The sequence below is a fragment of the Hemicordylus capensis genome, chromosome 9 (assembly GCF_027244095.1).
Source record: "Hemicordylus capensis ecotype Gifberg chromosome 9, rHemCap1.1.pri, whole genome shotgun sequence".
NCBI classification, from domain to species: domain Eukaryota; kingdom Metazoa; phylum Chordata; class Lepidosauria; order Squamata; family Cordylidae; genus Hemicordylus; species Hemicordylus capensis.
Window position 1 is genome coordinate 30,175,418 of NC_069665.1, and position 238,770 is coordinate 30,414,187.

The following is a 238,770-nucleotide window of genomic DNA, read 5'->3' on the forward strand; positions in this document are numbered from 1 at the left end:
GGAATGTGGAAGGTGTACAAAGTAGGGTGTGCTTTTTTAAAACAGTTGCTTTTGGGAAAAAATCTTGAATTCCAGCTGTAGTTTGCAGAGACAGCTCTGGAAAGGTTGCTTCTCAAAGTGAGAATCCAGAAATGGCACCCGTAAAACCCAGCCTGAGGGGGACACAGAAAAATGGTAATGCAGCTATGGATTTCTGCACACTTTGGCCGCTCTCAGTCATTCTAGTGAGGCTTCTGAAAGGGCAGCTTTCCACAGACAGAAGGCTTTACTGCAGGTTTTCTGTGTGGCTTTACTGCGAGTTTGAAGTTGCCCAAAAAAGCAGACACAAAAAGTGGATTTTTAAATCCTGGATATAAATCAGGCTACAATCTAAAGCGCCGATGAAAACCCCAAATTGAGTGTGAAGTGCTCCCTGATAGCTCTCAGGGACTTTGGGGTAAATTTGCCTGATATGTGAACTAAAAGGTGGGTGTGAAAAACTTCCCAGAGCCTGAGGGTTGGACTTGTCGATCTCCCACTCTGCTGAAATGGCACTTGGAATCTGCAGGCCTCCTGCTGTCTTAAGGCTACCTCTGATAGGAAGCCTTGTGTGGAGCTTGGAATAATTAATTTCTAGAACTCACCAGATGTGCTGATGGCCACTATCTAAGATGCCTTTAAACGGCATCAGATTGCTGGAGGGGTGGACGGATCTCTCCGTGGCTCCTAGTCCTGAAGACCAGGTGGAACTTCCATCTTCAGAGGCAGTATACCACCAAGTACCACCTGCTGGGATCCAACAGCAGGGGAGGCGTTGGCCTCTGTGGGAACCAGGAGATCAGATTAGATAGTCCCACTTTGGTATGATCCAGCAGGGCAGCCCTTTCTTGTGCTCACATAAGTGCTTTTTTTTAAAGAAGTCTTCCTTGAAGAAAAGTCCTTTCCTTACACCCATCTCTGCCCATTATAGCCTTTCTCTGTCCCATCTTTCCATCTAGTACTCTTATTCCAAATCTCAGCACAAGGCCTAATACTTCAAGCAGGGCTGCTTCTTAACCTGCCCTCCACCTGTATTGTCCCCTGACTCTCCCTTCCCATGATGATGATGATGATGATGATGATATTTATACACAGTCTACCAGATGTTATTGACTGGATTCGGTACTTTAATTATCGGGCCCTTTCTAAGGATAACTAAAGAAGAATTAAAGATATCGTCGTAGTATTTGTGCTGTCCCGAGTAGTGTGGCCTTCTGTCATTGATGTGTTGTAATTTCATCTATGCCCAAGATGTCGAGATGGTGTTCAAGTTCTTTTGGTTCTGCATCAAGGGCCCTCACAACTATGGGCACCACTATTGGTTTCTTTTCCCAGAGCGGCTCAGTTTCAATCTGAAGGTCCTTGTATTTAGTTACTTTCTCCAGTTATTTTTCGTCGACTCGTCTATCCCCTGGGATTACAATATCAATGATCAGAACCCGATTCTTCTCGATGACTGTCAGATCAGGCGTATTGTGTGCTAAATGCCTATCAGCTTGTATTCAAAAATCCCAAAGGGTTTTTGCCTCTTCGTTTTCTGTGACCTTTTCAATTGGATGATTCCACCAGTTCTTGCTTGCTGGCCATTTGTTGTTGTTGTTAATATTATTAATATTTTCCCCAGCAAAAAAAAAGTTCGCAATGTGAATTACATAGGAAAAGGCGTGAGATAAGGGTTCGCTGTCCCAAAAGGTCTCACAGACTCACAAGAAACACAAGGGTAACCCCAGCAATAGCCACTGAGGGGGATGCTGAGCTGGGGTTAAGAGGGACCGTTGTTCTCCCCCTGCTAAATATAAGAGCCCCCCACCCCAATTTAAAAACTGCCTCCTTGCCCAGTCAGGATAGGCCCATCTCTCTTCTTTGCGCTGTCCATTATTTAGGCTACATCCACATCGTCACAAGCATCCTGGTTAAAAAGTTAATCGAGATTAGTGAGCCCCGCACGCTCCTGCAGAGCTGGTTGTGAGAACCCAGACAATCCTGGTTAAACAGCTCTGGGTAACCAGCAATTAACCAAGACAGAGCGCCAGGATTCGGCCTCCTGGGCTGGCCGGGGGCTGTGCATGCCGTTGTGTCATCGGATGTCTCCGCTTCAGATGAAAAAGAAAGCAAAGCGGGTGATTCTTCCCAGCATGAAAGCAGATGGGAACTTGCTGTCAGGCCCTGCTGTGAAGGATGGAGCCCATAACTGCAAGCAGAACCTGCATGTGGCAGGGTGAGCTCGAGCGGGGAGTAATTACATCAGACATGTTGCTGGAAGAGGTTCTGAGCTCCGACAGAGATGAAGCAAAGGCAGTTTTGGGGCACGTTAAGCTTGCAAGCCAGACAGAATGCAGGCTCCATTCCCTGTGTGGGCCCAAGGCAGCTGCAGGAGGCGAGGGTCTCCTCCACTTCTGATCCCGTCCCTCGCTGGGAGTCACTCTGGGTGGGTGAAGGGATGGTACCTCCTGCTTCTGTTCGAAAGCTGAAGTCAGAAAGCTTGCAGAGTCTCTTCCCGGATCCAAGAAAACTCTCCACTGCGCAGAGGAGATTCCTACCAAATGGCCCCTGAGCCCTGCATGACGCTGAATATACTAACTTAGCTCGGCCCCAGGAACGATTTCTACTGCTGCAGCTCAGCTCTGGAATTGGGAATGCATGAAATGCAAAATAGCAATGAAAATAGAGAGTGCCAAGAGAGTGCGTCTGTGCATGTTTTCAGAGTGCCCTCGTCGTGGAATAACCTCTGCCAGCCTTCACATATCTGGGACGAAGCATAAGAGCTCAGGCGGGCTTGATGCCCAGCTCCTCTTGCTTTATAGAAGAAACATGCCACAGATTCCTTGGAAAACAAGCTCTCAGCCTCCTGAAAATACCTTCTGAGAACTTCAGCCAAGACTGACTTGATATGCCCAAATCATCGAGATAGAGAAAGCAAAAGGAAATTGGTTCTGCCTGGGCTTCGGTTTCGGGCTTTCCCTCTTTCCTTCAAAACTCTCTGTTTAATTTTAGAAAATGAAGGAAAACCCTGCACAGCTTCCGTGGAATAACAGTCCACACGAAGATAATTGCTACGTGTCATTTTGGACATTAGCAGAACAACACAGACGAGAACGTTGCAGCTACTACTGTTTCAAGAGGGTTCCCCCCGCTAAACTCCAGCAGTATCCTAGACATTGTACAGACCACATAACTGATGCCATCACTGCTTTGCACTTGCAGTAGACAGACAGCCGGGATGCTGGTGTGATGGATGTGTCGGCCTTGATGTGGAATATTCATGCCAAAATCCCAGCAACTGACGGCTTCATTCTGGTCAGGCCAAAATTCAGCCCAGTTTAAAACCAAAACCAAAACCATACATGCATGCATACAAGATCACTTCCAAAATTTACCTGTTTGCTCGGGTATGGCGAACACCACCTCTCTGGAAGCCTTCCCCGTGCAGAACCGACTTGGTAGAATGGCATCCCGGACAGGCTTACCACATTCAAACACCCTGGGTGAATCCAGCCTTTGTCTCAGGTCTTGGGCCTGCTACGCTGACAGCAGGGTGCTGTTCACATTTCCGATGGCTTGTCTGGGGTTTAATCGCTGCAATTTATTGCTATAATGTGTGTCCGGCATAACAAGGTTGCTGGATTTTCTGGTGGTTAGTTTTCGCGAGACTGCTCCCCCTGCTGGGCACTTTGCTGTTTTGTGTTTTGAATGTGATTTGCCGGAACTAGAGCATTTTGCCGCTGTTGAGCAGGTAAGCTGGAAAGTGCCCAAGTAGGCCTGGGAAAGACTTCTGGCAAGCTGCTGCCAGTCTAGTACTGACCTAGATGCAAGGTGCTCTCTCTCACAGCCCAGAGCAGCTAAGACACACTAAAGTGAGCCATTAACAATAATTTCACGAATTGATAATTGATTCATTATTCGTAATTATTCATAGGTTTCATAATTTGTAAACTTGCATAATTGCATTTTTGTGGTAAGAGAGCGGTCAAATGTGGGGTAGTCCTCAAACGTTACTTCCCAAAGCATCTTTGCTGCACAGGCAATAGACAGATCACATCACTGAAAGTGTCATTTTCACAGGCATGACCCATGGTATTGTGGGAGCCACCTTCAAATATTGCACGGCCCCTTGGCCAACCTTGACTTCAGAAAGACCTGGGACAAATACAAGCCCTTTCCCCAGACTGGTTCTGCTCATGTCGATATCTCAGCAGCTGGTGGGGGAAAGCCCTGCGTTCGGGAACAGGTCAAGGAGCAGGAAATGGATTGCATGCGTGCATTGCTCGGGCTGGGCCGCTGGGCCCGATGTAGGTTGTGCATTTGAACTGCCTGTTGAAGCTGCCTGTTGTAGCCCGTGTAGGTTTTGCATCTGATTCACAGCCATCTAGCCCAATCTTGTTTCCTGGCAGCCCCTCTCCTGGGTCTCCGGCAGAGGGCGTTTCCCCCATCTCCTGCTACCTGATCCTTTTTGAACTGGAGATTCCAGGGAGTGAAACTGAGATTTTCCGCATTTAGCGCAGGTGTTCAGCCACGGAGCTACGACTTCTCCAAATGATTGCTTTTGTTTGCTGTGGGTCTGGTCTCCTATAAGCAAAGCAACAACAGTCCGTTTTTCTGACTGCGGCTTTCTGCTCATGCAACAGCCGCTGTATTTCTGGAAAGTTTCTTCTCTAAATCTCCCCCCAGCCCACATGCCTATAGCTGAAGCCCTACTAAGGAATGGGCTTCTTTGAATCAGCAAGAAAAGGAAGGCAAATAGGTTAAAATGACAAAGGAAATAAAGAATCGCCCCCCAAACATTCTTTGGGTTTATTTTCAAAAAAGGTTTGGTGGAGAGTGATAGCACAGCTCCCGGAGGTAGGCAGCTGACCAGAGCCGGGTTTCCTTCACTCAGGCGATCAGCAGCTGCAGAGAGAGCAATACTGCCACCTGTTAGGCAGAGAGGAATGAACAGCTCCAGGCATTCAGTGCTCACTCAGAGAGGCAAGCCGGCTTTCGGGACGCAGGCCCTTGGCAACGCTGATGCCATGCGAGAACCAGCCTCATCCACTGGATGAGGAGATGGACCCCATCCCTGAGGACTTTGGGAGTTCAGGTGCCACCACTCTCTCGGATTCCTCGTGTGGCCCTCGCAAAATCTCCCTCAGTCCTCCTTTGCAAAATGCAAACTATTTCTGTCAATGACGTGGTTTATTAGCACTTTATCAGTGATAAGCAGTTCATTTAGAACTTGCTGAGATCCCTGGGGAGAGAACCTTCAAGGGCTTGGAGGATATTAGCAGAGGTCTCTTCTTGCTGAAGGCTTTGGCTCCTTCCCTCTCTAGCTGCTGCAGAAGCATTCCTGCAAAAGACAGGTGTGAAGAGATTGAGGGAGAAAAGCTCAGACGGCCGGCTTCTGGTTCCTCTTGAGTTGATGGGGTTTGGGGGAGTTTGAAGGAGAGTCGTGTTTATGGGGTCAGCTGCTCCCTTCTTTCCCCCCAACCCCAGTGGTGCATTTAAGGAACCACTCTGTGCCAGGCTTGAAAAAATATTTTTTATAGGTCTGTCACCGGTTTCAGAGATGAGGTTTTGGAGATTTGCTGCCCGTCAGAGCAGACAGCACTGGCATAGGGGGATGAAGGGTCTGGCTCAGTCCAAAGCAACTTCATAGGTTTAGATATGTTCACAGGGGAGATGACACCGAAAGAGGAGGGAAACTGAGGCATCGATGAAAGTGTGGAGCATGTGTGAGAATTTCTCTTACATTTAGGCTTAATTAGAGTAAGGGTATCACAGCTCTGTCTTTCCCCCTCCTGGGCATTTTCCAGATGAGACCCTGCAACGGGCTCACGTCGCATCTCAGAAGTGTGCTTCCACACTTCCTGTGTTGTGACACCGCAGTCCCAACGTGGACAGCAGGGTGCTGTTCAGATTTCCAATGCCTTGTTTCAAATTTAATCACTGTGATACAGAGCTAGGACGTCATATATCCAGCATAAAAAAAGTTGCTGTTTTTCCAGGTTGCTAGTTTCCACGAGACTGCTCCCCCTGCTGTTTATGTTTCAAATGCAACTTGCCTGAACGGAGGCATTTTGCTGCTGTTGAGCAGCTAGTCTGGAAAGCACCCTGTATAGCTCTTGTGTGCCGGGAAGGTAAAAAGGGCCCCGCCTCTGCCAGATCACTTGCTTTAACAGCAAACAATTTTGGCAAAGTTGACAAATATGTGTGAAAGAAAGGAGGAAATGGAATATTTTTTTCTTTAAGGACTGAAAACCTTTTACTGATTTTTCTAATGACAATCAGTTGTGCTCTAAATGCCAAATATTGGAGAGGGCTTTTCACAAACCTGGACAAAATTTTGATCCAAAAAACAAAATCAAACAAAACCTTTGGTACCTCTGCCTTAAGGGACAACAAGGGTTTCCAGTGCAGGATTGTGGCAATGCAAAAATCCACTGGGCGACAAAATGGTACCCCAGGTGAGGAGCATATTTGGCACCCCACGTGAGCCCTATTTACACATTATGTTCAGCACTTGTACAATGAGTGTACAGTGTGCACATCTGTACACAGATATAGTGACTCACACGTTATGTTGAACAAAGGCACAGCAATCCATGTCCTCTCTGAACCATGCATTTGAGGAGCCTGTAGAGTGAACACAAGTACAGTCATTCATGCAAACAAATGTACAAGTGCACAGACATCTGTACACTCAACGTAATGTCTGAATAGGGTTTTGTTCAACATTTGCATTCCTTAATTTTTAAAAATGCATTTGTTGCCCCTTTCACAATCTTGATCCATGGCCCTGAATGCATGGGTTATCTCTGTTGTATAAGGTGAGAAATTTGCATGCCCGGTCCTGTAAAGCTGTGTCGACTCCTGTCATAGGTATAAGCAAATTTGGTCTCCTCTCCTCTTACGGAACAGGGGTAGGCAACCTTGGCGCTCCAGGACGTTTTTCTCACAGGGGAGCCTGGGGTGATGGGAGCAGTGTCCCCTCTAACAGGGATTCCCAAATGTTGTTGACTACAGCTCCCACAATCCCCAAGCAAAAGCCATTGCAGCTGGGGATTCTGGGAGTTGTAGTTCAACAACAGCTGGAGAGCCAAGGTTGACCGCCTCTGTTATAAAAGCATTTTAATTTTAAGGCGTCAATGAAAAAGCCCAGCTTCTTAGGTAGCTGCCTGGGTCTCATAGATTCACCCACGGATGCTCTCTCGCACATGATGCGTGCCATGTGCCTGTTTCGAACTGGAGCTCCTGTGACCTGGTGTATTTATAATCTGCTCGGGGGTGTTTTTTTTATATACACTTGTGCATTGGGCCCAAAGCTGCAATTTTTGGAGCTGCAAAAAGATTACAGGCTTCTGCTTTGTTTGCTAGTTTGCTTTCAGAGGGCTGGAACTTCAAAGCAAACTCTCATTTAACTCTTGGGTTCTAAGGAACCTTGTGATTATGGAGCATGCAGTCGGGGTCACGGTTGACCTTGGGTCATGGTTTTTGGGCAGGGGGTGCTGTTGCTGAGGCTCCCTCCAGTCAAGACATAGGAAACGCATTTTTTTGGCCTGACTTTCAGTTCCTCTTGCTATTCTAGGCTTGGGGTCTCTCCGCCTTGTCCCCGCGCCCAGCTCTGCCTCTGAACTCCAAAAGTAGGCTTCGTAGATCCTCTCATAAGAAATAATTTGGGCAAGACATTTCACATGTTCTTCAAGTGCTCCTCAAATCAGCCCTGTAGGGCTGGCCGGCTGATGTGACCCAGGCCCAGGTTTCTTGAAAGGCTGCCAGTTCCTAAATGAGCCTGCCCAACCACTGAGATCTTCTTCGGAGGCCCTTCTCAAAGTGCCCCCAAATTCTGAGCTGTGCTGGGTCACGGCACCAAGTGGGGGCCTTGTCTTTGGGATTCCCTGCCACTGCAAATGTGTCAGGCACCCTCCTAAATGCATACAGGCGACAGGTAAAGGCACTTTGGTTCTGTCCTACTTCTAAGTTTTTCTAATGTCACTGCTGATCGAGTCTGTTTTAGGGACTTGACTGCTGAATCTACTTGAGTTTTGCATGTGTAACTTTAAGATATTGTTTAGGAACATAGGAAGCTGCCATATCCTGAGTCAGACCATTGGTCTATCCTGCTCAGTATTGTCTTCACAGACTGGCAGCGGCTTCTCCAGGGTTGCAGGCAGGAGTCTTTCTCAGCCCTCTCTTGGAGATGCTGCCAGGTTGGGAACTTGGGACCTTCTGCTCTTCCCAGAGTGGCTCCATCCCCTGAGGGGAAGATCTTGCAGTGCTCACACATCCAGTCTCTCATTCATATGTGACCAGGGCAGGCCCTGCTTAGCTAAGGGGACAAGCCATGCTTGCTCCCACAAGACCAGCTCTCCTCTCCTGGTTGTTTTAAAATACTGTTGGCTGTCTTGAGAGTTTCACTGAGTTACATGATAAACATCCTGAAATCAGTCAGTCAGTCAGTCAATCAATCAATCAGGCTGTGTTCTCACAGCCACAAGCATCCTTAGCCCAATTCAGACATCTTGCTATACGAGTATAGAGATATCTGTTCCCCCATACACCTGTTTGTGTGAATGACCATACCTGTGATCATTTTAAAAGTGAACCTGGATCCAGGCCCCTCAAATGCATGCTACATACGTACGGACAGGAAGGGTCCTCCTGCACACATGCTGTACTTTAGCATAAGATGTGAATGGCTGCACCTGTGTGCACTGCAAACTTGTTGTACATGTGTTGGAGATCCCGTGTGAATGGGCCTCTGGTTAAAAGGTGAATCGGGATCTGGGAGCCCTGGGTCCATGCTGCACTGAGCCTTGGGCCTTGGCATTCAGAGTGTGTCCTCCGCTGCCCCGGAGTGCTCACGGTTCCTCCGGCATCCTTTGGGATCCTGGCCTTTTGATCAGCTGCTGCCACCTTTCGCTTTGGCTCCCTTTGGCCGGCCGGCCGGAGAGGCTGCCTGTTCTAGAGCTCGGCATTCTTTCCACTCTGGCAGCTTCCCAGGCTTCTGGGCTTTCCCAGATTCCTTCGGCTCTCTTAACTGACTATTACGCAACGGTGAGTCCTCTGCAGTAGCCGGTGCTGCGCTGTAAATGTCACTTCCACGCTTCAAAACTCCCACCTTGCTTCCAGCTCCAGAGATCCTTTGACATGATGGATTTTGGTCTGCTCCCTTCAGTTACTGGAAGCTGGGAGAAGTTAATTCAGTCCTCTCTTCTTCTTTTTTGCAGACCAGATCCTGGTGATTAGAGCTCAGGGGAGGCTCCAGCAGCCGAGGGAGCGAAAGCTGGGAGGGAGGTGCTGCCAGGCATGGTTCCCTCTCCCCCACATGGCAACAGCCACAACAAACCTGAGGCCAGGCAGTAAACTGAGGCTGAGTGAAGTAAGTGTGTGTGTGTGTGTGTGTGTGTGTGTGTGTGTGTGTGTGTGAGTCAAAATGCCATTGGGGCTCAGTTGACAGTGGGGGTGGGGTGGGGGGGTAGAAAGGGGGCCCAGATGTGCTGCAGAGGCAGGAAGTTGGAAACAGGAGTGACTTCAAAGGCCTTCTGGGGTTTTTGCCATACAAGGAAACACAGCGCAGGAATGGGTAGTGCTAACGTGCTAACTTGGCAAAGAGGCACCTTTTAACGTGGTGATTCTCTTTATTGAGCAGGGGGAGAGTAACTGGCCCTCTCCACCCCCAGCACAGCATCCCTGCAGTGGCTGTTGCTGGTGTCTATCTTGTGTTTCTTTTTAGACTGTGAGCTCTTTGGGGACAGGGAGCCATCTTATTTGTTTATTATTTCTCTGTGTAAACCATCCCTTCCATTTTTGGAAGGGCAGTATAGAAATCGAATGAATGAATGAATGAATGAATGAATGAATAATATTTTTGTGTGGGGAGCCAGAAGGGCCTGGCAATGGAAGACCCAGAGAAGCAGCTGCTATTTCAGGGAGTGTCTTTTGCCATTTCCACCTGGCAAGGTGACTCTGCCCCTCCAGAGACCTGGCCGGCTTGTGCACATGATGATAATCAGGGTAGGACAAGTGTCCTGGCCTCGTTCGGGATCTGTGTGCACGAGTCGAGAGCTGCATAGGACGGCGCCATCCAACTCAGCTGCTCTCTCCCAGACGATATCCCTTCCTCCAGCTGTTTCCCTCACACAGGATCACAAAACAGGGCCCGCCTAATTGTGATGATGGTGAACAAGACTATTGTGTGTTTTCACCCAGTGAACCACCTTTCCCCATCCGCCACCTCCTCCATCCCTCAGCTCTCCTGCTCTTCTTGCCACTGACTTCTTATACTGAATCCAGGCTGGCATCCCCCATCACCAAGAAGACAAGCTAACCCTACAACCCCCTTCCCCAATCTGCTTCACCTCCCCTCCCCCAGCTTTCAGTTGTATGTGCTAATGCAGGGCTTGTCAAAGGTGGGCCCCCAGATCGGTCAACCGCTCTGCTCAAGTGCCATTGAACCACCAAGACGGGAGCCCTGGAATGGGGCGCCCCTTGCCAGATCCAACGTGAATGCTTGATTGTCTTGGGTGTTATCGACTCAAAGGTAGCTCTTTGCTGATTCACTGGGGGAGGCTTCGATGGGCAGCCCTGATGTGCAACCCGAGACCCGCGGCGAACGCTGCTATCAGTCCTTCGTGCCTCCCTTCAGCCACATGTGCGGCGGAGCAAAGATGCTCGGGAGCCTTCTCCGGTTGCAGCGGACAAAATATTGGCAAGGAGTGGGATGGAGGATGCAACATTCCTGGCATAGCTGTGGGCAGTAAACATGCTGTTGTGTGTATACCAGCCCTCTGTCGGCAGCAGGTCACTCTGACTGTTATGTCATCCGTGAGATTTTGCTGCTAGAAATTCGCTTTTGGGAAAGGAGGAGAGCTGGTCTTGTGGCCCCGAGCAGGAATTGTCCGCTTTGCTAAGCAGGGCCTGCCCTGGTTTGCATTTGAATGGGTGACGACATGTGTGAGCATTCCCCTGAGGGGAGGGGGCTGCTCTGGGAAGAGCACCTGGCTGTTCAGGTACCCTCTCCAGACAGGGCTGGGAGAGACTGTAGCTCTGAAAGAGCATCTGCGTTGCATGCAGAAGGTCCCAGGTGCCCTCCCTGGCAGCATCTCCAGGTAGGGCAAGATTTTTTTTATAGGACAAGATTTTTTTTATTGAACCAACAAACTACCAAAGCATACAGTACGTTACCAAAGCACAGTTATATACAAAGTGGTTGTTTGTACATCATATATCTACAAAGATTTACACACAAGGATTTGGTAACCCATAGGGGTTATAAAGTATATGCAGGCAGTACTGTGATTTGGGGGGGGGGGTTGGGAGAGACCCCCCTGCCTGTAACCTTGGAGCACCGCTGCCCGTCAGTGCAGACAATACTGAGCTAGAGGGACCAAGGGTTGGACTCAGTATAAGGCAGCTTCCTGTGTTCCTATGAAGAGTCGATAAAGGGCTGGTAGTCACGATGGATGCAGCTACCTCCAGGTTCAGTATGCCTCTGAGTCTTGGTTGCTGGAAAGCAGTGGGCAGAGCAGAGAAGGCTGTCTTTCGACATGTTCTGGGTGGCCACTGCAGGGAGCAGGATGCTAGACCACTTATTTTGATCAAGCAGAGCTTTCCTGGCATCCTTTCCTCAACCAAAGGGCCTTTTCAGCTCATCAGGACTTGATGGAGGATCTGTAGAACTCAAGGGCTGAGCTCACCCAGGAGTCCCCTTTTTCCCAGCCCAGGACAAATGCAGGGATGCTTGCAGAATCGAGCAGGGTGCAGAGCCAGGCCTGCACTGCTGCCTGCCTCTCTGGAGCTGCGCCGTTCCCAGGGTCAAAAAACTCGAGGGAAAAGCACCCCACGTGGATTGAGAGAGGATGTTATGTTTCTCCTTCTCTCCTAACTCTAGAACTGTGGGTCACCTAGTGAAATTGGTTGGCAATAGATTCTGAACAGACAGAAGGAAGGAGTTTATGCAGTGCATACATGACTGATGGGACTCATTGCCACAAGTTGTGGCGGTGGCCACTCGCTTCGATGTCCAAAGAGGGAGATTAGCCAGATTCATGGGCGGTGGGGAATGGGGCGGTCCATCAGTGGTTATTAGCCATTCCTGACTGTTTGGCCTGGCCTTCCAGGGTTTTTAATTTATTGTGAATTGTTTTTTAACTGCTGTAAGTGTTCGGCCTGGTTCTTCAGGGTTTTTAACTATTTAAATGTTTTAACTGTTAATTAGTTTTGTGCTTTTTTTTTTTTACAGTTTTGCTTTTAATTGTTAATTGATTTTAATTGTTTTTACTTTGATGTAAACCACCCTGAGCCATTTTTGGAAGGGCAGTATATAAATCGAATAAATGAATGAATGAATGACTGGATAATACATTCTGGCTGAACGGAACTTCCATCTTCAGAGGCAGTCTATCTCTGAGTGCCAATTGCAGGGAACAGCTGTTCCTTTCAGGCACCAGTTTGGAGCTTCCCTGAGCCATCTGGCTGGCCACTGTGGGATGATGGACTCTGTGAACCTTTCGTCTGGTTCACTGCGGCTCTTTTGATATAAGGTTTGGGCAACAGATGCACTGGAGCAGTACTGTGTAATCTTTTTGGCCATGGCTTGTGGTGGGTTTGCCCAAAACAGTGGCCTCTTCGGCTCAGGCCACGAAGTTGAAAGGCCCTCTGGGAGTCCCAGTGGTCAAGAACGATATCGAGGCAGCCAGACTAAACAAAAGTCAATTAGACAGAGAAATCAGCCCCGGATGACTAAGGAGATCCTGGAATTGGGCCTTAAGTGAATCACTTGGTGCTTCTTTTGATCGTCTTCGGCTGCAGGGCCGTTGCCTCGGGAGACTTGGAGGCAGCTCTGCGTGCTGCACATTCCATCCCCGCTCGGCACCCAGGCCCTTCGCTGGCACGAGCTGGATGAGCACTGAGACGTGAGTGTAGATCCTCCTCCAGATGCAAACGGTCATCTCTGCACTGGGTTGTGGTGGCTGGGAAAATAGGAAGCTGCCTACCGACTGAGTCAGTCCTTTGGTCCAGCGATCTCAGTGTTGGCTGTGCTGACTGGCAGCAGCTGGCGTCTGTTCCAGACTCTGCTATCTGGGAACCTTTTAGAGATGGAATGGGGATTTTCTGTGTGCAAAGTATGTGCACTCTGTCATCGTACTGTGAACTCTCCTCAATAGTATCTGAAGCTGTTGCCATATTGACCCAAATAGAAGGCGGCTCTGAATGTAAGACAATGCCTTATAAGATAGTAAGGTGTAAGACAGAATGTACAGCGATGCCTTATAAGATAATACAGGTTATGTCTGTATTTAATAGAAGTCTATTACAGTTATATTCAATATAGGTTATACCTAATGGCGAAGTGGGGAAATGACTTTGAATAGCAAGCCAGAGGTTGCTGGTTCAAATCCCTGCTGGTATGTTTCCCAGACTATGGGAAACACCTCTATCGGGCAGCAGCGATAGAGGAAGATGCTGAAAGGCATCACTTCATACTGCGCAGGAGGAGGCAATGGTAAACCCCTCCTGTATTCTACCAAAAGAAAACCACAGGGCTCTGTGGGCACCAGGAGTTGAAATTGACTTGATGGCACACTTTACCTTTATTCCTGTATTTACCCAAACGAAAAAGGACTCTGAATTCAAGATGACACTCCTATATTTAAAAGGATAGAATTGCGGGGTGGGGGGAGACTTGTCTTGGATTCAGGTAAATACGGTATCCTGAGCGAGGCCATTGGTCCATTCCATCCAATATCGCCTACACAGACCGGCGGCATCTCTCTGGGGTCGCAGACAGAGAGAAGCCTTTCCCAGCCTTGGCACCGGCAGCCCTCGAAGATGCCAAGGGTTGAAACCTTCACTTCTACGTGCAAAGCATTTGCTGTTCCACTGAGCCGCCGCAGCTCCCTGTGAATCAGCCTGGGGTGAGCACCTACGCCTGTTTGTCTCTGGCAGCCGACTCTCTTGTGTGCAGGAAGATTTTCTGTTCCATTTCTTCAGCCTGGCACTTTCCTGTTTGTTCAGAAGCGGGCAGGCTTCCTCCTCTCCGTCGAAATGCGGCGTATTCCTCTCCTCCGTTGGGCCAACTGGGTAGGAACGTGGAGCATTGCCGCCTCGGGTGCATTTGGCCACGAAGCTTGCCTGAAGACGCCCCCCCCGCCCGCCCGCCCGCCCCAGCTTTCTTCCTTGGAAGTGCCAGAAGTGCTGCCCGTCTCTGAAGGGATGCGCCACATTGGGAAGAGAAAGCGGGCATTGTTCCGTCCCGAAGGCCCGTCAGCGTCACTGCCCCTGGATGCTGGAGCTCCTTCAGTCATGCATGTTTGCCTATGTTAAAAATATTTAGTCCAGTGCTAAAAAAAATATTTTGCTCCCGTTTCAGGGGCCAGCTCCACATAATGCCAGCTATGTGTCTGCCTGAGCTGGAAAGGCGGCAGGACAGAGCAGCCCTATCGCCAGCCAGCAAGATCCGCGGGAGGGTGGACACCGCTGGGTCTTTAACTCCTGAGTGTGGACGGAGCATATTTCCCAGCAGGGGTTACAACAGACCTGCTCCAAGAGGCTGAGAGAAGGACCTCTTCCCCGCCCCCGTCTTATTTAAACATGCCACAAAGCCCTTGTCCTCTGAGAAACAGAGGCACGCTTCTGGAGAGGTCAGAGAGCGCGCCGGGTTTCTGCCCTCTCGACCCCCAACCACTCATCTGGGTGTTAAGTGGGCGCTCCGGGCAAAGCGCTGAGTGACAGCCGAGATTGCAGCCCCCCTGCCCTGACCTGCCTCTCCTGCCACAGCCGTTCAGTCATGACTTCTCACCGTCCATGCCACCGTTTCGCTTCTGCCTCCCTGCTTTAAACAGCCCCTCTGTGGACAGTGAGATTCTGGGCAGGGGTGTGTGTCGCCCACAGTCTGAATCGGGGCTGTGCGGTGCAAATTAGGAAGACGGTGGGATGCAAGGGGCCTTTTCCTTGCAGCATTAGGAAGGAAGCTGCGATTCTGCACCAATGCAGTGAGACCCCCAAGGTGTTGCTCCCGTGGGGTGACTTGGAGACCGTGCAGCTGCGCCATCCCATGCCATTGTAGGAGGGGAGTGGAAGAGACCAGAGAGAGGCAGGGTGCCTCTGAATCCCAGCTGCAGGGGAGCAAGAGCAGGAGAGAGGGCATGCCTTCATCTCCTGCCTGTGTGGACGTCCCAGAGGCATCTGGTGGGCCACTGTGGGAAACAAGAGGCGGGGCTAGAGAGGCCTTCTTGGGCCTAATCCAGCAGGGCTGTTCTGACAAATCTTTCCCAGCCTCTCCTGGAGATGCTGCCAGAGTTTGAACCCAGGACCTTCGGCATGCAAAGCAGATGCTCTTCCACTGAGCAATGGCCCCATCACCCCTGTGTGGCGGCCAAAAATGTTAGGATCCCGTGGACTCAAAAATGTGGGTGTCAGCTTGGAACAGGACACTATCTTGAGCTGCAGCCATGACTGCTACTAAAGTAAAGTTGTAACGTTGTGCCGTCGATTCAGTGTCGGCTCCTGGTGCCCACAGAGCCCCGTGGTTTTCTTTGGTAGAATACAGGAGGGGTTGACCATTGCCTCCTCCTGCGCAATATGAGATGACGCCTTTCAGCCTCTTCCTATATCGCTGCTGCCCGATATAAGTGTTTCCCATGGTCTGGGAAACATACCAGCAGGGATTCAAACTGGCAACCTCTTACTCCCTAGGCAAGTTACTTCCCCGCTGCACCATTAGAATGCTACTACTGCATAATGCTAATCTAAGGATGCTTCCCAAATGCTTATTTATGTAACACTATCCATGTGCATGGCACTTTACAAAGTACAGGTCTCTGCCCTGAGGGGCTTGCAATCTATAAATCACAGGAAGGGAAGGCATAGGGAATTAGGCAAAAAAAAAAAAGCATTCATTTTGGTTGGGCAGGCTTACGCCGAAAGCTTCACAGAAAAGGTGGGTTTTGAGAAGAGTTCTGAAGGAAGGCAGGTAGCATCACAGAGACAAAACTGTGTTGTGGTTCCAGGCAAAAGGGGCAGCAAGGATGGTGGGGGGAGTACAGTCATGGGAAGGCGCATCGGAACATAGGAAGCTGCCATATACTGAGTCAGGCCACTGGTCTATCTAGCTCAGTACTGTCTTCACAGACTGGCAGCGGCTTCTCCAAGGAACATAGGAAGCTGCCATATACGGAGTCAGGCCACTGGTCTATCTAGCTCAGTATTGTCTTCACAGACTGGCAGCGGCTTCTCCGAGGTTGCAGGCAGGGTAGGAATGTATCAGGGTAGAAGAATAAAGAGATAAGGGGAGGCAAAGCCAATGAAGGGTTTGTAGATAAGGACCAAAGGTTTGTGCAGGATGAGCAGTGGGCAGGAAGCAGTGTGCGGCTGAGGGCATTGAGTAGTTTCTCTTGCATGCTGGTGGTGACAAGGATGGTGACAGAAGCAGGGGTGGAATTTGCTGCTGCGAGATGTGGAGATGGCCAGTAGCTCTGGTGACTTGAGAAAGGGACAAGACAGAGGTGAAGGGGACAGCCAGTGGCTCTTAATCATGATGATGAAGTGGAACCTCCAGGTTCAGATGCAGTCTACCACTTAATGCCAATTGCAGGAGACCAACGGTGGGAAGAGGGCTGCTTCCTTCAGGCCCTGCTGGTGAGCTTCCCAGAGGCATAGAAACATGGGAAGCTGCCTTATACTGAGTCAGACCACTGGTCCATCTAGCTCAGTCTTGTCTACACTGACTGGCAGCAGCTCTCCAAGGCTGCAGGCAGGAGTCTTTCCCAACTCTACCTGGAGATGCTGCCAGAGATGGAACCTAGGATCTTCTGCATGCAAAGCAGATGCTCTAGGCCCCCCTTCCCTAAGGGGAATATCTTATAGCAGAGAGCACTAATGAAACCTGTTCTGATCCAAAAGAGCTCTCCTTACAGTTCGGTATTTATTTGTGTGTGTGTGTGTGTGTGTGTGTGTGTGTGTGAGAGAGAGAGAGAGAGAGAGAGAGAGAGAGAGAGAGAGAGAGAGAGAGACGGCTGAAGGGATCTTTATTCTGTGCCACACACTCCCTTTTCTACAAACATTTTGAAAGCAACTGTAAAAAACCTATCCGGCACACTGTAGCTATTCATGCCTCATCTGGGGGTTGAAGTGTGTGTGAAGTATATATAGAAAGAAAAAGTGAAGGGGAAAATAACTCGGTGTGTGTGTGTGTGTGTGTGTGTCCTTTATATTCTAGACAAGCATATGCAGACATGCATGGCTAAGAGAATGACCTGTTCCCAATAGGAGTGTGGGGTATAATGAGTCAGTTGTTTTAGCGGGTTGCCTTCTGCAATCTCTGCACAGGAAGCATCAAGGAGCCCATTGAGAAGTGAGGCTGCTTGCTAAACAGGTCATTAAATAAACTGCACAGGACCAGCCGAAAAGTAACTGTTAGTTATCCCTTGGAGACAGAATTATAGGGGGAAGGAAGGCCGCGTTTTGTTTTTTCCCTCGTCTAGGAAGTGCAAGCTTTTCCTCTTCGTCAGATACAGAAGCGTTTCCACACACTGTACCTACTTGCCCTGCGGAAAAATTGCGGTGAGGGTTAATCTGGCCCAGCCTGTCCGCACTGACTGGCAGCAGTTTGCCAGACTCTCCAGCAAAGCCCCTGATGCTCTTGCCCAGAGATGCTGGGGACGGGACCTTTGGCCTTCTCTGTGCAAAGCTGGTGTTCTTCCACTGATGTTGCCTTGTACCGAGAGCGAGACCACTGGCCCATTTAGTTGGCCCTTTCGATATATACGGAGGCATGAATAACTCTGATGGGCCACCAAGATTTCAGGCTCCAACCTTCCCATTCCTTGCTGCTGCCCTTTCAGCGAGAAGTGCTTCGGGGACTAAACCGGTGGCCATCGCCCTGCAAAGCAAATGCTGTACATGTAAGAGTTATGCATGGTCTGAAGAGAGTGGACAGGGCTCTTCTTGCTCTCTCGCAACTCTAGAACCAGGGGTCATCCCGCGAAACTGATGGCTGGGAAATTCAGGATCAACGAAAGGAAGTACTTTTCCCCATCGCGCCACATAATTGAACTGTAGGATTCTTTGGCACCGGATGTGGTGATGGCCACAAGCCTTAGCACTTGGACAAACTCATGAAGGGCAGGTCCATCAATGGCCACTAGTCTGAGGACTAGAGGCCTCTTCCAGCCTTGGAGGCAGGATGCCTCTCAAGACCACTTGCAGGGCAGCCACAGCAGGAGAGGGGGCAGGCCCTCCCCACTTGCCTGTGGGCTTCCCTGAGGCATCTGGTGGGCCGCTATGGGGAAGAGGATGTGAGACTAGATGGGCCTCCTTGGGCCTGATCCAGCAGGGCCGTTCTTATGTTCTTAAGAGTTGTCCTTGTCTATGGAGTACAGTCTCCATGAATTTGAGTGACCCTGGGACCTTCTGCATGCAAAGCAGATGCACTTCCACTGAGCTAAGCCCCGACCCCTCCCTTTTCTCAAGGATATGACTGATATCCCTCCCTCCTTCGAGGACCTCTGCACATCAGATATGGGCTCCCTCTTTTTCTCTTCACAGCACCCCTGTGGGGTAGGGTTAGAATGAGAAACCGTGGCCGGCCCAGGGTCAGCTAGTTAGTTCCATGGCTGGGGGGGGGGGGGGGGTTCGGACCGGACTCTGCCCAACCCTAGTCTGATGCAACACACTCCCATCACCTTCCTCTTCCTTGCTCTTTATATTTAAGGCTTCTCATTCCCTTGTCAGTGGCAGAGGCAGGCACTCCTTGCAGCTCTTTTCCCCGGGATCCTGTGAAATATCTGGAAACTGCACATCCCTCCTGATCTTCTCCCGGGGTGCAACACGACCCTCTCCCCCTCAGATTGGCCTTCTGGAATCCTCTCCGAGGCTTTCAGCCCACTCCTTTCCAGCTTGCCAGCAGCCTCGCCAGTTTGCCCGGAGAGATCTGTGCTGGGCTCTTGCATCTCCTGGGACGCTGGTCCCCTATCCTCCTGGCCCCGAGGCGCGTGGCCCAGCCCCTCCGACACCAGCCACGGCCTGGTCGGGATGCACAGGAGTCTTTGAATTCCACAGGTCTGTGTGCCACCGGCTCGCGCTGGACCACAGTGAAAGGTTCCATTCATGCCGGCAGCCCGGCCTTCTTGGATTACCACACCCCAGGCCTCTGCTCCTGAGCCTCGCTCTGTTTTCCTTTCATTAACAGGATTCCCAGATTGAATGTCTAGGAGAAGCTGGAAAGAGATGCTTCCCCTCCACAAGCTCAAGGACTTCCAGGAAGCTCCGGCTCTTCCCAGCGTCTGGCTGCTTCTTATCAGGCTGCGGAGAGCTGGGCCGTTTTGAAAAGGCTCATCCGGATTTTTGTGTCCATTTTGAGCAAAGATGGATTGGAAATGGAATGTCTTTTTTTTTTTTGGAACAGCTGTTGCATGCCCTGAAAGAGACAGACAGGCAAGGTCTTGTATAATCCCGGGACTTGCATGCTCTCCTGGCCAATAATATGATACTGCCCCACTTAGGTTAGAAGCGTATGGAGACAGGACACTGCCGCCCAAGTCAGACCCTTGGTCCATCTAGCCCAGTCCTGTCTGCTCTGGCTGGCAGCAGCCCTCTCTTGTTTCCCAGTCTCAGTCCCGCTGCTCAAGTTCCTTTTTAAGTGAAGATGCTGTGGATTGAACCTGGGACCTGCTGCATGCGAATCATGAGCTTTACTGCTTTATTTATTTATATACCACCCTTTGTCCGAAGGCCCCAGGGATAACTAAGTATATCTCCTAGTTAGTATCCCTGAGATATGCTCAGGGAGCTGCTCTTGCAGTAGTGAGCATGAATGGCTCCCATTGCTAAGCAGGGTCCACCTTGATTTGAATTTGAATGGGAGACTACCTGTGAGCACTGTAAGATTTCCCCTTAGGGGACGAGGGCCATAGCTCTGTGGAAGAGCATCTACAGGACTGCATGCACGTAGGGATAGTAAAGACTCCTGCCTGTAATCTTGGAGAGATGCTGCCAGTCAGGGTAGACAATACTGAGCAAGATGGACCAAGGTTCTGACTCGGTAAACGACAGCTTCCTATGTTCCTCACCTATAATAAACTGAGAGCATTGGTTAGTTACCTTTGACCAGCTCCAATATTGGCTAGGAGGAAATAACCTCAGGGGATCGATTGCGAGGAAGTAAGCCACAAATCTCTCAAAGAACAGGAGGGGTCGGAATCTTGTTTCCAGAACGTATCGCTTTAAATGGCATGGGAGGGTGAGGGCTTGTCTGATTGAATGCCCTTACATACAAAACCATTCCCTGGACATACAAAGTGCCCATGTCAGGGGAAACGTGAGGAGAGCTGGTCTTGAGGTAGCAAGCATGGGTTGCACCCTTTGCTAAGCAGAGTCTGCCCTGGTTTGCATTTGAATGGGAGACTACATGTGTGAGCACTTTAAGATATTCCCCTCAGGGGATGGGCCGCTCTGGGGAGAGCATCTGAGGTTCCAAGCTCCCTCCCTGGCAGCATCTCCAAGAGAGAGCTGAGAGAGAGATTCCTGCCTCCAACCTTGGAGAAGCTGCTGCCAGTCTGTGACGACAATACTGAGCTAGAGGGACCAGTGGTCTGACTCAGCATATGGCAGCAACCTATGTTCCTCTCCAAGGGCCCCAGCTTAGGTTTTCTATGTGCAGGGACCTTTCCTGAACCTTTCCTGGTTCAGCCCAGCAGCAGATCCCCCCTCTTCTGCTGCCCTTTGGGCAAATGAGGCCCGAGAAAGAGGAGAGCAGCAGCAGAGCTAGCTCGCAGGCAGGCAGCAGGGCTGGGATGTGGTCGAGTGATGAGAGCCCCGTCCGTCCTTGCAAAAGACCTTTTTGCAATTTAGCACAATGCGGCCAAGCCTCCGTTGAACGTTGAGAGATGACGCCACGGCTCAGAAATGCTTGGTTGCTTCTGAGGCTTGCAGAACGAGAGGTTAAATGTGTGCTATTAGAAACCACACGCGTTTTTATTACAAACAAAGCAAGAAGTCATTCTAGACCCGATATTACACGCTGCAGAGACCAGGCCCTCCTCGCCGAAGCAGCGCAGAGCGGTTATCTCTGGAAATAAACATGCCGGGTAGGGCAGCGTCTTCCCCTGCTAGGAGCTCCTTGGCCAGGATTTTGATCCTGTCTAAGACTTTTATTGAAATTCCACTGGATTGTCAAGATTAGATGGCAAATAACTGTCTACATTTATGGAGCTGCATAAATAACCCGCATTTGCAAAGGAATTTGGTCACATCCTATGGAGGGCTGGGTCGTCCCATATGGGGGTTTCCGATGTCCTTCATCTCTCCCTCTGCCAGGAAAAGGGGCATCCTCTATTCCTCTCTGTCCCTTTCGGAATGGAAAACCAAAAGTCAGCGACTCTTTTAGCCAGATTCTTGCCAGGAGCCCAGTGATAGTTTTTCTCCTCTCTTTTGGTATAAATTGAGAGAGCGCTTTGATTCGTCAGCTGCTAGAGATGAAGTTTGCCTAGAAATCTCATCTTTTGACCTGAAAACCCTGCCTCCTAATCCTGGATGTCTTCGGTTACTCATCAGTGAGAGGAAATGCACTCTGTACATGGCCAGAGGCACTTTTCTTTATTCCTACATTTTGCGTTCTAGGGCGCTATCCTGGATTCAAATAGGTTCTGGAACTGAGTTCCCCTGAATTGAGCAGTGCTCAAGTGCATAGGGCTGTGAACCCAATGCAGATCTTCCATGCTGGGAACATGACCTTGCCTCATAAGAGATGGCATTGGATCATTTTCAGTGATGTTTAACTCAGTGATCTGAAAATGTGGAAAACCTTCCTACCTCAGAGATCCTTCATCAGGCACTGGTGTTCACTGTGCAAATAACATGAGATTTGGCTGTGTTCTTACTGAGGACTAGCTGCTTGGACATTCCGATCGAATAGCAAGCTTTTGTTTTGCAAAATGGATTGAAAGCTGTGACACAAAAACTAGTGTGGAACTGATTTACATCGGTAGCACAGACTAGTAATTTTGGTACACACCTGGAATAGATGCACACATTTATGCTGTGTTACCAATACCTGGTCTTAATCAAGAATAATCAGGAGGGGAGAGACCTCTGTCATCTTGACACAGTATGTAATCAATTCTCTGGACGCCTTTCTCCGACCAGGAGTTTGGACACGTTGCCAACGCAGGGAGAATAGGTCTGGGGGAGGATGGGATTTTAAAACACAGCCTCTTCTTCTTATCTGATTAGTTATAGCTGCAGAGTTTTTAATTAAGGCCATGGCTGAGTTTTGATAAGAAGAGAAGGCTTGGTTTTGTTTTTAAGTGGATTGGCATCTTGTACTTGTCTGTCTCCCGTAAAAGTTACAGAGCTTGTTTGCAAGGCTAATATCCAGGACCATGAGATTTCCCCTGACAGAGTTTCCCCTAATATCCTTCCCCAGATGTCTGCAGCCTGCTTTGCTTGCTGGAGGTCCCAGCCTAGGACTGCCAGGTAGGGCTGGGAGAGACTCCTGCCTGCAACCTTAAAGACCTGCTGCCAGTCAGAGTAGGCAGTATTGAGCTAGAGGGACCAAGGGTCTGACTCTGCATAAGGCAGCTTTCCTGTGTTCCTAAGGTTAAGGTTGGAGATGGTGTGGATACGAATAGCAGGCAACCAGAGGCCAGGGATGAGAATTACTTGGGAGAAGTTAATGTCTTCTAAAAGAGACTTTGTGGATGTGGCTGTAGCTCACGGGTTGTGCAGGTGTGTTCTGAATGCGGCTGGTCCCTGTTTGAGTCATTGCCCAGATCATGTAGCAGGTGACAGCAAAGGCCTCACTCTAAGGCTTGGGAGAGCTTCTGCCCATCGGGTTAGGCCTCTTGAGTGGTCCCCAACCAGGGTTCCTCCAGATGTGGCTGGCTGAACTACAACTCCCATCACACCCAGCTACAATTTATTGTGGCTGGGGATGCTGGGAGTTGGAGTTGGGCAACATCTGGCGGAACCCTGATTGGGGACCACCACAGGCTTAGGCAATGCTGGGCCAGCCAGCGGGAGGCTCACGGTTTGACTCAAGAGGCACCTTCTTGTGCTGGCAGATGTGCGCCTACAACTGGAATCCAAGTGGGGCCGCAGCTCAGTGGAAGCGCATCTGTTTCGCTTGCAGATAGGCCCCGGGTTCAAGCCCTGGCAGCATCTCCAGGTAGGCCTGGGAAAGACCCCTGCCTGAATCCTCGAAGAGCTGCTGCCAGTCAGTGTGCAGACCATACTGAGCTAGATGGAGCAAGGCAGCTTCCTGCATTCCCTTTTAGGGGATGGGGCCTTAGCTCAGCGGAAGAAGAGCATCTGCTTTGCACGCAGGAAGTCCCCCAGGTCCAGCCTCGGGCAGGGAAGCTGGGAAAGAAGACCCACCAGGAGAGCCGCTGCCAGTCAGTGCCGGCCAGGGCACGCGAAGCTGGCTGGAGCAAGGCTCTGGCTCAGTGGGAGGCAGCTGCCGACAGAGCCCCCGCCGGGTGCCCGAGCGGAGCCGGAGCCTCCCCGCCATCACCCTGGCGAGCGAGGCGGCCCACCTCTCTGCGCGCCCCGCTCTGCCGCCTCCTCGCTCGGGCTGGCGGCGGCTCCTACTGGCTGGTGCCGCGGGGAGGGAGGGGGCGTGCGCTGCTGCTGCCGCCGCCGCCGCCGCCGCCTGGCGAGGAGGTTGCTGCTGCTGCTGCTGCTGCTCCGCGCCTGTGGGCAGGCAGGCACGAGCAGAGCGCTCCTCTCCCTCCGCAGAGCGCCCAGCCTTCGCTGCTGCTGCTGCTGCGCCCCCGCCGCCGCCCGCCTCCCCGAGAGGAGCAGCGGCTCCGCCCGCCAGCCGCCACTCCGGCCCGAGGTAAGCCGCCGGCTGCTCTTTGTCTCGGGGGTGCCGGGACGCTCGGGCGCAAATTGCGGGGCGCAGCCCGCCCTGCTGCTGCTGCTGCTGCTGCTGCTGGCCTGGGGCGCTCCAGAGGACGACTCGGGGCCGGCGGGATTCCCCTCCTCTTGATTGGCCTCGCTTGTCGGTCTGTGGTTGCATTCTGCTGGCTGGAAGTGGCGTTGCTGCCGGCAGCGATTCGTCGGTCCCTGGGCAGGGAGAGCGCCCTTCGGAGCGAGCGAGGGGTCCCTCGCCCGGGCCGGGACACTCGGCGGCCGGCCTGGCAGACGCGCGCCGAGAGGGGCCGTGCCGCACAGTGGGGCTGCCTCCCCGCTGGCCCCGGCAGGCTTCCCGGCCGCTCTCGGTGTCGTCCCGGCGCTGGGCAGGGAGAGGAACCTTCCGCCCTTTCTCGGCAGCCTCCGCTCTCCGTCCTCGCAGGAGCGGCCGGCTGTTGCCAAGGCAGTCTGGCTGGGGCTGTCAAGTCCGTCGGGAAGATGCAGGAGGAGGAAGCGGGCAGCTGGGGCGGGGGGGGGGGTTCTTCTTAGGCAAAGTGCCCCCCTTGCCCTCCCCTCCCCTCCCGGGCGAGGTCTCTGGGAGGGAAGGAGTTAACCCCCCCCCCGCAGCCTCCTCGATTCATCTGTAAAAAATAAAAAGTGAAGATAGATCTGCTCATCTGCTGAGCAGAGTCGCGGTCTTTGATCTGAGATGGACCTCCTCTCCCCCCCCCCACCCGTGTCTCTCTCTGTCTTTAACCCTTCTCCTCTTGCCTTCTGTGGGCAGGACATGTAGGCTTTGCCACGGAGAGATGTCGGGAAGCCGGGTCACCAGCACTGTTTAAATTCTTAGCACTGGAATGTATAGTAGGGAGCGTTAGCTGCTGGGGGTGGGGTGTAGCTTTTAACTGGTGTTGCCTAAGAAAAGCCCTGCTGGGATCAGGCCCAAGGAAGCCCATCAAGTCCAGCATCCTGTTTCACACAGTGGCCCACCACTGCGTTAAGGCTCGTGAGGAACCAAGCCCAGAATATATTTTGCAGTGCAGAAGAAGAGCATGCCATAGAGCGTGCACAGAGTGCCTTTCTTCTTAGATCCAAGCCCTCACTGTACATGGGATGCATGAGCAAGCATGTCAGTGGCAGGTCAAGCTCAAGTCCCAGCAGCACCTGTGCTTTTTAGAAAGGGGCCATGACGCAGATTCTCTGCTTGGCATACAAACCTCTGCTTGGTTCAGTCCCTGGCCACATCTCCCGTAGCAGGTTTTCCCTGCAGGTTTTCTGCCAGGCTTTATTGCGAGTTCAAAGCTGCCCCCCAAAACCCATGCAAGAAGTTGATTTTTTAAAAAAACCCGAATTGTGTGTGAAGTGCTCCCTGATCGCTTGCAGGGACTTGGGGGTAGATTTGGCCGATATGTGAACGCGCCCCCTCCATTCCGGAGGAGATGCGAACTAAAAGCCAGGTATGAAAAACTCCCAGGCAGAGTTGGGAAAGTGCCTGAAACCTTGGAGAGTTGCTGCCAGTCAGTGTAGATACTACTGCTGATCTAGAGAGGCGAGCCAACCAATGGTCTGTGATAAAGCAGCAGCTTCCTAGATCCCTGTGTACACACTGGAACAAAGGCATGAGCATTCGCAAGATCCCATTTTAAAAATGCCCAGGTTAATCCCAGCAGCGCCCCACTCCCTGCCCCACACCCCACCCTACCCCGCTGCAGTTCAGCCAGCCCTAGACTCCAGTGCAAACCGCAGCCATCCAGGGAAACGACTCTTTGACTCGCAGATTCAGGGCAATTAAACTGTGGCAAATGTGAGGATGGCTTCCCAGGCTTTCGTAAGCAATTGGTCTCTCCCAAACCTTTTCAAGCTGTGTTTTGCATTCTGGGTGAACTAATGAGTTGCAGTGCAGCCCTTAACGCAAGACAGAACTTTTGCAGCACAGTTCAGTTTACTTTGGGAAGAGTAGAGCAACCCGGCCTCCATTCCCTCCTGTAAGGAGGGGAACCATACCTCAGGGGCAGAAGATGACATGTTTTGCATGCAGAGGTTCATCTCCAGGTAGGGCTGGGAGAGCTGCTGCCAGCCAGTGTACACAGTGCTTAGTTAGATGGAGCAATTGTCTGACTCCGCAGTAGGCAGCTTCAGGCTTGCACATGCATCTTCATCACTCATACGTGTGTTTGTGTGAATGACTCTACCTGTCTTCATTTTAAAGGTGAACCTGGAAACAGGCCCTTTAAATGCCGGGTACAGATAGGAAGTGTCCTTCTGTACCTGCGTTCAGCATAACATGGGAATGACTGTACCTGTGCACATAATACACTCGCCGTACAAGTGTTCAGCATAACATGTGAATGGGCCTACTGGCTTAGTTTAAACCCTCCCTACTCAACGCTGTGAGGGCCTATGGGCTGGAAAGTGTCCTCCCGGATAGGATACTGGGCACATCTGTCCTGCTAACCCCTGCTAACTGAGCAAAGAGGGACTTTATTAATGTGGTGATTCTCTTTATTTAGCAGCAGGAGAGCAACTGGCCCTCTCCATCCCCAGCACAGCATCCCTCCAGTGGCTGCTGCAGGTGTCTATATCATGTTTCTTGTAGATTGTGAGCCCTTTGGGGCCAGGGAGCCATTGTATGTATGTATGTATGTATGGAAACCGCTTTGGAAACTTTTGTTGAAAAGCGGTATATGGATGTTTGTTGCTGCTGTTGTCCTGCTTTCAGAGAAAGACCCCCTTCCTCCAAATGCATGCATGACAGCCCACCTGCACTCTCCATAAGCACCACCTTTGTCTGTGAGGATCCCTGGGCCAAGGAGATCAGAAAAGACTACCCTGGTATTGCACTGCCTCTGATGTGTGAGCCTGTTCCCCTTTTGCTCATGCCGCTGCACAGTCTGGCATTGCACACGCTTCCTCCTCCTCCCTGACTACCAGCGAAATTGGCTCTGCCGCTTTAAGGCGGGAGTCCCTTTAAGTGACTTTCCATTTGTTGCTTGTGGAGAGCAGAGCATTTGGATTCCCCAGCTTTCTTTTGAATCATGAGCAACTGTGCAAGTGGTGTGTGTTTTTTAATTCTGGCAATGCCTTGCCCAACTCCTGTGCGTCCTAGTGGGAATCCTCACTGCTTCCTCCCCCCCCGCCCCCACGCTTCTGGGTTCAGCCGATGGGGGGGGTGAGGGAGGCGTTTGGGGGACAGAAGGCGTGGCGGATCTTGTAGGCCTTTCTGTAGGTCTGTCAACAGGTGAATGCTGTGATCCCGAGGATCCCGAGGTTTCCTTTACTCACCAGTCAAGTGACAGTCAGTTGTGTCTTAAACGTCTCAATAAACGGAGATTAAATATATCATTAAACAGGTGGGAGGAGGAAAAGCGGAGAAGGGGCAAGAAGCGGAGGGCTGCTTCCGTTCTGGGTGTTTAGAGAAATATCCCAGCCTGGGTTTTCTTCCTCTAAGCACTGCTGAATCTAGATTTTTGACGTTCTGTTTTGCTCTTTCCCCCCTTTGATGTTTTATTTCTCTGTCAGGCACTCATTGGCATTCAGTGTGCATGTTAGTGGGGTTAGACAAGTTCATGGAGAAGAAGTCTACTCACGGCTTAGTCTTGATGGAGATATGCTACCTACAGAGGCAGGGAGGAGAGCTGGTCTGGTGGTAGCAAGCATGACTTGTGCCCTTTGCTAAGCAAGGTCTGCCCTGGTTTGCCTTTGAATGGGAGACTACATGTGAGCACTGTAAGGTAGTTCCCTTGGGGGATGGAGCTGCTTTGGGAAGAGCATCTGAATGCAGAAGGTCCCAAGTTCCCTCCCTGGCAGCATCTCCAAGAGAGGACTGAGAGAGACCTTGTGGAAGCCACTGCCAGTCTGGGTAGACAATACTGAGCTAGATGGACCAAGGGTCTGACTCGGTAGAAGGCAGCTTCCTCTGTTCCTCCGTTCCAGGATGCCTCTGCTGGGAAGCAGTAGAGGAAGAGGGCGGTCTGCCCACGTGCCCCATTTCTGGGCTCTCCGGAGGTATCTGACGGGCTCCTTTGGGAAGCAGGATGCTGACCTGGATGGACTCTTCTTTGGCTCTTCTGTGTCAGACCAGAAGGGGGAAGAAGACCCAGGTGCAAATCCCTGCTGAGCCACAAAGACGTTTACCAACTGGCCTTTAGCCAGCCACCCTCTCTCAGCCTGACTTGCCCCCACAGGGCTGCTGAAAGGGGAGGGGGCAGTTTTCCCTGGGCTGTTGAGAGGAAAGGCAGGAGAAATGTGCCAAGGTTGGCCAGGCTTTCTCTCCCAACACCCCCTCCTCCCCCTGCAGCCAGAAGCAGCCACAAGAGTCTGCTGCTCACGCTCTCCTTGGCTCTTCCCCTTGCCGTCTTAATAGAAGGGACGGCCTTGTGGCTCCTTCCTTCCTGCCTTCCTTTTTTAAAAGAGAGAGAGGTGCGCTTTGACCCCCCTGGGGTGTCAGGTGTGTGTGTTCCATCCTGTGGTGTTGGGTTTCATGGCGGCTGCTGCACGGACCCAGGTTTCTGCGCTCCTCAAAAGAGAAAAGTTCCCACCAGCTCGAAAGTGTCATAAATTATTCGAGCGTCAACCAAAATTAATTTTTATTTTATTTTCGTCATGTCTGCAGTGGAAACTGAGCGGGCAGCAGCCCGCAAGGGCCGCTCCACCAGTCAGGGGGACGGCTTCTGTTTCCTCAATTAACTCGGATTTGCTTTTCTCCCCCTGACAAACGGAAGGCAATGTGTGTGTTGCAGCCTCTGGATTTGTGAAACTTTCTCCAAGTGCCAGCTCAGCTTAGGTGGGGGGATTGCTGAGCCTTAGTTGAAGAAATCCGAGTCTGTTGCTTTCTGCTTAACTCTTTAGAGGCCCGGCTGTTTCCAGGGCCGGCTTAGAGCGCCACGTTTTGAAAGGGGCTTCGGTGGAGTAGAATTTGGCAGAGGTTGTTGCTTGGGACCGCCTGCTCTGAGGAGGACCGGGTTTGTGAATGCTTCCCCACATTAAGAACAACAGCCTTGGCAGAAGAAAACTAAACACACATCAAAGAGCTGGACTAGGATATCTCTCTGTTGGGCTGGATTGCTCCCTGCAGGAAGGTTGCCTTTTTTAAAGGTGTGGGAGTGTGCCAAAAATGGCGCCCCCCTCTGACAGCCTGAAGTGGTACAATCCAGTCTGCCATTGAATTGCAGGGGTGTGTGTGTGTGTGTGTAGACGGTGTTGTTGGACATCATGCCCAACCATAATGGCCAATAGTCAGGGATGATGGACACTGTAGTGCAGGCCTGCTCAACTTTGACCCCCAGCTGTTTTTGGACTACATCTCCCATAATCCCCAGCCACAGTGGCCAAAAGCCATAGATTATGGGAGTTGTAGGCCAACGTCTGTAGGAGGGCCAAAGATGAGAAGCCCTGGTGTAGACTCGGCCTTAGTTAGGAACAGAGGAGAACTGGCCTGGTGGTAGCAAGCATGACTTGTCCCTTTAGCTAAGCAGGGTCTATTCTGGTTCCATATGAATGGGAGACTAGAAGTGTGAGCACTGGAAGAGATTCCCCGTAGGGGATGGAGCCGCTCTGGGAAGAGCAGAAGGTTCCCAGTTCCCTCCCTGGCAGCATCTCCAAGAGAGGGCTAAGAGAGACTCCTGCCTGCAATCTTGGAGGAGCCGCTGCCAGTCTGTGTGGACAATACTGAGCTAGATAGACCAGTGGTCTGACTCAGTATATGGCAGCTTCCTATGTTCCTAATCTAATTAGGCATTCCCCAACAGTCCAGATCATGGTCTAAGGGCACACAGTACAGCCACCTTGCTGAAGCTAAGCAGGTCTTGGTGTGGTCAGCACCTGGATGGGAGACTCATGTGTGTTGCCTTTGGGGATGGGGCCGTAGTTCAGTGGCAGAGCATCTGCCTTTTGCAGGAGAAGGTCCCCACTTCAGTCCCTGGCAGCATCTTCAGGTAGGGCTGGGAAAGATTCCTGCCTGAAACCTTGGAGAGCTGCTGCTAGTCTGGGTAGAGAGTACTGAGCTAGGTGGACCGAGGGTCTGTGTTCCTAGTCCGCTAGGCTGACCCCATGGACCTGATCATGTAGACTCTGTACTGTAATGAAGGTCAGGGAATGGCCCCTGGGATGCACTGGTTCCTTCCAAAGGGCCCTAGGCATGCATGGCCATTGGCCATTCGGAAATCCAGTACGTTCCATGGCCATTTGGAAGGAACCAGTGCATTTCAGTGGGCGTTCCCTCTCCTTCATTTTGGGATGTCTGGAGACTAGTCCACCATAAGGCCTGCATGCAGAAGGTCCCAGGTTCAGTCCCTGGCAGCATCTCCAGGTAGGGCTGGGAGAGACTCCTGCCTGGAACCTTGGGGAGCCGCTGCCAGTCAGTGTAGACAATCCTGAGCTTGGTGGACCAAGGATCTGGCTCGGTAGAAGACATCTTCTTGTGCTCCTATGTAAAGGAAAGGGGGGAAAGGGTGTGGTGAGTTTCCAGGGAAATGCGTTTCCAGAAAATGGAGGCATTTGGAACTTAAACTAAATGCATCTTCTAAGTGAAGCCATGAATACACCTTGTCATGCCATATTGGCTGCCATGGTGAATAGGAGATCTGACATCTTTCTTTGCATCTGCTCTCTGATTTTAACTGATTTTGCAGCTCACCTCTTGCAAAGCTTGTCTTGCTTAACTTTATTCATTTGTAGAGAGAGAAACGTACTCTGGTTGGATCCATCATTGTATCTGGCACAAACTGTCTCCTTTTGTGCTTATTCAAATTTGGGTCAGGAGAGGATTGCCCACTCTGAAGTTAATCCTGTAGATTCACGATTCTCTCTCTCTCTCTCTCTCTCTCTCTCTCTCTCTCTCTCTCACACACACACACACACACACACACACACACACACACACACACACACACACACACAGAATTTCCCCCAATATCAAGCTATTCAAATATCCAAGGTTTCTTTCAAGAGTCACCTGGAGAGGGAATCCAATTCCTGGAGACTCCAGACTCTGAAGGCCTGTCAGCCTCAGGTCAGGAGGTCCATCTGTTCCTGATGAATATTCCTCCATGCCAGGCTTGTAGGATTATTTCTGGCTGCGGAGGTATTGCTGCTCGTATTCTTAAGCATGATGAAATATTTGCCTTGCAGTGCGGTCAGCTAAGGTATGCTGACATTTCTCATGCACTTCCAAAGTGAGCTGATCAAATGTCTCTGGCATAGCAGGACTAGTTTTTAAGGGGGAGGGGCGGCGGGTCTGTGTGCCAAGTTAGAAATAAGGTCCCCTCCCCAAGTGAGTGGCGAATTGGGGGGTGGGCCTGGAGCTCTTCCCCTGAATCTGGCCCGTTCATTCCTTCTGTGCCTCTTTCCCAAAACTCTGGATATGGCAGCTCCTGAAAAATCCATAGCCATTCGTGATCCTTACCCCACCAGCCCAAATAGTGAACCTGAAACCCACCAACTGAAGGGTGTGCACAGGTTTTTTGAAGTGAGAGTGTTTTGCTTAATACCTGCCGGAAGGCAAAAAACAAGGGATGTGATTGATCAGACATGGGGACCAGAGAGCTGGGACTCTTCCTGGTAAATAGGCACATCTGGAACAGATGGATTGGGCAACCTCCATCCACCCAGGCCTACTTCACCTGCTGGTTCATGGGTGCGAAACATCTGTCTGCGTCCTACCCTAGTTCAGGAGCTGCGGGCACTCCTGATATTTGACCCCCTGTGTGTGTAAAACAAGGTCGGAAGTGGGGGTCTTGATGGTGTGCTAAGCCCCAGCTGGGTAGGAGAAACACGCCCTATCCGGATTCCCTCCCCAGCTTCAGAACGAGCTAGGAGGGAAATCTCTCCTCTTCAGCTGGGGCTGAGCACACCACCAAGTTCTTCGCCTCCTTCCTCCTCCTCCTCCTCCTCCTTCTTATTATTATCTTGTTTACACAGTCAGACAGGTGTTATTGACTGGTTTGTTTTATCCAGACATCAAGTCCTTCCCAAGGACCTGGGATGCCAGAATTTTATTGTCAATTGTTATAGATATTGTTGCAGAATATAGGCTGTTCCCAGTAAAGCTGCTTTTTGTAACTGGCTGATGGTGATTTCCATGACCCCTATGGTGTTGAGGTGCTCCTCAAGGTCTTTTGGAACTGCACCCAGGGCGTCAATCACCACTGGGATGATTTGGGTCTTTTTTCTGCCACAGCCTTTCAATTTCAATTTGTAGATCTTTGTATTTTGTGATTTTTTCCATTTCTTTTTCTTCTGTTCTGCTATCCCCTGGTATTGCTATGTTGATTATTTTGACTTGTTTTTCTTTCTTCTCGACTACAGTTATATCTGGTGTATTGTGTGGCAGATGTTTGTCTGTTTGTAGTCGGAAGTCCCATAATATTTTTACATCTTCATTTATTATTATTATTTCTTGTTTACACAGTCAGACAGGTGTTATTGACTGGTTTGTTTTATCCAGACATCGAGTCTTCTTCTTCTTCTTCTTCTTCTTCTTCTTCTTCTTCTTCTTCTTATTATTATTATTATTACTATTATTATTATTACATTTATATCCCGCTCTTCCTCCAAGGAGCCCATAGCGGTGTACTGCATACTTGAGTTTCTCTTTCACAACAACCCTGTGAAGTAGGTTAGGCTGAGAGAGAATTGACTGGCCCAGAGTCACCCAGCTAGTTTCGTGGCTGAATGGGGATTTGAAACCTTGTGCTACCCTCACACATGATCACAAGTTGGGAGGCCGTTTCACACATGATGTTCAACACTCGTACAATGAGTGTACAGTGTACACAGGGTCAGATCGGTACAGTCATTCACATGCTATGCCAAATGCAGGTACACTACCTATCTGTACTGTGCATTTGAAGGGCCTGCATCCAGGTTAACTTTTGAAATATACACTGGCACAGTCATTCACATAAACACGTGTATATGAGTGCACAGACATCTCTACACTTGTACAGCAACATGTCTGAATTGGGCTAGGAGTGGGCTGGTCACAGCTCCCGAATTACGGTAGGAGTCGTCATTTACCCTAGTAATCATACGGTAGGAGGCGTCATTTACCCTACTGTCGTTGATGCCCTTTAATCTGGGCCAGCGCCATTGTAAGCACCAAGGAAGGGCCATCCTCTGCCTGCCCTCCCTTCTGTAGAATTTCCGCAGGAGAGCTCTGGATGCAGTTCGTCTTTCCCGATGCCAAGTTGTATGAATGGAAAGGGGAAGTGGGGAGAGTGGGAGGAGCATTCCTCCTTGTGTATTCTCCGCTCTCAAACAAGACCAAGGAGGCTCCCAATAAACGCCTGCAGACTGCTGGGAACAGGCCCACGGGGACCCCGGAAGTGTTTGTGAGGCGTGGGGCTTGAGGCGGCCAGGATGTGATGAATGTGGCCTCCTTTTCAGGCGTGGTTTCCCCCCATCTGCTTATTTAATGCACAGAGATGTGAGAGTTGACTTGCATCAGATAGTTCGTCGCTGGGTCATCCCCCCCCGCCCCCCGCTCCACTGTTAACGTGACTGTTTCGTTCCTCCAGTGGAACAAACTGACCACATATCCTGGCCCTTTTCTTATGGGGTGGCCGGGGAATACCTGTTGAACCGTCCACAGCATCAGGATGTGTGTGGGTGTTTGCCATGAAAGGACTCAACGTCACTTCTTGACAGAAAACAGAGACCTGCTTGTGCGAAGCCAGCCTCATATCTGAATTACACCTGTGTAAGCATTTTGAAAAAGCTTGTAGAGAAGTGGCCAGGGGTCCTCAAGTACGTGGAAGCTGTGTTGATGGCTACTGGTTTGGTCTTGATGGCTAAGTGGAACCTCCATGCCCAGAGGACCTCTGAATCCCAGTTATAATGGCATTCTGGGAGCTGGTCTTGGTTAGCAAGCATGCATGGTCCTCTTTGCTAAGCAGGGTCCACCTTGGTTTGCATTTGGATGGAAGGCCACCTGTGAGTGCTGTAAGATATTCCCCTTAAGTGATGGGGCCGTAGATCAGTGGAACAGTATCTGCATACTTGACATGCGAAAGGTCCCGTCTTCCCTCCCTGGCAGCATCTCCAGGTAGGGCTGGGAGAGACTCCTACCTGCAACCTTGGAGAAGCCGCTGCCAGTCTGTGTAGACAATCCTGAGCTGGACGGACCAATGGTGTGACTCAGTAGAAGGCAGCTTCCTAAGCTCCAGTTGTTGGGGAGCAGCAGCTGTGGAGCTAGCCTTTGTGGGAACCTACATCTGGTCTTCACAGTTTTTGGAGGCATCTGGTTGTCCACTGTGGCCCACATACTAAAGCTGTTGGACTTCTGACCTGGCCCAGCAGACCTCTGCTGTTCTAATGAGCCCCAGTTGCATCAGGCAGAGAGATGGGCGAGCTCAGCTTCCCTTGGCCCATACTGGATGCAGAACTGTATTTGTGTGTTTGAGCACAGATGACCCTTCCAACTCCGTTCCCCGCCGTATCCCATTGTTGCATTTTAATGGGCCTGCGAAGGACGCCCGGTGTGGAGGCTGTGGGGTCCCTTGGCCATAGGAATGACCCCGCAGAGGCTTGAGTGGGAATCTTGCCTCTGGTTACTTGAGTGCTGTGAACAGTCCATTCTCTCCCTCCTCTTGTGCAGAGCTGCAGATCACCCTGGTTGGAGGCTGTTGATGAGTCACGTTGCAGTGTTGGGCTTGGCTTGGTTCATGGCATTCCCTGGAGTTTCTCGCCCACCTCCCTTAATAGTGATTTCCTGGGAAATCTGATATGGGTTTTGTATCTTCGTTATCGTGAACAAAACAAAGGAAGTCTCTTGTGTGCTGTGAAAAACTGCAAAAGAACCCTTCTTCCTCCAGCTTCCTCTTGGACTGCAGGACTGGTGTGCATGAATGTCTAGAATTTATCCTTCTCTCCCACATCGCTTGGGCACTGCAGCACTGGAAGACTCAGGGGGAACGTTTTGGAAGACTTCCTCCGTAGAACTCTACATGTTGAATGAAGGCAGTATTTCCGGCTAGCCTCTTTGCCATACACCAGGTCAGACATCTAGCACAGGGCTGTCTACTCTGACAGGCAGCAGCTCTGCAGAATCTTCTCATTACCTGCTACCTGGAGATGCGGCCAGGAATCGAACCCGGGGCCTTTTCCATCCAAAGCCTGTACTCTGCTACTCAGCTATTGGCCTGTCCCCACATATGAGGCTGCCAGCTTGGGTCTAATTATCGGCCCACCTTGCACAGTGCTTCCCACTCTGACTGGTGGCAGCTCTTCGAGACCTCAAGCAGAAAAGGGTCTTTTCCTAACCCAGCCTCCCAACCCAAAAGAAAACCGAGAGCAGAGGGGAGAGGCTGCTTCCCTCAATGGCGCGAGTGGAGTTCGAAGTGGCTTCGCTCAACGTTTACCCTGAAACCAAGTGCAAATAACTCCCACGGACTGAACCTGGGGACCTTGTTTGAAACAAAAAAAACAAAAGCTGGGGGGTCTTCTTTTCTTTTTAAAAACGTTTTAAAATTGTTTTTGATTTTATTTTGTATCCCCCCCCCCGCCACTTTGTGTTGTGATTTCATGTGTTATGTGTTTTTGCTTGATGTTTTAATGTTACGTTGTAAACTGCCCAGAGAACAATTTGTTATGGGGCGGCTAACAAAGTTGCTGCTGTTGTTGTTGTTCCTCTGCCACTGAGCTGTGGGCCCCATTCATTCCCCATGGCTGAGAGCCCCTTTGAGCATTTCCCTGCAGCGGCTGTCTGGGAAAGTCAGGCGCGTGGCTTCTGCTCCCTTGTGACGAGTGTCCTATCCTCACCCCCAGCCCGTGTCAATTAGGCCCTTAATGGCCAACCTGTCACAGGGCGGGCAGCTTTCAAAGTGTGCTGCTTGGGTGACATGCCGCGCATTGGTGCGGGGCTCTCGCTCGAGCCTTGAGGAGGAAATTCCTCCGGAGACCACGGAATGCCCGGGTCCCAAGTGGCTCGGATCACCTTCACGGCAGCCAAAGGGAGCCAACTGTCTGTTAACGCAGAAGGAGCAAGCCCAGATCTGCCCATTTCCATTCAGCCCTCGCCTGCTTGGCCCGGGACCAACATGTCACTCATACTTGTGCTTCAGAAATCTTCAGAATGCGCCTTTTTAGCAGCAATTTAGCCTTGAACAGTGTACTTCAGAGTTGGGATCTCGGAGAGGATTGCACTTGCATACCTTAAAAAAAAAAAAAGCTCCTGGGCATGGCCAAGCACTAAATGAATTGCAAAGGGTGGATTGGGGGGGGCGGGGGGGCGAGCCCTTTCACGGGGTGTTTGAATGGAGCTCTTCTGGGGCTGGGCTGTGGCAGTGCTCGCCTCGGCATCCAGGGGGTTGTTTTTCCTGCCGCCGCCGCCTCCTCCCCCCCCCCCACATTTAAAGAGAATTCTTTAAACTGATTCACTTCATGGTCCACTTACCATAGAACAATACGGTTTTTACAGATGTAGTGTCATCTGTGGTGCTTTGCAGAGTAGAAGAGTCTCTGCCCCAAGGGAGTTGCAGTCTGTAATGCAACACAGAGATACCAGAGGAAGAGGAGGGAAATGGAACATAGGAAGCTGCCGTATACTGAGTCAGACCATTGGTCCATCCAGCTCAGTATTGTCTTCACAGACTGGCAGCAGCTTCTCCAAGGCTGCAGGCAGGAGTCTCTCTCAGCCTTAACTTGGAGATGCTGCCAGGGAGGGAACTTGGGACCTTCTGATGCTCTTCTCAGAGCAGTGGCTTCATCTCTTAATGGGAATATTTTCCAGTGCTCACACTTCTAGTCTCCCATTCATATGCAACCAGGGTGGACCCTTCTTAGCTAAGGGGACAAGTCATGCTTGCTACCACAAGCCCAGCTCTCCTCTCTAAGGAGCGGAGAAACCAGGGTAAAGAGGGGATCATATGTAGTTATTTGAGTGGTTCTATGTACTTAAGCCTATTTAGACAATAATAGGGTAGAAGTTCCCCAGCCTTGGTTCCCCAGCAGTGTTCTCTGTAGCAGGGAGACCCAGATGTTGTTGACTACAACTCCCATCATCCCTAGCTGCAGTGGCCTTTGGCCATTGCAGCTGGGGCTCATGGGGGTTGTTGTCAACTGCACCTGGGAACCCCTGTCACAAGGAGCACCGAGCCCCAGATATTCTTGGACTCTAACTGCAGTGGAAATGTATGTCCAAGCAAGCGAGTGCATGTGGGTCGATGAACTTCCCCATTGATGACTGTGCACACCTAGCGCCTGAGCCTCCATGCACCATCCCTCCCATCTCACCCCCGGCCTTCCTCCGTTCGAATCAAGGATATCCTCCTTGCAAGGAGGGGAAAGAGAGACGAAGTCCAGGCCTTTCCCTCAGAGCTAGTGGCCCTCGACCCCTTTGCAGGAGCCTGACGCACACAGCCCCTTGTGTGCAGGAATCGGGCCCCTCGCCGTGAAGTGGATCGGGCCCTTGCCAGCAGCTTGCTTTTGCCTGCCTGTGGATCTCTCCCTGGCCATTGGGAAAGCGCTTTGAGGCACACCACTCAAGGAAGGAGCCTCGGCCCTCCTGATCATGCCCAGGGCGGGGCAGGCTACCAACAGAAGCGACGGCTTCTGGCTCTGAACGAAGGGGCCCTCCAAACCGAGGCTGGCAAATTGCTATCTGCCGTAGATGGAACTTGGCTCCCGGGGAGAGAGAGAGGCTGCATTTAAGGCTGGGAACAGCTCCCCTTCCACGCCGGCTGCTTTTCTTGGAAGGCTACGCTGTACTTATATAGGCTAGTATGTTGAATAGTAATTAGAATCCCATCCTGGCTTCTCAGCGTCGAGCAGGTTTTCCATCCTAGATGTTGACAAGCTGGGTCGGGTGGCTGGTGGCCGCCTGGTTCCCTGCAGCTGTGATTCCCAGATGTTGTTGACTACAACTCCCATCATCCCCAGCCAAAGGCTGTTGCCGCTGGGGATGGATGTGGGAACCCCTGTTAGAGGGAACACGGCTGGTGACCCCCCTCTTTAGGGCCCGGAAACAAAACCAGCAGCCGACCGAGTGTCCTGAGTGCCACGGGTGGTCCTTAAGGGCTGGTTTTCTCGGGGGTGTCCATTGCAGGGTGAGTGGACCCCCCTGGCATCAGAGCTCAGCAGGAGCCAACTCTAGGCTGTCAGGTTCTGTGACCTGGGGAAGCCAGCCTTGGGTCCAGGGTGGGGAGAGACCCTGGGGTGTCCTCAAGTGCCAGGGAAGGCCCAAGTTCCGGAGCAGGCAAAGAGATAACAGAAGGGTCCGAGGCCGGCCTGCCGTGGGTTTCAGTCAGAGGGTCAAGATCAGAGGCAGCAGTGCAGGATTTGAGGGGCAGGAGGAGGTCAGATTCCGGCGAGGGTCATTATTAAGGGCAGCAGTCAGGAGCTTAGGCAACTCTTTCTCTCTAGAGGCCCCTGCCTTCTGTTACACATGGCTAAAGACTCAGCTCCACCTCCTGCATGATGCATGAATAGGAACACAGGACGCTGCCCCGTACCGAGTCAGACCCTTGGTCCGTCTAGCTCAGTATTGCCTACACCGGGGCTGCTCAACTTCGGCCATCCTGCAGATGTTGGCCTACAGCTCCCATAATCCCTGGTTATTGGCCACTGTGGCTGGGGATTATGGGAGATGTAGTCCAAAAGCAACTTGGGGGAGGGCAAGTTTGCACAGGCCTGGTCTACACTGACTGGCAGCAGCTCCTCCAAGGTTTCAGGAGGGGTTTTTCCCAGCCCTACCTGGAAATGCTGCCCGGGTGTCAAACCTGAGACCCTCTGCATGCAGAGCAGATGCTCCTCCATTAAGCAGTGGTCTGCTGAAGTTCACTCCGTGCATGTTCAGAACCTGTGGTTGGCGGCAGCTGAAAGGGAACTCCGGCTCACACTGGCGAAAGAGGCCGCTGCCCACGAGTTCTGCGGGTCATTTTGCAGGGAGGGGGTGCTGAGGGCCAGTCGGGTGGAGATCCTCGTGCCCTCCAGGATGCAGAAATGCTCCTCTTGGAAAGGGACAGCCTCCCATCCCACCCACTGTGTGTGGGGACGCCGCCTCGGTCTCTGTCTGTCACCACGGAGCACTTTCTCTACTCCTTTTGCAAGGTCCCCTCTGCGAGCCCAGAGTCTACGGCAGTCTGCCCAGACGGAATGGATTAGACATCTGTTCTGCGGCAGCCTCTGATTAAGACAATGTGTGGATGGGGGCTGCTGGGTGGGAAGGCGGGGGCCTGAGGAGCCAAAGCGTGGGGCAAGCCCAGTGTGGGAGGCGGGCGGGGACCGGGCTTGCTGCCACTTGCAAGGCAAAATGCTGGGAGTGATGGGAGTTGTAGTCTGGCGGCCGCTGGGAACGCCGCCCTAGACCAACAAGCCAGCTGGTTTTTCTGGTCACAGGAAGACAGGAACCTAGGAAGCTGCTTTATACTGAGACTGAGTCAGACCCTTGGTCCATCTAGCTCAGTATTGTCCACACTGACTGGCAGCAGCTTCTCTACTGGAGATGCCAGGGAGGGAACTTGGGGCCTTCTGCATGCAAGCTAGGCATGTGCACAAACCTCAGTCCGAACTGCCGTCCGAGCACTTTTTGGAAACTGGGAGACCAAGAACTTTATGAAAACACCATGCCGACCACGTAAATGGCACCTGCGCATGTGCACGGACACCATGTTTGTGTGCTGGCGCAGAATGGGGGTTATGGGGATGCCTGAGCAGGAAGCTAGTAAGAAGCTGCTCTCCTTTTTCTTAAAGTCCCCATTCCCCCAAAGTTCTCAAACTGCAGTTCATGCACATCCCTAATTCACGCAAGCAGGTGCTCTTCCCAGAGCGGCTCCATCCCCTGAGGGGAATCTCTTTCAGGGCTCACGCATCAAGTCTCCCATTCAAATGCAACCAGGGCAGACCGTGCTTAGCAAAGGGGACAATTTTTATTATTATTTTATTTTATTTTGCATGCTTGCTACCACAAGACCAGCTCTCCTCCCTCTCAGACATGTAATGGCTCAGATTTACAACCCCTGCTGGTCGAGGCATTTGGTATTTTCAACACCCGCACTGCACAATTTATTTCGGTGTCTGCAAGGAGTTGGTTAGATGCTCATCCAATGCACCAGCCACTTGCCACCCATTCCGTTGGTGGTCAGGTCTGGCATTACTAAAGGGAGGCAAAGAAAGTTCAGGGAGGGAAGGGCATGGAGCTGGCTAGCTACTTTTCTGTGCTACTAGGTGAAGAGTCTTGTGTGACTCAGAAATGTGCATAATCCAAAGGCAGGAACTGGAATAAGAGATATCAGCGTGTCCATTTTTAATTTCTTACTTTGAAGAAGTAGTAGAGCAGAGGTCCCCAACCTATGTTCCTCCAGATGTTGCTGAACTACAACTCCCGTCATGCCCAGCCACAGTTTATTGTGGCTGGGGATGATGGGAGTTGTAGTTCAGCAACATCTGAAGTTGGGGACCTCTGCAGTAGAGCAACCAAAGGCTCTGTGAAGCCACTATCTGAAGTGGCTCCTTTCATAGGCCTGATATGTAGCTGCATTGCAAACCTTCTGGATGAAGACTTCGGTGTAACCCTAAACCTTGCATATACTGTACTAAGGGATCCAATAGAAGTTATTACCTTAACTAATTTTCTTTCTCTGACTCCTGGAGGGGAAGCACAGCCACTGTTCCCTGCTTGTGTAGTTCATGCGTGCCGCTTGGCGGGTGCTGTTGATATGCAACCAGGCTTGTGTTGGGCTGAAGAGGAGGATTTGCTTGTTTGTTTGAGGGATTTGCAAAGGGTTAGCACAGCAATCTCTGGATCCGAGGGAGACAATCTGAGATGGTTTGCTTTGAGTTCTGGGCTCTGATGGTTTCTGTCAGCCGAGAAGCAGAGTATTAAAAGGAGCCATAAGTCACAGTCTGACAGCAAGTTCTTAATATATCCTCTCTCTTTCCTGTCTGTCTAATAATGCATATTTCCATCAGACGTTTCGCCAGAGCTCACATGGTCTACCTTGATTTGGTCATTTCCTTGCCTTGACCTTCTTCCCATGTGAGGCTTTAAGAAGACCAAACCCGTTAAAGCTGTCAGGCGGAGGGAGTCAGTTAAAACGTCCTCCTCCTGCTTTCATGGAATCGCTTTTATGTTGCAAGCAAGGTCCCTACAGAGCTATAATAACCCGGTTCTCAGGACTGAGCTTCTCTCCAGCCCCGGAACGGCTGCAATTCACTTGTCCTGCCAAAATGGCTTGGAGGGGAAATGTGGAAAGACCAGGGCGTCTCTTGCTTGCCCACTGAGGCAAAAAGCGACAGCAAACTGGAGCACCACCATCCTGACCACTTCTTGGTTTCGTTTCTATCCCACTTGCCCTGCCAGGAGCCAAGTCAGAATTTGAATCCAGGTCTCACTCGTCCAAATCCAACACTAGTCGTCAGCTAGTGGATTGAGACCCCCGAGTAAGTTGAGTCCTGCTCTAAGGTCACCCCTAGCTTAGGGGTAGGGATGTGCACAAACCTGTTCAGCGTTCTATTCCTAGAAGAGCCAAACAGGTTCGGAACCCCCCTGGTTGTTTTTGGTTGCCCTCTTCTGCAGTTCTATGATGTCCTCCTTAAGATATGGTGACCAGAACTGTACGCGGTGCTCCAAGTGTGGCTGCACCATAGATTAGTATAAGGGCAAGATCATGATATTAGCAGTTTTATTTCCGACCCCCTTCCTAAGACTCCATCTTCCGCAGCCGGCTTTTCCCACCTCCAGCGCCTGGCACTTTTAACGGCCTGCTTTGTGCAGTCCATTGACTTCCGGGTCCCCAAGGAGCAACATGGGAAAGTCCTGTATAAAAACCAGTGTGTGATTTCAATGCTAGATGCTCAGTTTAGAGGACGCTTCTCCCCTTCAGCTTCGTGCAACTCCTATTTATTTTTCTGATTGATTAGCAATTTGCCATTGCCGCTGAGCATTAGCATTTGCTTTCTCACCAGCGTTTCCTCCGCAAGCTGACAGTTCCTTAGAGCGGTTTGGCCTGCCCGATCCCCTGGCTGGTTCGCTGTCTGGGAGAGAGAGGAGGGAACAGAATCTGCTCTTATCTGGGAGGCGGAAGGGCCTGCCCCCAAACCTTTCAGGGGATCACAGTCGGATGCATGCATGCATGTGTTTAAAAGCAGCCTGTGATCACTTTAAACAAGCCAGAATGAAGGGCTCCCTAGGTAACCACTCTGTATGCAGTTATCATTTCTATAATGCGAATGGAAAACATTAATTATGGGCGAGTGTCTGATTATTGGCGGTCCTCACAGCTCCTGTCATGGCTGTTCTTTTGCCGGGATATACAGAAGGCTCGTTCAGTTTTCTAGCCACGTCCCTGGGGTGATCTCAACAGTAGCCCCTGTTGAAGGAGTCCATGCCTTCCCTCCAGTGCCCCGACTTACACCGGTTGCCCCCTCCGCGCCCCGTTGTCAGCTTTGATTTCTTACAGGACACCGGGCATCTGTTTTTCATATGAGGTATTTAATACTGAGATGCTGTCTGGTCTACCTATTCTGCGGCATGGATAACATACCTCCAAGAGACACAGGAGTCCGTGGAAGGAGATGAGCTCAGTGTGGGGTGGAGAGAGAGAGAGAGAGAGGACAGTGAGCTCAGCCATGGAGGCATCTCAAGAAAAGGAACCGGATTTGAACAGGGAGGCAGGCAGAGAGGCCTGCTTTCAAGGTGCAATTCACCTGGGCGCTTTCCAGATGGCACATGATCATCACAGTGTCGCAAGGGGCCCCTGAAGTGTGCTTCCGTACTGCCTGTGTTTTAACATTGCAGCCCCTGCGTTGTAAGGAAGGTGCCGTTCATATTTCCGACACCCTCATTCAGATTTTATTGCTGCATTGCAGCCCTATAACGTTGCATCTGCGTTGCAAAAAAATAGCTGTATTTGCCCATTGTAGGAGGCTTGCCCCCTTACAACGGATCTCTAATGCGGTTTAAATTCGGCACCACAGAACATTGCAGTTTACACACCGCCTTTTGCGGTGTAAGGCTTGCAATCCGGAAAGCGTCCCGAGCTTCATATATGTGCAAAATTAGTTGCAAGACAGGTAAAGACAAGCTTATTTGGCAGGTACCAGAGGCAGGACCTTTTTAGTGGTGGCATCGCATAGAAACACAGGAAGCTGTCTTATGTTGAGTCTGACCATCCGTCTATTTAGTCCAGTATTTGTCTACACTGACTGGCAGCAGCTCTCTGAGGTTTCAGGAAGGCGTCTTTCCTAGCCCTGCTGGGAACTGCCAGGGACTGAAGGTTCCAGGCAGGGATCTCTCCCATCCCTACCTGAAGATGCTGCCAGGGATTGAACCTGGGCCCTTCTGCACCTTTTGAATTGTCCAGCACTGACCGCGATGCTTCCCCATTGCTGTCTCAACTGGCTGGGTCTATGTGAACTGTGTAACTGGAGAGAATAAGTAGCAGTCTTAACCCAGCCAAAAAGTGGGTTCCTGGCCCAAGTCCTCCTGGAAGGAAGAAGCATTGCTGTTTCTTCTTCTTGGCCCTTTAATTAGTATCCAGCCTGCAAACTTGCCCCCTTGCAGGGTACTGGATGAGTCATCCTGGCTGGGTCTGTGGAGCAAACCTCCAATTTGTCGTTCATTATTGAAGGTCAGATTCCTCCACCCCTGAGCTGAGGTCCTCTCCAGTGATAGGGGAGTTTTCCTGGAGGTGATTTGCAGTTGGGAGTAGGCTTCCCTTGTGTGTGCAGCACTTATTTCTTCAGATCTTTTCCAAGTAGGACAGAAAGCCTCAGCAATATGCTTCTCCAGTCTGATCTCTCGCAGCAAAACTTTGGGCTGAGGGCCAACTTACATGGAGAAGTTGGTGGAGGTACATCAAACCACCACCACCCTTCCTACAGTGAACCAGCGTGGGCCAAAAGCTAATTTGAGAGAGGTGGGGTGTTCAGCAAGATCTGTTGAGGTTTCTGTTCTCCCCGCCGACCCCTGCCACTTTTCACCTGTCTGGGTGGTGTCTAATCTTGCTTTCTGAATTACGGAGATTGTTTTCATCCTGTATGGGCTGATTTATGGCCTTGCCTAGTAAGCTCCCATGGTGGTTTTAATTCAGAGGTGCACAACTCCAACACCTCCTGACTTGGTGTGTAGGGACTGAGGTCAGTGGGGAAATGCTTGACTAACAAGCAGAAGGTTGTCAGGTCGAATCCCCGCTGGTCCTAGATCGGGCAGCAGCAATATAGGAAGGTGCTGAAAGGCATCTTCATACTGCGCGTGGGAGACAGCAATAGTCAAGCCCTCCTGCATTCTACCAAAGAAAAATACAGGGCTCTGTGGTTGCCTGGAGTTGACACCAACTCGACGGCACACTTTACCTTTACTGCACTAAAAATAACTAAGACTATGAATGAAAGCCATTATTTGCTACTTGTGGATCTCCCCCTCCCTCACAATTTTAACCAAGCAGGGTGACCAGAAAATAGGCTCTGTCCCCACTCATTCCGTGGGGCACCTGGAGTGCATGCCAGCCCCAAACAAATGTCAGGCCCGCTCTCCTCCCTAAATCGCTTTCAGGCTGCTATCCCTGACATGAGAACAGCCCTGCTGGATCAGGCCCAAGGAGGCCCATCCAGTCCAGCATCCTCTTTCACACAGTGGCCCACCAGATGCCGCTGGAAGCCACAGGCAGGAGTTGAAAGGGGCATGCCCTCTCTCCTGCTGTGACTCCCCTGCATCTGGCACTGAGAGGCATCTTGTCTCTGAGGCTGGAGGTGGCCCACAGCCACCAGACTAGTTGCCATTGATAGACCTGTCCTCCATGACCTTGTCTAAGCTCCTTTTAAAAGCATCCAAGCTGGTGGCCATCACCACATCCCATGGCAAGGAATTCCATAGATTAATTCTGTGCTAGGTGAAAAAGGACTTCCTTTTGTTGGTCCTAAATTTCCTAGCCTTCCGTTTCATGGGGTGACCCCTGGTTCTAGTGTTGGGAGAGAGGGGGAAGAGTTTCTCTCTGTCCACGCTCTGCACTCCATGCATAGTTTTATACACCTCTGTCAGGTCTCCCCTTAGTCACCTCTTTTCCAAACTAAAGGGCCCCAGATGCTGTAGCCCTGCTGCTTACTCGGGAGTAGGCCTCACTGGGCACACCGTGGGCCATATTTCCAAGTAAGCATACAGGGAATGGTGCTGTGAGGCCGTTTCTAGGGAGGATGCCTGCCGCCCCCCTCGGAGAAGAGAGGACTGACCAGAAGAGTGGTCCTTGGCCTCTCTGGATGGTGCTCTGCCTCTGCCTGCCTGACGCTGCTATTCCAGCCCACCCCAACCACTGGAGGAGCAACAGGAACAACAGGAATCCACTTTTTCACAGCTACCACACATTGAGTCGACACTTTTGATGAGCTTTCCACCACGACCCCAAGAGATCCCTCTCCTGGTCAGTCACCGACAGCTCAGATCCCATCAGCATATACTTGAAGTTGGGGTTTTTCGTCCCAATGTGCATCACCTTACACTTGCTAACATTGAACCGCATTTGCCACTTTGTCGCCCACTCCCCCAGTCTGGAGAGATCCTTTTGGAGCTGCTCACAATCCGTTTGAGATTTCACTACCCGGAAGAGTTTGGTATCATCTGCAAATTGGGCCACCTCGCTGCTTACCCCTGCTTCTCGATCATTTATGAATAAATTAAAAAGCACCGGCCCCAGTAGAGATCCCTGGGGGACCCCACCCCCATCTAGTTTACGATGTTCTTTTAGGCCACTGGGAAGCTTGAAAGGAAGCAACTTTTATTTCTGTCCTTTCCTGTATCAGGGCCCTGGGAAAGCCGCCTTTGATTCTCCCTCCTGATGTTATCGGGTCGGAAGCTGCGGCCCTTTGAAGTGCTTCTATTTCAGGGATTCTCCTGATGTTTGAACTGCCAGGGACCTGGCTGCATACTTCCCCTCTGCTCCAGGTTTCGTTGGGGAGGACCCAGATTCGGAGCAGCTCCGAGAGAGGGCCTGGAAGGAGTTGGCCCCTGGTCTTGGGGATGTTGCTGCTCATCTCTTCCATATGGCACCTGGAAGAGCATTACTGGCTCATACCACAGTTGCCTGCTTCCCTGACAGCAAGAAGGCCTTGCTTTCCCAGGCTGCTGTGGGGTTTCTGCGAGGCTTTACCGCCAGTTCAAAGTTGCCCCCCAAACCCAATGCAAAGAAACTGGATTTTTTTTTTTACCCTGGATATAAATCGGGCTACACTCTAATACGCAATGAAAAACCTGAATCGTGGAGAAGAGCTGGTCTGGTGGTTGCAAGCCTGACATCCCCCTTGCTAAGCAGGGTCTGCCCTGGTTGCATATGAATGGGAGACTAGAAGTGAGAACACGGTGAGATATTCCCCATAGAGGGATGGAGCCGCTCTGGGAAGAGCAGAAGGTTCCAAGTTCCCTCCCTGGCAGCATCTCCAATATCGGGCTGAGAGGGATTCCTGCCTGCAACCTTGGAGAAGCTGCTGCCAGTCTGTGAAGACCATACTGAGCTAGGTAAACCAATGGTCTGACTCAGTATGTGGCAGCTTCCTAGGTTCCTATGTGTGAAGTGCTCCCCGAGAGTTCGCAGGGACTTTGGGGTAAACTTGGCCAATATGTGAACACACACCCCTCCATTCGGAGGGAGATGTGAACTAAAGGCTGGGTGTGAAAAACTTCAGGGGCAGCACAACTCAGGTGGTGGTGTCCTTTACAGACAGAGCGTGCCTTGCCTTCATCAGGCCTCTCCCCTTAGCTGGTGCCCAGATAGGAACATAGGAAACTGCCACATACTGAGTCAGACCCTTGGTCCACCTAGCTCAGTATGGTCTTCACAGACTGGCAGCAGCTTCTCCAAGGTTGCAGGCAGGAATCTCTCTCTGCCCTATCTTGGAGATGCTGCCAGGGAGGGAGCTTGGAACCTTCTTTCTGCTCTTCCCAGAGCGGCTCCATCCCCTGAGGGGAGTCTCTCCCAGTGCTCACACTTCTGGTCTCCCATTCAAATGCAACCAGGGCAGACCCTGCTTAGCTAAGGGGACAAGTCATGCTGGCTACCACAAGACCAGCTCTCCTCAAACTACAACTCCTGTTACCCCTGCCACACTGGCCTTTGCCCAGCATGGCTAAGGATGATGGGAGTTGTAGTCCAACAACATCTGGGGACCAAAGGTTGGGAATCCCTACTCTGAGAAGCAGGACCCCTTGGCTCCTATAGGCTGGTGGCTGTGCAAATGGGGCCTTCGCTTCTGCCAGCATCCCCGGCTTTCCATTGAGTTCTAAGTGGAAGCAAATGGTTTAAAAGGAAATTAAATTTACAGCTCTATTTTTTTATATCAAACATGCATTTTATTGCTTTGCTTGTGCCATTCCATTCAGGCAGGGAGATAAAGGAATGTTCTGCATTTGGTCTTCATCTAGCAAACTGGAGGCAAACTTTTTTTTAAACGAAGAAATACCCCTCTGGCTGCCCCCGCATCACACAGCAACGGAGGCATTGCCACGAAGTCTGATTCTGGGGGAGAAGGCAGGGCAGCACCCCACTGACAAAGGCAGAGGGCTCACACCTAGTAGCCTCAGGGAACCTTTTCTGCATTGGCATCTCTGCCCATGGACCCTGGGGGTTGCTGAGGATTCTGGGAAGCGCGCTCGGGTGTACAGTCAGTCCATGCAGAGCATGGCAGACGTCCTGTTGGGCCTGAATGGTGAAGGAAAAGTTGTGCCATCGAGTCAGTGTCGACTCCTGGCGCCCACAGAGCCCTGCGGTTGTCTTGGGTAGAATACAGGAGAGGTTGACCATTGCCTCTTCCCACGCCATATGAGATGATGCCTTTCAGCATCTCCCTATATCGCTGCTGCCCGATGTAGGGGTTTTCCATAGACTGGGGAACATACCAGCAGGGATTTGAACCGGCAACCTCTGGCTTGCTAGTCAAGTCATTTCTCCGTTGCGCCATTAGGTGGCTTGCCTGACTGGTGCTCTGTGCACTCTGTGCAAACTAAGTGTGCCCCCAAACCTTACCCAATGTTCCCCTGAGGCCTGCCCGGGGAGTGGAAGGGGGGCCATGGGAATGACCACCACAAACACATTGTGCCCATTTAGAAGGGTCTTCACCGGCTGCCAAGCTGTTTCTGGGCTCAGTGCCCGGCAGTGGTCTTGACCTTAAAGCCATCCCCAGCCTGGGCCCCTGCCTCCATGTTCAGGAGCAGTCTGCCTCTCGAGGGAGGGTACTGGCGGCCAAGGACAGGGGAGGGCTGTTCACGCCCTGTTTGTGAGTTTGTAATTGGCCTCTGTGGGAAACAGGAGGCTGGAGCAGATGGGACCCATTTTGGTCTGCCCAGCCAGCCTCTGTGGCTCTGGAGGAGAGCTGGTGTTGTGGTAGCAAGCATGGATTATCCTCTTTGCTAAGCAGGGTCCACCCTGGTTTGTGTTTGAGACTGCAAGATACAGGAGATGGGGCCGCTCTGGGAAGAGCACCTGCTTTCATGCAGAAGGTTCCAGGTTCCCTCCCTGGCAGCATCTCCAAGAGAGGGCTGAGAGAGGTTCCTGCCTGCAACCTGGGAGAAGCCGCTGCCAGTCTGGGTAGACAATACTGAGCTAGAGGGACCAAGGGTCTGACTCAGTATACGGCAGCTTCCTAGAGCCTCATTGCGGCCTTGAGCAGGAGCGGCCTGTGAGAAGCCTGTTTAAATCGCATCCACCCCTCTCCACACACACACACACACACACACACACACACACACACAGGACTGTCCTCAGTTGCACCGATCCCAGTGGGAACTCCAAGACGTCCTGTGCGCTTTGATGCTGGGAGAGAGAGAGTTCTTTCGGGGCAGCCTACGGCAGAGCGAGAGACCAGCCGGCCCTGCAGTGGAGCAGCTGAGCCCATCCGAGCACAATCGCCCTCCGCTCTGGACGGAGGACGGGCTCCTCTTCCTCCTCTCAGCTGTGTCAATAGACCCGGAGGAAACAAAGTCCTCTGTCTTATGTTGTTTGGATGGCGGGCGGGGCTGCTGGGACCCTCCCTGGCCAGGCGCGCCACGCACTGGCCTTGGCTGGGACATCTGCGTCCTTTCGCCATGGGAGCCGGGCTGCTGGAGAGCCTCCCTGGAAGCCCCACAGATGGTTCCCATCTTGGCTGCAAAGAGAGGCTGTGGGACATCAAAAGAAGTGCCCGGCTCCAAAACGAGGGCACTCCCTCCCTCCCTCCCCGCCACTTTCAAGCAAACTGCAGGTTGCCGTCCGGTGGGAAGGAGAAGAAGTGGGCCGGGCAAGCTGTCTTGCGTTTGGGCAGCTGCAAAGGCGCCCCTTGCGGCACACACAGGGCGCCCCATGCCCTCCGCATGGGCCGTGGCCTTGGCTCTCTGGCCCCACAGGACTCCGGACAAAGGCCCTCGTAGCCCAGCGCGTTTGCCGTACGGTTGCAAGTTTGTCTCTGCGGGTTTCCGGGTTGCAGCCCTCTGGACCTGGGCTCTTGCATGTGTGCATTGCAGACACACCGGGACAAATTGCATGCAGATGTAAGGAGGCTTCTTCCTGTCCTTCCTCCCTCCCTCCCTCCATTTATTTCATGTTTGCATTTATCCCCCACTCTTCCTCCAAGGAGCCCAGCGTGGGGAACAAGGTTCTGCTTATCCTCACAACAACCCTATGAGGTAGCCTAGGCTGAGAGAGAAGTGACTGGCCCAGAGTCACCCAGTGAGTTGCACGGCTGTGCAGGGGGCAACCAGGGACAGGCCAGCCTCCCCACTTGCTGCGGTGCCAACGCATGCACACACATACCCCTCACACCCTCAATATTCACCTCGCCCAGCTGGGACCCCTCTCCTTCCAGTGGCCTCTCCTCCTTCCAGCAGGAGCGTGTGGCAGCCTCCTTCCATCGGCTCCTCCCTCGGGAGCGTGGGCGGCACGCCCTCCTCCCACCGGGCTGATGGAAGGAGGACACTTGGGCAGCTCCGGGATGCAGAGTCCCTCGGCGCCTTGGAGCCCGCCTGCCCTCTCCGAGCTCTGCCCCTCAGGCCGGCCCAGGATGGAACTTGCAGGAGCCTTCCACGGGCTTGTTTGCTGGGCACCGGCTTGGCAAACGTTCAGGCACCCGGCCCAAACCATTTTAGTTGCCTGCGCTGTGACTGGGCCTTTCCCTTTTCATGCGGAGGCTGCTAGGGATTGCAAGCTTTAGCAGACTTCTTTTGTTCATGTCGGTGTGGGTTTTTGTTGGTGCCGCTGTTGTTTGTTTTTTAAGGTTTGGGGTGGGTTTTTTAAAATGTGCATTATGGCGTTTTGACGCTGTGTTGTTGTCCTTGTCACCTGGGAGCCACCTGGGGAGTCTTGGCCAACTGCAAGGCGAGGTATAATTTTGTTTTAAAATAAACTCAAAACAATTCAGGAAGCTGGTCTGGCAAAGTGTCACTTGCAGCCGTCTCTGTGACTTGGCTACCTTGTGCAGCAGACCATGAGACTGAGCAGGGAGGGGATCAAAGCTCAGGCTTCAGAGCTGATGGTTTGGAGTCTTCCTCTCTCTCGTCACCTTGCCGTTGGTGTGCACACCTTAGCCCAGGTGTGTGAACGGATTCCCAGCTCTCCAGATCAAGGGCAAAGATTTGGGCTTGAAACATTTGGACCAGGTGCCTCAGGGGAGGAGGGCTGGTCTTGTGATAGCAAGCATGAATTGCCCCCTTTGCTAAGCAGGGTCCACCCTGGTTTGCATTGGAAAGGGAGACTACATGTGAGCTCTGCAAGATATTCCCCTGAAGGGATGGGGCTGTAGCTCAGCGGAAGAGCATCTGCATGCTTGGATGCAGAAGGTTCCAAGTTCCCTCCCTGGCAGCATCTCCAGATAGGTCTCAGAGCGACTCCTGCCTGTAACCTTGAAGAAGCCGCTGCCAGTCTGGGTAGACAATACTAAGCCAGATGGACCAAGGGTCTGCCTCAGTATATGCAGCTTCTTATGAGCTTCACACAGGTTGTTCAGAACCTGAACACACATTCACAAGACCAGGGAAAACATGCATATCTGACTTGCATGAGAAAAGCTGTTTCAGAGTGAAAAGGAGACCTCAAAGAATGGCCATGCCAAGGCACGGTGTACTCTTTGGAATCTCTCTTGTGCGAATGTTAGGATGTCTCTGGTGACCACCCGACTTTTGCACCGAGCTGTAGTCCTCTAGTCAGCTGGCCGGCCAGCCAGTGGTGGAGTTCTACCGTCCCACTGCAATTACAAGTCCTCTTCCCAAAACAGTCAGCTACACCATGTACTTCCTCTGTTTTCTAAGTTTGGGGGCTGTAATTGCTGCAACAGCAGATTTGGAGCACATCTGCTGGGCTCCACGGTGGCTTTCCAGGGATCTTGCGCTTGGCTCTCCGAATCTCACACTGAACTTTGGCACTCAACAAGAGAGAGGGAGACGGGGGCGAGAGGAAGAGAAGTCCCAGAACGGGGCGGTGTGTGTGTGTGTGTTGCCGTTTCCTCTAGCTAACTCTCCTTCTGTGCATCTGCTTTGGACTGCCCATCTGTGGACACCTATACTGGGCTGGCATTTGAATAAAGACGTCATCGCTGACTCATCATCTGAGTATGAGTCGATGCCTTGGCCACGCCAGCTGTTGGCTTTGCGTAGGAGTCTACTTTTCTTGCTTTTAGATGCTACCTGTGTATGACATGGTCTAAGCCACCTTGTGGAAGCTACGCAGGTCTTGCTGTGCTCAGTGTCTGGATGGGAGACCCATGTATGCTACTTTTGGATGGGGTGTGTGTGTGTGTGCAGAGGTGCACCTAGGTAATTTTGGAGCCTGGAGACCTAAAGGCCTTTGGAGGCCCCCCACGGCAAGTTCAGCATCGTTTTTTAACACGTAGGTTCTTGAGGGCACAAACAGCACCTCCCAGGACAGACTAAAGAGGATTTGGGGGGCCCCAGGGATGTGGAGGCCCCAGACTTCAAAGTCCAGGGGTCAGAGCACCTCGGGGGGGGGTGTGGAGTCTGTAACGCAGTGGTAGAGCATCTACTTGGCATGAGGAAGTTCCCAGTCCAGACCCTGGCAGCTTCTCCAAGGTAGGGCTGGGAGAGACTCCTGCCCAAAATCTTGGAGAAGCTGCTGCCAGTCCGTGCAGACGATAATACTGATGGACCAGGGCTCCGACTTGGTAGAAGTCGGCTTCCTACGTTCCTATCGTCTTAGAAAAGGTCCTCCCACCTACATGTAAGCCGAAGGGGGAGGCCTCTGCTAAGATGGTGCTTCCAGCCTGTAGTTCTTCTCATTCTTACGTTGAAAGCCGTACTGCATTCAAAGAGTGGCTCGAGAATTAATGAGGTCACCATTTTAGATTAAAGTGTGTTTGTTTTTTAATTCAGTTAATCTCAGTAATTGTTTGATCAGATGTCCCTGCCTTCGGGTTTTGCGTGGACGGACAATCCTGCCACACCCTTCATTCACTCCCCCTAGGAGCCCCCCCCCAGGTGTGCTCTGCCCCCGGGGATCTCTGACCCTTCATTCCTGACGTGTGAGCAGTTCCGTTGGCTGCCAATGCACCAAGGAGCAACCTTCCAGCTCTCCTTCAGCCGAATGAGCTGGCTGCTTGGGCAGCTGGTTGCAAATGCCATTCATATTGCTCGGGGAAACCTCAGCGGAGGTGACATGGTCAGGAGGCCACATTCAGAACTGGGAAGGACGGAGTCTGGTGTTACAGCTGTGTGCCTTTCCGGGCAGAGTGGGCAGGCAGCGCTGAGCATTTGCAGAAGTCTTGAGGGTCGCCGGGATGAGAGAGCAGCGTAATTAATTTGTGCACAGAGACAACTTTTGCCCAAAGTAGAAAGAGGGTCTTCATCACTGTCTGACTGCATGGAAGAAATGTTGGCTTTTGGGGAAAGCCTGCTTCTGTCAAATGCTTCTGCTTTGGGTGCTCTTTATCATTCTCAATTTAGCATCGTGCGGAGAGGAAGATTAGAGGGTTGACAAGATGTCAGGGTTGGAGCAGGAGGCCGGGCAGCAGGAGCTCCTCCATGGGCTCTCTCCTCCTTGCTCCTGCAGCTGCTGTGCACAGAAACTTCCCTCCCGCCGGACGCATTCATCTCTTGGGAGCAAAAAAGCGTAATTGAATAACCGAGGCATGTGCTTGGCTTGTGGCTCCAGCAGCCGTGCGTCCTTGTTTGCTTGTTACCATAGAGTTGTGGGTGGAGAGCTGGTCTTGTGGGAGCATGCATGAACTGTCCCCTTTGCTAAGCAGGGTCCACCCTGGTTTTCATTTGAATGGGAGACTACATGTGAGCACTGCAAGATATTCCCCTTAGGGGGTAGGGCCATAGCTAAGGGAGAGCACCTGCCTGCTTGTGTTCAGAAGGTTCCCAGTTCCCTCCGTGGCAGCTTCTCCAAGACAGGGCTGAGAGAGACCCCTGCCTGCAACCTTGGAGAAGCTGCTGCCAGTCTGGGTAGACAATGCTGAGCTCAATGGACCAAGAGTCTGACTCAGTAGAAAGCAGCTTCCAATGGACTTCCTTCCAAATGGCCATGGGATGTATTGAATTTCCAAATAGCCAATAGCCATTTGGAAATTCCATACATTCCTATGGCCCTTTGAAAAGAACCAGAACTTTTCAGTGGGGACTCCCTGTCATTAATTATGCAGGGAACCCCATTCTCCACGGGGGTTCCGTTCTTGATAATGGAGCATTAAGTGAATGGGAAGTGGGGTTAGGCTCCCGGAGGCTGCAAAACACAAAACAAAAAGGCAAAAAAGAGCGGAAATAATGGTAATAAAATGCCCTGTCATGCTTTGCGGGTCTGCAGCGTGGACATGAGCCGAAGGAGAACCTTGATGTGGCCACTGGGACAGTGAGACCTAACTAAGCCTGCACTTCTTTACAAAGGAGTAAGCTCCATGGAGCATAATGGGGCTTACCTCTTAAGTAACCATGCACAAGATGCTGGTCTTGTGGTAGCAAGCATGACTTGTCTCCTTAGCTAAGCAGGGTCCACCCTGGTTGCATAGGAATGGGAGACTAGAAGTGTGAGCACTGCAAGATATTCCCCTTAAGGGATGGAGCCGCTCTAGGAAGAGCAGAAGGTTCCAGGTTCCCTCTCTGGCATCTTCAAGACAGGGCTGAGAGAGATTCCTGCCTGCAACCTTGGAGAAGCCGCTGCCAGTCTGTGAAGACAATACTGAGCCAGAGAGACCAATAGTCTGACTCAGTATATGGCAGCTTCCTATGATCCAGGATCAAGCCGTAGATCTCAGGCAAGTCGCATTCGAAACGTAAACAGCAGGGGGAGCAGTCTCGTGGAAACCAACAACGCGGAAAAACAGCAGTTTTTTTTACGCTGGGTATATGACCTCATAGCGCTAAATCGCAGCGATTAAATTCAAAACATGGCATTGGAAATCTGAACGGCACCCTGCTCTCCGTGTAGGGACTGCGGTGTCATGATGCAGGAAGTGTGGAAGCAGATTTCCAAGATACGGCAAGACCCCGTTGCAGGGTCTGATCTGGAAAGCGCCCAGCAGAGAATTCAGAATCAGCCCAAAGGGGAGCCAAGTGTTGGCTGAAATGTTGGCACTGTGGAATAGCTTGCAGAAAAGCAGTACCAGCCACTCATAGTCGGGTGGGGCTCTGCTCTGGTAGGGAGAGCCACAGCCATGGAGACAACAGCCATGGAGCCAGTGTGGTTAGAGTGTTGGACGAGGACCAGGGAGACCTGAGTTCAAATCCCCATTCGCCATGAAAGTCACTGGGTGACTCTGGGCCAGCCACTTCTCTCTCAGCCTAGACTACCTCACAAGGTTGTTGTGAGAAGAAAACATGACCATTTACACTGCTCTGTGCTCCTTGGAGGAAGGGTAGGATATAAATGTATGTATAAAGAAACAAATAAAATAGCAACATAGTCCTTTATAATATCAGGGGTAACCAACCTGGGTTCCCCAGATGTTGGACTACAACTCCCATCACCCCCACCACAATAACCAAAGGATGATGGGAGTTGTAGTCCAGGAACATCTGGGGACCCAAGGTCGAAAACCCCTGCTTTACATCAAACTAGGCCTGTTTTAATAAGTTGAGGGTGAAGAACTTAATAAGGCCGCTGCTGCATGAAATCAAAGGTCCATCTAGTCCAGCATCCCACCACCAGACGCTTCCAGGAAACCCACAAGCAAATCACGAGGAGAATTGCCCTCTCTTGCTGTGACTCCACTGCAACTGGTATTCAATGGTATACTGCCTCTGAACTTGGAGGCTCCATTTTGGCATTATGGCTAATAACCCCGGATAGACAGTGGTGGTTCTAATTCTGCTGCCATTAACTAATGCTTTGTGCTCAAAGGGAGGCCGAATCCCCCATTCTTCCCCCAGATGTACCTTTCTGGAAACCAGGAATGCTCCCACTGTGACCCAGGTCACAACCTCATCATCAGTGGTCCCCACACGGCACCTTGCAAATCTGCCCTTTATTATCTCACGTCCGGCTCAGCGGGCTGGAACAGAGAGTCGCTGTTGTTCCGAAAATACTTCTCCAGCTCGCATGGTGGCAGCCAGAGGGAAGTGTTTGCACAGTCGCTCTTCTCCAGCCCTCCGAAATATCCCATTTTCATTTTTCAGCAGATGGAAGAAAAACACGCAGGGCTGCAAGGGCGGGGACTTGATTCAGCGGGGAGAGAGCCCCCACCCAGCCCAACACAGGCTTGGCTTGTCTGGCCGATGAATATCGGGTTTATTCCGCCGCTCGCTCTTGCGGACGGAGCCTGTTTTCAAAAACTCCAGGCATGTCCAGCATTTCCCTTCCTCGGGACCTTTGGTTCAGGCCAGTCTGTGGCGTGCCATTGTTGGGAGATAGTGATGTTATGAAAGGCTGGGTCTGTGCTGCTGTGCCCGGGCCTGGAGCTCGCCGCCTGGCCAGTTTACGGCATGTGTGCGGGTGTGTTTACTCGCGGCGAGAAGTGTTTTCCTAGACAGAGCTACGATTCACACTTTCGTTCATTGATGGACAGCGGCGGCGGCGGCGGCCTGGACGAAGAGCTCCTTGCCCCAAAACGGGGGCGGGCGGGGGGGGGAGGAAAGGCGACCTAATTGCTGTCACATGTTCTGTTTGAGAAATCATCTGTGTGCCTCTGTTTGAGTCTTGACGATTGGCTGACAGACCTTTGCGCCATGTGCTCGTTTCCTTCTTTGGATGCAAGGCAAAGGAGGGTCTCAGGCGGACCCTTTCTGCAGGCTGCACCATCAAGGGCTATGCTGAGGTGGATTTGCCTGCGTAGGTCACCAGCAGCATGGCCTGCAAGGAGAAGACGGGGGGCTGGGGGGGGGTGAGGACGTGACTTGGCTGCCCCAGCTTCCCAGAAGCCCCAACACAAAAGTAGGTTGCTAACCAGCTGAGCCGAGGTCCTGGCCTGTGTTATCCCGAGGAGCCCGCATGGCCCTGGGCACCTTCCTCTCCTCTGCAAACTGGCTTTGACTCGTCTCTCTGTGCCGGGCTTTGTGCAGACAGCTCTGCTCTCCGGTCCTGGGCCTCGTTATGACCTCCAGCTTGGACCTGCCTTTCTCCGCTGGCCGGGGTCCTGCCAAGGCTCTGGGCTGGGTCCCCCCGATGAGCCCACCCACACCCCAGGCTCACTGGCGCCACCCTTGCCGTGCAGCGGGCAGCCCCCTTCACCACCCTGGCAGCATCACTGGCACTTGGCAAGCGGCGGCTCTTTCCGGGGTGCCCTGCAGACTAGGACTCGGGGAATGTGCAGAGTCCGAGTGCAAAGCGGAGGGAGGCGGTGGCAGGAGGTGCTTGCTTTGGCTGCCGAGCGGAACTTCCAGCCACGTTCGGCAGGGCTGGCCGCGGGAGCGGGCTCGTAGGGACCGGGGCGTTCACGGGACGGAGCTGGCAGGCCGCCTCTGCTCGGGGCTGGGCGGGAGATATTGCCCAGCTGAAGGGCCGTGCGACAGCAACTCTTGGCAGGGAGGAAGAGAATGGAATCTCGAGCCTGCCTTCTTCCCCTGCCAGGTGATCCACTGGAGCTCTGCTTATGTCGTTACAATCATTCCTCAGGGTGGAGGGGAACTCTCTCCTTTATAATGGGCAAATATTGGGCATGAATGCTTAGAGGTCATGGTGTGGATCAGGGGGGTCTCTCTAACCACACACTGAAGTGTAATTTCTGGGGGCTAAAAGCCTTGATCTGCCTCGCCATGAGGTTAATTTACTGAGACTTTAGTCCAGGGATTCTCAACCTTGCATCCCTAGATGTTGTCAGACTACAACTCCCATCATCCCCAGCCACAGTGGCTGAAGGCCATCGGGGCAGTGGCAGAACATCGGGAGAACAATGACCGAAGGCTGCTGTGGCAAGGGATGATAGGAGTTGTAGTCCTTCAAGGTTGGGAATCCCGGCTTTCGTAGGTTAAATAATGAAAGCAAATTTTAATCCTTGGAACCGAGAGTCCTGGTGTGATGCAGTAGCAGGAAACGAAGGGGAAATGTTAAATGTGGACCTTTCCTTCTAATAAAGGGTGGTTGCCTTTATTAATTCAAGTGGTCGCACTCATCCTCCAGTTTCTCAAAAAGGTTCCCATATTGAGGTTTTGGTAATGTGCACATTTATTTCACTTGAGCGGATTAATTAATCAGTTATTTTTTCCCCCTTGCATGTGTGGTTAATTTTAAAAATAGCTTTTCATATAATCTAAACAAAACCAGTCACGGACTTTCTCTCTCACACAGTAAAGCTGAACAGGAACAGGAGACGGACAGGAGAAGGCTGATGCTTCTTCTGCCAAGTCTGGATACATACGCCCCAGTCTTGAGGAAACCCATTTGCTTGTTGGTTTCATTCTGTTTCGTGAAAATACTTCTCTTGAACTTTTCTTTAATTTAACAAAGAAGTCCAAAGATTAAAAAACATCAAATAAAAACTTTACTGAAAAGGAACAAAATCTATGCAGTCAAAACTGTCAAATCACTGGGCCATCACCTAATATCCACATCAACTACCTAATTGCAGAATTAGGTAGTAAGAACATAGTAACGCAGTAAGAATTTTACTGAAGTAAGAACACAGGAAGCTGCTTCCTACTGAGTCCAGCCCTTCATCCCTCTTGCTCAGTAATGTCTACACTGACTGGCAGTGGCTCTCCAGGGTTTCAGGCGGGCGTCTCTCCCAGCCCTACCTGGTGAGGCTCCCAGGGATGGAACCTCGGACCTTCTGCAGGCAAAGCAGAGGTCCTACTCTTGAACTTAAAGGGATAGAAAGGTTAACATGGCCACACCATCTTTCCATTTTTCAAAAAGGTTCCTCTCTTGAGGCTTTGGCACTGTTTGTTTCAGTTGAGCTGATGGGTCAGTCAAGAGGCCAGTTAAACATTCTGCTGTCAGTGGACAGCTCCAGGGAGGTGTGAGAACTCACCCACCTCCTCTGCCTGGATTCCTTCCTCTTTTACCAGAACTCTGGACCGCAGGAAATTCAATTTGGACAGCTTTGGCTCCATCTTCAGGACTCTTGCATGAACTGCTACCCGCCTGCCCCCTGCACATTTCGTGAAAAGAACTGAAAAGGGTTCAGTGGTGGAATGAGAGAAGCCGGGCAGAGGGTGGCTGAGGTGGAAACGAAGAATTAGCCACACATATGCTGTGCGTTCTGCCCAGCTGCTATCCTGCTTAATAAGCAAAGGCTTAACAAAAAGGGAATCAACTTTTCTTTTGTAGACCAAACTGTAATCGTTTTTAATTGAAAACTTAAAAAAAATTAAAAAAAAGCAGCTGATAATGTTCTGAACTAAATTTCTGGGACAGAATAATTAATGGGCTAATGAAGCCACAACAGAAAAGCTAATTAATCTTGCTTTTTAGGAGCACGTGATCCAAGAAAAGAGCTAACTTTAAGCAATGGCTAATAACTGGAGGAGCATCGGCAGCTTAGGAAGACCCCCTCCCCAAACGCGCTGAAAATTCTCTTCCTGAGAAGTTTGGTCTCTTACTATTGGAGAGTTGGGTTTGGATGTGGGAAGCTGCAGCTCAGATTTGAACGCGGCCATGCAGCTGGAGGTGGCATGGATAGCCACTCTTTGCTTGCCATAGGAAGCTGCCATATTGTCAGTCTGCCTGTGGTCTGTCTGTCCTCCTCCCCTGCATCTCTCTCTCTCTCTCTCCGTCCTTCCTCGCATCTCTTTCTCTCACTGTATGTCTGTTTTCCTTCCTTCCTTGCATCTTCCCTCCGTTCCTTCCTACCTTAACTATCCATCTAGATAGCCTTTGTTTTCCTCCATCTACAGAAATCCTAGTGATTTTATCATATCAGTGTACATAGTGCTTTACAGAGGAGCATAAGCTCAAAAGACAGACCCTAGCTTAAGGACTATTTCATGTACATCAACCCTGGGAGGTAGGTCAGAGTGAGAAAGATGGAGACTTGCTGAAGGGCTCCTAATGAGTTGGTTGGCTGAGTGAGGACTTGAACCCAAGTCTCATTGGTCCAAGGAGAGGGGCAGATCCTGGGCTGATCCCCAGTAGGATGCTGCATCCCCTTTTCCTGGAGACCCTCAGCTTGTTTGCCATCCTTTAACTCCACCTGCAGGCTTTCGCAGCCCCCACCGTTCCTGCTTTTTCCTCTGTTTATCTCCGCTAAATGATCTCAAATATGTGGCATGATAAAGACAAACGCTCATTCAATTTAGCTCACCCTAATGCCAGATTCTACTTTTACCGAAGTAATTAAGATTAATGCAGCTGATAATTTAGGAAGCATTCTTAAATGTACCATTTCTGGCAGCATCTAAGATATACTTTTACCTTAGAAGATTTATCAGAGTACTTAGGTAACAGATAATTATTTAGCAAATGGCAGCATTTAGAAGCAAAGTGAGAGATAAATATTTCTTAAATAAATGTCAAAATAACTCACTCTTTATTACAGTTCCTCAAAGGATCCGCTGGCAGTTCCTACACCTCTCGGCCGGTTTTGCACAATCTCAAACCCTTTGGCAGATGGACGGTGTCTTTATTTCCATGTAATTGTTTGCACACCGCTCTTGAAGGGGGCTTCTTCACAATACATTTAGAACAGGCTCCAAGCTGAGAGCCCTGGAAAGCGAAGCTTGTGGCTGAAATCCTTTAATAATGGTCCAGAGACAAACACATGGATCCAGGGTTCGAAGCACGCTCAGCGCCCAAGATGCACGCTCCTGAAGAGCAGGGCATGGCATTTCTCAGGGATGGCTGGTCAGGATAACCCTCAGACCCTTCTGCAATGAGGCCATCAGAACAGATCAGTTTTCAGCTTGCAACACCGCTGTCTTTTCCCTTGCTCCCCCACTGGGAAACCGCGGGGAAGCCGATTAGAGCCCCCAATTTATTTCTTGGGAAAGCAGCCTGGTTGGGATTGGAGCTGTAATGGGGTGTGTGTGTGTGTGTGTGTGTGTGTGTGTGTGTGTGTGTGTGTGTGTGTGTGTGTATAGCTCCCCCCACCATGTCATGGCCCCATTCCTAATACCCCCCCCCCAAGCTTCTATTAGCTATAGACCTATGGGACCTTCTGCAGGCAACACAGATGCTCTACCACTGAGTTGATGCCCCAGTCCACTCAGGGAGGGGCAAACTGGGCAATTCACATGGGGCAGTGGTTTGGCACTACCCGCCTCCCCCCACCCACCACAGCCCAAATCCAGTTGCTCCCTCCCCCACCCATGGACTGCTTTCCCAAGATCAAGACAGCTTATGTTGTTGGACTGGAAGCGTCTCAGGCGAGGCTTCGCTCCATCATGCCACAAGGGCCTCGTCAAGCACGTTTTTGTCCCAGCCACCCACCTTAGGGAAGGAGAGTCCAGGGTTGCTTCAGCAAGTCGGATGAAGCATGCCTTGCAGGCTTTGCTTTCCCCAAATCTCCTGGGAGAAGAAAACAAAACCTAATCAGTTCCATTGCCATTCTCTAGGGTGAACTTGGGTGAATGCTTAAGTTCTGTTTGAACGTATTTCCCCCCCTTTATTATACTACCCCTGCTGTTTCTGGATACTTTCCTATTGATTCAAATGCACGTGGCTGGCAAAATATGCCATTAATATATGATTTTCATGCAGCTGTGCAAGATGTGAATAATCGCTTTCATGTGTAATTTTCTTTGTGTTTATAACAATAACAACAACAGAAGTAAAAAGAACACAGCGGTCTTTTTCGGTTCTAAGCTGGAGCGGAGAAAGTGACCCCGGTTCGCCTCCAAGCGCTTTGAAGAGGTTTTGAAGTCAAAGTGTCCTTAAGATGTCCCCCAAGGACAATCCTTTTCGGTACAACACAGAATTAATGTGTGGGCCTCACTGACACAGGATTTGGTGAGGCCCACAGACTTGTGTCCTATTCACATGTTAGGTTCAACACTCGTACGAGTGTCCAGCATTAGCGGTTCATCCACAATCTCTGGAGGCCCCCAAATCCTCTAGTCTGTCCTGGGTGGTGTGGTCCCCACCACATGCTTGATTTTTCAGGGTGGGGTAGAGGGGCTCCAAAGGCCTTGAGGTCCAGGCTCCAAAATTACCGAGGTGCACCTCTGGCCGAGGGGATGGGCACCAAAGGAGGCAGCATCCTGAGCTCTCTCTCAAGTTGCTCCTCTATCTCCTGCCCCGCCCGAGAGCAGCACTGCCTGCAGGCTGGCTGTTCATCCGGTAGAGCTGTGCAGTTCATAGATGCCAACGAGGGGATTTCAACAGGTTCGCCTTGTCTTCCCGCTGCGTGACAAGCTGCACCTGTTGAAATCCCTTCTTCGGTGTATCTCCTAAAGGTACAGGGAACCTTTCTGGTTTCCATATGGTAACCCTAGCTATTAGCCATTACAGCGATGTGGAACCTCCGCGTTCAGAGGCAGTCTACCTCTGAATGCTGTTTCCTGTGGAGCAGCAGGGTGAGGGGCGGTTGCCTTCCTGCCCTGCTGGTTGGGCTCCCCCAAGGCATCTGACTGGCCAGTGTGGGGAGCATCAGGATGGCAAACCAGAGGGACCTTGAGTCTGACCCAGCAGGGCTCTTAGGTTCCCAGAAATGACACCCTCACCTCGTGGGCTTCAGAAGGGAGCAGCCACCAGGGCAGCAGGAGGCCGGCATCTCCGCGCTGCCGCGTGCAACGCACCCTCGAGGGAGCCAGCTTGGCTGGGTGCACATCCGTCTCCCGTTCCCCGCGTGGCCCACAGCGCAGCCGAGGGAGAAGGCGCTTTTCGCGTCCAGCCCTGGCCCGGGCGCTTGAATGAGTTTGTGATCTATGGGCAGCCGCAGCGGCCAAGCCAAGCGGAGATTCCTGAGATATCTTTCACTTGCCTTGCAGCCAAGAAATCCGCATTTCACGGGAAATTAAGCCAAGACCCAGCAGTCGCTGAGCGGCCGACCCGTTTTCCAAGGCATGGCCGCTTGGCAAGGAGGGGGTGGTGGGTGATGGGGCTGGGCTCTTCAGCGCCCAGGGACTGCTGCTTGGGACCCCTCCGTGGGCTGGGGCAATGCCTCTCTGCCCCACAGCCTGGACTTACCGGGGCCCAGCGCCCAAGGAGACCCCCACCACAGCCCTGGCCTCTCCCTTTGACCTCTGCTCACACCCAAAGTCTTCCCAAGAAACCTCCGTGGCTTGAGAGAAGAGCAAGAGGATCTCTCAACAGTCCGGGCTTTGAGAACAAGCCAGATCACAAGAGGAAGTGATTTTTCACAACCTTGGCCAAAGCTTTGGCTTGGGAGGCTTCTGTGGAACCTGCCTGCATATAATTTAAATCTCCACGAGGCAGTCAAACGGTCTTCTGTATATTCACAGCACACCCAATATAAGGGTTTGCTTCATCATTCCCTGCCACCCCTTTTTCTCAGGGAAGTGGCTGGAAATTAATACATTGGGGAGGACGACACGGAGGAGGGCAGCCCCACTGAGAGGCGGCTTCTGTTTCGGTCGCTGCGGGTGGGGGGGGGCTGCTTCTTTCTGCTCCGGAGAGGCAAGGAGGGCGAGGCACCCACCAAGACGGCATTCGTCTCGCCCCACCATGAACAGCTCCGGGCACAGAAATCGAGGGATTCCAGTCTCATGGGTCATTTCTAATTTAGAGGATGTGTCGCCTTCAGCATGCTTTGTCCAAATACGCCCAAGACGTGAGATCCCGCAGGGAGAGTAGCTGTGTTGCTTGCATCAAAGGACCCCCAAGAGTCCGGTCGGTAAAAGGTTCCCGACCTTGGGGTCCCCAGATGTTGCTGGACTACAACCCCCATTATCCCCAGCCACATGGGGTGGATGGACCCGTGGTCTGACTCGGTATATGGCAGCTTCCTATGTTCCTATGGTCCCTGTAAAAAAAAAAAAAGATGCTTTCCCTCATGGTTCTGTCCCAACAGGGGTCTTTTTGCACCCCCCCCCCGGCTTCTATTTATTTTAAAATCTCAGTGATGATTTGTTTTCACTCCTTGCACTAATACAACACTCAGCAGCCATGCAAATGTGGCAGGTTTCTTGGATGCCCAAAAGAAGCGTTTACCCCACCACCACCACCACATCCCCCCACCCCACCTGAAACCCTTCCCAAATGCCTCCGCTATGTGGCTGAATAGTGAGCCCAACGGTAGTAACGTGTCCTGGCCTTGCCTGTCTTATCTTGGCACGGGGCCCTTGCAGAGTCAAACAGCAGTAAACAAGTTCTCCCATTGTGGCTCCGATCAGCATAAGTGGCGCATTGTTGCAAAAGCGGACCGCATGTGTAACGAAAGGGCTGCGTGTTAACTTTGGCTGGCTGGCTGGCAGGGAGGGAGGGAGGGAGGGAGGGGATGTGATAGGGGGACCCCCTCCTCTCCCTCCACCCGTCGGGAATTGATTTCGCGTAGCCAAGTGTGAAACCACTGAGGAATCCGAGGCTGTCGAGCCAGCCTTGAGCAGGTCCCGCTGATAACGTGGCAGATCAAAGGCCCAGTGGTCAGTGGCCTCAGCCAACCTTCCTGCAGCAGTTTGGCCCTACACCGGGAGTACGACCAGCTGGACGCAGCACCAAAGGGCATCTCAGCCCTTGACTTCAAAAGGAAGGCCAGAGCAAACTTCAGCTCCCCCGAGAAGACATCCCACTGCTTTTTGCCACCGATCTTTCCAAGAAGCAGGCTTTAATACCCTCCTTCTCTTTGGTTGGAGGAGGGGAGCTGGTCTTCTGGTTGCAAGCGAGAATGGTCTCCTTGGCTAAGCAGGGTCCACCTTGGTTTGCTCTTGGATGGGTGACTACATGTGAGCGCCGTTAGGTAGGGAGTCGTTGCTCAGTGGCAGAGCATCTGCTTGCATGCAGAAGGTCCCGGGTTCAATCCCTGGCAGCATCACCAGTTGAGACTGGGAAAGACTCGTGCCTGAAATGCTGGAGAGCTGCTGCCAGTCAGTGTAGACTCGCAGGGATTCTCAATGTTGGGTCCCCAGATGTCATTGGACTTCAACTCCCATAATCCCCAGGCCCAGTGGCCTTTGGCTAAAGATTATGGGAGTTGAAGTCCTATAACATCTGGGGACCCAACGTTGAGAATTCCTGGTGTGGACAATACTAAGCTAGATGGGGTCGCTTCCTATGTTCCTCTGAGGAATTGGCACCCAGGTTTCCCATCTCAGCCAGTGGTAGGGACACATATCGCAGTAAATCCCCAATGTGTGGGGGGTAGCAAGACTTTAGAGAGCTCTGAATGTAGGTGGCAAGTTTCCTATAAATTCCATCATCACATTGTGGTAGTTCATGAGTCCGGTTTGGCATTCTGAGCGTTTCTCTATTTTTTATGCTCAGTTACTAGTCCCTAAGGCTGTGAAGGCACATGAGACAGAACGTGGGCGATGCAAGGTGAAATCTCAGACCACTGGGGACAAGTCTCAATCGATTCTCCCCTTTGTCAACTAGAAATCTTATGCAGTCTCCCCCGGCTTCTGAGATTTCACTAAGTGTGGCTCAGAGGCGCCCTTACCCCTGGATTTCCGGGTGGAAGTCCAGGGCCTACAACCCCCCTGTCCCCCCCCTCCTCTTTAGTCTGTCCTGGGTGGTGTGGTCGCCGGACCGCACCACCAGCCTGCACTGTGCTGCGTGGCCGGGTGTGACTGTGACCTGCGCTGGGCGTCCGAGCGTGTCCTCTCTGCTTTAGAGACAGAAGGGGGAGTGAGGAAAGAAATACGTGGGATGGGGACATGTTAAGTTGCCTGCCGAAATGTTTCTGCTCATGCAGATTTGCATAAGTAGACCTGCTTTGTAGTCTTACATGCTTGTGAGTTGCTGTTGGTTCCTTCAAGGACCCACATGTTAAAAATACTGCCTGTGTAGGGGGATGGTGTTGCCTAACTTTCATCATGTCTCGGGGAGTGGGCCTCCAAAGGCCTTTAGGTCCAGGCTCCAAAATTATCTAGGTGCAACCTCTGTGCTCACAAGGTTTAGAAGCTACACACACACACACACACACACACACACACACACACTTTCAAAAACGAGAGCCAAGATGCCCAGGAAGTTGCACCCAACAAGAAAGCCTCCAGGCTTTCTGTACTTGCCCAGGATCACGGATTCCAAAGGAGCCTGCAGATACCCAGAGCAGACCATCAGGGGCAAGGCAGACGACCTGCTGCAGCAAGGCTCTCTTTTGTAGCACTTCTGGGCTTCAGGAATAAGTCCCAGACTCTCGTGGGGTGGTTAAAATGGAAAAAAACGGTGCAGGAGCCTCAAGCAAAAGAGAATGACACTGATGTCAAAAAGTGAGTGTCTTGTGGACAGTGTAGCACTGGAGAGAGACGCCCTCTTCTGGCTGCACAATGGAAATGCACCTGTTCATGTCATACAGACATATGGAGCTGCCTTCGGCTGAGTCAGGCGCAGAGCTTTTAGCCCAGGTCTGTCTGCTCTGACTGGCAGCAGCTCTCTAAAGTACCTGGCATCATCTGCTGCCTGAGATCCTTTTAATGGGAGGTGCAGCCAGGGTCTGGACCTGGGGACTCCTGCATGCAAGAAGTGTGAATGTGGAGTAGACTGCCGAGTCTCATAAATCTAGCATGTGGATAAAGCCTGTGCCTCCCGCAAGTGCATCTGCCCCTCCAGTGCTCCCCCAGCATCTGTTTTCCTGGTGCCTCTCCTGCCCCCAGCCGGAGTGCCCCTCGCCCTCTTAGGAGCAGAGGGAAGCTGACTGGTCCCGTGCCAGACCCTTGGTGTGCCTAGCTCAGTCCTGTCTCCTCTGACGGGCAGCAGGCTTCCCCGGGGGTCTCTCCCAGCCCTGCCTGGGACTGAACCTGGGACCTTCTGCATGCAAATCCGGGGCTCTCCCATATGAATTGCCCTGCTGGATCAGGCCCAACTAGCCCAGCCTTCTGTTCCCCACAGTGGCCCACCAGGTGCCTCTGGGGAGTCCACAGGCAAGAGGGGAGGCATGCCCTCTCTCCTGAGGTTGCTCCCCTGCAGCTGAGATCCAGAGGCATCATCCCCCTGAGCCCATCTCCTCAAATCTTGAATACACAGAAAGACAGGAAGCTGCCTTATACAATCAATCAATCAATCAATCAATCAATCAATCAATCAATCAGTCTTTATTACAGTCATAGAGCAGCATAAGGCCCTTGGTCTCTCTCGCTCAGTATTGTCTACACTGACTGGCAGCAGCTCTCCAAGGTTTCAGGCAGGAGTCTCCCCCAGCCCTCCCTGGAGATGCTGCCAGGGATCGAACCCGGGACCAGCAGCAAGCACGTCCCAGAGTGGACTAGTGTCAGGACATCCTAAAACGAATGACAGGGAGTGCCCACTGGAGTGCACAGGTTCCTTCCGAACGGCCATGGGGATGCATGGAATTTCCGAATGGCCATTGGGAGCGAACCTGTGCTTTCCAGGGGGCGTTCCCCGTCATTCGTTGTAGTACGTTCCTTAGAGTCTGTGTGACCAGCCTGGTGGACTTGGAACATAGGAAGCTGCCTTCTGCTGAGTCAGACCTTTAGTCCACCTTGTGCAGCCTTGTCTACACAGACTGGCAGCAGCTCTCTGAGGATCCAGGCTGGAGCCTCTCCCAGCCCTACCTGGAGACGGGGACTTCCTGCATGCAAGCATGCCTATGCTCGGCTGCCCCTGCTCTCCGGCCCCATCCTTGCCCAAGCCACTGGCTTTCCTGAGGGCTGGTGATTCCACCAGCAGGGTCTTCATCTTGCCAATGGCCTCGTGCGCCATTTGCAGGCATCTCTGGGCCAGGACTGACCTCGGACATCCCTCTCCTGTCACAGCGCCACCCTCGAATGGTGCAAACCCTCATCCGCCGGTGATCAAGGCCGGGAAACGTCCAGAGCCGCCGAAACGCCGCTCAGCCCCTAAGAGAGGTCCGAGGCGGGGTGGGGGGTGAGAGGGAGTCCTCCCTCGGGTGCTGGGTTTAAGGAATCAAAGCAGCAAGGTGGCGCTTTTGGCTGACGATAAGCCAGGGGTGGAGCTCTGCTGTCAACGTGTGCCGCTCAGAGAAATCTCTTTTTAAGGCGAGAAAAAAGCCTCCCTCAGCAGGTCCCAGGGAGAGGTAAATTGCTTATAATCACCTTTGAAGTGCTGGAGGGATTGGCGGCTGGGGGCGAGAGGGCAGTTTCTGCACAGCTGGAGGTGTCTGTCAGGAGTGGAGGCCTGCAAATCGCTTGGGCTTCTCAAGCACGCTTCTCTTCCCAGAAGCTCGTGTCGCTTCTGTTTTCTCGGTGGGGGGCGGACTAGACTCCCCTGCCACATCTGACTGGGAGCTGATCAGGAAAATTCTCAAGGGCGAGAACCTCGGAAGCGGCTTTTATACCCTTGGTCCATCTAGCTGAGTAATGTCTTCACAGACGGGCAGTGGCTTCTCCAGGGTTGCAGGCAGGGATCTCGCTCAGCCCGATCTTGGAGATGCTGCCAACAAGGAAGGAACTTGGCGCCTAGATGCTCTTCCCAGAGCGGGTCCATCCCCTGAGGGGAATCTCTTCCAGTGCTCACACATCAAGTCTCCCATTCATATGCAATTAGGACGGGCCCTGCTTAGCTAAGGGGACCAGTCGCGCTTGCTATCCCAAGACCAGCTCTCTGCCACAAGATGTGGTGGCAGCTAACAGCCTGGATGGCTTTAAGAGTGGCTTAGACAAATTCAAGGAGGACAGGTCTATCCATGGCCACTAGTCTGGTGGCTAAAGGCCGCCTCCAGCCTCAGAGGAAAGATGCCTCTCAATACCAGTTGCGGGGGAACAACAGCAGGAGAGAGGGCATGCCCCTTTCAACTCCTGCCTGTGGGGTCCCCAGAGGCATCTGGTGGGCCACTGTGGGAAACAGGATGCTGGACTAGTTGGGCCTTGGGGCTTGATCCCACAGGGCTCTTCTTATGGTCTTATGTCTGTTCTTTTGAACTCGCTGCATGCAAGCCTGCAGATGCTCTTCCCAGAGCGGCTCCATCTCCTAAGGGGAATATCTTCCAGTGCTCACATGCAGTCTCCCATTCAAATGCAAACCGAGACAGATCCTGCTTAGCAAAGGGGGCAATTCATGCTTGCTGCCACAAGACCAGCTCTCCTCCCCAATCCCCGCCCCCCCACTCTCCAGATCTATAGGGCAACAGGAACTGATGTCTGGGAGTAATTCTCCCGTCCCCTACTCACCACTGCCATTGTCTTGATGCCAGCCAAATGATATATGTGTCTGTTTCTATTCATTTTATTTATCTGCACATTCATTTAGTTGTTTGTTTAAAGGCAAATATGCCACCCTTCTTTTGCAAAACAAAAGAACTCCCAGGGTGGCTTTCAGCAGTAATAAAAAGAATGTTAAAAACTAGGAACAAATACAATTAAAAAACCAGTCACCTGCTGGCCTGACATAGCCCATTTTCAGGCAGTGGAAGTGAGAAGCAGAAATGCGTGGAAAGGTGGGCGGAACTCACTGCTCCAGTAGCGCTTTTCTCAGTGAACACCAACTTTTTCGCCTGAAATTTCGAGGGGTTTCAGATCCCCCCAAAATCTATGGAATCTGGATCCCTGGAATTCCTAGAACCATGCTACGGAGTGATGGAGAGTCTTTCTGATAGGGGATTCTGGGAATGGCAACGCCTAGCTGACTCTGGAGGTGGCCACGTTTTTTACCCAGAAGCCCCTGGGTAAAAAACATGGCAGCCTCCAGAGGCAACACTAAATCACCATGTGGCCTTGTTCTTTGAGATTGCAGGGGGGGAGTATGGGCATCCATAGGGAACACTGCTGAAGGCTATAGTGAGTTCTGACCACCACCACCACAAGATTCACCGCCTCACCACTGGTAATTCGATATTGTCCATAAATTACAGTCAGTGTCGCAATGTTTGTGGGTTGTGAGACCGCTGGCCCACCGAGCTAGACCTCGCACCTTCCACAACTCACGGCAGTCTGTCTCTCTTCTAGGGCTCATGTGGAACCGTGAGATGACTCCTCCCCGCTCTTCACCCACCATCAGTCCTGCCCAGTAGCCGGGATGGAACTGGGAGCTGTCCGAGAGGTGGAGCTGCCTCGTCGCTGCTGGAGACCATGGGACGATGCGCCCGAAGGAGACCTCCTGTGTTGAGGGAAGCGGCCCCCTGGTCGGCCCGTCCCTTGGCAGCATGATGGGAGAAACGCAGCATGTTTTTGCCACCACCGACACTGAGTCCGGCACCCAAGACAAAGACCTCCGCTTTGAGCAGTTCGGCAAGAAGGACGTGAGTGAGTTTGACGGTGGGGTCCTGGATGTCCCGGAGCCACGTCCGCACAACGGGACGGAGAACGGGTCCGGCTTCGTCAGCGTCAAGGACAAGGAGCCTCACAGCCAAAGGGAAGCTGTGATCCGGCCACAGCAAGCGGGCAAAATCGACTTCAAGTCCCTCCACAACCGATCCAAGTTCCCCAGCGACAACCCTTGGGGGGCCGTCAAAGGAAGCCCCCAGTCTCCCACTGGAAAGAGCCGGGCGAGGGAGAAGAACAGGCGGTCGGGGAAAGGCGAGCGGGGTCACCAGCAACTCTACCGACTGACCATCAGCAATGCCAGGCCCAACCCCACCATCGGCATCGCTTACCCCCAGCAGAAGGTCACCCCGCCCAAGAAGGTCGACGTTGGCCGAGGGCCCGTCTCGGGGAGCTACAGGTTCCACGTTCCCAGCATCCCCGAGAGAGAGGTGGAACTCCAGCAGGAGGACCTGGGCTATGCCCGCTGCTTCCCGGAGACCAGCTCAAGCCATATCTCCAGCAACTATACCTCACCGGCAGCAACTGCCTGTCCGAACCACGGCGGGAAGCTCCCTGCTCCAGCGGCCGTCCCGCTGGAAAACCCTGGCGCCAACGGGCAGTTGCATTATTTGGAGTTCCAGGGGAATGGGAATAGCTCGTGGCCTCCGCCAGACAAAAGCCTCCCAGGTGCTAATCATGGACTCTCTGCCTCGAAGCCTCCTCCCTTCCCCGAGAGCAGCCAGGCAAGCGCCCACTGTCTGGGTCCTCTCTCGTTTCAGTACCCCTGCCCAGCCTTGCACGGCTCGGCTCCCGACCCTTTCCAGGGTGACGGGAGCGCTCAAGACTACGTAGATGTCCCGTTGGCTGCGGGGCAAGCTTCTCATGGTGCTTTCAACTTCCACTCTTCCTCCAGGGACTGGAAAGAAGAAGCCCTGGGCAACAGGTCCTACGACAACCTGGCGCCGGAGGGCAGGAGCTACGGGCTGCCCCCTCCGTTCCTCCCGGCGCAGGCTCAGGGCCACTTGCCTTGCTACAAGGGAAGGGACGGACATCCCACTGATCACAACCATGGTGCTATCTCCCCTTCTGGTGCTATAGACCCGACTCCAAGCACTTTCCAAGAAAACCAAGCCCTTTTCCCCCACAGTTTACATGTCTCTAGTCTGCCAAAGCCTGCCGGTAAGAGGCAGCCCTCCTCCAAAGACAAGGCCGCTAGTCCACGGATACTGGATCCAGGCAGCTCTCTGAGGAGGAACATGCCGCCGATCTCTCTACCGCCGCCAGTGCACTTTCAGAACCAGGCGTACCGGGATGCCCCAGGGAGCGGGGCCAGCCCCAGCGCCGAGCCTTTCGAGAAGAGCCTCCCCCCCACGGGCATTCAGGCCCACCCCCGGCTCCTGCAGCCCTGGGAGGGAGGGAAGAAGCCTTACGCCCCCCTGGAGCCCAGCGCCGCCCCCTTTCCCATCCCGGTGGGGAACCAGCTCTCGTTTGGGGGCCATCTGGGGCCAGAGCAGAGGCAGCAGCTCAAGAAGACCTGGCAGCACCTCCACCTCACCTCTGCGATGCCCGGCCAGAACCGGATTGAGCTCTCGAGGAAGCTGGCCAGCCAGAAGCTCCCTTTCCCCCTGGGCGCGCTGGAGTGGGACGGAAGCAGCAAGGCGCCCAAGAGCGGTGCCGGCTACCCCAGCAAAGTGCTGCTGAGCGGAGGAGGCGCCGTCATGCAGAGGCACGATCCGGCCCCGCAGAGCTCGGCCGACACTTTCTGCTTTGAAGGCGTGAAGGACGCCGAGGCTCCTTCCGGGTGCGGGGCCAGAAGCAAGGCCCTCTTCTTCAGCGTCAGCCCAGCCCTCCCGCTGGGGTCCTCCTCTCGGCTCCCTCCCAACCCGGCCTTGGCGTTGCCGCCCTCCACCTTGGCCCCGTCCCCCAGCGACTCCCCCCTCCCGTCGCCAGCCCCCAACCCCGCCGGCGGCAGCACCTGCTCCTCCCTCTCTCCCATGTCCAGCAGCCCCACCAGCCATGGCTTGGAGGACCCGCTGACCCCATCGCCCCTCTTCCACCCTCCGTGCTGCTCCAAGGAGGGCGGTCGGCCCTTCCACACTCCGGAGCTGCTGAGCTCCGTCCACTACCAGGCAGCCGACCCGGCCAAGGCCTTCCACCTCTCCCCAGAGGCCCCCAAAGAGGAGCTCCTCTACAAGGGCGTGGCCGAGAGCCACTTCCACAAGCTAAGCATGGACCTCCCCAAGGGGTGCCCGGAGGGCTTTGAGGCCGAGCCGCCTCCTCCGCCTTATTCTTCCCATCACCTGCTCGCCAGCTCGCTCAGCAGCGCCAGCCTCGACCAGCTGGATGTCTTCCTGACCTGCAAGCAATGTGACCAGAACTTCAGCAACCTCTCCTCGTTCCTTGAGCACCGCCAGTTCTGCAGTTCTCACGCAGCTCTCCTGGGGCAAAGCAAAGACGCTTCCCGGGGAACAGAGTTCCGGAAGCAGCAGCAGCAGCAGCAGCAGCAGCAGCAGCATCACCCGCCTCCCGATTCCAACAAGCACACACCAGCTGCCCTGGGATTGCTGCAGCCGCCAGATCCTCATTTGCAGCTGCTTCCTTTGAACAAGACGGTTGACTTCCTGGCTTCCGATGGAGAGGGCAAAGGAGACGCCAAGGAAGACCCTCTCCGAGTGAGCCAGCTCAGCAGCCTGGCCTCCAACCCTTTGCCACTTAGCGCGTCTGACCTGGAGATCGATGACGCCAAGCTAGACAGTCTGATCACGGAAGCTCTGAATGGGCTGGGGTACCAGTCGGATAACCCCGAGATCGACAGCAGCTTCATCGACGTCTTTGCTGATGAAGAGTTGTCCTCGGTGAAGGTCCCCAATGGTGGGGTGCCTTGCAAGGCAAAAGAGAACGTGGGTTCAGGGAAGAAAACGAAGCACGCGGGGGCAGAAGAGACGGTGAGAAGTGGAAGCTGCTGTGAGGATCGTCCCAGCGCAGAGGTGGCAAAAAGCAGGACACCAGGGAAACCACCGGGGCACAGAGAGAGGGGGGCAAGTTGGTTTCTGGACCCGGGAGATGACAGGCTTGGAAAAGAGAGCAGCTCAGAGATGGCTCGAAACAAGGTCGTGGGCCCAGCAACCTGTGACGAGGCGCCCAAGCACAACAGTGTCCCACTGAAGGTAGAGCAGAAGAGCTGCAGGGGTTCCTTTCCTCCCGCGAAACAGGCGGCCAAAGCTACGGCAGATACGAAGCAGTCCGCGCGTGTGAACTGCGCTTCTCCTCCCCCTGCAGGGAGCAGACTCAGGCCAGCTCATGCCCCTGCTGCAGCCGGAGACACCCAGCTCTCTGCGAAAGATGCCAAGAAGCGGACGCTGTGGAGCGGCACTTGGAGCAAGGAGCTCATCCACAAGATCGTCCAGCAGAAGAACCAGCTCCACAAGCTGCACGGCAAGAGCAACAAGGTGGTGCCGCTCGCCTTGCTTGCCGACCGGCTGCTTCCCGAGACGAAGGACGATCGGTTCGGCGAGTACGAATACATCTCTGAATCGGACGACGAAAGGGTGGCGCGGGCCAAGCGGCACTGCAGGAGGAAGCTCGGCTCGAGGAGGTTCGGCGGGCGGCTGAGAAGCAGCTTGAGCAGGAGGCGGCCAGGAAGAGGGGGCAGGGAGAAGGAGAAGGAGCCGGACTGGAGGTGCAGCCAGCGGAGAGAGAGGGGGGAGCCCCCGAGGGCCCCGTGCAAGGAGCCGGGGAGGAAAGACGACGGTGTGGCCAGAGTGCGGAGGAGGAGCAGCAGGTCTTCCACCAGCAGCTGCCAAAGCACCAGCTTGTCCAGCGAGACCAGCAGTAGCCCCCAAAGTACAGAGAGGGCCGATTCGGACACCGAGAAGGAAAGCGGGAGGAGGAGGAGGAGGAGGAGGAGGAAGTTCCTAGCCGGTCCGAAGAATCCGAGGGAACCCTTGAACATGCCTGAGAAAGGAGTTATAGGAAGAAGCCATCAAATGGCCTCCGGCTTGTCCAGGGAGCCAGCTAGCGCCCAGTCTGCCAAGATTCTGTCCGTGGGTCTCAAAGCTTCTCAGAGGGGCAGCCCAAATGTCTCCCCCCTCGATTACACGAAGGAGGAGGAAGGGGTGCTACAGACCCACCGGAGGCTGCGTCACAGCAAAGTGGCCCTGGGCAAGAGCCCTGCCGTCTTCCTGGGCGCTGACGATTCGGAACGAGGCAAGGAGCGGCCCATCCATGCCAGCAGCAAGCCAGAGGTCACCGCCCAAGAGCTTGAGCTGTGTGCCTTGGGTTTGAATCCACGCTGGCGCCAGCTCACTGCCTACAACGGGGAGAGCTTGAAATGCCATGCAGACGAACTCCTTGGCCCTTTCCCCGTGAGTAACCTCAGCATCCCCAGCCATGAGAACTCCAGCTCTGAAAAAGCATACCCCGAGGGCCTGAAGGAGCAGAAGGAGTGTGCCCCTCCAGTCGGCTGTTTTCATGACAATCCTGTTGGCTTGCCGATTGCTGAGAAAAGACCCCATGCTCTCGTCCACACCACTGACACGTTTTATGACTGCAAAGAATTATCCGGGAGCTACGAGTCGCCACCAGGCCTCTTCTCGGGGCCTCCAGCCACTGAACCGCCCCACTGTGACAATGTGTACTTGTGCCACGGGGACCCCGACGTCGGCTCGTTCAGAGAGAAGCACCCCGAGACCTCACCCTACGAAGCCAATCCCGAACAAAGCAAGGTCACGTCGCCTCTTAGTTTTGATTCGTCCTCCGTATTCGGGGAGCTCCCAGTCGCTGAGTTTGATGCTTCCTTGTATGACACTGTGACGTCCAGCAAAGAGAGTTACATCCCCTATGCATGCGCTGGGCATCCGCTGGGCAAAATGATCCCTTTTGAGCAGCATTATCCTCCCTTCCTGCAGGAAAAGGACTGGATGCTGATGGAGGAAGTATCGCCGGTTTTGCCCGATGACGTGGCCCCGTTTCATAGCCTCTCGGCTGAAAAGCCATTAGCCAAGAGGTTTCCTGGTGAGATCAACCCTCTGCCTTTGCCTCTGCCCGAAAGGGTGGCTGATTACACCGTGCCTTTCATGAACGGCATATCAGACGATGAACTGGAGATCAAAAGGCTCGTCACAGAACTGGAGAGTCAGTTGCAGACAAGCAAACTTAATATGGAGGCATCGGATGAACACCGAACCCCGAAACACCACTCCAGTGCAGAGAGGAAAGAAGCGTCTGGCCAGTTTTCACCCTTAACTCTGGACCAAGAGAGCAACGGGAAAGGCTTGTTCCTCATGGAGCGGGAGTTTGAAAATGCAGACTTCCTTTCCGCAAAGGCCTGCATCTGTGAGAACGCTGAGAATGAGAAAACGCTACTTCCAGCCTTAGATGGGAGTCCCGGGGAGGCTTGGCCCTCTCCAGTGCCTTTCGGCCCATTGCACTCCTCCATGCTCACACCGTCTGCTGCAGACCTGATTCTGGCAGGTCCTTACAGCTCTAAAGAGGCCCACGACAAACTTCGCGAAGATCTGAAGGATGTGGTCATCTCTGGGGAAGACAGCCTCCAAGAGATCAGGGAAGCGCCCGAGAGAATAGTGCCAGATTCTTGTCTTTCTGATGTGTCTGACAACATAGAGGTTCCAAGCTACAGAGATCACTTGATAAGGAGCCCCGATCCATTGGCAGCTGAGCTCAACATCCATGGCGCATTGCCCCCCAGAGCGGATGCTTTCCCAGAACTGCAGCAAGAGGCAAAAACCTTTGACGGCACCGCAGAGTTGGAACCATACAGCCACCTGGTTCCGTGTCTGAAACCGGAATTTGGGCTACAAAGTGTGGGAGCACAGCAGTCGGGAGGCAGTTTAGGTTCCAGCACCCAAAACATCCGGGACCCAGAAGAGAGGCCCTTCCACAAGGCCAGCTCGCCTGAAACGTTAGAAAATATGACGCCCTTCCAAATGGAAGAAGATGGACCTGCACTTACAGAAAAGGCTGAGAAAACGGAAGGTGCACAGACTTCCCCCAAGGAGATGGATGAAGCTGTGGAGTATGCAGCAGCTCCCCAGGAGAAGGCAGCGAACCCGCTCCAGCAGCTGCAGCTGTTCGTGGCCAGGACAGTCCGGAATAACGAGGAGGACTTGCTGATGCCCTGCTTCCCAGGTCTGCATTCTGCCCCCCGCCTGCCCACAGATGCCCATGTTCAGCCCGGACAAGAAGAGCCGGCTACAGAGAGTCTGCAGAATGGAGATGTGGCCAATAGCCCCATGTTGGTGGAGAGGAGGGGATCCATGGGAGAAGAATCGGAGAGCATAGCTAAGGCCTCTGAGCCTGCCACGATGTTTTTGGAGCCAGAGAAACAGGCAGAGCATCTGGCTGGAAAGGTCTCCCTCACTAGGGACCCTTTGGTGCTTCAGGGCCCTGAACTGCATCATAAAGTTACAGAACAGCCACCCTTAAAGGACGGCTGTTCAGGAGCGAGAGATATTAATCTGTGTGCAGATGGTATTTCCCTGGAGCACGGTAACCTCTCAGCACTCAGCAACTCAATGGTAACCTCACTGCTAAGGGAGGAGGGAGCTCGAGGCGGCCAGGCTGCAAGAGAGGTGGAGGGAGAGCCGAAGGAAGCAACCTTGGCATTTAGGAACGGCAGGAAATCCCCGCTAAGCCCCAGCTCATTGGAGGAGGAAATGTCAAGCCATATTTTGCCAGCGATGCTGGGAATCCACGGCGCGGACAGCGCTTCTTGGGGCGAGGATGGAGGATTGTGTGTTGCCAGCAGCCGCCAGATGGTCGGGCACGGGGGTCAGGTCAGACAGCCCCAGGGTCACCTGTCTCTGGCCCCCACCAGCCTTCCTGAGAATCAACCTCAGGATGATTATCTCCTGCCTCCAACAGGCTTCTGTTCAGCAACCCGTGCAGATTTGGCTCGAGACCGTGGCTTGGAAAAGCAAGCAAGTCACCAAGGAGACGCTTCCCAGGACTGCTTCGCTCTGGAAGCCAACGCTGCTGATCGGGAACGCGTGCTGGAGATGGGCGTCAGAAACAGGGCACACTCGGACCATGGAGCCCCACAGACTGAAGAGGCTCCTTGTCTGGCTGCCGCAGAGGGCCAGCCCGTTCCGGCCCGTGTGCACAGGTGCTCCTCTGAGGCTGAGAAAATGCCTGCCGTGAGTCCCATGCAGAGCCCTTCAGAGTCCAAGGAGTGGGAAGAACCGCTCACGTCCACTCCTGCCCTGCCGCACTGCAGGCCCGTATCTCCTCCCCTGCCTTCAGATGTGATTGGAAGTGTGCAGCAGCATTTTGCAGGAGATGTAGCCAGTGACTTGGCCAAACCTCAGAAGGACGTTCCTGTGCAATCTTCCTCTTCTCTGTGCTCTGCTGACCCAACAGTCGCTCTTGAGAAAGAGGAAGGACCCTTAAAATTGCAAACCAACAACTGCCACTCCACTGGCATGTTACCTTCAAAGAAGAAAGCTCTTTCTGGAGGGCTGCCTAGAAGTCTGGGTCACGAAGACAGCAATACGCGCTCTGTGAAGGCTGCAGTCTCCAATTCCCAACCAGCCTCTCGACAAGACACATTGCTTGACCTTGCACCATCTGGGACAGATTCCTCTTCACTTACAGATGCGATTGCTGATCAACATGTGGAGTTAGCATCCAAGCCCCCGGCAGGGAAGGAGGCTGGAAGCTGCTCCCAGAAAGAGAGTGACGACCAAATGCAGCCAGAGATTATGGCAAAAGAGATGCCAACTGCCAGCCTCACAGAAACAGCAGATACTGGTGGGGATTATGTTGGCATGGGGCAGTTTCTCGAGGCCGCAGAGACTGGGCCCAACTGCCCTCCTGAAGGGAGTGATAATAATGTGGTAGAGAATCATGAGCAGAATGAGGATGTTGTAAGATCTTTTAGCTGCAGGGGGCAAGGAGAGAACAAAGGCAGGGATCGAAGAGAGGATTCCAAATCTGGGCTACTGCGAAAGAAGAAGGGAACGCTGTTGCAGGTCACCTGTGATATTTGCTCAGTTTCTTTTAGATCCCAAACAGGGCTGATGAGACACAAAGGTGTGAAGCATCAGAAGAAGGACAGCCCTATCCTTTTGGACTTGGATTTTCCTCCATTAGGAAAAGCACTCAAGGCCAACAAGCAAGTCGCTAGAAAAAACAGGAAGGTGTTCATCAAAGAGAGAGAGTGCCGCTCCCAGGCTTCAAAAACAGCTGTGAGCCAGCCCTTCCCCAAACCCCACAAAAGCCAAAGGAAAGAGTCCAGCACAGAGATCCAAGAAGTCATTAGTAGGGTGCTCAGTGACCTCAGCAGGGTTCCCTTTGACATAACAGGGACGCTTCAGAGCACAGAGAGTCTAAGCGACAAAACCAAAGCAAAGTCCAAGAGCTCACAGGCAGTGACGTTGGTTGAGTCGAGAGCCAGGTATAGGAAAGAGCTGGCCATTGCTGGGAAAGATGGTGAGGCCAGCACTGTGGAGTCGGGCAGTTTTGCCAAGAAGAAGGTGAAGGGGAAAGTGAGGAGAGGGAAAGCCAAAGTGGTGCCCAAGCTAAACAAGACCCCCAGGTCTTCTCGTCTGGAGAATAAGAGCCCTGAGATTTGCTCCCAAGAGATTCCCAGCTCCGCCAACCTCATTCCGAGCACAGTCTCGAAAGAACGGAAACAGAGCCCTACCTCTGTGGAAAAGCAAGCAGATGTGCAGCCACCTTCACGGCCTCCCCCTCTGGCAGCGAAGGAACTAGAAGAAAGAGCTGGAGGAACATCTCCGGCTCAAGGGACAGCTGGAGAAGAGCCTCTTCAAGATGTAGGGCGTCACGGAGAGCTGATGGGAAAGCCTGGGCCAGAAGAAGAAACACTGCACACAAAGACTGTGAAAGAAGTTGAGGCAGGGCTGAGCATCACTGGGGAAGAAGCGTGTGGTGGCCTAAGCGAGAAGGAATCTGAGTCGCAAGAGAGTCCTTGGCAAGAGGCGAATTGTGGAAATCCAGACAGCCCATTTATCTGTACACCAAGCTCCAAGAGACTGCAGCCGCCCTGTGATGCTGTGGCTGACCTAAAGCATCTCCCAGAAGCCCCGTCTGGAAAAGCACCCGATGAGTCCCCTTGTCCTGATTCCAAGCCCTGGGAGACGGACGGGTTTCAGCCAAGGAATGGTCCTTGCAGTGGCAGTGTAGACTTGCAGAGTTTGTTTGATGACGACTCCACATTTTCACAACTTTTCCCCAGGAACAACCAGTTTGCCCGGAGGAAGTGCACACGGGTGTACGGGAAGCGGACCAAGAAACCGAAGCCAGTCACAGAGGTGAACGCCAGGCCAGAAGGCGCCACGGATCCCTTTACAGTCCGGATGGCTTCGGACCTCGGGGAAACCAGCTCTTTCTGCGTCACCCGGGAGGACCCCTGTGAGTACGAGACCATCTCCATTGACGATGCTTTGATGCTCAACATGTGTCACGGCAACAAAGCGTCAGGGAGCCACGCCAATCCCAGCCCTGCTCACCACATGCCTCTCCTGCCAGATGCTAGAGAAACGGAAGATGGTGTGGAGTCCAAAAGGAGCAATGCCTTCCAATTCCTGGGCCCCAAAGGCCAAAGAGAGGCCCTTCCACCCCTGAGCAACTGGGGGAGCCTTGAGAAAGCAGAAAATGCCCCGACTGATGGGACGCTGCTCAGCCTCTCTGTGGAACTTCTGAATGGACAGTCGGCAATGGAGGCCAGCCCAGAGCCTCCTGACCTGCAGGAAGAAGCCTACGGCCCCCGAACGGATGACCACCCAGCCTCGCCCACATTCCAGACCATTGACATGGAGATGCTGAACACCAAGCTTGAGATGCAGGACACACACTTCTACAGCGTTGGGGGAGAGCATCTCAGCTGCGCCGACGAGTGTGCCTTCGGGTTCAAGCCTCTGTCGGCCTCACAGAGCAGAACTGGCAGAACTAAGGGAGAGGAAGGCAGGCAGGGGAAGCCGCGTGGAGACTTGACCCTCAAGGCGAAAGACAAGCAGTACAAGTGCAAAGTGTGCTTCCAGTGGTTCCTTACTCTCGGGGAACTCGACTTCCACAAGCTGACCCACAACCCTTCCCCTCCGCCGACATGTTACATGTGTGTCCAGAGGAAGTTCAGCTCCCGGGAACAGTTGAGGGACCATTTGAAGGAGAAGCACGCCAGGAACAAAGCCGGGCTCTGGGCCTGCGGCATGTGCCTGAAGGAGATCTCGGACGTCTGGATGTACAACGAGCACCTGAGGGAACACGCCACTCAGTTTGCCCGGAAGGGCCAGGCTCAGAAATCCGTCTTGGGGCTGCCCGGTTGCTTCGGCGAAGAGGACGCGGCCGTCACGCATTTCCTGAACTCCATCATGTGCCGGAAGCCCAGCAAGGCCTCCAAGCCCTCGGAAGCCGCCAGCAAAGTGCCGGCATGCAAGGAGAGCAAAAGCCCCAAGGAGCCCGCCGGACAAGAAGCAAAGCCCGGCAAGGAGCCCTCGGAAAGCCCCGCCAGAAGCCAGCCGCCAGCCTCCTCCCCCAAGCCTGCCCCTAAGGTTGAAGGCCCTCAGAAGCTGGTCCCCATGCACCCCGAATGCAAAGACCCCTCGCGGGACTGCCACCACTGCGGGAAGCAGTTCCCCAAGCCCTTCAAGCTCCAGCGCCACCTGGTGGTGCACAGCCTGCAGAAGATCTACCTGTGCCACAAGTGCCCGCTCTTCTACCAGGAGACCAAAGAGCTCCGGAGCCACATCAGCCAGGAGCACGGGGCGGAGGAGGAGGCGGACGTCAAGCACACCACCCTCTACGCCTGTGAGCTCTGCGCGGACGTCATGCACGTCATCAAGAAGTCCTTCATCTGCAGCACCTGCAACTACACCTTTTCCAAAAAGGAGCAGTACGACCGGCACATGGAGAAGCACCTGGTGGGCAGCAGCAGGACCTTCCGCTTCCGCGGAGTGATGCGGCCGGGCGTGCTCGCCAAGGAGGGAGACGGGAAGGTCCAGGGGGAGCTGCACCCAAGGGACGGCGTGCCCGCAGCCAAAAAGAAGAAGGTTGCCCACCACAACAACGTCCTTGCCCAGGACTCACCCATGCCCCTGGGTTGTAGCCCTGCCCCACAACTCGGGGGTGAGGCTCTGCTGCCTCCAAGCCAGCCTCTGCCCGCAATGTCTCCATCCCAAGATGCCGTGAAAGCAGAAGACCTGGTGGGAGAGATCTCCAGCCTCTGGGCCGAAATGGAGAAATCTCCATTTGACTATTTGCCACCGCCATCTCCTCAGGCACCAGAGCCCAGGCATGATGCAGCTTCACTCCCCCTGGGGCAACTGACGAAAGGAGATCCCCTTGATAAGATCCCGCCTCCTTTCCTAGGCTGTCCTGATGCAATTAGCATCGATCTCGCTGGCTTAGCACATGAACAACCTGCAGTGCCAAAACTGTCCCCACCGCCTCTCTCTGGAAAGCACAAGCAAGCAGAGGTTCCCAAAAGCATTGCCTTTAGCAGCAGAGCCGAACACGCTACGGGGGCGTGGGACAGTCCACGGCTGCAAGAAGATGCTGCAAGCAAGATGCCGGAGCTTTCTGCCACAAATGTGGAGGCCGCAGAGTGCAAAGGGCCGCCTAAGACACGGGGGAGGAGCAGTCCTGATCGGAGTGATACAGCTCCTCGGGAAAGTGCCACCCGGCCAAATGTAGCTGAAGATGCCTTCCACACATTGCCTCTCAAGGACAAGGCAGCGTCACCTGCCCTCCACCCGTCGGCCAAAGAGGTCCCTTCAAGGAGGCTCACCAGTGGTCCAGCCCACTCCGAGAGTGTCCATTGCTCCCTAGGCAATACAGAGGAAGTTCAGAAGCCACCATCCCTAAAAGACAAGGCCCTTCTGGAGAAAGGGGCTTCTGCCAAAGACAACTGTACTAATGTTGGCATCAAAGAGACAGGAAGCAACCCGCTCAAACCAGCAAGCGGCCATCTTCGAAGTGAGACGGTCGGCACTCCGCCGAAACACAGCCCCTCTGACCTGAGCAAATGCCAAGACAGACCCGTTGCTAATGGGCTGCCCAAACTTCACCCCAAGAGGCGGAAAGAGCACAAGTCCTCCCACAAAGGAAGCTCGGCCTCCCGCGAGAACATCGAGGGGGATGGAGGCAAGAAGAAGAAGGTCCGAATGCCAGATGCCATCAGGAGCGAGGGGGCTGGCAGGTTCAGAAGGGCCGAGTGGTCAAATGGTGAGGCCTTCGCTCTCTTCCCCCGGAGGAGGGACACCCAGTGCAACAAACTGGCCCCCAAGCCCAAGGTGGCCACAACTGGTGGCCAACTTAAGAAGATGGTCCTCGACCAGTGCTTTCAGAAGAAGGTGGAGATCCGCCACCCTAACGGAGACTTGAAACGCAAGAAGGACATTTTGGGGAGTAAGACATTGCACCCCCTCTTTGCCAAAGACCCCCCCACCTCCCTGCCTGTGCCCAGCTCTTTAAACAGGCACAGAACTGTCCAAGGTGCTAAGCTGCCCGACTCTCACAATTACAGGACGGCTGAATCGCAGAACAATCTCCTAAGCCAACTGTTTGGGCAGAAATTAACTAGCTTTAAAATTCCTTTAAGAAGAGATACTTCTGAGTAATTTATGAAAGTGACTTATGGTGATCCTTCGCTGCTTTCATGGGGTTTGCAAGGGAAAGAAAAAAAAATTATCAAAGCTTTAAATTCGTTTGTGTAGCGTGATTTCTCTGTCTAGCTTAAATGAACTTGCACTGCAGCCTGTGAAATAGTTTTGCTTTGTGTCTTAGTAATCTACTTTAATTCACCTGATTTATCATGCAAATGCCGGAACTTTGATGTTGCTGATGATTTTCATGAACTAAAACTGTAATCGCTTTGGGCAGAGCGAGGCGTCAAGAGGAAATGCTTTATTGGAGAAGAGCTGAGGTTATAAGGATACTTGCAAATCCCAGCCCCTTTTGAGACTCTGTCTCTGTTATCTTTGTACAAAGTACTTGAAGAGATGAACTTCATTCCAGAGACGTCTTATTCATAAGGTGCAGTACACTGTAGAAAGCAAATTTCCCCCCTCTCTCTCCTGAAGATTTTGCACAAATAATCCCGAGTGATTTCATTTAATTGGGAGCCAGCCTAAGACATGATACAATATTATTATTGTTTTTTTTTAAAAAAAATAAAATAAATTAAATTAAGAATGAAGCGGGCCACGGTTTGACGGACGGCCATTTGCTTCTAAGAATGTGGGATTCCGCATGAACTGGTACAATGGCCACGTGCAAAGTTGTAAGTTGCTGCCTTTTAGACCACTGTAGACATGCTGAAAGAGGTTGGCTTTTGCATGGTGGTGGTGGGGGAGAGAAATGTCTGTGCCCACTCCAACCTAGCTAAACTGCACCTTGAAGTTTTGTGACATAGTTTCTTTTTTTTTAATTATTATTTTAATTATTAATGGTTCCCCCCACCCCCACCCCAGTAAGAAAACTGTGCCAACTTCCAGCCATCACTACCAACACCTCCCTCCCCTTCGTGCAGTACTGTCCTAATGACCAGGAAGGGATCATTTCTAAACTTTTACTGTATTGAGGTAGTTGTTGCTAGACTTGACATGACCTTCACACTATGCAGTTAACTGGTGCTATTCTTATTTTTGTAATGTGAATACAGACAGGAAAACAAACACACACACACACACACACACAAAAACAGAGGGGAAGGAGAAAACCTGTTAAAGGTTTTCTGAGTTGCCTGAATAAACCTGTAACACAGAGAGCGCAGGGTGGTGTTATCCCGAATATTCTCCTGCGAAAGGGGCACTCCACGATGTATTTGGCAAAGGTTACATCTTGAGGCTTGAATCTCAGGTGCAAAAGGGAACTCGGAGGACGAGCAGCTGGTATTAGGGACCTCCAAGGCCGAGGAGGATTGTGAGCGATGCACTGAAGGGGTTGGGGAAGCTTTCAGAGTACATGGTATGTGTCTTGCGACTATGTTTGTGTTGTCTAAGATTTTTTTTTTAAGGAATTAAATGGCTTTATCCTGTTAATATGTACCTTTTACAATTCAAAATAGTAGGTTAATTATACATTGGGTACAATGTGTTATGTTAAAAGTTTTTATTTTGATATTTGTCAGAGCGCAGAGAGAAAAGTGCAAAAAAATATGCCTTTTTGCTTTTTTAAAATAATGTTGTCAGGGTGCCGTTTGAGCACTTCTTTAATATTGTTGAATAAAGTATGAGACGAACATCTGTGGAGGTACTGTAAAACGGGGCCTGGATTTATCCTCTCAAATATAGTCCAATATTTTCACAGAAGCTTGCCGGTCTGTGTGGCATTTTTCGAACACTATGCTTTTATTGTTTTTTGGTTCTGTGGGGTGTGGTGAGAGGGTCTACTGGGATATACTGGGCTGGCCATAAGGTGGGAACAGTCTAGCTAAGGGCACATCAAAGTGATGTTCTCCTTTAGATGAAGGCCAGCTTACTCTGGAACTCATTGCCACTGGATGTTGCAATGCCTTTGCCAAGGAATACAAAGGCACTGTACTCCTTGAATATATGTGGCATGTCAGTGGCTTATTCACCCAAGTAGCCAAAAATCCATCTTCCATTCTTAGAGACAATGGTGGATTGTTGTGCCACTAACTGGCAACTCAGAGCCCCTTGGAGGAAAGACAGGGGATGCATATAACCAGTCGAGCGTCTACTTGCCCTGCTCTGTTCTCTCCTGTGCTTGGCCCACAGTGATCTGATTGGTTGGACTCATGATATAATCTTTCGTTGCTGGCCTCCCTGATTGGCATTGCTTTGGTCCCTGCTTCATTTCACTGTCCCGGCACCTTTCTTCCTCTCCCCATGGTTTTGTACCCATGGCACTAAAAAGGGGGGCCCCAGTCCTGTTTAACAGGATCCCAGATCCAGCACCAGCAAAAGAGGGGAAGCTGCAGGTGCCTTCTTGGCTCTTATTCGTCCCACTTTGGCTCGCCTTGGGAAGAGACAAGCTGCAGATTCTGCTTCCCTCGGGGACTGTCCACTCCTCTGTAGGGAGAGGATTGGAAAGCCACCGGTTTGGTGAAACGTTACAAATGCGAATCTAACTAAATCTGTGCCACGGGAGGCTTCATTGCCTCACGAGCCGCTATCTTTTCCGCTGATGGGCCGCAAGAAAATACCACCAATTCTTCATGCGGCTTATCATGCTTACAGATAGGAGCATTCTGCTGCATTTCAAAATTCAGAAGGTTAAAAAGAAAAGAAAAAGGCAGGGTGTGATTTATACCAGCACTTGGTCCCATGATAGAGGGGACCTCTCCCCGGACAATTCCGGTCAGTCTCCCTTTGTCCTCAGGATGACCTCTGCGTGAGCCTCCCTGAGATCCAGAAGCACGGAGGCCGCTAGGAAGCAACGGGTATATTATATTCTTTAATTACTGTTGCAATCATAACATTTAAACGCTGTCAACGAGAGATAGCTCATAACCGCAGGCTAGAATCCTGCCACTTGGGGCTTGTAACTAAAACTGCAGGATTAATTTGATTAATTGATAGAATTATTTTCCAAACCCCTCTTTTGTTTACGGCAGCTTAAAATGCTCACCGCCCGCACCCTCCCGGAGTGTTGCAAAGCAGAGATAAAGCTGGCTGAAAATAATTAGTATGGCTTAATTTAGGGGGGAAATAACCTCAAAAAGAATTTTGTGAGGAAATTTACAATGGCACATATTTTTTGCAAACGGGTTTTGGCAGAAAATATGAGGGCACTCGAAATGGGACGCCGATGCCCCGTCTCTGATATATTTCGCTGCAGATGCAAATGCACCAGAGAGAAGAATATTTAATACCTGTTCGCTCCGGATTTCGCCCTCCCTCTGGATTAATAGCATTAAGTTTTTTCAACACAACTGTGTGGCCAGCAACAGGCTCCTGTGCACATCCTCAAGTGGGCTTTGAAGATGTAGCTTCAAGGTGGCCAGTGATGGGATTTTCCTGGCCCCACCTGGAGATGTGGGGGGGGCAGAACTGGCACCATCTGCATGCACAGCATGTGCATGACCACTGAGCTACAGCTCTCGACACAGCAGGGTGTGGGTTGGACTACAACTTCCATCACCCCAAGCCACAACTGGGGGTGATGGGAGTTGTAGTCCAACCACATCTGAGGACCTGAGTTTGAGAACCTCTGGATTAGAGTGTTGGACTTTGATTGAGGAGATCAGAGCAAATCCCTGCTCAGACCTGAGGTCTGCCAGGTGATCTTGGGCCGCCCTTCCTTTTGCTCAGCCTGTCCTACATTACAGGGTTGTTGTGAGGGAAAAGTATTCAGTGGCAGCTCAGATCTCAGATCCAGGGATCCACGGGCTTAGCTCACTAGCCCGCCATTCTTTGTGGTTGCCACCAGTCCCCCCCCCCTTCCTTCAGATCCTTTTCTGGCACACAGAAGTGGGTCTTCTGTCATTTGCACTGGGAGGTGGAGATAGGAGGGGACAGGGGGAGCCCCTCTCTCTCCGACTGCTCAGAAAGGATTCCTGCTGTCTCTTAGCTTCTCAAAGATGGCAGTGGGGAGAGGCTGGGTGTCCGGCTTGCTAGAGGCTGGGGGCACATGCTACTGGTGAACTGGCCAATTTGTTTTTAAAATAAGCTCACTTCGGCAGCACATCTACTAAAATTGGAACGATACAGAGAAGATTAGCATGGCTCCTGTGCAAGGATGACATGCAGATTCGTGAAGCCTTCTATATTTTTTGTCTGTCTTGTGTTTCTTTTTAGACTGTGAGCCCTTGGGGGGTGGGGAGGGCTTTCTCCAATGGAAAGAGTTGATGGTCTAGAACAGGGCTGCTCCACTTTGGCCCTTCTGCCGATGTTGGCCTTCAACTCTCATCATCCCTGTCTATTGGCCACTGTGGCTGGGGATTATGGGAGTTGTAGTCCAAAAACAACTGGGGGGGTGAAGTTGAGCAGGCCTGGCACTCTAGCTTGATGTAATCTACACTGGCAGTGTCTCTCCCAGGTTTCAGGCAGGGATCTCTCCCAACTCTTCTGGGAGATGCTGCCAGGGATCGAACCTGGGACCTTCTGCATGCAAAGCAGATGCTCTACCATTGAGCTACGGCCCCAATTTCTAAAGAGTATACCTTACAGCAGACTGCACTCTCATGTAATTACTACTACTACTACTACTTATTTACTCATCCAAATGCAAACCCAGGTGAGTCCTGCTTAGCAAAGAGGACAATTCATGCTTGCTGCTGCAAGGTCAACTGAATCCAGCTGGGCACTCAGTTGATGGGAGGAATGGTGCAGCCCAAGAGGGCTGGTTAGCATGCCATGTGGACTCAGCACGTATCCTAGAACAGATCTCAGACACTTCTGCAACATTGAGGGGTTCCTCAGCAGGCAATTTGATTTCGTAGACAGTTTAAAAGCACAACGGCTGTCCTTTGGCCTGCCTACCCCTTTTCCATTTGGGAAGTCCAGCAATCACAAAAAGCTCAGAAAATCTGCAGGGAAGTTTCCGTCCCTTTCCAACCTGGCTGCTAATATAGTCTTTGGCTCCACTGACACGGCTTTGGTGCAGCAGACAAGAGGGTCTTTCCAGCCCGGGAGCATCTCAGCTCCCCTATATTCTCTCCATGTCATTTTCCCCTCCCCTGTAGATGTTGATGAGCCACGTCTCCCGCAGCTCAGCACGCCTGGCAGAAATCTGTTGGTGCATAATAAGGAGATTTGCAGGACTTCTGAAAGAGCAGGTGATCTGCCCAGATCAGAGCTCTCGCTTGGGGGAAATGGAAAGAAGAAAGAAAAACCCCTGTCCATCAGTCAGACTCAGCTCCCTAAAGCCCTCGAGTTTGCTGAGCCCTGCTTTATCGCTGAGCGTTTGGGACACGTTTGACACTTGGAAGATTGCAGGATGCTGCTGCTGCCGCCGCCGCCATAATTCCAGCACAGAAGGCAGAGCAGAAGGGTGTTGAGCAGCTGCCGGTTCAGTTGAGCTACACTGTGGGTGTGCATTGGCCAGAGAGAAAGAGAAAGAGCCAGTGTGAGCACTGGATACTGCTTTCTACTGAGCCACTCCCTTGAGTTCAGTCTTGTCTACACTAACTGGCAGAAGCTCTCCCAGGTTTCTTCCGGAGGAGGGCCTTGCTTTCCCTGTCCTACCCAGAGAAGCAGGGAGATGGAACCTGGGATTTTCTACATGCAAGGAAAGTAGGTGCTCCTCCACTGAATTAGGCCACTGAGCTAAGGGGACTCTCTTACAGCAGACAGCACTTGCGTGTTGTCACCCATCCAAGTGCAGACCCAGTTGGGCCCTGCTTAGCCAAAGGGCCAGTTCTTGCTGGCTACCGCAAGACCAGCTCTCCTCTCCAGCCTGTGCAGCTTGCAAACGCAAAGCCCTTGCAGGGGAGCAACACATTTGCCCAAGCACTTCATTCATCTGGATGTTTCATTGTAAACCGCCCAGAGACACAAGTTTTGGGCAGTATATAAATGTGCTAAATGAACGAATGAATGAAAGAATGAAAATAAAATAAAATGTCAATAACAACAACTATCATACTTTGGACACAGGATGCGAAGAAGACCCAGCTCCCTTGAGAAGTCCATAATGCTGGGGAAAGTTGAAGGAAAGAGAAGAAGAGGACGACCAGCAGCAAGGTGGATGGACTCGATTACGACAGCAATGAATGCACCACTGAGCGACCTTCAAGGCCAAGTTGAAGACAGATCATCCTGGAGAGAATATCTCAACGTGGTTGTTAAGAGTCGACACCAACTCGATAGCACTTCAATAATAATAATAATAATAATAATAATAAGAAGAAGAAGAAGAAGAAGAAGAAGAAGAAGAAACTGAGGGTTTAATACTGGCTGCACAAGAACAGGCACTAAGAACAAATGCAATAAGAGCAAAAGTAGAAAAATCAACAACAAACAGCAAGTGCTGCCTTTGTAAAGAAGCAGATGAAACAGTGGACCACCTAATCAGCTGTTGTAAAAAGATCACACAGACTGACTACAAACAAAGGCATGACAAGGTAGCAGGGATGATACACTGGAACATCTGCAAAAAACACAAGCTACCTGTAGCCAAAAATTGGTGGGACCATACAATTGAAAATGTTGTAGAAAATGAAGATGCAAAAATATTATGGGACTTCCGACTACAAACAGACAAACATCTGCCACACAGTACAGCAGATATAACTGTAGTCAAGAAGAAAGAAAAACAAGTTAAAATAATCGACATAGCAATACCAGGGGATAGCAGAACAGAAGAAAAAGAAATAGAAAAAATCACCAAATACAAAGATCTACAAATTGAAATTGAAAGGCTGTGGCAGAAAAAGACCCAAATAATCCCAGTGGTAATTGGTGTCCTAGGTGCAGTTCCAAAAGACCTTGAAGAGCACCTCAACACCATAGGGGCCACCGAAATCACCATCAGCCAATTACAAAAAGCAACTTTACTGGGAACAGCCTATAAATGTAAGTCCTATATTCTGAGACGATATCTATAACAACAGCAACAACATTGACCATAAAATTCAGCCATCCCAGGTCCTTGGGAAGGACTCAATGTCTGGATAAAACAAACCAGTCAATAACACCTGTCTGACTGTGTAAATAAATAATAATAAATAATAAAAATACCACTTTTCAACAAAACTGTTTCCAAGGCAGCTTATGGAGGGAAAGGGCTAAGAGAGGGTTCAGTTCTCCGTAAAGTTGTGCCATTGAGTCGGCGTCGACTCCTGGCGCCCACAGAGCCCTGTGATTGTCTTGGGTAGAACACAGGAGGGGCTGACCATGGCCATCTCCTCCCGCGCAGTCTGAGATGATGCCTTTCAGCACCTTCCTGTATCACTGCTACCCGATACAGCTGTTTCCCATAGTCTAGGAAACAGATCGGTGGGGACTCGAACCAGCAACCTCTTGCTCCCTAGGCAAGTTACTTCCCCGTTGCGTCATTAGGTTCTCTATACTCAACTGTAATTAAGCCTAAGCTTGTGTAAGTGAAACCAACGCCGACCCCTCCTGCCTTTCTCCTGCCTCCTCTGTGGTCTCCCCTGTGTTGACTTTTAAACTGTCAGCTGCTTAGGGCAGGGACCTGTCCCTTGTGCTTTCCCAAGGGTCCTGCACATTGATATATAAAGTGCTACATAAAGAAGAAGAGCAGCCATCGTCGTCCTAATCACTGCCACGCACTGGCTTGGGATCACAGTCTCCAAACGCCTCCCTTCCTCGGATCCTATTCCTAGGCTGGGGAGGTGGCCTTGGGAGTGCTGGGGAGGGGGTCGATTGCCTATTCCCAGGCTCCCTGTTCCTCCACCAGCCATCAGGGAGAGGGCTCACTGGGTGACTCTAGGTCCAAACCACTCCCATCTCTCCAGCCCTCCTCATCCCTGGCCACCCAAGCCTTCAATGAAGCCCTGCAATCCGGGCAATCCCAGCCACCCTCTCCTGACTCTGCGCTCTCCAGTCTAGCTGCCTGCATCCTCCCGCCTTCAGCTCTTGCCTGTCTTGTCAGCTGTTGAGCCCCTGCCTTCTCCTCTCGGCCACCAGGAGGCAACCTGCTGGGCCATGCTGCTGGCCCAACTCTGGGTTCCTGAGTGTCCGGGCTCTCCCTGGCAAACGGGGAAAGTCCCAGCCGGCTTTGCCTGTACCCAGGGGCTGGATTGCCTCCGCCTTCTTGCCCCCTGCCCTGGGTGAGTACTTGGCCAGCAGGAACGCTGGACACAATAACAGCCATCACCACTATTTTGGTATTCAAAGACCTTTTTGATATTCAAAGAAGTCTCAAGTGACTTCCTAACTGCTTTCCTACATTAAACTTTTTTACAAAACAGCAACAACAAATATTTATATACCGCTTTTCAACGACAGTTTCCAAAGCGGTTTACACAGAGAAATAATAAATATTATTTATTTGTCCCCTGTCCCCAAAGGGCTCACAATCTAAAAAGAAACATAAGCTACTCACCAGCAACAGTCACTAGAAGTTACTGTTGAAAAACTGGAATAACACACGTTGGAGTGATTTTCTGGCCATCAGGCAAAAGGCTCTTCCACGGCTCCCAGTTTAGTGAGAAGTACCCAGAACACAACACAACCTTGCTATCTTCCTGTTATTGTTATCAACATATTCACATACTGCTTTTCAACAACAACAACAAAGTTCTCAAAGCTGTTTATATAGCAAAAGATAGGATACAAGAGTTCCTTGTCGTGAAGGGCTCACTATTTAAGTACACATGTCATGCACTCACACACATGTGCGTGCACACAAACACACACACACAGGACAGAGACCCCCCGGGGGGGTGACTCTATAGAGGTATTATCAGCCCCTGATAAATCTAAGAGAGTCATCACCTCAGAAAGGTTCCTCTTTGCCCAGTAAGCAAGGGATAGATGTCTATATGGTCGATGCATTGGTAGCCCAAGTCAATCTTATGGTGGCCGTTACTACCAAAGATGTCTGGCCAAACTCTTCTGCCGCTGGGCATTCCAAATCTGCACTGGGCCATTTCCCTCGTCTTCGCCTTCCTCTTCTCCTTAGGGGGAACATAAATTCCTCTGCTCAACGGTTCCGCCTCCCTGCACCCGGGCATCCCACACACTTTCTCTCCGCGTCGCTCCTAATATCACCCCTGATTAATTGGCACTAATACAAATGTACACAGCTCCATAAAAAGATGTCACTCAGCACACAATGGGAGTTGCGTCTGCTTGCCCATTATCTTCACACTGCAGGCATGTCATTCAGTCCACGGGAAAACATTCCTATTTATTCTGGGGCGTTATGACAATCTCTCTGCAAACACAACTCAAGCAGGGACACACGCTTACACACACACACACACACACACACACGACGGAGCGAAACACCATCGTCACTTAAAAGCGCCATGAGGAGGAGGCGGGAGGGAGCCTTTAGCCACACCGGAGAGTGGCAGGATCATGGCCCGTCCTGTGATTCAAAGGAAAATTGGATGGAACCAACTAGCCTCTGTTGATCAAGTAGGCCCAAGAGGCATCTAGGCGGCTTCCCAAGGCAGGACTTCCAAGGGCCATTGCTGTGGCAATTGCGGGAAGGGAGCCTTCTCCATTAGCAGAGGCTGCAGGATTAGGCCAAGATGGTGCCTTTCCCCAACAGTGGGGGATGACTGCAAGGGGGGCGGGGGCGGGTGCTCCCCCCCCCCAAATATTTCCCAATCCACCACCCACTAGCCTGGAACTTCACAGCAGACAATACAATCACAGGGCATTGTGGGCCTATCGCTTGAATGAATCATTGTGAAAGGCCTCCGCTCTTGCAAGACGCCTCAGTCTCTCAGTCCTCTACCCCGGAACAAGCAGCAGGAGCCGGTGCAGCAGGTCGGCAGGAGAGCCTGGTCCGTGCAAGGCTTGCAAGAAGCAACAGGAGGGAAGAGGCGGCGGTGGGCAGCAGCCTTCCCTCCTCGCTGCTCCCCAAGCCCTTTCCAAACTTCCAAGGGTTGGTTCTGAAAAGGGGCTCCCCCCCCCGCTCCCCGCTTTGGACCAGCCCTGCCCTCCCCTGCGCCCTGTGTTTGCAGAAGGCGCACACTGATGCATCTCCAGACTCCCCTAGGTAGCCCAAGCAGGTCTGAGAGAAGCCTGAAGTCCGCCCAGCCCAGCCCTGCAATTGCTGGCCTGCTCACCAGCAGGCAGAGAAGCGACTACAGGGGAGACCGCGAACGCCTCCCTGCCTCTGCCGTCCTCCCATGAAGTGGCTAACAAAGAGGAGAGTGGCCTGAAGCGTCCTTCCCGGAGGACACGCTGCAGCTGGACTCCTCAGTCTTCCCAGTGCAGCCGGCCTATGAGACTCCTCAGGGGCAAGGGGCCCGGCTCCGTTTGCCCGCATCCCAGCCACCCCTCGGCGGCTCATTTATCAAGGAAGGCTTCAGCCTAAGCAAACATGGAAGGTGTTCAGTAAATAAGGCACTGCTCATCTGCATTTTTTAAAAATGATAAAATGATGGAAATTTATATGCAAATGGGCCATCGCCCCTGGGGTTGTGGCAGGACGCCAAGACAGCCTGCCTCTCCCCACCCCCCCCGCCTCCTGTCATTCAAGATCGGAAGTCTTCTCCGCAGTGGGAAGATGCCAGCCTCTTCCAAGAAAGCGGAGGGGGGGCAGGAGGGGGCTGCATCTCCCGCCGCCCTGAGAAACCGCCATTAGCTCCCGTAACTCTGAGGAAGGGGGCAAGGTTCTCAAAGGTCCACAGGGGAGGAGCGCTGGTCCCGTGGGAGCGAGCATGAATTGCCCCCTTTCCTAAGCAGGGTCTGCCTTGGTTTGCATTTGGAGGGGAGACTGCACGTGTGAGCACTGTCTGCTGTAAGATATTCCACCTAGGGGATGGGGCCATAGCTCTGCGGTAGAGCACTGGCAGGCTTGCATGCAGAAGGCGCCACATTCATTCCCTGGCAGCATCTCTGCAGGTCGAGCTGGGAGAGATGGCTGCCTGCAGACTGGGAGAGCAGCTGCCAGTCAGTGTAGAGACAGTGCTGAGTTAGGTGGACCAAGAGGCTGGCTCAGTATTCAGGCAGCTTCCTATGGGGCATTTGCCACGGAGCCAGACAAGGGGGGGCACCGTGTCCCAGAAGGAGACCTCTCTCCTCCCCCTGCCTGTACTCCTCCTCTCTTTGAAACTTTCCCCCGATTCCTAACTTAATTCATCTCACCACCCTCCCTGCTTCACTTGACCTCTTTACTGGAGTCATGTGGTGCTAAAAGCTCATTTATTCCCTCATTGAAACAAGAAGTTAATTAAAAAACCTTTTATATGTATTTTTTTTTTAAACCAAGCAAGTTTTGATGAGTTGTCAGCATTCTTGTCTTGCCCGGCTAGATATAGCACGAAATAGAGTGGATTCACGGAGGAGCCGAGGAGACCTTTGCTTTGCCAGGCAAGCAGTTTGGGCTGTGGATGCGATGTGGACCTCCCTGGCCTCTTGGCCCGTTTGCAGGAGATGTGCAGGCATCACAGTGCCCAGCCTGGAGTGGGGCAATCATCCCACCCCTTCCTCTAGCACCTAGAGCAGGGCTGCTCCACTTTGGCCTTCCTGCAGATGCTGGTCTACAACTCCCATCATCCCTGACTATTGGCCGCTGGGGCTGGGGACGATGGGAGTTGTCGTCCAAAAACAGCTGGGGGCCCCCAAGTCGAGGAGGCCTGATCTAGAGTCACCAGCCCTCCAGGTGAGCTTTTAACAGCTTGACTTGGTGGAAAAGGTTGGAGAAATATTTGGTGGGGCAGGGAGCAGGGGTGGGTGGGTGGGGGGAGGTCTCCAGGAATTGTTTCAGTTAGAGCTGGCAACTCAACCAGCCAGAAGTTGAGCTCTGTCTTTTCAGCAGTGATGTGAGAGGTTTTGTCTGGCTCCTTTGGAGATTTGGGCAAGCAGAAGAAGCCCCTACCCAAAGCACAAGGCAGGCTGAGTCTGTTTTCTAGGCAGAACCTCTCCCGTGCCCCTTGCTTGGACGACTGTTATTATAAGGCAGTTTCCTCTGTTGTTGCCAAACCATCTAGCTCACGATCGATCGTCTTCACTGACTGGCAGCGGCTTCTTGACGGTTTCAGGCAGGTGTCTCTCCCAGCCCTGCCTGGCGAGGGATTGAACTAGGGAGCTTCTACAAGCAAGTCACTGAGCTATGACCCCCATGCCCTAAGGGGAATATCTTGCTGAGCTCACACTTGTAGTCAGCCATCCAAATGCAAACCAGGGTAGACCAGGGTAGAAATATAATATAATATAATATAATATAATATAATATAATATAATATAATATAATATAATATAATATAATATAATATACTGCCATTCATCCCCAAAGGGTTTCAAGGGGCAAATATTAGTACTAAAAACAATTAAACAGCCCCCATGGAGCCAAAAACATTCATGAAATTGGCAAAAAAAATTGGCAGCAACAATGGAGCATAACCCATTAGTTGAAAGCATGTTCAAGCCAATGCATTTGAGCCTGCCTGTGGAGTGCCCAAAGGGAAGGAGCCATTGAGCAACCCACAGATGGGCTTTTCACAGCTCTAGGGCAGCAACCAAGAAGGCCCTGCTTCCTCTGCCAGCCAAGCTGGCTTCGATGACCATCTGGGATTTGGCAATGTCCAGACCTTGCTGCCCACAGGCCCACTCCTCCACTTGTGGAAATGGCCGAGTAATGGTAGTCTAGCCAGCATGAGAACCAGATGACAGTCTGCTGCAGAATTAAGAGGTTTTGAATGATGAGACAGGAGGAGATTGATGGAAGAGGCGTAGGGGTGAGAGGGCTGCCTACCACAAAAGAACGAGCGACATGCAGAGTAGGACAGAGAGGACCAGAGTAAGGTCTCCGGTCTTTTAATCTCCCCCTAAGAGCAAGGCCAACCCCAGGGTTAAGCCCCAGTCATTGGAAACCCCTTGCTGGCTATACAGAACATCCAACAGGCCTTGGCTGGTAACTTCCAGGGTTCCCTAGAAGGATGAAGAAGCCAGTCTATTGTCTTAGTGAGCCGGGCCCCATTGCTGCTTCCAACAGGATGCCAGCTGGCTTCATTCGCATGCCAGTTACCCAGAATTCTCTCCAATCCGATTCACAGCTGTGATTTCGGAGCGGTCTTGGCTTTAGAATGCGAGAAACAAGCTGTTTTCCTGGCTCTGCCTGGGATGATCCTTCTGTTGCGTTATCAGCGCCCGTTCCTCGCATGTTCCGTGTGGCAACAGACGGCTGGAGAAGTATAACATAGTCTTCTATACAGACACCGGCCCACCCACTCCCGCCCCCATCACCACCATCAAGTGGACTTGTTCAGGGTTTTGAGCTGGTCGGGAGGAGAGACGGGCTGGCCCCTCCAGGGTTAATTTTAAGTCTGACTTGCGACAGTCAGGCTCATTTGCTAAAAGTAGGATTAGCTGCAAAGGTTTGAAAACGTTGACTTTCCACCAGTGTGTTTTAATTGCAGGGTACACATGCCAGGTGGCTTGGGGAAGTGTGTTAAATGAAGCTACAGTTAATTACATTGAATGGATTCCTCCTCAGCCTGCAATACTCAGTTTCGCTGGGTTGCTAGGCGAATGCTTTTTCAGTGGATTAACATTGTGGGTACACAGTGCCCTGTGGTAACTTTTTGAATATAAAGCGGGTGTGTGTGTGTGTGCTGGACACACATCAATCTCCTGAAATGTGGCTACCTAGCATCAGCATTTACACTCAGCTTTGGTGCCTAGGGAGGGAGACACAATGAGAGGATTAAGAACTGGGGTCATAGTAACATAGGAAGCTGCCATATACTGAGTCAGACCATTGGTTTTTCTAGCTCAGTATTGTCTTCACAGACTGGCAGTGGCTTCTCCAAGTTTGCAGGCAGGAATCTCTCTCCGCCCTATCTTGGAGATACTGCCAGGGAGGGAACCCGGAACCTAGATGCTCTTCCCAGAGCGGCTCCATCTCCTGAGGGGAATATCTGACAGTGCTTCTAGTCTCCCATTCAAATGCAACCAGGGCAGGTCCTGCTTAGCTAAGGGAACAAGTCATGCTTGCTACCACAAGACCAGCTCTTCTTGTTTTCCATGGCCACATCACAACGTAATGCAATGCAATCGGAACATTAAAGGTAGGGCTGTGGGCCGTCAAAGACTTCTTCGTGGACTTAATCAATCAATTGCGTCTGACTAAAGCCATGGCTTTGGATAAAATATTGCATCCATCTCTTATATGGATTTCGCACCCTGCTCTTTAAGATTTTCTGCACAATTGATGTCCGTTAAAAACACAAGAATGATCATAGCAGTACAAGATGTTAAAAATTAACAGAACCAAACTCATTCTTAGCAGAAGAACAGCATGAAAACTCAGGGTCTGGCAAATCTAATCTCTACTTGGTTTTAGACTATCTATCTATCTATCTATCTATCTATAAGAGCCATTCCCTCCTGCATGAGGCGAAAGGGGGAAATATTTATTCTAAAATGGCACCTGCTGCAATATTTTATTTTATTTATTTATTTGATTCATATACTGCCTGACTCCAAGGACTCTAGGTGGTTCACAAAAACAAAGGCAAACAGGACAAGCTATTAAAACAGGAATTTAACAAATTAACACATCCAAAAATTACCAAAAAAAATACAAACAATAAAAAATTTAAAACATTGAGAAATTACTAAAAGCCTGACTAAAAAAATGTGTCTTAAGGTCTCTTTTGAAGGCTGGCAAAGATCTTAAACCACGCTATAGGGAGCACATTCCACAGCCTCAGAGCAACTACAGAGAAGGCCAGCTCCTGAGTCATCACCAGCAGACGAGCCAGAGGTGTATGGAGACGGATCTCTCTCAATGATCTTAATGTGCGGTGGGGATCATGCAGAATATGTGTTAGCATTACCTTTCATCACCTGAAGGGGGAACACCTCTTTTACAATGGCCCCTGCTGTGTGAAGAAGTATTCCCTTCTGCCCCTTTTGTGTGAAGCTGAAGGAGGGAATGATCTTTGCCTCTTCTAAAATGATACCTGCTGCAAGGTGTGTTGGCATTATGATGCATCACCAGACAGCAGTCACACTGCCTTAGAAGAGTCTTCTTTCCAGTGTGACAAAGGGGAATGCTTCTTCTAAAATGGCACTTGACATCCACAGTTTTTCAAAGCAATTTCCTTAATTTTTTAAACTTTAAACAATTAATAGAGATGTGCATGAAACCATTCTTTTCATTTGTTTAGAATTCAAATTGAGTTCTGGAAATTCTTTTTGAATTTGAATCAAATTAGAATCTGATCTGAAAATCTGATTTGAATTCAAATGAATTTGGCCCTGTTTTGGCTCCTTTTTAAACCAATCAGGGGGCCTGAATGATTTTTTAAAGGTGCCAAATGGCTCTCGAATCAAATTTGAATTAAATTTTGAAAATTCAATTTGATTTTGAATTGAATTGCCCTTTTAAGGGGTGATTCAAATTTGAATCCCTTGAATCACCCAGATTCAAGTTGAATCAATTCAAATTCAAATTGATTTGCAGATCCCTAATAATTAACATCCTTTTTAAAATGGTTGCCTAATTGAGTATGCTTTTTAATCAACCCAAATATTTTAATCAACCCTAATCTAACTAATTAACTGCTTAAAGGCTATAGTCCTCATTAAGAACCTGGAAAGAATGTAAGGCATCCTTGATTATCTTACCTCATCCTCTTTTGCTTCATCTCCAAAGGGAATTATTTCAGCAGTTCCCAAAGAAGAGGCTTTGGCTCTGTGGCTGTTGTTGTAAAGAATCCTGCTTTCTTGTGCGGGTAAATCTGAGTGTTTCATTTCAATCCAAACACTAAAGCAGCTGAAAGGAGGAAGTAAAAACAAAACTGATGCCCTTTGCAAGGCAGGAGCAGATGGAGCAGTCAGTGCTGGCACGTGTCCCCACAGCCAGGAGGTTTTCAGGAAGTCACCGGCTTCCAAAATAAAACCTCTCTCTCTCGGAGGACTGAAAAGGGCCATCCCAATTTCTGGAGGTTTTAAGGGCAATGATCTGGTCATCATAACAAGCCCTGTTCCACCAAGGCCACAGAACTCTGCTAGACACCTTTGCCCCTCAGATGCTTTTGTAAGCATGCATCTGTTAGTTAGCTAGTTAGTTAGTTAGTACCCGTTAATATACAGATTCAAAATCCTTAGAATCTGAAGAGAGAGCCTCCTAGTCCTCCTGGTCATGAGGAGAGGAACTGCAACATGTGCAGGCAATTCTGCTGCAGCCGAAGCCATGCCAGGAAGCTCCAGAGGGCAGGGACTCGGGGAAGCAGAACCCGGGTGCTCAGGATGGGATTATGGGAGGGTGCCGTCATGGGATGGACGGATGGTGACACAACACCCAGTGATGTCTCATCAGGCTGCAAAATAGTCTCTCTCAGGCTTACCCAGAGACGCCGGGGATTGAACCTGGGGCCTGTTGCATGCGATGGTCCCATTCCAAAACCTAAGGAACGCCCTTATATTGAGTCAGACCACTGGTCCATCTAGCTCAGAACAGTCGTCCCTTGCCAACTGCAAGGGTTCCATTCCGGGAAAACCTCACAGTTGCCGAATTCGTGGATGGCAAGCCATTGAAATCAATGGCAACCAGAGGGTTAGGGGATTGGCAGTCGAGAAAGGATCGGGAAATACAGCTGGAAATAGGGAAAAATCCCTCCAAATCACCACGAGTCAGTAAGAGGAGTGAAGGGGAACCATGAAAATAACCCCCCAATCACTCCCAATGCCCTGAAAATGACCCCCGAGCCCCCAAAATTGCACAAGATACCCCCAAATTGCCCCCAAACCTCCCAAGCCGCGGATACTCGGGTCGCGGTTGGTGAGACCTGCCACCATTTCCCAGTCACAGATACATAAAACTGTGATTGGGAAACCCACGGTTAGAGAGGGATGGCTGTATTGTCAGCACTGGCTGGCACTTGCACTGGCTCTCCAACGTGGTAGGCAGGAGTCTCTCCCGCCCCCACCTAGAGATGCTACCAGGGATCAAACCTGGGACCTCCTGCATGCAAAGCAGATGCACTGCCACACTGAGCTATGACCCCATGCCCAAAGTTGGGCCACCCCATAGGAACATAGGAAGCTGCCTCATACCGAGTCAGACCCTTGGTCCATCTAGTTCACTCAATAATAATATTGTCTACCCAGACTGGCAGCAGCTTCTCCAAGGTTGCAGGCAGGAGTCTGTCTCAGCCCTGTCTTGGAGATGCTGCCAGGGAGGGAACCTGGAACCTGGAACCCAGAGCAGCCCCTTCCCTTGAGGGGAATATCTTACAATACTCAGACATGTCTCCCAATCAAATGCAACCAGAGCAGACTCTGCTTAGCAAAGGTGACAATTCATGCTTGCTACCAGAAGACCAATGTCACCTAAGTGGCGCAGCAGGGAAATGCTTGACTAACAAGAAAAAGGTTGCTGGTTTGAATTCCTGCTGGTACAATATCGGGCTGCAGCGATATAGGAAGATGCTGAAAGGCATTATCCCATACTGCGTGGGAGGAGGCAATGGCAAACCTCTCCTGTATTCTACCAAACAACACCACAGGGCTCTGTGGGTGTCAGGAGTCAGAACCTACTTGATGGCACACTTTACCTTTACCAGAAGACCAGCTCTTCTTATCCCACTTAGATAAATTCATTAAAGTCACTTTTAGTTTATTAGTCAGGCACCCCTGATTAATTGGGCAGGTGTGTGCACATGTGTGTGATATATACAAGTGGTTATAAAAGCTACAAGAGGCAGGCCCAGCTTAAGAGGCATTCCCTGCTTCTCTCACATGCTGGCAACATTGGAATGCCTCTCCTATTAGCAAGATGCCCTCTCTACACTATAAGCATGCAATGTCTAAAAGCAATAAACACAAGCTGCTTTTTGTATTCGTTTCAGAACTGTTCTTTCATGCATATTTATTTTGTTTTCTTTGCAAAAAAAAAGTTTCTTATTCCATTTATCAACAATAACCCAGAGTGGCAAACAAGCACCAAAACCATGTCAAATAATAAATTTCCAAACACTTGATCAGCGAAAACTGCTTGGAACAATAGGTTTCAGTCCAGGCCTAAAAAACAGGTCCGTGGCATTATCGGGTGGCCTGTATAACTCGAGGCATTGACGGGTGTGCAGAGCTTTTATACAACGGGGCATTCGCACCGAAAACGCGGGTAGTTGGTCATTTTGGTTTTTTTTAATTTTCCTGTTTTCTTTAAAATAATTGTTGTCTTTCGTTCAAGTTAAGTTTGAGTTGGGGACCGCTCCGGTGTATATGCGGTCTTTGAAGCTGATCTCCCCGCCCTGGCTAAACACGGCCGCCAGGAATGAAGAGGGGAACTGATCTTTCAAAAAGCCCCCGCGTAAAACTTCCGAATTGAAAGGGTTACTTACTGGCTTGTGCGGCGAGGGCTCTGCTCCGCCCCGCGAGCCTCCAAGCCCCGCCCACGACTCCGTTCTCTCCCTCTCTCGATTGTACCCACCTTATCCGGTGGGCGTGGCCAGCGCCTCAGCGGCCGGGCGCCGCTCGGCCGGAGGCCACGCCCTTTTGGAACGTTCCGCGGTTTTGATACATTTCAGGTTCCATTGAGGGGGGGAAAAAAAGCAGCCGCCGTTGAAGAAGCAGCAGCCGGAGGAGAAACTGGACGTGCGGGGGGTGGATTCGACAACAAAGCCGGGCAGCAGTAGAAGAAGAAGAGCGGGGAGGAGGAACAGCCGCAGCGGGAGGGAGAGGCGGAGGCGCGGGCGCGCTGGCTGGAGCCCGAGCCGGGCAGGGACGGAGGCGCTGGGCGAGCAGCCCTCCTCCTGGCCAGCCCCGGGAGCGCCGGGCGGGCATGAGAGCCGCGTGCCAGCCGCCCCCCGCCCACCTGCCTCCGCAGCCGCCGGGAGACGAAGCAGCCGCCGCCGCCGCCACCGCCGCCGCCGCCCCGCGATGTCTAGGAGGAAGCAGAGCAACCCGCGGCAGATCAAACGTGAGCGCCGGCCCCAAACTTTGCCCCGCGGCTGCCCCCCCTCGCGGACCCCCTCCCCCCCCACCTGCCCCGCACCTCTGGGTCCTGCCCCTCCCCACACCAGTCGAGGCTCCCCTTTCCCGGGGAGGGGTCGGGATACACGCACTAGCTCGCGCGCACACACAGAGCAAGCCCCGGTCTTTGCCTCTGGCGCTCCCCCCCCCCGCATAGGAAGAGTGACCCCCCCCGTCTCTCCCTCCCCCCCTCCCTGGCCTCCCCCGGCCTCAGAATGCACCCAAAGTTCGTGGCTCCGGCTCCTCAGGCGCCCAGAGTCGGCGGCTTCAGATCGGGGTCCCCTCTCGCTCCCTCCCCGGCAGATCTCCCACCATCTGGAATGCCGGACTCCCCCCTCCCCCCCTTCGGCTTCGACGTGCCGCGGCGGGACAGCGGTGGTCCGGCAGGGCAAGCCAGTGGGACCCCCTCCCTCCCCCCCCGCCCTCTGTGCTATGGGGCGGCTGAGGGGGGAGGGGGCTCCGGCGGCCCCGTCCCTTTGAACCCGGAGCCGGCGGCCCGCCCGGCGCCTGGTCCCCATCGCTCGCCCGCGTCCCTTCCTTTCCCGACGGCTCGGGGCGGGTTCCCTGCCTCCTCTCCAATCCCGCCAGGATCGTGTCCGCGTCAAGGTGTGTGTGTGTGTGTTGGGGGGGACCTTTCCAGTTGCACGGAGGGGGGCCCCGCCCCGTCCTGCTCCAACCTGGTCCTTGTGGGAAGCGAACTGGAGCGGCGCGGGGGGGGGCACGGCTGGGCTTGGGTCTGACAGCTGACCTGGGATGGACGGGGGGGGTGTCTTGTGGCTCCCCCCGCCCTAGTTGTACGGTGACCGATCTTGCAAGACCCCCCTCCCCTGCGCTAGAAGCGGCCACCCGCGGTTGCAAAAGTTTTTCCTGGTTTCCTTTCCTTTTTTTTCTTTTTTAAATGATTATTATTTTTCTCCTTTTGGGGGGTGGGGTGGGGTGGGAGGCGGCGCCCTTTGCCCCCAGCTCGCGCTCCCCCCCTCCCTCCGCCCCCTCCTTCCCCGGCGAGATCGCCGGGCCGATAGAGCCTCCCCGCGATGAGAGGCCCGATAAAGCGCTCTAAAATATTCCTTTCTGCAAGTCCCGTCCTGATAAGATCGCCCTGTCGGGACGAGCCGAAATTGCGATCTTATCTGGGCTTTGACTCACTCCCTTCTCTTGCATTCATCTGGAGGGACTTGTGGTGGGGGTGGAGGAGGGAGATGGCTTGTGCGAGGAGATCTTTGACAGGGAGGAGGGGGGGGAGATCCCTAGACCCGAGGCAGGGTTTCCTGCTGGGGATCTCGGAAACCCTGCCTCTGAGCATCTGCAGAGTGTGTTCCTGTGCGTCCCATTGTGCAATCTGGTCGCTGCTGATTAGTGTGTCGGTCCCAGAGGAGAAGCAATGCCCCGGAAGTAAGAGAGGGGACTGGCTGATGGACTTGGGCAACTTTGGTGCAAGGCTCTCTGGGCAGGGGAGTACACACTGAGGCCATCCAAACATGGTGCATCGAAAACAACTGGTCCATTCCATTGGGGGAAACTGTGTCCACACAGCAAATTATAATTTGCTGGCAGACTGGATTCTTTTTTCTTTTTTTTTTGGCAGACAGGCAGTCTTTTGGGTTTCACAGCACTCTTTGTCAGCAGGAGGGAAAGGGGGCTTTGCAGATATAGAGGGAGCGCTTTCATACTTGCATTCGTAGTAATACGTTGGAATCTGGCTTTCCATGTATGCGGCTTTACTATGCAATACTGCACAGTATTGGTCTTTGATTACTGACCATTGGCGGGTGTGTGTGTGTGTCCAGGAACATGGAACTAGCTGTCGAACGCGGAGCCTCTGATTCAGTGGTGGGGTCCCAATAATTGCATTGCTAGAAACAACCAGAAGTGCAGCCTTTGAAGGTGCATCGGAGTGTAGAGCACTCCCGGTTCGGAAGCCCAGGGGTTCTTAATTGCAGCACTACTACCCAAAGGATGACACCCGCTGCTGCCAATGGGTTATTTTGGCTTTGACAGATGAAGGGTTCTGTGAGGCCTGGAAGCTGGCAAACTCCTAAATTGGATTGGTCAAGGATATATTTATTACCTGCTTTGTAAAATCTCAGTAACCATCCCTCTTTCTAAGTTTAGGGGAGATAGCTTTCAAGTAAACTTGCTCTCCTTCTTAAAAATAAGCGGTGGGAAGTGTGCGTGTCTGTCAGGGCACATCCTCCTCTTCTGCTAGGCTGTAGTTTGTGGGGTCTTCCTCCTCTTTTGCCTGCAACATTTGTCTCCCCTGTTTTCGTGGCTCTGCTTTCTCCTTGCTTGCATTTCACCCGGTCATCTTGCCCTTCCTGACTCTTCCGCCACACGTATTTATAACCCAAATAAGATTTGGGAAGCCTTGATAAAAATCTCCTGATGCAGCAAGATGGAACCTTGTCCCTGAATCCACTCTCTCCCTCTTCCCTGCCTCTCCGTTTGGCCGATAATGGCTCCCCCAGAGCAAAAAAATCTTCTAGGGGATCGCCACTTCATCAAGCAGAGAGATTCGGATTGCAACATACATGGGCAAATATGAAAGTGATTATTGTTGCAGAGTGTGAGTGTGTGTGTGTGTGTGTGGTGGCAGGCAGAAGAGAACCATGGGGGATTTTATATCAAAACTGGAACTTTTCCACTGGCAGGTTTGTCTGCTTCTTGCCTTCCTTCCCTTCCTTCCTGAACAGATCTCAGCAATTGATAAGGCGGAGAGAGATGTGTGGATAGTGAGGCCAGCCCCCATGTGATAATATTGCTTTATCTTTCCTTGGAAATAATTGCTATACGAAGCTGCATCTACCTGTTTGCCTGCCTGAGGTGATTTATTCAGCTGATAAGACCAAGGCAAACTTTAAAAAAAAATTGGATGAAAGTTTTATTTTGTTCTTTTTCCAAAGAGCCACTTGTGTTTCCTTTAACTGTCTTCCATGTCCAACTTTCCTCAAATTGCTTATCCATTTGAAATGGACTGCTGTCCTGGGTGGGGTGGGGTTTTTGTGCTCTCAGGTTTTGATGTAATGTGGAACTCCCTGCCTCATGAAGTTCATCTTATCCCCTCCTTGATAGCCTTCTGCCACCATTTTTGTCTAGAGAAATGTTTGGCCTACTTGTCTGCCTCATTGTTTTGCCGTCTCTGCTGTGTCCAGTTTCTTTTGCTTTGTTACAATTCTAAATTATTTATTCGATTGATGTATAGTTTGGGGGTATGGGTTTATTGATTTATGGTTTTGGGGTATGGGTTTACTTTGAAGTCTTGCAGGCTGCTGTGAGCATGTTTGTAATGGAAGGGTAGTGTATACATCCAAGAAAGAAAGATAAATAGACTTGCCCAATATTCTAGTTGCATCCATTTTTTTAATGTAAGCATAAGAGAACCTTGCAATAACTAACAACTTCTTTATTCTGCTTGACCCAAAGTTAACTGACTTTCACCCACAGGAGGAAAACCTATATGCATTTTAATCTGAGTCCTGGTTTATCAGAACTGAGCCCCAGATTGTCTTCTAGATCCAGGATTAACCCCTGCTAACAAAGCAAAGAGACACCTTTAAAAGTGGTGATTCTCTTATATTTAGCAGGGGGAGAGCAACTGGCCCTCTCCAGCCCCAGCACAACATCCCTCCAGTGGCTGATGCTGGTGTCTACCTTATGTTTCTTTTTAGATGGTTTGCCCTTTGGGGGCAGGGGCCCAGCTTAATTATGTATTCTTTCTTTTTCTATGTAAACCTCTTTGAGAACTTTGGTTGAAGAAGGGTATATAAATATTTTTCTTCTTCGTCGTATCCACCGTGGCACAGGTGAAGCAGTAACCATGAGTGACTTTAAGCATATACAAAGTACCCATCCTGAGCGGTATCTAGAACTCGAAGTAAGAACTCCCACGTGAGAGGAAATGGAGTTTAGGAAGGGTTGACTCCTGGGGAACCTCTTTGAAAAGAACTGGCAGGTGCTGCTGCCGGATCTCGTGACCATGCTGTGTATTCTGCTGCCTTGTGGGGTCCTCCTGATTCCCCTCGGCTGAACCTGTGAACTCCTTCCTGTGTGCACAGCAGGCTGAAGTTCACTCGATGGCCACAGACCTGGTCACGTTTGCGCAAGGCAGGTTCTGCAGAGCTGCAAGCCTGCTGCTGGAAATGCTTTGGCTTGAATGACCTCCTGGGTTGTCTGGAGTCTGGTCTTACCCCTTCAGAGAAGGGGATGCCTCTCGTTCATATATGTGTGTGGGGTGGTGTTGGGACAAAATGCAGTTCAGGCTTTGCCTCCAAAAAGGCCAAAGGGTTGTGCATGGTCTTCCCGCCACGGTGTGGGAAGTGGGCACTTTGAGTTTTCAGGCTGGAGGTGCTATGCATCACGGGAATCCTGCATCCTCCGTCTTTCATGAGATGCGGTTTGTTTGGGTGGTGCTTTTTCTGTTTCTGCTTCGCCTCCCTCCCTCCCTTTCAACTTTCCACCCTGTTTTGTCTTGCAGGAGTTGTTAGGTCTCTGTGAGCTGCTGTTGTGCATTTATTTCCAGCTCCTTCCTTGTCACCCCTGTGCGGCATTCTCTGCTTAATAAAGAGCCAAAGGTGATCCGAAGATGGATTGGGATGTTTGCAGGGATGGGCAGCTCTGTGAATACATTAGCTGGCGCGCACTTGAAAGTTGCTGGCTCCCGGCTCCTTCCCCTTCTGCTTTCTGCCGAGATGTGAAGGAATGATACCGCGGGGGAAAGTTGATCTGGGGCCAGATCGAGATGGCCAAAACTGATGAAGGGTTGAGATGGAAAGATCTAGGGAGCTCTTCCCCTCTGGGTGTGTGTGTGTGTGTGTTTGTGTGTCAGCATGGAAAGAGCAGTCCGAAAATACAGAAGGCAGAGCAATAACATGGGTTTAAAAAATAATAATCTTTTTTTTTTTTTTTGGCCGTCTCTGGAGGGGGACAGAAAGTATGCAGGAGTCAGGATCTTTGCAACTAGACGCCAGATCTGTTATGACAAAGTAGATGTCAGATCAATGCTGTCCTCCCCTTTCCTCCACCCCAACATTCATATCTGCTTATGCTAGTTTGCTTCATTGCTTCTTGGCTGTATTCTCCACCCCCCTCACCCCCCCTCCCATGCTTGATGTGCAGATAAACTGAGAGAAGAAAAAGATCTCTGAAGGGGGAAGTATCTGATCAGCAGCAACAGATAAGATGCAGATCAAGAGCTGGACTATATTTAACCAGCCAGTTGTATGGTTTTTTAAAAAATGACATGGTTAGGCCTTGGATGTGCCGCCATTTTCCTTTTTTTTAGAAGGAGTCATGCCATCAATATTGTTCACTCTGGTTGGCCTAATACCATATACGGTGAGTCGTGTGGCTCCACACTGGAGAGCCAGTGAGGGGTGCAGAGCTGAGCAGGGCTTGCCTTCGTCTGTGTTGGGATGGGTGGCTACCAGTGAATGCTGTCTGCTGCATGATCTTCCCCTCCGAGGATGGGCACCGTAGCTCAGTGGTGGAGCATCTGCTTTGCATGCAGAAGGTCCCCCGTTAAATCCCTGGCAGTGTCTCCAGGTAGGGCTGGGAAACACTCCGGCCTGAAACCTCAGAGAGCTGCTGCCAGTCAGTGTAGGCAATACTGAGCGAGAGGGACCCGTGGAGTGACTCTGTGTAAGACAGCTTCCTAGGTACAGGGTCCTTCTCAGCTGCACAGGCTGAGATGCTTCACCTGAAGATGCTGAAACCAACCTGGAAAGCAATGCAAGAATTCTACTTTTGGCCCAGCCTGTTGGGTAGCAGAGAACGGACATCTCTTCCCCAAGCAACACAGCAATTAGCAACCGTAGTTGTTAATGAGGTGGATCAGGGGTCCCCCAGATGTTGTTGGGTTACAACTGCAACCTCTACAGACATTTATATACCGCTTTCCAACAAACATTCTCTAAGCGGTTTGCATAGAAAATGGAATATTTATTTATTTGTTGTTCAATGTATATACCGCCTTTCATTAAAATAATTTCAAAGCGCTTTACAATATAATTAAAGCAATGCATAATTAAGATACAAAGGTGCAGATGATCTCAAAAATTAAAATACATAATGCAAAAGGACAGATAATATAAATATAAAAATCTCTATATAAAAATTTAATAACCCATATAATAATAATAATAATAATAATAATACATAACACAAAGCAGCAGCAGTAAAACAACAGTACTCTCATTCAAAAGCCTGGGTGAAGAGCCACGTCTTTACTTGCCCCCTAAAAACTGTCAAGGAGCCTGGAGAGCCCTCCAAAGCCTGGGGGCAATGACTGAGAAGGCCCTGTCTGAGCCTTTCTTACTGCCGGCATGATCCCCTGTCCCCAAAGGGCTCAACAATCTCTAAAAAGAAACATAAGGTAGACCTCAGCAACAGCCACTGGAGGGGTGCTGTGCTGGGGATGGACAGGGCCAGTTGCTCTCCCCCTGCTCAATCAAGAGAATTGTCACTTTAAAAGGTGCCTCTTGGAACGGTGGCAGTTGTAGTCGAACCACATCTGGGGGCCCGAGGTTGAGGACCCCTGCCATAGGGAATAGCAGTTGTCTTACAGCACCTTCTTCTAGATCTTCCCCATGTGGTAGGTGGGTTTATTTACCTTAATAACGAAGCTTGCTTGGCGTTTTCCAACGTATCCCCCAAACGGGCCAGATTCCTGTTTGAAAATGCTGTCTCTTTGGATTAGTTCAAACCCTCCAGGCTAGTTTTCTTTTCCTGCCCAAGACCATGTGGCAGGAAAGACCAGGGCTGTGGAGAGAGGTCAGTACCAGGGCAGCTGAAATCTGTAGGGCAGGGAGATGACCCTGCACCTTCTCGGCACACGTGGTCTCAGCCGTCCCGGTTCCTGGCCAGGAAGGAAGCTCAGGGGATGGCCCGGCTCCTGGGAGGCTGAAGGAGTCTCACCTACTGACCTGGCTGCACCAGCTTCTGCGGCTTGTTCTGGGGTAGAGGACTGAGGCATCTTTAAACAACGGAGGCCTGTTACAATAATTTTACAATAATTTTTACAATAATTAATTCACAGTCAAATTAAAAAGCGTGGGTGAAAAAACGAGTCTTTAAAGACTTTTAAAAAGTTGTCAGAGATGGGGAAGCTCTTATATCGTCAAGGAGCGCGTTGGGACAGCAATGGAGAAGGGCCATCCCTTCGTAGCCACCAGACGAACCAGTAGCAGCTGCTGGTGATTCAGATTACCTCAAGGATTCAATTCCCTAGATTACCTCAATGGGTGGTGGGGCTCATGGCGAAGAAGGTATTCTCTTAAATATCCAGGGCCGATGCCGAAGGGCTTTATAGTTTATAACCAGCACCTTGGATTTTGCCCAGACACGTATTGTATTTGTAGCCAGTGAAGTTCTTTTAGTATTGGCGTAATATGGACTCTCCGAGATGACCCAGAGACCAACCTGGCTGCCGCATTCTGGACCAACCACAGTTTCCAGACTACATACAAAGGCAGCCCCACATAGAGCGCATTGCAGTAGTCAAGTCTGGAGGTTACCAGCAGATGTACCACTGTTCTGAGGTTGTTTTTCTCAGTAAACTGACGCAGCTGGCTTATCGGCCGCAGCTGGTAGAAGGCACTTCTGGCCACTGCCTCAACATTAATAGTGACCAAAATGGACTTCAGTAATTTTTCTGAATGGATTTTCACTAGCCAAGATGAACAGTGGTCAGATGGGCTTGTGGCAGGATGCATTGTACAGAGCTCTTTTGTCTTTGTCTTGGACGCGAGCAAAGAAATTCACCTAAACATGAGAAAGGGCTGGACACCTCCTGATTAGTGGTGTCCAAGTTGGAGTTCCGCTTGGACGTTTGACCCATCCAAAACGCTTTGCCTGACTGACCAGTGAAGAAATGTCAATTAACAGTCTAGTATTTTAAAAACATTAGCTTTATTTAAAACAACCAAAAGACACTTTAATCATCAACCTGTCTGCCACATATGCTAATTACAAAAGCCAATTAGTTGACTGCTATTGAGAAACAATGGAATTTACTTCTTCAAGAATTGTAATGATTTATTAAAACTTTTGACAGAATTAGGTAGTAATATGATTGCGAACTATTCAGTTCTTTCCTTCTGGCTTTTATCCAGGGCCTGTCTATAGTTGAAGTAAAGATAAAGTGTGCTGTTGAGTTGGTGTCGACTCCTGGCAACCACAAAGCCCTGTGGTTGTTTTTGGTAGAATACAGGAGGGGTTGGCCATTGCCATATCCTGCGCAGTGTGAGATGATGCCTTTCAGCATCTTCCTATATCGCTGCTGCCTGATAGAGGTGTTCCCCATAGTCTGAGTAACATACCAGCGGGGATTCGAACTGGCAACCTCTGGCTTGCTAGTCAGGTCATTTCCCCGCTGCGGCATTAGGTGACTCTCTGCCTATAGTTACAACATTTAAAAAAAAATGAAATTAAAGCAGGAATAAAGCAAAGTAACAGCAGCTATTAAAAAAACAAGAGCCCATTTTTAAAGGCAGTTGTGCTTTCCCGCCACCAGCAAGCCAGATCTTCAAGAATCATCAGCCACATGGCTGGAATATTTGACAGTGTCTGACCATTCAGACCATTCAGCTGACCAGTATACCAGCCCTAGTAGAAATGGATCTGAGCAAACTTTAGTGGCTCTGCTCAGGCTGGAGATGTATCCATCGCAGGGGTTCTTTCTCCTTAAATTGTCGAGTTCTACGGAACCGGGAGATGTTTGTGAATCCCTGGTCCAGATAAGAGGCCGACTCTGGTGCTAGGCAAAGTGAATTGAGCAAACTTTTGAAAATGTGGAGGAAGTTGGAGGCAGGCAGAGGTGGAGGAGGCTGGTCTGGGTACGGGTGACTTGCTCACCCCTTGTCGCTCTCCAAGCAAGTAACCAGGCTGTTGGGCAGGATGCACCTCAAGTGCAAGGCAGCCCTTTGCCAGCCAGTCCTCTGACACACACCGCTCTCTTGCTGTCCCTTCTTCTTCTTCAGCGTGCAGGCATGGCTGGTAATTGCTTGTGCTATTAGGAGCTTTCAAAGGCCGATCCGGAGTGCGGTGTCTCTCGCTTTCATTCCTCTTCCTTTCTGGCTGGAACTTAGATGCTACGTTGAGTTAAGGCTTTAAAAGCTTGATTGTAACTGGGAGCTGATGGTGACTTTGATAAGGGGAGCAGAACATCCAGTGATGCAGCCGCTCGGTGGTTTTAATTTTTGAAAAACCCCTCTGTGTTCTCTTGGGCTTTTGCCCTGACAATTTGAGATATTATTATAACACCTACCCCCCCCCCCGCGTTCTCTTTTTGAAAGGTTGCTGGAAGTCAATCAGATAATTGCAACCTTTAAATATTAAGGTTACTTATGCCCTCACTTACTCTCCCCCCCCCACACACACATTGTAGGGTTTTTTAACACAGCAACATCAGGATACATCTGTGTGTGTGTGTGTGTGTGTGTGTGTGTGTGTGTGTGTGTGTGTGTGTGTGTCCCCTGCCCCTCCTCCTCCTGTGTTTCTTTTGTTCTGCTGTTTGATAGATGTGGACAGCTGATAATAATAAAAAAAAAGGTAGGGAACTGATCTCCAGCCAAGATAGTTGGGTACATTTATTAACTTCAAACGTGGGAGTGTGGGCACACACAGAAAATGATCAAACCTTTTGGCAGCTCTGTGTGTGTGTGTGTGTGTGTTGCTGCATGCAGCTACAGTCCTGGCTTTTTAGATGGGGGAGAGCTGATAAAATGCAGGCAGATTGATTGAGTTGCAGATTGCATGGTGGCGTGTGCACATGTGCGCGTGCGCATGTGTGCATTAATGTGTGTCGACTTAATAAAAAAAATAAACCTCTCATAAGAGCACGAAGCAGAAATTCTTACTGAAGTTTGTAGGAGCCTTCTCTCCCCCCCCCTTTCCGTTTTGCTTTCTGCTGAAGCCGATCTGAGCTGCTGATAAGCAGAGGACTCGATCTCTCCTCTGATAAAGATTGCCAAGTAAGATAAAGAGCTCCCTTATCTTTGGCAAACAGACGGCAGCAGGATTCGCCTACCACAATAACAGACCCTGGAAAGGGGAGGCAGGAGGGCTCCAACGATTTGTTCCATTGCAAATGTGATTAATGCAGGCATTTTAATTATCTGATTGAGATGGAGGAAGAAATGGGCCCTTCCCCATCCCCCCTGCTGTTTTTTTTATAAAAGAAGTATATATATTTAACTTGATTTCTCTTCTGGGTCTGTTTATCAGCCCCAGATGTTTCTTGGTTCAAAGTAAGCTCTTAGATGCCTATCTGCCGTTCTGCTAAGTGTGGCAAATATGTCTTTTAATGAACGCAAAAGGCAAATTTGAAATGTGGTCTGGGTATTCCCTGAACTGCAGTTCAGCGGTGTCAGTTAGCTAGCATGGTTAGAGGCCGGTCATCAGGGTCCGACCCCTGTTGCATTGGTTCAGGCTAGCCGCCATGACAGGCTGGATTTGATTTTTGCATAACCTCCGACACACCTTTTGACATTTTGACACGAGGGTAAAAGGCAACCAGCAAAGGAAAGCTTGAGGAAACTCGGAAAGATCTGGAGAAGAAACACATTCCAAAATGTGGTTGGAGAGCCTTTATTGAGGAGGCTGCGAGATCCTGACCAGGCAGAGTTCCTTCAGGTCCGCAGGCCTTCTGGCCCCAGGAACTTTTGTTCTCACCAAGGGAGGAATGTGTCAGAGTATCATGGAGCCAGGAGAGGCCGTTGCTCTGCTCTGCTTGTTTCACCTTAAGAGATGAAAGTATGGTGCCAGTGTGGTGTAGTGCTTCGAGTGTTGGACTAGGACCACGGAGACCTGAGTTCAAATCCCACCCCCCACTCAGCCATGAAACTCATTGGGTTACTTTGGGCCAGTCGCTTCCCTCTCAGCCTAAGCTGCCGCACAGGGAGAGTGGTCACTATGTAGCTCTGGGCTCTTTGGAGGAAGAGCAAGATTTAAATGTTAAAATAACAAAATAAAATAAAGAAGCATTCCCCCTTCTCCTCCTCCTTTCTCACAAGAGAGAATGCCTCTTCTGGGATAGTGTTTTGCAGTAGTACTATTATGTTATGCTGCGGGAGGAGCTTTATTTTCAGAAGTGGCTTTTCTGAAGGGGACAAAACGAGGTGGGGTGTCTCTCCATCCGACCCCCACATTTCAGTCCACATGAGATGATTTCTCCAGAATCACCTAGATTTCTGCTTATTATAAGGAGCCATTAAAATATTAACATCAAGAAAAGGCTTGGTTGGTTTCTTGCAGTTTAAGATTTGAGTTTAAGATTGCACACATCCCAAAAAAGGTCTTTTATGTTTTGCTATGCATCTTCTTCTCCCCAGTGCCCCCTTACCCCGGATCCTTTGTTTTGCATAGAATGAACGTTTGTCATTTGCTGTGCAAACTGTTGTTTTATATACCACTCCTCAACAAAAAAGTTTTCAGAACCATTTACAAAACAGAAGAAATAAGAAAACGGTCCCCTTACGGTCTGGAAAGAAACACAAGGGAGACCCCACTTTCCAAGGTGCTTCTTTGCCCTTTTACGAATTGAGTGCTGATGGAGGGAAAGTAATACCCATATTTACCCAAAATGAAGGCAACCCTGAATTTAAGATGCCCCCTTTAAAAAACAGAGATAAAATACCGGTTATGCCTGTATTTACCCAAAACGAACAGCACTCTGAATTTAAGATGAACGCCCCCCGCCAAAAAACACCCCACCTTCTAACATCAAATAACTTGGGGGAGGAGGTGGAAACCTAGACTTGGATTCAGGTAAATACAGTGGAGATGAACCAGCACTCTTGTGGTAGAAAGCACTGCTTTGTGGTAGACATGTGGCTTTTGGATTCTGTACTGATTTTACTCCCCAGGTTCAAACGCTTTGTTTGACATGATTTTTGAAGAAGAAGAAGAGTGCAGAATTTGTGCTGTGTCCTATAGATTGTGCTGGGCTGATAGGGATGATGGTAGGCTTGCTCGTGATACAGCACGTATGATCATACGAAGTTGCCTTAGATCCCGCCCCAGGATTGCCTGCTCTGGCGTGCAGTGGCTTTCCAAGGTCTTGGGCAGAGATCTCTCTGCCCCCCTGAGATCCTTTAATTGGACTGAAACAGGGATCTGCGTGCAAAGCGTATGCTCTGTTGGCGAGCTACATTGAACAGGCTGTGGGTGCTCCTGATGAACAAGTGAAGCTGCCTTTTGTACAGAGTCAAGCATTTGGTGCATCTAGCCCAGTAGTGTCCGCTCTGACTGGCAGCAACTCTCTGTGGTCCCAGATGTGGGTCTTTCCTGTCACTGGATACCTGCTTCTTGAAATACCTGCTTCATGAAAATGCAGGGCATTGAATCCTCCTTTGGCGGAAAAAGCACAGGCTCCACCACTGAGCGGTGACTCCTCCCTAAGCTCAGCCCCCCCCCCGCCCGCCCGCTGCATCTCCAGGTAAGATGGGGAGAGACTCCTGCCCGGAACTTTGGAGAGCCGCTGCCAGTCAGTGTGGACCGTGCTGAACTAGGTGGACCAAGGCTGTGACTCTGCGGGAGGCAGCTTCCTATGCTCGCATGATTTTTGCATTTCTTAGTTTAATAGGTTGCTATCCCACCTTTCTGCAAATGTGGCACAAGGTGGCTTTGTGGGTTAGATGTCAAAAAAAGAAAAAGAAAAAGAGGGGTGGAAGGGAAATGATACTTGCAGTGGTCAGTGAACATTCAAAAGTGTATAGCTCTACCCAGGTGAGTCTTTGCTTGTGGTTGGAGTGTAATTTCTAAAAGAAAAGGAATTAAAAGATGAAGGGACCCCGGACGGCTGGCTCCATAACTCCAGAAGTGTGCTTACTCGGGGCAGGGCGGATGGGGGATGCATGCACTCTGCACATGCTCAGGGACACCCTTCTTTAATATAGCTACACATGCCATTCTGTTGAGTTCTGCTACTCAAAACCCAGCACATGTTCTGTGGTTCCACTTAAGTCTTGCTGGTAGTTCCAACGACCAACTCTGCTGCAATGCTTTTGCCTGTGACTTCTCCTGGAAACGGTTTTGGCTCCTTAGTCATGAACATGCCTCTACTTAATACAGTAGCTGGAGAGAATGTAAGCAATTTCTTCTCTTGGTGGCTGCAGTAGCTTGTCTGACTTCTATTTTTAGCCCTCCCAAGCTTTAAATCCCCTCGCTCCTCCTTGCTGCTTGTGGGCAGTTCAAGGTTTTTTTAAAAATTTGTATGTTCCTTAACCAGCCTTGCCTGGAACCCATTAGGTACTTTGCTGAGTTTGCCTTCAACCTTTATTTAGTTTTTCAAATAAGTCCATGCAAGTTACTAGTCCTCAAAAATACCTGCTTGCGTGGGCGTGTGTGCGTGCTCATGCACACGTACACGCAGAAGAACAGCCCTGCTGGATCAGGCCCAAGGCCCATCTGTTCCAGCATCCTGTTTCCCACAGTGGCCCACCAGATGCCTCTGGGGAGCCCACAGGTAGGAGGTATGTGCATGCCTTCTCTCCTGCTCTTGCTCCCCTGCAACGGGTACAGAGAGGCATCGTGCCTCTGAGGCTGGAGGTGGCCCACAGCCACCAGACTAGTAGCCATTGATAAACCTGTCCATCATGAACTTGTCTAAGCCCCTTTTAAAGCCATCCAAGCTGGTGGCCATCACCACATCCCGTGGCAGAGAATTCCATAGATTAATGATGTGCTGTGTGGAAAAAGCACTTCCTCTTGTCGGTCCTAAATTTCCGAGCCTTCAGTTTCATGGGGTGACCCCTGATTCTAGGGGTCACGCACTCTCTTTCTCTCAGTTTCATGGGAACATAAGAAGCTGCCTTATACTGAGTCACGATTGGTCTGTCTAGCTTAGCACTCCCTGCTCGGACCGGCAGCTTGGCTCTCCCAGGTTTCAGGCAGGATTCTCCCGTGACCCTCCCTGGAGATGCTGCCAGGAACCGAACCTGGGACCTTCTGCATGCAAAGCCGATGTTCTGCCACTGAGCCGAAGCCCCTTGGTTGCCTTTAGCCAGTTCTTATTGCCCCACAGGCTACTAGGCAAGTAATCACTTGGTAGCCACGATGCTTGCTAGCCACGATAAATCACTTTATCCACGATGCTGTACTACTGGTGGCCAGGTTGAAAAGGGGGAAACGGATGTGGCTTTCTCAGCTGCTTCCGTTTTGGTGCGTGGTTATGGCTGAAGTGCGGATTAAATCCATGTTACTGATAGTTTGCAAATAAATATTTCATCAACGGCTGCCTGAGCACCTGCAGGGCCCGTGCCACAGCAAGATGGCTGCTAGTCTGTGCGCCCGTGCTCTGCTCCCGGCCGACTTCTGTGTGCAGATCCTTCGTTGATGAGAGTCCCAGGCTAGAATGGAGTGTGGGGATTTGTGGGCACAGTCTGTTCCTTCAGAAAGCCTGGTGATGCTCGGCTGGTAGCAGAACCTGTTCTGTGGAATGCCAGACACATGCCTGCATGCATCGTTTTGGCATATCAGGAGCACTGCCGGGATTATTATTATTATTATTATTATTATTATTATTATTATTATTATTATTATTACATTTTATATTCCGCTCTTCCTCCAAGGAGCCCAGAGCAGTGGACTGCATACTTGGGCTTCTCCTCACAACAACCCTGTGAAGTCGGCTAGGCTGAGAGAGAAGGGACTGGCCCAGAGTCACCCAGCAAGTATCATGGCTGAATGGGGATTTGAACTTGGGTCTCCCTGGTCCTAGTCCAGCACTCTAACCACTACACCACGCTGGCTGGTCCTTCACTTGACTTCAGGAGTGCTGAGAGGCAGATCTTGCAAGGGCTGATGGATTGGGGGAGAGAGATACTGGCGGAAACTTTCATTCTTAATTTATATGATTTTTTTTTTTAAAGAAAAATTTAAAGAGCGTCTTTAAAATTAAAGATGGCCATATCCTCAGTGGCTTGAGATCCTAGCAGAAGTGGGTTTCTTTTGACACCCTTTGTTGTTGACTTCTCTCCCGCACCCCCACCACTGCCCGATTATTTCTCCCTCCTCTTCTGCAAAGACAAATTGTAGGTGCCCAAAGCTCTGTGATCGGAGGGGCAGTTTGCCAAAAGCTGGAGGGCAGGAGTAACATGATGTCTAAACGTGTGTGTGCTCGTTTGTGTGCGCACACAGAGCATTCCTCTCCCCTAAACCCAGAGACGCTAGCTTCTTGTGAGTCATGGCTCAAGCAGAATAAATGTGTGCAAATTACACAGGTCATACAGCTGATCTTTTACTGATTGGCCCCTAATAAATCACTCACATTTGATTTATTAGGCACAGTGTTCCAGTGTTGGAAGAGCATCTGCTTTGGGTCCTGGATTTAGTTCCATGAAAATCCCACATCCTGCCCACTGGGAAATCCTCCTCCGATGGTTCTCCCTCTCTCCTTCCCTCCTCCTCTAGCCTGAAATTTCATTTTTTGCCAACACACTTTCACCCTGCCACCATAAGGGCAAGTGACTTGCTTTTAATACAGAAGCTGAGATGGGACTAGGATATCAGCTCTGCACCAGTATTCCCTCTAATAGGCAGATGTTGTTGACTACAACTCCCATAATCCCCAAGCAAAAGCCACTGCAGCTGGGGGTTCTGGGAATACTGCCCTGCACCCAGTGCTGACTTCTGTGCTTGCTGCAGGCCATGATCCAAAATCCAGTTGCCCCAGTTAATCAGAGTGCTTGCTTACATCACTTGGTGAGAAATCTCCTCTCCCTCCCCTTCTCTGAGTGGCCACCTAGGGAGTTTAAAAAAAACACCAAAACATCCTCCAGGCCATGTTGCAAGCAGTCCAGGCAAGATGCACGACTTGGGAAAGCGTTCCGAAGGAGAAGATCTGGTTGTTCAGATCTGGTTGTTCGGAGATGGCAATTTGATGGTTATCTGGGCTTTTCTGGAGGGGAAGTTTAGGGTGTTAAAAGCTTGATCCTCCCAGTTCTCTGGTGATAAAGAGGGCAATTCTTCATATACAGGTGGGTCTCCTGGGTGCCTGGTGAAAGCCCATCAGCTTATCTGGAAACTGAGCTGTGCTGCATTGGTGAAATAACCCTAAGAACTGCATGAGCCGCTTTTGGTGTGAACTCCTGTAGTGAATGTTTGCTCTTTGCAGCTTTCCTCCCTCCAAACTTGCTCATGGACTTCAAATTGGTTGGAACTCTTTGGCTTTGGAAATGGTTCTTTTGAACAATCGGTTTCCTTTTTCAGAGTATCAGCAAATTCAGGCGGAATCTACCAGGAGCTTAATCTCCAGAAGTTTCCAGTGAATCATGCTCAGAAACTGTTTGCAGTACAAGCTTGAAATCTGGCTGACGTGCCTCGTGACCTGTCCTTTGCAATCCAGAGCCAGGACTGCAGACTCTGTATGTGGCCACTGTGAGACTGGGCTGGAATACAGTTCCAGAAACAAGGTTCACGGGTGTCAAAGCAGACAGCTTGAGCCTCCTCATCAGATTCAGGAGAGAGAACTGGTCAAGAAATTTGCATTGCAGATTATCCTGCTGATTTTGTAATGGGAATTGAGCCCGCTCTGATCCACGCTCTGATCCACGGGAGTTAATTTTAGGATGACAGATGCTTGCAAAATACATGTTTGTTTGAGATCACATTCACACAGTGCTTTGCAAAGTTCAAGTTGGAGCCAAATTTCCCTGCATCTCAGATGGCTGCAGGGCCTTCGCACTAGTTTCTGAACTCTGATTGCTCAGGCCTGAAACGGTTCAAATAATGCTGTTTATCGGTGCAGGTGCTAAGCGACATCTTAGCAGCATCTGATCATTCCACCTATATGTGTGTGCGATTTCTGACATTAATTCCTTATAATCTGAAGTCCTGTCTTCAAGGATAATGTTAACTTTTTCCTTCCTGGGAGGCCCTCCAAAAATAAAAAAAGAAGATGGAGTCAATAGTGGGGAGGGAGGGAAATCTCAGTACTGGAATTGAGTGGGGGTGGGTGGGTTTGCTCTACTCTTTTGGAGAACGTTGGGTGCAGTGTTCTCTCCACCCCACCACCCCATCTGTGTGCAGAATGAGTTTTCTTCTGGGCAGCAGTATAAAGGCAGTGTGTGCGCACATGCATTCAGAATGTGGCCTTCCAGAACCTGAGCGGGATCTACAATTAACTGAGCGGACATCAAAAAATGCTTGAGTGTGTGCACACACGCACGCCTTAGAGGGTACACTGGTTGGGTGAGGCTAAAATATGAGTGTTGGATGGGGAGAGAGGGAGAGAAACTGGGGTGGGGGGGGGGAGAAGCTTGAATCCTTGCTTTCAAAACTGGAATGACAAAAGTCCCTGTTTCAAAATGAGTAAAGCAGAGGTTTTCCCCCACCCCACCTCCAAGTGCTTTTTGGATAAGAGGATGCAAGGCTTTGAATTACACAAAGCTCTTCGAACAAAAATGTATATAAGGGAAATAAGTGTGCCCTTAATTGAATGGGCAGCTTGCATTATTCTGATTTGTCGTGTTTGTGTGTGTGTGAATTTGTTTAATGGATTTTTGTCCATTTGTGTATTTGCTGCTGAGCTGATGGGGCTTGTGCTTTTGTTAAAATCCTGCCCTCTGAAAACGCAAACGAAGCTTCAAAACACATGTTTGGCTGTTAAACCAATAAACAGAGGATATGAAGCATTTTCTCCAGCAGATCCCTTCTAAAACAAGAAGTGAGCAGGCTCAAGTCTCTTTGTATCTGATACTCCCAGAGACCCTTTGCTTATTACGGCTGGGGATGATGGGAGTTGTAGTCCAGCCACACCTGGGGGTCCAAGCTTGAAAATGGTTGGTCTAGCCTCCCATTTCTCACTCAGATTGCTTATCTGTGTATGCTGGGCTGAGGACTGCTTTTGTCTTCTGAGGACTGATTTTGAGCATCTCCCTTGATTCCGGCCTTTCCATCTTGCACACTGTTTTCAAGCAGGGGCTTCTTCCTCTGAGTTGCTCCAGCTGAAGAAGTCTCTTCATTGTTCTGTAGCAATATACTCTTTTATTGTTGTTGTTTGCTTTTCTCTTTTTGGAAAGGGTGAAACAGTGACAGGAATGTCACTGTTGACCTTGGGCTGGGATAGGGTTAAGAAATGAGTGCCTCTGAGTCATTTTAGATAAGGGCCTTTCCCTGTCTTCTTTCCCCTCCAAAATATCTGTTATCTCTCTGCTTCTCACATCAACATGCTTTGGTGACATCTCTCATTTGCCAGCAGAGAAAGGAAATGCTTTTTCTCTAATTCGTTAATCTCCTGTTTTTTTACAATCTCTGAATATGCCCTCCATATCTCCTATTATGCACGCTAATGCATTTCCCCACCTTAATCTGAAAATTAGGCCTGATTCACACATGCGTGGGCACACTCGGGTTTGCAGGGTCTCTGTGTGTTTCTAGTCACGAATACCAATATTTATATAATTCAAATACTCAACAAAAGTTTCCAAAGTGGTTTATACAGGTAAATAAATAAAGATGGCTCCCTGTCCCCAAAGGGCTCACAATCTTTAAAGAAACAGAAGATAACCAGCAATAGCCACTGGAGGGATGCTGTGCTGGGGGTGGAGAGGGCCGGTTGCTCCCCCCACCTGCTAAATAAACAGAATCACCATTTTAAAAAGGTGCCTCTTTGCCCAGTTAGCAGGGGCAAAGTTCTTGTTATCTCCAAAGTCCCCCAACTGGAGTCAAGTGCAAAATAAGTGACTGGGGTGGGCGGTGGGCAGAATTGTTTGCCTCCTGCCTCCTGTGACCCATACCCTGAGATGTCCTGAATGTGCAAGCACAAATCTGTATCTCTGTTACTGTAGATCAGGGATTTGAACACGCAGCTGGCCTGCAGAGGAATATGGAGGATGAGAGGGAAGCAGTTGACACAAGGGCAGAGAGTTTGGGCTTTCTGACTGGCAGTTTTATTTGGCATTGTTGTGCCAATCTATGTCAGATCACCCAGAGGATCTGCCTTCTGGCTTCTGTCTGCCCTGATGTACACCCCTTGACTGTTCTACGTATCTTTCCTGGCAATGGCATGCATGATTGAGAAGCCCTGTGTGGGAGGTGGGAGGCGAGGCAGCTGGCATTTGTCTGTCTAGGAGGCACCTGGAATGTCTGCAGCCTTGAACCGTCAGAGAAACGCAAAGTGCCAGCTAAGCAAAGGAGTCTGTATTGGATGGCAGCAGTGCTGCATGGTGGCCCAGTCATATGGTGCAGTCCTCATTTGGTTTTGCAGTCATGAACAAATGAGCATGCATGCAAGGATGTGGCTCACCTGTGCAAAAGTAGGCGTGAGGTGGGTGTTGGTTGAATGCACTGTACCACTTCAAAGGGGAGATCCAGCTCCCGCACATAAAAAGCTCCCCGCAAAGGGAGAAAGAGTGCAGAAACCGGGGAGAAATTCTGTGCCAGCTCATCCCTTTGCTAACTGTTCTGGTTGTCGGTCTGTGTTATGGTCTTGGCCTCCGAAAAGTGGTGTGGCCCCAATCCTGTAGTCTGAAGTGAAGACTACAACCTCCTCATTCTGAACCATTTGCAGACTAGGCCTAAAGTACAACGTATTGCAGTTAAAAAAAAAATTATTGGGGTTAGCGTTAAATAACTAAAGAGACATTAACTCTTTTTTAAAAAAAAAATTAGAGATTATCTGTGCCAGAAAAAGGCTGCCAACACTTTGACCCCTCTTTTTAGGAGTTAAATATTTCAAACTGCTGTGCCTCAGCCATTGTTCAGCAGATCTGCACCATATTTGGAGGGGTTGAGTCTCCTGTTCCCTAGCTGATATGTGCAAGATTTCAGAGGGGTGGAGTGGATACTTCTGTTCTTGTAAGTAATGTACTGTTCAGGGCTTATGATGGCGAAATGTTGACGCAACTCCTCTTCTTTATTCTGGCACTACCGCCAGGATACTGTAGGAGCCAGCCCTGTACAGAACCCAGAGCATCTTTCCCTTTGTAGGTGTTGGTGTCTGGAAACCCGAAACAAGAGTCTTAATGGCTAGCTGATTTCTCATGGCCTAGGCCTTTGGGACAAGTGCACATTCTGCCTGTACGGCCAGTGTGCTATGGCTCTTCCTCCAACATTGCCTGGCAAAGCATGAGTTTATTTTGTTAAGTTAACATGGAGAGGAGTTTTCTTCAAATTATCTTCATGGTCTAAGGTAGGCCTGCTCAACTTAGCCCCCCCCCCAGGTTCTTTGGACTACAGCTCCCATAATCCCCAGACACGGTGGCCAACAGCTAAGGATTATGGGAATTGTAAGCCAGACATCTTCAAGAGAGCTGAAGGTGAGCATTCCTAAGGGCAGGTGATGCAGCCACCTTGTTGAAGCAGGACTTGGTGTGGTCAGTGCCTGGATCATGGGAGAGCTATGCATGCTCCCTTTTGGGGATGGGTGGCAGAGCTCAGTGGTAGAATATCTGCTTTGCGTGCAGAAGGTCCCAGCTTCACCTCCGGGCAGCATCTCCAGGTAGGGCTGGGAGAGACCCCTGCCTGTAACCTTGGGAGAGCCGCTGCCAGTCAGTGCTGACAATCCTGAGCGAGATGGACCAACGATCTGACTCTATATGAGGCAGCTTCCTGTGTTCCTATTTTCTTCTGCTCCTCCCCACCCCAAATTGTTGGAGACGTTGATGTGTTCCGGCTCTCTCCAAGGTGCCAACCGGAAAGCTGGGAAACTGATCCCAGGGGGTGTGTGTGTGTGTATAGTTAAATCGGCATCAATATTCCTGACAGTCTTTGCAAGGAACAAGGTAAACAAGTTTCTTACCACTGATATGGCCACAAACGTGCCGCGTGTACCTCTAATATTAGCTTTCCTGGTGCTTGCTAACTGCATCCATTGATTGACATAAAGTTGTTTGCATCTCCTTTTCCCCGCACGGCTCATTATGGGCAAAACGGTGCTCTGACGCTGGCGGGGACCACTTGTTTCCCAGCTCTCATGTGCTCAGGTTGAGCAGAATCCAAGATGGCGGCTTCAAACTGCACCTTGGCTGGCATTTGGCAGCCCTGGAGGAGAATGGCCAGCCAGCACCTGCTTTGAGGGCACCCTCCGCAAAGTGATGGGCCCAAAGGTTTGTGGGCGGGGTCCCTAGTGCTAGTGGATTTTGCCAGTAGTTTGCTTCCCATTAGAGCTGGGCGACACAGTCAGGCGTGCTGGAAGGGATGTGCGTGTACTAAAGGGGCTGTCTTCGTACACACAGTGCAACCCTGAGCCATTTTGGAAGGGCGGTATATACATCTAATAAATAAATAATAAACAAACAAACCTTGGAGAAGCCGCTGCCAGTCTGTGAAGACAATACTGAGCTAGATAGACCGATGGTCTGACTCAGTATATGGCAGCTTCCTATCTTCCTATGTATTATGCTGAGCTCCGCTGGCCATCAACTCAATTTGAGACCTGGGACCTTCTGCATGCAAAGCAGGTGCTCTTCCACTGAGCTACAGCATCATTCCCTAAGAAGAATATGGGAAGCTGCCTTATGCTGAGTCAGATCATTAGTCCAGCTAGCTCAGTGTTGTCTACACTGACTGGCAGCAGCTCTCCAAGGTTTCAGGCAGGAGTCCTTCCCTGCCCTCCCTGGAGATGCTGCCAGTGGCCGGACTGAGGACCTTCTGCATGCCAAGCAGATATTCTTCCACAAACACCCCAGCTGATCTCACTCACACACCCACTCCTGGTTCCCCCCCCCCAAGCTTTCTTTCTCCCTGTAGCCAAATGCAGAATGCGAATATGATGGAAATTTAGATGCCGCTTGTCAACAAAAGTTTCCAAAGTGGCTTACATAGATATACATAAATAATAAAAATGGCTCCCTGTCCCCAAAGGGCTCACAATCTAAAAAAGAAATACAAGATAGACACCAGCAACAGGCCCTGGAGGGATGCTGTGCTGGGGACGGATAGGGCCAGTTGCTCTCCCCCTGCTAAATAAAGAGAATCGCCACTTTTAAAAGGTGCCTCTTTGATCACTTAGCAGGGAAAGGCAGAGGGTGGCGGGGTGTGTGTGTGTGTGTAGCTGGAGATCTCCCTTCTGCCCAACCCTGAGGCAGAGGAATCCAGTTGAGGTTGACTTGGAGCAGAATGATCTTAGTTGTAGCTGCCTGCTTCCCCGCTGAGTGGGGCTTGTCGGATCCCCTGGCTTTGAACGCGCAAAGCCGAACTCTTGCCCTGCTAGGCTTTCTGTCTCGATGGGTAAATGTCCACATACCGTGTTGTGGCACTCTGCGGCTCAGAATGGCCTGCTTGCCGTTTGCCTCCGTTTTTAAGACTGCTCGGCGTGTTTTAAAAGCGGTTGAAGTTACTGCTCTTGTGCAGTCCCTGGAAGGTGCCGCCGGTTGAGAGGCAACTCAGGGAGGAAGCAGGGTGCCCGGTGCTGTGCAAAGCATTGAGTCGCTGTGGGGCTGCCTCTGAGGGCTGCAAGGTTGGGTCGGCAGGGAGGTGGAAGAGGAGGCAGAGGACAGTCCATGGCGAGAATGGGTGAAAGGAAGGGTGGGGAGGAGCGGAGGAGCAGGATGCATCTGGCCAGGGAGTGTTTTACATGAACGGAGAAGGAGTTTCCTGACCGTTTGACAGTGGAACTGCCTGCCTCATGGTGGTGGTGGTAAGCTCTCCTTTACTAACAGAAGCTACCTCTCAGGGACCCTCCAGCAGATTCCTGCACTGTGCAGAAGGCTTTACTAGAAGAGCTCCGAGGTTCATCCCAGCTCTACGGTTCTCTGAGAAGGCTGGTAGTGGGCTTCCCAGAAGCATTAGCTGGCCACTGTGGGAAGCAGGATGCCGGGCAATATGGGTTTTGGCCCGAGTGGCTCTTAGGTTTCTAAATTGCATGTTGGTTAGAGGTGTTTGCTGACCAGAACCTCCATGTTCAGTGGAAGTCTACCTCTGAACACCGGTTCAATTGCACCGTGAGCCATAGCAGGAGAGAGCTGTCCCCTTCAGACCCAACTTGGGGACTTCCAGGTTGGCTAGATTTTTTTAGCTGTTGTGGGACAGGGAAGCATCTTCTGTTCCCTCTTGCGATGTACAATGCTTTTTGTTGACAAGTGGTGTAGAAATGTTTTCAGTACAACGGCTACAGATTATTGGAAACAGGGCTGTGTCCGAGCAGGCTTCTTCTGAACAAACCTGCCGAGCCTCGTGTGCCTTGTCACTGCTAACAGTGCCATTGTGACTGGGGGTGATGGGAGTTGTAGTCCCACGTCGGAGGACCCAAGCTTGAGGACCCTTGATGCTAAAGCATTCTAAACAGCATTGGGGACCTTGGAAGGTGCCTTATACCGAGGCAGACCTTTGGTCCATCTAGTTTAGGGTTGTGCACAGCAGCTCTTCGGGTTTTGAGAGTGGAGTGGAGCCCAAACTGGTCCAACCAGGGAGCAAAGTTGGGGCCTTCTGCAAAGGGAAATGGGAGAAAGAGAACCAGCCGCTCTCTGTGCCTAGCATCCCCCCCCCCATCTCCTTGTGGGTCTGGATTGATTCATCTGGCATTTCTTCTTGTGCCCCCACCCTCCTCCTCCTCCTCCTCCTCCTTTTATTTATTTTTTTAAAAAATGTGGAGTTCAGTCGCTCGCTCACTCCTCCGTCTCCCGGCTGAGGCCTCTCATGCAGGTTTCAGCGGATATGATAATACGGAAAGTTGAACTGGCCCCATTACCGCGCCACTGATGGTTGAATTGATAAGGGCTTGATAATGGTGGAGATAGCCGGTGCTCAGTAGCCAATGGGGCAGCCTCTCCTCCCATTAACATTCCCCACCATGGACCGGCTCGGAGCTGCCTATCTCCTCTCCATTTCCACTCCTCCACTAGATAAGAATGGAAATACTGACTTCATAGCTCACTGATTAAAGTGTCTGGATTTCTTGATAATACACAGATAAATTATGTTTTTCAAAAAGAAGGTAGGGACGGGAGTGTGAGGGCAGAGGAGGGGGGAAGGAAAAGGAGAAGGGGGGGAGAAAGAGCCTTGAGTCCATTTTTTCCCCTTCCAATCTCTTCTGCTCTGCTCCACGATTCCGCTGCAGAAAGGCTTAGCTCTTCTGGACTTCAAAGCACGTCATGATGTCGCCAGACAATTAACAGATTTGCATGGGGCAGGTTGATTCCAGCGCTGCCACCGGAGTGGTGGTGGTGCTGCTGCTGCTGCAGAGAGGAGACAATGTCAAGTTGTCTTCTTGGGTGGATACAGGCTATAGTGTGGTGTTGGGGATCGAGCAAGCGTAAGATGCCAGGTTTTTGGGTGTGCGTTTTGGATGGGAGAGTAGGGAGGAGGAGGTGGTTCGGGAATCGTGGCCAAGAAGGCTTTAGCTCCTGGGGTGCTCAGTGAGAGTGTTTACTCCAGGGCTCGGCAAATCCCAGGCGCCAGGGAGCCGTGGTGCCTAAAAATTTAACTGTGCCACCTGGACTAGTCAGAGGCAGAGTTATTAAATAAAATCTTTGTGTGTCCCGAGCAGGCCTGCTTCTGATCTAAGTATGTTACTTGTAAAGGGGATACACGGAAGCCCATTTACCTCTCCCCCAGTGACCATCACGAAGTCCGGAAGTTTTGTCACATGGCCATCATCTGGGTTCTAAATTTTGGGACAGGCTCCTAGATCCAAAGAAAATCCATCAAGGCCTGGTTGGCTGATTCTCTCTCTCTCTCTCTCTCTGGAGCGGGGAGGGTTACGTTCAAATAACTTTCCTGGCCTGGGGCAGAGGAAGCAATTAAAACCTAACACATTAAGCAAAGAGAATAACTTGCTTTGCATTGGTGCCCACCTCACTGGAGCACCCATAGCATCTTCCTTTGTCAGAAAGGATGTGGGGAAATATAGTGGCTGAGAGACTGGCTAATGAATTGTGAGGTCCCCAGCTAGGATTTCGCCCGTGCCATGAACTCATGGGGCCAGGAGGAGGAGGATCCTTATTGGGCCAGAGCAAACGAACATCTAATCCAGCATTTCCCACCCACCAGATATCTCTGGGAAGCCTGCAGCCAGAAGATGCAGGCAGGCCTTCTCATCAGCCATTGACCCCCCTATAACATCTTGCCTCTGAGGCTGGAGGTGGCCCATAGCCATCAGGGCTAGTAGTCATTGACAGAACGGTCCTCCATGAATTTGTCTAAAGCCATCCAAACTGGTGGCCATCACCACATCCTGCGGCAGAGAATTCCAGAGATTAATGATGCATTGTGTGGAAAAGTACTTCCTTTCATTGATTCTAAGTTTACTGGCAATCAGGAAAGCCATCCAGGCTAGTGGCCATCGCTACATCGTGTGGCAGAGAATTCATAATACAGGTGGCCCTCCTTATCCACGGTTCCAGCAACCGTGTGCGTGTCTGCGGTGAGGAGCTAGACACCAGGTTTCCATGTCCGTGGGTGCAAAAACAGGCTATTCTTGCCTGTTCATGGTTTCAGGGCCACTGGAAATGACGTAAAGTCATTTCTCGTGTCATTTCCGGTCTGGATTTTTTTCTTTTTTCTTTTTTTTTTGGTGGCTAGAATTGGGGGTTGGGGGTGCATTGCTGGAGAGCAAGATAGAATACTTTATTTCTCTTATCCCCCTACCCTTGTAGCTTGTGTGTGTGCATGTAGGTACCTAACCCCTAGATTTCCATAGGTTTCATTATTTGTAGTTTCCGTATCCATGCCTATAGGCGAGAACAGGATCCCCGTGAGTAACAAGGGCCATCTATATTGACTTTCCTTAGAGTGCTGTTGTGAGAATGGCAATGTGAATTCAAGGCAGCTTACATGGAATTCACAGGTGGCCTCACATCCAGGTATTGGCCAGACCTGTACCTGCTTAGCTTCAGGAAGGTGGCTGCACAACTCCCACCATCCCCATCCACAGTGTCCAAAGCCAGGGATGATGGGCATTGTAGGCCAATGTCTGCAGGGAGGCGGAAGGTGGTCAGTCGTGCCTTAGACCATACCTTGGGACCATAATGGATGGCAGGTGTTTGGAACTCTTGGAGTGGAGCCTAGTCAGGGGTGCTTGGGGTGGCCAGCTCTTCAGGACAATGGAGCATCGTACATCTGTGGGCAGGCCTTCAGTAAGAGATGCTATGATTGTTCGCTGCTTCTACATTATTTATATCTAAAAGGCCTAGCTTTGACTAGGCTCTGTCAGGAGCCTAGTCCCTGCTAACTTTTAAAAGTGGTGATTCTCTTCATTTAGCGGGGGAGAGCAACTGGCCCTATCCATCCCCAGCACAGCATCCCTCTAGTGGCTGTTGCTGGTGTCTGTCTTGTGTTCCTTTTTTAGATGCTGAGCCCTTTGGGGACAGAGTAGCCATTTTCTCTCTCTCTCTCTCTCTTTCTTTCTTTCTTTCTTTCTATGTAAACCGCTTTGGGAATTTTTGTGGGAAAGCAGTATATAAATATTCGTAAGGAAACAAGATGGAAGGCCATCTTGTAAGTCCAGTAATACGCCAGACATGGATAGGGCTTCCTGCCATGTGTTGATATCTTTTTAAACACATTTTTTTCAAGCTACCTTGAGTTCCGTAGGGTAGAAAGCAGGTCTTTTATTTTTTTAAAAAAAACACTTTAACCTCCCATAATATGTGGAGCACTCTTTCATGGAGGGTTGTAACGCTCCCCTAAACCCAGGCACCCTTAGTCCCCATACCCTACTCTAACCAATCCCAAAATAACCCTATATACTTTCCATTCACCACTGCCTCAGTTTCCCCCTATTTCCTGTGTGGGTCTCCTCTATATTGCATCTATGAGCTCCTCGGGGCAGAGACTGTTCCTCTTATACTCTTGTTAGGCACCATGTTCAATATGCTAACTAGAACTATTAATAACTAATAACGAGATATAATAACTAGAACTATTACTTGCTTAGAAGAGAGGTCCCCAACTTTGGATCTCCGCCATAGTGGCCAAAGGCCGTGGTTGATGAGACTTGTAGCAGCTGGCAAAATCTCCGGTTGGCTACCTTCTGCCCGATAATGTGTAGTCCAAGGTGTGGTAAGGAGTGGGGTACCTATTTTCTCCCCTTTTAAGTGCATTGTTTATCTAGCTGGAATTTGATTGCCAGTCTAATTATGTTTTTGTGGAACGGTCTTTTGAGCAAACAAGAACATTTTAGGAGAAAGAGAACCATTTGCCCTTCTTATACTCTCATGGTTGTGATCCTGTGAACAAAAGGATGGCCAAAAGGACAGGGCAGTTCGTTCTTGTCAACTTCCTCTGTTGAGAAGCACAGCTTATACATATTCTTCATAAGCGTTCTTTGTGGATATTTCTGCATTTCCAGGGGAAATGAGCATTTAAAAATGGGTAGTCTCCTAAATGCATAAATAAGCAATTTTAGGATAGGTGGTGTGTGTGTGTTTGCTTTTCGTTTTTGTTTTTGCCTGAAAAATAAACTTTGGTTCCTGAATGTTCTAGGTTTCCTGACCTTTTTGAAGGTATCTCTTGAAAATCTCAATCCCCCCCCCCCGCCCGAACCCACCCTACATTTTCTAACTAAAGACCAAGCAGTCTAAAGTTCATTTTCGATGTATTGCCCCATTCCAGTAGGGCTGTTCTCCTCTCTTTATTATTTTTTTTAAAGGAACTGCGATAAAAAGCAGAGATAAGTCCAGGGCTGTTTGGTGTAGGAGTTGATATCTGCGTTATCTATCTCCCTTTTTCACTCTCTGAGCAGCTCTGTTGTTTTTTACCCTTATCTCTCTCCACCAAAATGCCAAGAACAGAAAACACACAAACCCCACTGCCTTGATAATTCATGGAACTGGTGATAAAATGTTACCATTAAATTAAAATTGCAAGTTATTTTTTCTTTCTTTTTGCAAATGAAGTCAAAACACAACCCCGGGGAACAAATGAACGAACACACACACACACACACACACACACACACACACACACACACACACACGCCTTCATCCTTTTGTTGGGTAACAAGATCTGGAGTGAGAAGAGGGGTTCTCAAGTGAGAGGGGTTCTTTCTTCCATTCTAGCCCCACCCAGGAAAAATAGCAAGGAATGATTATTTTGAGCAAACGAATAAGTGCCTAAAGAAATTCATAAGGGATTTTCTTCTGTGCGAGGCATGCAGAATGGAACTTGAAAAGGGGATCGTAGAGAGTGTTTTTCTCTCAGAGCTTATTGAAGCTCCTGTTTTATGTGGTGTTTTTCTGAAGAGGGGTGTGTGGTCTTTGGGGGGAAACATGCCCCTTTCTCCAGCTGTGCATTCAGGGGATGCAACATACAGAAACATGGGACATGCAGCAGGAAACGTCCCTGGCGTGTGTCTGTAGTGCAAATATAGTATCCTGTTTGCTGATTTCCAGGAATTTTGGAAAGCAAAAACGTTTTTCCCCTTCCTCCAATGGAAGAAGGCTGTAATGCACACAAAGAGTGTTCCCATACGTTTTGGTGGAAGGGCTGCCTCTGTTGAGCTGAACGAGGCAGCTGTGCAGGGAAGAGCTAGGCTGGCGTGCAAACAGAGGGGGTTACTGTAAGCTTAACTGGCTCAAGAGGCACATGGTACCTGCCATTTTGGCTTTTGTCTTCTGGGGCAGATGCCAGAGCTATGGATGGCTTTCGGCTGGTGTCTGTGTGCTGCTAAAAACGGTAAGGTACAATTTCCTGAAATTTTGGAAGCTGAAACACAAGTGGGGTGGGGGTTTCTTTCCAGAAATTGCACACGTCTCTAGCCCGATTCAGACATTTGCTGTACAAGTGTACAGATGTCTGTACACTCGTACATGTATTGGTGTGAATGACACTCTGTTCATTTTAACAGTAAACCCTTCAAATGCATGGTACAGGCAGGAAGCATGCTTCTGTACCTGGGTTCAACATAACATGCGAATGACTATGTACACCATGTACTCGTTGTATGAGTGTTGAACTTAATGTGTGAAAGGGCCTTCTCTTTCACCACAAATAGCTTGCTTTCAGTGTGTGAAGAGAGTAAGGACGACCCATCCTCAGAAGAATCTACTCCCTGTCTGAGGCCAGAACAGTTAGTGCGACTGGTGGTGGGGTGTGTGTGCATGTGCATATGCGCATGCACAGTGTACATATGCATGCAACATAAAGGTTTATTAAAAATCATGTATGATGTGGGGCTTCAACAAATATTTATATATTATATACCATTTTTAAACAAATGTTTTCAAAGTGGTTTATGTAGAAAAATAAATAAGATGGTTCCCTGTCTCCAAAGAGCTCACAATCTAAAAAGAAACACAAGGTAGACCTTAACAATAGTAGCCACTGGGGGGATGCTGTGCTGGGACTGAATGGGACCAGTTGCTCTCCCCTTGCCACTCTGAAAGGTGCCTCCTTGCTCAGTTAGCAGGGGAGAAAGTGGATAGAGAGATGTCCCCCACCCACATCTTTCTTACTAGAATTCAGGGCTGCTCAGTGAAACTAATGTACAGGAGATTCAGGACAGAAACAAGAAAACGCTTCTTCACACAACGCGACATTGACTTGTGGAACTCACTGGCACAAGATATGGTTATGGCTGCAGACTTGGATGCCTTTACAAGGTATCGGAGAAATTCATGAAGGAGGAGAGGACTGCCAGCAGGTATTAGCCATGGCGGCTAAATGGAACCTCCATGCTCAGAAGCAGTCTACCTCTGGATTCCAGATTCTGGGGGCAAAGGGTGGCTGTGTGCTTCCTGGAGGCATCTGGCTGGTTGCTATGGAAATCAGGGTGCTGGGCATGATGGGCCTTTGGGTATGATCCAGCAGGGCTCTTCTGACATTCCTGATCTCACAGAGACAAGCGACACCACAGCCTCATCTGGGGGTGGGTATTTGGGTTTCAGAGGGGCCTTTAATTAAGTTCATTCATTGCCCCCCTGCCCTGGGTTCACAGTTTATGAATTACTGCTTGAGAAAGGAAGGGAAGAGGAAGGGAACAACCATCTTATTCAGACATTGTACCTGCAACCAACTGTTTGCATACATGTACGTGTTTTTCCATGAATGGCTGTTCCTGTGTTCATTTTAAAAGGGAACCTGGGTACAGGCCCCCTGAAATGCAGGATGCAGACAGAAAGTGCCCGTGAATAACTGCACCTCTGTACACAGAAGCCCTCTTCAGACATGTTGAATACGGGTACTGTGTACACAGGCACAGTCTATTGCACAGCTACAGTTATTCACACATTACATCGGACACCCAAGTTCACTTTTGAAGTGAATGCAGATACCATCATTCAGACAAGAACCTGTACAAGTGTACAGACATCTGTATGCTTGTACAACATAATGTCTGAATAGGACTAGATTTTACACATGTTTTACCATTATCACATGTATCTGGCTCCCAGCACCAAGTCCTGTTCGGTAAGGCACCCTCTTTGCACGGCTCAAGGAATTCCTAGAGACTCTTGAAGAGCAAGGCAGTCTTCTAGAAACCTTCCTCGAGTGTGGCTTATGTAACCAGCCAGGACTGTGGCTTGCATCTGTTCTTTGCTGCCACCTGAGGAAACCACAAAGGAACAGATCTGTTGATCTCCCTCCGCCCGTCCCCCCCCCACACACTTTCTTTTTCTTTTTTTGCATCTGTGAGAATTCACCACCACCACTAACCACCTTTGCAGGGTAACTTCCCCTTACCACACAACCTTCTGCAAGCTCTGCTTTAGAAACATGCGCAGCTGCAGCTTTTGCTTATTGTCAGATTTGTAGACCACCTTTTCATTAAAACCATCTCAAGGCGGTGTGCAATATATTTAAAACAGGACGAACTTATTAAATTGTAAATGTGTAAAGTTCATTCTTAATATCAATCTCATGAAGTTTTAAGAACAGAATAAAACACTAAACGCACAACATATAGTGCAACAGCAACAAAAAAGAGCACTTTAATGTTGTGTTGCTATGATGCCTAACCAGCATGTGTGTGTACACACATCTAAGATGTTTTAAGTGTGTGCAAATGCGATCAACGTGTATTTGCAGGCAAGATTGGGCACTGCTTTCTGTTGAGGGCAGGCTCAGTAGCAAAAAACCAGGTGGCTGGTGAGCACCAGTGTGGTATGGTGGCTGGACTAGAACAAGAAAGACCTGCGGGGTGGTGGGGGGATTCTTGTGGCTGGGGAAGGAGGGAGCTGAAGTCCATCAACAAACCCCTACCTTTGAGAACCCCTGTATTGAACCGATTTCCTCCAGTGCCTGAGCAACTGGAGCCCCCTCACTATCCAAACTGGTCTGGCTCAATCCTGCAACAACGGGAAGAGATACTAACAATGTGGCCGTCAAGGCCACACCTGTTGTGGCTGGTTTTATTGCTGCATTGGTGCTGTGTGTCTGGTTGCATTCTTTGGTGCAATCTGACTCATTTACTATGGGATGTTAATAATACGGAATAAGATTGTGCATCTGAAGCTGCCTCGAGTGCCTGCTGCAGAAATGGACAGGTCATACATTTTAAAAATAAATATGAAACTAAATGGGTGGGGTGCTGGAGGGCAGGACTGTGTCTCTTTTGAGAGAGACGCATGGAAACGCATCGGTTTTTTACCAAAGCGGGGAAACCGGAAGCTCATTTTGTGCATCTCTTTGCTCCCCTAGTGCAGATAGGGGGATGCGTCTTATTTTACCCTACCCTAAGCAATTCCCCTTCTACATAGTATATGGAGCAATTATATTAGTGAATGCCTGAGCAATGAAATATGGCTTAATTACTAGCTAACTGCCTCTCTCTTCTTGACAGCATGCCGCTGGATGAATGCTTCCCCTCCCTTCACACAGAATTTGTGTTTGGTTTTTGCAGTCAGCCTGGTGGGATCTACTGGGTTGCTTGAAGAGTTCCATTTTGTGTGGGAGAAATTTCTGGGGCAGAGTCGGGGTAGAATTCCGCGCCATTATTGAAATAGAAAGCCGTTTCGAAGTGTGACGCATGTGCTCCTCATTACAATAATGATGTGCTCACACTTTCATGGCTCTGTTGCAATGCCACCTCTTCCCAGAGCATTTATATTTATATTTTTATTGGGCGAGACAGAACAAACCGGCACCTCTCTTTTCTGGGCTTCTGGTTCCCTCCTTATTCCAAACTCCCCTTCCTCCTGTACTTATCAGATGAAAAGCTGAGTGTAGCATCTTTTTAATTTTATTTCTTTAGTTTTAGTTTCCCCTTCCTTCTTTCTTCCTTTCTTGCTTATTTTTTTGGTGAAGCAATCTCTTTCTATCCATCTGATGTGTCGAGGAGCGGGGATAGCTCTATTAGAATCTTTTCCTCTCTTAAAAATCTATCAGTGCCTTATCGGCTCCCATCTGAAACGTAAAGTCACTTCATTGCTATTGCCCTCGTATTTTCTTTCTCATTATTTGCCTCCCCTCTCTTCTTTCCTTCTCTCTCTCTCTCTCTCCACTTCCCTTCTTTGCTTGGTACGATGCCTCTCCTCTCTCTCTCTCTCTCTCTCTCTCTCTCTCTCTCTCTCTCTCTCACTATTAGTATTAGTAATCGCGTCCCCTGAAGTGAAACAATCTTTTGTAATCTATCAGTGGTTTATCAGCCCTATCTGAGAGCTGAGAATGGCCGGCCTGTGAGATGGCGCCATACTCAAGAACTGATAAAGTTACAGAGTTCAGTCCGTGATGAATGTTAAGTAACTGCACCCGCCTCCGATAGGATATGGACTTGGCAGAGACAGGAGCTCTGTCTGAAACCAATCTCTCCGATAGCAGCAGGAGGGCTGTGTTTTCTCAGGCTGTGTCTCTCCTCCTCTCTCTCCACCCCTTCTCCTTCCTTTCCCTGGAGATTTGGGGGGCGGGGAAGGGAGGCGGCAGCTGACGCAAGCCCACAGGTTGGCTCTGGTCCTCTCTTGTCTTGACCTTTGGGTGGCCATCTTGTGCCGAGGCTGTCTTCAGAGGTCTTCGTTCCCCATGTTTTGCTGGGTTTCTCACCTTTCTTCTTCTTCTTCTTCTTCTTGCAGACGTTGAACCAAGAAGAACACTGGCAATTAGTTTTAGCGACCCAAGGCAGCTGTTCTGCCCCACTTTGGGGGACTCAGCCCCCTGTCCCAGCACCAGTTTTGTGAAAATTATTACTTTTGCTTCTTGTAATCATTTTTATTTTTCTTATTTTTCTGTCCTCCTCCCTCCCCTTGGTTGTATTTCTGTTTGCAATAGCTTTCTGTATTGTTCCAGTTTTATTTTTCTACAAACTGTTTCCCAACCCTTTGGGGCGAAAAGCAGCCTACAAATTAAGTCAATAATCATAAGAATAATAAGTAAGCCCACTTAACTGTCATGGATTCCCCCCCAAAGAATGCTGGGAATTGTAGCAGATAATTGTTAGATTCTTCCCTTCCCTTCACAAAAACTATATTTTCCTGAGGAACAATTATTAAACCAATTTAAGGGTATGGCATAGGATTGGGTGGGAAAGAAAGCTGGAGATGCATGAGAAGTTTAGAGAACAAGTTGAAATCTGGACTTTATATGTCAAGGAGGATGCAAGTGTAAGATTTTGGACAGACCTATTTCAAAAGTGCTTCTTGGCCTTGTTTCCCCCCCCCCTTTCCCTTTTCTTTTCTTTTCTTTTCTTCTTTTTGGTCCTCAAATTAAGGAAACTGGGGAAAGAAATTAAATCATTGGCTTTCTACATTTACAACTTCTTCCGCGGTCCTCTCCATGCCTAGCAACTTTTCATCACTGAGACTATGCAGAAAGGATAATGTTCAGAGGGCACCGGTGTTGTCATAGAAACCCACGTGGTCGGATCAGGCCGAAGGACTCTTTGTTAAGGAGAAGTTGTCTTTTACTTCTGACTGGGTGTCACCCAATCACTATCAGCTGCTCACACCAGACTGATATTAAAATTATCTTTCAATAGGTTTGAGGTTTGGGGAGGGATGGAGAGAGAGCTCATGCCAGAGTTCTTAGGCCTGGTCCTAGGCTGATAAGATGCCGTGCAATATGGGCTCTCTCTTTGCCATCTCAGACGGGTATCATAGGGCTGAAAACTGTGCAGAGAAGAGCAACCAAATAACCAGAGGTCTGTAGCATCTTTCCTGTGAGGAGAAGCTAGGACAGGGTTTCTCAAAGCTAGGTCCCCAGGTGCTGTTGAGTGGTAATTGCCCATCACTTCTAGCCTCCTCTCCTGCAACAAATTACACATTTATTTAGAAACAAAAGTAGCGTGCTTTTCTCTTGAGAATGGTTTTTCTTCTCATGTGTCGATTCATGCATATCCAGTTGTAGAAAATTGCTGTGATTAGCTGACCGCAGTTCCTCGAATGGGGTTACCACCCTGTTAATCACCCGTGGTGTGGGAAAGGACTTTCCTGGCCTCTCCAGAACCGACTTCAGTGGGGGGCCCCGGTTTCTAGAAGTGCAAGAGGAGGTGTAATATTTCTCCCACTCCTCACCATGCAGAAAAGCTTCTTGGTCGTCTCCAGGAGGAAGGGGAACCCGCTATGGGCATAGATGTCTGCTCTCAAGCGATTTGCCATCCTTGTGGGCCTTCTATCTGCTCATTGGGGCTCTTCCCTCTCTGTTATCTGCCCAACATCCTCTTTGGTGGTATCCACCACTATCTCTTCACTTACCCATCTTCCCCTCGCAGAGATAGCGGCACTGTCTGTATTATACTGATCGAGATGAGCTTTTGGCCACTGTGGTTGGGCGTGCTGGGAGTTCCAGTCCGTCAGCATCTGGGGGTCCAAATTTGAGAACCCTGCCTTAAAGGAGATGATCTCAGGACTTCGGAAGGACTGACTCCTTTTTCACTAAAAGTTCAAGATATTCTCTAAGAAAGTTGAACTCTCTGTCTGAGTTGTTTGCATTTTTAGACTGTTTCATCGACTCCAAAGTGGCTTGCAGTAAATATAAACACATACTAATTAACACCAAAGTTAAAACTACTGGCCAAGCATCCTGTTAGTGGCAACCAATGTCCCTTGTAGAAACACTTTCTGGTGCTGCTCTCTTTTTTTCTTTTCTTTTTCTTTTTTAATCAGTATGGAATCCAGAAGCTTGTTGAGTTTTAGCTCAAGGACCAGATGGACTTAGCATTTTGAAGCAATGAAATGTGTGCGTGTTCATCATGATTTTCCCCACCTATCTTCGAAGGAGCTCTGGGACTGTAAAAGAGGTCCTGCCATTTGTCCTCACGCCAACCCTGCAAGGGAGGCTAGGCTGAAAGGAGCAGCAGCACAAATTACACATTTTTGCCACTCAGAAAGCTGCAGATGGAGAATGGGCTTGAAACCACGTTTCCCCAACACTCTGCTAGTCACCCCAGGATGGACAAGCCTGCAGCTGCTCACAGAAAACTGTTGGCCATGCAGAGATTTGAACCCAGACCAAGGCCCCTCTCAAAGTCCCTAGCACACACTGGGTCTCTTGTCTGGCCTTGTCCACTTCCGGGTCTGAAAGTGCCTCGCCCTGTGTGGGTGTAGAGTGTGCTAAAGCATCCCGTCTGTTTGAAAGCCTTTATTGTCTGGTGGGAATGACCTCGGCCGACTGCAGGGGAGCAACCCTGCTCCCCGGAGACATTGTCTTATCTCACATGGGTGGGTGTTTCTATCCTATCCTGCTATCTTTGCTGTGCAGCAGAGAGCTGTGTTTGTGTTCGTCATGTTCCCTTGCCGGAGAGCTGCAGGTTCCCTCCAAGGAAGGCAAAAGCACTCATAGTTGTAGCAGTGAGTTCCTCTAAATGTGCCCCACTGATGCATCTTTGGGGAAAATAGAAATCTGTGAGAACAAGGAAGGTTTTCTCCTGTGGCTCTACTGCACAAACCCCCAAGAACCAGGTGTGCTCGAGTTTTGGAGAGGAGTCTCTGCCTACCCTCCCTCCCTTTCTGTAGCTTGGTGGGCATGTGGGGGAGCAGGACGGGGGAAGCTGTCATATGTGCCGCTGAATCGCTGCCTCCCCGATCTCCAGGCTGGTGGGAAAGTTGAAATCTGTTGCTATTTTCTATCTGTTATCACAGCTCCTTATCTCTGAGCTCTTGTCTACATGCCTGCTTTTGGATAGTCCAGGGTCTCTCTCTTGGCAGAGGAGAGAGAGAGAGAGAATGTGTATATACAATATTTATATAATATTAATTCACTGGATTAAATGAGAAGGATGAAGAAAAGGTTTATTGTTCAGACACTGAAAGAAGTTTAATTTGAGTGAAATGATCAAATAATCACACGTCTTGGTGGCAATTTTGGTGCCTGCACTTCCTGAAACAAATGTTTTGTGCTGCTCTCTGTCTAGCCTTGTTCATTTGGAGGGCACTTTGTTTTCTTGGAGGTTTCCCAGAGAGCTTCCCAGAGAGTCAAACTGGGCAGAGAGGCAGCCTTGAATGTGGGGGCTCTCTCCTATTTAGCAAGGGGAGGGCGACTCCCCTGTTTAACCCAAAATAGCATCCTTCCCAGTGGCTGTTGCTGGTGAGTCTCTTTGGGGGGAAAGGGGCTCACGGTCTCCTCATGCCTTGTTCCCGGTGGACCACTTTGAAAAGCAGAATGTAAATACTCTTCATCGTAACAATAGGTTAATATCTGGACCACAGATATTAATGATAGATTAATTATCATTGCCACAGAAGCAGCATGCTAGGTTTGCCACCATGCAGGGAGTTGAAAACTCCCCAAGGATCTTTCCATATGATCCATTTATAGCACAGCAAGGTTGCATTAATGGTGGTTGCACTGATTGCATGAGGTTGATGTGTGTCTCCCAAGAAAGCACTTTTGCTTCAGGAACACGGCATTTTCCTGTATTCAGAACAGTGATACATTGGTATTAGCAAAATGCGTTTCCCCTTGCAAGCAAGGTCATTGCAGTTTGGAGGTGCCATTTGGAATGTGGTTGAGTGAGTGTCATGGGCACCTATTGGACAGTGCCTGTGCCACCTGAATTGTTTGTTTGTTTTATCATATTTATATGCCAACTGATGAGTGTATCTGCGCGGTGTACAGAGTTAAAACATCATAAGTGTACAACTGTCAAGATCCACAGGACAAATACAAACCATCTCACAAGATAGCTTAAATAGTATAAAATTATTTGTAGTTAAAAGCCTGAGAAAACAGGTGCATCTTGAGGGTCTTCCTAAAAGTAAACAGAGAAGGGGACGCTTTTATTTCAACAGGGAGCATGTTCCAAAGCCCCCGGGGCAGCCACAGAGAAGGCCTGGTCCTGAGGAGCCACCGAAGGAGCCGATGGGGAGGCATTTTCAGACCTGGAAGTGGACAAGGCCAGACAAGAGATCCACTGTGTGCTCGGGAGCATGACGGTAGCCGGACCTTATGAACCACACACAGCTTCCTCTCCGTGCCTTCGCCCTGTTGTCGCCCGCTGCTCAAACTGAGAAGAGATGACTCTAACGGGAGCTGAAACTGATTAATCCCCCTGTCAGTTTCATACTGTGTTTCCAGACATTTTAGCTAGGCTCTTGGGACAGGGGAACTGACAAGGCGATTCTCCAGACTTGGGTTTGAGATCAATCAGTTTCAGCTCCCCCCCTTTTCTGAACTGCTCCCTCTCCCCACCAACTCCCCATCTTTCAAGATAAAGAGGTGGGGTGGTGGTCCTCTATGTCTCCAACAAGGCTTACCTCTTCTGCTGCTGCCTCCTGCTGTGTCCAGGGCCAGTGGAATGGTTGTGATGCTTTTTTCTTGGAATTTGGACTTTCAAGACTATTACAGTTGCTTACACTAATGTCGTGGTTTTTGAATGTCCAGGGTGCTTCTAATCAAACCGTAGTAATCCTTACAACAATCCTGTTATGTAAATAAGTTATTACTGTCCTTTCTGTAAAGGTAATAGGAAAGGTTGTGCCCTCAAGTCGATGACGACTCCTTGCGACCACAGAGCCATGTGATTCACATAACAAATTGTTCTCTGGGCGGTTCACAGCATAGCATGAAAACATCAAATCGCAACGCACCAAAGAATAAAAAGAGAGAAGACGATGTCTTCAGACTCCTGAGCACAAGGATGTCTTTAACATCCAACAACACAAACCAGCAACCAGTTCCTTTTTATGGCCAGCCCTCCACATCTACCCTGCCGTGCCCAGTTTCACCTCTGTAAAGCGTCCAGTACAGAGTCTACTGTCTTTCAGAGGTGATAATTAGACCCACAGGCCCAAGGAGCTAAATATGAACCTGTCATTTTGCTCAAAATGGTTATTTCAAAAATTTGTCAGGGCATTATCTCAGCTGTCCTGAGCGTGAACAAGTTGACTGACAGCTCACACCTTTTAGTATGTCATTCTTTCTCTTCATGGTGTATTTTGGGACACACACACACACACACACACACACACACCCAAAAAAGAAGAAAAAGAGAGTTGATGATCCAATATTTCTTTTGTATGAGCCTCAAAAATTATTTGTAGCAAAGCTGGAATGGACTGCATGGAGTTGCAGAGGTTAGAAAGCGCCTTTTCATCTGTTATGAGACTCTTGTGTGTACAGAGTGCAAATTGCATACCCCTAATTCAAAATCTGAGCTTTAGTTTCTTTTTAAAAAGAGAGCATGCTTCTAGACCTCATGAGGTTGGAAATATATTTTTGTGTTGCAGTCTTTAAAACTTTGGGCACTTTCAGTTGCATTTTGAAGTGAGAAAGGGGAGGCGGGGACCTTCCCAACTCGCAAGCCATGACTTGGAGGACTGGGAATATTGCATCTGAACTAACCCAAAATGTAAACTTTTCACACTTTTCTGCTGCTTTCTGAGTTGTACTGCTGGCCACCACTTGGCCATCCAGTTATTTTCTACAGATTGGACTCTACACAGTTTTTAATTTCACCAGACACTGCGCTTGGAGTGTGTGAAGGTGTTTTCCAGCTTCATAGAAGCAAAGTGCCTATTTAGCAAGTGATGGCTGGGTAGCCACAGGGGGAACAACTGTGAGGCCGGGTGAGCAGCTGCAGCACTATTGACTGCTTTTCTGTAGCTAAGAGCAGATAAGTTGTGTGTAGATAAGTTGTGTGTTTGTCATGGAACATCATTTTAAAAAGATGGGACTCTTTGATTAATGGAGTCAGCAAAGAAGCATCAGGTGCTTGGTTGGGTGTGTGTGTGTGTGTGTGTGTGTGTGTGTGTGTGTGTGTGTTTGCAGCCTTTGGTGTATGTCTGGGGTGGAGATTTGGTGGTCATCTGAAAGGCAAAGAGAACTCGGAACAGATATCTTTGCCACCATGCACAGCTTCTCTGTTGCGCATGCAGGGGTGGAAAACGTGCAGTTTCTTGTGTTACTTGGATTTGGGGGGTTTCCTATCAGTGTGACAGTCCCAGACAGAATCCTCCATTTCCTGTGCCTTTTTTTTTTTTTTTTTTTTTTGAGAGGGGCAGCTCCATGGCTGGAGATCTTCTGGCCCGCTGCTCCTGATGTGTTTTGCCATTTAATCGGTTTGCAATAAACACGTGGTTCATATGTTTGGTAGCATTGTCACCTGATGCAGCACCTTTTGCAACTGAGTGGGCTGGACACTTCCAAGCCAAACCAAAGAGAGTGCCTTTCTCAGGCATTGCACGGTTGACCAGTGGACCTCACTGCCAGAAGATGCCTGGATGGCAGCTGGCATGGGTGGCATTAAAAAGGGGGCCGCGTGGGTCCATCAGGCGGAAGGTGGCTGCGGGCCAAGACAGCCAGATGGCCAAGCTCCATGGCCAGCAGCAGTCTAGCACTAATGATAGGATTCTGGGATTGCCAGGCAGGGATGGAAGCTAGCCTTGTATCTTGCGCATGAACTGCCCCTTCGCCCGTGTCGGTAGACGGACTGCTGGGAAAGGTTAGCATAAGAAAAGCTTTGCTGGATCAGGCCAGTGGCCCACCCAGTCCAGCATCCTGCTTCACAGGATGGCCAACTGGGAGCATCTGGGAAACTCGCCAAGGTGTGTTCTTGATCGGGTCCAGCACGGTCGTTCTTGGAGAGCTCTTCTTTCCATCATGATCCTCCAGAAGATGCAGGGTAGCTACATGCATGTCCCTAGGATGGGGCGGTTTCAGGAGGTGGTCCCAGCTCCTTGTCCACCTCCACAAGGCCCTGGGTGCCCCCCCCATCTGCAGGACCCCCCCCCAGAAGTGGCAGTTCGCATCGGCACAGTTAACTTTGTCACATCATCTCAGATTAGTGCAAGTTCTTCCTTACAATCACTGTAATTTAAAAAAGAAATCCTTCCTTGTTATCAAAAAGGGGGGGGGAGAGGAGGGAGAGAAGGAGCCCCCCGTTAATCGTCTAAGCGGAATATCTTGGAAGTGAGCGCCTTCCTCTCCTCATCCCCTCTCTCTGTAAAGCCAGCCTTCAGTAATTCAGTTTTAAAGCATGAAAAAAGAGAGTTGATGAAATTCCACTATCAGCACTGAACCAATATGCAAAATATCTCGCCGAAAATCAAATAGCTATTATGTTTTCATTTCCATTTCGGCGTATTTGCTTAATGAAGAATAGACAGATCAGGCCGGCTGAGGGAGCCTGCAGGAGGTGATAACTTCTCCCGGCTTCCAGCAATCCCACAGAAATGATGCTCTACTTGCTGCGGTAGCTTCTCTCTCTCTCTCTCTCTCTCTCTCTCTCTCTCTCTCTCTCTCTCTCTCTCTTTCTCTCTCTTTATCTCCCTCTCCCAACCCCACCACCCTCTCTTCTGCCTTTCAAAAAAAGAAATTCCACCAGTGCAGTTAGCTCCCCCAGCCTGGCATGCTGCTAACGGCCATCTTCTGCAAGAGCAAAGGAGATGTTGCTGGCCACGGCAGCACCTTGAGGAAAGACTGCGGTCCCTGGGAATACACAGAGCTGCCTTCTGCCAACTCAGCCCTCTGGGCCATCTAGCTCGGTGGACCCGGGCTGAACAGCTTCGGCCCTTCCCTCCTTCAGGTGGTCTCTGAACCCTCCTCCCATCATACTTGACTCTTGGCCCCAGTGTCTGGGGAAGGTGGGAGCTGCAGTCCCAAGACAGACAGAGAGCTCTGGTCTAAGCTGACGGCCAGCAGCTCTCCAATGTTTCAGGCCTTGGAGTCTCTCCCAGCCCTCCCTGGAGATGCTTCCGGGGAGGGGACTTTGGGGCTTCTGCTTGCAAAGCAGGGCCACTGAGCTATGGGTGCTCCTAATGGCGCTGCCTGGTGCTGAGTCAGACTACTGGTCTATCTTGCTCAGTGTCGTCTGCTCTGACTGGCAGCAGCTCTCCAAGGTTCCAGGCAGGAGTCTCTCCCTGCTCTACCTGGAGAGGCTGCCAGGGATCGAACCCGGGGCCTTCTGCGTGCAAAACAGATGCCCTGGCACTTGCACCACAGCCTCCTAAAACCAGGGGATGTACCACCCCCAGCACAGGACCTCCAGTGGCTGTTGCTGGTTTCTATCTTCTTTTTAGATTGTGAGCCCTTTGGGGACAGGGAGCCATCTTATTTATTTAATGTTTCTCTGTATAAACTGCCCTGAGCCGTTTTTGGAAGGGCAGTATAGAAATCGAATGAATGAATGAATGAATGAATGATTTTAAACCTGAGGTGTGCTGAGATTTGAGCCTAACCTGGGTGCCCTGCCATCTGATTCAGGAGCTCTGCCGTCTGGTCCCAAAGGAGAGATTCCAGAACAGCGCATTACCTGGCATAGTCCCCTCCCTCCTCCCACCACCAAAAACGGGTCAGTGCAGATACACACAGAACTGAAGAGTGGTCTTTGTCGTCGTCCACCACCACCAGACCAGAAGGCATCTTGTCCAGCCCTTCTCCACGTCCCACAGTGGCCAAACCAGATGACTCGGGAGAAGACCACAGGCCTCACATGGTGGCCCTGTTGCCTGCTTTTGCTCTTCCATCACTGGCATTCAGAGGTATACTGTATCTGAACACAGAGGTTCTATTCTTGGCTGTCAGGGTTAGACGCTGCTCCTAGACCTGTGGATCATGGATTCTTCTAACCGTCAGTCATAAGAACAGAAGAACAGCCCTGCTGGGTCGGGCCCAAGGAAGCCCATCTAGTCCAGCAACCTGTTTCGCACAGTGGCCCACCAGATGCCACAGGGAGCCTACAGGCAGGAGTTAAAAGGGGCATGCCCTCTCTCCTGCTGTTACACTCCTGCAACTGGTACTCGGAGAAATCCTGCCTCTGAGGCTGGAGGAGGCCTATAGTCCTCCATTTAGTAGCCGTTGATAGATTTCTCCTCCATGAAGTTATCCAAACCGCTCTTAACGCCATCCAGGTTGTTGGCTGTCACCACATCTTGTGGCAGAGAATTCCACACAAGTTGATTATGTGTTGTGTGAAAAAGTCCCTCCTGGATCAGACCAAGCATCCACCTGGTCTAGTCTGTGACCTACAAGCAGAGCACAAAGGCAACAGCCCTTACCCGCCGCCCCCCTGCAACTGGTATTCAATGATAGATGGTCTCCAAATGTTGAGGCTCCATCATAACTCACAGCCAATGATCAATGGCTCTTCCTCCTCCCTGAATATGTCTAACCCTTGCTTAAAGTCATCTAAGTCTATGGCCTTCGCTCCCATCTTGTGACAGTGAATTCCACAGATTATTCTCTTTGTGAAGTCTTCCTTCCTTTTGCATGTCCTGACAGTTTCACTGGATAACCCAAGGTGTAGTCGTAAGAGATAAAACGTGCCTCTGTTCACTTTGTTCCACGCCAGGCACAATTTTACCATCATCCTTGGTCCTCTCTCTCTCTCTCTCTTTTTGTAAACTAAAATGCCCTCAATACTTCAGCCTTTCCTTCTAAAAAAGGTGCTCCAACCTCTGATCATTTGGACTGCCCTCCCGAATTGTGTGAGAAGTACTCCCTGATAGCTTGCAGGGACTTTGGGGTAAATCTTGCCAATATGTGAACGCTCACCCTCCATTCCGGAGGAGATGCAAACTTAAAGCCCTGTGTTGAAAAGTTCCATGACCTCTTTTTGCAGTGGGGCACATCTGAGAATGAGAAATGGGGAGAAGAGCATCCTTTTGTCTGTCTTCAGCCCATCTGCAGGGATGGAAACAGTGCTGGATGATTGCTCCCTTACAGGACTGTTTCCAGTGGCCACAGCGGGAATTCCCATGTGATCATTTAGGCCAGGCAGAGATGGGCCCAAATGGGATGGCAGAGTTTTCATATTCAATGCGGGCCACCCTTTTTGGGCTCGTGGAACACCTCCAAATTAAAACCCAAATGTCGCGCTGTCGTTTCCTGTTGCTGCTGAGAGCCAGACGTTTCGCTCAAGCTGTCTGGGTTCCAAGACTTCACTAAGAAATGCATGCGCCTTTTAAAGGCTGTCTTTCAACCTGAAGGGCTAGAAACCTGCTTTATTTATTTTAAACGAAAGCTTTCCCAGCTGTTGAATTCTGTACCAAATTAGAGGCCTGTGCCGTGTGTTTTTTGGTACGCAGGCCCTGCTTAAGACGTGCTGGACGCTGGTCCTGTGTGGAGTGTCTTTCCGGCAGGAGAGGCGGTTCCCTCCTGGCGCAAGGGTCACCCCACCCGGCCTCGCTGGAATCCAGTGCTTGCCTTCACCCAGAAAAGGCAAAAACATCAGCCACCGAGGGCTGGGTGGGAGGCAGGGGACGGGCTGCAGAGCCTGTGCATTCCCCCAGACCTCAGCCACTCTCTCTGACTCCAGGCATGTATATTTACGCTGGGAGAACAAAGGCCTCATAATCTATACAAAGCAGACAACAATGAGCGTGAATAAAGCGGCTGCCGGAGAAGGGAAGGCAATTTATTCTAATTCTACTAATTTCAGTTCCAGCACAATTAAAAAGGCTCTGATAATACTCAGAAACAATCGCCAGCTAACAAATCGTTTCTCTCGCTGTAAATGAAACATCGTTAGGCTAATTTTTTCTTTCACGCCTGCACGGCTCTCGAGTTCTGATAAAGTTAACCCACTCCCCGCCTCCGCTGGCTCCCCTCCGCCCCGCCCCACCTCGCCTGGGCAGAGCAGGCCAGAGTGGCAGAGGCTGGCGCTGCCCAGGACCCTTTCCCTGCCCTGCCTTGGGCAGCAAAAGCCACTAAGCCCCCACAGAGAGCTTTGGCTGCCGCATTGCTCTCCAGGGGCGAGAAAAGACTCAAGAGGGAGGAGGGTAGGGACAAGCATCGGGGGCTCCCGGTTGATTCCGGGGGGGGGGGACGTGTTTCTTACACCATCCACTGTGGGCGTGATGTGCTCCTGGCACTGCAGAGGATGTGACTGTGTTGTCCCCTTCTAACCTGCGGAACATAAAAACAGCCCTGCTGGATCGGGCCCAAGGAAACCCATCTAGTCCAGCATCCTGTTTCACACAGTGGCTCACCAGATGCTGCTGGAAGCCTACAGGCAGGAGTGGAAAGGGGCATGCCCTCTCTCCTGCGGTTACTCCCCTGCAAATGGTACTCAGAGGCATCCTGCCTCTGAGGCTGAAGGTGGCCTATAGTTCTCCAATGAGTAGCCATTAATAGACCTCTCCTTCATGAAGTTATCCAAGCCCCTCTTAAAGCCATCCAGGTTGTTGGCTGTCACCACATCTTGTGGCAGAGAATTCCACAAGTTGATTATGTGTTGTATGAAAAAGTACTTCCGTTCGTTGGTCCTAAATTTCCTGGCAGTCAATTTCATGGTTCTAGTGTGATGTGAGTGGGAGCCAGGAAGTTTGCACCGACACAGTGTGGGTGACAAGAGACTGGCTCTTTCCAGCAAGAGAGGACTTGAGCCAGGCCCAGCATCCTTTCTGCTCCCAGGCAAGAGTGTCACGACCCTTTGCTGTCTATGCCACCGGCTTTGCACCCTCGTCCCAGCCACAACAGGGCTGCTCAGTAGCTGCGTAATTGTATTTCATGACTCTGGACAGTTTCAGAATTACGGGTGTGTAATAAATACATCGAATTTACATCCCCCTTTCTCATAAAATGTGAGCCAAACTGCGTCAGTGAGTGAAACGGGCCACTCAGGCAGTTCTCCTTGGAACTCTGTGCATTGTAAGCCGTTTCCATCCCTGTAGTGATGCTGCTGCTCGAGTGAACTTTTCTCTCTCCTTTTTCTAAACAAAGTTGGTGCATAAAGTTAAAAGTCATTTTGCGTTTTGCAAAAGATGCCGCTGTTACTGAGGTCCCTTGCTCTGAATTTGTCAGCCGGTGTCCTCGTAGAGCTGTTCTGGTGTGTGTTGCATTTCTGACTTTGGGGGTTGTTAATGGCATCATTGCTTCCTTAAAACAAAAAACCCGGCAGCCAGCTCTTCGATATAGTCTCTCGCAGGGAAAAGTCTCTGCTTTGTTTGGTTTTTTGTAATGTTGTTGTTAAAACATAGAAAGCTACAAATCTAGAGTAGATAATTTCATCAATAGTAGAATAGGTATGAATAATTTGGATGAGTATAGAGTGGAATTGTGTAAACAAAATATTGGCGCAGCATTTGAATAGTCGTAATAGCTAATACTGTTCTAATGCCGTCCCAATATTTTTTACACGATTCCACTCTATAATCATAAGATTATAATAATATAAGTCCTCCTAGTAAATCTGCTTTCCTTTTTGGGCTTGTAGGCACCTTTGGTGAAATGGAGGAAGGAGAAGAAGGTCCTTTGGAGGAGAACAGCCAACTTGAAAAGGAAGGAGGTGCTTCCAACCGTGAAGGCTCCGTGGAAGGCGACTCCTCCAGCTCCTCCTGCAGCGAAAGTAAGTTCCTTTGCATGGAAGAAGAACCTCCCCGGGGAAGAGGAGCACTGCCAAGCTGGGCAAGAGGAGAGCTTTTGAATATGTGAAGGATGCTGCTCTGTAGAGGAGGAAAAGCAGTTTGCCCATGCTCAGGGGCACTTTCCTTGACTGCTATTTCACATAGATTGGGTCTTCCTGGGGCTGAACTTTAGTGTAAAAGCAGTGACTCTGTACACAGCATTTTTGAAGTATTCTGAGCGCTTCACATAGGTCATCTTGTTGTAATTCTTACAGCAGTCCTGTAAGGTGGGTCAGAAGTTTGGCCACTTGATGAATCAAGAAGATCAAAGTACTTTAAAACTTTTGGTTACTATTGAAACAGGGAAACAAATGACACCTTAGTTATCAACAGGGTTGATGCTGGTGCGAATTACACAAACAGGCCAACTGATTTCATTGGTTAGGAACATAGGAAGCTGCCATATACTGAGTCAGACCATAGCAGGCCTGTAAGCAGCCTCAAAAAAATATGGGTGTGTGTGTTCAAAATTGCAGAAGTCATGGGAGGCAGGTTATAAAATGTTCAGTGAAAGCAGTTAGTGAGGCTGGGGAGGAAAGATAATTTTTTGGTGTGGCAGGTACATACCATGCCACCAGCTGGCTACAGGCCTGGACCCTTGGTCCATCTAGCTCCGTATTGTCTACACAGACTGGCAGCGGCTTCTCCAAGGTTGCAGGCAGGAGAGAGAGAGAAATTAAAGCAGTAATGCAGCAAAGTAACAGCAATTACTTTAAAGAAGTTCATTTTTATGGGCATTTGTGCTAAATAGACAGCGGGCCGGTTCATGAGGCCTCATCAGCATCCTGGCTTTGTGGACTGTTTGGGAATAGGCGGTCAGTTGACAATATTTGGCCAGTCAATTGAACAGTGTGCCAATACCTAATAGGTCAGCATTTTTATCTTTGTGTTGCAGATGGGAGGCTGAAAGACATGTCTGCCTAAAGCGACCTAGTGCATCCATACAGGGGTGAGATTCGAACCAGAGACTTGCAGACGGGTGGCTTGGCCTCTTGGCCACCATCCTGTTACAGCTCTTTTGAGAGAGGAGAGCTGGCCTTGTGGTAGTGAGCATGAATTGTCCCCTTTGTTAAGCAAGGTCTGCCTTGGTTTGCACTTGGATGGGAGACCACGTGTGAGCACTGTAAGATATTCCCCTTAGGAGAAGGGGCTTTAGCTCAGGGGAGGAGCATCCGCATCGTTGCATACAGAAGGTCCCAGGTTCACTCCCTGGCAGGCATCTCCAGGTAGGGCTGAGGGATGCTTCTGCTAGTCAGCGTAGACAGTACTGAGCTAGATGGACCAAGGGACTGACTCAGTATATGGCAGCTGCCTATGTTCATATGAGGTCCTGGCAAAGATTTCAATCAAATTCTGCTCTCGCTCTCAACAGCAATTTATAATCTACTTAATGGTCTGCATCTTGCTGCAGTGTCTTGAAAGACTGCAGACCTGGTGAGAGCGCTAACTTAGAAGACACACAGACACCCCTTTTCTTTTTCTCTGTATGCCCAGCCGGATGAAGACTTCTGTGTGCTTTGAAGGCTTACTCCTAGAGTTTTTAAGCATCGCTTGGTCCCTGCCAAAATATAAGCACCTTCCCTGTTTCTGAGATCAGCAGAACTGGTAAATCTGCCATTCTGTACACACTCACTTGAGAGGAGTTCAGTGAAATTAGTAGTGCTTACATCCAAGTAAACCTGGGCAGACTCTGTGTATGGTCCTTCTTCATTGTCTCTCTTGACAGTGCCCAGCTCCTGGACTGAGTGTCAGCAAACTCCCATAACCCCTCTTTGCAAGAGAGAACATGGGGGTATTAATAATTTGATTATCTCCCCAATAAGTGTCTGACTTCCTTCAGGGACCCCGGACACCCTGCTCGCTCCTGTTACATGCACGTGTACGTACACACACACAAGTCCTTGCATGCTGCAAATGTTGTTTTGTGTCCAGCCAACACTGCCCCCCCCCCCCCAATTTCAACTGTGGATGGAGAATCAGGAGTAATCCAGCTGGGTGTGGAGAGTGTTTGCGGGGGGACAAGGAAAGGTGGGTTGTGGAAGGCCAGGCGGGCAGCTCGCTGCAGACTTTGACCCACCCGGTTGGTCTGCGGAAGGGAAGCGAGAGGCTCCTTTATCTGATGCTGGAGCTCGGCAGCCAGAGCCTGGGGCTGAGGGGTGGGCGGGCTAGAGAGCTCCCCAGGCTCCGGCTGATAGCTGCACCTGGCACTAGGCTGCCGCGATAAAAAGAGGCGATAGCGCCCGATAACACGCCGGCAGCAATAACTGCTGCTCCTGTGGCGAATAGCAAAAAGCTTTCAGCGCGATGGATAACAATCAATATGCCAGCCACTTTGATTTATAGCCAAAAATAATGGGACTTTTATTCTCAGCGATTGATTTATTTGATGTTAATCATCGCCCCCTCCCTTATCACCTGTATTAATACTCGCCAATGGCCAGTGACGTCACTCCTCCGGCGCCCTTTATGGCATCCATCGATTGGCCGTTTTGGCGGTGGTTATCGGGCCTGGATGTGAAGGCAAACATGCACTTTGGGCGCTGATCTCTCACGCTGTCTTATGCAGATAGGCTTATCGGCAGCATCTCAAACAGCAGTTAATGGGGGAAATAATTGTCATCAGGCTGCTATGAGCACAGTGCAGGGAGAACTGTCCAGGGAAGTGCCTTTCTGTGAGTCAGCAGGCGGGAGGGACAGGACGCATGACGAGAACTCCGAGGTCCAGGGAACGGTTCTTTGTCTTGACGTTTTTAAGCTGTCTCTCCTCCCGTGGCTGGGCTTCTGCGAATGTGCCATGCAAACCCAGAGTGAAGCATCCTGGGAAATTTGGTTTGTGCTCCTTTTTAAAAAGACAAGGTTCTAGTCCTTGTGGCTGCAGAGATGCCCTTCGGGATTTGAGTAATGGGGCTTAGCAAGGATTCTGGTGGTCAGTGTTCAACATAGCTGCTGGCCCCTCCCTTGTGGGCCTGTGAGTGGAATAAATTATGGAAATGTTTTCTCACCTGAATGAATGATTTACTTGGGTCACAGAATTCAGCTTTTTCTTGCTGCAGAATGTAAACTTTTTAATGATTAAGACTTCACTGAGCGTTCTTGCTGGTTATCTCCCTTTTTTCTGTAATAAAATGCCTAAGGCGGCTAAAAGTAAGAGAGATCAAAACAATAAAGCAAGATAAAAAATATTATATCAATAATTAAAAAATAGAAACAGATAAAACAGAATAAAAATAAACAGCAGGGCAATAAAAACAAGCCATTTTACAGGTTAAAAGCCTGCCAAAAATCTGCGCTCTATACAAGGTGTATTCATTATTTTCCAGAACAAATGAAACTCAACGGCATGAATGTAGCGTCATCATGCACCAGTGTGGGGTTTTTTTGTTTTTGTTTTAAAGGCTGTGCCATGATAAAATGGTAACCTCCTCTGCAGACCTTCATGTGTGCAGGTTGATGTGGGAGAAGATTGTCCTTTGGGGATTTTGGTTCCAAACAATTTAGGTCTTTAAAGGTCAAAACCAGAAGTGGTCTTAGAAATGCACCAGAAGTTAAGAACATAAGAACAGCTCTGCTGGATCAGGCCCAAGGAGTCCCATCTAGTCCAGCATCCAGTTTCACACAGTGGCCCACCAGATGCAGCCAGAAGCCACAGGCAGGAGTTGAGGGCATGCCCTCCCTCCTGCTGTTCCTCCCCTGCAACTTGTATCCAGAGGCATCCTGCCTTTGAGGCTGGAGGTGGCCCACAGCCCTCTGACTAGTAGCCGTTGATAGACCTCTCCTCCCACAACCTTATCCAAACCCCTCTTCAAGCCATCCAAGTTGTTTGCTGTCCATCTTGTGGCAAAGAATTCCACAAGTTGATTATGCATTGTGTGAAAAAAATACTTCCATCTGTTGGTCCTAGATTTCCTGGCAATCCATTTCATGGGATGACCCCTGGATCTCGTGTGATGTGAGAGGGAGAAGAATGTCTCTTTCAATCCACTTTCTCCACACCATGCATGATTTTACGGACCTCTCTCCTGTCTCCCCACAGTCGTCTTTTTTTCTAAACTAAAAAGCCCCAGGTGTTTTTGGAAGAAGGGAGTTGTGTGCTCGAGTCATTGATCTGGCTGCAGCACTCTGGACCAGCTGAAGTTTCTGAACGTTGTGTAAAGGCAGCCTTGCATGTTGTAATAACCCGTCCTGGAGATAATTAAGGTTTATGTCACCCCATCCTCAGTTACGCCAGGCGATCAGATGGGCAGGAGCCTGGCAGGACCCAGCAAGCGACTTGAACTTTTCCACAATGCATTTTAGTGATATTTTGCAACTTCCGTTTCAGAGGCAGAACCTAAAGAAAACTCGGAGAGTCCAAAGGAACCGGACCAGCCAGAAGTACCCGAGGAGCTGCAGGAACCGGATGTATGGAATGGACCAGGTGAATTTAGGCTCCTGTTTCTCCTCCCTCCCACCCACCCACTACACTTGTCCAAATTCTGAGCCAGTCTCATCTGGCTGCTTCTCAGTATGTCCATTCTATGGGAAATCTGGGGATGTGGACAATTTCAGCAATAAACAAGTTCAATACTTTTCAGTATTGTGGAAGCGCCAGATTCAAACATTTAGGAAAAGTCTATTTTTCTTCAAGGTAGGATGTTGCTGTGGCCTGCCAGTTTCTCTCACTGGACTTTCATCTGTAAGCCAACAAGGTGTGCAGTGAAATAACTGGGTGTGCCAGTCTCCATCTGCTGAGGGATGAGGAAGGGGAGCATATGATGAGCTGGCAAACAGTGAGTTGGTGACATGTGTCCTCTGCTAACTGAGCAGAGAGGCGCCTTTCTAAAGTGGTGATTCTCTTTATTGAACAGGGGGAGAGCAACTGGCCCTCTCCATCCCCAGCACAGCATCCCTCCAGTGGCTGTTGCTGCTGTCAATATCATGTTTCATTTTTAGATTGTGAGCTCTTTGGGGACAGGGAGCCATTTTACTTACTTACACACTCTCTCTCTGTAAACCACTTTGGGAACTTTTGTTGAAAAGCGGTATATAAATATGCATCACATTCCTGTATACGTGATAAGGGAGAAAAAAGAAATGTGCCCTGAAAGGGTCTGTGGAACTCCCTGCCACAAGAAATCAGATTTTAACAGAGTAGCCAGACTTTGGGGAAGTCTCTCAACACGCCTTGTTTCCTCTTTCTGCAAATATCACTCTGAGGCTGTCTGGATCTCAAAGTGTTGTGTTTTCCCATAGTACCCGGTATAGAATGTTTCAGCCACACGTTTCAGAATCAAGTCAAATACTTTATTACCGTCACAGACCAGTAGAGAGCCCCATGTTGGTGTCTCTGTCTGAACTAGTGCAGGGAAGTCTGTAGCGATAGGTCAAGCCACGGGCTTCTGTTATCACAAAGAAACCCTGATCACGCCCCGATAATGGCAAAGCCAGCCCGAGAGTAGCTGGTTAGTGATGCGATCAGAAGAACCCTCAAGAGGTGGCGATGGCTTCCCTATCTTCCTGCTTCTGGGAGGAAGTGCCTCAAAGAGTCCCTTGTTGTGGGGTTCTTGGCTGGTGATTTGCAGCAGGCAGGATGGAAATGGCACCGAAGAAACAGCCCCTTCTATACCACTCCGCTGAGCTCTGTCGCCGTCTGCCACTCTCCCATAAGCGAGCCCCTTCCCAGTAGGGCAAAGCCCATCTTGGGCCAGGCAGGATGGTGAAGCGAAAAGATAGATATTCCGTGCACCTAAGTCAAGGAGGGCTGAGACTTGGCAGCAAAGCACTGTAGGAATTTAGGAAGCTGCTTTCTACCGAGTTGGATCGGTGGTCCATCGAACTTGGCACTAACTACACTGACTGGCAGCAGCTCTCCATGGTTTCAGGCAGGAGTCTTTCCCAGGCCTACCTGGAGATGCTGCCAGAGGTTGAACCTGGGGCCTTCTGCATGCAAAGCAGGTGCTCTAACCACTGGGTTACGGCCTCGTCCCCTGCTTTGGATGCAGAAGGATCCAGGAAGAAAGCTGGTCGTGTGGTAGCAAGCATGACTTGTCCCCTTTGCTCAGCAGGGTCCGCCCTGGTTGCAAATGAATGCATGTGTGAGCACTGTAAGATCTTCCCCTCAGGGGATGGAGCCGCTCTGGGAAGAGCAGAAGGTTCCAAGTTCCCTCCCTGGCAGCATCTCCAAGAGAGGGCTGAGAGAGACTCCTGCCTGCAACCTTGGGGAAGCCGCTGCCAGTCAGTGAAGACCATACTGAGCTAGATGGACCAAGGGTCTGACTCGGTATATGGCAGCTGCCTAAGGTTGCCGGTTCAGTCCCTGGTAGTACCTCCAGTTAAGGGCCCAGGAAGCAAGGGACAGAAAAGACCCCTGTCGGATCACCCCAGAAAGCAGATTCCTGCCAGCTTCTGGGCTAGACAGAACAAGGGTCTGAGTCAGGAGAGAGCAGCTGCTTGTGTTGATATGATGTGCCTTCTTCCAAGCACCTCAGTGCTATCCTTGTTTTAATCTCGTATTGCCTTTAACCCTGTGAGGCAGGCTGAGAGCGAAGATGCCGGTGGCTTGCCCCAGATTGCTTTGTGAAGTCCTGGCTAAGTGGGGGTTTGGACTTGCTGCCTTGTGCGAATCCAGCACACAGACGTACCCCACGCTGGCATCCAGATAGGTGACTTTAGACCTGTGCATGGGTCCCCTTATACACACACACACACACACCCCACACAACCATGGGTCCCAGGACTGGCCTGAGTCTGGTATCTCTGCTGGATGCACCCTGACCTCTGTGTGTTCTGCTGATTGCACAGAAACCAGGAGCATGGCCACTGGCTGTGAACAGGGACTGCGAAGTCATCCAATGACCAGTCATTGCACCCTGGGAGGAGGGCAGCAGGCATGCCTCTCTCGAACCGACTCTGTTCAAAATGGTGCTCTCCCTGGCACCCATGCGCGCATGCGCACACACACACAGAGCGTTCTGCAAGGGCTCATTTTTAACCTCTGTGGAGCCGCCGGTAATGGATCAGGGATTCGGATCCGGTTCCAGGTTTCCATGGGTGAACTGGCCTTCCCTGGCGCTCTGGCATTCCTTCTCACAGCTGAAAGGAAAGGAAGGGACCCCCCCTGCCCTGTCCTCTTCGCTCCCGAGTCTCCGTGCAGCTGCAGTTTTGAGCCTGGGCGTTGCACTTTTTGGGCCCTGTGTGAGTCCTGCAAGGGCCAGCTTCATCCGGGGAGTCTGCCAAGGTTTCCCGGGGTCTCCTGCCTAGCCTGGCTGGGCTGTAGGGCAGACGCTGCTCCCTCCCCAACAGCATCCACTGGCGAGTGGCTTGGGAGAGCGTTGGTCTGCTTTTCCCTCCCTCCCTCCCCCCCCCCGGCCGTCCAGAAAGGGAAATGTGTTTCACAGCCAGGCTGATATCTTGGGCCCTTCCTGGATGCGTTGGCAGGAAATATCTGCAGGGCTCCCCACCTCCTCCGTCTCCTCCGTGGTTATCTGCTCTCTCCCACCCTAACCCTCCGCCCTCGATGAATGTGAGGCTGTTCTCCGCTCGTCCTCCGATTCTCAGGAGCAGCCAGGCAGGGGTGTAGCTATAATTGAGCGGATGAAGGGTTCAAAGAAGCCGGGCGGGGGGCAGCTCCAGAGGGCCCTCCCTCTTTTCCTCCTTATCTCCCTCACTCCAAGGGGCTGCCGAGGAGAGGGGCGGACGTGGGCCCCCCCTCCCTTGGCTGTGCCCCTGCAGCCCCGATCTGGGGGCCTCCCTTCAGACGCTGCCTCGGTGCCCTCCCCGGTCTCCTCCCCATCTGGCCCAGTCACTGTCTGGGAGCAGAGGAAGGAAGAGACCGGGGGTCCCAGCCTCTTTTGACAAGTGTCTCTTTGCAATATTTCTGGGCCGCTTTTTCTGTTGGAAACGACATCGAACCTGGCCGCGAAGGGATGAAAACAACCACATTAAACAGGCAGCAAGCTGAGGCCAGAGATAAGTCAGGCCTGTAAACTTAAAAACGGACGAGCTTACGGTGGATTCAGCATCTGGCAGGCTTTGCTTAATGCTCCCTCTCTCTTTCTCGAGTCTCAGCCCTGGGCTAAGAGCTCATCCACCAGGGCCTTTTTATTTATTTATTTCCCCCCTGCCAGCAGATCAGATTCTCAACCACTAGCCCTCTGCAGCCGGGGTCATCATGCTGGCCTCGTAGCCACACGGGCCCCCCACCTGTCTGCAGGTGGCCAGGCACTGTGGGGCCAACCCAACAGGCACCATTTACAAGTATTTACAGGAGGGGAACATGGTGGACCCAATATGCTCTCACATCACAACTTTGTTTACTTTATTTTTACATTTATAGTCCAAGGAGTCCAGAGTGGTGTACATGGTTCAGTTTATCCTCACAACAACCCTTTGAGGTAGGTTAGGTGGAAAGAGAAGTGACTGGCCCAGAGGCACCCAGTGCATTTCATGGCTGAGTGGGGATTTGAACTTGAGTCTTCCTGGTCCTAGCCCAACACTCTAACCACTACACCACACTGGCGTTCTTCTTCCTCAAGGAACTGCCCTAGGAACAAAAGGGTGTGTGTGTGTATGTGTGCGCACACACACACACACACACACAGGTCTGGGCCATGCATGGGCCCTCAAAGTGTTTGGGTGTGTAGCATTTTGTGGGTGCTCAGAATCGTTGCCCACTGTCAATGCAGGGATCATGCTGAGCCCTTGAGCGATTTATGGTGCTCCAAGAACTGGTCACTTCTGCCCTTCTCCATGCAAAGTACCAAAGATACATTGCCTTCCTGTTTCTGGTCTGGGACCCCCATGGCTGCTCCAGCTTCCTGTGGGAGGAAAGCTAGTCTTCCAGTAGCAAGTGCAACTTCTGTTTGCTAAGCAGGGTCTGCCCTGGTTTGCATTTGGATGGGTGACTACATGTGAGTGCTGTTGGCTGTAACCTATTCCCCTTAGGAGATGGGTCTGGGGCTCAGTGTTAGAGCATCTGCTTGCACGCAGAAGGTCCCCGGTTCACTCGCTGGCAGCATCTCCAGGTAGGGCTGGGAGAGACCCCTGCTTGAAACCTTGGAGAAGCTGCTGCCAGTCAGTGTAGACACTACTAAGCCAGATGGACCAAGAGTCTGGCTTGGCACAAGGCAGGTTCTTATGCCCCTTGATTCATTTGCGGCTGCTTAAGATTACCAAGAGCACCCTCTCCTGTTCTCTCTGCCCTCTACATGGAGAGGCCCTTTTGGTGGTGGCCACTTCATCTGTGGAACTCCCCTCCCCAGGTAGTGTGTACATGTGACTCAGATTCAGAAGGCACAGTGTGACGGAATGGGGGTAACTCTCTCTTTCCTGGGGTCTACCCTCAGTAGAGAGATTGCTCTGATCCCAGTCTAGGAGCATGCCAGTCTCTGTTTCGTCACACACAGCTTTCGAGCATGTGAGGGTCGTGTACTCTGTGCCTGCCCGGATGATGATTCATCAGGTTCTCTGCACATGCTCTGATACACACTCGTGCTGGGAATATCCTGGCCGATACTCTTGCAAATCAGCTGTTTGGCAGGTGTGTTTCCTGGCATCGCAAATGGGTGCTGGGGGTTTGCACAGGAGAGCCCGGAGCGACAGGGTGCAAATTGTCGCCTCCTCTTCCCCTCCCTTCACCACCCCCCCCCACGAGTTAGTTATTTGCATTCTTTATGTAAAAGAGATTTTATTATCGCGGCCGCGCAGCCCATCTCCACTCTGGTAATTGGAGTGATATTAATTTCTGTGAGGCTGGGAGTTGATGTGAGTCCGGTGATGCTGCAGTGATAGGCTTTTCCTTTCTGTGCTAACCGCCGTGATAGGGCTTCTATCAGTCTCTGTGCAGGCACCACACTTATCAGGAATGGAACGGGCAAAAAATAAAAGCGGGGTGGGGGGGGGCTTTGAGCAGCCTGAATTTCTTCTTTATCTGCTGGGATCGGCCATATGTCAGCAGTGGCGGGCTGGGGAGATGTGGCGTGAAGGGGCACTGCGGGTTGGTGGGCGGGGGGACGGCGGATGGGGCTTCTGCTCCTGGGTGCCGTCGGTCCTGTCCCTCCCAAGTCCCCCTCCTCATTAGCCTGGTGAGATCCTGGCTGGGTGTCTTATCACCCACCATGGCATACCCTGGCCCAAAGGGACACCAGACACCATGGGGGAATCCGTCTAGACTGCGGTCAGCCCTGGTGCACAGCACAAACACCAAGGGCCTCCCCCCTGGTTCTAGGAAATCTCTCACCGCTGGAGAACGTGAGAGCTGGTCTGGCGGTAGCGAGCAGGACGTGTCCCCTTTGCTAAGCAAGGTGTGCCTTGGTTTGCATTTGGGTGAGTGACCATGTGTGAATGCTGCCTGCTGTAAGATACTCCACTTCGGGGATGGGGATGTAGTTCAGCAGTAGGACATCTGCTTGGCATGTAGAGGGTCCCAGGTTCGATCCCTGGCAGCATCTCCAAGACAGGGCTGAGAGAGATTCCTGCCTGCAACCTTGGAGAAGCCACTGCCGGTCTGTGAAGACGATGCTGAGCTACATGGACCAAGGGTCTGACTCAGTATAAGGTAGCTTTCTATGTTCCTGTGAGCCAGCTCTCCGGGATTTGGTTTCAGGAGTCCTGTGCTAGGTAGGATTTCTGCACAGCCAATGCACTTCTACAGTGCAGGGAGTAGCTCATTGGTAGAGCATCTGCTTGTATGCAGAAGGTCCTGGGTTCCCTCCCTGGCAGCATCTCCAGGTAGGGCAGGGAGAGACTCCTTCCTGAACCTTGGAGACCCCCTGCCTAGTCAGTGTAGACCAGGGTTGCTCGACTTAGGCCCCCCAGCTGTTTTTTTGGACTACAACTCCCATAATCCCCAGCCACAGTAGCCCATCACCAGGGATTATGGGAGCTGTAGGCCAACATCTGCAGGAGGGCCGAAGTTGAGCAGCCCCAGCGTAGACAATGCTGAGCTAGGCGGACCAATGCTCAGTATATCCTTAGGTTTCCTATGTTCCTGACAGGTGATGGGACACTTCCCTTACATCACGGTGTATAGAGCTATTGGCCATGATTGCTCTATGAAACCTCCATGTTCAGAGGTAGTGTATCTGTGAATAAATGGCAGTTTCTAGGGAGCAGTGGGGGAAAGGATTAAGAATGCCAGGTTACATGGACTTCTGGTCAAATCCTCCCAGTGAGGTGGTTGGTTGTTATGTTCTTTTTAGAAGGGCATTATATTACTATTGTTGTTGTTATTATTATTATTTACATTTATATCCTGCTCTTCCTCCAAGGAGCCCAGAGCGGTGTACTACATACTTGTTTCTCCTCACAACAACCCTGTGAAATAGGCTAGGCAGAGAGAGAAGTGACTGGCCCAGAGTCACCAGCAAGTCTCATGGCTGAATGGGGTTTTGAACTCAGGTCTCCCCGGTCCTAGTCCGGGACTCTAACCACTACACCACGCTGGCGTTGGACAAATTCATGGGAGAGTAGGCCTCTCCATGGCCACTGGCCATGGTAGCTAAATGAAACCTCCATGTTCAGGGGCAGTCTACCAATGAACTCCAGTTGCTGGGCGAAAAACAGTGGGAGAGGACTGTTGCCGCCTACTCTGGCTTGTGGGCTTCCCAGAGGCATCTGGCTGGCCACGGTGGGGATTCTGGACGAGATGGACCTCAGGTCTGCTCTGGTGGGGCTTTGCTCCAAGAGTACGCTCTTCAGGACCCGCTTTGCGCTGCACCCGTGGTCCGTTTCGGTTTAAATGTGCCTGTCTTTTGGGCTGCGGCCACTCCTCCTCCAGCAATGGCCCTGGTGGTGCAGGCGCATGGACCTCTCTGGAGGGGAAGGGAGGGGCGGACAGCTTTCCGTCATGTCCTTGTCGGTGCCGCGCGACGCGCCGAGTGAATGAGAAAGTCAAGGGAAGGAGAGGCAAATGAGAGGAGGGTTTTTTTCCCTCCCCCCCAAAGAAATCTTTGCTATGACCTTGTTCGCTGGAGGGGTCTTGGCTGTTTTAAAATTCTGATATGCAAATAGCTGATAGCCATAATCTATAATCCTCCACTTGAGAGCGTTTGCAGATGTGGCTGCCCATTCCATTTGCTTCCTGTCTTCGTAAGTCTGGGAGACCGAAGCCGGGGGGAGTCCTTACTTCCCAGGGGCTGGATCGTCTGCTCAGAGTCCAAGTTGTCCCAGGAGCAGGGTGAGGGGAGGGTGGCCGTCTTCATTGCCACAGATCCCGTTCTGTAGCAACCAGGCGGCCGGGGTGGCTTTTGGGGACCAGGCTGCTGCGTGGGGCAGAAGGATTTCCGGGGCAAGAGCCCCCTTCATTGGTGGGTGGAGGAGCCTTGGAAGTCAGGAGCCTCCCGCTAGATTTCTCCCATGGGACCCCGTCACGGAGACTGTGCAGGATTCGGCATGCAGTCCTCTGGGTCATGCCAGGCCCATCTCCTACTTCTCACAGAGGCGAACCAGCCCAGGATCCTTCAGGAAGCCCACAAGCAGGGCGTGGGGCCGTGGCTCACTGGCAGAGCCCCTGCTTAGCACCCAGAATGTCCTCGGTTCCGTCCCTGGCAGCATCTCCAAGAAGGCCCCGGGAAGTTCCTTGCTTGGAACCTTGGAGAGCTGCTGCCAGTCAGTGTGGGCCCTACTGAGCTAGATGGACCAGTGGTCTGGCTCGGTATGAAGGCAGAACCCTGCCCTTCTCGCATGTCCTCATCAGCTGGTATCCAGCTGGTATACTGCCTCTGGGCATGAAAGCTCAACATAGCTCGGCTCCCAGATCTCCGATCATCAGCATCGGAGGAACAGAGCATGTCGGTTTCCTCCATCCCGGGCCTGGGCAGCTCTGGAGACTGTTCCCCTGTAAAGGCCCTGCTGCTGTGAGCCATTCGGGTCTTCATCCGAGCTTTGCCCGAGGCTTTCCCGGGCCTGCGTTGTCCGGATCAATCCGCGTATCGCTGCAACGGGACTTGCAAAGAAGCCTCCTTTTCCCCACTGCAGCTCCTCTTCGGCTGAGCGATGTCTCCGCCTTGCCTATAGATCAAGCCACAATGCCCCGGCCCCTTCATCAGAGCAGCGGATGGGGCCTTCAGCATAACAAGCAGCCCCGGGTGGTGGTGGGGGAGAGAAAATTAATTGGAAATCACCCGGGCCACCTTCCCAACCTGTATCGTGGCTGCTGTGTTTTATTGTCCTATTTCCTTTTTATGAGCTGCTTTTATTTTCACACCCCATCAAATATTCAAATATATCTGTGACCTGGGGGCCTCTTTATGCGGGCTCATTTGTCACCTTTTACATCCCTTTTGTCTCCCCATAAAGAGCTTCTGCTATTAATTACAGAGGTTAAGGAGCCGACTGCTTGCTTGCTTGCTCGCTGCTTACATAGGAACATAGGAAGCTGCCATATACTCAGTCAGGCCATTGGTCCATCTAGCTCAGTATTGTCTTCCCAGACTGGCAGCGGCTTCTCCGAGGTCCAAGCTTCTCCTTCCTTTGGCAAAGCAGATGCAATGTCTTTTCAGGCACCTAAAGCTTGCCTTTCACCCTCTTACACTGATTTTTATTTATTTATTTAGCACATTTTTATACCGCCCTAACCCAAGGTCTGCTTTTATAAGCTGCTAATGCAGCCTTGCAAACCATGGGCATTTCTTGGTCAGCAATCCACACAACCTTTATACCCCAGACTTCTTCCAGGCTGGTACGTGGGGCACAGCATACAGAGGGGTTCCCGGACTATCTTCCACCTTAGCACTGGCCTGGGCTATCTTTCCTGTCTGGTCACCTGGCAGCAATTCCTAGCTCGCCATAGGTGAGCAGGCAAACGGCCATTTAGAACCACTTGCCCACCATTTATATGTCCTGTTTTTAACATGTATCCTGCTTTAGTGTCACTGGGTATGATCCAGCCAATGTTCAGTGCCCCCCCCCCTTCACATGTGCGCGGATGTGACTTCTGGGATGGTCTGCAGCTTTTAGGAGTAAAGGTAAAGTTGTGCTGTCGAGTCGGTGTCGACCCCTGGCAACTACAGAGCCCTGTGGTTTTCTTTTGGTAGAATACAGGAGGGGCTGACCATTGCCTCCTCCCACACAGTGTGAGATGATGATGCCTTTCAGCATCTTCCTAGATCGCTGCTGCCCGATAGAGGTGTTTCCCATAGTCTGGAAAACAGACCAGCGGGGGGTGGGGGGGTAACTTGGATATAAAATGTTAACCCTTTAAAACCTGCTGAGCAATTAATCCGGGGCGCCTTATTAGTTGATTAAGACTTCTTTTAATTGGTTAAGCTAAGAGGAAAGGCCCGTAGCTCAGTGGCAGAGCATCCGCTTTGCATGCAGAAGGTCCCGGGTTCGATCCCCAGCAGCATCTCCAGGTAGGGCTGAGAAACATCTCTCTCTGAAACTCAGGAGAGCTGTAGCCGGCCAGTGAAGACCCTGCTGAGCTCGATGGCCCAGTGGCCTTTCTGTCAGGCAGCTTTCTGTGTCCCTGTTCAAGCTAAACCGTGAGTCACAAGGCTGCAGTTCTAGTATCGTTAATAATTTCAAAGGGAGAATATTAAGCATCTCCCTCCCTTCCGCCCACCCTCCGCCTCCCGAAATAGACAAGAGCTTTAAGTACTTGACTTTAACTGGATCATGTCTTCTAGTCTGTTGACCCTCACAGCATCCCTGCAGGGAATGCAATTATTTCCTCCAGTTAGGTAATTATTTACTTTGCCGTTAGGAAGGTTTCCACGAAGGGCTGACAATGAGCCCACGGCAGAGGAGATGGGCCCAGGCCGCAGAATGCTAGAATTGGAAGGCACTCCAGAGGTCATCTAGTCCCTGCAGGACTGGCTGCCCAGCCTCTGTTTTAGAAACCCCTGGGGAAGGCCTCCAAGACCAACTCTCTGTCCCTTGTGACTAAACGGCGTCCCTAAATACACTAGCTTACCCAAGTGTCTATTAAGCCACCCATCTGGGCTTAGAGAATCATAAGAACGGCCTTCCAGCTTGACCACTGTAGGTCCACCTCCTGCTTCTTCCCCAGATGCCTCCAGGAAGCCCGCAAGCACGGCATGGTGGCAACAGCCTTCTCTTATTGTGGCCCCCCCAGCCACTGAGATTCAGTGGTAGACTACCTCTGAACATGGGGTTTCTGTATGGCCGTCATGACTAATGTAGAGAGCCTCCTCTGACCTTGCTTCCAGGAAAGCTCTTCCAGAATGCAAGATGTCTTTTCCTGGCAGGGTTTGGCCCTAGCATATCTCCCACCCGCCCCGCCCGCCCCTTGTTTAGAAACCAGCTGCTGTGGTTTCCCTTCCGGCATCCGATCACAAATCCATCTTAAGGTGCCTTTCTGTTTCTTAGAGTGGCCACCGGCCTTGTGCCCTTAAGAGGCCCGTGGGCAGGGCTCCATAGCCAATGGCTGCCCTCCGTTGCTTGCCTGTAGGCACCTGATAACCAGATAGTGCCCCTGAACATGGAGGTTTTATTTAGCTGCTCTGGCGAGAGCAGTCGCGGATATGGTCTAAGCTGCGGACGGTGCACAAGGAGAAGGCAGTTGCTATCTAATTAAAACGGCTCACTCTCCCCCCACCCCGCTTTCCCTTGACCTCTATTTTTGCTCCATCTTCCCTCTCTCTCTTTCCTTTCTTTCTTTTTTATCTGTTCTGTGACTCCTGTCTGAGTAATCTCTCCCTGCCTGAAGTTTCTGTGCAAACCTCAAGGTTTATTATCGGGCGGTGCAGGGCAGAATGAGGCAGGACAGCCCATTCTGATGGACAGGGCTGGCTTGGCCACAATCTTCCCGATTATCTGTGTGTGTGTGTGTGTGTGTGTGTGTGTGTGTGTGTCTTTCCCTTCACATTGGTATGTGTGGGTGGGAAAAATTATTCCAGCTATTTCCCGTTATCGCTCCTAGCAGAGTTTTACTCTAGATAGAGGCATATTTGTCTTAGATTACCGTGCTGGACGGGAACGGGGTAGGGGGTGGCCAAAAAGAGACGGTCACGGTTACAGCCCTGACCTCTCGTCCACAGAACGCCCGTGGCAACGTCCAGCCACCAACCTGTAGCCGGCGTTCCCAGAGGCCCTGCTTCCCTCCGCACATGCTCAGAGGCACTCTCTCCACCCATCCTGCGGCGGCTCCTCTGGGGCCAGGGTGCTGTGTGCGCGCCGAAGCAAAACCGCTTAGGAAGGAGATTTGGGCAGGCGGAGGGGGAAGCGGAGAGCAGGGGAGGGGGAGGCAAGGTGGGTCACGCCGGAGCTGATAAGCCGCCGGTTTCGAGCAGAAGAAAATGCCGTGAAGAGTCCTTCCTTTTATTAGACACAATAACCCCCACCCTGGCAGGGGAGATAGGATCACGGTTCATTCCCGGCCTGAATGTGCTGCCAGGATATCATCAGGCCCTCCAGAGCCCATCTCGCTTTTGTCCCTTCTCCTTGGAGCCGATGCTATCTCGGCGCAGCCGGCCAGGGCTCCAATTTATGAGATTCTCGAAGGGGTGGGGGCGGGGGAAGGGGCTGGGTTTTATTTATTTATTTGTTTGTTTGTTTATTAAATTAATAAATAAACATGACGGAGAGCGTGCGCGGGGTGGTAGGGGCGCTGAGGAGGAAGCAGCTCTTCGGTCACTGAGGTCAGGGGAGAACCGAAGTTTTGGGGGCCTTAAAGTGTGAATGTCCAGAAGACTAAACTGATGACAACAGGCACAGCGACCAGCCTCAGAATTGATCATGAAGACACTGAAGTGGTGGATGGCTTCTGCCTTTTAGGATCGACCACCAATGGTCAAGGATCAAGCAGTCAAGAAATATGCTGCAGATGAGCACTTGGTAGGGTTGCAATGAAGGCCTTGGGGAGGATATTGAGATGCCGTTGACGTGTCTACACCTACAAAGATGAGAATCGTTCGGACCATGGTTTTCCCCATGACACTCTATGGATGCAAGAGCTGGACTTTGAAGAAGATAGAAAAAGTATTGATGCTTTTGAACTTTGGTGCCAGAGAAAACTTTTGAGGAGACCATGGACAGCCAGGAAAACAAATAAATGGATCACAGAACAAATCCATCCAGAATGTTCACTCAAGGCACGGATGACACCAGGCTTTGGACACATTATGCAAAGAAGACCCAGCTCCCTGGAGAAGTCCATCATGCTGGGAAAAGCGGAAGGCAAGAGAGGAAGAGGACGACCAGCAGCAAGGTGGAGGGACTCGATGACGACAGCAATGAAGGCACCACTGATCATCCTGGGGAGAATCTATCTATGTGGTCGCTAAGAGTCGACACCGACTTGATGGCAATCAATCAATCAATCAATCAACACAGGCTCACCAGGTCTCTACATACACATATGCAGCTGCTTTCTGCCGAATCTCACCCATTTTTATCTGCTCTGACTGGCAGTGGCTCTCCAGAGTGTCGGGCAGGAAAGGGCCTTTCTTAGCACATACTACCAAACACTTTTAATGGGAGAGGCCAGGGATTGAACTTGGACCCGCCCACCCCCCACCCACCCCCAAAAAAGTCCTAGGGCTGGAAAAAAGTGGTGATCAGGAGAGCTGGTCTTGTGGTAGATGACATGTGTGAGCCCTGAAATGCATTCGCCGCATGGGATGGGGCCACTCTGAGAAGAGGAGCACCTGCCTGCTTACATGCAGGAGGTCTCAAGTTCCCTCCCTGGCAGCATCTCCAAGACAGGGCTGAGAGAGACTCTGCCTGCAACCCTGGAGAAGCCACTGCCAGTCTGTGTAGACAATACTGAGTTAGATGGACCGATGGTCTGACTCAGTATATGGCAGCTGCTGCCTATGTTCCTATGAGCCACCTAATGGTGCAGCAGGGGAAATGACTTGACAAGCCAGAGGTTGCTGGTTCGAATCCCCGCTGGTATGTTTCCCAGACAATGGGAAACACCTACATCGGGTAACAGTGATATAAGGCATCATCTCATACTGCGTGAGAGGAGGCAATGGAAAAACCCTCCTGTATTCTACCAAAGACAACCACAGGGCTCTGGGGTCACCAGGAGTCAATACCGACTCAACGGCACCCTTTACTTCATGTTCCTATGTCTAAATTCCCAGGAGCTTCTTAAAAATGCGGCAGTGTATAAATGTACTAAATAATAGACTCTACAAGTATGCCACTTGTAAGCCGGTTTCTCTTTCATGGCTGCCTCCAGCATCCCTGGCTCTTGTCATTTGGGGAGGGGGCTGAGAATTGCACTGGGGACCCTCTGCTCGGACCACTCCCCATGCCCCGTGGCTGGTGGTTATGCCACTTAGACGGGGTTGAAACCAGTTTGTGTCTGTGGTGTGGACAGGCCCTTCTCTGCTTCCCTGAGAGAACTTGTAGTTTGGAGGGTGGGCTGTGTGGAGAATCTGTCCCTGCCTGGGGTTGCAGTTTGAAAAGTTGGTGGGGCCTGCTAGGAAGTTTGAAATGCATGCCCAGCCCTGCTGCAAACCGCATGGCTAAAAAGTGCCCTTAACCTGCAGAAAGCGGGGGCTTGGGCAGGGCACGTGGAAGCCAGCCTGTGTCCCCGGGGTCTGCCCGCTGCCCTGATCCTTCCTGCGACCCCCCGGCTACCACCCCTGCCTTTGAGGTGTTGGCTGCCGCCGTGCTGGGGGCGGGTAGACAGGCTGCTGTTCCTCTACAGGCTTGGTAAGAACTCCTCCATTAATGGGGTCAGGGTTTGTGGCGATAAAGATTTGCTGTTGTTAACTGTGTCAAAAAATCAATAAATCCCCAGCGATGCCTGGCTGCGATAGGCGAGGAGAAATCCCCGATCGCCGGCTCAGCGGTGGGGGCTGGGTGGCGGGCTGGCGGCGAGGAAGTGGGGCTCTGGAGGAGAGGAGACCCCGTGGAAGAGGGAGGGTCCCAGGGGGCCAGGAGGGCTCGAACCGCCCACCGCCGGCTGCCTGCAGAGGCGTCCCGAGCTGCCGGGAGAGGAGCAGCAGCAGCGGATGGACGCCCAGAGAGGGCAGCCCGGAGGACCGGCAGCCAGGAGGCCAGGTGAGGGGCAGAGTGGAGCTTTGGAGGTGTTCCTTCTTGGGGAGGGACGGGCGCCTGCCCGGAAGGCTGTGCCCTGCCCCACCCTGCCTCGCTGGCAGTTCTGACCAGCTCTAGCTTGGCAGAGGCACCGAACCGCCCTCGTTCTCCGCGTGGCGCCCAGCATGGCGTCTGTCCTCTGTTTGGGAGCAGGCGACCCCTCGCTGCCCTTCAGACGTTGTTGTGGGGGACCCAAGGGCACCCCCCTGTCCGCTAGCTTGGCGCTCCCCCCCCCTTTTTGACACGCAGAGTGCTTTGCCGTTCACAACTATGGGAGGCAGTCGCGGTGACTTTCCTGGAGAGGCCATCGCTGAGTGGAAGAGCACCTGCTTTGCCCTGAGAAGGTTCGGTCTCCGGCCCCTCCAGTTAAAGTATCTCAGGTGGCAGGAATATCCTTCCTTGCCTGCAGTCCTGGAGAGCTGCTGCCGGTCAGAGTAGACCCTTCTGGGCGACATGGATCAATCGTCCGAGCCATGATCGGGGAGTCTGATGGGTCCTTTGAGGAAGCCCTGTAACTCGTGACAAAGCACCTGTTTCGACCTACGGCCGGGATCAAAGTTCGGGGATAGAGCACATGTGGAAGGATCCAGGTTCAACCCCTGGCACTTCCCATTAAAAGGAACTCCGGCAGCAGGCGAGGGGAAAGACCTTTCCTTGCCTGAGACCCTAGTGCTGCTGCCAGTCAGAGCTGGCAGTCCTGGGTTTGATTGGCCAGTGTCTGACTCGGCATAAAGCAACTTCATGTGCTGTATGTTAGGTAGGTCAGACCGAGAAGAGAGTCTGTTGCCCCAAACCACCAGCAGAGAAGGGCCCTGAGGTTTCTTTTGAGTTAACCGCCCCCCCAGTGCCACTGTAGAGCTGTGCATGGAATTTGAGTTTCCTCGTCCACGAGCCACTGATTCTCCTGCCCCCACTAGCCTTGTGCCTTCTGCATGGGGGCCCATAAGGGAAGGTTCTCCCCACTTCCCTCGTCCTGGCCCATCCGAAGACCTGGGTGGCTCTTTTTATTATTCCCGAAGCTGCCCCTGATTACTGCAGCACCCGAGAGCAGCAAAGCCGGGATAATCCCCTGAGCCCCTTTGGAGAGATTTGCCTTTTGTGTAGGAAGGTGAAGAGTGGAGACGTGGCTTGTACGCAGCTTAAAACATCTCCCCAATCGGCCCCCTCCATCTTATCAGGCCGGTGCTATCGTGCATCCTTTCGCTAGTTGAGTTGTCAGGGTTTAAAAATAAAATAAAATTCTTTCTGCATCGTGTTTAGAGCCTGTTGAAGAAAAATAATCTCCCACCCAACAGCCTTGAAACACAAGGCGTGAATGGCTTGGCTAGGCTGTTGTTCCATCCCGTCAGCCCCTCTGCTCCTCCACAGACGCCAGCCAGATGCCTCTGGGAGACCTTCCCTGGCAGGCTGTGCCGGGCGTGTTCCTCTCGTTGCTGTGGATGCTATTCCAGGGCATACTGCGCCTGAACATGGAGGTTCCTTTTTGCTGCCGTAGCCTAATTGTGGATAAAGAGGCCTTACTCCCCCCCCCCCCACCTCACCATCCTAAAACTTGGGCTCATCTAATGAAATCAAGGGGCAGTCAATTCAGAACAGACGGAAGAAAGTACTTCTTGCAGTGTTGAACTGATATACAGAATTTGCTGGGACGAGGTGTGGTTGCCGTCTTAGATGGCTTTAAAGGGGGCTTAGAGAAATTAGTCATGACTAAAAAGAACTTCCCTGCTCAAAGGAAGTATATCTTAGAATACCAGGTGCAAACAGGAGAGAGTGATTCATACCTTGCTTGTGAATTTGTCAGAGATATCTGGTTGGTCATTGTAGGAAGCAGGATGCCGGGTTAGACAGCTTTTGGCCTAATCTAGCAGGGTTTGTTTTCTTATATAGATTTGGGAGACCTACAGAATTGATAAGAACATAAGACCATGCAGTTTGGGCCAGGGCGTACACAGCAGGACCTGGGTTCAGATCTCACCAGTACCTGGCAATGAACCCTTGGCTGCAGCCCAGAGAGGAGGTTGGTTGGGGTGAGATTTTGCTCAGGGCTGTGCATGGGAGCTCACGTTTCTCGGTCGGGTTTATTGCCTTCCCCAACCCCAGCAATGCATCTGTGAAACTTCTGTACACATGCTACAGCTAACTCTGCTTTGTCACACAAAGGCCCTGTCTCCTGTCTGTTGAAAGTGAGAGTATTCCTGGCCTGCCTCAAAGGGTTGTTGTGAGGGCAGACAGACTCAAGGGGATGTGAATGCACTAATCAGTAATGTGGATAATCCCGGAAGTTTGCTTTAGGGGAGGATGCAAGCCAAAGTACACCCAGGGGTTTGACTGCAGTAGGCCAAGGCAGTGGGTGAACCTTGTTTTTCTCATGAGTGAATTTCTCTAAAGTTCTGAGACCCTTAAAATTCCCTCCTCCCTTTTTGAAAGCAATGTCCGAGTTCTCATGGTCCTGTTTCTGATGGAACTCAAGCTAAGCTGTCCTGCTTTTGAGAACCTTTATTCACTATTGCAAGCTTTGGGGCAGACTCTCCAAAGGGCAGCTCTGTGTCTCAACATACTTCCTAATTCTCCTCTTATGTAGCTGTCTTCTACTGAGTCTGACTTTGATCCCTTAGCTCAGGATTGTCCACACTGACTGGCAGCAGCTCTCCAAGGCTTCGGGCAAGAGTCTCTCCCAACCCCATCTAGAGATGCTGCCAGGGCTCGAACCTGGGACCTTTTGCATGCAAGGAGGCAGATGCTCTTCCACTGAGCTATGGCCCCATTCTCTAAGAGAAATATCTTGCACGGCTCGCGAGCAGCCTCCCATCCAAATGCAAACCAAAGCAAACCCTGCTTAGCAGAGGGGACAACTCATCCTTCCTTCCACAAGGCCGGCTCTCCTCCCCTTTTGCTTTCAGTCAGAGCTTTTCTTTTAATACCATTTTCCTTTTAATACCATCGCTCCACCAGCTCATGGCTAAAGCAGAAAAGCCTCGTGAATTGCAGGCTACTTCAGGGATGTCCAGTGAACTCCAGTGCACTTGAGGTGATGCCAAAGAGGCTGTATTGGTGAGCCATGAAAGCTGGTGGAGAAAACGTGATTGTGATCATTTGTTGGCACACCCAATGTACACAGTACTTTGCATATGTTACAAATTGCATACGGAAAACACAGACACACACACGCTGAGATTACAATCTGAATTTAAACAGTGAGGGAGGAGACAAAAGGAAAAGCAAGGCGAACTTGTACTGTGTGATCACAGCTAGAAAACGTTTCATGCAACAATTCTGCCCACGTGGTGGTCTGTATCCCCCAAGCCAAGTGCTGAATTCAGCATTACCAGACCCCCAAATGCGGCCGCAACTCAGTGGAACAGCTTCTTCTTTGCATGCAAAAGGCCCGAGGTTCAGTCACTGGCAGCATCTCTTATATAGGGCTGGGAGAGACCTCTTAGCCTGAAACGCTGGAGAGCGTCTTGTCAGTCTCTCTTGCCTTCCAAGAGAGCACAGGGGCTCAAGGGGGCTGAAAGGAGCCCCACCCCAAAGGGCAGGGCAGAGCTCAATGGTCGCCTCCACGTGGTGGCCGGAGGCCTGTGTGCCATTTTGGCCGAGGCTTCACACAGGCCCAGTAAACTGCAGTTAGAGGTAATGGGGTCTGCCACTTTCCCCCCCAAACCTTACAATGAAGAACACTGCGATAGAGGTTTGCAAGATCAAAAGTAGTAGGCGTGAAGGGCAGGGGGAACTATCATCCTTCAAAACACAAAAATAAAAGGTCAGCCGTCTGCTGAAAGCTGGCTGAAAAACAACCCAAAAGGAATTCTTCACACCAATACGCCTGGTCTTCCTGTGGAACTCATGGCCACCGGATGCGCTAATGGGCTGCCCTAGGTGAAGCAGTTAAGCAGGCAGGGGATAGATCTGTGTGCGATGATTAGCTGTGGTCGCCAGAAATGGAAACGCCGTAAGCAGAGAGAGCTTACACCTGGCTGCTAGATGCCAAGGGCCAAGAGGGCATGGATTGTTCCACGATGCCCGACTTGTGAACTTCTTGCTGGCATCTACTTATCTGCTCTCAGGAGACAGAATGGCAAGTCTGAGGAGCTCTTCATCCCCCATCCGATGGTGGAGATCTTTCTGCCGTGCCTGTGAGGAACCCCCCCCGGGGAACGGAAGCTTTTTCAGACGACATGCCTTCCCTTATTTTCTCTTTTCCTCCGTTCCTTTTGTGACTTTATTATCACAAGCACACAGGCCGATACCAGCCCAATTTGGTTAATGATCCCGGAGATAAGAATTATTCCGATAACTTCCAGGCCAGCTGGCTTGCGGGAGCCAATCGGATGCCGTCTTGGCCAGGAAACTGATGGGGAGATAAGATAAGGGAGGAATTGTATTAACCTGCAGGGTGGTGAAACTGAGCGCCTGCATCACCGATCCCGAGATTAGGGGCAGCGAGAGGCGCGCGCGCATACAGAGGCAGCGCGAGAGAAATGGACTTTGTTCCCTGCGATAATCTGTGAGATTGTTCTGCCCATTAGCTAGGCTGGGTCTGGCTCTTATTAATATATGCTGCTTGGGGTTTTTAAATTTCTGTTATTTCTGATGTGGGCCGGTGCGGGGAGAGAGAGTGTGTGTGTGTGCATATCCTCCACTCTTCCTGTCCCATCGTGGGATTCCATGCGCAATGCCCCCCAATCCTTCGCTTTCTCAAGTCCAGTCTCCATAAGACTTCTTGGGTGGTTTCCGATGCTCTCCTTTCAACACACCCTGGGAAGCATCCTGACGAAGTTAGTCGTGATTAAGCCCCATTGAAATGGGTGGGACTTCAGTTCGTCATGACTAGTTTAGTCTGGGTGCTGCTCACCGGCTCCCAGAAAGCCTCACAGTGTCCATGAGGATGAGAGAGCTGGTCTTGTGGTAGCAAGTGCGAATTGCCCCTTTTGCTAAGCAGGGCTTGCCTTGGTTTGCGTTTGGGTGGTTGGCCACTTGGGAGTGCCCTAAAGTATTCCCCTTAGGGGATGGGGCCCATAGCTCAGTGGTAGAGTATCTGCTTTGCATGCAGAAGGTCCCAGGTTCACTCCCTGGCAGCATCACTGGGGAAAATTCCTGCCTGGAACCTTGGAGAAGCTGCTGCCAGTCAGTGTAGACAGAGCTTGTTCTCCGATGGAACAAGGGTCTGACTCGGTATAAGGCAGCTTCCTATGTTCCCGTGCCTTGCAGACTGCGCCAGGGGTGCATACGTTGGAGCACATATTGGGGATGGGCCCATCGCTCAGTGGTTGAGCATCTGCTTGCATGCAGGGTCAATTCCGGCAGCATCTCCAGGTAGGGCTGGGAAAGACCCTGTCTGAGGCTCAGGAGAGCCACTGCCAGTCAGTGTGGGGCAGGCAGTCCTGAGCTAGGGGAGCCAAGGGTTTGACTCGGTAGGAAGCAGCTTCCTGTGCTCCATGCATAGGCTTCCAGACCTCCCACTGGTCTCTGTGATGGATACAGGAGAAATTGCAAGGGAGAAGAGCTTAACACTGTGGTCCTTGTGGCCACGGAGGACTGCCACCTTTGCTGTTGGTTGTTTGTTTATCCAGACATCAAGTCCTTCCCAAGGACCTGGGATGGCTGGATTTTATTATCAATGTTGTTGCTGTTGTTATTATAGATATCGTCGCAGAATATAGGCTGCTCCCAGTAAAGTTGCTTTTTGTAATTGGCTGATGGCGATTTCTGTGGTGTTGAGGTGCTCTTCAAGGTCTTTTGGAACTGCTCCCAGGGCGCCAATGACCACTGGGATTATTTGGGTCTTTTTCTGCCACAGCCTTTCCATTTCAATTTGTAGGTCTTTGTATTTGGTGATTTTTTTCTATTTCTTTTTCTTCTATTCTGCTATCCCCTGGTATTGCTATGTTGATTATTTTGACTTGTTTTTCTATTATTTATTTATTTATTTGATTTGATTTGATTTCTATAGGATGCCTTTAGAATGGGATTGCGCCTCAGTTGGCCTGCTGGGGCTTCCTGCAGCTCCTCATTCTGGGTGGAAATGGGCCGCCGGGCTCTGCCCTGCTTGTCGCTCTGTGGGGTGGGGGCGAGGGGGCCCCTCTTTGAGAGCCTCTTGGCCCAGGCGTGGCTGCAATGGGCTCCCGCCCTGCTGGGCTCAGGTGGGCTCCTCTCTCCCCAGGAGCTCTGCTCACGCATCCCCGTAATGGCTCCGTGATGGTGGGGAGCAGGTCCTGTTCTGTCCTCTTTGCAAAAATCCCGCAGGATGGAGGGAGGGAAGCGGCTTGGCTTGGCCTGCCCTATTTTTGTCCTCCTGCGTCTGAAACGGTTGCTGCCTTTATCGCCGGCTGTGTGTTTTCTCTGCTGGGGTTTGATACACAGAAGATGGAGTGCTCTGACATGGAAAGTGTCAGGCAAAGGCTCTTATCTCGGAGACATGGTCTCCTGACCCAAGCGCAGCTGATTAGCCCAGCCAGGAGGAGGAGGAGGAGGAGGAAGAGGAGGATGAAGGGTGGCAGTTGGGCCTAGAGTGAGTTTGTTTGCCAAACTGGCTGGAACTTGCCACTTAAGGCTAAGTTCTCCGTTTTACCTCCAGGTCTCCTAAAGGCAAGAAACTTGGTGCAGGCAGAGGAGATCAGGAGGGGCGGATTTCTCCCTCCCTCAGGACAGCTCCATTGGGCTCTGTGGCATCAGGGTTCTAGAGGGCATCAGGGTTCTAGAGCACTGTCGTGAAGCACATGCGTTGCGTGTGGGAGGCCCTCCTAGACCCTTGCCGGAGACCCCGGAATGCTGCTCGCCAGTCAAGGAGTCAGCAGGTTTGGGCGAGCCCGGGGATTCTCAGCCTTGGGTGCCCAGAGGAGGTTGGACTACAGCTCCCATCATCTTTGCCGTCACAGTGGCCTTCTGCCGTTGAGAATCCCTGGACTAGACGGACCAACGTCCTGACTCGCTATAAGGCAAGTTCCTCAGGGCAATGCTCTGCAATGCAGAAGGTCCCAAGTTCAGTCCTGGGCATCTTCAGCTAAAAGGGCCAGGGAGCAGGAGCTGCTACCCGCCAGAGTTCACCATACTGGGCTCGATGGAGGCTACTTGTGTGGACATGCCAGAAGCTCAGCGTTCTTTGATGTCCGCTTGTCCCACTTGGAATAAGATAGCATAAACCTGCTGGTGGGGAGGGGGAATTGTCACTGCATTGGGTGTGTGAACCAAAGAATTCTTTTATGTTGAGCCCAGGATGCATCTAACCCAAGTGAACTTAAGAAGCTGCCTTCTACTGAGTCAGACCGCTGGTCCATCTCGCTCAGTATTGTCTACCCAGACAGGCAGCAGCTTCTCCAAGGTTGCAGGCAGGAGTTTCTCTCCGCCCTCTCTTGGAGATGCTGCCAGGGAGGGAATCTGGGCCTTTCTGCATGCAAACGGGCAGGTGCTCTTTCCAGAGTGGCCTTGTCCTCTAATGTCTTAGAGGGCTCACATGTGATCTCCCTCTCCAGTGTAAAGCAGGGCAGACCCTGCTTCGCAAAGGGGACAGTGCATGCTTGCTATCACAAGACCAGCTCTCCTTCCTTGAAAAAGAAATATCCCTCCGCTTCTTGGGCAGCTTTGAAAACTGTTAACATTTACGCCAACTAATGAACACGCACAAAGGACAAGAGAGCTGTTCTTCCAGGGTCCAGTTTCCTAAGTGCCTGCAGTTTCTTCTCCAGTGGTATTTTCCAGGTGGGGAGCTGAAAGGGCCCCCCTCTTGGCATCTTCGGCAGAGAGGCCCAAAGACCTGGAGTTGGTCCTGGTGGACCTGCAGAGCTCAGCGCTGAGGGCACCTGCCTCTTCCAAGTGGAAGGAGGAGTCCTCTCACATCAGATAACTCCATGCACAGACAGGCCATAAGTGAAGCAGACGCCCCAGGGGTGGGGGCTTCATTCTGGGGTGGGTGGGTTCCAGAGTAAATGGGAGAGATCTTTTCAGCACAGTGTGCAGAAGACCTTTCCTCGTCTACTGAGACAAGCAAAAGAAGCCCTGCAGAATGGGGCCCGGGGCGGGTTGATGGTTTCTGGGGTGCAGGGGTGACTCCAACCACGTGGACCTCTTTTCCACCTGGAGAGGGTCAGCTACACAGAGAAGGCACCCCTCCGTGGCTTGAAACCCGTGTTCGGCCAGGCGGGTCTCTCGGCTGCTGTCCGGGCTCCTCTCCGGGGCCTGCCACGAATCCTTGAGCGCCCAAAGGGTTCTCTTTGCTTCCCCTTTTTCCTTCTGGAGAAAGAGCCGGTGGCCAGCCAGGGTGCGTGCCGGGCTCTCTTCTGAGCCGCACCTGCCCTTCGGAGCCCTTCACGCTGATCGCGGGGTGAGGGATTAGCAATGCCAAGAGAGAGAGCTGTCCATCACCCGCTGGCTGCCCCGTCTCACCTTCAAGAGCGGGGGAAGAAGCCAAGCGGGGGCCGAAGGGGTCTTAGCCTGCAGAGGGCTGGGCTCAGCTGCTGGGTGGAAGAAGCCAGGCTGCCCCCCGCCCAATCCAGGTCCGTTTGATTGCCCCGACCCCTTTCCACAGCCCCCTCGTCCACTTGCTTTCAGGCTGTATCATTATCATCATTGGAGCTTAATTGGACCTAGGAAGCTGCCTCCTACCGAATCAGACGCTGGGTCCATCTAGCTCAGTATTGTCTACACACTGACTGGCAGCAGCTTCTCCCGGGTTCCAAGCAGGAGTCTTTCCCAGCCCTACCTGCAGATGCTGCCAGGGAGGGAAGCTGGGACTTCCAGCACGCAAGCAGGTGCTCTTCCACTGAGCTACGGCCCCGTCCCGTAAAGGGATGATCTTACAGCACTCACATGTCGTCTCCCATTCAAATACAAGCCAGGGCAGACCCTGCCTAGCAGAGGGGACAGCTCATGCCATGCGGTACCCAGCGTGGTGCCGGTCCCTAGTGATGGCTTCCCCTCTGCTCTGATAAGCACTGGTGTGCCTTCCTGCCCACCCCGGTGTGTTTGATGTGCGCTTTTAGCAATCTGGTTTCAAGGCTGTGTCTCCCACGCAGGAAGCTGCACCTGGACCCCTGCCAGACTCCCCCCCCCCGCCCTTGGTGCTGCCTCCTCTCCCCAGGAATGCCTCGCTGTAAGGTTTGGCATGGGGGTGGGGGTGGGGGGTCTTGCAATCCCTGCCCCCTTTCCTGCTCTCTGCGGGAGGGTGCAGGGAGTCTTCTCCGTGCAGCATCCATCAGAGTATTGCTTAGCTGCCATCTTATCTGCACACTGGAAGATGAAGGCGCAGCTAAAACACTTTAGGTCAGCCTTGGTTGCCCATTTACATGTTATCAGACCCATTAAGCCAAGAGGCTTATCGGCCCATCAAGGCCATTACGGCCTGGCGCTGCCTCAGCCGAGGAGGGTCCTGATGAAGCAGAAGAGAGACTCCCCTTGGGATGGAGGGATGCCAGCCTGCTTTGATCTCTCTTTCTTCCCCCCTGGGGCGGTTCCATGCCAAGTAACCAGGAAGGCCAAAGTTGGATGAGGTGATCTCCACCTAGGGGGAAAAACCTCAGTATCTTGCTGCACATACAGTGCCTCCAAGGGCAGCAGATAAAAACCCTCTAATTTGACCAACTACTTTTGGGGCTAAGGGGCATCAGCTTCTGAGTTACACAGAACCCTTCATTAGGCAGTAATCAGGTAGCTGATCTTCGGTGATGCAGATGTTTTGGAAGCATCATCAACCAAGGGGTCTGTGGGAAGTGCTTGGACTCCTTTAAGAGTCTCCTTGCCACAGATGGTCCTACTTGGATCGTTACCTATCTCCCTGTGTCCTTCCCGCAGAAGCCAGGCCTGGTGCAATCCCATAAGCTGTGGTGGTGCAAATTTGCATTGGCTTCCCCCTGGGAAACCTGTCTCTTGTGCCACAGTTTCTGAGGGAGCCTGTGGGAGGCTACATATGAGGAAGTTTGCTCCTGCTTTTGGCCAGAGATGTTTTCACGTACCTGATGTGAGGTAAGGACCCCTCAGAGAGATGGGGGCTCCACCTTTTTAGCGGAAGAGATGCCCCACCGTTGGGCTGCAGTGAAGACGAATATCACAGAAGTTCAGAATGTAATCAGCTGAGTTCAGACCCAGCAATCTGGGAGGTTTGTTCTTAGTTCAGCCAAGGTCACAGGCCGGAGAGCATCCAAAGGACCCTTCCCCGGGCAATGTGGGGGGTGGACCAGTGTCCAGGAGCAGAGTGACTCAGGTCGAAGCTGCCTTCTCTTGAGTCAGGCTGCTGGTCCCTCTAGATCAGTGTTCTAGATCTCAATTGGCAGGTTTCAGATGGGTCCTCTCCAGCCCTCCCTGGGATTGAACCTAGGGTCTTCTCTGTGGCCCCTCCCTTGGTGGCTGTTCAGAGGAACAACACCAATTTCTGTACTGCTCTTCAACAAAGGTTTCCAAGGTGGTTTACACAGAGAACTAATGAATTGGCTCCCTGTCCCCCAAGGGCTCACAGTCTAGAATGCAATGTAAGATAGACACCAGCAAGAGTCACGGCAGGGGTACTATGCTGGGGGTGGGGAGGGCCAGCAGGGATGTGCACGAACCTTATGGGCCTCTGAACAGGTTCGAGCACTGGCGGTTCGAGGGGTTTGAAGGGGCAGGGGTGGGACAACTGTAAGGGCAGGGGAGGGTGCACCTTTGAACCGGCCCCCGCCGGGTCCGTGCACATCCCTAAGGGCCAGTTGCTCTCCCCCTGCTAAATAAAGAGAATCGCCACGTTAAGAAGGTGCCTCTGTGCTCAGTCAGCAGAAAGAAACCGGCGGCAGTGGGTGCATTTTCTGCTGCAGGGTCAGACGATCGTGGCCCCGTCTGGAAGGGGGCTCCTTGGGGGGTTTCTGTGGGTCTCCCTCTCATTATTTCTGCTCCTCCCGCCCCCTTTTTTCTCCCTTCTCTGCCAGGTGAGCTGGAGCTGCTGACAGCCGAGGGCGAGAGCAAGGTGTGTGCTAGAAAGGACTTGCCCGAGGGAGTGTCTTGGGGGCCACTCCAGGGGAACATCCACAGCGAGCCGCCTTCTCCGGGGCACAGTGAGCTGGTAAGGAGCCGACCAGAAAGGCAGTGAGTGAGATGGGAGGAGAGAGAGCAAGCCCCTCTCTCTGCAGAAGCGCTTCCAGTTAATGCTGACAAGTTGATCGATGATGATGCAATTAATGTATATATATTTTTAAATGAAGAGTTTTGATTGATTGATTGATTTGTAGGCACCATTCTTCCAAGGTGCTCAGGGCAGTGGTGATGTCACCCACACATCCCGTTTATCTTTGGGTCAAGCGTTATTATTTCTTGTTTACACAGTCGGACAGGTGGTATTGACTGGTTTGTTTTATCCAGACATCGAGTCCTTCCCAAGGACCTGGGATGGCTGGATTTCCCAGAGTGCTTCTTCATATCCCTAAGAGCAGGGCCAGACTCCGTCCTGTGTCTCCGCTTTGCACATGCTCACAAAAGGGCTCAGTTGGAGCACAAAGGGAGCCTTCGAGCAGCGGTCAGCATCCCACAAAGCACCCACCTGCAGGATGCCGCTTCTGCCGTGCTGCTAATCTCATTAGTGCATCTCATGGCAAGTTCTATCCCGCCGGCGCCAGCTTTTGGAAAGCTCCCTTCTGCCCAGGCCTGTGATAAATTTTTGAAATCTCAGCTGGAGCGTCTCACCTGCCGGGCTTAATTTTCTGACGCACTGCAGTTCTGAATTGGGATTGGTACTGTTTCGCTTGCTCCTAAATGATCGGGCAAGTTTGCAAATGAGCCTGAATCGTGCAGGGATGAGAGGAAACCCCAGCCGGCTGAGAAGTGTGCCAGAAAGGATCTCTCCACATTGGGTCAGCCGGATAGGAATTATTTATTTATTGTTCGGTTTATACGCTGCTTTTCATTAAAATAATCTCAAAGAGGTTTACAATATAATAAAACGTTGCATAATTAAAATACAAAGGTACAGATGATCTCAAAGCAGATTACAATATAATTAAAACAATACATAATTAAAATACAAAAGTATTTGGCATTTATATGCCCAAAGTGGCATATAAATATAAAATACTGTATCTATTTCATTTTTTAAAAAACCCATTACAAATAATAAAGCACAAAGCAGCAGCAGCAGCAGCAAAAACAATACTTTCATTCAAAAGCCTGGGTGAAGAGTCACGTCTTTACTTTTTTCCTAAAAACTGTCATGGAGACTGAGCAGTAGAGAGCCTTCCAAAGCCTGGGGGCAAAGACTGAGAAGGCCCCAGACGCTCGACAACTGAGCCTCTCTCACCATCGGCACGCGGAGCAGAGCCCCCTCCGATGATCTTGTCAAGCGGGCAGAAGCCCCTGGGATCAGGTGGTCCTTCAGATATCCAGGGCCCAAACCGTTAAGGGCTTTAAAGATCAAAACCAGCACCTTGAATGGGACCCGGAAACACGTTGGTAGCCAGTGCAGCTCTTTCAGAGTGGGTGTAATACGATCCCAACGGACAGCCCCGGATGCAATCCTAGCTGCCGCATTTTGCGCTGTTGGGTTCTTTGCAATGCGAAGTGATACCCGGTGAGACCAAAGAGAATCCTAAATTCACATACACCCCACGCCTTGATGGTGCTTGCAGTACATAAAGCCACAGTGACTGACCGGGAAAGAGATCCTGGGGTCATGGTGGATGGGTAGCTCAAGGAAAGAAAGCACCAGCTCGCTGGGTTCAGTGAAAGTGGAAAAGTCTAATGCCACATTGGTGGTGACTAGCCAAGGGACTGGGAGTCAAATCATCACCCCGATAAGGCAGGGAGAGGCAACCTTGGCCCTCGAGCGGTTGTTGGACTACAACTCCCACCATCTCCGGCCACATTGTTGCTTCCTCCTGCTGCGATGTGTCTTCCTTTGGAATAGTGGGCAGAGTTTCTAGTTGTTCCAAAGTGCAGAAAGCGGCAACCCAACGGATGGGCTTTTTCATTTAGAGGAAAAACACCACTCTGGGAGGAGATGATAGAGGTTTACAAAATGACGGGTGGTGCAGAGGAAAAGGACAGAGAGATGTTTTTCTCCCTCTCTCGTCGTATGAGAACACTGAATCACAGGCCAAAGGTTGAGGACAGACAAAAGGAAGCCCTCCTTCACTCAATGCACAGTTGGCCTGTGGAACTCACTTCCACAAGAGGTGGCGGCGGCCACTGCTTTTAGATGGACCTAAAAAGGGGGTTAGACAAATTTGAGGAGGAGAAGTCCGTCAGTGGCTATTAGTTGATGATGCCCGTATCAAACTTCCAGGTTCAGAAGCAGCCCACCACTGAATGCCAGTTGCTGGAGAGCCACCATGGTGGGAGAGGGCCCCTGAACCTGGAACCCACACGGTGCTGTCCTGGCCAGACACAGTCTGATCCGGTGGGGCTCTTGTTGAGGAAGAAAAAGAGAGATCGGCAGCAATTTCCCGTTTCCTCCTCCTCCTCCTCTGCCATCTTTGCAGAAGCATGGAAGGAAATGCACAGCGGTCTCCTGAGCCCCCTTCTCCTTCCTCCAGCTTCTTGATTTCTCCTTTTCCTGTCCTGCTTCTTTCTGCTCTTGAAGGAAACCGAGACCTTGTTCGACAGAGAGGGGATCTGAGGGCCGGGAATATCTCTCTTTGTTCACAAAGTTCTTGTCTGATTCCAATAAAAATATTGCAGAAATCTTTCAAACCCGACGATAAGGAAAACGCAGCGACGTGTCTGCTGAAAAGTGCTACAGCCATGATTTATAACTTGTGTGTGGGGAGCTCTGCATCGCCCTGGAATTTGAGAAAGGGGGCGGGAGGGAAGCCGGTCAGCACAGCCCTGCCCCCCAGGGAAATCTGGGCCCTGGAGAGGAGCAGAGGGTGTGTCCCCTCTGCCCCACTCCTCTCTTTGTCCCCAGCCCCACCCCAGGATAAGACGGGATGGAGAGAGAGAGAGCAAGCCGGATGGTGGGATTCTCCTCTTGAAGGCTGGTGCTCACTCTTGGGGTCAAATCCTGCCCTGTTTGTGGGGCAGAGACCCCCAAGCCCCGGCTTGGCTCTCGGGGTGCGTCTTGTGTCCCCCCTGAATATCACCCCCAGCCACTTGGCCCAAGCAAGACCCGGCCTCCTTCCGTGGGGGAAGAAAGTGGGCTGGCCCTTCTGGAAGCTCTTCCAGCGCTTGATGGGGCTTGTGAGAAATATCCCCGGGACGCCATTCTTGGCCTCTCCTCTCCCTCCTTTCTCTTCTCTCTGTCTCTCAGCCTGAGCCTCCCCGTTTATCTTGTGCTGAATTAAATCCTTGATTAACCCTTATCTTGCCAGTTTGGCGGCTATCTCTCCCATGGCGCCGTGTGTCCAGACAACCAGTACAGGATGATTGATTTCTAAAAGATATGCCGCTGCTTTTTTCTGATACTTCATTTATTGTCTAAATATTTTTGCTCCCTTTTCAGCAGCTTCCCTTATCAAGCCAAGCTGATGAGTCCCAGCACCTGCCCCCCCCCCCACTCTTCATTCTTCCTCTTCTTTATTTCGCCGCTGGACTCCTTTCTGTATCTCTTTCCCAAAGACCCACGGAAAGGACAGCCAGACTCCGTCAGAGAAAAGGCACCCTTGCTCTTTCTTGGCTGGGAATGGGTGGGAGGGGCCGGTGGCAAGGGAGTCCAGTCGATGGCACCCACGGAGAAAGGGGGCTGGGGGCCGGCCAGCAGCGGGTCCCGGACCTGGGCGAAGGCGGGGTGGGAGTTTGCTAAACTGGAATCCAGCCTCTGGCCCTCTACCCAGCTGGAGGGAGATCTGCCCGACCTGCCAGGAAGTTTCTTAATAGGCTAGAGTAGGTCCGGTGCATCGGATGCTGCCTTATACTGAGTCAGACCCTTGCTCCATCTAGCTCAGTATTGTCTACACTGACTGGCAGCAGCCTCCCAAGATTTCAAGCAGGAGTCTTTCCCAGCCCCACCTGGAGATGCTGCCAGGGAGGGAACCTGGGGCCTTCGGCATGCATGCTCCACCCCTGAGCTGCAGCCCCGTCCCCCAGGGGATGCCCCCCCCCCCGACTGCTATAAAGACTTTCAGCTCCATTTTGCTGTTTGGTCAGAGCAACTGGATTCGAGACCTCTCTCTGGCCCTTGCGGGAGCTTGTTTTCTTGACTGCCCTTCTAAGGGGACGCTGTGTTCTGCCTCTGTTCTGCTCAAGGAGTGCTCCTGGAAGAGCTGCAGACAGGAAGTCCCTTGACATCAGTCCTACCTGGTGGTTTATCTCCTGAGCTGTCCCATGGAACTCGCTGCCACAAGCTCTACATCCTACATGGCTATAAACAGGAATTAGACAAAGTCATGGAATCGCGGGACTATCAGTTGATCTTGGGTCTTGGTAGTGAAACAGAACCTGTGCAATCAGAGGAAGACTAAATAATACTTGCATGGCACTTTTAAGTCTTTGGAGTGCTGCATGTTAATCGTCTTGTTGCAATTCAGACAACAACCCTGTACGACAAGGAACTATTGTGATCCCCACGTTACAGAAGAGGCTCACGGATGAGTTGATGATAACAGAAGTAAGATTCAAACCCAAGAAGTTCTGATTTATAGTGCCGTCCCATAGTCACTTTGCTGCCAGAGTTTGCTTCTGAAAGCCCATTGCTGGGGAGCAGCGGTGATGGAGAAGGCTCTTGCTTTCTTGCCCTCCCTGTGGGTTTCCCAGAGGCGTCTGGTTGGCCACTGAGGAAAGCAGGACACTGGCCAAGATGGGCCTCTGAGCGGACCCAGCAGAGGTGGTCTTGTGTCAGGCTGCATCTGTCAAAAGCTATGAATTAGAGTCACTAAATGGAGACTCCACATACGGGGGTACTCTACCTCTGAATAGTGGTTGCTGTTGCTCACTAGTGGGCTTCCCAGGAGCATCTGTTGGGTCACTGTGAGAATCGGGATGCTGTTCCTGGCCCTGGAAAGGAGAGCTGGCCTGGTGGGAGCCAGCCTGACTTGTCCCCTTAGCTAAGCAGGGTCTGCTCTGGTTGCATTTGAATGGGAGACTTGATGTGTGAGCCCTGAAAGAAATTCCCCTCAAGGGATGGAGCCACTCTGGGAAGAGCAGAAGGCTCCAAGTTCCCTCCCTGGCAGCATCTCCAAGAGAGGACGGAGAGAGACTCCTGCCTGCAACCCTGGAGAAGAAGCCGCTGCCAGTCTGTGAAGACAATACTGAGCTAGATAGACCAAGGGTCTGACTCAGTATATGGCAGCTTCCTACGTTCCTAGATGGCCCTTGGGTCTGATCCAGCCGGGCTCTCTTGACCTTGCAGGACAGCGACTGGAAGGCAGAAGGCTGCAACGACCCTTCCCATCGGTGTCTGCTCAGTCCAGCTTTCTGTCCCAAAACCGTGCCCCCGCTTTCTCTTTTGCCCACTCCCGGAGCTCAGCCTCTTGCCCTGCAGACATCTCTGTGGCTGCCATCTCTCTCTCTCTTTCTCGCGCACGCGCTGCAGAGGGGGGGCCCCCTTCCCACCACCCCCTCCCTCCCTCCCTCCCTCCCGGGGAGGCCAAACCACCCCAAAGGTGACTGATGAACCGGCAGGACAGTTCTCCCTCCCCCTCCCCGGCGAGGGGTCCGGGCTGCCCCAGATAAAGCGTCCCCAGCGGATATTGCTCAGATACAGTTTCCGATGGTTATCGGGGCTGCCGCGGATCCGAGACACTGACCTCTTTGTTAAGGGGGGAACAAGGAGGGTTCTCAGCGCGGCTGGGCTGCCTGGTCCCGCTTCCCCCAGCGGGGCTGGCATGGAAGCTGCCCGCAAAGGAAGCCACCCCTTGGTTGCCAATCTGTGTCTGTCACGGCCCTTTTGTGCTCCCAGCAGGTATTGTGGGGAGGGCATGAAAGGGAGCCTGTTCTGGGACCGAGCCGTCGAGAATGCAGGCTGGGGAGGACTCTGTAGGGAGGCCTTCTAAGAAAAGGAAAGGAGACCGCAGGGGGAGAAGGCCAGAGAGGAGGCGGGGGGGTGGGGGCGGCTCTGCACCCAGGAGTGTCCCAGCCCTGGCAGCATCTCCGTAGAGGCCTGGGATTGGGGGCCCTTGAAGCCTTGGAGAGCTGCTGCCAGTTAGGGCAAGCACGACTGAGCGAATGGACCTGGCTCATAAGGCCGCTTCAAAATCCTGCGTTCATAGGACTTGAGAGCGCTTCAGGAAGCGGGTGGTGATGAGAGGGACCGAAGGCTGCCATGGGGCAGAGCAGGTAACAGCTCTCTCTCTCTCTTGCTGTGTTTTCTGCCGAGTACTTCGTCAAGCGCGGTGCATTGAGGTACACTGCTGCTGCACATGGAGGTTCTATTCCTAACCTCCACGGCTAAGTCGACATAAGAAACACAAGAGAGAGGGAGAGCGCCAGTGAGGTATCTTAAGGGCATCTTTCCATGATGTGGAAAGTGCAGGGCGCCCCCCCCCCCGTGTGGCTATGCAGGCTGCGGGGGGGGCAGCGGGGGGGGCAGCCCAGGTGCAGCGTGACTAGCTGCCTCCAGAAGTGCTGAATCAGCATCAGAGAGACCTCTCTGCCCGTGCAGCCCCCCATATACACATCCCCACCCACGTGGCTGCGTCTCCCGTGACCACCTAATTTCTGCGCGGAGATCGCTCTCTCCCCACCCCGGCTCGGAAACTGGGACTCCTGCGTTTCTTGCACCATCAGCAGAAGTGTGTGTGTGTGTGAGAGAGAGAGAGAGAGTGTGTGTGTGTGGTGTGTGTGTGTGTGTTATCAACCCAGGAGCACTCTGCTTCTCCGAGTGATAAGCCCTAAACCGACCAAGACTGTCAGTCTGAGTTGGAGGGTTTAGAAATATTGGGACGAATAATTAGATTTCATATCGTTACTGCTGCAGCCATCGAAGGATCAGGGAGATTAATTTTTCCTCCTCTCTCTCTCTCTCTTTCCCTCCTCTGCTCATTAATATTCATTAGCGGCACATGAAGGCACAGAGGAGCTGAGGCCGAGAGAGAGCTGGAGGAATGGGGTGTGGGGAGAGGAGGAGGAGGAGGAGGAGGAGGAGGAAGGCCCATGCAGCCGCTCCACACGGCCGAGGGGCCTCTCCATTTGCCTTTCCTGTCCACGAATGCAACGGGGGTCTTTCCTGTCCACGAATGCATCCCCTACACAGCTGTGTTTGTATTTGGTAGCTTATGTAGGAACGCCCCATCAAATCTTTCTCTTTTTTGAATAAGAGCAGCCAGCAGAGGAAGAGAGCTGGTCTTGTGGTAGTGGGCATAAACTGTCCCCTTGCCTAAGCTGGGTTTGCCTTGGTTTGCATTTGGATGGGAGACTACACATGAGTGATGTTAAGGTTTTAAAGGGCGGGACCGTACTTCAGTGGCCGAGCATCTGCTTTGCATGGAGTAAGTCCCCGGATTATTTTCTGGCAGCATCTCCAGATAAGGCTGGGAAGGACCCCCTTGCCTGAAATCTTGGAGAGCTGCTGCCAGTCAGAGTAGACAATGCTCAGCTGGATGGACCAATGGTCTGAGTCAGTATTTCTGTGTGCAGCACCCTGTTTCCCACAGTGGCCCACCAGCTGCCTTCGAGAAGCCCACAGGCCGGGGGTGTGGGCCTGCCCCCTCTCCTGCCGTTGCTCCCCTGCAACTGGGATCCAGAGGCATCTTGCCTCTGAGCCTGGAGGTGGCCTCTATAGCCGGTCAGGTCTAGCAGCCATTGCTGGAGCTAGCCTCCCGGTCTCTTTGGCCCACTCTCCATGCTTTTCCAACATGGCAAAGAACCTCAGGAGAGCCCTTTTGCTGCGTCAGGCGAACGTCCCTTTTTGTCCTGCATTTGCAGAAACCCACCCGCGGGCCCGAAGGAAACAGCCGCTGTGCCAGGCCATTATTTGTCCCCAGCCACTGGTTTTCTGGAGGTATCCTGCCTCTGAGCATGGGGGTTCCATCAAACCATCCCGACGAAGAGCCACAGACAGCCTTTTGCTCTCCCTTGCTTGTGTCTCTGCCCTGCTCAAGCCCTCTGGTGCCCTTTGCGTTCCGGGGCCCTGGGGCCCCCGTTGGCCCTCCGTGGGCAGCTGCAGGGCTAGTAGTGGGTGGTGCTGGGAACCTCCCAGACTTCCTGGCTCTCCCTCCTTGGCCGCTCTCTGAGACGGAGACTCTTGCAAGCTTCTTTGGGGCCAGGGCTGATTCTCACAGCATGGGGGTGGTGGGGGTCCTGTGCCAAGCCGGCGATTGCACCATTTTGCCCAGGGCCACCCGTGGTTGGGAGCAGCGGAGAAGCCCTGGGCTGCACAGAGCGGGGCGGGGGTGGGATCCGGTTGGCACAGTGTCCCGGGGCTGCCTCTCCGAGAGAGCCAAGGTCCGTCCCCTCTTCCAGACCTCACCTCTCGGAGAGTTGGCTCCTGCTCTTTCTCAGCGGAGTGGGAGGAGAGGAGACCTCCGGTGCCAGTGGGCAGCCCTCTCTTGGGGGCCTGGGGCTGGGCTCGGCCTGCCCCCCCCCCCCCCGCCAGCGCTCCCTTCCCATCTCTCCTGGACATCTGTCGCTGCGTCAGCAGCAGCACCGGGGCGGGTGCGCCCGGACCGGGAACCGAGGCCCCTTCCTCTGGTCTCGCTCAGGCCGTGCAAAGCGCCTCCGGCCGCCTCGCCCCATTGCTCCCCCCTCCCCGCAAATCGCTCTTCCTCCCTCTGCACGGCTGAGGTGAGGGGTGAAGTGGCTGTTTCCTCCGCAGCCGGCAGTGCGGGGCCCCCAGGTTAAGGAGGGGAGGAAATAACAAGCTTGTTGTGCTTGCAGTCATGCTCCAACGGCCGTTGGCCACGCCAGCCGGGCAGCAGGCCCAGGGCTCCGCTCCCACCAGGCAGGCAGGCAGGCCCGCTGCAGGCGGAGGGCAGGGAGGGGGGCCACGGCCCGTTGGCAGAGCTGGCGAGGACCGGGCTGCGGTCTGTGAGATGAAGGGAACCTGGGGGGGAGGCAGGCAGGGCATCGTTTGCTGGGGATGCTGGTGTTGCCACACCGGAACTCTCCCTCTATGAACATAAGAAGCGGCCATATACTGAGTCAGGCCATTGGTCCATCTAGCTCAGTATATTGTCTACACAGACTGGCAGCGGCTTCTCCAAGGCTTCATACACGTCGGAGCTTTTCACACACATCACCTCTAGAACGGAGGTGTTCCAAATCTGGCATCCACATATCGGCCAGATTTACCCCGATGTCACTGCGAGTTATCGGGGAGCAGTTCAGGCACAATTCAGGTTTTTCACTGAGCATTAGGATGTAGCTCGATTTATATCCGGGGTGAAAAAAATAATCCACTATTTGCATTGTTGGTTTTTTGGGGACAACTTTGAGTTCGCAGTAAAGCCTCCCCGTAAACCCACGGTAAAACCTGCTGTGCATACGAGTCCCTTGTAGGGCTGGGAAAGATTTCTGCCTGGAACCTTGGAGAGCTGCTTCCGGGCAGAGTAGACTGAGCTAGGTGACTCCGTGTAAAGCTGCTTCCTGTATTCCTTGAGTCACTAAAGTTTGTCCCAAGGACGTCACCAGAGCCCCGCTCCAGACACTTGAGTATCTCGCATTGCACAGATATACAGGGGAGAATATACAGGGGAGGGAGCTGACCTGTATGCATATTGAATGTTTGATTGATTTTATTCTGTGTTTATAGTTCTGGTTTTAATCGATAACTGGTCTTAATTGTTTTTATCCTGTTGTAAACCGCCCTGAGCCATTTTGGAAGGGCGGTACATAAATTGAATAAATAAATTTATTCGATTTATGAATGAATGAATGTGCAACGGTGATATTTTGACATCCCAGAATCTCGCTGATCTTTTCATGCAAGGCATTGCATCGTGGAGGTCTCCTGTTTCAAAGCTCTTGATTCTTCTCCCGTCCCCCAGCAGAGGGAAAGTGTCCACATATGGTCAACCCATAGAAGCCACTGGATGTCTTTGGCTAGGGACTGTTGGGAAAGATTACTTTTAAAGTGGATTGGACACTCGTGGAGAAGGCGAGCTCTGTCTATGGCTGTTGGCCAGGCTGGCTAAATGAACCTCCTGGTTTATGGACAGTCTATCTGAGAATTCCAGTTTCTGAGAGGAAAATGGGAGGAGGTGTAGCCTTGTGAATGTCCCAGAGGCCGCTGGTTGGCCACTGTGCGAAACAGGAGGCTGGAATAGATGGACCCATTCTGGTCTCCAATGCCCCAGTATTTCGGAACTGATCCCAAATAAATTTAGGGAGATCCAATGAGTGTATCATCTCTGGAACCGCTGTAAATTCTATCAACAAAGGACACCCAGCTGAGTTCTGGATGTTCGGAAATGTTAGATTTGCCCAGAGATTTGTGTGTCTTTCATCCCAGGTTGGTCCCCAAGAGGCAGGAGTGTTTGGCTGAGTTTCCAAAGCAAAGGCTGTTTCCCAAGCGCTGGGAACACACTAAATAGATCCTTCTTCCTTCTGTTTCTGCTGCCAGCCTAACCCACCCGTGGCCCTGATGCTGGAGGAGGACAGCTGCTGGCTGTCGAAACTGCCTTTGGTTTCTGGAGAAGGAGATGCCAACGCCGTGATCTACAAGAAGGGTTGGTTTCCCCCCCTCCCTTGCCTGGAAGTGTGGGCTGCATGGTGGAAGCATGCATTTGGGGGGGGCTGGATGTTGCAGGAGCTTCAAAGTCTTCCAAAGCAGTGCCCCCCTGCCGCCACCCCCACCCCCTGTGATCTCTCTGCTCTTAGGATATGAAAGGTTCCCCCTACCTGTGGCCTTCATGTGACCTGTTTCAGCTCCTCCTGCAGACATTGGCCTACAACTCCCATAATCCCTGGCGATGGGCCACTGTGGCGGGGAGTTGTAGTCCAAGAACAGTGGGGCAGGGTTTGAGCAGGCCTGCTCTACTTCTTGGACATGGCCCCTGAGCTTTACATGAATGGGGGCTCGTCCTGTTGCATTTTGTGAAGTGTCCTGTGTGTGGCTGGAAAGTGCAGACGCGCCACCAATGGGTGCAAAAGCAGGATATGCACTTAACAAATGATAAGAGAGCCATATTTAAGTGGGTCTAAAAGGGGGGTGGGGAGAATTCTTTAGAGGCTTTCTAGATCCGGGGTCCGCCACCCAGATGTTGTTGGATTACAAATCCCATCATCCCCAGCCACAGTGGCCAAAGAGCTGATGGCAGCTTTAGTTCCAACCACATCAGAGGAGTTGAGGTTGGGAGCCCCGATCCAGACCACACCCGTCTGTTCTCCGAATCGATCCATGCTTCCGTGGGGCTTCCTGTTGGCTCCGTCGGCTTCGTTATTGCATCCCTGTCTTGAACAGCTCACCCAGCTGAGTGGGGCTTTGAACCGGGGCCTCCCTTTCCCTGGTCTGCCACCCTAACCGCTTACACCACACTGGCTTGGTATGTCTTTGGACTCATTCTCAGTCTCGTTTCTCTTGGGTTAAGTCTGTGCCATGGTGCCTGCCAGGCAGTGTCCATCTACAGCCCCGTGATGCCCTCCAACGCTTGGCAGGCAAAAAAAGAAAACAGGTCCCTGCCCCTGGGAGCTTACAGTCAAAAATCTGCAATGGAGGAAGAGCAACAGAGAGAGGAGCAGGAAGGGATGAATACAGGGAAAGGCAGTAATTGGGAATGGTCACTAAAGGGTTAATCCCAAAAGCCGTGTGGAAAAAGTGGAGTCTGAGAGGGGATCTGGAGGGACAGATGTGGCCCGTGGACATGCTCAGGGAGGGGGTTCCAGGCATAGGGGGCAGGAAAGGGAAATGGGCAGGGGACCTTCTGGGTTGCTGACAGGCAGCGAGTGCGAGGGACGTTCTGCGGCAGCTCCGTTGAACCTGTGGGCTGATGCTGCCACCTCGGGGTGGCAACATGCATTGCAAGCTTCAGCCGTTGGGAAGCCAGTTCTCTGAGTGCCCCATCCTGCACAGAGGGAGCTCAGAGCACCGAACCTCAGCATCCAGCTAGCAGTGATGTTAAAATGCAGCAGCATGCAGCGAGGGGCTTGTCCTTGCTTTAAAACATCAGCCAAATTGGGGATCGTGATCTAATTTACAATTTTTGGGTTGGTTTGTTTTTGGCATGCCGCACATCACGTACTTCTAAAAGCCCTTTCCACACATTATGTTCAACACATGCACTGTAGCCCGCTCCCTGTCCGTGCCCTGAATTTGAGGGGCCTAAACCCAGATTCACTCTTCAAACGAACACACGTGCAGTCATTCACACACAAACCTATCTACTCACATACATCATGTCAGAACAGAGCTACAAGTTGTATTACTCCTTCCCCAAATGGTAAATGCTGCATTTCAAGTCCAGACATGCGAAAGCAAAGTGACCAAAATATGTGCCTTTCGTTTGTGTGTAGATGCACACGACCTTTCGATTTACCTTTCTCTCCAGTCTGTTAGTTTCAGTAGTCCAGATGTTACAAGTCTGGGTATGTGTTTGGTTTCTCGTACATAATTTATGTAATCCGATGATTAATGCTCTTTTATAAGCAGATCTGTGAGTTAGAGAGGGTACATTTATTCTTTCTTTTCTGCACCAATAATCAGTCCTCATTGCCTTTATTCTTGTAGAAACCCTATGTGGCAGGATGCGACTACAAATATTTATACAGTATACCACTTTTCAGCAAAAGTTCTGAAACAGAGAAACAACAAATAGAGAAACAACATGAAACAGAGAAACAACATGAAATAGAGAAACAACAAATAAATAAATAAATAAGATAGCTCCCTGTCCCTTGCTAACTGAACAAAGAGACACCTTTTAAAATTGGTGATTCTCTTTATTGAGCAGGGGGAGAGCAATTGGCCCTATCCATCCCCAACACAGTGGCTGTTGCTGGTGTCTTATCTTAGGTTTCTTTTTTTAGATTGTGAGTCTTTTAGGGACAGGGAGCCATTTTTTAAAATTTACATCTGTGTTATATCTATGTAAACTGCTTTGGGAACTTTTGTTGAAAAGCGGTATATAAATATCCGAGTCCCCAAAGGGCTCACAGCATAAAAAGAAAAATAAGATAGACACCAGCAACAGCCACTGGAGGGATGCTGTGCTGGGGGTGGAGAGAGCTAGTTGCTCTCCTTCTGCTAACTATAAGAGACTCACCACTTTAAAAGGTGCCTCTTTTCTCAGTTAGGAGGGGTTACTCTTCTCTCCGTTTTCCAGATGGGGAACCAAGACTAAAGGAGGTGTGACACAAACACCCCCACCGCCAGGTTGTTCCGAGAGTTTAGGCTGAGCTGGTTCTTGTGCGGCACTTCCCAGGCAGGCAGCATCATTTGTCCCTGTCTGACTTTTCTTCTTCCGCTCCACCCCAGAGGATTCGATCTGGTGCAAGACTACCAAGACCATCTCGGAAGGCGAGGCGCTGTGTGCATTCCTCATGGCTGAGCCCCTGGGCATTCCCAACCACACCGTGAAGTCCGAGCCCGGAGACCCTGCGTACCCGGCCGTGCCGCCCCCCGAGATCCAGCTCCTGCCGCAGCAAGCGGGCATGGCGGCCATCCTAGCCACGGCCGTTGTGAACAGTACGTGCCCGCCGTGTGCCCTGCGGCTCCTGGGGAGCAGGTCTCTCTGGCTTGGGTCCTGCAGAGGGACCCATCCAGCGTGCTTTTCCAAACCTGTGTCTTTTCTTGCTCCCTCTTATTCCCGTGTTCCTCCAGAGGACATCTTCCCCTGCAAGGACTGTGGCATTTGGTACCGGAGCGAGCGGAACTTGCAAGCGCACCTCATGTACTACTGCGCCAGCCGCCAGAACGCCGCGTCGCCCGCGGTGGACGAGAAGCCCAAGGAGGCCTACCCCAACGAGCGCGTCTGCCCTTTCCCGCAGTGCCGGAAGAGCTGCCCCAGTGCCAGTTCCTTGGAGATCCACATGCGCAGCCATAGTGGTACGAGTGCGAAAACTACCGCGGCCCGAGCGTGCCCAGGAGCTGTTGCGGCTGCAAGCCAGTGTACATGCGCACAACACAGCGCTTTTTAGGGCTTGCCGAGGGGCAGGTTTGGGGAGAGGCCTGTCTCTTGTGCAGAAGGCTCCTGCTTTGAGTTACTTGCCAGTCAGGGTAGATAATGCTGAGCTAGATGGACTGCTAATCCGGGGCCATCATCCAATGCAAGAGCACCTTCCGTGTGCTGAAGGTCACCGGTTCAATTCCTGGCAGCCTCTTGAAGTAGAGCCTGGGAAGACCCCTGCCTGAAATCTGGTCGAGCCGCTGCCAGTCAGTGTAGACAGTACTGAGCTAGAGGGACCAAGGGTCTGACTCTACGGCAGCTTCCTTTGGGGGGGGATAGGGCCATGGCTCAATGGCAGAAACCTCTGCTTTGCATGCAGAAGGTTCCCGGTTCGATCCCTGGCAGCATCACCAGGTAGGCCTGGGAAAGCCTCTTGCCTCTGAGCTGCTGGGGGAGCTGCTGCCAGTCTGAGCAGTACTGAGCTCGAGGAACCAGGAGGTTTCACTGGGTATAAGGCAGCTCCCTATGAATCCTGTCTCTGGGGCTGTAAAGCCAGTCCCAGTGGACAGCTGCAGAAGGTCTTGGGTCTCTGGATTCCCATTAAGCAAGGCCAACCGTGATGCAGCAAGCACCCTCCGTTGTCCCTTGGGGTAGAGATGCCCCAATTTAAGATCTGCCTCCAGCATCCTCTGCGGCACTGCAAAGGATCCTGGGATGCATCTCTGGGGTCTTGCATGCTAACAGCATGTCTAGGTAAAGGTAAAGGGTGCCGTGGAGTCGGTGTCAACTCCAGGCGACCGCGGAGTCCCGTGGTTGTCTTGGGTAGGATAGAGGAGGGGTTGACCATTGCCTCCTCCCGCACAGTATGAGATGATGCCTTTCAGCCTCTTCCTCTATCGCTGCTGCCCGATACAATACAAGCGGGGATTCAAACCGACAACCTCTGGCTTGCTAGTCAAGTCATTTCCCCGCTGCGCCACTTAAGGTGACCACAGAATGTCCTCTTATTTATTATCTCTCTATGTAAACCGCTTTGGAAACTTCTGTTGAAAAGCGGTATATAAATCTCTTTTGCTGCTGTTGTAGGGCCACTCCTCCCATCGGAGGGACAGGGCAGGGCCTGGGTGTCTTGTTTTTCTCATGCGGCTGTCTTCTTTGCCTCTGTCGTCTCTTTCAGGAGAGAGGCCGTTTGTGTGCCTCATCTGCCTGTCCGCCTTCACCACCAAAGCCAACTGCGAGCGCCACCTGAAGGTCCACACAGACACGCTGACGGGTATTTATGATGTATTTCTTTATTCAGTTCGGTTTATATACTGCCCTTCCAAAATGGCTCGGGGCGGTTTACAGCAAGCCTCTCTCTCTCTCCAGGGCGTCCAGGAGGCGCCAGTCGCGTGTGGGGCTTCTAGGACAGGGCTGTTCCCCTCCGGCCCTCCTGCAGATGTCGGGACTATGACTCCTGCCTTCCCTGACTGGGTTGGCCGCTGCGTCCGGGCATGATGGGGGTTGTAGGCCAAAATCAGCCGGAGGGTCAGCGCTCTGCAGTCCTGTCCTAGGAGGACCACTAGGAGTCCTTAAGGAAGGGAGCATCCGTAGTGAGCATGCCAGGAGCTCTGCCCCGAGGGGCTTCCAGTCTGCCTGAGGATACAAGGCTGGTTTTCATCCCGCCTGCAGAAGAAGCCAGCAGTTGGGCTTGATAAGGGGGTAGTGGGGGAGAGAATAGGAGGCGCTTTGCATTGCAGGAGAAGCTCTAAGAACAGCAGTCCTCCTGGATCAGGCCTGAGGCCCGTTGAGGCCAGTATCCTGTTTCCCACAGTGGCCCACCAGCATACCCTCTCTCCTGCTGTTGCTCCCCTGCATCTGGTATTTAGAGGCATCCTGCCTCTGACTAGTAGCCATTGATGGCAGGTTTCCTGATTTGGATGTATTTAAAGATGTTCTTGTTATTCCCTTTGATGCTTTTAGCTAAATGTTCCTCAAACTTCTTTTCGCCTCCCTTCTTCTTTTTCCTTGTATTTCTTCTGTGAGAGTTTGTGTTCCTTTCTATTCTCTTCATTTGGAAAGGTGGTATAGAAAATCAATCAATCAAATCAATAAATAAACAAGCAAATTTTGAGCAGGCCTCCTAATTTCTAAAGGAAGTCTTCTCCCCCTTTAGAGCCTCCTTGACTTTACTTGTTAGCCATGCTGGCATCCTCCCGGACTTGGTGGTACCTTTCCTCCTTTTTAGCATACATTCTAACTAGGCTTCTATTACTGTGGTTTTTAATAAACTCCATGCATTTTGGAGTGAAGGGACTCTCCTGGTTTTCCCTTTCAGTTTTCTTTTCACCAGACTCTTCATTTTAGAGACGCTTCCCTTCCTGAAGCGCAAACCCTGTGCAAAACTCCTGCATACCTGTTGGCTAATCCCTGGTCGCTAAGCCCCCGGGCTGCCGCCTCTTATGTAGAGAGCCCACTCTCTAGGCTTCCAGCAAACGGGCTCAACAGGAATGTGGCCCCTCCCACCAGGCAAGACACGAGTGTGGCTGTCTCTCTGGATGGGCAAACATGGGTTGCCATTTTTCCAGTATCTTAAGTGCCTCGTGTTGCGAAGCTGCCGGAGAAGCCTGTGCGGTCTTCACCGTGAGAGGCTGCTCCCCATCATGCTTACCTCCTCGTCCCCTTCTGTGCCCCACTTTCCAGCTTGGCATCATGGGGAGGGGTGATCCCTCAAGGGCAGAGCGCCGGCTTCTCCCACAGAAGGTCTCAAGCCTGGTGCCCGCGTTGCCACTCCACAGGACTCTCTGATGGGAAGGGCCCCTCTGCCTGAAGTCCTGGAGTGCTGCTGTCAGTCCGAGCAGACAACGGCCCCGACTCAGAATACGGCCCCTTCATCTGTTCCTGTCTCTTGCTCTCTCTCTCTCTCCTGGGTGCCTGCAGGCGTCTGTCACAGCTGTGGCTTCATTTCCACCACCCGGGACATCCTCTACAGCCACCTGGTCACGAACCACATGATCTGCCAGCCAGGCTCCAAGGGGGAAGTCTATTCTCCTGGCACTGCGATTCCTGCTCCTCCCAGCAAGCCCCTCACCCCAGGTAGGCATGCCGTGGTGGCGGGGAGTGGGAGGCTTAGGGGGCGGGGTGGGGCGGGTTGGGGCTTGCCCAGTTCAGCCAGGGATTCAGATTCATCTTGGGCGCACAAAGGCTTCCAAAGGCACTCAGAAGTGTCTGGAATGAATCCTTAAAGAGTCCCTTTCACTGCACACAGATCACTAGTGAGCCAGCGTGGCGTAGTGGTTAGAGTGCTGGACTAGGACCGGGGAGACCCGAGTTCAAATCCCCATTCAGCCGTGAGACTAGCTGGGTGACTCTAGGCCAGTCACTTCTCTCTCAGCCTAACCTACATCACAGGGTTGTTGTGAAAGAGAAACTCAAGTAGGTAGTACTCCGCTCTGGGCTCCTTGGAGGAAGAGCGGGATATAAATGCAATAGTAATAGTAATAATAACAACAATAATAGTGATGAGGTGAACCCCACCCATCTGCTTGCTGTAGAAGAATAATGAAAGCGCATTGCTGGTGTTCGAAACCAGGTATCGGGAGTTCTGGGAAAGGAATGTCATTAGCCCTGGGAAAACTTCATTTCCCAGGACTCCTGGTGCCTGGACACTGAAGCAGTCAGAAAGGTAAGCGATGGTGGGGGGAGAGGTTTAGAGGCACGTGGGAGGGAGGAGCTAATCCTAGCCAAAGTTAAGCTCTCGAGATGATGATGTGCTCCACATATTTGAGTCGGGCACATCGGGCTGCCAAAATTCTCCAAGGGTTACCTAGGAGAGCGTCGCCTTCTGCATGATCCCCGGCCACCGCACATTAAGATCATTAAGAGAGAGGTCCATATGCTGCTGGCTCGTCTGGAGGTGACCCGCGAGCAGGCCTTCTCTGTCTAGTTGCTCCTGGGCTGTGGAATGCGCCCCCCTAGACATCCGTGGCTTAACATCTTTGCCAGCCTTCAAAAGAGCCCTTAAGGCCCATTTTTTCAGCCATCTCTGGATGTTTTGAATTTTTAAATTGCTGTTTTTAACATAGGAACATAGGCAGCTGCCATATACTGAGTCAGACCCTTGGTCTATCTAGCTCAGTATTCTCTGCACAGACTGGCAGCGGCTTCTCCAAGGTTGCAGGCAGGAATCTCCCTCCACCCTATCTTGGAGATGCTGCCAGGGAGGGAACTTTTGGAGTCCGGCGGTATAGAAATTAAATAAATAAAACTCATCCTTCCAAGTGAGGAAGTGTGAAATTTGGTGGATAACCTATATGGCTGCTCTATAACTGGGCAGCAGATCCTCCTTCCCAAGCCCGGGATCTGGGCACGCTCCTGCGTCCCAGTTGTCTGTGAGTAAAAAGCAAGGTAGGCAGAAGGGGACGGAAGTGGCCATCTGCTCAGGGCCGGAGGGCTCCGTCCTACCCAGCAGCTGCGCCCAGCTCTTGAGCGAGGTAGGATGAAAAGCCCCCCCGCAGCCCCCCAGCTGCTGCTGAGCAGACGGTCACCTCCTCCCCTTCCTCCTGTGACTTTTTGCTCGCAGACGACTGGGACACAGGAGTGCAGGCAGTAGCCGCCTGCTCCTACCCAGTTAGAGATTGTGAGAACCCGCCGTCTGTGCACTGAACTCTGTATTGCTCCACCCTGCCCTGGCTCAGGGCTAAGAAGCCCTCTCAGTGCCTCGCTGGGGGCAGGTTGCTCCTCCAGCTCCCTCATTCTGTGCTTCCTCCTCCCCCGCCCCCACCGCCGACCTTGCAGGCTTGAGCACGCCAGGCCCGGCCCCCACCCTCAAGTGCAGCTTCTGCGGCTACGTGACGGACAGCCTGCCCAGCCTCCAGCAGCACGTCGTTCTGCACAGCGCCGCCGCCGCCGAAGCCAAGGTTGGGACGATCCAGCCGGACGGCCCTGCCAAGCCAGCCCAGCCGGGAGGGAAGGCGTCCCGGGCTGAGGCAGAGGAGGATGGCTCCCCTCTCCAAGAAGAAAGCTCCTTGGCTGACGGGGTGGTGTCGGTGCAGATCAAGGAGGAGCCCGAAGACGAGGGGGAGGCCCCCCCCAGCAGCTCCCCAGCAGGGCCCGCCGCGGAGCCGGAGCCGGACACTTCCTCCCGGGCGTCCTCGCCGCACAGCTTGCCCTCCGTGAAGGTGAAGTCCGAGATCGCCAGCCCCACGCCGGGGTCCAGCCCGGTGCCCAGCGAACCGGGGTCGGGCGCTGCGGGCGGCACCCTCTTCCTCCCCCAGTATGTGTTTGGCCACGAGGCCACGGTGGTGCCCCAAGCCTCGGAGATCTTGGCGAAGATGTCGGAGTTGGTGCACAGCCGCCTGAAGCAGGGCCACGGTGGGGTGCCCCCCGCCATCTTCCCCGGGGCGCCAGTGCCCAAGGGCGCCACGTGCTTTGAGTGCGAGATCACGTTCAACAACATCAACAATTACTACGTCCACAAGCGGCTGTATTGCTCCAGCCGCCGCGTGGCAGAGGACAGCCCTCCCGGCCCCCGCAAGCTTAAGGCGGCCCTCCCGGCGGCCCCCAAGGGGCCCCCCACGCCCGGAGTGCTCCTTCCGTCCCTGCCGCCGGGGGATAGCCAGGCGCCGCTGGGGGGGGACGCGGGGAGCGGAGTCACGCCGCCTGCCTCCGAGGTCAAGCAGGAGGTCAAGGTGGAGGAGGGTGGAGCTAAAACGAGCCCCTCCCCTGAGGCCGACAGGCTGGGCCGGGTCAGCGAGGACAGCCAGAGCCCCGGCGGCAGCTCCGTGGAGGACCCCGACGACGACCCCAGCCGGACGGTCTGTGAGGCCTGCAACATCCGCTTCAGCCGCCACGAGACCTACATGGTGCACAAGCGCTACTACTGTGCCTCCCGCCACGACCCCCCCTTGCGCCGGTCGGGCGCCGCCGGGAAAGTGCCCTTCCTGCCCCAGCCCATCCGCCCCCGCAAGCGGCGCAAGCTCTACGAGATCCACGGCGGCCCCGGCCAGCTCGGCGGCCCCTCCGACAGCCCGCGCCCCGAGGCGCCCCCGCCGGCCCCGGCCCTGGCCCTCCTCTCCGTGGCCAAGGCCGCCCCTTCGCCCAGCTCCAGCCCCGATGCGGACGGCCCCATCGACCTGAGCAAGAAGCCCCGGCTGCACGGCGGGGAGGTCTCGGTGCTGCCGGCCGCGCTGCTGCCCCTGGCGGACTACCACGAGTGCACGGCCTGCCGCATCAGCTTCCACAGCCTGGACAGCTACTTGGCCCACAAGAAGTACTACTGCCCCGCCACGCCCTTGCAGCCCAGCACCCTGGAGCAGCTGCAGAAGATCAAGGCGGGGGCGGCCCCCGGGCTCCTGAAGCCTCGCGGCAGCCCCGACAGGCTGGGCGAAGAGCCCGAGGCGGGGGCCGTCCAGGCGGAGAAGGCGGCGCCTCCCCTGAGCCCCCCGGCGCCGCCGGCTGCCTTTCCTGGCCTGGACCCTCTTCAGCAGCGTTACCTGGATGCCAAAGCCCTCCACCTGCCGGGGGCCAAGCTGCCCCTCGCGGCCTGCCCCTACTGCCCGCTCAACGGCTCTTTCAAGGGGGACTTGGTGGAGCACTTCCGCAACGCCCACGGCTTCTTGGTGGCCAAGACGGTGGCCGGCGCCACGTTGATCGAGGCCCCCCGGACGCTGGCCGAGAACAGCTTGCTCCCCCCGCTGCCTGCGGCCTCCCCGCCACAGCCCCTCCCCAGACCGTGCAAGGACAGCTTCAACGGCAAGGAGCCCCCCGTCCCTTCGGTCTCCAACGGCAGCCCACGGCCCACCGTCTCCCCACGGCCCCTCCTGCCCATCTCCCCTCCCGCCCCGCTGGCCGTCTCCCCCGGGCCTGAGGCCGCCCCCAACGCCGCTCCCCGGTATACGGACAAAAGTGTGCAGACCCCGCCCGGCAAAGGCCCCCCTGCCCCCGTGGCCAACGGCAACCACCGGTACTGCCGCCTCTGCAACATCAAGTTCAGCAGCCTCTCCACTTTCATTGCCCACAAGAAGTATTACTGCTCCTCACACGCCGCCGAGCACGTCAAGTAAGGTCTGGCTGGGGCCCAGGTGTGGTTTGCCCGCTCAGGGGCAAGGCCCCTTGCTGGCTACTGGGGCTGCTGGGCTCCCGAGCATCTGCCCAAGACGGACTCCTCTGCCAGCCCGAGCTCTGCAGCCTGGAATTGGGGCAGGGTGGGGCGGAGCGGGGCAAGCAGGCTGCTGGGCAGAGATGGGGAGGTGTGGGCTGCCCCATGGAGCTGCGAGGAGCTGGCGAAGCCGGGTGGGGTGGGAGTGTCTTTTCTCCAGTGCATAGGCACAGTGGCTCAGGCACACACACACACAGGCCCCCAGCCCAAGCCCTAGGAAGCCTGTCGGGGACTTCCTTCCCGTTTTCCCACTGGGGAGTGGGAAGCACCACCACTCCTGTGATTCCTGAGCCTGGCTTAACCAGGGCCGGTGTTGGCAACCCTGGTCGCCAGATGCTGCTGGGCATGATGGGAGTTGGGGTCCGAGACCATCTGGGGCTCCAGGGTTGGGGGCCCCTGAACTCACGGCCATCTGGTCTGGGACCCAAACAGTGCAGACAACATTTTCTAGAGCTGCAGCCGGAGAACTGGGAACTGCCATTAAGTGCTCGGATCCACGGCTGCTGAATGTGTGGAGTCCTCCTCCTCAGCTTTTCTAGGGCCCTCCTCAAAAGAGCTCACTGTGCTGCCCCCCCCCCTTTTCTTTTCTTTTTTTGCAGTCTGAGGTCTCTTCTCTTTCAGTGTCCCTTTCTCCTAAGGTTTCCCCAGATCTGACCCCTGTTAAACGAACAGGCCTTCCACTTTGCAGGGAGAAACCTGAACCCAACGCAAGCTTCTTCTGGGTCAACGGTCCATGCCTTGGGGTTTCGTTCTCAGGCCCAGCAGCTGGCTTGGGGGGGTTGTGTTTTCCTTGAGCATATCCGTGCATTACAACCAAGCCAGCCACTGTGTCCCTGCGATCAGAGTTTCCAAGAGAGAGGGTGTGATGTCCAGGGAAGTGTGGGTCCCTGTGCCTCTCCGCGGAGAAACCAAACCTACGCAGCTGCCTTGTACCTTAGAGGTAGCTCTCTAGGGTCAGAAGGGTGGATCTGCCTGCAATATTGCCATCTGGCATGGCTTGGTCCTGCTTCCTTCCGTATGCATACTCAGTGGGGCTTTTCAGCCCAGCACAGCCCCAAAGCCTTCTCTGCTCCCCTCCCGCTCGGGAGAAGCGTCTGCTGTGGGCCCGCTCTCCTTGTCACCTTACGAGGACATCGCCAAGTCTTGAGTGGATGCTGGAGGCCAGAGTGTGGCTCTCTGGGGCCGCCCTGGGGAGGGATCCCTTGCACTAGGAAGGAAGGTGGGTTGCCCCCCTCCCCTTTCCAGGCAGGCAGCAGGGTGGCTGCCATCGTCTGGGGGTCCCTTTCTGCTCAGTAGCGAGGGGGAGGCGTTGGGTAGAGTCTGCCTTTGGGCGCACATTTCTCCCGTTCCCAAATTGTCGTCCGGTGGGTTGATGTAGAATTGGTGTGGACTGGAACTGAAATGCAAACGACAGCACTGAAGAGAGGAGGGGAAGCCCTCCACTTGGGAATCGTGTGTATAAGTGTGTACAGAAATAAATGTCTACCAAATCGAGGCCTCTGGCTGGTGTCTGCGTGCATGTTAGTGACAACGGGGGGAAGGTCGGGGGGGGGCAGGGCGCTCTCCAGGTTAGCCGCTCAAAAGCAGCTAAATGCCTCCTTCTGGCAAATTGCATTCAAAACGCAAAACCTTTTGAATGGTTTTGGAAAAGGGCGAGCAGTCTCACGAAAATTTGCAACCTGAAAAAACACCTTTTTTACGTCGGATGTACCACGTTCTAGGTCTATATTGCAGCGATTAAATCCGAAACAAGGCATTGGAAATGTGAATGGCACCCTGCTGTCCATGTCGGGACTGCGGTGTCACAACACAGGAAGTTACCCCTGCTAACTGGGCAAAAGAGGCACCTTTGACCGTGGTGATTCTCTTTATTGAGCAGGGGGAGAGTAACTGGCCCTCTCCACCCCCAGCACAGTATCCCTCCAGTGGCTGCTGGAGGTGTCTATCTAAGGTTTCTTTTTCAGATTGAGAGCCCTTTGGGGACAGGGATCCATCTTACGTGTTTGTTATTTCTCTATGTAAACCACCCTGAGCCATTTTTGGAAGGGCGGTATAGAAATGAAATGAGATGATGATGATGTGTGGAAGCACATTTCCAAGATCCGGCATGACCCTCTTACAGGGTCTAATCCAGAAAGCGCCCAGTTTTCTCAGCTCTGCCTGTGGGCAGGTGAATTCAGCCATGTCAAGGGGTTTCAGCAACTGTGATATGTGGGCTATGGGTTCGTGACTTCTGTAGGGTGGAGGTGAGCAGAAGGTAGATCTGGATCTGCCAGTTGATCTCTGGATCATTTGCAGTAGATCAGTCAGGGCTGCTGGCTCCCAGTAGTTCTGCCATCGCAAGTAAAATTGCAAGTGCAAAATTCTGTGCAGGGCTTGGCCTTGTGCTAATCACTTGTCTCTGAAACATAGGAAGCTGCCTTTTACCAAGTAACTGCTGAAACTAAGCAAGTCTTAGTCCGGGTGTCAGTGGCTGTATAAGACCCATACATGCTCCATGATGGAGCATCTGCTTTGCATGCAGGAGGTCCCAGGTCCTTCCTGCAACCCCGGAGAACTGCTCCTAGTTAGGGTAGACAATAGTGAGCTAGAGGGACCTGTAGTCTGACTCGGCCAAAGGCATCTTCCTGTGTTTGCACACTAGCATTAAGGAACCTGGAGCCAAGGTAACCATGTCTACTGAGCTGAAGAGTTCTGCTGCCTCAGGCCGTGATATGGGTCGGAGGCTGGCAAAATTGCTAGAAACAAACAGCTGCAACATTGCGGGGTGTGTGTGTGTGTGGAGTTCTAGTGCTTTAGAGGCTGAGAAATTGTGTTGGCTCCTGGGCCTGTGTAGATTTGTGCCTGGGGATGGTGCTCTCTGCCCGTGGCTCCATTCAGAAGAAAGCTGTGGTCCCTTTGCAGCGCCTGCATTTTGTGCCTCAAGCCACAGGGTGGTGCCAGAGCACTGCTGGCCATGCCAAAGCGGATAAATGCCAGAGCAGCCTCTCCTACGGACCGTTTCTTCATTTTTTTCTTGGTTACAAAGCTGAGCCCGGCTGAGCTCCATCTGCACCACAGCTCAGAGTCAGAGCCACATCCAGTCCAGGGCTCAGTCCCTGAATATAGGAACTAAGAACAAAAGCCTGGAGTGCCACTGGGCATGGACAGAGTAGATTTCCATCTCATTGGATGCCCACATGCCGGGACAGGCTTCGGCATCTCGTTTCTTTAGGGACGGAGCCTTGGAACGCTGGTGCTGAAAGCAGGGCTGAGCCCCAGATGTCCTTGCCCAAGTTGAACTCTTCGAGGGGAAGCCACTGCAGAGAGGCCTCCTGGGTCATAAGATTCCTTCCAAGTGGAAATGAGAATCCCAGTGTTAAAACTAGTGGACCCAAATGTCTTCACCTGGACACAGGTGAGCTCTCCCAGGAAGTACTTCGCCCCCACCGGTGGATCCTGTCCACACGTGTATCAGGGTTGCAGGCAGGAGTCTCTCGCAGCGCCGGGATTGAACGTTGGACCTCCGGCAATATTGATGCCTTTGGTTCTATGGTGTTTCTCTCTGCTTCTCTCGCCTTCCACCTTCTCCTTCGTGCTTTGCACATCCATTTTTAGATAAAAATGGAAGTCGTGGCCCTGCTGCAGACATGCACACCCACAGTCCAGTTGGGGTCCTGACGTAACCACTGAAGACCAGGATGCCAACTGCAGGAAGGCTGGCTGCCTGTGTTGCTGCCAGACCTCCGGCGAGGGGCTTTAGAAGAGCAGCCTGTCGGCAGCTGGGAGTTCCCCAGGCTTCCTCAGCTTGGAGCAGCCCATAGAAGAAGGCAGAGAACCGGTCTTGTGGCAGCGAACATATATTGTCCCCTTTGTTGAGCAGGGTTTGCCTTGGTTTTCATTGGGAAGGGTGGCTACATGCAAGGGCTGTCTGCTATAAGATCGCCCCCTTAAGAGATGGGGCTGCAGCTCAGTGGAAGAGCATTTGCTCTGCATGCAGAAGGTGCCAGGTTCGATCCCCAGCAGTTCCAGGGAGGGCAGGGAGAGAGACTCCTGCCTGCAACCTTGGCGAAGCCGCTGCCAGTCAGTGTAGACATTTCTGAGCCAGATGAACCAAGGGTCTGACTCCGAATAAGCCGGCTTCCTGTCTGCCTAACCTGTCAAGTTTGCAGCCAGCAGCTTTAAAGGGGGGGGGGCATGTATCTAGGCGTGTTGCCGAAGGCCAGTTTGTGCGAAACGCACACACTGGTGTGACCGATGATGAGCCAGCTGGTGGGAATGCGAGGCGGGGAGACAGAATGTTGGCAGGATGGCAAAATCCCCCATAGACGTCAAGCCGGCTCAGCTGTCAACGGCACCCCCTGCCCACCAGCGCAGGGAGCGGGGAGGGGAGTTATTCAGCATTCAGACGGGGGTGACTCGATAGACCCCAGAGTTGACAGACGTTTGGACTTCCGGGAAGCCTGAGGGGTGTTCTCTGCAGGCCCCCGCGAGCAGCTTGGCTCTGTCCAATGTGCACAGTGGAGTCCTACCCCCTGCCCAATAAGACCAGTAAGAAGGCTGTTTGCAGAATCCACTCTCAGACCCAGCAGGACCAAGAGTCTTATCATGTTTTGTTTTGTTTTAAACAAACTAGGAAAGCCCTGCAGGATCAGACCAAAGCTCCATAGCCAGTCCAGTATCCTACCTCCCAGAGTGCCCACCCCAAGCCTCCAGGAGGTCCACCATTAAGGCTTGAAGGCAAGGACTCTCCTCCACTGGGCCTCTGCAGCTGGTGTTTAGAGGTCGACCGGCAGCAGGTTGCAGGCAGGAATCCCTCCCAGCCCTATCTTAGGAGACGTGCTGTATGCTTTGGTAGCTTGTTGGTTCAATAAAAAAAATCTTGTCCTCTCAGAGATGGTGCCAGGGAGGCAGGGGGAGGCAGTCGTCTGGGGGCCCCACTGCCTGGAGGGCCCCCCCAGAGACACCTCACAGGACTCCCCATTGCCCCCTGCCCAGCCCCAAGACCCTTCAGCCACTTGCGCTGTTTGCCCTCCTCTCTCCTGCTGGTCCTCCTGGTCGGCAATCCAAGCAGCAGGCCAGCTGCTTTTCTCCCGGGCGCCTCTCAGCTGACCGGCGGGTGGGCGATGGGGCTTCCAGGGAGGCCTCCGTGTAGGCCTCAGTGAAGCCTGAACTCGAGTAGGCCGGCAAGCCCCAGGAAGGAGGCTGGCAGTCAGAGTGGCCACTACAGCTCTCTGCAGCAGACCCTCTTCTGCCCAGGCCAGACAGCTCAGCCTTTGGCAGGGAGAATAGGAATTCCTTTTTGTGGTTACACCCCACCCCCACCCCCTATATAGGGAACTGCTTGCCATGGGGCTTGGATTGGGGGGTGGGGGGGACTGAGAAGTCTCTGAATATTTAATTTAAAACTGATTGGAAAATTTGCTGGCTTAAAAAAAAACCTCTAAAAATTCCTATAAGTGGCTTGTTTCATAGCAGGAAATTACAATTCTGGAACAAATTTATTTATGTATTAATTAATTCATTAATTAATTCATAAATACACTTATGTTCAAGTTGTTTTGCAACCCAGGTCTGAGTGAGAACTGAGACATGAGTGAGAACTGTGACGCATGTTTTGTGCTTTTATATTTTTTCCCCTTAGGGTCAATCTGGCCCACCTGTGAATGCAGCACCTCCATTCCAGAGGAGGAGAGGTGTGTTAAAGGGCTTTCAAAGCCTCGTTTGAAAAACCTCCTGGAATCAAACTTGACTGAATTGGTTCAGGATTCTGAGAAAACAGACACAGGCTCACCCTGCATGGTTGAAAGTCTCCTTTGCTGATCTGCAGCGAGGGGCCCATTTTAATAATTAGTGTTTCTAGTGTCTTCTCATTTGCTCAATTTTGTACATCTGTTTTTTGTATGTTTTGAATCAGGACAGAAATGTGAGAATAAAAGTCCCCTGCTAACTGGGCAAAGAGGCACCTTTTTCTCTTTGTAAACCGCCCTGAGCCATTTTTGGAAGGGCGGTATAGAAATCGAATTATTATTATTATTATTATTAAAAAATTTCTTGGCGGGGGGCCCATTTAAGAATCTTGTCTCAGGGCCCACTCCAACCTAGTTACGCCCCTGCAGGGAGGGAACTGGGAACCTTCTTCTGCTCTTCCCAGAGTGACTCCATCCCCTAAGGGGGAGATCTTCCAGTGCTCACACTTCTAGTCTCCCATTCATATGCAACCAGGGTGGACCCTGCTTAGCTAAGGGGACAAGTCATGCTTGCGACCACCAGACCAGCTCTCCTCTCTGCTTTGATCACTCGCAGAATGCGGTGGAAATGCTAATTATTCCAAATTAGCGGCTCAGGATAGCTGAAAGGGTTTGGAGCTGAGGGATGCACCATGAACTGTCAGCAGCAGTGCTTGGCTCCCGCTTTTCCTTTTCCGGGGGGTTCATTCATGGAGCAGTGGCTGCTGCCTCTGCGGCTGAGGGATGGGTGTGCAGGGAGCCCGCATTGCCAAGCGCGAATGCTACGGTCAGGGAGGAGAATGGCAGGGGCAGCTGGAGGCAGCTCTGAACTGGCTCCGCTGTGACCAGAATAATTGTGCTCCGTTCCGCTTGCTCTGCTCCAAATGCTGGGGAACGTTGCATGGTTAAGTGGGAGCATTTGCAGAATCATCCGCGTCTTAAAAAGGCAGGGCAATTTTTGTGTTGCAGTGGGGTCACTGGTGAGAAAGAGAGCTGGTCTTGTGGCAGCAAGCATGACTTGTCCCCTTTGCTAAGCAGGCTCCACCCTGGTTTGCACTTGAATGGGAGACTACATGTGCACGCGGCGTAAGATATTCCTCTCAGTGGGTGGGGCCACTCTGGGAAGAGCATCTGCCTGCTTGCATGTAGAAGGTCCCAAGTTCCCTCTTTGGCAGTATCTCCAAGACAGGGCTGAGACAGACTCCTGCCTGCAACCTTGGAGAAGCTGCTGCCAGTCTGGGTAGGCAACACTGAGCTAGGTGGACCAAGGGTCAGACTCCGTATATGGCAGCTGCCTATGTTCCCTGTGTCTCATGGGCTGGGATTCCTTCCCTAAGAATGATTGGCACCGGCTAGGAGTTCCTTCAGTTCTCACCCTTTAGCTACCCTGACATACTGACAACCTAGGCAGTTTAAAACCATGTTAAAGGATTATTTCCCTCCATCTTCTTCCATTGTTCTAGTATTTTCAGCTTCTTCACATTGCAGGCCATAGATGATGCTGGAAAAGGTGATGCGTGCAGGGATTTTAAACTGAGTGCAGTATCAGTGGGCAGAAGCTACTCCAGAGGAAAGTGAAGTAAAGTGTGTGTTCGTGACCCTATTCAGACAATCAGGCCTGTTCACACAATCATCAATATCAGAGTAGGAGGTCTTATACCTTGGTTTGCATGGTCGTGTGAACTCATGAAACGCTCTCCATCCCAGGTTGATCAAAGCAGGGTAACCCAACTTTTGTATCCTGCTCTTAACTACGGTAGTAGGGAGGAGAGAATTCCACTTACCTTTTCCACTTCCACTCCTTTCCAAAGGTAAGGATCCATTTACCTTTTCTAGCAGGTAAGCAGGTTGCCTTTTCTATCGGGAACCAGCAGGTCTGGAAACAATAGAGAGCTCTGGGCTACAGGGATTGCCATCATGGATATGCCACTCTGCAAAGCACACTCTATGATCCTATAAGTTTCAGCTGAGCTGGGTTCTCTTCCAACTGCTTCATGGGCAATCAAAGGGCAGCTGCATCTCGTTTGTGGCCAATCAAAGGACAGCTGATGATGTAATGAGGCTTTCCGGTTTACTGGCAACTCAAAGCATGCTAGAAAGGCCTGCAAAACCTTTGGAGGACGCTCTATGCTCCCAGCTCCAGTAATGGAGGCCTTGCCTGGCTTATTCCTATGTTTCCCGAGTTTGCTGACCTGGACAGAGTCACTGCTCATCTGTTGCTATTAAGGTAGGAGCGCTTTAACCCTGCAGCCCACCCCCAAATGGTCATGTGAAAGGCCTTGTTATGCTGCTTGAGTGTGCAGATATCTGTACACAGGTACATGTGTTTGTGACTGGACCTGTGTTCATTTGAAAAGTGAGCCTGGTTGCAGGCCCCCTCAAATGCAGGGTAGAGAGAGGAAACTCGCTTCTGTGCCTTTGTTCAACCTAATGTGTGAATCACTATACCTGTGTACAGACCTGTACTTCAGCTAACACTCATTGTATGAGTGTTGAACATAATGTGTGAACTGTTCTCTTGTGTTTATTGTTCCTGTGTACAATAAATCAGTAAGTTTGGGGTTTTTTAATGGTGTTGATGGAAGGCATTGCTATTGCAAACAGAAGATCCCCTAGAGAGCAACTTGGCCACCACCCCCGGGCTAGCTAATTGCAGCTACAAACTTGCACTTCTGCCCCCTCCCTGTTACCATCTGCAAATCTGTTGTTTTCTCCTCACATGCACCTCACCTCTGACCGCTGCTCTCAGTGGTAAGATACCCCCTTCCCCACGCTCTGCTGGGTGTCTCATTCTAAACTCAGAGAGTTTCCTGGCCTATCAGGATACCACCTGCTAACCATTCACTCCCACCGATGAAGTGCCTGCTTCAGCCATCCTGGGCCATCCACCTCCCAAAGGAACAGACCGCTAGCCGTTGTGTAATCCAATAAATCAGGAGCAGTGAGCTGGTGTGGAGCAATCCCAGACTCCATTCCCTGGGCTGCCTTGGGCTTGGGCACGTCTCCCTTTCTCTCCCTGGCCTTCCTCTGGGGACTGTTGTGCAGGTCTATCAGCATTGCCAACTACATTGTACCCCGGAAATATTATTTTTCTCCCCAATGTCCACTGCAAACAACATCACAGCTACTACAACAACTCTCTCAAGTTTGGGGTGTGTGTGTGTGTGTGTGTGTGTGTGTGTTTCCACAGTACTCTGGCACTGCTCCTTGTTTTTCCCTTCAGGGCTGATGCAGGATAACTGTTTTCCAGGACTCCCCCTTCCCCTCCTCCTCTCTCTCCCTCTACAACAGCATCTTCTTTTCTTAGTCAAACCAGCAGGGCTCTCTTGGCTTAGTGTGAACTGCTCCATCTTTTTTCAATTTATCGGCAGTTTCTGCTGCGTAGCCTCCAAGCCTAGATCGCCGATACCTACAGGGGCTTTTTGTGTGCAAAAACTGAGGAGGCCATTGTTCTCGGAGAGCATTCCGCCCACCTTGTCAACCCAGCCTGTCCATTTCTCAGCTTTTCTTTTCCCCCTCGGCATGTCACTGTGGATACTTGTGCAACTGGGCTTTCCGTCTTTCATGTGAAGTTTCTGGGAGGCTTCTGCATTTTTTGCTCTGGACCCCCTCCCCCAAGACTACAGATCTATAATTGTTCATTTCCAGAGAAGTTCCTAGACGTGGCTGTCTGGCCCGAGAAGCATGTCTTTGTGGAAGAAATAAAGAGTTGCTTGGTCTATCAGTTGCAGCTAGCCGTGATAGCTAAATCAAACCTCCATGCTCAGAGGCAGCCTACCAGATACTCATGCCAGATACATGAGAAATGACAGGGAAACCCGCTCTTGTTTTCTTCTTTTTCGGAAAAAGCTGGTTCGTCTTTATTACATACAAAATAGAAGACCATCAAAGATCCATCTAGTCCAAAGGCTCTTTAGTGATCTTATACTCTTTTACCCCCAATCATAGCTGGGTAATGTCAGGCTATGGGGATAAGGAAATCGCTCAGGGGAGGAGCGTCTGCTTTGCATGCAGAAGGTCCCAAGTTCAATCCCTGGCAGCATCTCCAGGTAGGGCTGGGAGAGACATCTGCCTGCAGCCTTGGAGAGCTGCTGCCAGTCAGAGTAGAGAGTCCGGAGCTACATGGACCAAGGGTCTGACTCCATATAAGACAGGTTCCTATGTATGATTAGAGGTGCACTCTGCACATGGTGCAAATATTTCCTCCCCCCTCGCACCACCACCTGCGGCTCAGTGGTGTTTCCCAGAGAATGTCTAATATCCTCCTCCTGATTGGAAATCAAAAAAGGCTGTGGGGGCAGGCGGGGCACTCTGCAGTGGACTGTCCACTTAATCGACCTCGATGGTTGCAATTATGCCACTGCGCCCTACCCTTTGCAGCCAGCGTTCTGGAGCGAAAAGGAGCTCCCTGCCTGACCGCCCAGCATTCTGCCTTCCCTACAGTCGCATGCATAGAAACCTTGTCTCTTGCCTGCTGTTCTGGGACACGCAGCTGGGCTGTGATTTTTGTTCTCCGCCAGAAACAAAAAGCTGGGCTCTGACAGCTCCCCCTTTCCTAGCGGCGCTGCTTTTTCTGGTGCGTCCTGCTGGGCAGGTGTCAAAGCCAGCGGAGGATCTTGCTGACGGAATGATGAAGGGAAGATGACTCAGGTCTAGAAACGGCACCGAATCGCTCAAGCCGTTCAGCTGCCGATGTGTGGCCTTGCAGGAGCTTCTGAGCGAGTTCCTTTGATCAGTGGGACAAGAGCTGGTCTCCAGGATCTGTGAGCCTGCCTGATCCAATGTGTGCAGCAGTTTTATCCCCTTAAACACTGCAACATGGGTAGGTGCCTTGAACTGAGTCAGACTTTTCCTCAACCTAGCTCAGGACCAGGAGCAGAGCCATCATTGAGCGAACGGGTTCAAAGAACCCGGGCCGCCAATGAAAAGGGCCACTGGAGCCCGCATTGCACGTGACGTCACACGCAAAGGGGTGTGTGTGGCCTGACTGCCAGAAGGCCTGCCTCAGTCCTCCCCCTCTCATTTCCAGGCTGTCCTTGCTGCCTGCATGCATTTATTTCCCTTCCTCTCCCTCCAGCACGGGAGGATAAATAAACTAAATAATGCGGAGAGTGTTTCACTCATTTCTTGGACTCGTAGGAGCTGCTTGCGCATGGCTGCTGGCCCCAGGACTTTTTGCCAACCCATGCAGCTGTGCTGCCCCCTGGACAATTCCTTGCAATGTTGCCTAGGATACTGGGGTGTCACTTCTGTACCGAGAGCCTTTGGGGCGTGTGACACCAAGGCCCTGCTGGCTCACCCAACCTTGGGTTCCCAGATGATGTGTCACTACAACTCCCATCACCCCCTGCTAGCTCACCTGCCTCCCCACCCCTCAGGAGCACAAGTGGGGGTGACTGGCTAGTGTTAGAACAGCAGCAGCCGTTGGGTAAGAATGAGGGCCTAGCTAGCCAAAGGAAGGGGGTGCTGGGATATTTGTCCCCCCGCCGGATGTGCCGCTCTTCCACAGCCCAAATGTGAGACGGGCCAACCGTCGGAAAGGGCCATCTGTTTTCCTTCTCTCCTTCCATACGACACCTTTCCTCATGCTGCTTCCCGCTGCCAACTCCGCTCCAGACGGGCACAAGCTGCGCCCGCCCACCCCAACCCAGAGCCTTTGCTGCCGGCTTCGCTTTGGGTCGAGATGCTTCAGAGCACCCACAGCATTGTCTCAGCCCTTGTGATTCACGCTTGGGGGCGAGACGGGACTTGCGAGCGACTTAGAGCCCGATTTAGCTTGGCAGAGAACAAATATGTATCTGTGCACAGGTGGGCTCACATTTTACTAATCTGGGAAGGATTCTGGAGATTGTCCCAACCTCCTTTGGGAAGCTGCAGTAGCTTATTTTGGTATCTGGGCAAGTAGATCCATCGCCCCTGTTTTTGCATGCTGAGCTGTGCAATTCATCTCCCCTGTTTATGCAAGCTGAGCTGCCTGAGCGTGTGCTGCCTGCAGGCTGGCCATTTGTCAGGCAGAGCTGTGTGGCTAACCACACAGCTCTACCTGATGAATGGCCAGCCTGCAAGGCAGCACATAGGGTCCATAGCAGAGCTTCTGCTTCGCATGCAAAAAGGCTGGAAGAGAAACTCTGCTTGAGTTGTTGCCAAAAAGGGTGAGCTGGATCAGGAAAGAGTCTGGCTTGGTATTATCATGACCCCTTCTAGGAACCTGAGAAAAGGGGTGGAGCCAAGTCACTCTGCTAGTCCACAGCCATTAAAAAAATAAAAATTAAAAAATCCAGCAGTTTGCTTCAGGAATCTCTGGGGCAACATCTCCCTTCTGGGCTTCTGCTTAGAACTATCCGAGGTCCTGACACCCTACTCCCGTTTGTAGTTCTTTGACAACTGTGTTCCTCCTGGATCCTTGGCTTTGTGGAGGCCCAGGTTTGGCCTAAAGCAGGATATGTTTGAGGCAGATTTTGCTTGTATGGCAGGCTTGGTGGATGGAGGGGTGTCTCAGCAGAGAAAGTACTTGTTGCTTAAGAACATAAGAACAGCCCTGCTGGATCAGGCCCAAGGAAGCCCATCTAGCCCAGCGTCTTGTTTCACACAGTGGCCCACCAGATGCTGCTGGAAGCCCACAGATGCAGGAGTTGAAAGGGGCTTGCCCTCTCTCCTGCTGTTACTCCCCTGCAACCAGTATTTAGAGGCATCCTGCCTTTGAGGCTGGGGGTGGCCGATAGCCCTCCAATTAGTAGCTGATGATAGACCATGAAGTTATCCAAACCCCTCTTAAAGCCATCCAGGTTGTTGGCTGTCACCACATCTTGTGGCAGAGAATTCCACAAGTTGATTATGCATTAAAGTACTTCTGTTTGTTGGTCCTAAATTTCTTGATCATGTCTCCCCGCAGTCGTCTTTTTTTCTCTTGAAGGACAAATGCACCGCTCCTGGCTGTGGGATATGGTACCCAGCTGAGAGCACTTCCAAATACATTTCCAAGGTAGCCTTAATTTTTCACACTGGAAGCATTAGGAATATGTTGTGTGGTCTTTTGCGTGCTTGGCTTGGATTGCATGGGTATTCCCCTTCTGCACGTGTCTGGTGTTGGCCTGCTCTCCAAGCTAAGCTCACTCTGAGCTTAGGACATTAATGGAGCAGAGGACCTTGGTATCTTGCCCCAAAGAATTAGTCTGAAGGAAAGGCGGTTCACTTGCTCTGGCTCTGGGCAAACTGAAGGTTCAGGCCTCCTCCTCCAGGACAGAATTCAGCCACTGCAAAATATTAGAGTTTCCAGAGTATTTCATATCACAACTGAATAAAAATGTCTTTCCAGAACATTAACTCTACCAAGCAAAATGAGATGGGGTGATGAATAGATTTTCATGATGCTGGAAAGTGCAAGACCCATTAGGTGCATTTTTGACAGTCGTGGGTTTTTGTTTGGGTCTGTACTTTGTTTTGACGCAATCTCTCGGCTTTCGCACTAAGCTGAGCAGGGTGCCGGGAGATTTGGAGGGCAGAGGACAAAGGCAGGAGGGAGGAAATAGCACGCTGTGCTGTCCACTTACTCCAACATCTGTTCCATCTCAACAGCCTTTCAATCCATTGTAAAGAAATGCATTTCCTTTGATAAGCTGAGCTGAACTTGCTGCCTCTTTATTTACTCAGAGCTGGGTTGTCTGTCATTCTTAGATTTCTTTACCGCACTGAATGTTTCCTTCTGGGAACAGATAAATTCCCTAGCATCTGAGTAAGAGAGAGAGGCTGAAAACCATGAAGCAAGCCTTCCCCACCCCCCACAAAAAATCTGACAATTCCATCTGAAATAATATAGGACCCAGAACTTGTCTAAGACTGTATTTCCCTGAAGCTCTCAGGGTGTCCAGCTCCCAGGGTGGCCATCTGCTTTCCACAATGCACCAGGGGGTTGAGGTGTCCTCAGAGTTCCTCACTGGGGGAGCTTTTCCGGCTTCTGGGCAGGGCTTGTTCCATCCACCAGCCCTGCCCTAACCCCCAACTGCTCAGCCAGGGTCCCGGGGCTCCTTCCACTCCAAGCCCTCCTCCAGAACTGGCCCCTCCTCCCTTCTGTAGCCCCTGACATCTGGGGCAAGTCCCTGCTGCCTGGGCCAGTGACAGTGACTCCGGGTGGGCGTTTGGGGGTCTATTTCCTCCCCCCACCAGATCGATTGATCGGCTCTGCCTCAGGGATTCCCCGACACCAAGTGTTTTGACATTAGAAATTGGGAGGCCCTCTTAAATTCAGAGTCCTGTCCCCTTTTGTGTAAATGCAGGTAGAACCTGTATTTGACCTCTACTTTTGAAGGGGCTTGTCTTAAATTCAGAGTCCTCTTCTATTCAGGTAAAGATGGTCTAAGGTGGGGATTTCCAGCCATGGCCCCCCAGATGATGTTGGACTGCCAGTCCCACCATCCCCAGTCACAACCAGCTTTCACTGAAAGGCCAATATTGCCTCATTCTGCTTCCAAGAGAGCCCGTTTGGGGGCTCCTCAGAACACCCCATACCTGGTTTGGGGCTACTGCCTGGTAGTTCCCACATTTTGCTGTTCAGATCCCATGAGATCTCTAGTAGGTTCACATGAGCTAACTCAAAGGGCATGCCCCTTGGCGTGTAGCCCGGGGAATGGTGGCTCTCAGGACGAGTTTAATTTCGGGACTGCGGGAGAACCTCCCTGCACTTGCCCCCTTGACTGTCTCTGGCAATGCCAAAGTAGACGTGATTTAATCAAGCGCGATTCTTTTCAAGAATTAGCCAAGCATCCTCCCTTTGCTGGCACAGTGGATCAGGTCAAGATATGGCCTCCTTAAGAAAGAGCGATAAGAAGGTAGCAGGTCATCTCCTCTGCGAACGGGCATGTTAATGGCCACACAAGATGCCCGGCATGAGACAATCTCCAAGCCAGAGAGTGGCCCCTTTACTGAGATGGGCAGTCAAGTCCAGGGGTCTCCACTGGGGGCAGTTCCAAAGACTTGGCGGAATAGGTTCCCTGCTCCCCAGGACCTGTCCCAGGTCCTGAAGGGACTCCCTTGGTTCCCTGAAGCCAAGACCTCCACCACTGTTGTGTGGACACAAGAGCCTTCCCTTTAGGCTCCTATTCTTGCTGTCTGCTCCAGACCACTGCTGGACCTCCTTTCTCTAAGCCTCCCTCCCGCGAAGAGCTTAGCCTACCAAGACTGAACAGAAGCCTAGGAAGCCAGAATATAGACCAGTCCTCGGACCAGGTAGGCACTCAGCTGATGCCCTGTTGGATCCTTGATGGGACTATCTACAGCGCTAAAGTGGAGGCCCTGTCTGAAAGTTGGATCCCAGGGCAGGCATGCAGATGTTGGTGTATCTAAACAGCCATGCTAAAGGACATCCTCTAGTGCAGGCCTGCTCAACTTTGGCCCACCCCTCTGTTTTTGGTTTACGATTCCCATAATCCCCAGCCACAGTGGCCAATAGCAAGGGATTATGGGAGTTGTGGGCCAACATCTGCAGGAGGGCTGAAGTTGATCAGCCCTACTCTAGTGCAGGGATTCTCAACGCTGGGTCCCCAGATGTTATTGGACTTCCACTCCCATAATCCCCAGGCCCAGTGGCCTTTGGCTGAAGATTATGGGAGTTGAAGTCCAATAACATCTGGGGACCCAATGTTGAGAATCCCCGCTCTAGTGTCATCCTTCAGCTGTAGCATTTAAGTGTGTTTGTGTGTTGAGAGTGCCTGCTTGTGTGTTGAAAGTGCACTTTCTCTGCACCAACAGATGTGCGAGCTAGCTGGGAAGAGAGATCTCTGTATCCTCGGTCATAACGGGTCCTTTCCAGTGACAAACAACAGTCTGGGAAGACCCTGATCCCTTACTTTGAGCCTTTGTGATTCAGGACCATGGATAGTACCACTAGGGCCGCCGCCTTTTGAAGAGGCCTCGTGCTGCTCCCTCCCTGTGATCTTCCATTAATCTGCGCTTTCATCCTTGTAATGGATGAATCGCAGGCCTGGTGCTTTCCATATGAATGTATAATGGTGAGACATAATGTGCCCAGGTGGCTGCACTCGGTATGCCATCATTCATGCCTCCAGGATTAAACCGAGAACTCGGGCACTCATTCAGAATCCAAAGACATAGGCATATCACTTTTATCTGTTGATTTTAAGGTGGTGGCACAGCTATTTTGTCTCAGCAGCCCTTGACACAGCCTGGAATCTGTTTTCCATCTAGCTGGGTCTAATTTTAGCTGCAGTCCTATGCATATTGGCCTGGAAGCTAGCCTCACTAAAAACCACTGAGTCTGCTCTGGCCTGAATCCCTTGTGCATCCCACCTGAAGACTAGGGCTGTGCACAGAACCGGCACGGGGAAGTTCCAAGGTGGGGGTGACTTTAAGGGTGGGGGGAGAGCACTTACCCCTCCCGCAGCTCTCTCCCCCCACCAGCGCTCCAGCGGGGTGGCAGTGTACCTCCCTGCCGCCCGTCCCCTCGTCGGACTGGAAGTAAGCAGAAGTACCCGGTGCACGTGGGGCACACACACATCACGTTTGCTTGCACGCACGTGCCCGATGTGCGCGCACACACCGGGTACTTCCACTTCCTTCTGGTCTGATGAGGGGACAGGGCAGCAGGGAGGTATCCTGCCGTCCCACCAGACTGGTTTACAATGGAGTGTTGGCAGGGGGGAAGTGGCAGGAAGGATATGTGCACCCGCCCCTGCCCTTAAAGTCATCCCCCTGCCTTCGAACCAGCGGAACTGCCTGTCGTTCGAACCAGTTCGGAGGCCCATAAAGGCCCTCCGAACCGCTTCCGTGACCATCCCTACTTAAGACTCCTGCAACCCACAGGCTTTGAGGCTTCAGCGCCATCTGCCCTGTTTTGATCTCTCTGCCCTGCTGTTTTTAGAGCAGTAACCAGTATCTATTGTGCTTGTTAGTGTAAGCCATGGGGCAGAGAGATGTTCTAAAAACAGCTCTTTTCTAAATAATGCAAGAGATGCAATAAACATATTGGCTTCATAGAAAACACTTCGTGCAACAGTTTAGGAAGAGATGACATCTGTCCCAATAACAGCCCCCACCCCCAAGATTTGCTTCCTAAGAAAGTATCAATTAACTGCAGCAAATCCACTTAAATTGCGTTAGGGTAACCAGATAAGCAACAACATATTCATTTTGACAGCATTCAAAGAGCATTTCAAATGCGTTACACCCACAAATTTGGCCTCTGGGGGGAGAGGGAGCAAGTAGCTGACAACTGTCTCAACTGCATGAACTCAAAAATGCTTCCTGTGTGGGCCGGACAGCCCTCCAAGCGGATGTGTGTCTGTGTCCCACTTCTGGCCACACTGCTGTCCTGTTTCAGCTGGTCTTCTCTTGCTCTGCTCCTGGGAGATGCAGCACAGCGATGCATCCAGGGACTGGCCGTCAGTGTTTCCCCCATGCTTGTCTTTCAGCTGCTCAGCCAGCCGTCCCTTCCGTGCCTCCGCAGTCACCCACAGTTTCCAGGTAGACTGCATCTGAGCAGCACCCTCGAGGTTGCCTCGAAAAGGCTCACTTCTGCAACTTCCCAAGCCAACACAAACATTTCCGCTTTCACACCCACCCACCCCGTTAACACAAAGTTTAGTGTTGCATATCTTGATTTGCGTTACGTGGCATGACCTGTTTGTTGTGAGTTGGGGATCCAGGTCTATTTTAATGGGATTTGTAGAGGGAAATGTCCAGAGAGTGGAGCCGCCCTCCAGCTCAAATCCAACTCTGCTGCCCTTAAGGGGAAGGAGAGCTGGTCTTGTGGTAGCAAGATGAACTGTACCCTTTGCTAAGAAGGGTCCACACTGGTCTACTTTTGAATGGGAGACTATATGTGAGTGCTGTAAGATATGGGACCATAGCTCCTTGGAAGACCAACTGCTTTGCATGCCGAAGGTCCCTGGCAGCATCTCCAGGTAGGGCTGGGAAAGACTCCTGCCTAGAACCTTGGTGAGCTGCTGCCAGTCAGTGTTGACAACTGAGGGTAGCAAGAGCCTGACTCTGTACAAAGCAGCTTCTTATGTTCCTATTTGCTGCCTCATGTTGCCACCTCTGGCTGGCACCTCCTCCCACACGCAGGCCCCCTTCAACCGGCTGTCAAGTCAACTTAGGTTAGGACCTAGTGACACTAATTACCAGCCACAAATTCCGTTCCTCCTCTCCCAGTTGCTGCCAGCTCTGCAGATGTGATTAGAGGGTTGTCACCGCGTCCTCCTGGGGGTTTTCGCCGATTGCCCTGAAGGAAAGTCGTACATGATGAGAAATGGCAAAGCAGGGATGCTGCTCTGTGCACGTGTGGAGGAACTGGTGTGTTGCTGCAGAGGTGGCCAGGATGGAGTTGGCTACAGAACTGGTAAATCCCGTCTCCTTTCTTTGGATGTCTAGGAAGCTTGGCATCGTCCCGTTTTCATTCTAAGAGTGAACCGCAGAAGCTCATGCGTTGCCTTGATTTCATGTGCGCTCATGCGTTGCCTTGATTTCATGTGCGCTCATGCGTTGCCTTGATTTCATGTGCGCTCATGCGTTGCCTTGATTTCATGTGCGCTCATGCGTTGCCTTGATTTCATGTGCGCTCATGCGTTGCCTTGATTTCATGTGCGCTCATGCGTTGCCTTGATTTCATGTGCGCTCATGCGTTGCCTTGATTTCATGTGCGCTCATGCGTTGCCTCGATTTCATGTGCGCTCCTGCGTTGCCTCGATTTCAGCTTGGTTCCCAGGATCCTGGGTTCCAGCCTCAGATCTGCCAGTTGCCTTGGGGAAGTCGCTCTCCCTCTCCCTCTCCCTCCCCGGCAGGCCCAACCTTGGGGGCAGGGAGGGGTCAGCATTCTTAGAGAGCGGCCCAGGGCCCTTGAAAGGGTGCACTGGGGGGGAACACAGCTATAACTGGTGGGACAGGTGTCCCTGGACCACTAAGGGAGGGGCCCATGCTGGCTGGGGGAGCGTGTGCTACAGAGCTGCTCTGTCCCTGCGGACACATCTCTTCAGCCAAGCTTTTCCACTGTCTAGTGGGTTCTAGCTATTGTAATTGGAACTTTTATATGTTTTAAATTGGTTTATTATTGTTGTTTACACAGTCAGACAGGTGTTATTGACTGGTTTGTTTTATCCATATATCAAGTCCTTCCCAAGGACCTGGGATGCCAGAATTTTATTGTCAGTTGTTATAGATATCGTCGCAGAATATAGGCTGTTCCCAGTAAAGCTGCTTTTTGTAATTGGCCGATGGTGATTTCTGTGGCCCTGATGGTGTTGAGGTGCTCTTCAAGGTCTTTTGGAATTGGCAGTGGGCGGCATACAAATGTGCTGAATGAATGAATGAATGAATGATTTGAACAGGAGCCAGAAAGAGGGCGTGCTGAGAATGTGTTGTCTTCCACCATGCCCTTATAGCTCTTCTGCAGCCAAGATATGGGGGGGAAGGAAGAGAAGAAGGTGGGGTCCCAGGGGAGGGGGGCAGACCAGAGACCCCTCTTCACTTCTTGTCCCAGAATCCATTTCAACCTGGCCATGCCCCTGGCTGCACAGCTGATCCCCGAGACCACCTCTGTGCCCATAACCTTTGTGTGGTGGTGGTGGTGGTGAAGCGATTCTCTCAGGGCCTGCCCAGGTGGGAGGGAAACAAGAGAGGGCAGTTTGCCATGGGGCTCCTAAATCCTGGAGACAGCCCCACTTACCTGTCTGCAAACTAGCAATGGCACGGCTCTCACTTGCTGGGCTGTTGTCAAAGAGAGTGCCCCAAAGGCGGTGAGGCACATCGCAGATTCTTAGGCTTCCACACAGGAAGGGAGGAGAGCTGGTATTGTGGTGGCAAGCAGGCATGGTCCCTTTGCTAAGCAGGCTCCACCTTGGTTTGCTTTTGAATGGGACACGTGAGGCACTGTGAGAGATTCCCCTGAGGGGATGGGGCCATTGCTCAGTGGAAGAGCCCCTGCTTGCTTGCATGCAGAAGGTTCCAGGTTCCCTCCCTGGCAGCATCTCCAGGTAGGGGCTGAGAGAGATTCCTGCCTGCAACCTTGGAGAAGCTGCTGCCAGTCTGTGTAGACAATGCTGAGCTAGACGGACCAAGGGTCTGACTCAGTAGAAGGCAGCTTCCTAAGCAGAGGCTCACCTTTTAAGGGAGGGTTTTTAAAGTTGAGCCAGTTGATGGGGAGGCTGTGAGTGGGCGCAGCTGGGTCCTCCAAGGAAACTCTCTCGTTGCCCATGCAAGATGTGATTGAGTTGATTCCAAATCTGATAAGAAAGATCTAATAAGCAGCACCAAATGCTGGGCCCCAGAAGCCCTTCAGTTCACACTGACAGATGCTGAGTGCACACCTGTGTGCACTTTCAGGCCCAAGTGGGCTTTTCTTCTCAAATGCAGGCACAGAATCTACCCCATGCCTTCCTCCTGTTCATTGCAGAAGGAGGCATGGTCACTGTGCCTTCCAAGCACGCACCCTGCGGTCGCAGTATTCCTCTGAATCCTTTTCAAGTGTGGTCCACTGCATTCCAAACTCTGATTGGCCAGAGTGGTGCAAGGACTTCACTGCCTGTGCTTGTGGGCTGGGGGAGCTGCTCTTGGGGTAAAGTCGTGCCGTCAACTCCTGGCGCCCACGGAGCCCTGTGCTTGTCTTTGGCAGAATACAGGAGGCGTTGACCATTGCCTCCTCCCACACAGTATGAGATTTATTCATTCATTCATTTATTAGAAACATTTAATATTCTGCTCATTCCAAAGACTCCAGGCGGTGCACAAAGACATGCAAACAAAGCAATATTAAAAATTACGTTCTAAATTAAAAACTGAAGTAACTAACAAAAACAAACGAAGTGAACTACAGGGCAAAAGCCTGGCGAAAAAGAAAAGTCTTCAGTTGAGATCTGAAGATCAGTAAGGAAGGGGCTAGGTGAATCTGAAGGGGAAGAGAGTTCCAGAGAAGTGGAGCAGCAACCAAAAAGGCCCTTTCGTGAGATGATGCCTTTCAGCACTTTCATATATCGCTGCTGCCCGACAGAGGTGTTTCCCATAGTCTGGGAAACATACCAACGGGGATTAGAACCAGCAACCTCTTGTTCCCTAGGCAAGTTACTTCCCCGCGGCACAATTAGGTAGTAGGGTCCAAAGGGATTGTCTCCTTTGTCAGGCAAAGTCCATCCTGGTTTGCATTTGAAAAGGGATGGGGCTTTCGCTCAGTGGCCGAGCATCTGCTTTGCATGCAGAAAGTCCCAGGTTCCTCCTTGAAATCTCCAGGTAGGGCTGGGAGAGACCCCTGCCCGGAACCTTGGAGAGCCACTGCCAGTCAGTGTGGACAATCCTGAGCTAGATGGGTCCACTTGGGAGCGTCTTCTGTTTCTTTTCTGAGGTCTTAAACAGCACTGCAATTTGGGCACCTGCCTTGTTCTTTGCATAATAAACAACTCAGTTCCCCAGGCACCTTTATATTTGCTAACCAGCCAAATCATGCTGTTGAGCGCCCATACCAGGAACTGAAATCGAGCTGACAGGTATGTTAGAAGCTGCCTGACTCGACTAGCAAGCCAGAGGTTGCTGGTTCGAATCCCTGCTGTCATGTTTCTCAGACTATGGGAAACTCCTATGTCGGACAGCAGCGATATAGGAAAGTGCTGAAAGGCATCATTTCATACTGTGCGGGAGGAGGCAATGGCAAACCCCTCCTGTATTCTACCCAAGACAACCACAGGGCTCTGTGGTCGCCAGGAATCAACATCGACTCGACAGCACACTTTACCTTTTACCTTTGCCGTTGAGTGATGGCTCTCATCCCCAAATGTGTGGCTCTGAGCTACAAACACCCTTGAGTTAATTCAGAAAATGGATTCTCTGGCAGGCTGAAATTGAAGTCGTGCCCTCCAATGCCTCTTGTTTCCGAGCATCCTTGACCTCCTAGCCTGCACATCCAGTCGCCTTCTCTCCTGGCCCAGCACCTGAGTGCCTTTCGCAAGCAGCAGCTAACCTGGGAAACCAGGCTCTGAGTGTACTCAAATTCCACCTTGGCGCCACAGCCGAAGCAGTGATAATAAGCCAATAATTGCGCTGGGGAGGGGGGACCCTACAGTGTCTCCCGCCAATGTCGTGCAGCGGAGGTGGCCAGATCTCCCTGGACGCTCAGGGGCCTCTTTCATCAGCACATCACAGCCCTCCTGCAGGAAATCTGTTTGGCCGCCAAGCACCCTCCCCTCCCTCCACTGGCTGCATCACAATACAGCCGGCCTTACCTCTCTTGCCATAGCCCATTACTGCTAATTATAGCTTTCCTCTGAAGGAGCCAGCCAGCCAGCCAGCCACTCGGCTTAATTGGGGTTGGGAGCTGCTTCCGTCGCCTCCCCTCTGGTGTTTCTGGCTGCAAAGAACAAGCCCAAACTGGCTTCTCCTCTGGTGGAGCACGCCACTGGCACCTCTGGCCAATAACATCTGGGCCTTGGCGCCGGCTCAGAACTAGATGAGGCGTCCTTCGAAGGAGAGGGGTCCTCAGAGACCCCCACCCACAGCCTTGCCTGACTTGTAGGAGGCTGTCGATTCAGAAGACCCCGCGCAGCCTGGTCCCATGCCACCCCCTCCAGCTCCAGACCCTGCAAAATCATCCCTGGGTGGCCGTGAGTGTCAGGACCGAGCCATGGACAGCAGCCAGGGTGGGGTCAGGCAAGGGCCCAGTCCTAACAGAGAGACTGTACAGGCCTTGCTGTTTAGGAGGCCTCCCTGGCTGGCTTGGGGGGCCCAAGCCATCCCAGAATCTGGAACTCCTCCTCGCCCCCAAAGATACCCCCAATTGCAGCCTGGTGTCTCAGCCCAGAGGACAGCTGTGCCCCCCACACGCCCAAGTCAAGGAAGGTGACTCTCTTGACGGGCACATTTTGCCTGGGCTGCCCCCCAGACCTGAACTTTTTCTTCTCTTTTTAAAACTCATCTTGTTACTGCTGAGCGTAAAAACTGAGTAAAGGCTTTGTCATTTTAAGATGTGCAATCTGTGCTGTTAACATTTTATTTTTCTGTACTTTGCTGCGTTATGATGTATTGTTAAATAAATAAAAGCTGCTATCTATCTCCCCCCACCCACCACAAAGAAATAGAACCCATGTCATTCCCAAAAGCTTTCCACATTTTATGTGTCAGCTGCCTGCAGTAAAGAGGATCTTCTTCCTGAAATCCTTCTGAACTGGTTGTGTATCTTGCCACTGCGTTTCAAGGAGAGGAATTGTGGAGGAGAGCTGGTCTTGTGGTAGCAAGCATGACTTGTCCCCTTAGCTAAGCAGGGTCTGCCCTGGTTGCATCTGAATGGGAGACTAGATGTTTGTAAGCACTGTAATACATTCCCCTCAGGGGATGGGGCCACTCTGGGAAATGCATCTAGGTTCCAAGTTCCCTCCCTGGCATCCCCAAGATAGGGCTGAGAGAGAGCTTCCTGCTTGCAACCTTGGAGATGCCGCTGCCGGTCTGTGTAGACAATGCTGAGCTAGATGGGCCAATAGTCTGACTCTATATGTGGCAGCTTCCTACGTTCCTAAATACACACCAGCTCCTAACAGCATCTGCAAGGGCTCCTGGCCGCAGGAAGGACACTTTCCAAAATGTCTTGCTGCTTCTAATTGCACATGTTCCTGCCTTGGTCTGGTCTGGTTAGGAACAAGTATACCGTTTTTTGCCAACCTCCTCCTCCTCCTGACGGGAAGCCTTGCTTCTGGATAATTGCAGAGAAGAGCACTCTTTGCTAATTTCCTTTCTCTTTCAACAGCTTGACAATGTCTCCGAGGGTATAGCATACTGTGAAATTCCACGAACAAGCAGGTTGCCTTTCTTTGAAGGCCTGAATCGCAGCAAAGATTCTGTGGCTGTTTCACGGTGACAAACGCTTTCCAAAGTGCATACTTACCAACCTTTCCGCTATGATCTATCCAGTTAACAGCTCCCATCGGTGCTGGCTGTGGTTCTACTTAATTGCATTTGTGCTGTGGTTCTTTTTTGGAGTGTGTGTGTGTGGGGGGGTGCCTATTACAGGTGTGTTGTGTGTTGCTTAGGAGGTCTTTGAAGCGTTAAAAGTGGCATAGAAGATATGATAGTGTGATACCTCTTCTGGGGTTGCTGCACTGGTTACCTGTTTGCTTCTGGGCCCAGTTCAAAGTGCTGCTTCTTACCTTTAAAACCCTTCAGGGCTTAGTGCCTGCTTACCTTCAGGACTGCCTCTCCCACTCAGTCTTGTCTCGTCCTTTGAGATCTTCTCAGATTGCCCTTCTTTTGATCCCTGGTCTCAGAGAGGTCCTTAGTGGAAGGTCCTTGGGGCCTGTGGAAGGGCTTTCTCTGTTGCTGCCCCTTCACTTTGGAATTCTCTCCCCCCACCACCACCCCAGATTTGGTCTGCCTCCTCCCTTTCAGCCTTTAAGACCTTCTTTTTATTTTCCGCCAGGCATTTGCCCTTTGAAATCTTTTTCTAAAATCTCAGATGCTGTTCTTGCTTTCTACGTCGCCTTGAGTCTGTGGATTGGGCAGTATATTAGATCTTTTAATAAATGAATAAATAAATATACATTTTCATATAAGCAAGCAGAGGTTTCGCAGAAGACGGCTGGTATGCAGTGCTGCGAGGTGACCAAACTCCAGGGCCTGCTCTGATTCTGAACTGGGGCTGGAGAAAGTTCTGGTATCCACCTCGGTCCCACAAATGTATGAAGAAACAGATTTTCTCAGTGGCAGCAGAGGTTCCTCAAATGCTGACTGGCCCTTGGAAACGGCTCTTCTTTCCTTTTGATCTAGGGGCAAGAGAAGGGTGGAGCTAGGGGGGTGGGGGGATATCCTTGGGCCCCTGGGAAAGGGGGCCCTCGGCAGCAGGGTGATAACTCACTCTTTGCTCTTCACTGTTGATGTTGTATGGAAATATAAGGTGGTATATATGGTTGGGTTTTTTAATGTTTCTGAGCCTGGGGAATGTGCATATGCAAGAGTGTGCAGAGACACCTTTTAAAGTGGTGATTCTCTGATATCTAGCCAGAGGGGAGAGCAACTGGCCCTCTCCAGCCCCAGCACAGCACCTCTCCAGTGGCTGTTGCTAGCAGCAGTGATATAAGATGATGCTGAAAGGCATCATCTCATACTGCATGGGAGGAGGCAATGGGAAACCTCTCCTGTATTCTACCATAGAAAACCACAGGGTTCTGTGGGCGCCAGGAGTTAAAATCGACTTGCTGGCACACTTGACCTTTTAAAGATCAGTGAATTGGGCAGGTCCTTTTTTGTGGTGGTGGCCTTATCCTAAGGAAGTGCCTGCCTGAAAAAGCCCGCCCACTGCTGGATAGTTTTGTGTATTTTGCAGAAATTTTGTCGCTTTTCTCGTGGGATTGTTCCACTTATTACCCCCGACTCACTGCTGCCGCTGTAGATAAATTAATTCTTTGTAAATCAGTTGGGCTTTAATATAATAAAGCTTTGCCGAATTATTCCTCATGGGCTTGGCCTTTTTGGAAAAGTGTCAAATCTTGTTAACCCGTGGATGAATTTCATGCCTCTTGGGAAGACAGACAATTATGTGAGGAGACAGGTAATATCTCACGTGTAGGTAAAAGGCTTGAAGCCAGAAAAGTTCTGGGTTTCTGCCCCCTTGGCTTCCACAGCTACTGTTCTGAGTCAGAATTCGCTGAAACTCTTTTAAAACCAATTGCAAATTTTAGCACCAATGAAAGAGACATCCAGCACTTTCCTCCAGAGTGACAGAAAGTCTATCAAATTACTCTTTTTAATGAGGCAATATTCATTTGTACAATAAAATGAAAATAGGGACTCACTTTGCATGTTTGGTGTTCATAAATCATGCTGGCTATAATAAACAAGCTTAAAGAGCATGATACATTTTTGATTAAAAGCACATTAATACACCACCAGATGGAGACCAGGGCTGAGATGGAGAACCCTGTTCTCTCTCTTTTCCTGTCTTTTTCCAGTCCTGTGGGTGGGAGGTTTAAATAAGTGATTTTTCTTTGAACTTCCCTACTGAATTATGCTTGGGAGGAATAAATTGCTCATCACCACCAGCTTCAGATGGAAGCTGAGTTTGAGCTGCCAAGCTTGATGGTGTTTTGATTTTCTAATGTTTTAGATTAGCATTTTAGGAACTGTTGGAAGTGTTTGAGATCTGTGTTTGTGCAATTCTTGAAGGGATTTCAAATTCACCTTGAACCCTTAGGACTGAGTGGATTACTTTTTTGAAAAATAGTTTCTGTAGCTGTTGACAGTGTTTGACTTTTCCTCTGGAATTATCATCAAGTTCTGATGTGATTTTTCATGCTCTTTCTAAATAAAAAGCCTGGAAGAAAAACATCCATATATTAACGCAGGTGTTCTCAAACTTGGGTCCCCGGATGTTGTTGATACAACTCCTATCATCCCTAGCCACAGTGCCCAAAGACTACAACTCTCATCATCCCTAGGTGACTGGTGAGAGTTGTACTTCAAAAACACCTGGAGACCAATGTCTGGAGACCCAAGTTTGAGAACTCCTGTATTACTCTGAGTTCCTTGGAGGAAGGGTCACACCGTCTCAAAACAAGACCTGTGAAATTTGCAGAACAGGGCAACCAAAATGATGAGAGGACGGAAACGCCATCCCTGCGAGGGACAGCAAACATCTTTGGGAATTTTAGTTCGCGGGGGTGGGAAGATGAACTGCCTTGAGATTGTTTTAATGAAAGGCGGTATAGAAATTTAACCATAAATAAATAAAACAACTAAAGGGAGACATGAGTGAGATTTATAGAATGATATTGTGCTTGTATGGAGAAAGTGGGGCCAAAATGAGTTTTTCCTTCCTCTGTCGCAATACCAGAATTTAGGTCATCCAATGAAACGGACGGAATGTAGATTCAGACGAGCAAAAGGGAGGATTTATTCATACAAATGCATCATCGGTTGATGGAATTCACTGTCCCAAGACGGGATGATGGCCACTTGCTTGGATGGCTTTAAAAGACGGTTAGACAAATCCATGTAGAAACAGGTAAGGTCTATGATGGCTAGATGGAGCCTCCCTGTTCAGAGGCAGCCTATCTGGCAATACCAGTTGCTGGAGTGGGGGGGGAGCAGGGAAGGCCTGTTGCTCTGCCCTCCTGCTGCCAGGCCAGCTCCTTGGCTGGACAGCTTCCCTGCTGTTTCAAAGCACCACTTTTGCCCCCAGATTTGCTGGGAAATGGAGGCTCTTCTGACCGCAACATTCAGGATTGGTGGAAGCTCGCATATGATATGCAGGGCAGTTTTGCCCCCGTCCCCAGAGCCTATTTTTGTGATGCTCAAGTGTGGGTGCCGCTGCTGCCCACCGCTGAAGTCTTGCAACTACATGTCTCTGTGTGGTGCAGAGTGCATGGTCTGGTCCAACTGTTTCCCCACGCCGGCGGCAATTTCTCTTTGGGTGGCTTAATCTCGGAATCAGAGAACTCAGCGGTCACTTCTTGGACTAGGGGCTTGCTGCCCTCCCTGCAGCTCCCTCCTCTGGCCAGGTGGCGATAGCGCACATAGGAAGCTGCCACATGCAGAGTCAGACCATTGCTCCGTCTTGCTCAGTATTGTCTTCACAGACTGGCAGTGGCTTCTCCAAGGTTGCAGGCGGGAATCTCTCTCTCAGCCCTATCTTGGAGATGCTGCCAGGGAGGGAACTTGAAACCTTCTGCTCTTCCCAGAGCAGTTCCATCCCCTGAGGGGAATCTCTTCCAGTGCTCACATTTCTAGTCTCCTGTTCATATGCAACCAAGGTGGACCCTGCTTAGCTTAGCTTGCTAGCACATGACCAGCTCGTCTCTCCCACCTAACGTCCCACAGGTTGCCAGCTCAAAACCCGCCATTGGCTCAAACCCTCAGACATGTCTTCAGCGGCCGGAACGCAATCCCAGTTCAGAGGGAAGAAGAGCCCAGGCTTGTCTATGCTCCTGCCATGCATCTACTGGTGCTAGGAAAGGCAAAGCAAGTCCTTGATGTGGTGGAGCAGTGTGAGCGAAGGCGGAGACCCTTCAGACCACACTGAAGTCCAGCCCCTTCTCTTCCTCGCTTCTGCTGGGTGTTGACCCCTGACCTGAAGTCGCCAGGTCCTTCTCCCCGGCCCCTCTTGGGGCGGGTGGCCCTTTGGCCTTGAGGTGGGCCTGGGGGCACACGGCGGGACCCCTCCTCGTGCTGCAGCCGCCTGGGGCCCCGTAGACGCTCTGCCCCCGCCGTTCCTCCTTCCCACACTTGCAGAGTTTCTTGAAGGCCCGGCGGAATTTCTGGGACATGAGGTTGTAGATGACGGGGTTGATGGCACTGTTGGCGTAGATGCACACCCTGCAGAAGAGGATGAACCAGCGGTCCAGGTAGGGGCGTTCCATGAAGGAGTTCACCAGCACCAGCGTCCGGTAGGGCATCCAGAGCAGAGCAAAGAGGACCACCACCACAGCCAGCATCTTGGTGACCTGGGGAGAAAGGGAGAGCCTGGGTGGGAGGGGGTGCAGCTGCAGGCATAGCTCAGGGGCAGAACATCCGCTTGGCTTGCCAAAGGTCCTAGGTGGGCCCCTCCCTGGCAGCATCTCCAGGCCGTGCTGAGAAAGACTCCTGCCTGAAACCTTGGAGAGCAGCTGCCAGGCAGGGTCGGCAGTGCTGAACTGCATGGACCTGGGAGAGATGGGGCCATGGCTCTGTGTTCGAGCCTCTGCAATGTAGGCAGAAGGTTCTGTCTCTGGCAGCATCTCCGGGTAGGGCTGGGAAAGAGCCCTGCCACTGTGCGAAACAGGATGCTGGACTGGATGGGCCTCCGTGGGCCTGATCCAACGGGGCTGTTCTTATGTTCTTAAACCGTGGAGAGCTGCTGCCAGTCAGAGTAAAGAGTGAGCTAGAGGGACTGACTCGGTACAAGACAGCTTCCGAGGCATCCAGCCATCAATATTTCGAGAGAGGTGATAGCTCAGTGGCAGAGTATATATTCTGCATGTCGGAGTCCCGCCAGATGCAGACCGACCAGTGGATTTGCCTGCAGAAGGTCCCAGCTTGTCTCTGCGGCTGGGAAGCGCGCAGGCAATGCCCTCCCCTCTTGCCTGTGGGGCTTCCCAGCGGCATCTGGTGGGCCACTGTGGGAAACAGGAGGCTGGACTAGAGAGGCTTCCTTGGGCCTGATCCAGCAGGGCTGTTCTGGTGCCCTGCCTTTTGGGACACACACACACACACACACCGTCAGTATGCCTCCCCTCCCCTCCCCATGGACAGCTGTGCCATCTCGCTTGCCAAGCGACTCTCCCACCGGGTCCTGAGTGTGCAGGGAGGGGACCTCTGGGTTCAGCCCTACTGGGAGAGATGAAAGCCCTGCGGGCCTCCCTACCTGCTTCCTGGAAGAGACGGGCACTCCGGCTCTCGAGCAGCCCGGCCTGGCCCTGTCCTCCTCCTCTGTGCCGTCCCTCTCCTGGCCGCTCCGTCCCTTCCAGCGTTCGGTGAGGCCAGCAGGCTGCTGCAGGGCGGGGCTGCGGAAGAGGACCCTGCCGATGAGAGCGTAGAGCACGGTGGCCAGGAAGAGCGGGGTGGCGAAGAAGAGGGCAAAGTCGGACAGGTAGATGGGCAGGTAGAGGTTGCGGGAGACCTTGTAGCCGCACTCCGTGGCCTGGCTCTTGTTGACGGCGACGTCCACCAGGAAGAACCAGAGCGTGCAGTAGAGCGAGGTGAGGAGCCAGACGAAAGCGGTGATGCGCTTGGCTCGCGAAAGGGTGCACATGGCCTGTGCTTTCATCGGGTGGCAGATGGCAATGTACCTTGGCGGGAGGAGGGAGGGAGGGAGAGGTGAGGCCAGGGAGCAGGAAGGAGCAGCCTCGGGCAGGAAGGAGTCGGAGGGTCTCCACTATGGGCCAAGGGGACTCTCTCTCTGGGGGTGTGGGGGCAGCTGGGGGGCATGGGTGGCTTCTCTGCATGTGTGAAAGGAGACCCCGAGCCCGACAGGGAGGAGAGCTGGTCTTGTGGGCGCAGGCAGGAATTGTCCCCTTTGCTAAGCAGGCTTTGGCCTGGTTTGCATTTGAATGAGTGACTCCATGAGTGAGCATTGCAAGACATTCCCCTCAGGGGATGGGGCCGCTCTGGGAAGAGCATCTGCCTGCTTGCATGATATGGAGAAGGTTCCCAGTTCCCTCCCGGGCAGCATCTCCAAGACTGGGCTGAGAGAGATTCCTGCCTGCAACCCTGGAGAAGCCGCTGCCAGTCTGGGTGGACAATACTGAGATAGATCATAGATGGACCCAGGTTCTGACTCGGTTTTAAGGCAGCTTCTTATGTTCCTATGACAGTGTTGTGAGGGCAGTACTCTGTACTAAGCCCAGTATGGTGTGCTGAGGAGAGCTGGTCTTGTGGTAGCCAGCATGACTTGTCCCCTTAGCTAAGCAGGGTCCACCCTGGTTGCATATGAATGGGAGACTTGATGTGTGAGCACTGCAAGAGATTCCCCTCAGGGGATGGAGCCACTCTGGGAAGAGCAGAAGGTTTCAAGTTCCCTCCCTGGCAGCATCTCCAAGATAGGGTTGAGAGAGACTGCTGCCTGCCACCTTGGAGAAGCCGCTGCCAGTCTGTGAAAACAATACTGAGCTAGATAGACCAAGGGTCTGACTCAGTAAAAGGCAGCTTCCTTATGCCCCTAGGGTGGGGCTGTGGAGAAAGGTGGCTATGGTGTATGGTATGGTCTGCGACCATCTTTCCAGAACAGCTCAAAAATATTGTTTTTAATAAGAGTACTTACTATAAACAGGCGGCCCAATCACCAGCTTAATACCACTGACACGAGGTCTAAGAAGCTGAAAATATTTGGGCACAAGATACAAAACTGCCCACTCACACCCTGCGATTGCAGCCATGTGCAGTACAGATACTTCCTGGGTGGGGGGCATAGCTAGGGGAGAGGGGGCCTGTGTGTGCCCTTCTCCCTGGCGGCTCCTCGGAGTGAGGGAGATCATGAAGAAAACAGAGAGGAGTGGAGCTGGGGGGCCCTCGGGAGCTGGGGGGCCCTCGGGAGCTGGGGGGCCCTCGGGAGCTGGGGGGCCCTCGGGAGCTGGGGGGCCCTCGGGAGCTGGGGGGCCCTCGGGAGCTGGGGGGCCCTCGGGAGCTGGGGGGCCCTCGGGAGCTGGGGGGCCGGGTTCTTTGAACCCATCTGTTCCATTATAGCTACACCTCTGGGGGGGGGGTCGCTCAGTGGCAGAGCCCACGTTTTGCATGCCAGAAGGTCCCAAACTCTGATCCCTGCTATTTCCAGGGAAATGGGTCTCTGGCATCATCAGCACTGATATGATGCCCAAGACCTGGGAAGCCGCTGCCAGCCAGGGACGGGACCACAGCCGGCCTCTCTGCTTACCTCTCCACAGTGAAGGCAGTGATGGAGCAGGACGAGGCGTTGATGCCCAGGTACTGGAAGTAGGTGATGCTCAGGCAGCCAGCAAAGCCGTAGATCCAGGTCCCCGCCAGGCTGTCGGAGACGTTGGGCAGCCCAGCGGCCACCAGAACCATCAGGTCGGCCACGGCCAGGCTGACCAAGTAGCAGTTGGTGGGCGTCCGCATGTCGCGGGTGGTCAGGACCACGGACACCACCATGAGGTTGCCGACGATGCCGACGCCGCAGATACCCAGCACCAGGAAGACCGAGATGGACTTGTACCCAAGCAGGTCCCAGAGGGCGTCGCTGCTGGCCAGGGATACATTGGTGGGGCTGTCCGGCTTGCTGCTGCTGCTGCTGTTCTCCATGGCCAGAGGTGGGCCGTGCAGGCGCCGGGTTGTGGCGCCGGGTTGCTTGGGGTGAGGGAGAGGATCGAAGGCTCAAGTCCTCACGGACCAAGACTTATCTGCACTCCTGGGAAAGAGCGTCTGTGGCTTCCGTCTGCCAATTCTGATAGTCCCTGTGAGGGTACATAGGAACATAGGGAGCTGCCATATACTGAGTCAGACCATTGGCCCATCTAGCTCAGTATTGCCTTACACAGACTGGCAGAGGCTTCTCCAAGGCTGCAGGCAGGAGTCTCTCTCAGCCCTATCTTGGAGATGCTGCCAGGGAGGGAGCGTGGAACCTTCTGATGCTCTCCCCAGAGCGGCTCCATCCCCGGAGGGGAATATCTTCCAGTGCTCACACTTCTAGTCTCCCATTCATGTGCAACCAGGGCGGACCCTGCTTAGCTAAGGGGACAAGTCATGCTGGCTACCACCAGACCAGCTCGTCTTGTGTGGGAACAGCAGGCTTCTCTATGCAAATAAATCACCTTTCTGGTTCTGGCCCCATAATGGGAAACCCCATTATGAGGGGTGAGGTAGTGGTTGAGTCTAGTGCTCCCAGACTGGTGGGTTTTCAGTGCATTAAGATGCACCTGAATCACGAACTGATTAAATCAGTTGCAAAACCAGGCAATGGCTGGTCCATTTGAAAACCTCTCCCTGGCGGGCAAGACGGGTTCCTTGATTCTGCCCCCTCCCTGCTGCCATCCTCCCTGGCTGTGCCTTATCTGGAAGGAAGCTGCACTCAGGCCTGCTTGCACTGAGCAGGGATTTGAATGAAGAAGCCGCTTCCTCCTGATCTTAACAGTCACTTTTCTGCTGCTTTGCAGGACTCTGAGCACAATGCGTGAAAACAGGGCTGCAGGCAGCTCTGTGGCTGGATGCAGAGGACCGAGAGCGCCCCTCTGGTTATCTGCCTGCCTGCTAACCTGCCCCGCAGCGTCTGGTTTGCAGAAGTATAGATCTATTGATTGCAGCGGTGTCAACCTGCGTTTCAACACACCGTCTTGCCTTCATGCTTTCACGTCTGAACAATCTAATCTAATATTGTTATCATCTTTGTTCTGCTCTGCTATCCAGGTGATTGGCAGCGTCCCAGATTCCTGAAGCAGCCTGAATTACCCTTCCTATTTGCACATAATGCAAGTTTTGGAGCGCATCTCTCGTGCCCAAGGAAGGAGATGGACAACATTCCCCCCCCACACCTCAGCCAAAGGCAAAGACCGGCTTCCAGAAATTCAAAGAGGGGGTGAGTAGTAGAGAAGCAAGGAGTGGTGGGAAAGAGCCAAAACACCCCAGCTACTTAGACTCCTTGACCCCCTCTTGGCCTAACTTGTCCACATGACATCTCTGCCCTCATCCGTGCTCAATTCCTCTCTTCCCCGTTTTTTGTTGACAAAAAATATTCCAGCAAAGCTTGGGAGAGCCAGAGAACTGGCAATCCTTTTGCCATTATTTTCAGCAGCAAGCCTGGATTAAGATGCCCAAGATTTCTGTCCCAAGGCTGCATTCAGTGCCTCCTTCGCAGGCAAAGTGTCGAAGGAGAGAATTCTAAGGGGAGATGAACCACGCAGACGGCCAGGCCAGCTGAAAGCAGTGGACCATTGCAAGGAACCTTATCGGGTGAGTTTTCTCTAAGCCCCACTGCAGGCAGGGGGGCAGGGGCGGACACCTCTAGGAAGGAACGTGTTGCCTCTGTGCCTGTCCCAGTGACCAGAGATCGCAAAGCCTCACTGGCGCCATCTCCCTTCTCCTCTCTCAGGCTGGTCTTAGCAACATCGTGGCATTGTAGTAAGCCACCATGAGCAGGATTGCTCTGGAGGGGTGGGATAACTGATTAATTAATTAGGGAGCCAGTCTCCTCTGGAGTCTTAGGAACATACAAAACTGCCTTATGCAGAGACAGACCCTTGGTCCATCTAGCTCAGTCCTGTCTGCACAGACTGGCAGCAGCTTCTTCTCCAAGGTTGCAGGCAGGAGTCTCTCTCAGCCCTACCTTGGAGATGCTGCCAGGGAGGGAACTTGGAACCTTCTGCTCTTCCCAGAGTGGCTCCATCCCCTGAGGGGAATCTCTTCCAATGCTCACACTTCTAGTCCTCATTCATATGCAACCAGGGTGGACCCTGCTTAGCTAAGGGGACAGTTCATGCTTGCTACCACAAGACCAGCTCTCCTCTCCAAACACAGGAAGCTGCCATATACTGAGTCAGACCATTGGTCTATCTAGCTCAGTATTGTCTTCCCAGACTGGCAGCAGCTTCTCCAAGGTGGCAGGCAGGAGTCTCTCTCAGCACTATCTTGAAGCTGCTGCCAGGGAGGGGACTGGGAACCTTCTGCTCTTCCCAGAGCAGCTCCATCCCCTGAGGGGAATCTCTTCCAGTGCTCACATGTAGTTTCCCATCCAAATGCAAACCAGGGTGGAGCCTGCTCAGCAAAGAGGACCATTCATGCTTGCTGCCACAAGACTGTGCTGACTCTTGACACACTGAGTGGTCCCTTGGCCTCAGGGTGCACTCTGGCAGATTCCAGTATGCTCTGAAGCAGACAGGTAGCCCCGCCATCCAAGGGACCACTGCGTCTTGCCTGAATCTCTCCCCCGCCTTCCACCTTTTTGCCTCTTCCCCCCAAATCCATCTTCACAACTAAACTTTTCCCCCTGGAGTACGTACCTTTTCTTGCATCACCGTCTGATCTTGGAGCAGCCTCCCCAGAGTGGGGAGAATCCAAGGAAAGCTGTGCCCCCCCTTCCCCCCAGAGCTCTTCTCAGCCCTGCTCTGGGGCGGTGTTTGTGTCTCCTGCTTCTTCTGCCCTCACAGCCATCCTTGCAGCATCTGCCTGTCTCTCACCCTTCTGTGGAGCTGATGCTGGGCTTCGCTCACACATATATAAGGGGACTCCTCCTCAGCTGATGCAGCTCCACTCTGGCAAGCTAACCTATGAGAGGAGAGACCCACTGCTTCACGGAAATAAATTATCATCGCCAGAATTGTTGTATAGGAACCAAGTGGAGGGAGCATATTTCACAGAGATGCTGCTGGTGCTCTGAGTATTTTTTTTTAATGCACACATTAAATGCATTTAATATAAGCATATTCCCCTGAGGGGAAGGGGCCATTGCTCAGTGGAAGAGCTCCTGCCTGCTTGCACGCAGAAGGCCCCAGGTTCACTCCCTGGCAGCATCTCCAGGTAGGGCTCGGAGAGGCTCCTGCTTGGAACCTTGGAGAAGCCACTGCCAGTCTGGGTAGACAATCCTGAGCTAGGTGGACCAAGAGTTCAGTCCCTCACTCTGCCACAGGCTTTCTAAGTGACCTTGGGGAAGTCATCTAGAGCCTTTTCCAAAATGTATTCCCAGTCTCCAATGCCACAGAGTGTGTCACACCTCCTAGCTTTGCACATCTTCTTGCTTAGTCTTTGTGCAAGCAAAGCAAATCATAGCAATATCTACTCTCTCTCTCTCTCTCTCTCTCTCACTCTTCCTCTAAAGATCAGCTTCTGATTTATTCATGGAGTTTGAGACCAAATCAAACTGAAAGTGAGGGAAAATGCCACTGGCAGAAACAGGATCTCTGGAGACAATTCCTTTTTCATTTCAAGACAAAGGCTTGTGTAAACAATAGCAGAGGTGAGCGCCGGCAGAACTGAGAGAAGTTCCAAGGCAAATAACCATCTTTTCACATTAGACTGGGACTGCCAGCACCATGGGCTACACCTGAACACAGTGAATTAAGTGGGCACTGTCTCCTAAAGGGCAATCCAACCTCCCTCCTCCTCCTTCACTCCCCTTAGGGACAGCAACATGTTGCTTAGGAATTACATGTTTGACCCTGATATGTTTAGGTTTTGTTTTTTATTTTTGCTCTGGGCAGCGGCAATTCACATCAGGACTCTGGTGGGGGCCTATAAGGAGTCCTGGAATTCCTTATCCATGTAGATCAAGGTTGTTGCCTTAGGATAACATCTCTGACTCAACTACCATGAGAATCTCTGTTCTCCCCCCGCCCCCCGCAAGCACACACTTGACCTTATCTGTGCTGCAGTCATGCTGGAGGATGCATCCCATCCTTGGTACAGATGGGAGAAACCTTTCATTCAGGCTGCTGTCCACAGTTTTGGTGCTGAAACCATCCTTGGTCCCTGTCTCTTTCACGCCCCAGGCTTTGGACAGCTGCCAGGGCAACAGGTCAGGACCACAGCCAGAGCTGATCACAAGAATTCAGAGCTGGCTAACACAGCAAATGGAGAAGTCGCTCCAGCAGCGTCTCTTAGCTGACTGCTGGGTTTTGTAGCCTGCTGCTCAAACAAGGTGACTTGGCACTGTCCCTTGTGGCAATGAATTCCACAGCTGAATGACGCATTGAATGAATAAATACTTCCTTTTGTCCATTTTGAATATACCAGCAAAGAATTTCATTGAGTGATCTCGAAATTCTGGCCTTATGAGAGAGGGAGAACAAATTATCTTTCCAACACCAGAGGTGATGTCATGAACCACTGTCATATCCCCACATGACTGTCTTTTTTCTAAACTTCCCCCCTTAAACTCTGGCTGAACATAAATTGCCCCAGTGGATTTACACATCAATAAGGGTGATCCTTATATATGTATATATGTATATACATGTGTGTATGTATGTATATATGTGTGTATATATATTTCTGTGTCTAGAGATGGGTTGCTAAATGCATAATGTTGCATTATTCATCCTAACATCTGGTTAGTGTAGGAAGTAAGGAGGCACAGGATGCCAGCGAGAAGACGCAGGGACTGAAGAATGAGTATGCACTGAAAGGTCCCCTGTTGAATCTCATTACGGTGCTCAAGACTTTGTCGTATCCTCTCTTCTGAAGACCAGTGCCCCTTGCCAAGGCTGGTGCAAAATTAGAATTCTGCTCATATCTGTAACAATGCCTTGATTTACTCCAATGAAGGATTTGACTGTTTGTATATATTTCACTAACAAATGCATAACCTCGTCTCCCTGCTCTTGTGCTTCATTTCATGCTAATCAAGGGGCTGAAACGAGAATACCGCCCCAAACCCAGTGACGTCCGACCTTTCTTCTCATGTATAATAGAGCGTTCATTTAAATGTTCACTTCTGCTGCTGCTCCGGATCAATCCAGAAGTGGGAGCCTGGAGATCATTGTCAGCAGGCCATCTTTGATTTGTAGTGGGCATATTCGGTTTGAAGATTCTGCTTTCCTCAAGTTGTTCAGTACATTTCACTCACATGGAAAAGGAGCGAGCCTACAGTAAGGCTCAGGAGTGCACACTTTTATTCTGGATTAAGACTTGGGGAGTAAATGTTTCCTGCTGATTCTGTGCTCTCGGTCCCTCTGGGTAAATGTCAAGATCACTGAATAGAGATTAATTCCAGACCAGTAGCTGTGTGAGTATTTACCAGTCAGAAGACCAAAGTGAATGGTTTGTTCAGTACAGCAGGGGTTCTCAACCTTGAGTCCTCAGATGTTGTTGGACTACAACTCCCATCATCCCCAGCCTCAATGGCCTTTGACCATCGTGACTGGAGATGATGGGATTTGTAGTCCAAACATCAGCGGCATCGGAAATGTGAATGACACCTTGCTGACAGCGTAGGCACTGTGATGTCGAAGCACAGGTGTATGGAAGTACACTTAACAGACATGTAGTGACACTGTTGTAGTGTGTAATCTGGAAAGTGCTCTGCTTATGGAGCAAAGTGGCATATTTTCTGGCTTTCACTCGCAGACCCACAGCGGTGGCGGCCCAAACTTCGCGGCAGCTGACACAGCTGTCGAACAACACCTGGTTACACCACTAGCGATGACTGGAGATGGGGGCAGAGGAGGAGGACAGGGGAGGGATCATTTGGGATGGAGGCCGGCAAGACAGAGGCACCTTTTAAAAGTGATGATTCTCTCTGTTTAGTGGGGGGGGGGAGAGACGACTGGCCCTCTCTAGCCCCAGAACAGCATCCCTCCAGCGGCTGTTGCTGGTGTCTATCTTACGTTTCTTTTTAGATTGTGAGCCCTTGGGGGGGAGGGTCTCGTCTTCTTTTATTTTATTTTATTATTTATTTCTTTGTGTAAATCGTTTGGGGAACTTAGATTGAAAATCGGTATATAAATCGATATATTTGTTGTCGTCTCTATCAATTAATTGCTCAATGGTATGTTTGCAGAGGTATATAGGAGCACCGAGCAGGGGTGTTGAATTTGAAGACCTCCGGGATACCTTCAAACGAAAAGTCTATAGTGTGTGAACTCTTTAAGCTGGCTTTGTTGTTGAGCTTGAGCACCCTCTAGTGCTGGATTGGATTACATCTCCTATCCATCTCCAGAGAGATAATAGCATTCGCAGTCTTCAGTCTGTTGCACCAAAACCAGATAATCTCGTGGCATCTTCCAAACAGATTCAACAGCACATGCCTTTTGCAGACTAGAAATGGCTTCTTTGGATGTCCTCTTCATTTGGCAGTGTGTGTGGGGGGGTGGGGGTAGAACTGAATATAAAAGAAACCAAAACAGGGCAAGAACCAGCCTGAGTATGCCTGCTGTGTTAGTGATTAAGTGAAGTCCATTTTCAGAGGGATGTTGGGATTTCATGCAGGCATCTGATTGTGCATTTGGCTGGCAGCAACTCTGAATTACTGTCCAGTGATGCCATGGCTGTGTGCCCTTTGGTAGGGAAACGAATGTTGACTTGGGGCACAAGTGTTTCTGTGGCTAGCTGCTATCAGACATGAAATAAGAGTTGTGAAATTATGTGCTACCCTTTATGTTTGTTTCATTTTTATCCCACCCTTCTTCCAGGGAACTCAGGGCAATATACATGAAGCAATCAGTGACAGGACAAGCATCCTCCCTTTGCTAAGACTGCAATCAAGACGAAGCAACACTCAAAAGAAATTGAGGTATGTACAAGACAGCAACAGTCACTCTGCAGCAGCTAAAAAGGATAAGAATAGCTACCGTTTATTCTATGGAGATATTTGGCTAGCACTTTTGTCACCTAGTTTGTCTAGATTCCCAGGTAGGCCATCAGCCTTTTATGTGTCTCTCCTTTTGTCTGACAGCGATATTAATGTTTCCACCAAGGTGGCAAAATTTTGCCTTGCAAGCTGTGTAAGGAAGCAATTGGTAAAATCATGAGTGTTGATTTATTCTATATATTATATTGTAAACGGTGTTTTGTAAGAAAGTACTGGCAGAATCATGATTGCTGGAGGTTACTACTTATCTGGTAGCATTGTATTTTTGACTGATTAATAACCGAAATCAAGATTCCATTCCAATCCATTCCATAAAATTAACCCCATATCAGCCCTTTCACACATTATGTGAAACACTCATACAAACTCTGTACAGTATGCACAGCTACAGATCTACACCCTGGTACGATTATGCAGAGAGCAGCAGTACACTTACAGACTGTATTTCTGGGGCTCGGGCCTGGGCCCAGGTTACATGCTGTAGGAAGCTGTCTTATACTGAGTAAGACCACTGGTCCATGGAGTTCAGTGTGTGTGTGTGTGTGTGTGTGTGTGTGTGTGTGTGTATATATTTATATTTTTCCCCCTCTGGCCTTCAGGGCCCAGGCAGTGAAGTAAGATAGCCTTCTGCTGTGCTGGAGTAAAATCTGGGGTCTGTATAGTGAGGAAGTAACTGCAGAAATTGATTGATTGATTAAGTGCCATCAAATCGGTGTCAACTCTTAGCAGCCACATAGATAGATTCTCTCCAGGATGATCTGTCTTCAGCTTGGCTTTTAAGGACTCTCAGTGGTGCAGGCATTGTTGTCATCATCGAATCCATCCAACTTGCTGCTGGTCGTCCTCTTCTTCTCTTTCCTTCAACTTTCCCCAGCATTATAGACTTCTCAAGGGAGCTGGGTCTTCTTCGCATCCCGTGTCCAAAGTATGATAGTTTGAGCCTGCTGTGCAGAAATAGGATCTCCATGCTGGGAAGAACAGGTCAGGAAGTCACCTTACGTAGATTTAAATTCCATAGGTCCTGCAGCACCAACCCAGCCACCAGTGGGCTAGATACAGTACAAAGCTTACGCATATACCAACCTTCCCAAACTCAGCTTACATACCCACTGACAATCAGTTGTGATTGCAAGGTTGAAGGTGTCCTACCAATGATAGCTGCTGATCCCAAAGGAACTTACAACTATTGTTGAAAACATTGGCTTGAAATGCTGGACAGATACCAGAACCCAGGTATCTTTCATCATGATAATGGGCAGATTTTTCAAAAGGTCCGTCTAGGACTAGAATGTGTAATTAAAATTAAAAAAAAAAAACCACCAAGATATGAAACTTGTATGCCAATTCCAGCGTGGTATAGTGGTTAGAGTGCTGGACTAGGACTGGGGAGAGCCAAGTTCAAATCCCCATTTAGCCATGAGACTTGCTGAGTGATTCTGGGCCAGTCACTTCTTCTCTCAGCCTAACCTACTTCACAGGGGTGTTGTGAGGAGAAACTTAAGTATGTAGTACACCGTCTGCGCTCCTTGCAGGAAGAGCGGGATAGAAAATGTGTAAATAAAATAAAATAAATAAAAATTGCCAGCTGGAATACACTACCATGTCTGTAGGAAGCACACTTGGGATGTATTGCCGAATGCTAAGTGATGTATCAAGGACATCTGCAGCTACGTATTGTGATCATATATGTAACAATACAATATTGTCTTACAAAAAACAGGAAAAATCCAATCTCTCATTGAGTCCATATGGAACTACATTATTCAAATAAAAGATCGAAAAGGCTTTGCATTGATGTAATTTGAGTGTTGGATTGAAATCTATCTCGCTTGATGTAAGAATTTTCTCAATAGCAAAAAACTTTAGCTCAGCTACACCATGATTGAACTCCAAAAAATGTGCAGCCAGTGGGGCCTCAAGAATACCTGTCCTGATTTTACTTTTATGCTCAGTTATACAGGTTTTAAATGGTCTACTGGTTTGACTCACATAAATGAACGAACAAGGGCAAATAATATCACTTGTGATGTAAGAAAATTTGTAAAAGATCTTAGTGTAACCAAATTGCCATTGTTGGAATTAACAAATTGCTTGATCTGCACAGATTGAAAACAACAGGAACAATGGTCATAGCTATAATGACCTATAGGTCTGGTGCTGGAGTGCTGCATTCTAATGTGGTTGATGTCAGAATGGACTAAATGATCCTTCAAATTAGATGTTCTAAGATAGCCCATTCCTGGTGATTCATCACAATCCAGAAACTCTTGGACTCTATGCCAATGTCTATTAATGATCTGCTTAATCGAAGTAGCTAAGCAGTTAAGCTCCATAGACCAAAACAATTTAGACCGAGTTGCAGAAGGTTTGTTTTCAAACAATGTATGTCTTAGCTATCCCTTTTGTCCATCTCGCATCAAGGACTATGATATGTTGGGGGGAAACCCTGTTTTTTAACCCCTGAGAATATGTCTCCCTTTGTTGATTAAAAAGAAATTGCACAAGTGGTAACATTTTTAATCTTAAACATTGTCCAAATTTGGACAGGGAATGTTATCTTTAATGTGTCTAGCATGGAAACATTATAGCAATAGCAATAGCACTTACATTTATATACCGCTCAATAGCCGGAGCTCTCTAAGCAGTTTACAATGATTTAGCATATTGCCCCCAACATTCTGGGTACTCATTTTACCGACCTCGGAAGGATGGAAGGCTGAGTCAACCTTGAGCCCCTGGTCAGGATCGAACTTGTAACCTTCTGGTTACAGGGCGGCAGTTTTACCACTGCGCCACCAGGGGCTCATTTACATTATGATGTAAAATAGAAAACCTGTCTGTAGGTTTACAGTATCCTCTCACCTGGATGTTATTGACC

At 51.4% G+C, this 238,770-nt stretch overlaps 3 protein-coding genes, 1 long non-coding RNA gene and 2 other non-coding genes across 7 annotated transcripts; 3 read left to right on the plus strand and 3 right to left on the minus strand.

The window, feature by feature from the left end:
• The first annotated feature begins 23,693 nt into the window (after positions 1-23,693).
• Positions 23,694-83,679, plus strand: ZNF469 (zinc finger protein 469). The gene is made up of 2 exons (XM_053271519.1): positions 23,694-23,827; positions 69,095-83,679. The coding sequence occupies exon 2, from the start codon at positions 69,226-69,228 to the stop codon at positions 81,985-81,987; it is 12,762 nt and encodes a 4,253-aa protein (XP_053127494.1). The 5' UTR covers positions 23,694-23,827; positions 69,095-69,225; the 3' UTR covers positions 81,988-83,679.
• LOC128334581 (uncharacterized) lies at positions 59,884-97,630 on the minus strand. The gene is made up of 3 exons (XR_008311329.1): positions 97,555-97,630; positions 60,543-60,620; positions 59,884-59,980 (listed from the first exon to the last, which is right to left on the minus strand). It is a non-coding gene; the product is annotated as an uncharacterized LOC128334581 (long non-coding RNA).
• On the plus strand, positions 86,002-86,106 carry LOC128334634 (U6 spliceosomal RNA). The gene has a single exon (XR_008311345.1). It is a non-coding gene; the product is annotated as a U6 spliceosomal RNA (small nuclear RNA).
• On the minus strand, positions 86,406-86,477 carry TRNAA-UGC (transfer RNA alanine (anticodon UGC)). The gene has a single exon. It is a non-coding gene; the product is annotated as a tRNA-Ala (tRNA).
• A 2,742-nt stretch (positions 97,631-100,372) lies between the features above and the next one.
• ZFPM1 (zinc finger protein, FOG family member 1) lies at positions 100,373-198,978 on the plus strand. Of its 2 annotated transcripts, none has more exons than XM_053271400.1 (10): positions 100,373-100,852; positions 146,300-146,431; positions 150,811-150,906; positions 176,372-176,505; positions 186,865-186,970; positions 189,715-189,924; positions 190,060-190,284; positions 191,523-191,618; positions 193,265-193,420; positions 195,122-198,978. In XM_053271400.1, the coding sequence occupies exons 1-10, from the start codon at positions 100,813-100,815 to the stop codon at positions 197,386-197,388; spliced, it is 3,462 nt and encodes a 1,153-aa protein (XP_053127375.1). In that variant the 5' UTR covers positions 100,373-100,812; the 3' UTR covers positions 197,389-198,978. The 2 variants fall into 2 exon arrangements, with proteins under 2 accessions (XP_053127375.1, XP_053127374.1); XM_053271399.1 differs by lacking the exon at positions 100,373-100,852 and adding an exon at positions 129,310-129,453.
• A 23,918-nt stretch (positions 198,979-222,896) lies between these two features.
• Positions 222,897-231,749, minus strand: LOC128334410 (thyrotropin-releasing hormone receptor-like). The gene is made up of 4 exons (XM_053271227.1): positions 231,589-231,749; positions 228,513-229,050; positions 226,509-226,932; positions 222,897-225,609 (listed from the first exon to the last, which is right to left on the minus strand). Exons 2-4 carry the CDS (start codon positions 228,896-228,898, stop codon positions 225,175-225,177), a joined length of 1,245 nt encoding a protein of 414 aa, XP_053127202.1. The 5' UTR covers positions 228,899-229,050; positions 231,589-231,749; the 3' UTR covers positions 222,897-225,174.
• Between the last annotated feature and the right edge of the window lie 7,021 nt (positions 231,750-238,770).

Coding starts and splice junctions, on each gene's coding strand:
- ZNF469 (XM_053271519.1), top strand. CDS start 69,226: ATGCGCCCGAAGGAGACCTCCTGTGTTGAGGGAAGCGGCCCCCTGGTC.
- ZFPM1 (XM_053271399.1), top strand. CDS start 129,402: ATGCCAGAGCTATGGATGGCTTTCGGCTGGTGTCTGTGTGCTGCTAAA. Junction 186,971..189,714: donor CGCCGTGATCTACAAGAAGG/GTTGGTTTCCCC, acceptor GCTCCACCCCAG/AGGATTCGATCTGGTGCAAG. Junction 193,421..195,121: donor CAGCAAGCCCCTCACCCCAG/GTAGGCATGCCG, acceptor CCGACCTTGCAG/GCTTGAGCACGCCAGGCCCG.
- LOC128334410 (XM_053271227.1), bottom strand. CDS start 228,898: ATGGAGAACAGCAGCAGCAGCAGCAAGCCGGACAGCCCCACCAATGTA. Junction 226,933..228,512: donor ACTGCCTTCACTGTGGAGAG/GTAAGCAGAGAG, acceptor CCTCCCGCCAAG/GTACATTGCCATCTGCCACC. Junction 225,610..226,508: donor CCGTCTCTTCCAGGAAGCAG/GTAGGGAGGCCC, acceptor CTTTCTCCCCAG/GTCACCAAGATGCTGGCTGT.